At 40.4% G+C, this 288358-nt stretch overlaps 1 protein-coding gene and 1 pseudogene across 1 annotated transcript; both read right to left on the bottom strand.

The window, feature by feature from the left end:
- Positions 1–70769: 70769 nt before the first annotated feature.
- Positions 70770–73063, bottom strand: LOC105719753 (transcription factor E2-alpha-like; annotated as a pseudogene).
- A 13250-nt stretch (positions 73064–86313) lies between these two features.
- Positions 86314–273822, bottom strand: ITGA8 (integrin subunit alpha 8). The gene is given in 31 exon segments (XM_064368406.1): positions 86314–89564; positions 91597–91719; positions 103196–103297; positions 114420–114533; positions 123959–124087; positions 137033–137191; positions 140843–140948; positions 148924–149004; positions 154374–154453; positions 159711–159803; positions 166965–167112; positions 168878–168945; positions 169439–169576; positions 170833–170987; positions 171392–171447; positions 176572–176679; positions 179387–179432; positions 202748–202939; positions 204582–204787; positions 212886–212938; positions 216576–216632; positions 218784–218819; positions 218821–218828; positions 223756–223800; positions 225429–225554; positions 230359–230404; positions 231485–231546; positions 235707–235830; positions 239906–240006; positions 272817–272950; positions 273614–273822. Coding segments are annotated over 31 exon segments (3192 nt in total). The 3' UTR covers positions 86314–89477.
- Positions 273823–288358: the final 14536 nt, after the last annotated feature.

The following is a 288358-nucleotide window of genomic DNA, read 5'->3' as shown; positions in this document are numbered from 1 at the left end:
TCTGGCAAACCTTCAGTATCCTCTAAAGTTGAACATGTGCATTCCTGTGACTAGGTGACTGTGACCTGGTTTTTCCTGAATGGTTTTGGTTTATGCATACTTTCTTGAAATGCTCTTCGGTTAAGTATTTGTCCTGGACTTCTTCATTTTTAAATAACATTTTGTCATCAATGGTTGCATTAAAATAATCCAGGAAATGTTTGGTGGATTTTGATTTTATTCTTCTAACTTTTGCCATGATCTTGTGTAGTAGTATGGAATACACGTGCAGTTTACATAGAGTTGGTACTTAATACAATGTTTTCTCTTAAAGGCAATCAGAGATAACAAGCTTTTCTTTCCCTAGCTCTCTACTGATATCATATAACTAAGATTTCTCTCTGAAATGAATAGCATGAAGCATGCTCACTGACAAAAAAAAAATTCTAGCGGCACATAAGGGTAGGATAATAATAATGGAGGGTTTCTTCCTCCAGTCTTGAATTATACTGAAAAAGAAGTTCTTGAAATGCTGTCCCTGCTGGCCATTTGATATAACAACAGCCAACTGTGACATAGCCCTTACGCATTAGCCTGCAAGAAGCTGGAAGTCATTAAACTGCCCATTGGGATAGACAGCAGGCAAGTTGAGAAACTAGAGGTTAGATGTACTTGAAATATGAGCAGAAAGTGGAGGCTGAGCCATCCTGTTAAAGAATAAATGAATAGTAGAAATGATTTTGCTATGGTGACTTTGTTATGTGTTATACAGTGTAAATCTACAACTGTTCATTTATTTATAGCATTATTTGGTAATGCTTTTTTATTTCACAATAAATTCTCTTGGGTGCAATAAGGTCAAATGAGTGGAAATGCATATTTAATAAAAAATTAAGTACTACATTTCAGTTTCTGAAGGAAGTCAATGATGAATGTATTACAGTGGGTCCTGAAATAAGGTCATTCTGTTCAACATCCTTGTAACACTGATGAGGAAAAAAATGGACTCCCAGCTGGGGCTATTGTCGGTGTAGAGTTTGCATGTTATCCCCATGTTTGTGTGGGTTTTCTCTAGATACTCTGATTTCCTCCCACATCCCAAAGATGTGCACATTGGGTTCGTTGGTTTGTCTATACAGTCCCAATCTGAGTGAGTGTGGGTATGTGTTTGAGTGTGGCCTGAGATAGAATGCCATCTTGTCCAGCAATAGTTCCCACCTTGCATCCTGAGCTGCTGGGATAAGCTCCTACCACCTGTGACCCTAACCTGGAATACTTGAGTAAATAATTATCCTGCTTGCTTTTATTAATCTGTCTTAAATGTATGTATAGGTCACATTTATTTCAATGTTTAATATTAGTATGTTGGGGTCTTTATTTAGAAGTTTGGTGATAATTTTTGTTTGTTTGCTCATTTTTGAGATGGAGTCTCGCTCTGTCTCCCAGGCTGGAGCGCAGTGGTGCAATCTTGGCTCACTGCAACCTCCGCCTCCTGAGTTCAAGTAATTCTCCTGCCTCAGCCTCTCAAAGAGCTGGGATTACAGGCACGCGCCACCAGGCCCATCTAATTTTTTTGTATTTTTAGTAGAGATGGGGTTTCACCATATTGGCCAGGCTGGTCTCAAACTCCTGACCTTGTGGTCTGCCTGCCTTGGCCTCCCAAAGTGCTGGGATTACAGGTGTGAGCCACTGTGCCTGGCCACTTTTTTTTTTTTTGAGACAGTCTTGTGATGATGTTTTGTAACCAGAAATATGCCATAGGAACTTAATTTTTGTTCATTTCAATTAGCCTATGGTCAAACCAGTTTCATTCTATGTCGTTTTGCTTAAAGTTGCTGTGTCCAAGAACTTATTGATGATGTTAAGTGAGAATTTACTGTATTTTCACAAAACATTTGTTGACTTCAACTATCCATCCTGGGGCATCACTGATCACACAACAAGCTGAAGAAACAAATGGTCTGAAGAACTATTCTACATATTCATATACTGAAGTGGTAGCTATCTTAGGACGCAAGAAGTCACAAAGGGGAGTTTACATGGTACTCATGAAGCATGACTTTGCACGAAGATCAAATGACCATTGCAGATTAGTTCCACTCCTTTTGCCCTGGCTGGAGTGCAGTGGCACTGTCATGGCTCACTGCAGCCTCAACCTCCCCAATCTTCTTGGGCTCAGGTGATCCTCCCATCTCAGCCTCCCTCGTAGCTGGGACTACAGGCATGTGCCACCATACCTGACTAATTAGAGACAGGGTCTCACTGTGTTGTCCAGACTGGTCTCAAAATCCTGGTCTCAAGTGATCAGCCCACTTTAGCCTCCCGAAACGCTTAGATTACAGGCATGAGCCACCATGCCTGGCTTTTACTCATTTTTAAATTTCAAATATTCTTGTGCAAACACAAAAAGGGAAGTGATAGCTATCAGTGAGATAGCTTCATTAGCAGAACAGAAACTTTGCAAACAGTTAAATAATGTTTTATAGCAATGTCATCAATATCTCAGAGAATGATTTTATTAACGGCTAAATTTTATCTCTAATTCACAGAATCAAAGTAAAGGTTTTTTTTTTTTTTTGAGACGGAGTTTCGCTCTTGTTACCCAGGCTGGAGTGCAATGGCGCGATCTCGGCTCACTGCAACCTCTGCCTCCTGAGTTCAAGCAATTCTCCTGCCTCAGCCTCCTGAGTAGCTGGGATTACAGGCGTGCCCCACCATGCCCAGCTAATTTTTGCATTTTTAGTAGAGACGGGGTTTCACCATGTTGACCAGGATGGTCTCAATCTCTTGACCTCGTGATCCACCCACCTCGGCCTCCCAAAGTGCTGGGATTATAGGCGTGAGCCACCGCGCCCGGCGAAAACAATATTCTTATTAAGAAGCCTGTAAGGTAAACATGTAGCTGGAATTGTTTGTAGCACACACATGATTTGTTAATGTGTCAAAAATATGCTATTCTATTGTGCATAAAAGGAAACCATTAAGAGAGTGAAAAGACAACCAACAGAATGGGAGAAAATATTTGTAAGTCATACATCTGATAAAGGATTAATATCCAGAATATAAATAACTCCTACAACTCAAGAACGTCACCAAAATAACCAAATTCAACGTATTTTTGAATTGGGTTATTTTGTTGTTGTTGTTCTTGAGTTGTAGGAGTTACTGGACTTGGACGGGCATTTCTTCAAAGAAGACATCCACATGACCATTAAACACATGAAACATCAGTAGTTATCAGGGAAATGTAAGTAACAGTCACAACGAGGTGCCATTTACCACTCATTAGTATGGCTATTATTTTTTAAACGGAAAAGAGTAAGTGTTGACAAGGATGTGGAGAGATTGAAATTCTCGTATACTGCTGGTGGGACTGTAAAATGGTGCAGCCACTGTGAAAACCAGTATGTGGATTCGTCAAAAAGTTAAACAAATAATTACCCTATGATCCAGCTATTCTACTTCTAGGTATATACGCCCAAAAATTGAAAGCAGGAACTTAAACAAATACTTGTATATAAATGTACATAGTTGCATATTTACAGATGCCAAAACATGGAAACCATACAATGTCCATCGACAGATGAATTGATAAACACAATGTGGTCTCTCCATATGATGAAATATTATTGTGTTCAAAAGGGATGAAACTCAGATACATACTACAACATGGATGAGTCTTGAAAACATTATGTTAAGTGAAAACGCCAGATATAAAAAAAACCAAATCTTCTTTGACCACGTTTATGAAGTATCTACAACAGGCAAATTTATGACAAATAGAATAGAGGTTACCAGGCACTGGTTGGAGGGGGAAATAGAGAGTCAGTGTTTAATGTGTACAGAATTTCTGTTAGGGAGGGTGACAAGTTCTGGAAGTAGATAGTGGTGATGGTGAATACCACCATGAATGTACTTAACCCCATTGAATTGGTATGGTTAAAATGGTAAATTTTTTGCATATATATTTTACAACAATAAAGAAGTGCTTTTCTACCAATCTATATGGAAGATAAACTTGTCAAAATTTTATAGACATACACATGATCTTTCTCTATTTGCTGTCAATTATGTTCAAGTTTTAGAAATGTTTGTGCATTTGAATAATTACATTGTTGATAAACCTAACTGTCCTGCAATACTATTAAATATTTTGGAAGAGAATCACTGAATTTTTTTGACTTCTGTTCAGAAGCTGTTGGGAATCTTAATGGAAAGATTCAAAAATTGATCACCAAAACCTTTTAAAAGCATAGCAAATTGCGATTATTGAAAATCAGACTCATTGCTCATTCCTGTAGCCCCAGCTACTTGGAAGGCTGAAGTGGGATGATGGCTTGAGACCAGGAGTTTGAGTCCAGCCTGGGCACCATAGAGAACCTGCTATTACAAAACAAAAAAAAATCAAGCTTATACCTGGAAAGGCACTGAAATTCATTCCCATAAAAGCAGTGGGAGGGAGGAGAATTGAACAAATTCAACGATGAGAACGCAAATGTTGAATAAGATTTAATTTTGAAATTCTAAAATATTATTTTGGACATAATGACTGATGAAATTTTTAATTTTAATTGGATATGTTTATATTCTATATCAGAAATAAATGGAATTGGCCAGGCATGGTGGCTTATGCCTGTAATCCCAGCACTGTGGGAGGCCAAGGTGGGTGGATCGCTTGAGTCAGGGAGTTTGAGATCAGCCTGAGCAATGTGGTAAAACCCCATTTCTACTAAATATACAAAGATTAGTCAGGCGTGGTGGCACATGCCTGTGGTTCCAACTACTCAGGAGGCTGACTGAAGTGGGAAGATCCCTTGAGCCTGGGAGGTGGGGGTTGCAGTAAGCTGAGATCATGACTGCAAACTCCAGCCTGGGTGACAGAGTAAGACTCTGTCAAAAAAAAAAAAAAGAGAGAGAGAAAGAAAGAAAGAAAGAAAAAGAAAGAAAGAAAGAAAGAAATGGAATTGAGAGAAGGCCTAAAATTTTGCTGCAAATATATGTGGCAAAATAATCAAAAGAATTATAAATAGAGACAACTTATTTTCTAAATTTTGCTTATAAAAGTATTTATTGAGGAAAAGTATTCTGATAGAGACAAAAGACTGAATCTGTGGGAAATACTGGGCATAAATATTAGTACATTTCAATATGACAGACTAAAATTGAGATTACCCATCATTTCATAGACTTTGTTCTGAGTTTACAAGGTACTGCAGCACCCACAGAGAGAGCATTTTCTGAATTAAAAATACATTCTATGGAAAAGAGTCAGTTGAAGGTGTCAACAACCAAATTAGTAAGCGTAAGATGCAACTTTGATAAAATTTTGCTAGCAATTTTACAAAAAATATTAATAAGACCATATTAATATATATATATTCTTCAGAAAAAAATACTAGATTTGGCTAAAACTAATTTATATATGTGAATGTGTATTAAGAAGAGTCGCAGAGGCTGCAGAGCTGAGATCAGGCCACTGCACTCCAGCCTGGGCAGCAGAGAGAGACTCTGTCTCAAAACAAACAAACAAAACAACAACACCACGCTGGGCACGGTGGCTCACGCCTATAATCCCAGCACGTTGGGAGGCTGAGGCAGGTGGATCACAAGGTCAGGAGTTTGAGACCGGCCTGATCAACATGGAGAAACCCCGTCTCTACCAAAAATATAGAATTAGCCAGCCGTGGTGGTGCGTGCCAGTAATCCCAGCTACTTGGGAGGCTGAGGCAGGAGAATCGCTTGAACCCAGGAGGCAGATGTTGCAATTAGCCGAAATTGTGCCATTGCACTCCAGCCTGGCAACAGAGCGAGAAAAAGTCATTGGTTTTTTTTTTCTTTAAATCAGATTTTCAATATAAATAGTTTTTTAAATTTTGCTTTAATCTACACGTATTTAGGCTCTTTCAGTACTCTAAAAGGAATTTTAAGTTTGAAAACCAATTTTGAATCAACATCTTTATATAGGTCTACCAGTGTATTAAATCAATATGATGGTCAAAAAATAAATATTAATTACTTTATAAATCACCCTTTACTTTCAAGAGTGTCTCATTTTGGTTGACTTAAATATATACTCACTTTATCCATGACCCAGCAATTCTATTTCCATGACCCAGCAATTCCATTTTAGCTGGGTATAGGCCCAGATAAAATGACCACAAGCAAGCAACAGAAGACGCGCCTAAGAATGTTTATAGCAGGTTATTTCTAATAACTCTAAACTGGAAACAAGCAAATAATCATCAAAAGAGACGATGGGTGAGGAGATTATGGTCTTACCTGTGGCTGCACATCAGAATCAGCTGGCAGGCTTTCAGACAGCATTTCCAAGTCTTCCTCCCTCAGCCTTGGAGACACACTGCTAACTCCCTCCTTCGGAAGTTACCAGAACCCTGGAGCCCGCGCCTCCCCCTCCTCAGTATCCTCTTCATCAAGACCGCGCGGAGTAGAGCCACACACAGATTCGCCCTGTAAAGCCGAGAGATCACATCATTTCTGCAATATCTCTTCTCTTCGCTGGTCCTTTTCGGATCCTGCTACTGGCGCATGAGACACACCTGCCAGGCCAGATTCCACCTCAGCTCCTTGAGGGCGGGGACTAAGCTTGTATCATTCTGAGGTCCTTATTCATTAGGAAGGATTAGGGCAGACTTGCAAGGAAGAACTTAAATTTTCCTCAAATGAGTGTAATAAATTCTCTTCGCAACTTTGAATCCGGCTGGCTCCTTCCCTCCCAGATATTACTAACAACATCAGCAGCACCGTGTCCTTTAGCACCCTCCTGGAACAGAGAGGGAGGGTATTTCCAGTTCCTGTTTAGGCCCAGCAAGGGAGGGGCTGCTGGGAGTTTTTGTTTGTTTAAACAAACTACTAAACTTTTGCCAATTGCTACACTACTATAATTTTACACACAGAAAGACACTTTTAAAATATCCTTGGTCCTTCAACACAGACAGAACTTAAGACACCTTAAGAAGGTCTGGTGCTGCTCTCCCAGTCTTCATTTACCAAGGAAAATTTTTGTTTATGTAATTCGAAAACATCATAGTGATGACTAGGCTGGTGCAAAAGTGATTGCGGTTTTTGTCATTATTTTAATGGCAAAAACCGCAATCACTTCTGCACCAACCATATGTTTTCCACAGATATTTGGAAAAAATAACGTTTGGAACTGCAAAGTGATTTGCCGTTTCAGTACCTACTCCACTGTTAACCTGAGCACTTGCAAGGGTATTCTGGAGCCAATCAGTGCCATCGTCGGTGACGCCATGAGGAAATGGACACCTGTGGGAGTAGTGACGCCATGCTGAAATTGACAATGGTTAGCATATTCACACCACAGAAACAGGCAAATGCTACAAACTCGGTTCCCGCCTCCCGAAAGCGCTTGCTAAGCATCTGCACCATTTTGAAGTAAAAATATTTTGAGAGTGCCTCTGTGAGTATAAATAGTGTGGCAGTTTGTAAAAGTTTGTATTAGTTAAAAACCTCTTATGAATTGAAATACAGCTTACACATTATTGCTATGTTACACGTTCCACTTTAATATTTTAATTAGTGTTAAGGAATAAAATAAATACATTAATTATAAAAGTTCTTCTGAGGCTTATATTGTGCTTATATTTTATACTTACTTCAGCCTACTTTTCCCAGACTAGGACATTTCCAAGTTTCTGTGTAGAATTAGTTAAGGTTCAGTAGATGGCGCTGCTACACTGTGTTTTTAGTAATTTCAGCCTTCAATGCTTTCTGGGATACTAATGGGAAACTTTTTAACAGATACAGAACAGGAGTGGGGAAGGAAAGCCAGTCTCTTAAGTAGTTCTAGGCTGGTTACAACTAGAACTCTAAGTCTCATTTTTTCTAAACTCTAACATTCTGCACCTGGAGTATAGAGATATATTGTGAAAGTATCTGTGGATGGGCATTTACCTTTGATATCTGTCATCTGAGCATCTGAAGGTGCTCTGCCAATACATTCTCTCCAGGTCTTGTAATTTAGATGAGTAGATGAACCCTCCCACAAATCCTCCACTGCTCTTTTTACACACGAAGTAATAAAACCCAGAGAGGTCCTGTTATCTGCAAATTAAATTTTTACACCTGGAAAGCCGCCTTTCGATGAACAACAATAATTGATGTTATAAGAAAGATAAACTCTTTTTGATGAGTGAGCATGTGTCAAGCTGACTGGCTGCTGTCTCTTTCTTCCTATTCCTTGGCCCATCACTGAAGCTGGCTGGTAGTTGTCATCTTGTTCATTTTTTTCCTCTTATTTTGTTTTGTTATGAAATATTTCAGAAATACAAAATAGGGTAAAAAAACCATAAATATATATGCAGTTACCATGGAAAGAAAAAATGTCACATCTGTTGTAACACCCCGTGGATTCATTTCACATGCATTTCACAGTCCTTCCTCCCTAGTAGAGTTTACTTTTTTTCCATTTCTGTTTTTGTTATCTATCATACTTAATTTGTCTTTTCTGCAACTTACTTTTCTTCATTCAACATTATGTTTTGGGAAATTATCCATGTTAATTCTTATTTTATTCATGTTTATATTTGCACAGTATTCCACTGAGTGGGTGTTTCATACTTCATTTAAGACGTTCTTTCATTGATACATATTTATATTGCATCCAATTTCCATTATTACATACAACATTGTATATGTAAGATATTCCTGTAATCCTATATATTACATATACTCTTGTTTATGTAAGATATTCCTGTAAACCTATATGTTTTATGTACCTTAAATATTTCACAATAACAAAAATAATATATACAATTCTTGCAGAAAGTTCATCTTCACATTGCCTTATTAAATGTAATTTGTGTTATTTTTGGTGGTAGTGTTGTTTTTTGTTTGTTTTTGAGACAGGGTCTCCCTCTGTCACTCAGGCTAAAGTGCAGTCATGCAATGTCAGCTTACTGCAACCTCCGCCTCCTGGGTTCAAGCGATTCTCCTACCTCAGCCTCCTGAGTAGCTGGGATTACAGGCACGTGCCACTATAGCCCACAGTCTGGTGAATTTTTGCATTTTTAGTAGAGACGGGGTTTCACCATATTGGTCAGGCTGGTTTCAAACTCCCTACCTCAGGTGATGCACCCACCTCGGCCTCCCAAAGTGCTGGGATTACAGGCGTGAGCTACTGCACCTAGCCTGTAGCTTGTGTTACTTCTTATAGGAGTCAATGATTTCAAAATATTAGAAGGCAATAGGCTGGAAGCTCAAAAAGCCACTTTGAGGGTAATTCAGCATCTTAGAGCTTCAGTCTTTTAAAACCCTAGAAGTGGAGGCCGGGCGTGGTGTCTCACGTCTGTAATCCCAGCATTTTGGAGGTCCAGGCCAGTAGATCACTTGAGGTCAGGAGTTTGAGACCAGCCTGGCCTACATGGTAAAACCCCATCTCTACTAAAAACATAAAAATTAGCCAGGTGTGGTGGTGCACACCTGTAATCCCAGCTACTTGAGAGACTGAAGCAGGAGAATTGCTTTAACTCAGGAGGTGGAGGTTGCAATAAGTCAAGATCACACCACTGCACTCCAGTCCGGGTGAGACAGAGTGAGACTCTGTCTCAATCAATCAATCAATCAATCAATAAAACCTAGAAGTGAAATGGTAGCATTACATATTCATATATTCTACTTCAAAATGCCGACTAGCTCTTCAAAGTAGTGGCAAAAATCTCTACTCCTACTTGTGTTTGAGAGCTCCAGATGCTCATCAATCATCCTCCCCAGACCCCTGCTTTTAAACTGTTTTTTGTTTTTGTTTTTGTTTTTGTTTGTTTTTGAGATGGAGTCTGGCTCTGTTACCAGGCTGGAGTGCAGTGGTGTGATCTCGGCTCACTGCAACCTCCACCTCCTTGCTTCAAGTGATCCTCCTGCCTCAGCCTCCTGAGTAGCTGGGATTACAGGCACATGCCACCCCGCCTGGCTAATTTTTGTATGTTTAGTGGAGATGGGGTTTTGCCATTTTGGCCAGGCTGGTCTCCATCTCTTGACCTTGTGATCTGCCTGCCTCAGCCTCCCAAAGTGCTGAGATTACAGGCGTGAGCCACCACGCCTGGCCCTTAAACTTTTTTATATTGAAAATTTTGAATATATACAAAAATAGAGAGATTAATGAACTTTTAGGGTCCTGTCATTTGATTTGAACAGTTATTAATTCACAGCCAGTCTTGAATCATATATACCCATCACACTCCTGCAGGTTATTTGAAGCAAATCTCATCATTCCAGGATAATACTCTGAAAGATAAGGACTCTTTATTTTTATTTTTTGAGACAGGGTCTCACTGTCACCCAGGCTGCCATGCAGTGGTGTGATCATGTCTCACTGTAACCTCAACCTCCCAGGCTCAAGTGATCTTCTCACTTCAGCTTCCTGAGTAGTTGGGGCTATAAGCACATGTCTCCGTGCCCCACTAATTTTTTAACTTTTTGTAAAGATAGGGTCTCACTATGTTGCCCAGGTTGGTCTGAAACTCCTGCACTCAAATGATCCTTCCTCCTCAGCCTCCCAAAAGTGGTATGATTACAGTCATGAGCTATTGCACCACACCAGGACTCTATTTTAAACGTAACCAAAACACCATGATTACACTTAATCATCAATCTTCCTTTGTTGAAATAAAATAACCAGCCATGGTTCAGATTTCACAATTGTCTCAACATTTTTATGGTTGGCTTGAGTCACATCCAAAATAAGATCCATAAATCACAATTGTTAATATGTTTCTTCAATATATTTTAAGTGGTGGGTTCCCTCCCCATCTCACTTTTTTCCATTGGTATTCATTTATTGAAAAAAGAAAACAGGATTGTTTGTTCTATAGAGCGGAGGTCCCAAACCTCAGGCCAGAGACTGGTACTGGTCCGGGGCCTGTTAGGGATTGAGCTGGCACAGCAGGCAGTGAGTAGCGGGCAAGTGAAGCTTCATCTGTATTTATAGCCACTCCCCATTGCTCACATTACAACCCAAGCTCTGTCACCTGTCAGATCAGTGTGGCATTAGATTCTCATAGAATTGGGAACCCTATTGTGAACTGTGCATGTGATGGATCTAGGTTGCCTGTTCCTTATGAAAATCTAATGCCTGATGATCTGCTGGTGTTTCCCATCACCCCAAAATGGGACCATCTAGTTGCAGGAAAACAAGCTCAGTGCTCCCATTGATTCTACATTATGGTGGGTTATATAATTATTTCAGGATCACCTGAGGTCAGGAGTTCAAGACCAGCCTGGCCAACACGGTGAAATGCTGTCTCTACTAAAAATACAAAAATTAGCTGTGCATGGTGGCACGTGCCTGTAATCCCAGCTACTTGGGAGGCTGAGGCAGGAGAATCACTTGAACCCTGGAGGTGGAGGTTGCAGTGAGCCAAGATCACGCCACTGCACTCCAGCCTGGGTGACAGAGCAAGAATCTATCTTAAAACAACAACAAAAATTATTTTATTATACATTACAGTGTAATAATAATAGAAATAAAGTGCATGATAAATGTAATGCACTTGAATCATCCCAAAACCATTCCCCCCAGCCACCACCCATACCACCCACTGGTCTGTGGAAAAATTGTCTTCCATGAAACTGGTCCCTGGTGCCAAAAAGGTTGGGGACTGCTGCTACAGAGTGTCTCACAGCATGAATCTCAGTGAGTACATGGTGTGTAACATGTGCCTCGCTCTCTCTGTGTTCTGAAAACTAGTGTCAGATTTTGTTCAGATTTGTGTTCAATGTTTTTTGATCCCATAGTTTGCAAAGTGCTCTCTTACTTCCTTTCAGAAAGTCCTTCCTGGCAAGGAATTAGGATTCCCTGCAGGGACAAAAATCATGTTTCAAATGATGAGAGGCAACATCCTCAGTTATACATATACATGTTTTATGTGATTTTTCACTTCTTTCTTTTCCTGTGTTTGATGACCATCTTGGGGAGTAGGGGGAGTTGTCAGGTTGAAACATTTACTGCATCAAAACAATAATTTCGAAGCCAAAGCCAACTCCCCTTGTGCTCTGGATCCTGCTCCTTTTCCAATGGTAATCTAATTTTACTTTTGATTCCATCCAGTACATTCATGATTGGAGTCCAGGAAACTGAAAAATTATCTTGTATTGTTTGCTTTAATTAATAAAAAATAAACCAGACATCCTTCCAAGTTTCCAGGCTGTGTGGCTGGGTTAGGAGAAGGCAGAATAAATCAGTGAAAGTTAATTGCTCCAAAAAATAAAGCCCAAACCCAGGATGAAGTGCTATAGTATTTTCTCACTCCATTCCTGGTTAAAATTCAGTCTCAGGGAACAATTTGTTACCAAGAAAAATTGACATCTTTAATATTGTTGAAGTTTCATTTATGTCATTTTTTCTTTAAAATGTATCTGTCTCCTTTTCTTCTTTACGTTTCTCCCTTAAATTTTGGATTGAGAATTGACAATTGATTTCAGAAATGGAAGAAGCATAAAGGAGAAAAGGGAGCCTTCTGGTTTAATTTGATATAAAGTTCATAGAGCTGGAATGAAACTGTACTTTTCATGCTTGGCTTAGGCATCTAAGAGATTTTAAATGATCACTCAAATATAAATAGAATAGGGGGAAATCTCTCTATTCTTTTTTAAGCCTTGGATTGGTTTCTGGGGAAAATTAACACACATAGACTACAGACTCCCTTTACAAAGCTGGGCATTTTCACACATGCAAATAGAGTTTTGCGGAATGGTAAGCATTATTTGAGTGGTTGCTTGGTATAGTTTTTAAAAATAATCATTTTCTTTCCTTTTTCTTTTTTTTGTAGAGATGGAGTCTCGCTCTGTCACCCAGGCTGCAGTGGTGTGGTCTTGGCTCACTGCAACCTCCACCTCCCAGGTTCAAGCAATTCTCCTGCCTCAGTGTCCCTAGTAGCTGGGACTACAGGCGCCCACCACCACGCCTGGCTAATTTGTTTTGTATTTTAGTAGAGACGGGGTTTCAACATGTTGCCCAGGCTGGTCTTGAACTCCTGAGCTCAGCCAATCAGCCTGCCTTGGCCTCCCAAAGTGCTAGGATTACAGGTGTGAGCCACCACGCCCAGCTTAAAATAATCATCTTCAATTATCTTTATTTATCTATTTTATTTTTTAGAGACAGGGCCTTTCTCTGTCTCCCAGGCCAGAGTGTAGTGGTGCAATCATAGTTCACGGCAGACTCCAACTCCTGGGCTCAAGTGATCCTTCTGCCTCAGCCTCCCTAGTAGCTGGGACTACAGACACACACCATGCTGGGCTCTTCTTGTTTAAATTCAGTTCAGTGAAATATCTTTATAAAACAGAATCTAAATATTTAATAGTAAATAATGGGATAACATTGATTAAAATTGTTTTTAACTTCGAGACCAATAAGTGTATACACAAACCTATAAAGAAAGTATTTTGCAGGATGGATGGCGATATTAACTTCTTTGTGACTCAATGTTGAGCTTTCCAAAATTATGTTAGCTAAATGATTGAGGAGTTTCATTGGTAGAAATTATGAAAACATCCTTGAATACAGAGAGTTAGCTAGCAGGCAAGCAATCTATATTTCACACAACTGAAAGATGTGAGGAGATAAGGAGTAAAGGCTGTGGTGTTTATGACCACTGATCAGCACACAGACTTCAGATATGAGAATGTGTTAAAACAATTGTTCCCCTAACTTTTTCAATTACATAGTTTACTACTGACGTTACAGTGGAATCACCTTTTAGAATGGCAGTGAGCAACTTAAACTTACAATACTATTGATAATTCTTCAGTTTTGCGGGTCAGCCACCAGAGGGCGATATTTTTCTCTCTTTTTCTTTCTTCCCCTCCCTCCCCTACTCTTTCTCTCCTATTCTCTTCTTTTTCTCTCCATTTCCCTCCCTACCTCCCTCTCTCTCTTTCTTTCTCTCTCTCCATTTCCCTGCCTTCCTCCCTCTCTCTCTGCCTCTCTCTTCTTTCTCTCCCTCTCTCCATTGCCCTTTCTCCCTCTCTCTCTTTCCCCCTTTTCTCTTTCTTTCCCTCTCTCCCCCTTTTCTCTTTCTTTCCCTCTCTCCCCCATCCCTCTCTCCCCATCCTTCTCTCTCTCCTTCATCCTTCTCTTTCTCTCTCCCTACTCTCTCTCTCATACACACACACACACACACACACACACACACGCACAGATTGCATACTTCATGGAGATAACTTATCCCGTAGGAGGACCGACCTAGTTCTGCCTGTTGTCAGCACCCCGCTTCACTTTCTAGCTCCATGTGCTCCAGGCTGTCCTCAGAGCAACCTCTCTGGTCTTCTGGATTCTCATCTCCCAAGGTGCTGCCAGGAGATATATTTTGACCACTTATCTTTCCTATTTAAGATCCTTCAAGGACAGAGTCTCTCTGGGATTCAGGGACATTTGGACATGTCTCTGTCTCAGCCACTTATCCCATGGAACTGTCACGATTGAGTTATGTGCCCATCTTCCACACTGGCGTAGGAACTCCTCTAGGATAGAGAGCTGGCAGCAAACACTGTTTTGGGGGGCCTCACCTCTTAGCACGATGCCGGACACAGCACGCTGTGGACTGAGTAACCACTCATAGTTGAGGAACTCTATGTATCGACCCTGTTGCATTTTGTCAAATACATATGCATTGACTCACCCTCTCTGCCAGGCGTCTGATTCACACAAAATGAGGCTAAGGAGGGGCCTGAATCCCTGCATCAACTGGGTCTCCCCTTGTTATATCCACTTAAAGAGGGCTCAAGGGTTAATCATTGCTTTAAACATACATTTATAGACTTTAAAAATTAGGCCAAATGCGGTGGCTCACACCTGTGATGTCAGCACTTTTGGTGGCCAAGATGGGAGGATCACTTGACACCAGGAGTTTGAGACCAGCCTGAGCAAAATAGTGAGACCTCGTCTCTACTAAAAACTTAAAAATTAGCTGAACATGGTGGTACATACCTGTAGTGCCAGCTACTCAGGAGGCTGACACCAGAGGATCACTTGAGGCAGGAGATCGAGGCTGCAGTGAGCTATGATCATGCCACTGCACCCCAGCCTGGGCAGCAGAGCAAGACCTTGCCTTAAAAAAAAAAAAAAAAAAAGAGGGCCAGGCACGGTGGCTCACGCCTGTAATCCCAGCACTTTGGGAGGCCGAGGCCGGCAAATCAGAAGGTCAAGAGATCAAGACCATCCCGGCCAACATGGTGAAACACCATCTCTACTAAAAATACAAAAATTAGCTGGGTGTGGTGGTACGTGCCTGTAGTCCCAGGTACTCGGGAGGCTGAGGCAGGAGAATCACTTGAACCCAGGAGGCTCAGGTTGCAGCGATCTGAGATCGCACCACTGAACTACAGTCTGATGACAGAGTGAGACTCTGTTTCAAAATAAAAATTAAATAATAAAATATAAAAATAAAAATGGACCGTCTTAGCAGGGATTAGTTGACAGCTGAGAGCAGGAAGGAGATCTGGGCTAGAGACTGAGAAGGTTGGGGTGTACCTGGGAGAGGCTGGGGTTGGGGGCAGGGGGACAAAGTATCCCAAAAGGAAGTTTCCAGTGAAATCTTTAACGCTCACCACCAAAGCAGTGCTGGACTTGGTTTCACCAATAGCAGCCTTTCCTTGACCATTTGACACGTGCTCTGTTTTGCTAACTCTTAAACATGAAAATTAAAATATATGATTTGATTTTAAAAGGCATAGTTCTTTTTTACCTGGCAACACACACACATGGTAAACTGAAGTCCAAACAATACAAAGGGCATAGAATAAAAGTTGTTTTAAAAATGGCAAGCAAGTCTGGGCGCAGTGGCTCATGCCTGTAATCCCAGCACTTTGTAAGGCCAAGGCAGGTGAATCACCTGAGGTCGGGAGTTCAAGATCAGTCTGGCCAACATGGCGAAACCTTTTCTCTACTAAAAATACAAAAATTATCTGGGCTTTGTGGCACACGCCTGAATGCCCAGCTACTTGGGAAGCTGAGGTGGGAGGATCACTTGAACCCGGGAGGCGGAGGTTGCAGTGAGCTGAGATCGCACTACTGCGTTCCATCCTGGACAACAGAGTTAAGACTCTCTCAAATTTTAAAAAAGGGCTGGGGGGCAAGCAAAATATCGCTTGCTTTAATTTGTCTATTTCATCTTGCTTAGTTTTTCTTTTTCTTTTTTTTTTTTGGAGACGGAGTTTCGCTCTTGTTACCCAGGCTGGAGTGCAATGGCACGATCTCGGCTCACCGCAACCTCTGCCTCCTGGGTTCAGGCAATTCTCCTGCCTCAGCCTCCTGAGTAGCTGGGATTACAGGCACGCGCCACCATGCCCAGCTAATTTTTTTGCATTTTTAGTAGAGACGGGGTTTCACCATATTGACCGGGATGGTCTCTATCTCTTGACCTCGTGATCCACCTGCCTTGGCCTCCCAAAGTGCTGGGATTACAGGCGTGAGCCACCGCGCCCAGCAGTTTTTCTTTTTCTTCATTTTAAATGCCTCCCCAAAGCTTGAAACAATTTTATTTTCAAAAACATTGTTCTACAACCATAAGAGTTTCTAAGACATTACTGATGAGCGTTTTAAAGATGTCACATCTTAAATGTGGATATGTAGTCATTTGTATCTCCTTCTCAAGTCTGGGTAAACAAAGCTCATCAGAGCACTTACCAAAAGCAGTGGAGAGCAGCTGGTATAGGGTGTGGGTCAGAAATTAGTGTGCCAGGTAAATCAGATGTCTACCATTTGCACCAATTGCTGCAAACTCAGAGATAGATAGAAACCCTCAGAATGGCTGATCCAAGCTTGCAATCTTTTCCTTTTCACATCTTGCTGGCAAGTGTTATTCAAGGTGAAAACGATCTGGGAGAGAACAAAAATGATTATTCTGTTTTGTCTAGATGTGGAAACTCTGCCCTAGACTCCTTTGAGTTTAGAAGAAAAGGTGAGAGTTATTGCTAGATCTAAATAAGTCACAGTTGGGAAAGAGCTCAAGACAAAAAAAAATCTTCATGGCATGTTGATATTTCAAAGATGTCATATGAGGAGACTTTTATATTTTGGATTTGAATGAGTACAGTCACTTCATATTTACTCCATTTTTAGGCTATAAATTCTTAAAGGGTGTTGACAATTTAAACATTTCTTAATGTGGTCTCAATTGCATTATTTAAAAAGCTCTTGAAATGGAAAAAAGGGTTCAGACTGGAGACACGCCGAAGACCTAGAGAAAAATCCAGTGTTCAAAGACGTGTGATGAAATGAATGGGAAGGATATATTAGGAGACAAAAACCAAAGAACCCGATGTAGAGGAGGATTTTTATGGCCATCTGAATCTCCAACAGCATGTCAATGTGAACAGTTATGGTCCAAGATGGAAGTGTTTAGTACGCTGCTCAGTAAACATTGTTGGTGATGAAAAGTTTATTACAGAGAAAAGGGGAATTTTCTGAATGAAGAAAACAAAAATTGTGGGGCAACATGTCCAAATATCTTAAAAGGCTGCAGAAAATGTTTTGAAATATAGATATAGAGTAAAATGCTTTCTCTGAGTATACAATAAGAATTTGGAGTGATGACCTTCGCAAATAATTTAATTAACTTTTGCCTAAAACATTCCAAGGAAAAGTAACAATTTATAGCAATTAAAATGTATTTACATAAACTGTTCAGCGATCCACATCAACCTGGTAAAGACATATGTTATTAATAATTATTCAGACGTGGGCTGAGGTGGGAGGAGCACTTAAGCCTAGGAGTTTAAGACCTGCCTGGGCAATGCAGAGACCCCTGATTCTACAACATAAAAATAATAAAGTTATCTGGGCATGGTGGTGCCCACTTGTAGTTCTAGTTACTCTGGAGGCTGAGGCAGGAGAATCACCTGAGTCCAGGAGTTTGAGGCTGCAGTTAGCTATGATTCTGACTGCGCTGAAGCCTGGGTGACAGAGGAAGACCCTGTCTCTAAAATAATAATAGCAATTATTATTATCCAGACTTGGTACTGAATATTTACCATGTTTTCTGAATGCTCACATGTTGAGTATTCTTGAAGACTTCAGCTGGGCACGATGGCTCACACCTGTAATCCTAGCACTTTGGGAGGCCACAGCAGGAGGATCACTTGAAGCCAGGAGTTTGAGACCACCCTGGGCAACACAGCAAGACCCCCATCTCTACAAGGGAAATTTAAAAATTCATCAGGTATGGTGGTGTGCACCTGCAGTCCCAGATACTCAGGAGGCTAAGGCAGGAGGATCACTTGGGGCCAGAAATTTGAGATCAACCTGAGCAAAATAACAAGAACTGATCTCTATGAAAGAATTTTAAAAATTAGTCAGGCATGGCGGTGTGTGCCTGTCAGCTAAGCAGGAGGCTGAGATGGGAGGATCGCTTGAACTCAGGAGTCTGGGAGTGCAGTGAGCTATGATTGCACCACTGTACTCCAGCCTAGGTGACACACCAAGAACCTGTCTCAAAAAATCAAAAAACAAAAACAAAGAAGAAGAAGCCTCTTAAAGTTGGTTTATTCCATTGGTGTTCTTTTTTTCTAGGGAGCATCCCTTTTGTTCCAATATTTACATGAGGATGATGCCTTGCTGCTTTTCCATTTTAAGTGAGCAAAATTTGTGGTAGGGGAGTCCAGAATGAGAAAAACAATGACAATCTGAAAAGGAGACCTCCCTTATTTTAGAACTTTGCCCTGGATTTCCTTTTATGGCCAAAGTCCAGCTGGCCAACCTCTCTTTCCCTGCACTGCCTTCTGTGACTTTGTTTGGGATGAAGGATCAGAGGAGACAGTTGGCAGAGAGCTGACTTTGAGGCCAGCAGCAGGGCAGGGTGGAGAGAGAGCTCCCCTTCCCTTCACCACGGGAAATGCAGGCAAATCCCACACTGGTTTGTTTTCATTCTCACTGATGGCAGAAGAATTCCTATCCCTTGGGGTTTGCACTCATTTTTGTGTGCTCTCCAAATCTCCCCACTTATCTTTAGAGACTTCCAACAACCCTCTGGACAGAACTCCAAAGGAAAGAGTTCATGGACCCACGTTGTGCTGGGGAATGACGCAGTTCACTTTTTCACAGGAGGGAAATCTGGGAAGTGTTTAGTCAGTTTCACGGTGACAGGCAGGATATCAGCAGGAACCAGGTCATGACAGAATCCACACCCTGCTCTCCTCCCGTACACAGTAAGAAGCAAGTCTCAGCCAACCAGTGTAGACTCAGAAACAGAGGGTGAGGAAGAACTCCAAGCACTGTTTTCTTTCTTTTTTTGCACGATTGAGCTTATAGAAGTGGGGTAGGAGAAGAAAGAGAGAGAGAAAAAAAGAAGTGAGAAGGAAGAGCATCTAAGCTTCCAGGGCTTAAGTAGTCCTGGCGGAGGTGAGGTTGCTAGGTAATCAACAACACTTTCACTCACTCTTCAATTCTTTGAATTAGTTAATTGAAAAAATATTTCTTGAATCGCCTCTTATTGCCAATGTTCTAGGAGCTAGGCTTACAGCAGCGAAAGGTCAATGCCCTGGTATCATGGAAGTTCGGTTATATTATATAGAATTCTGTCATATCCTGGGAAGGAAGACAAACAATATCCAAGTAAACAGATAGTCCATGCAATTTTAATCAGTGGAGAGTGTGTGAAGAAAAGCCAGGCAGGCTCACGGAATAAGTAGTTTGTTTGCATGTGAATTTCAGACAAGCAGTCAGGGAAGGCTTCTAGGAAGAGGTGATTTTTGAACAGAAGATCTGGAATGAGGTGGGGAACAAGTTTTGTGAACAATTTATCAGTGCAGCTGAGGAGTGCTCTCCTCTTCCTTAGCAGGTTGCACTTGTGTGCAGTTTCTCCTAGTGGGGAACATAGCCTCACTTCTCGAATCATAGAGAGACCAGCGAGTTAAAGAGAGGCATCTTCTACCGCAGCGGAGTGGGGTGACCAATATCAGAGCTGTGGCCGGACTGGGAAGGTTGGCCCTGAGATGCAGTGATGCAGGGTTGGGGGAGTGGCATAGCCTCTGATTGTCACAGGGCTGCCACCTAGGATACAGGCTTGGCTGGGGAGGGAAGGGGTGTAGTTGGCTCTGGAAGTGCAGTTTGGACCCCAGAATGGCTACTTATCACCTTGGTGCCCTGGGCATATTATTTAACCACTCTGGGTATTAATTTCTTTGGAGAGTGGAGTTTATAAAGGTCCCTCTGCCACAGGGTCGTTGGATTAACTGAGCTGCTACACATGTACGTCCTCAGGAGACTGCCTGGCATAGAAGCAATTCTACATAAGCGCTGGTGGTTATTAACACATGCCACACTGCAGGGACCCTGAGCTCTTCCCACTCTCCCATACCTCTACATCTACTCCTCAAAATGCTGATTATTCTTCTTATAATAGAGCCATTCTTCTCCTCTCTGGAAGCCACTTCTTCAGGGCCTCCACAGGCTCCTGCGCAAAGGGCCGTGGCTTTGAACCTAAACACATAGGACCATGACTTTCGCCTCCTGGACCATACCATACCCTAAGGGCAGATCCTGCCGGTGCCTCCTGGCAGCCTTTCTGACTCTTGCCATGACTTCTTTTCTAGAGCTGGAGGCAATTTCTGGCCTCTTTCTACTTGGCGCTAAGGCTAAAACATTCAGATTTAAATTTCCTTGGGGAATCCAGCAACATTAAAAACCTGTGCCTTTAAATCCTTACGTGGAGAACTGTAGTCAAGAGCACGTAGAAAAATGCAAAAGAAATGAAGACACTGCTTGATCTGTGGGATAAGACCTAGCGTTTGATAGAAATAAGACCAAGTGTTTAAAAGATCAGGAGGGTGACTGTGGTTTACGATAATCTATTTTATATTTTTAAATAGCTGTAAGAGAATAATTCAAATGTTATAACTTAAGGGAAAGATATTTAAGGTGATGGATATGCCAATGATACCTACTTGATCTCTAAAAATTATATGAATGAGGCAGGGTGTGGTGGCTTATGCCTGTAATCCCAGCATTTTGGGAGGCCGAGGTAGGTGGATCATGAGCTTGAAAGATCGAGACCATCCTGGCCAACATGGTGAAACCTCGTCTCTACTAAAATACAAAAATTAGCTGGACGTGGTGGTGCGTGCCTGTAGTCCCAGCTACTCAGGAGGCTGAGGCAGGAGAATCACTTGAACCCAGGAGGTAGAGGCAGGCAGAGGCTGCAGTGAGCGGAGATCGAGCCACTGCACGCCAGCCTGGTGACAGAACGAGACTGTCTCAAAAAAAAAAAATTATATGAATGAATTAAATGATTACATGTACCCCCAAATATGTACATCTATTATGTCTAAATAAAAAATAAACATTTCAAAATCAGAAATAAAAACAAAAGAAATGGAGAACATAGCAATTGTTCGGAACGCCAATCTGGTCATGACGATTCTCTGCGTAAGGCATTTTACTATCGCAAGTGGCCCATTGTCCACTGGATCAAGTCTAAACTCTGGCTTGAGTCCAGGTACAGTGGCTGCTGCCTGTAATCCCAGCACTTTGGGAGGCTGAGGTGGGAGGATCACTTGAGCCCGGAAGTTCAAGACCAGCCTAGGCAACATAGTGAAACTGTGGCTCTACAAAAAATACAAACATTAGCCAGGTATAGTGGTGCATGACTGTAGTCCCAGCTACTCAGGAGGTGGCGTGGGAGATGACTTGATCCAGGGAAGTGAAGGCTGCAGTGAGCCGTGATCATGCCACTGCACTCCAGCCTGGGTGACAGAGAAAGTTCTTGTCTCAAAAACAAAACGAAATTAAGCAAAACTCTGGCTTGAGAACTTTCCTGCTCTGCCTCTACTTACTCTTCTAGCGTCATGACTCCACACTGTTTGCTTATCTGGGAATCCCAGCTTTACTGAACTTCTTTCAGTTTCTGCAGTCAGCCACGCTTTTTATGGCCTCTGGCTTTGCTGCGTGCTGCTTCTCCTGCCTGGCGCTTTGCCCTCTGTCTCTAGCCCCTGCAGTCCTTTACTTGATCCACTCTGACTGATCCTCCAGTCCTCGGCTGAGTCACTCCCTCTGCAGGGAGGCCTCTTGGGTTCTCCTCTGAGGTGTGGCCTTAGCATCCGTCGCCTTCTCCACTGGAGAGGGCATGGCCGTGTTCCTCATGGAGGCCTGACCACCTTATTACAAGTGTCCCTCCTTGTTCCACCCTCAGAGGCAACCAGAGTAGCAACCAATTAGTTTATTTGTTAGTATTTATTTTTTTGAGACAGAATCTCTCTGTCGCCTCAGCTAGAGTACAGTGAGGCGATTTCACCTCAGTTCACTGCAACCTCCATCTTCCAGGTTCAAGCAATTTTCCTGCCTCAGCCTCCCAAGTAGCTGGGTTTACGGGCACCTGCCACTATGCCCCGTTAATTTGTGTATTTTTAGTAGAGACGGCATTCACCATGTTGGCCAGGCTGGTCTTGAACTCCTGACCTCAGGCGATCTGCCTACCTCGGCCTCCCAAAGTGCTGGGATTACAGGTGTAAGCCACCGCGCCCGGCCAAGTGCAGGTATCTTTTTGATATATTGATTTATTTTCTTTTGGGTAGATACCCAGTAGTGGGATTGCTGGATCGAAGGCTAGTTCTATTTTTAGTTATTTGAGAAATTGTCACACTCTTTTCCATAGAAGTTGTACTAATTTTCATTCCCACCAACAGTGTATCGGCATTCCCTTTTTTCTGCAGCTCAACGAATTTATTGACTGAAGGCATGTTTTTACTTTCTAGGAGTTTAGAATCTATTTTATGAAAGAGCTGAAAATGACATAGAACAAATAGAATTGTAAAGCAGGCAGCTCAGTGAGTTCCTCCAGGGAGTGAATTTCTGTAAACATCATGCCAAAATTTAGCTAGAGCCTGGGAGACAGGGCAGAGAGTGTTGTGAGATGAGAAGTAAGCAGGGGTCCAATTATGAGGCCTTGGTGAGCAACTTGAAAGAGTTTGATGTCATTGGAGGACAATGAGAAGACAAGGAAGAGCTGTCAGCAAGGGAAATTGACCATTCTTAAAACTAACCACGACTAAACAATTACACACACCCCCATCTGTACATTCCAACACTAATTAGCCTTTTTCTCACCAGGTATTGGAAAGCCTCAAGGTTTTCAGACTCATTTGGATTTGTCACAGCCCAGCTCTGCCCTTTATCCACTGGGTTGACCTCATGCAAGTTAGTTAGGATCTACAAACATCAATATCCTAGTATGACTAACAGGAAGAGCAACAGAACCAACTTTATAGGATTTGTGAGATTTAAAAGAGATAAGTACAGTACTTAGCATGTGACTGAAACAGAATATAAAGGTAAATGATAATGGCAGCAGTCAGTAATAGTACTATTATAGCAGCAGCAGCAGCAGTAATATTAGTAATAAAAATGGTAATACAGATACTCTTTTAACATAATAGCATGTAGGAACTTCCCCCAGGACTGCTACTCTGGAAGTGTGTATTTGCACATACCAAGTCCTGAGGGCAGACTGCTGGGAAATCTCCTCTCCCTGCTTCCTCCTTCACTGGCTTGGGAATACTGACAGCTGTTTAGCAGGAGATCATAGAGCTAAAGGACCCACGTGAAGAAGTAGGATCTGGAGTGAGAAGGAAAGGGGAGGGTCAGAAGAGCCTGGAAGTCTAGGGAGAAAGAGGCTTTTCTTCCTGCATTTAGTGGTTAGCCATGTTTGCTCCCAGCATAGCTGGCATGCAGACACCCATGTTAGCATGCAAGATTTCACATGTACACACACACACACACACACACACACACACACTCACACACCCCTGAAAAGATCTGGGGGAGAGACTTTTACGACAGAGTCCAAAAGCTATTCCTAGATATCCCTCCTCCCCATGTGGACCATGTAATAAATTAAAATGCACTTTAAATGTAAGCTAGAGGACCAAATTTCACGCATTTTCCTGTGCACTATTTGAGGGTGTGCATTTGGGCTCATACAACACTGTTCCCCTGTCTCCAGCACTGCAGGGAGGTAGTGTCAGGCATGTTGTTATTACTGCCACTGTTCTTGATTCCATGTGGATGCAGGAAGGACCCTCTACTGAAGTGACTAGAGTGCTGGATCTCCTTGGGGGATCAAAGTGGACACACCAGGTGTGAATAATGGAGGTCAACTTGAGGTCAATCCTCCCTGGAAATGTGTTTCTACATTTGAAACCCACCTTATGTAAAGAACTATGAGAAAAGGCAGCCATTCTTGGACTCTAGGCTGCACACTCTCAAGGCTCTGTAACCTGTTAGCCTCTCCCCATCTTTACACATAACCCCAACAAAGCCATTAGACTCTTCCTTACCTCCGCTAGTTAGCTATGAATCTTTTTTTCTTAAGAGATTGGCACAGAGAAAGATTATTGGAACCATTTTAGTTTCTTCCCCCTTAGGAAGAAAAGCTCAATGTGCTTTCGTCTTATGGCCCATTTCAGTGCGACATCACTGTGGATATTTCTGGCTTGACACCATTCAGAATCTGTAGCAAAGGTGGAGTCACTTCCAGGCACGAGAGTAGCAACTGGCTCTGTGCTCTGCTTGCAGAAACAACTCTCCTTTCTCTACAAATTCAGCGCCAGTGATTTCTAAGCTCTGGAGATGAACTGTGCATGGCATGGTAAATTAAATGAGAAACAGGGTGTGCCATAGCCATAACATGCATTAAAGCAAAATGGGTAAAGAGGATAGGAGGCCTTGCACGAGAACTTTTCTGGGGCACCTCAGGCTTCAATATGATTTGGGGACACGGGTGTCAAAGTTTTAAAAGATAAAAAGGTTTTAACATAAAATGAAATCAGAATATATATATATATTTAGAATGAGTGCTAAATTCCGTGAGTTCTTTTCCTTTTATCCAAATTGATTTAATTTTCAATTTTGATTTCAAAGGCTGCAGTGTTTGCATGTTTGGGTGATGTCGTGATGAATACACTTTTACTGAGAACCCTGCAATTGCTGTGCCAAATGAAGAGGAGCTGCAGAGGACTGTCCCAGGCAAGGCCGACTTGCCTGTAAGAGCTTTTGGGAAATGTTTGGTACTTCAAAGACAGAGGAAATTAAGCTCTGGTTAAAGTACTTGCAGAGAGAGCATCTAAAAGTACAGGGGCAACCTAGAGATGCAGCAGTCAGACTATTCTAGAATAAGAGATGACATCTGGTTTACTGCCTACTTAGTAAACTATGGGATGCACACAAACAGTGATGAGGCCAGGCACGGTGGCTCACGCCTTTAATCCCAGCACTTTGGGAGGCTGAGGCGGTGAATCACTTGAGGCCAGGAGTTCGAGACCAGCCTGGCTAACATGGTGAAACCTCATCTCTACTAAAAATACAACGACAACAACAACAACAATTATCTGGGTGTGGTGGTATGTAGCTGTACATGGGTTGCTGAGGCAAGATAATTGCTTGGATCTGGGAGTTGGAGGTTGCAGTGAGCTAAGATTATGACACTGCACTCCTGCCTGGGCAACAAAGCAAGATTCTGTCTCAGAAAAAAAAAAAAAAAAAACAACCATTCCTGATACTTTTCTTATTTATTTATTTTGAGACAAGATCTTACTCTGCCACCCAAGCTGGAGTGCAGTGGCATGATCTTAGCTCACTGCAACCTCAAACTCCTGGGCTCAAGCAATCTTTCTGCCTCAGCTTCCTTGAGTAGCTGGGACCACAGGTATGCATCACCATGCCTGATTAATTTTTCTCTTGGTACCCAATGGGTAAAGGCATGACCTTATCTTGCCCTCATTGTCTTTTCTGCAAGCTAGAGTGCAGACAAGATGGGGCAGCCAACTGAAACCAGGGGATAGAAGCTGTGTTTTGAGGCTGGCAGAACACCAGAAAGAAAAATCGGGATTCTTGATGATTGTACAGTCTCCATTCCAGCCCTGGATTGGCTTCCTGGATTTTGATGTGAGCAAGAAATAACCTTGTAGCTTTGCAAAGTCACAGTGCATTTGGATCTCTCACAGTCAACCGCCAAACCATGGATGGAAACTGTGGCTATTCCTTTTGCTCAAGAGAGGACAGTGGCCTGTCTTGCTTTTCTTTTGCAACACATATCACAGACTGTCCAACCTGAGGGACTATTCAGTTGGAAAAGCAATTAATTTAAAAACCAATTGATTTGGTTGTACCAATTTTAAACAAAAATGGTAGATTTTGGTGTTTTGCTACTTTGGTGTAATTAGATTTCTGTATTCTTACTATTGGTAGGCAGTTGCCAATAGTAAGAGATGTTTGTATTCTTCTGTGATGAATTAATGGCCCTGTGGATTCATCTTTGGAGGTTGACAAGTCCATGTTCCAAACTAGACTGACTGCTGGGTTTAATGAACACCACAAAACAAAATGTATCATTAGCAAAAACAAGCTGTGGTGTGCTGGCAACTACTTTAGTTTGTTGAAAGGGAATTTCTAGGAGGAAAAGGTAGAGTTTTAAGCCAGACTTAGAAAATCACTTTTCAATTTTCTTAAATTTTGATTTTCTAACCCAGCTTACTATAGTATAGGCAAGGAAGAAAAATAATCATCTATCTGAAAGATGTTCCACTCAGAGTTTCAGCTTTATGTGAACGTTAGACAAATAACTAAGATTCTCTGAATGTTTATGTGCCCAGAGTGATGCTAGTGAAGTGGCGTCATTGTCTGGGGTAAATACCTAGGGTTTGTCCTCTCGAGCCTGGGCAAGATGGCAAAACCCAATCTTTACCAAAAAAATACAAAATTTAGTCGGGTATGGTGGTGTGTGCCTGTAGTCCCAGCTTCTTGGGAGACTGAGGCAGAAGAATCACCCTGGTCCAGGAGTTGAAGGCTGCAGTGAGCTGTGATTGTGATTGTGCTGCTACACTCCAGCCTGGGCAATGGAGCAAGACCCTGTCTCAAAAAAAAAAAAAAAAAAAAAGAAGCAAAGAAATGTTCTTTATGGATCAAATGCTGTATTGGCCCTTTGAAGGAAACTTTTCTGGCAAAATATCATTTAGAAACAAGACTAGTGAATAAAGTCAGAGTACAGGCTAGAGAATTCTATCTGATTGTTTAAATGAAACCTAGATGTAAAGTAATGAGACTCATTTTCTTCTTAGGTTGTGAGTGGCTCTGAGGATACAGTTCTAGAAAACTTTAAGCATGAGAGTAATATTGAAGTAATTGTAGTTTTCTGATAACAACTTTAAAGGAATATTGGGATAAATGGACCTTTGGGATGCTTATCTTAAAGAAGTAACAAAACACAGAAAACGAGTTCATAGACAGTGTAATTGTAGAAACTGACTCCTTCCTTTCTGGATAAAAGTCTTCCATTAACCAAATTGCTTATCTATTTGCATCTCAATTGGTCCCTAAATAGCCAGAGGAATTCCTTCTCCTCTTTCTCTACTTCTCTATTTTAGACTTTAAAAACTTCAGCATTTTTGACTTTGTGGCTCCTAAAGAGTTACTGGTCTTCCTGTTTAATTCTCTGGTGTTCTGGGAAATACGTGAGATTTAAAATTTAGTGATAAAGAGACATGACAGGCATCAGAAGAGGTGTCACACTCCGTTTCCAAAGGGCAGAGTACGAGACATGCTATCCTCATTCCAAGTGTGGGACAATTGGTGCTGCACCCATTTTGACATCTAAGACCAACAGAAGGACAGCCGAAGAGAATGGTGCCTGATAAGAGTGCAGTTCTCTGCCTGCAGCCATCTGCAAGCTGGAGTCTGTTGATAAGCACCCCATAAATTGTAACATGAACAACCCATCCTCCAGTTTTAGAGGGAAGTCAGCTTACACCAATTGCACAGATAACAGGTTTTCAAGAAGGAGAGAAATGGTTATGAACACACTCCCTTCTTTCTTCCTGAGCTCCCTGCTGTGCAGGGTGAAGTGGCAAAAACAATGACAAATCATCTCGAGTTTCTGCAAATCACTCTCCCTAAGAGCTAAAATCAATGGTGCAAACCCTTCCAAGCTACATAGTAGTGTCATGTTTAGACCATTCATCACTGTCCCTTACACTGGAGGAGTTTCTTGTGGATGGTGTTACTTCCTGAGCCAGCCTTTTCACTGTCAGCAAGATTTATGCCTTATTATTCTCTTGGCTAAAAGATTCCTCAAATTTCCTAAGGTCTTTCTCTTCCAACAGGATGAGTAGGAAGAGGACAACTCCCATTCAGAGCCGTGCGTTATTTTTTTCTTTGAATTGTGAGTGATCTATGCTCTTCCTCCTCTTCAGTTGTCACCATAATTGATGGGCTTCTAGATATATTGGTTCAATGAAGACTTTATCAGCATGACACCAACTGGGGCATTTGGTTTAGTTCTTGAAAAATGTAGTTAATTCAGTGCGAGAAAACATTGATTCAACTGCTGATTGACTGAATAGAATTTGTCAGAGTAGCCCCTGAACCATGAGCACATACCCAAGGAACATGCTACTACAGTATTACGGAAAGAAAATCTGGAAAGTTTTCAAAATCTCTCCTTAACTGGGTGCCTTCCTCCCACATGCCCCCGTGGCATAGCAATTCTAGTCTTATTTCTGCCAAGTCAAATGTGCCTGTAACTATCCACTATTTTTTGTGAACCAGCTTTTAGACTAAGTTAATATGAGATCTGAGAGCTTAGTACTAGCAACCCCTTTTAATGAATGCCTAGTCAACCATGTTCTTTGGGCCTTATATCATAGACTATTCAACCTGAGGAACCATTAGGTTGGAAGAGTAATTGATTTAAAAACCAACACAAATGCTATAGCAGACGCTGTAGGTGGCCTATTATCATTTTCCTAGCCTCCTTTACAAACAGAACCCCAAGATGTTGAGGCATATGGTTGCGATGTGCTTCATGGATCTTCCACTATGCCAGGAGTGAGTGCTGACATGACAATTCCACATCCTTTCTTACCCGAGGTTGAGGTATGGGCTTGGTGCATAACTGTAGTCAATGAGACATGAGAGGGAATCTGCTGGGAACATTTTGAGAATATCTTTCTGCCCTAAAAAAAATGGATGCAAAAGCCACCTGGGCAACATGGCAAGACCCCATCTCTACAAAAAAAATTTAAAAGTTGGCCGAGTGTGGTGATGCAAATCTGTGGTTCCAGCTACTGGGGAGGCTGAGGTGGGAAGATCACTTGAGCCCAGGAGATGGAGGCTGCAGGGATCTATGATCCCTGCACACAAGCCTGGGCAACACAGCAGGACTCTGTCTCTAAAATAAACAAACAAAATTGATACAGAAGGAACAATGATCCTTTTCTGCTTCTGGACAAGTCTGTGTGTTTGGAAGCTGCCATAGCCTTTTTGCCACCATTGGTGCAGAAAGAATGGGGCTGGGCAGTTCCAGCAAGCTGAGGACAACAGAGGAGAAAGTGAAAAGAAACTTCTACCTTTGAAGGGATCACTGAAGTGCTGAATTATGCTGGAACCACCTTGCCTTTGGATTTTTTATTGTAAATGATAACTAGCCTCTTATTGTTTAATGTGCCTTTAGTTGAGCTTTCCGCAACTTGCAGCTAAAAAGCATTCTAACAGATACAAGAACTAAAGCAGCGTAGTGTTACGAACAGAATCATGAAGTCATGTGTGGTGAAACCTTGAGCAACCCAGTCTTCTCAGCTCTACTGTGATTGGAAGCCCCATCAAAGAAAAAAAATAATTAAGTTCTGGATTAAATATCAGAAATCAGGGGAAAGACTCTCTAATTCACAAGGAAATCAAATCTAAAACTTAATGTGAGGACAAAAATCATATTGATGCTCACTATCAAGATTGAAATAAAGAACATACATTATGCTAAGTAAAGGAGGCCAGACGTAGAAGGTCACATACATGTAATTGCCATCACAAATGATGATACAATCTGGTTTGGCCATTGCATACATTGGTTCAGTTTGGAAAGGTGGGACAACTCGAAGCAGGGAGGTTTCCAGGTCACAAGTAGATTCAAAGATTTTGTGACTGGCAATTGGTTGTAAGAGTTAAGTTATTATCTGAAGACCTGGAATCAATAGAAAGGAGTGTGTGAGTTAAATAAGAGGTTGTGGAGACCAAGGTTCTTATGCAGATGAAACTTCCAGGGAGTAGACTTCAGAGAGATTAGACGGTAAAGCTGCCAGACTCTTAGTTAAATCTCTCCTGGATCAGGAGAAAGACCTGAAAAGGGAAGGGGATTCTCTATAGAATGTAGATTTTCCTCACAAGAGATAGCTTTGTAGGACCATTTCAAAATATGTCAAAGACATATATTTTGGGGGAAAATACTTTGATTTATTTCAGGACCTACTGCCATCTGTTATGTGATGCTATACTAGAGTCAGGTTGGCATTTGGTATCTTATGGCTACCAAGACTCTGTTTCATTAAGTCTCAAGATCTCTCTTTTAATGTTGGCATTGGTCAGGTGTGCCTGAATTTCCAAAGGGAGGAGGGCATAATGAGACATGTCTCACCCACATCCCATCATGGCTTGAACTAGTTTTTCAGGTTTACTTTAGAAACCCCTTGGCTGAGAGGAGGGTCCATTCAGTTGGGTGAGGTGTGGGGGGCTTGAAATTTTATTTTTTCTTTACATTTTCTTTTGCTGTTTTGGAGACAGTTTCACTCTTGTCGCTCAGGCTGGAGTACAGTGGCGCAATCTTGGCTCACTGCAACCTCCGCCTCCCGGGTTCAAGTGATTCTTCTGCCTCAGCCTCCTGAGTAGCTGGGATTACAGACGGTTGCCACCACACCCAGCTAATTTTGTTTTTAAATTTTTTTTTATTTTTAGTAGAGACAGGGGTTTTCACTATGTTGGCCAGGCTGGTCTTGAACTCCTGAACTTGTGATCCGCCTACCTCAGCCTCCCAAAGTGCTGGGATTACAGGCCACTGAGCCCAGCCCCTACATTTCCCTATCTTCATATATGTATGGTACCTGATTTTAACAATAGCTCTCTGAGAGGGTGTGTGTTGTGACTTTCTAAATGTGGATCAGCATTGAATAAATATGGATCATCATTGTTGAAATTTTTTTTGTGTGTACTGATTCAGTCTTCCAGTCTTCTCTGTGTGTGTGTGTGTGTGTGTTAAACTGAAGAACATAAAATGTTGTGCCTTAGATATGGGGCAGAGGAAACTATTCTGATGCAAATTTACCTGCAATGGGGTTGGCCTGTCAGCTCATAAAATTAAGGTCCTGTGATTTAGAAGAGACCTTGGGGTAAGATGTTTTATGGAGTCGTAGAACTGCTGTAGATCAACAAACACAAGACTGGGAATCTCAGTGGCGTTGGGAAAGATTATTTTGGAATGACTTTATTTCTTCTTATTTTGGGACAGAGGTGTGATGAGGGGATTCTCTGTGATTGAATTTCTGAATTTGTGTTTACCCAAAGGGAAGAGAGAAATCTCTGAGCTGGAGATTCACACCCAGTGTTTAGTCATTTTCCAGCAGGCATTTAGATTCTGGTCACAAATCTCCAAAGAAAATGGTCTCCTTCCCTCAGCCTCATTTACTCAGACCATTAAGAGGTGGGAAGCATCCCTCAATTTTCTCTGCCCCCCTTCTCTTGAATTACTTGGTCTGGCAGAGCGAGAGAGTACAGCTGACAATCTGTGTTTTCTCTTGTGTGGGAGCAGTCTCCCTTTGATCGCAACCCTTGACTTGATGGCAGCCGGCCACATCCCAGAAAGAAGAAACAGGATAGAGTTAGGGCAGGTCATATTTATTTTAGAGGAAACAAAAAGTGTAGGGAGAACCTTCAGCAGATGAACACATATGTCATGGGGCAGAACGGGCAGAAGCCTGGAAAATGTAAGACAGAAAGAAAGACAGGATTGAAAGACTCCATCATCCCAAAGTGTCACTGTTCATAAGGACCAGAAACACCACCAGGACAGTGCACAGGCTTTTGTGAGATTTTGTGACGGCCAGGGGAAGGGTGGCTAGAAATTAAAGGATTCACTTTCCTCACGGGCACAGTTTCCCTGTCCTGAATTCTGTGCGTGTGATGATAAATGGATTCTTGTTTAATTTCTTGCAATGCCAACACCAACACACACAGTGCATTAGGGAAATACTGTAGATAGGCTTTCTGCCAAACAGCTGCCTCTTGTCTTGTTTTGAAAGCATAAACTTATGTAAATCAACAGGAAATCCCTCTGCCCAACTCCTAGAGTGAGGAGTAGCCCTGTAACCTCCTTTCCATGAGGCGGAACTGAAGTCATTGCATATGCGCTGAAGGACCCTGCCGTGGGCCCTCAAGGAGCCATCTGTTCGTTGGAGGATGGGATGGCCTTTGCTCTGGGAGACACAGATGGGTGAGTATTTGGCTTTTAGACCAGGTCAGGTCACTAAGCTTGTTTTCTCTGTGATTGTAATCAAATAACACATGCCCGACTCTGGTTAAAAAACTTATCTTTTTTTGAGATGCAGTCTTGCTCTGTCTCCAGGCTGGAGTGCAGTGGCGTGATCTCAGCTCACTGCAACTTCCGTCTGCCAAGTTCAAGTGATTCTCCTGCCTCAACCTCCAGAGTAGCTGGGACTATAGGTGTGTGCCAAAACGCCCAGCTAATTTTTGTATTTTTAGTAGAGACGGTGTTTCACCATGTTGGCCAGGATGGTCTCGATCTCTTCACCTCGTGATCTGCCTGCCTCAGTCTCCCAAAGTGCTGGGATTACAGCTGTGAGCCGCCATGCCCAGCCGGGTTAAAGAAATTTTTATTTGGAAGATATTTGCTGTCATGGGAGGATGCTGTGTAGGCTGCATGCGTCTCATTGCTTACCTCCGATTTAGAATTTAGAGATCCTTCAGAAATTTTTGATTTGGTTGGATGTTCCATTTTTTGTGTGTCTGGACAGGTTGACTTGCTGTGAATATAGTGAAATAATTTTCCTCCCAATGGCTTTTTTTTTTTTTGAGATAGGGTTTTGCTATATTACCTAGGCTGGTCTTGAACTTCTGGCCTCAAGTGATCCTCCTTCCTCGGCCTTCCAAGTAGCTGAGATTATAGGTGTGAGCCATTATGCCCACCTTGGTTCTCTGTCTGAATGACAAAAATGTGAATTGCTGAACCTAGAGTAAACTGGGCTAGAGGAATTAAAAGGACCCCTAACAAATAATTCCTATAAGTAAAATTCCTTCAAGAGATTCTGGAGGACTATTGATGAATTCTATCATTTTTTTTTTTTTTTAAAGATGGGGTTTCACCATGTTGGTCAGGCTGGTCTTGAACTCCCGACCTCAGGTGATCCGCCCGCCTTGGCCTCCAAAGTGCTTGGATTACAGGCGTGAGCCACCACATTTTGTTAAGTATTGAAAAAATATGTCCTATTATCGTCACCCTTCTAACATTGCCTTTTCGAGTAACAGACATATAGAAACATTTCTACATCAGTACATTTGAGTTTAATGAATGAGTAACATTTGGGTGAAGTGTTTTGTTTAGGTGTTCTTCCTTCTCGCTCCTTGGTAGTATAAACCAAAAATAAAATCCTAAGCCCCCCATCTGACTGAATAGACCCCTTCTCTCAGCCAAGGGGATTCTACAGAAAATACTCCATTACTATCATTTCCTTAATCAAACAATAGTTATGGAGATCCAATGTCTTTTCCGTGATTTTATTATTTTTTTCCCTAAAAGTCACTTGACATCACCTTTGAACTTGAAATTCTTAAGAGACATTCACTGAAGTCATATGAATTCATTGTCCTTGTTCTGAAAAATATATTTTTTGAAATTAGGTTTAAGCAATAATTCATTGATGTCTGAAGTTCACACAAAATGGCCTGGCCCAAATCCTGACATCCAGATTGCCTCCTGGTTAAGGGAAAACCTCTACCAGGGCTCCAAGATCTTGTTTAAGCTATTTGCAGGAAGGGCCCTGTCTAATACCCAGATCATCATAGGAGCTCAAGGAATGTGAATGGCATGACTGAATAGCTTGTTTGGCTTATAGAAGTCGAGGGCATCTTCTGCCCTTGAGGAAAGAAAAAGAGGTAGAAATGAACAGAGAATCAAAGAGAGAAAGAAAACATAGAAAGGAGAAACTAAACAGAAAGAAGTTGTAGTGGCTATTAAATATGTCTACAAATTCTTTAACACTCCTACTTTGCGTGGTGGGGGGTGTCTATGTCCCCTTCCCTTGAATCCAGGCAGATTCTGTGACTTGCTTGTAATTAATAGAATGCAGTGGAGGTGGCACTTTTAAATTCTGAGATTCATAAGAGGAAGTGCAGCCTTCACCTTGACTACTGGGACATTTGCTTTTGGAGCTCTGCCATGGAGAAAATGTGACCACCCAGAGGCAGCCATGCTGTGAGGAAGCCCAAATTACTAGGGGAGGCCTTGGCCATTGGTCCAATCAACATCCCTAGCTGAGGATCAATGGACCACCAGCTTCAACCCCCTTGGGGTGACTGAAGACAGACACCCCACTTGATTCCAGGCTCTAGCTGTCTAGTCGTCCCCAGTGCTTGAGTCTTCACAGTTGAGGCCACAGGCATCTTGGAACAGAAACTAGCCACTGTGCCCTTTTTGAATTCCTGATTCCTAGAATTTATGAGCATAATAAAATGGTGGTTTTGCTCCACTAGGTTTCTGAGTGGTTTGTTACACAACAATAAATAGAAAGGAAACAAAGAAATGGATTGGGTCTGGAGAGAATTTGGAAAATCTTCCAGAGTATATTTCTCTCTGAACTTATTATGCAGTAAGCTGTCAAGAAAAACAAAAATAGTGAAAGAAATTTAGGATATAGAAGAATGAACAGTGCTTGATTATGTTTCTAACCACCTCAATCATCTTTTTTTTTCATTTGAAATGATGTGAAATGTATCTCTTATTTAGTAAATCTATTATTCATAATAATAACAAATAAAACAATTTTTCCAGGCTAATTGTTTTATTCTTGGTTAATATAAGAAAAGGAGATATCAGAGGTTATTATGTAAATACTAAAAGAGGGTGTTATAGGAGCACAGAAGGCCTAATGGAAAAAAATAAAAAAGGGTGCTATTTGGGATGACAAAAATATTTAGTAATATCTTCTAAATTTTCTGAGTGGAAAAAGAAAATTAAGACCTTAAAATTCTGCTCCTTACTTTTATACATATCTTTTATTGAGTACCCACTATATGCCAGGTTTTCTGCCAGGTGTGGAGGCTACAAAGATGAATGGGATATGACCTCTGTCAATTATAGCAGGCATTGGCACTGTAGTTAGCATTCCCTTTAAAAAATATCTGCTCTTTTTACTCTATAACTCAGATCAAATCTATAACTCATCCTTTTTAGAAATAATAAACAAAAGCATTGACTTTCACCTGTCCCAGCCCAAGCATATCTGAGTCCATCAGGTAATCTGGGTAGAACATAAGGGCCTGTGAGCCTTCTTTCAAAGTTCTAGGAAGAATTGCAAATCATGTTTTTTGAGTAACTGGACTGAATGTTTGCATTTCTCCTTCAACCAAATTCAGATGCTGAAATCCTAACTGCCAATGTGAGGCTATTTGGAGGTGGAAGCTTTCGGAGGTAATTAGTTTAGTTGAGGTTGTAAGGGTAGGGCTCCCATGATGGGATTAGTGCCTTATTATAAGAGGAATGGACACAAGGAGCTTGCACTCTCTGCTACGTGAGAATACAGTGAGAAGGTGGCTGTCTGTAAGCCAGGAAGAGAGCCCTCCCCAGAAGCTGGCCATGCCAGCACCCTGGTCTGTATATGTAAGGTCTGTAAGAACGTGATCAGTGCTCTTCTCCTATTTCCATCCCAGGAAGAGTCAGATAGAGTGCCTGGCACCCAAAAGGTTCTCAAGAATGATTTCTTAAATGAAATTCTTTCTGCTATTTTTATACTTTATTAAAATAACAATATTCTTGGAGAGCCTTTCTTCCTTTCTATATTCTTTCCTTTTTCTTATTTAATGAAATATTTTATTTTTACAAATAATTTAAATTTAACATTAAATCTATTATTTATAGATGTAAAACATGCACATTTGTTTGAAAGCTGGAATAGTGTTAAAAGACTTACAACAAAACAGTGGGCTGGTGATCCCACCTCTATTTTTCCCTCCCTATACCGCTTCACAGAAACAATCACTTTCAACTTTTGAGTGCTTTCCTGTGGTTTCCGATAAGAGGTGCTATTCGACTTCAGTCTCTTTTGATATTGCCTTATGTATATAATCCTAAAGTACTATAACCCTAAGCAATGACTTATAAGATAATTTTATATTTGATACTAAAAGCAGACCAACTGAAAGATGTAGAAAAGTAAAAACAAACAGTAATTCTATTAACTAGCAATAATTTTGTCTACATATAATGATGTGTTTCCTTCTCTTTAAACAAAATTCATATTACATATACTTTGATATATACACAATTTGAGATATGTACAATTTGAATCATGTCATTAAAATTTTTTTTCCAGAACTTTTTTTTGGTGATCATATATTTCCTTAATTTAAGTCATAAACTCAACGTTGAGGATTTTTAGATTGTTTCCAGATTTTCCTGGTCCTAAAAATGCAATCATAAATATCACCATCATTATATATAAGCCTTTCCTCAGTCTGATCTTTTCCCTGAGATGAGCTAGAGTCCTAGAAAGGAAGACTCAAGGGGATGTCACTGTGCCCTGTTCTGGTCCAAGCACGGTATGCAACAGATTCTTACTTGGTATTTCTAGATTGCTTTCCAGTGAATTTACGCCAAATTACAACAAAGGAAATGGTGTGAATGCTTGGCTCCTCAAGAGAATGATGGCATTGAGGTATATGTTTGGGAGTAGTCATCATTCTCAAATATCCTGAGACTGTAGCCACAGAGCTTCATATCAACCACAGGGTAAGATTGGAGAAGTGGATTATTAAAGGAATGACTTATGAGTTGTCAAAAGGAAAGTCGTGCTCACCAGCATCTGTTCCCTAAGAACAACTTGGTCATACTAACTTCTTTTGGTAGCAGGGTTTGTAGGGAATGATATAGTGTTTCTGGATTTCAACAAGGGAAAACTCATGGGCAAAATGGAGGAAAATAGTGAAATACAACCCTAATAAGAAGGAGGTAATTTTTACACTCTAGAACTTAACTTGAGAAGTCATATGGAAATCTATTTTAGCTTAACATTAAGACTCTTTGTGCAAGGCCAGGCACGGTGGCTCATGCCTGTAATCCCAGCACTTTGGGAGGCCTAGGTGGGCAGAACATCTGAGGTCAGGAGTTCGAGACCAGCCTGGTCAACATGATGAAACCCAATCTCTACTCAAAAATACAAAAACTAGTCAGACATGGTGGCGGGTATCTGTAATCCCAGCTACTCGGGAGGCTGAGGCAGGAGAATCTCTTGAACCTGGGAGGCAAATGTTGCAGTGAGCCAAGACTGCACCACTGCACTGCAGCCCTGGTGACAGAGTGAGACTCTGTCTCAAAAACAACAACAACAAACAAGACCCTTCATGTAGAAGCAACGGCTCCCAGGGGGAAAAAAACTGCCTCTGTCCCTGGAGATAATTAAATGCAGGTTGACTAATACTCGTTCAGGGAGTCCTAGAGGGGATGTGAGTACTAGATACATGTTAGAATCCAATGACTTTTGAAGGTTTTTTTTTTGGAATTCTTAGGATCTGTGACTTTTTTTTCTTTTGAGATGGAATCTCACTTTGTTACTCAGGCTGGCTTCACTGCAGCCTCAAATTCCTGGGCTCAAGCAATTCTCCTGCCTCAGCCTCCTGAGCAGCTGAGACTACAGATGCACATCACCACGCCTGGATAATTTTTAAATTGTTTTGTAGAGACGGGGTCTTGCTATATTGCTCAGGCTGGTCTTGAAACTCCTGGCCTCAAGTGATCCTCCTGCCTTGGCCTCCCAAGGTGCTGGGATTATAGGAATGAGCCACTGCACCCGGCCAGGATCTGTGATTTTCACTACAGCCAGAGGCCTGGTTGGACGAGATATGTCCCCAGTTATCAGATATAGCTTGTGCTACATAACTAAACCATGTTCTCATGGACACGTCACCATGGGTATTAAAAAAGAGTGCCAGTGGATAAGGGCAAAGTCATCTCACTGTCTCAAATCACAGGAACAGTCTAAAGAAACAGTAAAGAAACAGATGTCCTACTCATAGGGACTCAACATCTCATCACACTAAGTCTTGGACAGCTTGGGTGTAGTTAAAAGTCATTTTCCTGGGTGGGTCACCAGGCTGGTAAGCAGGGGGAATACAGCACAGTCCAAGAAGGCTATAATGTCACCCTAACATCACAGACCAGTCAAGGTGATCTTAACCTGAAGGCAGAAAGATGCACTCCAGAGGTTGTGTCAGGTTCCTGTCTATCTCGTAATTCTAAGACACAGTAACTCAGTGACCCAGAAAAAACAAGGATTTCCCCTGAAACCAGGACTCTGAGCCAAAGCTGACCACCCACTGTCATCAACTCCCTTGAGAAGAGAAGCAACGTTCTCTGTCTCCCAACCCTACAAGCAGCAGCCCTGGCCTCTTGGCCTCAGAGCTTCTGCGTGTGCCCTCCGAATGCTTGGGGAGGAAACAGTTGGCCTGAACTTTGGATGTGGCTAATAGCATTCTCATGACTTTCTCGCTCGAGGCCTGCCCCATCACCCGTACTGATTAGGGCTGGAAGTTCGGAGTCTGGATGGCTGGCTTCCTGCAGACAGGACTGAGAGGCTGAGCCACAGCCAGCAATTCATGGAGGTCACCAGGTCATTGTTCTCTTCTGTTTTCCTGTCCCCTGAAGCAGCATTTTGAGTAAACAGCTCTTTCCTCTCACAAAGAAGACATGAAAAATACTTCTGGGGTTCAGCTCGCTGCTTTCCTGGTCTGGTTTCCTATGCTCTGTTCATACATTCTCTCTGATTTCTGTCCTTTTGGGGTGTATCATCATGACAAATAGGAATAGAACAAATAGGCCACAACATTAATACTATTCCATTTCAGGAATGGTCTAACTTACAGGAATCTTTTGTGTTTGGAAAGATACTGTGTTTTCTTAAAGGTATTTTCCTTGCAGTAATCAAGATTTCAAAAAATTCCGCAAAGAAATATTTCCATTCTTGGTCATGCTTGAGATCATGCATCATTTAGAATTGGATGAACATAATTAAAACAAGCAGGAGATTCAAATACATGCAGGAATATCAAGACTTCTGAATGCCAGTGCAGGAATAGAAAGTTGGCGTCTCTCATCAGCAATGCCTCTGTTCTGTTTTCCCAGCTTTATGGACTCCATCAATGGCTACACACGTCTGCACAACCAACAGGCCAGTGTACACTACTCAAATATGCAACTGCTAACTATACACAGATCCCCAGATTTTTGATGATGATGATTTCTTTAGGACAAACAAACATAAAATGCTTGGAGGAAAAAAAATGTTCTTAGAATGTAAATAACATTTTGCATACCAGTCTGGTTGCTGCAATGATTAAAACTCATTCTGTTTTCTTGTTTATTCCAAGTTCATTGCTTAGAAACCACTGAACCTGGAGATGCAGAATAAGTTATCCACTCTTTTAGCCTTCTCTTTGGGAGTCATTTATGTGATTCTTTTCTTTTTTTTTTACTTAATGTGTGTTTCCAGAGGTGGAAAAATTTGGTATTGTTTATCCTCTGCCTCCTAGTTCATTGATCTGAACTCAATGGCAATGATTTCGTTATTTTGAGCTTAAATTCCTGGGCAACGTGGCTTCATCCAAGCTATTATTATTTCCTGCCCAAATGTGTAAGTGTTTTTATAACAGTTCACCAGTATATAAGTTGTTTTTCTCTTGATATTTCTAAGACTCTTTGTTTTTGTCTTTCAACAGTTTGACTATGATAGGCATACATATGGATGTGTTTGTATTTATGCTACTTGAATTTGTTAAGCTTTTTGGATGTAGACTAATGTTTTTCATCAAATTTATGAACCTGGTGGCCATCAGTTCTTCAAATATTTTTTCCTGCCTCCTGCCCCACTTATTTTCTCTCTTTTTTCTTCTTGGACTCCCAATAAACGTATGCTGATACTTAATATTGTCACCCAAGTCTCTGGGCCTCTGAATATATATATTTTTTCAATCTCATTTCTCTCTGTTCTTCAAATGGAATAATTTCTATTATTCTATTTGCAAGTTTATTGAGTCTTCTGACATTTCAAATATTCTGCTGAAGCCCTCTATTAAATTTTCATTTCAGTTATACTTTTCAACTTCACAATTTCCATTTGGTCCTGTCTTATAATTACTTAAATCTCTTCATTGAGATTTCTTGTGACCTGAGTCATTGTCATCATACTTCCCTTTAATTTTTTTAAACATGATTTTCTTTAGTTCTTTAAGTATACTTATGACAGCTACTTCGAAATCTTTCCCTGCTAACTCCAGCATCTTGGGGTGCTCAGAGACGGTTTCTCTTGACAGCCTTTTTTTCCTGAGTATAAGCTATGTATTTTTGTTTCTTTGCAAGTCTCATAGAAATTTTGACTTTTCTTCTTTCTGAGGGTTTGTGGCAGTGGTGATGTTGCTGCTTTTTCTTTAGTATCTTGTCTTGAAGGAATTTGTAAATTCTGTCCCCCTAGCATTGTGCAGACACTGACGTTTTTCTTGCTTTTATTTCTAAGTCTGGTTTTGAAGAGTTGCTCCTTGCTTGGCACACCTTATGATCCAGCTGAAGATTCACCAATGATTGTGCGCCAACACCTCAAGGCTATAAGAAGCAAATTCAGGCCAGGCACAGTGGCTGATGCCTATGGTCCCAGCACTTTGGGAGACCGAGGCTGGAGGATCACTTGAGGTCAGGAGCTCAAGACTAGCCTGGCCAACATGGTGAAACCCTGTCTCCACAAAAATACAAAGATTAGCAGGATGTGGTGGTGCACACCTGTAATCCAAGCTACTCAGAAGCCTGAGGCAGGAGAATAATTTGAACCTGGGAGTCAGAGGTTGCAGTGAGCTGAGATTGTGCAACTGCACTCCAGCCTGAGCGACAAAGAGAAACTCTGTCTCAAAAATAAATAAATAAATAAAAATAAAAAAGCAAATACAAACTTGAGACTACGCTTACATCTGCCTGGGCTTTTATGCCTGCATACTCTTTTATGTCTCCTCTGGGAATGTGCACAGGATCTGTTCATTGGCTAGAGATGTGTGGATGGCTTGGGTTCTGGTCTCTGCTGTACATTCAAATGACTTCTCGTCAACTTGGGATATATGGAATGCTTGCCAAGTCTCCTAGGGCTGTGTTATCTCTTGAAAATCCCTGTTAAATCCCCAAGTAATCTGCCTACCTGTTGTTGTTCCTAAGCCAGACATCAACCTTAGGCTACTGGAGTCACTGGCTCTTCCTTTCACTTGTCAATGTGAACAAAGTCCCGTTAACCGGCGATGCTTCAGGTCAAGAAAATTCACTCTGAAGGCAACTGCAAAGCTGCTGGTTTCCACAGCATCTGAAGAGTTTGGGGCGGGGAGAGATGGGAGCAGCCCTGGCCAAGAACGCCACTGTTCTTTTCCAAAAGTTAGTAGTATTCACAATAAATGCTTTACAATGTGCTGCATGCCTTTGATTAAGTTTCAGAATGCAGGGGTTGGTGGTTTTTGCCTGTTTTGTTCAGTTTTATAGTTGCTTTTGAGGTGAAGGATTTGTTAACCAGTCACTCTGTCATGCTGGAAGTCAGACGCCTCTCTCTGGCTTCACGTTTACCACTTTCCCCTCATTCACTGTGCTCTGGCTCCACTGACCTTCTTCTATATGTTGAACACACTAAGTCAATTTCTCCTGCATGTCTTTGTGATGGTTAATTTCATGTGTCAACTTTTCTGAGCAAAGAGCTGCCCAGAGTGCTTGTAAAACATGATTTTTAGATGTGTCTGTAAGAGTGTTTCCAGGAAAGATTAGCATTTGTATCTGTAGACAGAGTAAAGAAGATCCCCTCTCACTAATGTGGCAGAGGTGGGGGGCTGGGGAGATCATCTGATTGGTTGAGGGCCCCAAATAGAACAAAAAAGTAGAGAAAGGACACATTTTGCCTCTCTTAAGTTGGGCCACCCGTCTTCTCCTGCCCTTGGATACCAATCCTGAACCTTCAGATTCTGGGGCTTAGACCAGCACCCTGCCTCCCTACTTCTCCCCAGTTCTTAGGCCTTTGACCTCAGACTAAGAGTTATATCATGGACTCCTCTGGTTTTCAGACCTTTAGGCTTGGACTGAACTATGTAACTGGCATTCCTGGTTCTCCAGTTTTCAGGTGACATATTGTGAGATTTGGTCTTCATAACCTCACGAACCAATTCCCATAATAAATCTCTCTGTCTGTCCTGTTTTGTTTTTTTTTTCCCTCTGGAGAAACCCGAGTAATACAAGTTTTACTTTCTAAGTTTCTGGGAATGTTTTCACCATATCTTACTTGATTATTTCTTTCTCTTTCTGATTATTCAGATTTCTGTTCAAATGTCACTTTCTCAGAAAGGCCTTCCTTAACCATCTTCTTTAAAATAGACTTTTACTCTCTCTTCACCTCTTGGCTGGGTGTGGTGGCTCATACCTGTAATTCCAGCACTTTGAGAGGCCAAGGCGGATTGCTTGAGCCCAGGAGTTCGAGACGAGCCTGGGCAGCATGGCAAAACCCCATCTCTACAAAAAATACAAAAAATCAGCTGGGCATGAAGGCACACATCTGTAGTCTCAGCCGCTTAAGAAGCTGAAGAGGGAGGATAACCTGAGCCCAAGAGTAGAGGCTGCAGTGAACCATGATTGTGCCACTGCATTCCAGCCTGGGTGACAGAGTGAGACCCTATCTCAAAAAAAAAAAAAAAAAATCTCTTCTTAGGTCTCTCTGTCTATCTTGTTGGTTTTTTTTCCTCTGGAGAAACCCGAGTAATACAACTTTAATATTCTAAGTTTCTGGGAATGTTCTTTCACCATATCTTACTTATTTCTTTCTCTTTCTCATTATTCAGATTTCCATTCAAATGTCACCTTCTCAGGCCTCCCTTAATCATCATCTTTAAAATAGCCTTTTGCTCTCTCTTCAGATCCATCGCTTTATCTTGCTTTGTTTTCCTCATAAGAAGCATCAATACTATGTTATTAATTATTTTATAGTTATCTTTTCTCTCAAGCTTCAAAAACTAGGAATTTTGTCATTTACAGCTGTATCTCCAGCACTCAGAGCAATTCCCAGCATGTAGTACATCTCAACGAGCATTTGTTGAAAGAGTGAGTTGAGAATGAAGTTGAACTTTGTCCTCTACGTATGAGCCTCTTCTCATTTTTTCCTGCCTCCTCCCACTCTTCTCCTATGTAGAGGATAAAGTTCTATGCATGCCTGAAAGTCATTTTTCTTTTTCTTGTTCTGAAAATGTTTGCTTACATCCAGTTTTAAAATTGGAGCACTTTCAGAACACCGCAAATGTCTTCATAGACAATGAGAGTTTTTTCTCAAGTATAAGGCAAGTGTGGCTGCACCAAGGAACAGAAAACTTGTGCTCCATTGATTGATAGTAAGATGCAGGAGACCATTCACTTGAGCATCCTTAGGTGTGATGTTGTTTGCAAAAGTGGCAGGAAACCTACCTAGAGCTTACTGTTCTGTTTCTTCTCATTTTCCTTCCCCATCCCCAACTCTGGCATATAAACAAATCCACATTTCACTAATCTAGGCTGCAATGGAGGTTTGCTCTAAAGACAGATAAAATGACGTGGACACACTAATAGAAATATTTATAGAACAATTAGAGAGACAAAAGAGAAACTGAAAGAGCAATTAAGAGGAAGGGCACAGTTAAGAGGAAGGGCACTTGGATGATGGTTAAGATTCTTTGCACAGGGTAGGAACTTACCTGTTTTCTGAATGGGGAAGGCAAGGTCAGAATAGGAGGATGCAGGGAAAGGTGCTTTTATGACAATAGGCAGAAAATTATATGGCGGCTGGATTAGTCCGTTTTCACACTGCTGTACAGAAATACCCGGGACTTGGTAATTTACAAAGGAAAGAGATTTAACTGACTCACGGTTCTACATGGCTGGGGGGCCGTGGGAAACTTGCAATCATGGCAGAAGGCAAAGGGGAAGCAAGCACCTTCTTCACAGTGTGGCAGGAGAGAGAAGAATGAAGGAGGAACTTCCAAACACTTAGGAAATCATCAGATATCCTGAGAACTCACTCACTATCAGGAGAATAGCATGGAGGGAAAACTCTCCCATGATCTAATCACTTCCCTCCCTTAACAAGTAGGGATTACAGGTCCCTCTACACAAGGAGATTACAATTCAAGATGAGATTTGGGTGGGGATACACAGCCAAACCGTATCAGTGGCCCACTGACGGGGTCCTGATGTGTTTTTCTTGGTGGAAGAAGGTTAGGAGGAAGACAGATGTTTCCAAGAAAGTCGAGCCTGGTGTGAATTCTGGAGGATTGACTGGGGTTAGCTGGGTTTGGTGGGGAGCCAGAGGTAGGATATTCCAAGTAGAATGAGTAGGCAGCAAACAGCAAGGAAGAAACAATCCCCTAAGTAATTGCTTTTCAACACTGGCTTTCAGAATTACGTTTGTTTAGTTCAGTCTGATCTGTGTCTTAGCTCTAAGCACACAGCTGCTGAACATGAGAGGTTCATGTTAAGCATATTCGTTAGCTGAACATGCTAAACTTAGCCAGCCTAAGTTTAAAAAGGGGTCACATTCTGAAAGGTCAATTCACAGAGATATTTGAATGATGCTTGCATTGACATTTTATTATGAAATCTGTATTACACACATATTCACGGAGATGATTTCTCTACCATTTCCTATAGGAAGGACATACACAGTGTTTTCGGTTTATTTTGTTTGCCCCAGTGAATTGTTATACGTTTTGTCTATTCATTTAGATGAGATTTTACTGAGGCAGTTGACCATTAAAATAAGTAATAAAAATAGGGAAGTATGTCCAGAGTAGTCTGGTGAGCTTTGATTAAAAGAGAAATTAAGCTGGGGGCAGTAGTGCATACCTGAAGTCCAGGCTACTCTGGAGGTTGAGGTGGGAGGATTGCTTGAGGCCAGGAGTTCAAGGCTGCAGTGAGCTGTAATTATGCCACTGCACTCCAGCAGTCTGGGCGACAGAGCAAGACTCTGTCTCCTAAAAATAAATAAATAAATAAATAAATAAATAATAATAATAATAATAATAATAATACATGAGAAATGCTATTCCAAGAGACCCCTGAGTCATTGCAAAACCATCTTGGCCTCAAGCGAGGGTTGAGCATTAGGGAAGTTCAGCACTGTTGCCTTCCAGTAATGGCATCTTCTCTGTCTCTATTCGTCATCCAACTGCAGTTAAAATAACATCTATTGCTTTCTGCTTAATGTCCTAGAACAGATAATCAGGAAACTATTAAAGCAGAGAAAATGGTAATTTAAAAATCAGTGCGACGTCCTAACCAGTCTTCCCCCTACTTGCTGTAATTGGTTAAAGGCAGAGGAGATACCATATTAAGCTGCCTTATGCCTCATGAAGGGTGCAATTGGAAGCATGAGCTAGAGAGTTAAAGTCTGAAAAAGGTCTTGTCTAAAGAGCCTTAGGAGTGGTACAGACAGGGACTACTGGGGAGAGCCTGCTACTGGAAATCCAGGAACCTGTGACTCCAGTGAATTTCCATGTGGAGCTGGATTGGGGAACAGTGGAAATAGGCTGGTATCAGCCATTTTTCTTCCCTGTGCAATCCTCCCTTCCCTTCCCTTCTCCCTTCCCTTTTTTCTTCCCTTTTCCCTTCCCTTCCCTTGCCTTCTCCTTTCGGCAGGAAGGAACCCTGAGCACTCATTTGTTTCACTGCTTTCTCTTTAGGAACCAATGACATTGCTGACAGGGAGACCTCAGGATGGGAGCTGCCTGGCTTCAGCCTTGTCTAATAAGCCCCATTTCACCTAATTTCATCTTCTTTTCAATACATGGTCTTCACATTTAACCCATAGTGTTTTCTTCTATGGAAAACAGACGGCAGTCTTAAGACCATGTATCCAGACATTGCTTTTTGAGTTGCCAGCATACAGATTCTTCCTTCCATCCACCTCCTACTAAGAGTCTTTTGGGAAAATGAATTGCACATGGCATCTGCTCAGATGGCCCCACCAGCTCCTGGTGGCAGGCAGACCTCTGGGAGATTTGGGTTAGACATGACTCACCATGTCCTATGGACTGCGCCTTTGAAAGGGCTCTCTCATTTTTTCTTTGGAATGTTTCTCTTCTCTTTCCCTCTCTCTGTTGCCATAACCACCCCTTTTTCATCTCGACTCTCATTATCTGTGCCTGGATTTCAAGACTAATCTGATCAGCTAGCTGGCCTGACTCCCTGCTTAGAAACGTGAGGTGGCTTCTTATTTTCTCATCATTTCTTCTTGCCCAGATTTCATGTCCTTCCTTGTCTGACCTATACTACCCCTCCAAGAATTTTAGTACCAGTATACTTCATCAGAGACCCTCTGCTCTGACTGGACCGATGGTCTCACTCACCCCGGGTCCTTTCCCTCAAAGCCTTACTTGCTGTCTTATTTTATCTTGGGGGTGGGACGTCCTTTTCCTTCCCTTCTGCCTAGTCAGTCACAGCTTCCTCAGCCTTTGAGACCCCATCTTCCAGGAGGCCTCTGTGGATATCCCTGCTTCCATTCACCTGTAGATTTCTCTGGGGCTTTGTGACGATACCAGCAACTTCATGCAGTTTTGCATTGACTTCTATTGCTCTCTATGTGTTTCTGGAGCTTGGTTTTTTAATTTTAAAATGTTATTATTGATGATTCTAGTATGCACTTAGTCGGTGTGTTAAAAGTGTCCCCGATGGTCCTGGGCCCATAATAATTCCCAATAAATGCTCGCTACTTGATTAAGTCTGCACTTTTTAGCCCTAAGGAAGACAGTAGTCAGTTGCACAAATATATCACTTCTTTCCTTCTTCATGGTTATGGTAAGATACTTTTAACATCTATAGGGGATTGTGTGTTTTGGATGATAGGGGCAGGATAAAGTGGCTTGAACTATTCATTGGGAAATTGTTTTGTAAGATACAATCACTCTTGTGAGAGTTCTTTCATTTCCTCTAAATACCACTGAGATGTCCCCCTCCCCTTCTCTCTTGCCCACTGACTGCTAATACCTCTTAGGTGAGAATTTCCACCTAAGTATGGTGCTGCGTTCATTCCATTCTTCCCTGTGGTTATTTCAGTCAAAACATGTACATTGAGTTTAAAAATAATCCATGTCATTATGCACGGATTCAAGTACTCCATGTCGATTCACAAACACCACAAACACTGAAACATAACAATAGTATTTGGGTTTCATGGGGTTATCATCCCACAGGTCAGTGAAGGTTTTTGTCCCAGTGCCTGTTTTACTAAACAAAGCCCAGATCTATATTGTTCTCAGGTCACTGGAATTTAGTTTTTCTGTTCTATTGAATTGGAGGTGAAAATTAATTGACTTGTAGGGAGTAGGAAAATCACATTTTGTTAAGAGGAACAGTTTCATGAATCCTCCCTAAATCACATTTTGTTAGGAGAAATAGTTCATGAATCCCCAAGAATTCACAATCTTTGATTTCTCTATTTTACAGCAAGAATTCGCGCATGAATTTCCTAGGTTTTTTGACTCTGTTCTAGTCTTGCTCATGCTTTTGGAGGTCTGTGTTTTGTGTTAGTTTCAATCAGATGTAGAACTTTTGCTGTGTTAAAACATCACACCTCTAATTCCATTTTGTTTCTCTCTGGGTTTTCTTTACATTTTGTTTCCTTTCTTTGCTCTTCATCTGCCAGGTTATTAACAAAGATGCCTCTAATGGTCACCTCAAAATGGTCTTTCTCAAATGGTCTCTAATAGTCTTTGTCAAAAGAGTTTACTGTTAATTAATCACCAGCCAAATTTCTCAAGAAAACTACATAATGTATTTTCTCACTCATTTTATCTTCAGTTAAAAATTTTAAAACAGATTAAACTATTGAGACAATAATTTCATACTAATTTCATACTATTGGACTATTGGATCTCATTGTACTGTCCAGGTTAAAGAAATTATCTTAAAATTGCTTTTAGTTCACCTGCAAAACAACAAACCATTTCTGAAAGATTTTCTGGAGATGTAAATAAATGAGATAAATGGATTTGAGAGGTTACCTTTTGGGGAAACTATCCATCATATAGAATATGTGATACATCTCAAATCCTCAAAGTTGGTTAGGAGCATCTTGTTTCTCCTTCACCATTTCTTTGTAAAATTCAGAAAATTTCATAGTCCCAAAAGCATTGTTCTGTTTCATTCTCTTCTTCTTTCTTTTTTTCTTTTTTTTGGAGTTGGAGTCTTGCTCTGTTGCCCATGCTGGATTGCAGTGGTGCGATCTCAGCTCACTGCAGTCTTTACCTACTGGGTTCAAGTGATTTTCCTGCCTCAGCCTCCTGAGCAGCTGGGATTACAGATGCCTGCCACTATGCCTGGCTAATTTTTATTTATTTTAATTGATTAATTAACTTGTTTTTTTTTTTGAGATGGAGTCTCACTCTGTTGCCCAGGCTGGAGTACAGTGGCTTGATCTCAGCTCACTGCAACCTCCGCCTCCTAGGTTCAAGCAAATCTCCTGCCTCAGCCTCCCGAGTAGCTGGAACTACAGGGGTAGGCCATCACACCCAGCTAATATTTGTATTTTTCGTAGAGACTGGGATTCACCATGTTGGCCAGGATGGTCTCAATCTCTTGACCTCATGATCTGCCTGCCTTGGCCTCCCAAAGTGCTGGAATTACAGGCATGAGCCACTGCACCTGGCCTAATTTTCGTATTTTTAATAGAGATGGGATTTCACCATGTTGGCCAGGCTGGTCTCAAAAATTCTGACCTCAAGTGATCTGCGTGCCTCAGTCTCCCAAAGTGTGTCTCATTCTCTTTTTAATCACTAACTCTAGAATTCCCCCTTCCCCAACAACCACCACTTGATTTCTTCCATTTCAGAGGATTTGTAATAGAGTTTAGATTTAGAAAGAATACTTTTGGAAGGAAGAAATTGCCCCCATCTCAATGGGGATAGAATCCCTTACTTCTTAGTGAGCCTGAATTACCAAATCTTGCCTGAATGGCATGTGGGGAATGTGGATATTAGCAGGAGATTTAGGTTTCGAAGTGGGAGTTCCTCTGTTGCACAGTGGCCTCCCCTCAGTAGGGTGGGGAGAAGGAGAGTGTGTATTATTGAAGCATTCACGGGTGACTGGATAAACTGCATGGAGTTCAGCAGGCTAAAGAGATAAACTCCTTCATTCCACATGCAGACATCCCGCTGCCGCCTAAAATCAATAGCCTTGTGTTTTTAGGCATCTCTGTCCAAGACTGTGTTTTGGTGGTATGGTTGTTTATTTTGGAGATGTAACAATAAATAACTGCAGAGAGGATATGAGACAAGGCCTTCTTGGGAAAGGCTACAGATTCTTTGGGGACATAAAGCCTCATGCATGTGGCCTCTGATAAGGGGAAATCACTATATGATAATATTTGCTTTTTCTACATTCCCTAAGGACAATAAAACAGAAACAGGAACAAGCAGTAGAAAAAAAAATCTGTTTGTTTGCCTAGTCAAGCCTTCTATTTTAGTAATTTTGCTTAAACAAGGGAATTAGGACACTCGATCCTGAGTTGAGTCAGTGCCCTGAGATGCACCAGTCAGATCCGCTGAACACCCAGGAGTTAGATGGCTATATCCGGTGGGGTGAGACCCACTCTCGCACCACAACTGCACCAGCTCTTTAAGGGACTTGGCAGGACCATCCTGCATTGATTAGGTCTCTGGCCCATTTCATCTGCCACCATCTGAGAATGCCTGGTATAGAGTTTGGAGACAGGTCTGCAGCTGTGAAGAAGAGGAAGGAAAAGTGAAAGTCTGAATACCTCCCTCTCACAATGGCATGTGCTTGTTTGCCCACAAGCAGGGGGCTTTATCGTCCCTAATCTCTTTGAGCATTGCTCTGTACGGGTTTTGGCCCATGCACAACCACCACCACAAGAATCCACAAGCCAGAGCCAAATCTTACATCACCAGGAAGATGAATCATTCCCCATGCAAGACCTGCAGCCGCAGAGTCTATTGCTCAGGGGAGAGAAAGGCATGCTGACTGCATCCTAGGGGGTGGCCCTCCCCAGGACCCGTACCCCTTACCTAGAAGAGGAAATGTCTCCCAAGGAGTCCCTGAATTACTCAGAGCTCATCAAAGAAAGGACTCTACTTCCCTGGAGAGTTGTTTATTTTTCTTCCTCATTACAATGCATAACAATATCTTTTCTGAAATGTTGATTCGGAGATTCTGAACTTATTATTTGTGAGGCTGCTTTCATTGTAGCTTGCAAAAGAGTTAGATTCTAAACAGCCCAGCAGGAAGCACCTTGGAGTCTAATATCCTTAACAAGGAATGGGTAGTGCCGGAGAGTCAGGGAACAGTTACATTACTGACATTTTCAAAGGAATTATTAAGGTGGACAAAGATGGACAAATAACCATGAAATCCTCGAGCCACTGCATTAAAAATAGAGAGCTTTAATGAGAAGCGGTCCCCTACTCATCCAAAAGAGCAGAGGTGGGGGGAGTCACACTGGAATTAATTATACTTTAAATCTCAGAGGAAGATTCCTCTCATGTTGTAGTTGACAGAAATGAAGAATGAACTTTATTATCTGATCAGAGGTGGAGTCAGAAGTTGCTGAGGCGATACATATGGCTGGTGGAGATGAAGAAAAAAGGGCAAATTTAACATCAGCCAGGAAAGGCTTATTTTCATTTATTTATTTGGTTTCAAAGCAACTGAATCCTCCCCAGTGTGGACTGCAATTGACATTTGTTTTACAAAGAAAGAAAACAACAAGAAAGAAAGTACAAAGCAGGTATCCAGGTCCCCTGAGGAGCTGTGACCCCCAGGACTCACCCTCACAATCTTTCTAAGCGAAGGTATACTTTTTGGGGCCACTGACATGCTGGGCTAGTCTGGGTCCTCTGGGAAATAGACGCCAGGATGAGGTCAGTGTGGGTACGGGGGGCACCTTTGTAAGAGAAAATAGAGCGGGAGCCATGAGACCGCTGGTGAATACCACCCAGAGTGAAGGAGGCCGAGAAGGAAGAAGGTTGGGTTCAAATATCCAAGAATGCTGTGCAGTTCAAGGAAAGTTCCATAAGGCCACTGGGGAAGTCTTCAGTCAAAGTCAGGTCCCACATGTCAGAGAAGTGTCAAGTTTCCCAGGGGTGCTCCACTGCGCTCAGCCATTGACTGGGTTCTGCTCGTGAGAAGGGTGACCTTGATGTAGATGCAACTGTGGATTTCAGGATGTGCTGCTGACCCCCTTGGTCAATTATACTTCCTGTAGCTGGAGGTTTGCAAGATGCATTCTCATGGTCACTGCAGTTCTTCCATGGAGCATTCTTTTTTTTTTTTTTTTTTTGAGACGGAGTTTCGCTCTTGTTACCCAGGCTGGAGTGCAATGGCGCGATCTCGGCTCACTGCAACCTCCACCTCCTGGGTTCAGGCAATTCTCCTGCCTCAGCCTCCTGAGTAGCTGGGATTACAGGCACGTACCACCATGCCATGGAGCATTCTTAATAGCAGGATTATCCCCCGTGCAATTGTAAGCAAACTTGAAGATCATTGTTCCAACTGTCTCATTGTGTAAATAAAAAGACTCGGGTAGATGATTTCCAGGACTGGGAGACCCTGAAATGGGGAAACTAATTTTTTCTAAACCTGGATGTTTCTAAAAACATCTAAAAACATCAATCTAAAAACACTGGAATCAGACAGATTTGTGTGAACCTCAGCTTGGTCCTTGTACAGTGGTCCTTGGATGACAGTGAATCAGTTCTTCAATCTCTGTGAGCTTCAGTTTAATTACTTATCCTAGGAATATCCCCCCAAATAAAGGAAATCAGTATTCCAAAAACATCCAGGTTTTTAGAACTCCAGAACTACTCCTTCCACTGAGCTAACTATACTAACAAAGTTGTGTGCTAGGTCACAATTTTTTTAAAAAAATAAGGATTATATTTCTGATGATAAAAATGTATACATTCTAGAAAATTTGGAAAATAAACAGAAGTAACAAGAAGGGGAAAATATTTTTCAGAACATGTCCAGCCGACCCCTCAAGTTCCTAACTATTTGGTGTGTTTTTTTTTATAGTTTTTTTCCCTATGCCTTTTTTACACATCAAAGTTTATACTACATGAAACTTGAATCCTGATTTTTTTCACATGCCATCATGACCTCAACGTTTCATATATTGTAAACATTTCAGAAACTTAATATGGATAACTGTACAACTTATTCATCTTTTGATTTGGTCACTGTGAAATATCTGGGCAAACAAAGGAAAATTTAGGGACATTTAAATTGAGTATAATCTTGTAAGGAAAAGCTTCTCAAACTTACTGCCTCAACCTGGGATATTTATCAGGTGGACAAAATTTGTAACAACACTTCTAGTTTATATTTTGGAACATCCTTCCTCTAACTTTTAAAGAAAAATATTCAGATTGGCCTTTTAAAATTTATAGTACTTTTTGACAGGACATTATTTCTCAATTGTTTCAATATACCTGATTTCTGTATACTTGTTTGTGTTTAGAGTTTTTGTTTTGTTAGCTCTTCGGAACTTGAAACCGGTTTGCAGTTTTCAGACTAATTGACTTAATGAAAAAGAATTCTTTCAGGCAAGACTTTCTTAGTAACTCTGAATTTCAGGAAATGAAGGATGTAATAAAAGTGGTTAAAAGCATGAGCTTTGGAATCAGACAGATTTGAGTGTGGACCTCAGCTTGGTCCTTGTACAGTGGTCCTTGGATGACATCGGATCAGTTCTTCAATCTCTGTGAGCTTCAGTTTAATTACCTATCCTAGGAATATCCCCCAAAGAAAGGAAGTCAGTATACAAAAGAGATATCTGCACTCCTATGCTTATTACAGCACTGTTCACAATAGCCAAGATCTGGAAGCAACCTGTGTTCATCAACACATGAATGGATAAAGAAAATATGGTACATATACACAAGGGAGTACTATTCAGTCATAAAAAAGAATGAACTCCTGTCATTTGCAATGACATGGATGGAACTGGAGGTCATTATATTAAGTGAAGTAAACCAGGCACAGAAAGACAAACTTCACATGTTCTCACGTATTTGTGAGAGCTAAGAATTAAAACAAAATTTTTTGAAATTTTCATTCTCATTTTAATTTTAATTTTATTCCCTTTTCATAGGAAATAGACCATAAATCTCATTTGACTTTTGAAAAGATCAAAAGGATAGAATACAAAAAAAGTACTTCACACAGATGTGGTATTCAGTTGAGTACCAAATAAAATGACCATTATTATTGTCTCAAGTTTTAGTCTGTAAATGTCTTGTTTATTATATATTTTTTAGTCTGTTTTAACCTGAATGATGTATCTTGTTCATATAGTAAACCCAGACATTTCCTTGCTTTGTCAATGACAGTGACAAAGTCCTTTTGTTAACACCTATCTCTATTTGATGTCCCCATTATCAATCAATCAGATGTGGGTTATTACTGCAAATATACAACTTTTAGAGGAAAGTACTAAGTATTCAGTTTATGCCTTATTTATGCTTGAGCTATTAATTGTGATTAGTGTCTAATCACACTTGTTCTGAAGAGTTGAATCCTAAGCTCCTAGCACAGGTAACGGAAGAAAGTCTGGTTTAACCTAACTCAAGGCCCTAATCCACAGCTTTCTGACACATACAGGGATCCCATATGTTCCCCATATTCTGGTGACAGAGTGAGCTGTCCTGTCCCTTGGTGTCCTGTCCCACCAAGCTGTCCTAGCTTGGTGTCAGCTTGGCTCTGGCTACAGACGTAAGCTGGCTGTGGCCTATGCTCCCCTGTAGTCAGGTCGAAGTCCAGTTGCTTGAGTACCTGTAGTGACTGTGAGTGAGGCATTTTGTCCCAGGATTTTCCATGTTGCACGAGGCTGCTGCAGTAGCAAAAGCTCTGTTTTGAGGGTCCTTCTCTCCACTTGGTTAGCTAGACTGTGTCTTGTCATGATATTTAAAAAAATCTCATGAAGATATGAGAATACCTTTGAGTTGCAAAGAGTATAAAGAACAATTTAGTTTTATTTAAAAATCTTAGATTACAACCTTACCCCACTAAAAACTCAATAGACAGGCCAGTTACGGTGGCTTACGCCTATAATTCCAGCACTTTGGGAGGCCGAGGCAGGTAGATCATCTGAGGTCATGAGTTCAAGACCAGCCTGGCCAACATGGTGAAACCCCATCTCTACAAAAAAAAAAAAAAAAAGAAAAAGTAGCTAGGCATGGTGGTGGGCACCTGTAATCCCAGCTACTCGGGAGGCTGAGGCAGGAGAATTGCTTGACCCCAGGAGGCAGAGATTGCAGTGAGCTGAGACCGCACCATTGAACTCCAACCTGGGCAACAAGAGTGAAACTGTCTCAAAAAAAGAAAAAGAAAACCCTCAATAGACAATGCTTCTTCATCTTTTGGTACTGAATATTGCAGTAGCATTGAACACTACTGTGTTTTTTATACCATTGTTGAGAAATATTATTCTTGCTTGGGTGCTTAAAGAATTGTTAAAAAGTCCTATGAGCTAGAGATTTTAATAATTTCTTCCTATTCCCTAATGCTTCATAGAGAATTGCTTTATCCTTAGCCCTATGGGACAGCTCTAATTACTGTATGACCCTGCTCTTTTGGACACAGATAATGGGCCATGGATGGATAACTGACCAGAGCTGGACCATTAATAATCTTATCCAGAAATCTGTAACTGGGGAATTAGACTGAGTTTGCTGTAGGAAGTTGAATTCAGAGATAGTGTAGACTCAAGTGCTGACGTTTTCTTTGGGGGCAGCCATTGTCAACCATGTAAAAATAAGTAAATAAGCAGAGAAGCCAGTTTGTAGAGAAAGTTGAATGAAGCAGTCATAGAGTGAGAGCAAGAGGTAGCTGTGTGTTTGTGTGTGTGTGTGTGTGTGTGTGTGTGTGTGAGAGAGAGAGAGAGAGAGAGAGAGAGAGAGAGAGAGAGAGAGAATACCCATTGGAGACATTGCCAGAGAACACATCGCAGGGTACAGTATCTTGAGAGTAGAGAATTTTTTTCTTTGTAACTTCCCCGCTTTACTGGTTCCAGCAACTCTAGCCAGTCAAGTGCCTGGTCCCATCTGTGCATGTCTAGGGGAGAGCAGATCCACTGCTTCCTCTTGGATGAACTGATGGCCATGGGCCTCAGTGGCACTCAGTGCAGGGATTTAGAGAGATAGGAAGGCAAGTTGGCCACCCTTCCCCTGATGAGAGACCCTTAGCCTTGCTTTGGCATGAAATAGCCTTTGGAGCTATCTCAGAAGAAGGAGAAGCTGGGGTCTGGAATTTGAGTAAAAATGCCTTAGAGGCCAGGAGGGCTGAGTTAGAGGCAAGCCTGGGGTGGTTGGGAAAGCAATGGAAAGTGAGAATCTCCTGTACCTTTCAGATACTGTATTTTTCTAAATCCAGTGCCCTGCTTTACTCTTTCTTAAAGACCATGTAACAGTGAGAGATGATAGGGGATTTGGGGAACTTTGATGCTGAGGCAGGACAGTCAGGGGCTCCTACTGGCAGATTACGAGTAGAGTGTAAAAGAGAACGAGGTTGGACCCAATCAAGCAATTGAGAGTCTGGGCTCTCAGTAACACCTCCCAGTCCATTCACACTCTTCACATCTAGAGAATGTTATTTGTTATAACCTGAGTCAAAAGGTTGAGAAAGGATGAGACCCAGTGTAACAAAAGGCAAGGAATCATTCCCTTCATGCCACAGCTGATCACTGGACACAGAGGCACAGTTTCCTTGTTCCCCTCACTGTTTCCTGGAATGAATTAATAAAATGGCACCATGGGCGGTGGCTCTCCTCATCCTAGCCAGGGGCAAGAGCTCAGCTGGAGTCTAACTGAGCCTGGGGAACGTCGGGTATAGGATTTTGGCCATTGTTGGTAGATATTTCACCTTTACAGAAAGATGCCATAGTCTCTCTATAGAGTGTTTGGATCTTTGCACATAGAATTTTTTTTTTTTTTTTAAAGGAGATAGTGGGCCTTGGAGAATGTTTCAAATTTCTGCAAAGCACTAAAAGCATTGATGGGAGCTGTCTGCATAATGATCAGTTGTTTAAAAATTATGTCACAGATCATGAGCAATTCCAAAGTCTCAATAATTATTAACTGTGTATCCCAAATAGCTGGCTTATTTCTAACTGTGAGAAGACTGAAAAGCCATTCAGTGTCTTGGGAAATTGAGTTAGAGTTAAAAATTAAGCTTGCTGTTGAGGAACAGAGAAGTTGCCTAAGTCATTCAGCAACAATGGAAATTACATCTCTAAATTGTATATGCTATTGAGAATACTACTTTGTCTTAAGTGCCAATAAGGCTAACAGCCCAAGTGACACGTGAACTATTTAAATTATCTACACATAGCTTCAGTTTCTTGTCAAGCCACAGACACTTTACAAAGTGGCTCTGTTTTCGTAAGCGGGAATAACGTCAATGAATTAGTGTGGAAGTTACAGCAATTCCAATGGTGTTGATTTGTTTCCCGTGCCAAACAGTAGGATCAAATAGCTTTTGCCTATATGGTTTTCATTATTTAAGGCTAAAATTAGAATAAAGTCACTTCTGAAACGAAAGATTAGATTTGACAAAACCAAAGTATTCTTAGCTACTGAAATTATCATCTTTACCCCTTTGATCTCTTTGACTTGTAAAGTGTGAAAGGTCAAGGTAGCTAAAGGCAAATTAAAAGTGTTTGGTACAAAATGTGAGAAGACGTTATAAGATATTGTATTGCCTCAGTTGTGCATGTTCACTCAGCTAAAAAATTTGTTGTGCACCTATTATGTGCCAGGCATTTAAGACATGTGCTCATTACTGTATAGGGGTACAATGGGGAAACAAATCCAAGGTTCTTCCTTCCTGAAACTGACATGTAATAATACTAACAAAAAACTCATGTAATATGAAATTTTACCATGGCCAATGTGGCTTGGTAGTTGACAGCCCTGGGTGGTAAATTAAGAAACTAGACTTTAAACCAATAGCATGCCATCCAAAGAGCTATGTGTTCTCAGGAAAGTACCTGATAGTTTCCATTCTACTGCTCTAAATCTTCTAAAGGGCAGGGCTAGCATCTGACTTGCCGAGGTCCCCTAAATTGCCTAACAGATTCCTCTGTCTGATAGATGTGCAATAAATGTTTGGTGAATGAACAGACCTCACATTCTCTGACATTTCTATCATTCTATTCATTCTCCATGGCAGATTGCTTTTGCCATGGAGAGTCAAGCTCTCTATCTCTGACATGCCAGGTTTTAGATTAATCCCTTAGAAAAGGAATGCAGGAGAGATGTCCTTCCTTCCTTGCTCTACACACATATGAAAAAAGCCATTCACTCTTTGAACTGGTATTTCCCTATCTCATCTATTTGGGCCACAGTGCTTCTAACCAGGATGAATTTCACTGGTCATCCAGTAACTCTTCTTATCCGTTTACTGACTAGGGTCATCCAGCAGCCATCTGCTTGATGCTCTTAATTCCAGTATGCAGGTTACCTCCCTGCAAATGTCCCTGTAAACAATGACTAAGTCAACTTTAAAATCCTGTATTACAAGTAAACAGAAGACTTCTTCAAGAATGTCTTTTTCAAGACTTTTTCAAGAAGGGGAGAATAAAAGCAATGGCAAAAGCCGCAATTACCTTTGCACCAACCTAAATTCTGCACTTTATACTTACCTAAATACTAACCTAGATATTTATCTAAATACAACTATACTTACCCTAATACTATAGTAATACTTACTATACTTTTACCTAAACACATTCTGCAATTACTTTACTTTGAATCTTCATAGGCTCTGCGTGTGCAAAAGTATTGCTCAATTACTTTTGCATGAACCTAAATACATGCGGAACCAATGAAGATTCTGATTCCTTGGTAGCTGTTTGTCTTTCATTCTGACTCCTCCTCTCCTGGCTCTGCTGACCCTACAACCTGGGACCAGGTCTGTCTTGCATGTCACTTGTCCAAGGACAAGTCTACTTGCTGAACAAATGAATCAATGCCGCCAGGCTCAGTCTTTTTCTTTTCTATTTCATTTTTTTACATTTCTGTGTGTCTCTCTCAGTTAACAACCAGTTTATTAGTCTTAACTATCATGTTTGTAATCATCACTATGTTACATTTTGGTATAATTTCAGTGCTGGCATCTATATCTAAATCTAAAACTAAGTGGAACTAAAGTCTCTACCCAAACAAGGCAAATATATTGCAGCTATCATCTAAATAAATCATTGACAGATGCTTTTGAAACAAATGGTGAGACTTGGATATGGAGGAGTAGCTATCCATAGAGACTTGGATATAGAGTAGCTATCAGAAAATTATCAATAATCTTCTTAGTAGTAATATTGTGATTATGTAGAAGAATGTCTTTACTTTAAGGAGATGGATAATTATAATATTTACAAGTCTTTCAAGTGACTTGCAATACCTGTTTATTGTCTATCTACCACTTATCTAGATAAAACAAATACAGTCGGCACAGTGGCTCACGCCTATAATCCCAGCACTTTGGGAGGCTGAGGCAAGCATATTGCTTGAGTCCAGGAGTTCGAGACCAGCTTGGGCAACATGGCAAAACCCTGTCTCTACAAAAACTACAAAACTTAGCCAGGCATGGGGCATGCACCTGTAGTCCCAACTACCTGGGGAGGCTGAGATAGGAATATCACTAAAGTCCAGGAGATCAAGTTTGCAGAGTGAGTTTCTATCTCAAAAAAACAAAACAAAACAAAACACTCCAATGTGGTGGAGTGTTAAAAATCGTGATTCTTGATGATGGATCTATGTGTAATTTTCATTCTCTTCTTCTATATGCTTGAGACTCTCCATAAAAGCATTTTAAAAAGTGATATAGCAGATGTTTCTGATCTTGGGGACAAGTATGAACTGATCTTGTTCAGGGTCGCCTCCCACCAGAATCACATTTGAACCATGAGTGTTGGAGAATAATCTTTCCTTCAAGAAAAAAGTCTCCCATCTTCCCTGGCAGCCTATTCTGTATTTTCATCATTTTTGCAGTCAAGAAGTTCTTTCTTCTGCCTATTTCAAATGGTAATGGAATCCGTTTGGCTCTCAGCTATTTTTGTATCTTCTGATTTCATAACTTGAAGGTTTGGAGAATGTGTTAGATTTTGACTTTTCTTCAGAATTCATGTTCCCATGGGCATTCTGGATTTGTTGGTAGGAGAGATTTCCCTCCAGTGTGGTCTGATATTTCTTTGGAAATTCTGCAGGGAAACAGCACACTGGACTCTGATGCTGAGTCACACAGCCACATGGCTGTCCCTCAACTTCGTTCATTCCCTCCTCTGTGTGTCCTGTCTAAAAGAGCATCCCATTACTCTCTCTCTGTTTCCTTGATTTATTTTATTTTTTTGAGACGCAGTCTCACTCTGTCGCCCAGGCGGGAGTGCAGTGGCGTGATCTTGGCTCACTGCAACCTCCGCCTCCCAGGTTCAAGCGATTTTTCTGCCTCAGCCTTCTGAGTAGCTGGAAGTACAGGTGCATGCCACCACGCCTGGCTAATTTTTGTATTTTTAGTAGAGATGGGGTTTCACCATATTGACCAGGTTGGTCTCGAACTGCTGACCTTGTGATCCGCCGGCCTCGGCCTCCCAAAGTGTTGGGATTATAGTCATGAGCCACTGCGCCTAGCCTTATTATTATTTTTTTAATTAGCATTGATTGCTGCCTTATGCTACACATTAGTTTTTCTTTCTTTTTTTTTTTTTTATGAGACAGAGTCTTGCTCTGTCACCCAGGCTGGAGTGCAGTGGCGTGATCTTGGCTCACTGCAAACTCCACCTCCTGGGCTCAAGTTATTCTCCTGCCTCAGCCTCCCAAGTAGCTGAGACCACAGGCATGTACCACCATGCCGGGCTAATTTTTGTATTTTTAGTAGCCAGGGAATTTCACCATCATGGTCAGGCTGGTGTCGAACTCCTGAACTCAAGTGATCCACCTGCCTCAGCCTCCCAAAGTGCTGGGATTACAGGTGTGAACCACCGCGCCGAACCACACATTTCTTATTTACTTATTGTCTGCCTGTTCCACTAGCATGTACACTGTGAGGGTGTGGCCTTGGTCTGTGTCAATTTGGACTTCAATTTGGACTCAGTGGTTCGAGTTTGTAGGGTGTTTCTTTTTTGGCTTTTATGTCTTCCTGGGATGCTTATCCTTCATTAAGGATATTTCCTGCTAGTCAGTTTCATTCTAAAGGAGCCACCATTATAAGAGACACTTCATTAGGAGTTCCATGCTTAGGGGCATCCAGGCAAAAACCAAGAGGTCATTCTCCAATTGTATTTAATTTCTAGGATCTCCTAGAAACAGAATAGCTTTAGCTAAGTGCCCCCAAATACTTTCCTCAAGTGAAATTTGATTGTATTCTACTAATATGAACAAAACATGCTTTCCTCCACATAGAGAACTGGGTTACTGAACTGAGTGCCAGAGAATAGGAACAGAACAATTTAGGTATTATTATTAGCAATGTGCTATCTTTGTGAAAAACCATAGTTTCCAAATGACATAAGTGATCTCATCTTTCTTGGAATTATTCTGCAGTGGCCAGTTTGGTGTTTAAGGGACCTAGGGAAAATTGAGAAATGTGTCCTTCCAGAGGTGTATTTGTTGTTCAAGACTTTGTGTGCACATGCCCTGTGGTAAAGATACGTTCTGGTCTGGAAATGCATGTGTGTGCATATGTATACACATGCACACATACCACATACAAAAACACATACATACACACACACACAGAGGCACCAACTAAATACATGAGCTTGCACACTGGAATCCAGGCTGAAAAAAGCTTCTCCATCCTGGATGTGCTCAGATGGCTGGGGGACTGGGGATCTGGTATATTTTCAAGGTTCTGTTTTGGTGTCAGATTGAGTGGCGATAGAGCAGCCATTAATTTAGCAGAGCATCTGGGATCTTTAAAGCCAGGAAGAGCTATACAATTTATCAATCTTAATTTGCTCGCAGTGTCATTAGACAGAGATCTCTGGGAAACTCTGACAGGCCCCAGATGTTCTCCATTCGGCTGATATCACACACACCAGCAAAGGCTGCCGTGCCCCCACCCCCAGCTTCCTCAGTCTCCCTTAAGCCTCATCCCTTGCACTTGGGCTTTCTGTGCTAGTGCCTGGACAGTATTTAGTAGCAGAAATGCCCTCACTCAGTTAGAACTCACTGGGCCACCCTCCTTGTAACAGGACACTATCCTGTTGGAAGCCACTGGCACTGAGGGCCAGGGTGAAACTTTCAATCAAGAAAACATTTGTGTTCTTAATTAGAGAAATGAGAAGAAATGAGGCAACCCACCCAGAAATGCTCTCCTGGGTCAGCCATATCTGAGGACCCATGGAAGAGCTATTATTGTCACTTCATTATTTTAAGTTCCTTGAAGGTAGGACTTGAATATAAGATGTAATTTATCTTCCTACAGTTTCTCCTATTATGGCATATATGCCAATTTTCAATTAATGTACATGGCCGAACTGGATCACTGGGCTCTCACTAACTTATCCATTTTCATACATTCTCCTTGAAAAGGAGGGTCTTAGTTCTGCAGGGTGAAAAATAAACAAACACATTCCTCTCTTCTTTAGGTTGTTTGTTTTCAACTACGTGTACCATCCCGGGCGAACAGGAGATAAGACAGACAGCATTTTTGGCTCCACAAACTTTAAGGTCTGGTGGTTGAGACAGAGAAATAAACAGCTGCTATACACAGAGTGATAAAATTAGAGGATTGGGGAGGAAGAAGTCCTGGGTTTTCTGAAAGAGGATAACTGATTTTTAAATTCTAGTTTAGGGGTTGGGAGGAGGAAGCCACATTTATTCTGATTCTTGAAGCATGAGAAATGAGCCAGGTAAAGATGAGGGGTGACTCTTGGCACAAAGTTTACAGAAAAGTTGAGCATGGCATTTCGTTGTTGTTGCAGTTGTTTTGATGCCAGGGGGAGAAGGAGTGATTTCCCTTCATTTTCCTAGTAGTGACCCTAGGCATGGAAAGAGGTAGTGACACTTCTGCTACACGTAGGCATCAGCTTCTTGGCATATGCACTGTTCCTTTGAACTAAGTCATTCTATTTCAGAAGGCTTCAGTATAAATGGAAATGCTTCCAGAGAGAGGTAATATAAATTACCCATTAGCAATTTCAAATGACTTAAATTATTTCTTGATGTTTTCTAGTCACTTTTCTGGGCTCTGATGAAATGAGCAATGTGGCTATTGATTTTAGTTATTTCTTTATTTTGAGACAGAGTGTTACTTTTGTTGCCCAGGCTGGAGTGTAGTGGTGTGATCTTGGCTCATCACAACCTCCAACTCCCAGGTAAGTACAGTAGCAAGTGATTCTCCTGCCTCAGCCTCCCAAGTAGCTGGGATTACAGGCACTTGCCACCACACCCGGCTAATTTTTGTAATTTTAGTAGAGACAGAGTTTCACCAAGCTTGCTGGGCTGGTCATAAACTCCAGACCTCCGGTGATCCTCCCTCCTTGGCATCCCAAAGTGCTAGGATTACAGGGATAAGCCCCCATGCCCAGCCATGAATTTTGTAAGGAAGAAGTGAAGTTCAGAAGAAGGAAGGAAAAACAGAGACGGTAAGGTATTGAGTTTCCCCAGTTGGGTTTCAGGAACTCTATTTCAACCTGGTGTTATTAGGTCTGACATTTGCTCCTCTCAAAAGGTCCCATGCTAAAATAAGTTGGGAAAACACATGTTTAAAGGAAGTGAAGGTTTATTTATAGTAGGCATTTTTGGAGCTTTCATTATGCCAAAATGCAACATGACTCTTCAAGAGATGTTATAACATTAAACATCTTCTAAATGTGTTTGACCTCAGAATCTCTCTTTTTTTGGAAAGGAATTAGCATTTCAGGCAACACATGTTGAGTGATTCTGGTCTGGTCTATGGAGTAGTTGAGAGGATGGACAACTCCTGGAAGGGCCTACTGTGTCATTGCAATGGCCAAAGCACTACATGGTGGAGGGTGTTGGGCTGACTCATTTGTACCCAAGATCAGACTGATTTCTTGCATGAATATATGTTTGTGCCTTTCGATAACCTAGTGTGGATTTAAGAATATGTTAGTTCTCTAAACAATCCTCCCCCAATTTATTTATTTTTTGTGATTTATTATTATTTCGAGATTGAAAATTTTCCATTATGCGCCCGAAAATGAGCTAGATCCCCAGAGTGTCTGAGCTCTCATGCAATAGCTTTCCAGGCAAATGTGCAAACTCCTTCTGTAAAAGTACCAGGCAATCCATCTTGTCCACTTGACCTCGTTTATCTTGCTTCATTTATCAGTTCATCTTGGAAACACACTTTCACCAAGCTGACCATGACTATTTATATACACTTGGAAGACATTCCACTGGAAATTACTCTCAAACTGCTCTGTTCAGTATAGCAGGGAAGTGGTAATAGGACCCTACTGTTTCATCACTATGTTTTCCTTAAGATAGTTTCCCGTGGTGTTATCAGCTGGTTAAAGATTAAGAAAATCTCCTGCAGGCCATTTCCAAATTTCCTTCCAACTCTTTTGGTTTCTTCCAGAGCAAGAAAAATTTATAAAAGATGAGAAGGCAAAAATCTAAGAGAGGAAAGAGGGAGAGAGCTATTTGTTTTCTTTATTTCAACTGTTTAGATGTCTACTATGCACAGGAGACTGTTGGGCACTGCAAAAAGTGGAAAGGGATATGATGTAGCCGTGTAGTCCTTGCTATTAGGAGGTTGACAAGAGAGGAAAACAAGATAGCTGCATAATTGATTAACTATCAGGCAGCTAAAGGCAAATACGAGATAACATCAAAATGCCAGAGGGAGAATTTTCTGTAAAGACTTCATGAGAGGCTGGGCATGGTGGCTCATGCCTGTAATCCCAACACTTTGGGAGGCTGAGACAAGTGGATCACCTGAAGTCAGGAGTTTGAGACCAGCCTGGGCAACATGGTGAAACCCCATCTCTGCTAAAAATACAAATATTAGCTGGACGTGGTGGCACATGCCTGTAATCCCAAAGCTACTCAGGAGGCTGAGGCAGGAGAATCACTTGAACCTGGGAGGCGGAGGTTGCACTGATCCAACATTGAGCCACTGCACCCCAACCTGGGCAGTGAGACTCCACCAGAGTCCCTGGGTCTAGTGCTGGCTCAGACTTCTGGGAATGCCAGAAGTCCGTACTGTTCTGTAGCAGGGAAGGTTCTAGGGATTAGGTATGTCCTTTCTGAGGATTGATTGCCATGCCTTGCCAAGGGCAAGAATAGTGGTGAGAGAGGGCCAGAGAAAGTGTGGCGGGCTTTTGGCCTCTGTTTCATTCTGATTTATACACAATACCAGTCCACTTCCTATAAAAGGAAAATTTCTACATTCAAAAAATTATATACCTATATTGTTCAATTGCTCTTAAAATAAGAATGTGAGAAATGACTGACTGCAAATGTGAATGCAGGTGACTAGGACACGGCGTGAAATGTTCATTTTCAGAAGGAATGAGGCATTGTTGGTGCATACCATGAAATCCTTTTAATATTTTTAGGGCCAGGAGAAAAGGGACTTTACCCTGGTACCTGGCATGGGTCTCGTTTCTACCCTTTCTTAAAGAGAGTGCACTTGAGTTCACCATGCTTTCATTCATATGTTTGTGTGCTTCCAGCCACTGAAACTGTCTAGCTATTTTAACTCAATCCAGTCCCCCAAAATACCACTCGCCAGAAACAGATCAGGAAAAACAAGAAGAAGCAAGGTTTAGATTAAGCCTGTGAGGAGGGGGAAATGGTTACACAGGTCAAATTCCAATGAGGCAAGATTTGGGCAAAATCTACTACGGTCTGCATTTTCCTACTGATCGATTTCTTGAAGTAGGTTTTCTCTTTAGGGTGCAACCATCTTGCGTTATTGTGCATTTCTGTGGTGACCAGATTTAACCTATAAATAGAACTTGCATGACTTTATTCTTCTGGGAATTAGGAGCAAATCGGCCCTAAACTCAGCTTTCATAGGTGACTTCTCAAATTATGGTCAATGTACAGTTTTTCCTTCCTTTGTTGGGAAACAACACATTTTTGCACGGTGGTGTCATCAAAAACTTTGCAATACAGGGAATTTCCCTAAACTCCTGTGATTGTGTTTAAGGATGTCTTCAGGCAGCTGATTTCTGTCCTGAGTTTGCAAAATGAAACCCAGATTTCTTTCTGGAGGTGTAAACAGAATTACTCCTATGGAGAAGCAAGGCCAGGGCATGTAAAAATGAGTACTTCATTAGTTTTCAATTGTGTTTTATGATTTTATGTGTCTGCATTCTTGAATACAAGTGGTCCCCAGGAAAGTAAAAATATGAATCTTTCAGTTTAACTTCTAATATGGAAAAATACCTTGTTTGACCATGAATAGTTAAAAAAAAAACAAATTAGTCTGGCCGGGTGTGGTTCCTCATGCCTGTAATCTCGGCACTTTGGGAGGCTAAGGCAGGAGGATCATGAGATCAAGAGATGGAGACTTTCCTGAGACTTTCCTGGCTAACATGGTGAAACCCCGTCTGTACTAAAAATACAAAAATTAGCTGGGTGTGGTGGCACGTGCCTGTAGTCCCAGCTACTCGGGAGGCTGAGGCAGAAGAATGGCTTGAATCTGGGAGGTGGAGGTTTCAGTAAGCTGAGATCGTGCCACTGCACTCCAGCCTAGCAACAGAGTGAGACTTGGTAAAAAAAAAAAAAAAAAAATCAGTCTTCCCAAATCAAAATGAGATTGAGTGTACAATGAACACATCAATGTGCATCTGACATTTATTCGTTTGCTTTGCTTTATTTTTTTTTGACTGGCAGCTTGTCTTATGACAAATCCCAGGAGGCTACAAAACCCCCTTAGTGGTGAACACAAGACATTTATTGAGTGACTAGACAGGCTGAGACACAGTGATGGGCACTAGTGACACAGAGTGACACTTGGACACTTTTCTGGTGACAATTGGCAAACAAAAAGTCCTTATCCCAAAGGCTGACAACTGGGTAGATGGTGAAATAAACACAGAACGAGTGTGCGTGATACTAGGAGAAAAAACAGGGAGCCAAGTAACCCAGATGAGAAGCAGAGCCAGAGGGTCACAGAGCCTTTCAGGAGGTCAGGATGTCTGAACTGATTCTGGACAGAAAAGTAGAAGTAGGTCAAATAAAGAAGGGGGATTAGAATGGTGTTCCAGGCAGGGAACAGCATTGGCAAAGTCACAGGAGCAAGAGAAGTAATCCAGTGTGGGAAATAGCCAGTTGCTTGTAGGCAGGAGGAATGTGGGAGGAAAATGGGCAAGGCTAGTGTTGTGAAGAATCGCCTATGCCCCATCCTGAGGGCGACGCATGGCCGCTGAGAAGCAGACAGAGGGGTCAGGGTGAGGGGCGGGTGCATGATCAGATTTGGACTTTGGAGTCATTCTTTTGGCAAAAGGATGGAAATGGATTGCAGGTGGTGCCAGCGATGAGCAAGTCGTTGTAGTAAAGAATGTGAAAAATACAGCAGGTCTGGGCTAGACCAGTGATGAGGGGGATGAGCGAGATGTTCTGATTGAACAGATACTTTGGGAGGTTGGTCTTGAACTCCTGACCTCAGGTGATCCACCCGCCTTGACCTCCGAAAGTGCTGGGATTACAGGCGTGAGCCGCCACCACTCCTGGCCTATGCATACATATAATAGCAATCATGTTGTGCATATTCACAACTGCATTTGTATGCATTTTTTTTTTTTAAACGTGTGTTTCAGAGATCTTTCCATGTTGTTAGTTATAAACCATGGCAGCCACAGCTAACATTTATTGAACACTTTGTATGTTTAGGGCACTGTTCTGAGATTTTATTTAATTCTCACAACAAAGTGGGTGTTGTTAATTCTGCCTTTCAGATGACACTGAGGCACGGAGAGGTCAGAGGTGCTAGTCACACAGATAGTAAGTGGTATAGTTGGGATTTGAGACCTGCCAGTCCGACTTCAGTGTCTGTGAGCTCAAGAGTCTGTCAGTACCATGTGATACTGCCTCTCAGGCTTCTCAACTATTGTAGAGTGTTTATACTGAATCCAAGACTCTTGAAGAACTTTAAGCTCCTTTTTGGTTATATATTTAGAATTTAATTGGGCATTGCAAGCTCAAATGCACTAAGAGGCTAGGCAGGCATTGTAAATAAAAATAATTAGAAACAATGGGACCCATGAGAAAATGGAGATTGTGTGCCCCAGTAGAGGCTTCCAAATTTGAAATCGTGATAAATACCATGGTCAAACAAAACACATGTCTCAAGGCTGTATTGAGCAAGTGAAGCTGTGGGTGTGTGGGTGTGGAACCTTTGCTAAGTAATCCCCTCTTTAAAAACTGTACTATGTTTTAAAAAACTATCAATAGTAATTGACTTTAGGTGGTTCCGAAATCTTATTATTACAAGTAAGATGACCGGGATATCTTGGTACATATATGCACATATTTCTGTAGATTAGATACCAGGCAATGGACTCTGCTGAGTCACCAGCTAATAGATATTTAACGTTTTATTATCTACTACCACATAAGCTCTACCAATTTGTATTCCAAATCACAGTCTATGAGACTGCCTATTTCTTTGCCAATACATGGTAACATTCTTTTAGTTTTTGCTAATCTTTTAATGGTTAAAAAAAAAAAAGACGTCTCATTAAAATAATTTTCATGGTCTTAATTACTAGTGAGGTTTTGTATGCTGGTCATTTAAATTTTCTCTTCTGTGAATTGCCCACTAAGAATCTTTGCTGAGTTTTATATTGGGTGCTTTGCTTTTTTCTTACTAATTTTGGGATTTCTTTATATATTGTGGATATAAATTCATGGTCTCTTTCAGGTAACATTAAAAAAAATGAGAGGAGGCCAGGAGCAGTGGCTCACGCCTGTAATCCCAGCACTTTGGATCACTTGAGGTCAGGAGTTTGAGACCAGGCTGGCCAACATGTTGAAACCCTGTCTCTACTAAAAATATAAAAATTAGCTGGGTGTGGTGGCTCGTGCCTATAATACCTGCTACTTGGGAGGCTAAATCAGGAGGATGGCTTGAACTCGGGAGGCGGAGGTTGCAGTGAGCTGAGATTGTGCCACTGCACTTTAGCCTGGGCAACAGAGTGGAACTCCATCCCTCTTGCTCCCCACTATGAAAAAAATGAGAGGTGGCCTCAAGTGTGGGTTATGAGCACAGTCCATGAAGCGAAGGTGTCTGGATTCTAATCTTGGCTGTGCCTCTTACTAGCTGTGTGATCTTGGCTGAGTGACTCAACCTCTCCGTATCTGAGTTTCCTGACCTGAAAAGTGGGAAGGATAATAATGGTGCCTACTTCACACTGTTCTAGTAGTAAATGAATAAGGACATATTAGGTTGGCATCTGGCACATAATTAGCAGCATTTGAAGCAGTTATTACTGTATTATTGTTACTTTTTGCAAATATCTTCCTATCTGCTGTTTGTTTTCAACTTTGTGCTGCCTTTAGTATTAAGCAAGTTTAACTTTATGTATAGACAGGGTCTGTCTCTGTTGCCCAGGCTAGAGTACAGTGGCATGTTCATAGCTCACTGCAGCTTCCAACTTCTGGACTCAAGTGATCCTCCTACCTCAGCCTTCTGAGCTAGGATAACAGGTATGCACCACTATATCAGGCTAATTTTAATTTTTTTTTTGGTAAAGATGAGTTCTTGTTATGTTGCCCAGGCTGATTTTGAACTCCCAGCCACAAACAACCATCCCACCTCAGCCTCCTAAAGTACTTGGATTACAGGCCTGACACACTGCTCCTGGCTGGAAGGTTGAAATTTTCAAACAGTAAAATCCATCAGTCTTTCTCTTCAAAGTTTCCAAATGTCATGTCTTTTCCAAAGGAGGTCTTCTCTATTTTAAGGTTATTTGTGAACAAATTCTGTTTATTTTACTACCTATGTTGCATTTCCCTGCTGTTTAATCCATTTGGAAATCATTCTCCTGTGTAGTGTGGAATAGAACTCTACCCACTCCATGAAGGAGGCATCTAATGTACAGTGCCTACCTGGTTCTCCTGGCTGGTTCTCCTCCAGAATGTTGCCATATCAGGGGCTTGGCTTGGTCTCTGTTGGCTGATGGGTACTCCGCAGTGGTGGTAGCCTGGCCCGTCTTGAGGAGGGAAAGTCAATATTGTTAAGCTGGTGAATGGCTTCCACCCTACACCTTGTCAACCACTGCACATACTCTGTTCTGTGCCCCAGGGAGCTGACTACATTAGCCTGTGTTGGCCTCTGTCATCTGCTTGAGTCTGGCCTATGACAGATAATTGGTGGGAGATCAGAAGACAGAATGAAAGAGAGGTCAGAGTGTTGATTCCACTTGCTCTTTCCCTGACTGGCCACAGATCTGTCCTCTGTAAATAATCCTACTTTTAGCATGCTTCAGTCCAATCTTTTGAATGTTCTCTGAGTGTCCTGCAGAGACTTTGATTCATAGAGCAATAGGAATGCAATGAATGAAAATGTGAAACAACAAAGTTTTAGATGGAAGGAAAGCAGACAAGGCTGACACATACAATAGAATTTGATAGCAATTCAGCCAAAAATCTGTGAATGATAAGGAAATATACTGAATGAAATCTTGAGTTGATGACCACTCTAATTTTTTTGCCCATTTGGGGGGAAAGTTAATTATTTTAGCGATTGCTAGTTGCTTCGGTACTATGGAGTGTTTAGCTGAGATTTAAAGTTTGCTGTCATGTGTTATAGCACAACATGATCTCCCAGGATGAATATTTATGTTATTTCTGTTGGGGGAGTAGGAAAGAATCCTGGAGAAGGAGGGAGTGGATGGTGCTACTGTCAACACATAATTAAACAAATTTTTTCAAGGTCCTGTGTTTCAGGGACCTTGATTCCAGTGCGATAACAAGGATAAAATGTGGCTTGAGCTACAGAAGCTTTGGAAGAATTTTTAGTGACTGTATACAAAACCATTTGACCCGGGTCCTACGACTTGCCCCATGCTTTAAACTCCTTTAAAAGCAGCCTTGTAAGAGCTGCGTGAAGGATGGCTGTATTTTTACCTACCTCCTATAAATCAGGACACCGTGCTGTAGACCTGGTCAAGACAAAACAGTAGAAAGGTTGAATTAGCAACTCAGTACACCTTCTGTAATGGTATATTAATTACAGATGGATAATAGTTACAGAGTGGAAATCCATCCTACACAATTGTGATTATCTCCTTATTTCTGATTTAACTGACTTATAGAAACTGCCCATTTCTTCCTCTAATTTGTTTTGGGCAGTTTGGTACTTCCTACTGATTCAACTACCAAGAAGTTAGCAGGAAGTAATTAAAATGTAAATACTGGCTGGGTGAGGTGGTTCACGCCTGTACTACCAGCACTTTAGAAGACCGAGGCGGGCGGATCACAAGGTCAGTAGATCGAGACCATCCTGGCCAACATGGTGAAACCTGTCTCTACTAAAAATACAAAAATTAGCTGGGTGTGTTGGTGGCACATGCCTGTAATCCCAGCTACTTGGGAGGCTGAGGCAGGAAAATCGCTTGAACAGTTGCTCTGTTCTGAGGAACGTGGGATGGGGGAGGTGGTGTTGTTTAGGGATTTATGTGTAGAGTGGTGAGCCACCTGATTTTGTGTCATGGAAATGTGTTCCTGCTGGACTCGAGGCAGAAGATCCATTTCCCATCCATCATGTCTCTGCGAAGGCTGTCTCCTTTAGTGTCCTGGTCACCTACAGGGAATGTACACGGAGTTCAGTTAGAAGAACAGAGAGCAATAGAATTTTCAAGACACAGCTAATATTTTTCAAGCCAATTAGGTGAAAAATAAAGCCTCCATAGAAATAAATAATAATGAAGTATTTAAATACTACTTATTGATTAGCTTATTCATGGTCTTTTCATCCACAAACTTTGTGAGAGAAGGGAACATCTTCTTTACTAGTCTATATTTGGTGCCTAAGCAGTGCTTGGCATATGGTAGTTACTCAATGGCTATTTATTAAATGAATAAGTGAACGAATTCAAGAGCAAGGAATTAGCACAAAGGACTCTGAAAAATGCAGGCATCCCTAGCACACAGTGTAGGGTTAATTAGATTACCCTGAGATTACACAAGGTAATTAATTCAATTTGTACCTTGTGGTAGGCAAAATAATGACCTCTCGAAGAGTCTTTTCTTTTTTTTAATACCTAATGTTCATTTTCCTTAAAAAAAATTACACGTAGGCACATTTGCTGGTGGCTTTTGAAGAGTAAGCCAGGTTTCCACAGCATCTCCCTCGAGTGATATGTTTTGATTTCTCCACATTTCATAGTTAAGGCATTTTTTTTTTCTTTTCTGACAAAGTGTATGTTTTGTTGCTTGCGTTCAGGTTTTGTTTACTGAAAAAAAAAAAAAAAAAAATGCTGCTGTCAGCCCAGGCAACAGGGCCAAGATGCAGTTTTAGGATCCATGGGGCAGGTTACAGGGTGGCTGAGATTCGGGGGCAGGGGGAATGAGACCAGTAAGGGGTGAGCCCAGGTTCCCAGGGAGCTCCAGGTCCCAACATTACCTTCATCACCCCCATCACTCCGAGCCTCCTCAGGTCCGCGTTGGCTCCATGCTGACAACAGGTGTGTGAGGTGTGGATGTGGATGAAGCCCGGGGCCTTGAGTGGCTGCTCTGGGCCCAGCGCACCGGGCTGAAGGCGGGTGGCTTGTCCCACAGAGACGTGCCTTTCACATGCGCCCGGTGGGGTTTTGTGAGGGTGGGCAGCGGAAAGCACCATCTGGGGGTCTCTGACCACGGCCGACACCTTTTCCTCTTCTGGCCGTTTCAAACACGCTGCTTTGGGGCACCTGCTGCTCCAGCCCCAGGATGACCTGAACGGCCTGCTGCATGATGAGCAGCTTGGTCTGTGCCGTGTCTGACCTGAGGTGCATCTGGCACATGCGCGCCAGTTCCCAGAAGGCCTCATTAATATTGCGCATGCGCACCCGCTCCCGCGCGTTACTGGCCTTGCGCCTCTTCCGGTCCCTCAGGTGTTTCTCCTCACAGCACCTCCTCAGTACTGCTGGTCCGGGCCCAGGGGGCCTTCAGCTCCTTCTTCTCGTCCGAGTGGTCAGCCGTGGGCGTGTTCTCCTCGTCCTCCTTCTCCTCCCGATTGACTTCGCCGGTGGCTGTCGCGGCACCTGCTCACCCTAGCCCACTGTAAGAGTCGGGAGGCGGGAGAGGTCGGGGAGGGCGCCTGGCTGGCTGGGGAGGGCCGCGTCGTTGTGTATGAGGCTGGTGCTGCCCGCAAAGCTGTCCTCTAGGTTTCCGCCTCCGACCAGACATGCTGCCCGCCCAGCTGCATGGGGTCAGTGAAGCCCGAGGCCAGCGCTCCATGGCTGGGCAGCGGCGTATGCACGCTGCCCGCTGTGCCCATGGCGTGGCTGTGGAGCACGTGGATGGCCTCGTCCAGGTGGTCCTGTCTTACTCTGCAGGTCATGGAGAGCCCCGTCGTAGCTGGGCGATGAGGCACTGGGGGTTCCTGCTTGGGGCCACTGCGACGTCCCTGCCAGGCCCAGTGGGGAGCCCACGGGGGTGGAGGGACTGGATGAGAGGTTACTGCTTGAGTGATCTGGGGACTAGATCGAGGCCAGTACCTTCCCGAGGGCGTCCCCAGAGCTGCCGGCTGCGGTCCCTCAGAGCCCAGGAGGTTGTCGGCTCCATTTTCAGGCGGCGTGTGGCTGGAGACGCCACCATACGCAGCTTCGGGGGCCGAGGAGAAGGTGGATGCAGCCAGGAGCCCGCCGGGAGTCTCTGCTCCCTGCAGCTGGTAGCCCATGCGCTCGTGCTGGTGCAGGCCACCAAACGTGCTGCTGCCTCCGCCACTGGCCACAGGGCCGCTCCGTGGCAAGAGGAGCGGGGGGATGAGCCCCTGCCCTGCTTGGGCCCGAAGCCCACCTGGCCCAGGGGAATTAAGAGCTCGGCTAAGGGGTGCAGGCTGCCATCTGCCATTTCAAGGGAGAATTAAAATTTCAGATGAAACTAAGGTTGCTAATTAGCTAATCTTACATTAAGGAGTTTATCCTGGATTTTCCTGATAAGCCCAGTGTAATCATAAAAGTCCTTTAAATTAACCAAGGGAGGCAGAAGAGGAGGTCAGAGTCAGAGAGAGATTTGAAGGTTTGCTGGCTTTGAAAATGAAGGAAGAAGCTACAAGCTAAGGAATCCAGGCAGCCTCTGGATGGTGGAAAGGCAAGGAAACATCTCTCCTGTGAAGCTTCCAGAAGGAACACAGTTCTGTGAACACCTTGACTGTAACCCAGTGAGACCCATTGCAGACTTCTGACCTGTGGAGCTGGGAGATAATAAATCTGTGTTGTCTTAAGTCACGACCTTTGTGGTGATTTGTTACACCAGTAGTAGTAATCCTCTTATGTAGTAGATATTTGTTAATTTTCACCTGTCTCCTGTGAACAGTGCCCTCATTCTTCTTTGGGGAACTCCCTATCTCAACCCTCCAGGAACTTTGTGTAAAGTCAGTTGCCTCCTTCATATTGGTTGTGAGCATGTGATTCAGACCTGGCACTTGGGAATGTTGTGTTTGCCTGGTCAAAGTTATTAGCTAAGGGATGGTCACATCTGAGTCCTTTAAAGCAACAGTGTTTTTCTCTGGGATCTTGGGTAGCAAGGTTTGTAGGCTTGAACTCTGGAGATGTGGGGAGTCATCCCACCACCATGGAGATCCAAAAACTGAATGTGATGTGGAGGAGCCTCAGAGCCAAGAGAGGGCGACTGGGTCTTCAGACCAAGCCACTCTTGAATTTTTGTATTACATGAGCCAATAAGTTCCTATTTCTGCATAAGCCGGTTAACTTTTGCTTTTCCAATTCTATTATCAAGTTTTAGTGAGGAGACGTAGGAAAGTGATAGAAATAACTCTATGTCTTTTATAGTTCACATTTACAAATGTGTGTGTGATATAGTTTGGATATTTACCCCATCCAAATCTCGTGTCGAATTATAATCCCTGATGTTGGAGGTTGCAATGAGCCGAGATTGTGCCACTGAACTCCAGCCTGGGCGACAGAGGGAGAGTCTGTCTCAAAAAAAAAAAAAAAAAAAAAAAAGACTGTATCAGAAAGATAGTACCCTCTTATGGAAGTATGCTGTAACACATTGTAATTCTGTCTTTGAATGTTCCACATTATAATCATGCTTAGCATAATGAAACTTCATCATTTGAAAACATTAGCTATGAAAAGTTTTAAGTATTACCAGGAGGTTATTTTTAAAGTTCAAAATTTTTTTTAATGATTTGTCTTCACTAAATAATTTCACTTGATTTTCTCAATATTTAACTAATCTATTTCTTTAAAACTCACCAACTTGCATTCTGACACATCAGTAGCTTTATTAGTTGAGGCTTTTCTTATTGCTGAGTTATTCAGCATCAAAGAGTAACATTTTCTCTCTGATGGTGTGGGAGCATCTTGTAGGAGGCTTCGTTCTAGGTTTAAGGCTGTCGTTTCTTTACAGAGGCCAAACTCACCAATTCAAGTACCCAGCATGGCCAGGTGGGTAACTAGTGAAGTGGGTTGAATGGGGACTGTGGTTGGTCAGAAAGCCCACACCTCTGTAGGTCTCCTGCCACTCAGAACCATTGCTTGTTCTTGCAGAATGTAGACTCCATTGCTGATCTTTTAGATTTTCAGCAGAGGCCAGAAATCTGGGTATGTATGTACAGCTCTAAAGCTTTACCTATAGGATGCAAATTAAAATTAAAAAAAAAAAACTACATAGGTGAAATAAATCCTAAACAAACAAAAAAGCCCGCTCATGGGTTTCACTGTGGCCCCAGGCCACCAGTTTTTCCCTCCAGAATACACTGACTCATCCGTGCATCCACAGATGTTATGAGTCTCACTTTGATCGTTTGTCTAATTCTGTTTATTGCACTCTGGCTTCATTTTCAGGTATGTTGGGACATTATTAATCCTGACATAGTATAAGTACAGATGCAATGAATGTTGAGAACATTAGGGAGGAAAGGCATACATTTATGATGGAAGAACATTCGAGAGAAAAAAAAACTGCAAGAAAATGGTGAGAAAAGAACCGAGTTGTGCATATGTACTAGATGAATCATTAGGGAGCTGGCATGATTCTGAAGGAGAAAGAGAATGCTACAACGTGTGGAAAGTTCATGCCCATGCAGTCTACAAAATTAGCAAGAAAAGAAGAAAAGTGATTGAGATAATTAAAACCAAAGTATCCTTGACTATAAGATTTAGTCTAAAAAGTAGACGCCTAGTAACCTAACATTAAATCGGAAGCCTAGCAATTTGTTGAAGAACTTAAAAATTATGAATACCTTGAAAGTCCTGCTGATATAATTTTTATGGCAACCCATGGTTATGTCCATTGGATCAAGGTCTATTTGGGGATGAGGTAGTGAAATTATGAATATTGGAGCTATTAAGAAGTTTTCTGTGACCTTTGTGGATGTCACCAATGAAAATTTATTTGCCTCAGCAGATTTTCAATACCGATGAAGCTATTTTTAAATTGTGGTAAAAAATATATAACATAACATTTGCCATTTTAATCATGTTTAACTATACAGTTCAAGGACATTAAGTACACCTGCATTGCTATGCAACCATCATCGCCATCCATCTCCAGAAATTTTTCATCATCCTCAATTGAAACTCTGCACTTAATAAACATTACCTTCCTATTCTCCCTCTCCCAGATCCTGGTAACTACAATTTCTTTTTCTGTTTCTATGAATTTGACTAGGTATTTCATGTAAGTGGAATCATTCACTATTTGACTTATTGAAGATGTTTGTGGCAGGGCACGGTAGCTCATGCCTGAAATCCCAGTACTTTGGGAGACCGAGATGGATAGATCACTTCAGGTCAGGAGTTCGAGACCAGCCTGGCCAACATGGTGAAACCCCATCTCTACTAAAAAATGTAAAAATTATCCAGGTGTGGTGGTGGATGCCTGTAGTCCCAGCTACTCAGGAGGCTAAGACGGGAGGATCGCTTAAGCCTGGGAGGCAGAGGTTGCAGTGAGCAGAGATCTCGCCACTGCACTTCAGCCTGAGCAACAGAGTAAGACTCTGTTTCAAAAAAAACTAGAAGATGTTCTTTTTTACAAAAAGATTTATTCACTTAACAGATAATTGTTGAATTCCCTAGTATGTGCAAAACACTGATTTACTTGCTGAGGAAACAGTGGTGAAAACAATAGGCATGGTCCTTGCTGTTGGGGTGTGAGTTGAAATAAACATAAAGTGAATAAGATAATTTCATAGTATACTTTGAATATGTAAAATCTATAATGCTAGTTGGGCACAGTGGCTCACACCTATAATCCGAGCACTTTGCAAGGCCTAGGCGGGTGGATGGCCTGAGGTCAGGAGTTCGATACCAGCCTGGCCAATGTAGTGAAATCCATCTCTACTAAAAACATAAAAATTGGCTAGGTGTGGTGGCAGCTACCTGTAGTCCCAGCTACTCAGAAACATTGGCGATAGAGCTGAGGCAGGAGAATCACTTGAACCTGGGAGGTGGAGGTTGCAGTGAGCTGAGATCGTGCCATTGCACTCCAGCCTGAACAACAGAGTCAGACTGTCTACAAAAAAAAAAAACAAAAACAAAACAAAAAACTTGAAATGCCTATTAGGTGTCCAAGTGCAGATGTTGAGGAGACAGTGGGGTGACAGATGCACCTGCCAGGACATGACTGCAGATACATAATTGGAGTCATTGTCATCCATGGACCTGTGGAGGTAATCCAGAAAGAGTGTAAACATATTCAATGAGAGAGCATAGGATAAAGCATGACAGATCCTCACATTTGGAAACTGACCAGTGGAGAAGGAGAGACTCAGGCAGAACAGCAAGCAAAAGGTGAATGCACTGATGTAAAAGCCAAGAGATGAGAATATTTCCAGAAGGGCCGAATGGCTGGGTGAGCTGAATCCTGTGTGGAACTGGGGAAGAGGAACAAGAGATAGCCATTGGCTTCTTGGAGTCTAACTTAATACCTTTGGAAACTTTTTTCATTATTATTTTTTTTTTTTTTAATAGAGATGGGGTCTTGCTATGTTGCCTACACTGGTCTTGACTCATGGGGTCAAGTCATTCTCCCATCTCAGCCTCCCAAAGTGCTGGGATTACAGGTGATTCTAACATTTCTAAATAAAGGACTGTCTCTAAACAGTTATCTCTGGTCAAGCCTAAGAAGAGTTTAAAACATTTTAGCAATTTTTTTTTTTCCTCTGTGGCGACTTGGGGCAGTGATTTGCACAGTAGGTCATGTTTTAGCATGGACAAATACTATTTTATACTCTGATGGGAATTTAATACTGTTTAATACTCTGATGATTTGATGTGCCAGATTATTATTTTTTCATTAATGGTATAGGTAGACAGATAAGAGAAAGGATGAGAAGTTCTTAGATGATTTTAATAAAGGCACAGAGGCTGGGGGATGATAGTCCCTGGCCACACTCAAGGTTATTAGTTACCGTCTCTCTGTGACATCAACCTGGATTATCAGAGCAGACATCACAGGGAAATGATATATAAAGACTTATGTTTTCAAACCATTTAAAAGAGATTGTCCACAAAATCTCATCAAAAGCTCTGTTTGTGCCCAGTAACTAACTGCTGTACAAGATTTAGGGTTTCCCTAAGACCTCCCAATTTTAGTTAACAGGATCTTCCTGGTCAATAAATTTAGGCCAAAAAGTGGTTTAACAGCCTAAATAAACTGTTGAATTTCCTCTCTGAACACACACTGTTTTCCTTCCGTCTTAATAAAACCCACAACCATTAGAAAACACGCCCACATCCAAGCTAAAGCAAAATGGTCACACGAGGGAAGTCGCCACATGACATCCTCTGAGCTGCTTTTGCAGCCACACAACTTAACTCTCTCCAGATGTAACTCCTCATTCCTCCGACCTCCTCATAATTTTTGCCTTGAGTGAAACTACTAAAGGAGAATTTTTTTTTTCTTACGTGAACTCAAAAGTAGGAGACACTGAATTGCAACTTCAGTGATAAGTGCTTGATAGAATGGGCTTTATCTCCTAACCCTGGGATGTACATATAAGAGTAATGGTATTATGAGGAAAAAATGCTAATACAGATGGGTCAAAAAGACTAGATTTTAAAAATCATGGTAACTCATGTATGTCTACGGGCTGGCAGGGGATCAGCTAATCTATATTGGACTTGGGAGGAGGTGGCCCTGCTCATTGTACCTCTAACTTTTATTCTCCTCTTAGGAAAAGCAGCATAGCCCTGGCATGTCCTTTTCATGGTGACAGTAGAGGTAAAGAAGACCAGGCTTCATCTTGCACATGCTTTTTCCAATATATTTGCTTTCCATTTGCTAATATCCCACTGGCCAGAGCATGCCAGGTGGCTGAACTCAGAAGCAAGGGTCAGGGAAAACTAGCTGGCCTTTTGATGGGAGGAACAGCAAAGCCATGTGGCCAAGGGCTTAGATATAGGGGAGAATGAAGGATTGGGTCTGGTAATACAACCTATCATTTAGGGGCATATCCAGTTCCCCCAAATGAGATCACTGAAAGGCACTGCAACACAGGAGGAAAAAAAGTTATAACCTTCATGCTACATATTCCTTCCCCATTGTCCATGGGATGAAGCTCTTTGCAGGGATTTCTCTTCTTCATGGCTCCCCTGTCCTTGACTTGTCACTGTATAAACCTGCCCTTTTCCAGTCTCATGCTGTAAATCTCACCTGCATTGAGGGAAACTCCCTTCCCTCTCACTAGACCTCTCCATAGGGTCCGTTCCTCTCCGAAGCACTACATTTCCCCACACCTGAGCATCTAAGCTGGTAGAATGTTCCTTAGGATGCTTGATGGTAGGATTTGACTTTCTATGTGAATCCCTTTGAGGTTTTTCCATGAGCATGCATCACAGACTTTCTTCTTTCTCCACATACATATTATTTCTTTCTCTCTTACACACACACACACCCACACACCCACACTCACACCACCTTCACACGTATTCCCCTAAAGTCCTAAGGATAAGTATTAATTCTTGAAGACAGTTTGGTCTTCATAAAGAGACAGAATAATATTTTCTGTATTTCCCTCTCACTCTGTCCAACCATAATGAAATGCTGTCAGTCCCTAGATGGCTTCACATCCCACATCAGGCAAAGCCACACCATCACTTTTCTTTCTTTGGAAAGTTTTCAAGCCAGAAAGGATGATTATTTTCTCCCCCTCTCAATCCCCCTCTCCATTTATCACATAAATTCAGGTTTATGTGATATTGAAATGCTATACATATCTTTTTAATGAAGATTCTGTGTGTAGAAATAGAAGAATGAATTTCTCCTAACTCTCCTTTATAAAACTTTCAGATCTCGTGAGACTTACTCGCTATCACGAGAATAACAGGGGTAAGACCTGCCTCCCACCAGGTCCCTCCCATAACACGTGGGACTTATGGGAGCTACAATTCAAGATCAGATTTGGGTGGGAACACAGCCAAACCATATCATCATATACCAAAATTTTTAGGTGTCAAAGAAAGCTGAGAATGTTTAATCATGTACATGAATCTAAATAGAATTCTGAAAGTAGAAGAGGACAAAATGTCTGTGGTTCTCATTCCCAACTCTTTGTAAAATAAAGGAAGGATTCAGCTTTGTACTTCTGTATCTAGGAGCCCTTTGCAGATCTTAGCTCTTTTTATTCTTTGATTCTAAGAGAATTTAAAAGGGACCATTGAGGTCATGGCAAACCATTTCAACCTCATTATTTTAAATGGTTCCTCCTCTGCTTTCAGCATAAATCCAGTAGGAATTCTCCATATTTGTTACTAATGGCAAGTTATAGGATCCTGGTCTCTGGAATTAGGCAGACCTAGATTTGAATGTCAGTTCTGCCATTTGCTATGGGGCAAACCAGCAGAGTAAACCATGTACTCTGTCTAGCCTGTGATTTAGCAGCAAAACAGGGATCAATTCCATATTGGCAAAAATTCTTTCCTTGGCCAAACTTTTGTCAGGCTCTTCTGAGCTCTCTCCTTGACCAGAGCCAAACCTGGGCTTTCATCTTTGTCCTTGTAGTGTCCTGTTTTAGCAAGAATCCTAAGTCCATTTGGAAAGAACTCCCAGCCTTCACATCTGACCAAATTCCTCCTCTATGCCTCAGCTGATATCTGATTACCTTAGTCTGCCTCAGCCTTAGCCAGAATTGCCCGACCTCTGATGTTTCCTCTTTGTGATTTTCCATCCACCAACCCCCACCCTCCACCCTGCTCCTTGCCTATAATCCCCACTTTTTCTTGCTGTATTCAAAGTTGAGCCCAATATTTTTCCCTACTGCAAAACCCCATTGCCGTGGCTCCTATACTCATGCTGATGGTCCTGAGTAAAGTCTGCCTTACCATCTTAATAAGTGTCAGAATAAATTTTTCTTGGACAGTATCTGTCTCATATGGTTGTGTTGAGGATTAAATGGAAAAGGCACATAAATTACTTAGTGGAGGTCTTCATACAGAGTGGATGCCTAATGCATTTTCATTCTTATTGCTGTTAATATTGTTTTTATGATTCCATCCTCAACTCCTTCCTACTTTACTTCGTCTTTCTCAGAATAGTCTGTTAGGGACTTGGGGGTCAGTGTTTCCCTCAGACAGTCTCCTCTCCAGTTTAATCAACCCCAGGTGACTCAGCTATTCCCTGCGTGGTGTGGTTGAGGCATCTCCTATTTTTGTTGTTTTTCTCTCAATGATGAAATGCAGCCAATATCACTGATGCGTGGGGCTCCTGGGCCCAGAGAGACTACTTAACCTGAGTGTGGGGTGAGAGGCCACTGGCCAAAGGAATATGTTTAGTACCCTCCACCTGGACCTGGAGCCACTCTACATATAAATCAATGGAAATTCCCCAATAAATACTTGGAAAGAAGGTGGTGGGAAGAGCAGATAGGTAGGGTGGAAGCAAGAGAAAAGGCTAGCTTAGGGGACCTGCAGGCCAATTGTGATGTCCGCAGGTGATGTCTGTGGGCAGGTACAGTTCATTCCGAACTGTGGCACCAAGGGCCCTACCTACTTATGTTTGGTAAATTCACTTCTACCACAAGTGTGTGGCCCAGTGCCACATATGATATGTGCCCAGAGAATGTTCATTATCTTTATTTTCTTCATGCTGTCACCCACTGTAGCAACTGTTTTTCTCAGCTCTGGATCACTGTAGATGTAAATGCTGTCTTCTCTGTGTTAATAGTGGACTGGGGACGAAGCCCTGCAGCCCCAGTACAGGAGCCTCCCCCCTGCTTCCCACTAACTCAGCAGTCAGCACCCTTTGGGTTCTAACCAGTGAGGAATCTACTCATTTATATCATAAAACTCAGATTTATGCCTATTGCCCATGAGAATAAAATTATTATTTCAAGGGACAAGAAAAGTAGAGAAAGAGAATATGGCTGCTAGTGTAAGAAATTGCAAAGCCAGGCCAAAATGAGTAAATTATATGAAAAGTGCAATTGTCTTCATCATGTAGTATGTGCATAGAGGCAGTAAGTGAAGGGAAAACATAAATATGTATAAATCTATTATGCACTCTGTAATACAAGCATATTACCTGGGTGAGTAGAAATCAAAAGACTGATAGAAAGATATCCTCTTTAAAATCTTCAGCCTATCCTTAATTCACATGCTTAGAATTTATTATTATTATTATTAGAAACAGGGTGTAGCTCGATTTCCCAGACTGGAGTGCAGTGGTGCAATCATAGCTCACTGCAGCCTCAAACTCCTGGGCTCAGGTGATCCTCCCGGCTCAGCCTCCTAAAGCTCTGGGATTATAGGCGGGAGTCACCGTGTGCAGCCTAGAACAGACACTTTTGAAGGGGGATGTTATGAGTTGAGTTGTGTCTCCTCCAAAAGATATGTTGAAGTCCTACCTTCTGGTATCCCAGAATGGGACCTCATTTGGAAAAGGGGGTCTTTATAGAAGTAATCAAGTTGAAATGAGAAAATTTAGAGCTGACCATAATTTAATATGATTTATATGTCCTTATAAAATGAGAAAACATGGACCCAGGTCTACACGGAGGGAAGGTGATGTGAGGACACGTGGGAATACCATGTGATGAGGGAGTATCCATGTGCTGCATTTACAAGCCAAGGAACACGGGAGACTCCCAGAAGCTGGGAGAGAGGCCTAGAAACAGGTGCTTCCCTAGTGCCTTCAGAGAGAACACAGCTCTCCCAACACCTTGATTTTGGACTTCTGGTATCCAGAACTGTGAGACAATAAATTTCTCTTGTTTCAAGCCATCCAGTTTGTGGAACTTGTAGCTCTAGAAAACTAATACAGAAGAAAACTATGGAGTTTTAAAAAATTAAAAGTCCTTATAGAAATAAAAATTGTAGTTACACATGTACCTTACAATCAATGAAGTGAATGAAAGTGGAAGTACAAAACATTAAATCCAGGAAAGTCCACTGTTACTTCTTAAAAATCAATCCAACCTAAAGGTTAACAGGACAATTTGCTAATGACTTAGTTGTTTCTACAACACAATGCACAATCAAAATAAGCCACAGCACAGAGAGATGAGGAACGATTTCTACTGTTACATCATGGCACCAAAAGAAGTTAAATCCTGTTGGGCACAGTGGCTCATGCCTGTAATCCCATCACTTTGGGAGGCTGAGGTGGGTGGATCACTCAAGGTCAGGAGTTCAAGACCAGCCTGGCCAACATGGCGAAACCTCGTCTCTCATAGGATACAAAAATTAGCCAGGTTTGATTGTGGGTGCCTGTAATCCCAGCCACTAAGGGGGCTGAGGCAGGAGAATCATTTGAACGAGGGAGGCGGCAGTTGCAGTGAGCCAAGATCACGTGGACCACTGCACTCCAGCCTGGGCAACAGAGAAAGACTCCATCTCAAAACAAAAAAGAAAAAATTAAATCCCAGACTTTTTATTGTCAGGAGGCCCTGGTATCAGGCTACATTTCTATATAGATTTTGGCCAATAATCACAAATAATGAAAAACTTGCTCATAAACAATCCCAAAGGCAGATGGTATTTGTGGAGTTGGGAGGGCGTAAAACAGCAAGCAGAGTTATACCTAACACACACTGGCCATCCTGAATATGCCATTGACTTATGCATCACTGGGGGAATTATCATTTTACTTGGCTCCCAAAATGAGCCTAAAGTTTCAATGCTTTAAACTTCTCATGCTAAAGAAATCAACATTTTAATGTAATCAGAATTCTAGAGGAGAAAATCTGCTATATTTGGGAAAAGAAGATTAGACCCTAGGGAGCTACTGTCTTAGCATTCATGGACATCAACCAAAAGTTTTCGTGTTCTAGATCTTCCTTTGGGCACCAGAATGAATGTTATTTTCTCTACTGGTAACCTGTGAGGATGGTGCAACATTTTCAGAGGAAATGTGCAATCCACAAGAGAATTCTACCTTGTTAGAATTCTGCAAGGAGTGATCCTTATCTCATTTCGCCCAGTCTAGCCACCCAAATCTCAACTCAACATTTAGGAAGTATTGCCACAGTTAAACTTCTATATATAAAATGATGGGAAGTGGCAAAGAGATCAATAGAATTCATTGAGAAGACTGAGCTCCCACCTCTGTCCAGCTACAGAGCATTTGACTACTATGAAAGACCTCACAGGAGTTCCCGTTGTTCTTTACGATGAATATGTGCAGGCTTTAACCAGTGGGACTGGCCAAGATGGCGCCTTCTTGTATATGTCTCATGCAAGTCTTGCCCCACACAGGCTACTTTATACTGGTTGAGTGCTTTGTCCTTCAGCATCAGGCCAGGCGTCGTGGCTCATGTCTGTAATCCCAGCACTTTGGGAGGCCAAGGCGGGTGGATCACTTGAGGCCAGGAGTTTGAGAGCATCCTGGCCAACATGGTGAAATCTTATCTCTGCTAAAAGTACAAAAAATTAGCTGGGCGTGGTGGCATGTGCCTGGAGTCCCAGCTACTCTGGAGGCTGAGACAAGAGAATCACTTAAACCTGGGAGGCAGAGGTTGCAGTGAGCCGAGAGTGGAGTGATTGTAGCTCACTGCAGCCTTAAACTCCTGGGCTCAAGCAATCCTTCTACCTGAGCCTCCTGAGTAGCTGGGACTACAGATATGCACCACCACACTTGGCTAATTTTTAATGTTTTTGTTTTGTTTTGTTTTGTTTTGTTTTTCTGGTAGAGTTAGGGTCTCATAGTTTTGCCCAGGCTCATGGCCTCAAGCAATCCTCTCATGGCCTCAAGCAATCCAAACTCATGACCTCAAGCAATCATCTCTCCTCAGTCTCCCAAAGTGTTGGGATTACAGGTGTGAGTCACTGTGCCTGGCCAGGTGTGAGTTTTGAAGTTTGAGTGGTATATAATACAAAGTGAAGAATTCATCTTACTGTTTGCTGTGGGCTACAGGGAAAGCACTCAGATAAGTTGTTCTCATTGGGACTCATGAATGCCAGAGAAGTGGCAAGTATTTAAATATCTTATGAGTTATGAGCAATAAATTCATTTCTATTGAGTGGCTGATAGATATTAGAACTCAAAATTAAATGTGTACATTAAATTTGCTAAATTCTAATAAGATATATATTAACATAATGGAACATTTGAAAACAATTACCAAGCTATTTAAACGATGCTGACAGAATTAGGAAGGAAATGGTACATTTAGGTTAATGCAAATTAACTCAGTCCTTTTAAGAACAACATGTTATTGAGAGCTACAAAACTCTTCATATACTTTGACCAATCTCATTCTTGAGAAATTCATTCATTGAAATAAAAAAGAAACCCTAAGTATGTAAATATGAAAGTATTCAATTTAGTGCTCCTCTCTCCTCTTCCTCCCTCCTCTTCCTCTTCTTCCTGTTCCTCCTCTCTTCCTCCTCCATCTTCCCCCTTCCTCCTCCTTCTCCTCTTCCCTCCTCTTCCTCTTCTTGTTCCTCCTCTCCTTCTTCTTCTTCCCCCTTCCTCCTCCTTCTCCTCCTCCCTCCTTTCTCTTCTTCTTGTTCCTCTTCTCCTCCTCCTTCTTCTTACCCTCTTCCTCCTCCTTCTCCTCTTCCCCCTCCTCCTCTCCCTCCTCTTTCTCCTCTCCCTCCTCTTCCTCGTTCTTCTCTTCCTCCTTCTCCTCCCCCCACTGTCACCCAAGCTGGGGTACAGTGTGGCTCACTGCAACCTCAACCTCCTGGTTTCAAGCTATCTTCCCACCTCAGCCTCTCGAGTAGCTGGGAATACAGACATGCACCACCATGCCTTACTAATGTTTTGTATTTTTTTTTTGTAGAGATGGAATTTTGCCATGTTGCCCAGGCTGGTCTCAAACTCCTGGGCTCAAGTGATCTGCCTGCCTTGGCCTCCCAAAGCACAGGGATTAAGGCCTGAGCCACTGTGCTGGACTTTTAATGCTGTTCTTAATATAAGAAGCTGTGAATAGCTATTCCCATTAAGAGGGGGATGATTAAATGAACCATAGTTCACTAACTGAATAGAACATTAACTATTATAATCCCGTGGTACGAGCATTGTAACTAGGAGGATGTACGCATATTTCTTTGTGGCCGGTGCTTAGTAATGAAAGGGAATGATAAAAGCACATGTTCACCATGATTATGACTATGTGTGTAGGTATATTCATGCATTCATTCCAGCAATTGTTTTGATCACTGACAGGTGTTGGTGCCAGGTATAGGAAACATACTGAGGAAGCAATATGGTTTCTGCTCTCACTGAGGGTCAGTCAGCCGGAAGGTGGCCATGGGAACAAATGGAAAAGTACAGAAATTCACAAAACACTATTGGAGGACAGTTAGGCAAAGATGACAGGAAGGCTTTGTAAAGGACCCAAGATATATCTACAGTGGAGAAATCACTTGTATAAGGGTGGAGTTACTAGAAGGTTCTTAAAAATTATTAATGTCTTTATTGAGCTATAATTCTCATATCTTAAACGTGCTCATTTAAAATATACACTTTAATAATGTTTACTATACTCATGGAGTTTAATACAACCATCACTGAAATCTAAGTAGAACATTTTCATCTGCCCAAGGAGCACTGCATTTTTGCTCTATTAAATTTCTCCCAGTGTTAAATGTTTTTCCAATAAGGAACTAAGGTGTAGAGACAGAAACCTCTGATGTCTGGCCACGACAGGGAAGCTTCTGTCGCATGTGAAATAAACCGTAAGTATGCCATCATGTCTTTCATTTTTAGTTTTATTAGTGACAAGGTAAATAGGTACATGAAAATCTTCACAGATATCTACACACGTATTTAAATAAAACAAGAGTTGAGTTCTAAGAATGGAGTTTCAGTGGTGACTAGTACATGTTATTTTTTAATTTACTGTATAAAAATCTCCCAAGTTTATAAAACTTAATTTGCCCCTATTCTTGTGTTTTAAAACCCAGCTGCAAGAATTCAAAAAGGGAATTATTTGAAAAGAAATACAGATAGACCTTAAGAGGAGCACAGCATTTTATGAATTATGAAAGCAATCAGCAATGCTCTAACTAGAAGCAGATACACTCAGTGCGTTGTCAGTGTCTTCTCTGGGCAGAACTGATTGCTGCAAGGTTCAGCTGACCTCAGTTTCCTTCCTTCCTCCATTTGCTTCCATATTCTTTTTTTTTTTTTCCTTTGAGGCAGAGTCTTGCTCTGTTGCCTAGGCTGGAGTGCAATAATGCGATCTCAGCTCACTGCAACCTCTGCCTCCCAGGTTCAAGTGATTCTCCCTGCCTCAGCCTCCGGAGTACCTAGGATTACAGGTGCCCACCACCATACCTGGCTAATTTTGTATTTAGAAGAGATGGGGTTTCACCATGTTGGCCAGGCAGGTCTCAAACTCCTGACCTCAGGTGACCCACTCACCTTGGCCTCCCAAAGTGCTGGGATTACAGGCGTGAGCCACTGTGCCCGGCCTTTGCTTCCATATTCTAAGGGGCAGAGGGCCACTGTGTGCATGTGCATGTGAGTCATGACCCTCTGCAATTCCTATAGGCAGCAGTGCCTATGGGCAGGTGGAAGGTGCCTGTCCCTCCAAGAAGGGACCATCTTGGCTGAGACTCTGGGATGGTGCAGTTCCCTTGGAGCCCTCATACCTTGCTTCGTTCTGGGTCTCAGTCTTCTTCCTGCTGTCTCTAGTTCCTTCCAGAAGAGGCATAAACTATCTCAACAGGACTCTGTTTATGTAGCCCTAAGAATTCTCATTTCCTTCACAAATATTGGCTTAAAGACAAGGGGTGCATTTTTTTCAGGGACCTTTTTAGAACCTCAAATCCGAGGAGCTAATCACTATTGGTCCCAGATGAGCCAGGATTACCAGAGTTAGGGCATTACCTGGGGGCAGAGAGAGCTGTCTGGCATTACTCACATCATATCCTATAGAAAGCCATCTATTTGTAACACCGGCTCTACCTGGAGGACTAACACCAAAGACCCCCAGAGGCTGCTGTGGACCCCTTAAATTCTTTGAGGCAAGTTCAGTGCTCATCCATAGCCGCACAAACCAGCTTTGAGCTCCTGACAGACCCAAAGCTGCTACCAGGACAGTATTCAATTCACAGGCAGGAAGAGCGTGAACTGCAACAGTGCGCTGCTCCATGTGCCTTTGATTCCTCCTCAATGAAGTTCCGCAGCTGTGGCCAAATGGCTCTGCTCCAGGTTACGGCATGACATAAAATTTAATGTCTGTGAGCTTGGCTCATCCTTCAAATAAAGCGTGATTGTTGAAATCGGGACACAAATTTTTCCAACAGCTTTGTAAACTAAAGGATTTGGGTCAGCTTGTTCTATCATACTTAACATTTAGGAAATTAATTTTAAAAAATAACTAACACCAGTGTAAACATGCTTCAGATACATAGGTCTATAAAATATTGCACATAAAAATTCGTTCAGTATTTCTTCATAGCAATTTCTCATTACAAAAAGGATACAAAATTGTGCAGACTATAAATTTGGCTGGTCAGTTTTACATAAAAAATGATATTACACAATTATGAATTATTTACAAGAGTTTTAAACATAAAGAATTTGTGATGGTTAAATTCAAGATGATGGGAAAATAGCTTAAATAAAAGATTATTCTCCAAAGTTATGTACTATAAAGATTAGCAGTAAAAATAAGTAATAAAGTTGGAATAAGCAATTTTAAATAAAATCTTTAGGAATCATTTTTCCCAGTTTGGCTCATACCTGTATAATTTTATATTTTTGTCTAAGTTATGTTCAACATGCTTTCTCTGTGTATACAAGTACAAGGCATAGCAGGAAAAATAGGTATTTAATTCCCAAACTAAATATCTATAAGAAGTGTTGCTTCTTATAGATATTAAAAATAAGGTTTACCCATATTGTTAAATTGCTTTTTAATTAATGAACTCTAGACATTTTACCATTTGTTACTTTTAAACACTCCAAAGGGTAGAGAGTACCTTGAAATTCATGTATTAACTAAGTTAATGGAAAGATATACAAGGAAATATAAATGAACATCTTGCAAAGCTAAATTAAGCAGATGTGAGTCCCTGGATAATGTGAGTGAATGGAGTTTCAGACTGAAGGCAGCAAGGTATTAAATAGAACTGATTCCTAATGTCAATCTTCCTTTCCTTAGCACTGCCTAAATTCTGAAGAAGCTCTGCTAAATGAGTTATCTGCACACAGTGGTTCTTAGGAGGAAACTCAGTGAGTGATTTTGAAAACCAGCTAACCAAATCTTAATTTCCAAATCCTCTAGATGACCAGATTCTCAACCTAGAGACATGGAAAATAAATAAATAAACTGTAACTCTCACTCACAAGATTATTTTTGTCGTTTCAAAAGTACTTTCACAGTACCAACAACATATTGCTTGTCTCCCTGAGCCATAATGTCATTAGAAATGTTTCTTTTCCATAGGGAGGTGTCAAATGTTCCATTGGATACAGTAGTGTTGGACGGTTTGGTCTTGGTTCTAAGTTCTATAGTAATTCAGTCATTTCACCTTAGTTCACCTTCTAAATTCTATAGTGATTCAGACATTTCATCTCTGCAACTTAAGTTGGATTGATCTGGACTGCAACTTACGTGCCCATACCCATTTCAAAGTGTCTGCCAAATACAGAACAATTAAAGCAAAAGAAATCTTCCACAATTGCTGATGGCTTCTCCAGTGTCGGTGATTCCTTTTCCAACAGGCTCATGGGGCACCCATGATAATTTCTCCAAAGTGTGGTGTAGTTGAGGTGATGTTTTCAGGGTCCCCTCCATTTCCTAGGTCACTGTCAGGTACAGGAAAGCCTTGACTTTTAACCCTCATGTTCTTTCTTTTTCTTTGAACAGTACCAGTGTTTGAGATCTTTGGTCTTTTTTTCCTTGTCATGCCTCAGAGGTCTTGTCATTTGTCAGCTGTTCCCTGTCGGTCATGTCCTCCTGTGGAGGTCTGGCTCTGTCAAAGAATCCACACTACAAAGAGAAAGATGGGCTATAAAAATCAAGTCATTCTGGGAACCTGTCAATCCCCTCATTCAATGAATTTTCAATTCATGTATGTATGTATGAAACAGAGTCTTGCTCTCTATCCCCCAGAGTGGAGTGCAGTGGTACAATCTCAGCTCACTGCAGCCCCCACCTCCTGGGTTCAAGTGATTCTCCTGCCTCAGACTCCAAAGTAGCTGGGATTACAAGCATGTGCCACCATACCTAGCTACTTTTTGTATTTTTAGGAGAGACAGGGTTTTGCCATGTTGGCCAGGCTGGTGTCAAATTCCTGACCTCAAGTGATTCACCCACCTTGGCTTCCCAAAGTGCTGGGATTATAGGCGTGAGCCACTGCACCTAGCCCTTTATATATTTTCGAAGGAGCCTGGAGCTCTGCATGTATAATCAGCCCATTTCTCCCAATTAGGAGGTGACAGCACTTTGTTACTTGTAGAGAGGAATTTATTGCACAGGGCAAGGTGAGCAGGAGGGCAGAGCACTCACGACCTTTCTTCCGCCCTGTAGTGGGAGTAGCAGATGTCCCTCTTTCATACAAACCATTTATGGACCTTGGATATTTTCCTGAAATCACAGCAATATGTCCCAAGGATTTCCCGCATGCTTAGTGGAGCAGAAGCACTAACTGTTGACCAGCAAAGCAAGATTGTATAAAGTATACTGCCGGCTGCTTTGGGGTGGATTATAGGAAGAAGTGAAGAGATGGCTGCATATCCCTTGGTGCTTGGTGGAACATAGAGCATATATAAAGGGAGTCTATTTGCCATTTACTTCAATGCCATAACCAGGTAGGCACAGAATCTTAGTGACTTTCCAAAGATTAGTCAGCAACTCAGGAAGGGGTGACTCTAGAATTTTCCTCCTCTTCAGTGTCAAATTAGTACTTTGCCAGTTAAATTATATCTTTTCCTAGAAACCTGGAACCTCAGTTCTTACTTATGTTTCTCATGTTGGAAATCAATTAACTGGGTTTGGCTTATAGACATTGAATCATCTGTCTTTCCCAGAGCTACTGGAATATTCTGTCAATTGGCACACATAACTGTGTCTTATATTCACTAGAAATACAGTTACTATGAGTGACAGAACAATATAAAAGTCCTCAGAGGTATGCCTTAGACCACATGAGTATAGGATGGCACAAACGACTGATAATGATCAGAAACACTATTCCTTAACTCAAAGCCAAGGTTTTCTTAGTTTATAAGTCTATTAGTCATGCTGCATATTGTTTCCAAATAAAAATGCACTACGATTTTAGGGAACACACTATAGTTATCAAAGATGTGATGGGGTTACTCTTATAGTCATGTAACTGGGATATAATTTCCATTTTGGAATGGAAGGCTCTGTGAAACTTGGCAATTGTTTAGGTTGGTGGGCCAGAAATTAATTCCTCTTGTGGACTTTTAGAATAAACCTCAGTAAAACACATCAAAGACTAACTCAGGCTTCCCAGTGGAGACAAACTAATTGGCAAGATTAAAAACCAACTCCAAGCATTCTATAACATGCATGATCTATTTGGCCTCATTAATAGTTGAAATGAAAAATCAGAATTGACCTATATTAATTACATCTGTAGAGTGCTTATAAAAAAATCTCAAAGGATTGATGATAGGGCCATGTCAATAAAAAGCTTATGATCTTGGTTAATTAAACAAGAAAAAGAAGTCTTCATTAGAATATTATCACTCGAAGCATATTGGAAAGAAGATCACAGGTCTTAGTTAATATAGCCTAACTCTCTCTATATTTATTTACAAGAAATCTCAAGATGAAAGCAACATTAGGCATACCCAGTCATCTTAAATGTCAGCTACACAAATATTAAGTATGCCAAAGCAAACAAGACATGATTTTTCCTTTATAGCCTTCAGACTGTTCAAAATTTCCAAAAATGCCTCCACAATTGTCTTTTAAAGTCCCTAACCATATCCCTCTAAATTCCCTCAATAGCCCCTCTAGTTTAAAAGGAAAATAAAGTAAATCCACTTACCTTCCATAAAGCTAAGGTTAAAATGGCCAGAACCAATAATCCAAGAAGTATTGCTAGTATTATTACCCATAATGGGATTGAGAAGGAAACATTCGGAGTTGCCCAAATAACTGATGTCTTAATCTGAAATGGAAAGCAAAGCAAATGAGCTCTAATGGAGACACTGTGTGGTAAAATAAAATGGTAACTACCAATACAATATTGGAAGTTGATCTGAAAGATCCATATGACAATTGAAATCATCTAGGGGAGATCTGAGAGGTAGCACTTGAACATGAACTCTTAAAAGCTAGCATGTTCCAAGATCTGCCTAGTCCTGTGAAAGTCTAATTAGAGATACTTCGTGGGTGAGTGACTTCTAGCCACGGAAACCCTAGAATGAAACTGATTGGGTCAGGAATCAACAAGGTGGAAAGCAATGGCCTTAACTTGCACCAGACATTTTAATGGGAACAATGGCCAAAAGAGACAATAGAAAACGGAATGAGTCTGTCTACCATGTTTCTCCTTAGAACTTAGCTAGCCTCACTGAGAAAGGTAAGCTCGTGAACAACCATGAATCCTTGGATGTGCAAGAAAGGTAGAAATCATCTCATCTAACCCCTTCATTTTACAGATGAGAAAATTAACTCCCAGAGGGGCTAAGTAATTCATTCACACAATGAATTAGTGTCAATACTAGGTCTCTTTATCCCTAGATTCTGTGCTCTGTCAATGAAGAATATCACAAAGCACGAGGCTAGGCATCTTGTATTTTATGGAAGTAACTGCAGTGTGCAAAGCAAATGTTTAATTGTCCTGATGTGTTGGAGATGACTTTAATCCTAAATCCAAAGATCAGGCCAGCGTGGTGGCTTATTCCTGTAATCCTAGCACTTTGGGAGACAAAGGCAGGAGGATTGCTTGAGCTCAGGAGGTCAAGACCAGCCTTGGCAACATGGCGAAACTCCATCTCTGTTAAAAATACAAAAAATTAGCTGGGCATGGTCACACACACCTGTAATCCCAGGTACTCAGGAGTCTGAGGCACAAGAATTGTTTGAACCTGGGAGGCGGAGGTTGTAGTGAGCCAAGATCATGCCACTGCACTCCAGCTTGGGAGGCAGAGGTTCCAGTGAGCTGAGATCGTGCCACTGCACTCCAGCCTACACAACAGAGTGAGACTCTTTCTCCCCCAACCAAAACAAACAAACAAAAACAAAGATCAGAGGGGGCTGGAGCCCATTTCATCCCCCACTATTGTAAGGGACCTTAGAGGAAAATGAGACCTTCCTAACCTGGTTCCATGCTCAGTGTCTATGAACCACTCCCTCTGTGCGCAGAAGCACTTCTATTGCTCCTATGTTGGAGGCCTGTGCCTCCAGAGCCCAGACAGCAAAAAGGTGCAGATGCCCAAAGAGAGACCCAGCCATGCTGCTAAAACCCTTTTGTCAAAGAAAAGAGCAATAAATTACTCTTAGATGCAGACGTTAGTACACTAAGGTAGGCATATCTGTTTTTAGCAGAGTGGCAAGCATTGCCTCCACTCAGTCTAAGGGCTCCTAGTTTTAAATGTGTTGGTTGAAAAGATCATGATTTCAATCCTGAAACACACTCAAGAACTCCAGGACACATTCTATATCCACCCATCTGGAGAGGCTGAGACTAATGACTAAGGTTGGCGGCTCAGAGATTTTCTCTGGCAGAAAATGTATGGGTGTTTTCACAGCCTGAACCCTGGCACTGAGCCCTAACCATGTTCACTTTGTTGCTTCTGTCTTCTTTTGTGTATGTGTTTGTTTGTTTGAGATGGAGTGTCATTCTGCTGCCTAGGCTGGAGTGCAATGGCGCGATCTCGGCTCACTTCAACTTCCACCTCCCAGGTTCAAGCGATTCTCGTGCCTCAGCCTCCCCAGTAGCTGGGATTATAGGCATATGCCACCATACCCAGCTAATTATTATTATTTTTTTTGTATTTTTAGTAGAGATGGGGCATCATCATTCTGGCCAGGCTAGTGTAGAACTCCTGACCTCAATTGATCCTTCCTCCTCAGCCTCCCAAAGTGCTGGGATTACAGGTGTGAGCCACTGCAACCAGCCGCTTCTGTTGTCTTAACTAGAGTTGAGCATCCTGATGGTGCTCTTCTTAGCTTGTCTTGGTTTTTATTGCTCCTTTCTTCTTGATCTGTGGCCCCCATGCAGCAGACACTGATGACTCAATTCACTTGATTCTTCAGCCTGAAATGTTATTTATATCTACACTAATAAAGGAATCGACAGAGGAGTGAGACAGGGAGGGAGTCATTCCACCTTGACAGGAATGTGCCAGGGATGTTAGATGTTTTTCATGAGAAAAAGGCTGGCTTCAACCTACTCATTACATTCTCTTTCTTTGCCTGTTAACTTTCTTTGCTAGCATTATCCTTATTTCATCTGACACATCAGTGTGAAGTATGACAGTCCATCACTACCGTGACATTACATACATCCTGCTAGCCACTGTTTAAGGATGAGACACGTAGTTCATATGTTGAAGAAATCTATTTCAAGGACCTGCCATGGTTTCAATGGCTGCCAAGATGCTATAGCCTAAGTAATTTATTCTGAAATAATCTAAGTAATGTATTCTGAAATGATCTAATATTACACATCCTCATTCATACATGGGAGCTAAAAAAAGTGAATCTCAAGTAGGTAGACAGTAGAATGATGGTTACCAAAAGCTGGGAAAGGGTGGGGAGGGCTTCATAAAGACAGAGGTTGGCTGATAAACGTTAAGTTAGGTAGAAGGGATAAGTTATAATGTTCAATAGCACAGTAGGGTGATTCTAATTAACAATAATTTATTGTCTATTTCAAAATACCTAGAAGAGATTTGAAATGTTCCCAACACAAAGAAACAATAAATGTTTGAGACAATAGCTATCCTAAATTCCCTGATTTGATCACTACATTATGTGCATGCATTTCAAAATATCATGTGTACTCCACAAATATGTACAATTATGTATCAGTTGAAAATAATTCTTTGCATGTATACAGCTATGTGAGCAAATCAAGAACTAGATTATTTCTCTTTGTGTATCCTTCCTTAGTTAATTATATCTGATGACATGTATGAAGTCACTACTGAATCCTAACATTTTACCGTACTCAGAGAATGGGCATGAAGTGATACTTCAAGATGAGCATAACATTCCTGGAAGCAGACTCACACAGTTTTGATAATGAGAATTTCAGAATTTTGGAAATGAAAGGGCAGTAGTGGTCATCTACTCACAGGCCAATTACAGTGACTCAGGAGAGAGAAATCTGGAGCCATGGAAAATTCTGAGGTTTCATGTAAATGTTACTTCCTCATAAGCCCAAGTCCACTGAGAACACGATATAGTTTTAGTCCTTATTTTGAGCATATGTTAGAGCTCACCAAAATTTTCTAATAGGTAATTCAGGGTGATACAGGTGATGAATCTTTCCTCTCCTGGTTTACCTAATTAATATCTCAAGGCCGGGAGCAGTGGGTCATGCCTATAATCCCAGCACTTTGGGAGGCCAAGGTGGGTGATCACCTGAGGTCAGGAGTTTGAGACCAGGCTGGCCAACATGGTGAAACCCTGTCTCTACTAAAAACAAAAATTAGCTGGGCCTGGTGGCAGGTGCCTGTAGTCCCAGGTACTTGGGAGGCTCAGGCAGGAGAATCGTTTGAACCCGGGAGGCAGAGGTTGCAGAGATCGTGCAACTTCATTCCAGCCTGGGCAACAGAGCCAGGCTGCATCTCAAAAAAAAAAAAAAAAATTAATTTCTTAAGTTGCTGCCTACTATTTTGTGTTGAAAATAGAAAAGAGTTTAAGTTTTTTAAGTTAGAGAAAACACAAAACATGCTAAAGGAGTTGAAATAGCTGCTATAGGTTCTTTAATTGTTAGTTTAATAAAAAGAAATGGGATGGGCTGTGTGGATGCCCACTGAATACTTTGCTCGGTGACTTTGCCACTTGGTTATTGCAGGTTTTGATGTACCATCTATAAAACTGGCCTATCCATAGAAATAAGCAGAGAAGGTCACTTACAAAGAGCTAATAAAAACATTTGAAGGTTTTTTTTTTTTTGGTAGCAGTGATGAAAAAGTAAAATGAAAATGTGAATTTGATGAAGATATGCTTCTTAGGGTTTAATTTGATGAAGATATGCTTCTTAGGGTTTTTTGAAGCAGAGGAAAACTTTATAGGGATAGTTACAGAACCTACTGGCTTTGTGTTTATATTTGCTTCCAAAGAGCCTGACAGCAGGGTCTTTAAAAGGTCTGTGGGGAGATGCTTCCCATGCAGTGATCACAAATTAGAAAATTATCTTTCAGTTCCCAAATTCTGAAATTCTCATCATCAAAACTGTTGCCAGTCTGCTTCCAGTAACATTAAGTTTGTTTAAAAAAAATACCACTTCAGGCCAGGTGCAGTGGCTTGTGCCTGTAATCCTAGTACTTTGGGAGGCTGAGATGGGTGGATCACTCGAGATCAGGAGTTCGAGACCAGCCTGGCCAACATGATAAAACCCCGTCTCTACTAAAAAATACAAAAAAAAAAAAAAATTAGCCAGGTGCGGTGATGGTGGTGCACACCTGTAGTCCCAGCTACTCAGGAGGCTGAGGCAGGAGAATCACCTGAACCCGGGAGGCAGAGGTTTAAGTGAGCCAAGGTTGCACCACTGAACTCCGGTCTGGGTGACAGAGCAAGACTGTGCTTCAAACAAACAACCACTTCATACCCTTTCTCTGATGTTAGAATTATGCATGTCATATACAGTTAAGATGTATGCATGTCATATACATTTCCTACAGGTCATCATTAGAGAGAATTCATTCATGCAATTTGTTAGAGGGAAGGAGTACACAGAGTCTTAAAAGAAGGCAACCTCTGAGTGACTCTCCTGCCATGCCTGCTTTCTGGTTTCCTCTTTCCTGGTCCTTTTACCTGTAGGATGTCCATGTTGTACTAAGGCTGCCCAATCTTTTCAATCTAAAATGAGTGCAGCTGCAGAGACCTTCCTTCACCCTTGGTGTTTTCCTAAACTTATCTAGGCTTTTGCAGAATAGTCCAGAAGTCACTACAGTAAAAACAGTGGAAATACAAAAAACCAACACAGCAACCCAGAGCATTTCTTCTGGCATCCAGTGCAGAGGAGATATTTGACTCGTAATGGAAAGCGTTAGACAAGGAGCCAAAGGTAATATTCAAATAATTGAAGAATTTCTTTCTGCTGCACTGTAATGATTCAGTGTTCAGTTCTATTTTGCTGAATCAGGCAATCTTGTGCTTGCCTTTGAACACAACATCATTAGAAGTCATGTATATATCTCGGAAAGAAAGGTCCTTCTGGGAATAGCATGATGGGGAGTCATGTGACATTCATGTCGCTAAATCAGTAAATGGCAATGGGGCATCCATGTGCAGGTAGAAACCAGTAAAGCAAAGCTTTTCATTAAATTCCATGCTCCGTATAGATAAACTAGAGATTTGACTGCACAGGCAAGCTTAAGAGAAGAGTACTTAACTGATCACCTTTACAGGACCAAAGTTACTTTAAGTATGTACTAATGCTGTGGGATTGCAGGCTAGTTTTGGGGAAAGCTCGGCAAGAAAGAAAATGTTGACAAATACCAATACTTTGTTATTTCTAATATCTATATTTGTTTTATAGCTCATTTTCACAAGCCTACAGAAAGCTTAGATTGAATTATCCATTGGATAATAAGTAATGAGGAAAAATAAGTCCCAAACGTTAGAGTTTCTCATGACAAAACACTGACATATACTAAGAATCTTTCATTCATTTCAAATAATATTTATTTATTTTTAGAGACAGGGTCTCACTCTGTTGCCTAAACTAGAGTGCAGTAGCATGATCTAGCTCACTGCAACTTCTGGGCTCAAGCAATCCTCCTGCCTCAGCCTCTTGAGTAGCTGGGACTGCAGGAATTCATCACCACACCTGGCTTATTTCAAATAATATTTATTAAACACTCTATGTTCTCTGAAGCTCTGTAGGTATTATCAGTTCAAACCCATAACCTTGCCTTTGATCAGCACTGCCCAATAGAAATAAAAAGCAAGCCACAAGCATAATATAAAATTTTCTAATAGTCGGCCAGGCGCAGTGGCTCACACCTGTAATCCTAGCACTTTGGGAGGCCGAGGCGGGTGGATCATAAGGTCAAGAGATCAAGACCATCTTAGCCAACACGGTGAAACCCCGTCTCTACTAAAAATACAAAAATTAGCTGGGCATTGTGGCACGTGCCTCTAGTCCTGGCTACTCGGGAGGCTAAGGCAGGAGAATCACTTGAACCCAGGAGCAGAGGTTGCAGTGAGCTGAGATCGCACCACTGCTCTCCAGCCTGAATGACAAGAGCAAAACTCCATCTCAAACAAAAAAAACAAAAACAAAGGATTGAAAAGAAGCTGGGGATGTTAATTTTAATAACATATTTTATTTTCTCTAATGCTAAATATCAACTATTATTTATTAATGATAAAACTATTATTCTTTCAACATGTAATTGATATAATTTACATTCTTTTTTTACTAAGCCTCCAAAATCCAATGTGCATTTCACACTTGCAGCACATAACAATTGTTAAATTGTTAATGGTTAAAGTGAAATGTAGTCCTATGAAAACAATACAACTGTGTTTAATGGAAAAAAATATTGTCTACTGCTTCAGTTTTTAAATTTACATTGAAATGTGTGAAAATGAAATAAAATCACAAGTTCTTCAGTTCCACTAGCCACATTCCAGGTACTCAATATTGACCTGTGCCTAGTAGCTACCATATTGGACTGCATAGTTCTAGAACATTCTGTATAATTTCACGCAATGGTGCGATTGCCTGAATTACCCAAGTCTTTCATTATAAGATTATTTTACCAAGAAGGTGGACTAAGGGCAGAAGATGAAATGTATTTAGGACTAAAGGTTTACTTTCAGCATGGGGGCTTGTGATATAATATTTCAATTGCTTTAGGAAAGAAGTTTTCGTTATTTAACACCCACTTATGAGTGAGAACATGCGGTGTTTGGTTTTCTGTTCTTGTGTCAGTTTGCTGAGAACAATGAGAACACATGGACACAGGAAGGGGAACATCACACACTGGGACCTGTTGCGGGGTGGGGGACTAGGGGAGGGATAGCAGGGGGTAAGGGGATAGGGGAGGGATAGCATCAGGAGAAATACCTAATGTAGGTAACGGGGTAATGGATGCCAAACCACCATGGCATGTGTATACAAACTTGCACATTCTGCACATGTATCCCATAACTTAAACTATAATAATAAAAAAAAAGAAGTTTCATGTTGAGTAACTGGAGTACTTAAATTTAGAGAGAACAATCTTGTGCCAAGTAGTCAATAAACTATTTTAATACATTTTTATTTATCAAGAACTTCTAGCTATTTTAAAAATAGCTTTAAGTAAGTTTAACAAGTCACTTTATTGTAATCATCTGTAATTTTAGAAAGTAGTATTCATAAATTGTAAGTGGTTTAGATTTTCTTAAAATGATTCTAAGTAGGGAACATTTAATCTTACCTTCATCATGTCGTAAATCTTGTTTTTTTTTATTGTGGCGGAAGGACCATAAATAAACCTTTAATATGCCTACATTTTATTGTCGACATTTATGATATGTTTTTGTATATTTTGACAAAAAATACCAAGGTAGAAGGAGAAAAGCTCCCTTGTATTTGCAATGGTAATTAATGTTGACGTCTGTATTTATGTATCACAAAATCTTGTGTAAACATACTTCAGTGGGGTCAGAAGAATGTTTTAAATAAACGTACCAAGACGCCCTACCTACAGTGCCATTTAGAACAAAATAATAACATGAAGTGGACTAGCTGAGCCCACATTTTGACAACATTTAAATAGCTTCCCTATGAGACAAGCAGTTCCCATCATAAATTTCAACTCCAAATAATTGTTTAAGAATTCCATATTAAGCTGAAGTTTTGCTAACAATTCTGAACACCAAATGGGTTCACAGTTTACATAGGAATTTTTAAATAAGGATTTTCAAGAAATAGTTTGTAATAACCACCTTTGGGATTATACTAGACAATCCCACTCTCTGCTAGATGTAAATGATAGAACTGGGTATTAGTTGGATGATATGCAAAGGCCAAAGTTCCTTGGTGAGCCAAAAAAGTGTTCAAATAATTGAATTTTAATGTCTTCTGTTTCACTGTAATGATTCAGTGTTCAAGCATATTTCTTTGAATCAGGCAATCTTGCCTTTTGCACATGATGAGCTGCACATGACGAGCATCACATGACATGGGGAATTTTATTTGTTATAAACACAGATACTATGCAAGTAGCAAATGGGAACTGTGATTTTATTCCATAGGTAAAACTAATATAGGCCTCAAGAGATGGCTGAATTATGACTGTGCTGAAAAGGAAGCATAAACAAACTAATCATCACACAAAAGTGTCTAGGAAAACAAGCAAATAGTAGTTACTCTCATTACAGAAGAAGGAACAAAGAATGACTTTCCTCAGTGGCAGATTAGAGCTCTCATGCTTCTCAAACTACCAATTCCAATGGATTCCACCACCTTAAAGCAATTCCCTTTTTGCTGGGCTTTTTTTTTTTTTTTTTTTTTTTTTTCTTCTGAGACAGGGTCTTGCTCTGTTGCCCAGGTTAGAGTACAGTGGCACGATCTCAGCTCACTGCAACCTCCGCTTCTGAGGCTCAAGCGATCCCCACTGCCTCAACCACCCAAGTAGGTGGGACTACTGGCATGCATCACCATGCCCTGCTAATTTTGTGTGTGTATTTTGTAGAGACAGGGTCTCACTATGTTGCCTAGGCTAATCTCAAATTCCTAAGCTCAGGCAATCCACCTGCCTTGGCCTCCCAAAGTGCTGGGATTACAGGTGTGAGGCACCCTCTTGGCCCTGTTGGGCTCCATTGGAGAGAAGAATGACAAGGCTTTTGAGAAGAGCTCACTATAAAAGAATGTCTGCCAGCTCCACTCAGAGTTCTTCTCTCACATCAAGCAAGCCACAGTAAGGCAGAGTTTTCCTGTGTGCTGCATCACTAACTTTGCACTGGCAAGGTCTCCTCCAGTTAGTCAGATATTGGAAGACTTGAAAGTGCTTCCATTCCTGAATCTTTTTCCAATAACCTTTACATAAATGATGTGGTAAATCACCTACATCAGATAAAAAGTCTTTTTTTTAAAAAAAAAAAAATTCAATAACAGGGGTGCCAGGGATGCAGAAAGCATGTATCAGATTATTTTGTGGATCTTTTGAGATGAGTTGAGAACAGCAGGCTGTCACCTGTGGCCAGCACAGAAAGATGCAATCCTATTGATGGAATCAACTGTAACATGTGTTTCTGTTAGGGAACACGTGCTTGGGAAAAACAAAAGGACCTAGATTTATTTCCCTTAGTGCTATAAGCCTTTGAACATTTTTGGATGAAACTTCTATATTAAAATTCCAAAGCCTCTGTTTTCTAGTTTGAACATAAATCCAAAATACAGAAGACATCGCTGGAAAGAAAGAGAGGTGGTCTAAATGAAGAAAGATGGGGCGGTGCTTGCTTTAAATACCACCAAAGTTTACTGAAATATTTTTACTGTGCACATCTATCTTTCTTGCTTTTTTTTGAAGAGATGAGGTCTCACTTTGTCGCCCACGTTGATAGCGGGTGCGATCATAGCTCACTGTAACCTTGAACTCCTGGGCTCAAGCGATCCTCCCACCACTGTGCAAATCTTTTTCTTTTTGAGATGGAGTTTCCTTCTGTCACCAGGCTGCAGTGCAGTGACACCATCTTGGCTCACTGCAACCTCTGCCTCCTGGGTTTAAGTGATTCTCCTGCCTCAGCCTCCTGAGTAGCTGGGACTACATGCATGCACCACCACACCCTGCTAATTTTTGAATTTTTAGTAGAGATGGGGGTTCACTATGTTGGCCAGGATGGTCTCTATCTCTTCACCTCGTGATCCACTCGCATCCGCCTCCCAAAATGCTGGGATTACAGACATGAGCCAACATGCCTGGCCTGTGCAAATCTTAATTGCCATTTTCAATTTGGACTTACTAGACTTAGACAGAGAAGGGGAGACATTTTGAGAGGTTACTCTCACTTATTGAGATTTGAGACTAACTTGTTCCAGGTATAATGCTAGAGCTTTACACATATAATCTTATTGATCTTGTTAACAATTTCATAAGGTGGATGTGGTTGACAGTCTCAGGGAGATAAAGTGACTTCCCAAAGGTTTCCTAATTAGAGCAAGGCAGAGCCAGGATCAAGCCCAGGTGACTCTATCTTGAAATCTTTGGATTTTCCTCTAAGCCACCTGCCTGTTCTAGACGTTCTCAACCCTGGCTCCGCTGCAGAATTGTCCCTCATAAGACTTTTAAAGCAGTGTCAGGGTCCCACCTCCGACCTTCTCAATATTTGGGGTGAGGTCTTAGCATGGATATATTTTTTAAGTTGCATGAATGATGATTCTGCTGCATACTCAGGGTTGAGAATCACAAATCAAGTGGTTAATTTAAATCACTGAAAGTAGCCTAGGCTAGAAAGATTGAATGTTAAAATTAAGTTTATGCTCTAGGCTAGAAAGAGATGACAATAGCATCAACTTACATACCATCCAAAGCAGTGCTTCTCAAACTTCACCATGCCTAGGAATGCCCTGATGATTTTGATAAATTGCAGACTCTGACTCAGTGAGTGTGGAGAGGTCTGTTTCTGTATTTCTAATAACCTCCCAGGTGATGCTGATGCTGTTCATCTGCAATCACATTTTGAGTAACAAGGTTTAGGGGACCAAGAGTTCAAGCTGTGGATGGGAAATATCCACTGACTACCAAGGGATGAAGGTGGAAATCCTAATATTGTTTTTTGGAGCACTGTGTTTTTCACAAGTCTCCCACCACCTTCACAAATAACTGAAAAGGCAGAGTTTTGGTGACATCCCTGCTGGTCTCGTCATCCATTCCTTCATCCCCTTTGGATGGCCTTGCTGGGTTGCAGAGGATGATCAGAGTTGTTCTGTGATAGATATTTGGGTGTCAGTAATGTTTAGTAGTTTCAATTTTTAAAAAAGATGTTTCATTCAACTGAAGCTCAGAGTAGACTTTTTTATTCTCCTCTAGGTCAAAATTAAGGTTCTTTGCATAGCAAGAAAAAATGACTGTCCAAAGCCATGCTGCTGTTCCATGGCCTACTCCCCATAAGAGAGAATTTCTTCCCTTCTTACTCTACTCACCGTGCTGTGTTTAAAATGAAATAATCAGTACAATTTCATTGTAAGGATAACTGCTATCTGAATTTCTCTGAACAAAATGTCTTAATTTAAAAATGGTATTAGTCCTGCCCTGTAATTTTTTGGGGTAGACATTTATATTGAAAGTTCAAAAACCAGATCAAAAGGCACTAGGAAATTTCCAGACTAATGTAAGAAATTAGTGAGCTGAAGAGGAAAACTTTTCTCAAGTCAATGTAAACATGAAAGCCTAGCACAAGCTGGACAGTGATTAAAACAATGATTTCAATTCAATTGTTTGTACCTATATATATTTAAAGATACTCACTGCCATGCTTCCTTCTGGGAGTTTTGCTGGCCGATCTTTATAAGGCATCTTCTTAACTTCAAAGAACACCAGGGATGCAAGAGCATAGGGATCATTTTTTCTCTGAAAGTAAAAGTATTTATTTTAATAAATTTCATATAAAGTTTTTAAAAGTTATACTGGCAGCCACCCAATTATTTTTGGTGTTTTGCATTTCAAGCCAAGATTTCCTCCTTCCTTATTTTCTCTGTTTTTTTTCCTCCCATCCAGGCATTCATCCATCCACCTGCACATCCATCCAAGCATGCATGCATCCATCCATCCATGCATCCATCCATCCAAGCATCCATCAGTCCATCCAAGCATCCATCCATCCATCCCACATCTATCCATCCATCCATCTATCCATCCATCCAGGCATTCATCCATCTGTCCATCCATCCATCCATCCATCCATCCATCCATCCATGTATCCATCCAATCATCCATCCACCCATCCATCCATCCATTTACCTCCTTCCTATTTCTAAGGAGAATTTGTCTCATTAATTAAAGACTGTGCATAATAAGGTTAAAATAAAAAACAGAAAATCAAAGTCCTAAAAAGGAGTAAGCAAAGAATTAATATAGTTATTGCTAGTGAAGGACAAAGGAGAGACATGATGGGTTACCAAATTCTTATCAGATAGAGGGAAATATTTTAGGAGAGAAACTGGCAGTAAGTTATAAAGAAATGTATTGGCTGAGCATGGTGGCTCATACCTGTAATCCTAGCACTTTGAGAGGCTGAGACAGGCAGATCACCTAAGGTCAGGAGTTCGAGACCAGCCTGGCCAACATGATGAAACCCCATCTCTACTAAAAATATAAGAAAAAAATTAGCTGGGTGTGGTGGCAGGTGCCTGTAATCCCAGCTACTCAGGAGGCTTAGGCAGGAGAATGGCTTGAACTCGAGAGGCACTGGTTGCAGTGAGCTGCCACTGCACTCCAACCTGGGCAACAGGAATGAAGCTCCGTCTCAAAAAAAAAAGTATTACATTTCACAATTTACACAAGACCCACAACAGGGTTTCTTGGGCCTCATGAGTCCAGTCCAATCGTTGGACTGTAATAATTTTGTTTAAATATTTTTTTACAAAGTTTTTTTCCCCTGTGGTGGATTTTTTTTCCTCCATTATTTAAACCCTTTTCCCTCTACATGGTAAGGGCAGGACATAGTCTGTAACTTTTATATACTTAAACTTACTATATCTTTGGATGTTTCTTTCTTTGTACTCCTACCCTCTGGAATAAATAACCCTACTCATTTGGGAAAATTCTTTTTTGGATGTGATTCTAATGTGTGCTTCTCTCTTGGCATTTCTATTTTAACTAAAAGTTGGATTTTTGTTTGTTTGAGGAGTGTTTTTATAAAATTCAGGCATTTTTGCTCATAAAATCTTGTGTATACCTAGTGCTTTCCATCTAATTTCCTTGCCATCCTGACTGATAGAAACAAGAGAAATTCTAGTAATTATATCTTGTGTGTAAGGATGTAATTATATTCTCAAATGCATTTCCATGCTCCCAAACCTCCAATGAAGTTTTCTTTAATCTCCAAGTTCAATAGAGAATTGATAGAAAATATTACTGTTCTTGAAGTCATGTCTTTGATAAGCAAATAGTTTGAAAACCCCATCTCTGCATGAAAAGCTTTCTAGATGGAATGCTTTGTTCTTACAGATTCTCCATTTATAAATAGGAAAGTTTCTTACACATCATAGATGGCATTTGAACTCTAGGATGTAGAATGTGGATTAACATGTTTCTCTAAGGGAATTTTCTTTCATTTCCTTCCTTTGCCCTTCCTCTGTTGCCAAGGCTGGAGTGCAGTGGTGTGGTCTTGGCTCACTGCAACCCCCACCTGCTGGGTTCAGGTGATTCTCCTGCCTTAGCCTCCCAAGTAGCTGGGACTACAGGCTCACGCCACCACACCAGCTAATTTTTGTATTTTTTAAGTAGAGTCAGGGTATCACCATGTTGGCCAGGCTGGTCTTGAATTCCTGACCTCAAGTGATCCTCCTGCCTCAGCCTCCCAAAGTGCTGGCATTACAGGCATGCGTCACCATGCCCAGCCTCATCACCAATCTCAACTGTCATTTCTGGTGGTTCACAAACCATCTGCTTTGCTGAACTTCAGACGTACCTGAGAGCAGTCTCAGAGACTGATTCAGTAAGTCTGAGATGAGACTGTATCTGATATATTTTTTGGAAGGTTCACATTGTTGTTTAATTTTTAATTTTTCTCTATTACTTTTCTCCCCAACTAGATGATACAAAAATGGAATGCATATTCCATGGAATATAATGTCTATATCTTCTACAGACTCTAGAACAATGTGCACAGGAGAGCTTAATCAATATGGATGTCTGACCACATGAATGAAGGGTGAATACACACATCTAATGCTTTGGTCGTTTGACGACCCTCCGGCTCCATTTGTTGCCAAATATGAAAGATCTTTCTATTATTGAATTGGACACTCTTTCTCCCTTTAACTAAAGAGTTCAGGAAGTTGTAAAGGGTGGTAGTAACATAAAATGAGGGCTACAGTCCATATGAAAGGGATATTGACATGCTCTCACCTCTGCAATTTAATTCAGACATGTGCACAGATGTAGCCTGGGGCACTAGCAAATCATGAGGTAGGCAAACAGCCTGTAACATCACCTCTCCTGGATCAATCTGCTCTTTGTTTTAAATGTATTCTCCCATGGCAAGGTTTCTTCCACCCTTTTTGGAAGGAAAAAAAAAGTGCATCTTCTTCACTTTTAAAGAATGCTCTGGAGCTCCAAGGAATGGAGAGTGTAGTTTATTAGACTGATCAGCAGAGTCAGCATCAAAGATACCCAAGTCCTGCATTGCAGGTCAGAGGTATGGCACAGGTGAGTATTTAATAACTCTTGAAAAGCAATTATGGGCAGAGTTGTAATAGTGATTCCACATCCAAAGTTAAATGCTTCCAGTTGTGCTCTTTATATAACAATGATATTATTCTTATGTTCAAAATAATCTCCTCTCCCATACAGCAATCTACTCATGTAATAGCGATCACTGCCATATTGTAGGCAATTTAGAATTGAAACATCAGCTGGGGTTAATATCCCTTGGCAATATTGTGGACCTTTGTCTTGCCCCAGCTAGCTATTAATCCCCAGAAAATGCCTAGCTCCTCTGTCATTACTGCATCATTTAAACCGTGGTTTGTAGCTCACTGGCTGTCTCTATGATGCATTTTTGCACTGGCTTATTTCACTTAACATAGCAGCCTCCGGTTCAATCCATGTTCTCTCCTCAGTTTGGAAGCCTTCTCATCTCAACCTGGAGGGTTTCAGTTTGAGAGAAGAAAATGAGATGCTCGCCTCTGCCTAAAATGCAAGAAGTCTTTGCTACTCACTAAATCAGAACAGCTTGTGGCTTGAGGGAGGATGAGGTACAAGGATTTGGGAGAAAAGCCAAATGTTATCACAAACATGAGCCCAAGCTCCTCACAGAAGATTCTTCTGTTGAATGGGCTGGCTGGCCACAAATGTCAGCATAAGTGCATTCCTGGCTGCACCTGTGCTTTTGAGCTATGGGACCAGCAGGACTTCTTTTCTGGTTGCAACCCTGATGACTAACACAAGACCTAGTACAGACAGGATGAAGGGAAGAAACTGGCTGAAGGCAGTCAATAGCTACTAAAGCAATCCCTAGCTGCCCTCATTGCTCATCAGCATAAGACACTCCTGCCAGCACCATGACAGTTTACAAATGCCATGGCAACAACCCAGAAGTTACTACCCCTTTCCATGGCAACAACCTGGAAGTTACCGCCCCTTTCCTAGAAAGTTCTGAATAACTTGCCCTTCAGTTTGCACTCACCCACCTCTTAAGTTGCATATAATTGAACATGGGTATAAGTGGATATAAATAGAGTTGCCAAGAGTCCACCAAGTCCAGCTCTGGGTGTGCTGCCTAGGAGTTAGCCCGCTCCTCGTGGAGCAGGTCCAGTTCAATAAAACTTTGTTGTTTAAGATTCTGACTTTCCTTACCTCCTCTCTTAAAGTAAGAATGAAGCCCCTTTTGCCCCATAGCAGTGTCATCTTTCATCTGAAAAGGCAATATAAAGTTGCTTAAATTCTTTTCTGAACGAAGCCAAGAATGCTTACGGGCTAAGCCCCAATTTTGGGGTTCACCTGCCCTGCATTACTTTTGCATCTCAAACCAAGCCATCAAGGTGGCATTTCCAGAGACCCCAGAGAAAGGCATCAAAAAGCGCTTTTGGTTCCTTTTGTTCAAAGGTATCACAAGTTTTTACATTTCCAGAATATCAGCTGCTTCTTGGGTCACTCGCCTTAGGCCATGAGGGATAATTTGTTGTGATCTCATTTGTTAGTTTGACTGCTTTCATTCTAAATCTACAAGGACTTGTAGACAGCCAAGACTAGCATTTGGCCTGAGATTTTTCATTCATTAAAACATCATGAGTAGTATCCTGTGTCGGGTGATACAAGGGCAGGGAAGAAGATTCAAAGACAAGAAAACATTCCTCCTGCACTTGAGGAGCTTACCCTCTGGTGTCAGCTACAGATATATTTTTGGGAAGATTCTTCCACTTCCCTTCCCAAAACAACTTCTTAACACAACCTCACAAGTTTTTTTTTTTCATTGCATATGGCAGAATTTCAATATTTTATTCACTCAGCAGATCTGAACCCAAAAGTTTACTTGTATGGTTCATGCTTATATCTAAGTTTTGAAGTAAAGCCAGTACATTCTGCCCCTTGGTCTACATATCACATCATTTTGCTGCCTTTGCTCCCTACTCAGGAGAGCAAGCAGGAGGCTGCTGTGTTTATTCAAACCTGAAACCTCGCACTTAAGGAAAAGTAGATTCCTGATAGAGGTTTTGCCTTTTGAGGTGGCCAATGACACTGTTATGGGGGAAAGGGGGCCTAACTCTTACTTTACGCGACGGGTTATAAGGAGAGTCACAAAGCTAATATTAAACACAATCCAGATCTACATTCGTAGATATAATAATTGATTGTATGATCGAATCCTGCAATGTTGAATGGAAATATACTTTCCTAACATTCTAAAACAGTACTGCCCCATAGAACTTTCTTCAATAAGAGAAATGCTCTTAATCGTCAAGGACCAGTGCAGTAGCCACAAGCTATGACTCTCAAATACTTAGGATGTGATTAGTGAGACTGGGGAAATGAATTTTAAATTTTAGTCAAATTGAAATACTTTAAATAGCCATATGTGACTGTTACTACTCTATTGGACAGTATAATTCAAGAATCAAAAGATGTTTTCTTTTGGATTCAGAAATAGCATGCTATACTATTTAAATATCTTGAAAAAGTGTAATACATGGTATTTAAAACCTTTATATAGTAGTTATAGTATAGTCATCCATAATATAGGAGTTAATAGTTTAGCCATCTGTAGTACAGTGATCGTAATATAAAGTCTACGGAGGCTGCTATAGTAATCTTTAGTTCAGCAGTCTAGCTTAGTAACATATATAAGGTAAAAGCTCAACATTCTCCCTCTTACTATCTATGTGACTTGGGAAGCCCACATAATCTCTGTTTCAGTTTGCTTATCTGTGAAATGCAACTGACAATAATAATACATGTCCCATGGGATTGCTTTAAGAGTTAAATGAGTCATTCATATACAAGCATGTAACATGGTGCCTAGCTACACGGAAAGCACTCAGTAGTAACCTATTTGCAGACAAACGGGCCTCTTTGGAAAGACTGGCAGGCTATTCCTGAAGCATAAAGAGCCATTTAGATGTAGTCTGTTCTCAGTCAACCAAAGCATCAACACAATACAAAAGTAGACGGCAGACAGAGTTCTTGCTGGCTTACGCCAAATAGAATAAACACCATAAATTACTTGTGAGCTACCCATAGAATCAGTGAATTTTGAGGCATAGAAGGAGCCTTTAGTCCAATCTCTTCATTTCACAAATGAGGAACTTGAGCCCCATGAAAGTTAAGTGCCTGAACACAACCAGGCAGGAATGGAACTGAGCCCCTGCATCCTGACCTGACCTGCTACCAAAGGGAGAGAAAACAGACTCTGTCTAGTTTCAATTATGGTCATTGCTCCTAGAACTGGAATTTAATGTATGTCTGTAGTTTCTTGCACATCACTTTGCTAACAGGCAGTTTTCACATTCATGAAATTCAAAAACATGCTCACCCCTGTGTTTACACATACACTTTTGCCAATATTTACCAAAACTCCAAGAGCATCTGTACTCTTCTGGTTCAGAATTTTGCCCAATTAGTGATAATGTCTGAGAGTAGATGGAAAATGTGTGTAGTAAACAGAGTCATAACAAAAACAACTGAAATCCTAATTCATCACTTCCCTCTCATACTAGTAAGGTTGGTGAAGTATTTTAAGGAGCAAATTTACTAGACTAAAGAAATTTTTGCAATACTGTGGCAAAACAGAGGCAGGCTTTGCTAGTGGGGATGGAGGATTATTGATTGTAAGGGGTTGAATAATGTCTTCCCCAAATTCATGTCTACTTAGAATCTCATTATATGACCTTGTTTGGGGTAATAGTCTTTGCAGATTTAATTAAGGTAAGGTTTGAGATGAGATTGTACTGGGATTAGCATAGGCTCTAAATCCAGTGAGAGTGTCCTTATAAAAAATAGAAGACACAGGGACACAGAGACTCAGAGGAGAAGGTGATGGGAGATGGAAGGAAAGTAGAGTGATAGTCTACAAGCCACTGAATGAGCAGGATTACTGGCAACCACCAGAAGCTAGGAGGGGCCAGGCCTGGTGATTCATGTCCATAAGCCCATTGCTTCGGGAGGCCAAGGCAAGAAGATTGCTTGAGGCCAGGAGTTTGAGATCAGCCTAGGCAATAGAGCAAGATATCGTCTCTACAGAAATAATTAAAAACTGAGCCTGGCATGGTGGCAGTCACCGACAGTCTCAACTACTCAGGAGGCTGAGGTGGGAGGGTTGCTTGAGCCCAGGAGTTCAAGGCTGCAGTGAGCTATGATTGCACCACTTCATTCCAGCTTGAATGACACAGTGAGACCCTGTCTCTACCAAAAAAAAGAAGAAAAAGAAAAAAAAACAAAGAACAAAAAAACCCCACAAAAACCAAAAAAACTTGGAGGGAGGCATGGGATAGTTCATTCCTCAAAGCCTTCAGAAGGAACCAACCCTGCCGACACATTGGTTTCAGATTTCTGGTTATGGACTTTGAGAGTGTACATTTCTGTTGTGTTAAGCCACTTAGTTTGTGGTCCTTTGTTGCATCAGCCCTAAGAAACTAATCTATTGATCACAATAATATAAGTTACTTCCAGCTTTCATCTGACTAGAGAAAAACAGGATTTATGGTTTATGCTTTCAGACAAATTTCACCTAAAAGTAGGAAATTCAACAGTTGGCTAATGATCAGTGGTAGCAACTCTCCAAGATGGCCACCAGGGATTCTTCCCTTCTGGTATTCACACCCTTGTGTGGGTGCCTCTCCTACTGAATGAATATGGCTGATATGTGCAAATGATAGGACACTGTAGAAATGACAGAAAGTGGCTTTCAAGGCTAGGCCATGAAAGATATAAGAGCTTTGCTGTCTCCTGGCTCACTTGCCTGGGGGAAGCTAGTCACCATGTTAGGAGATTGCTCAAGCACCACCGTGGAGGGGGCCACATGGTAAGGCCTGCTGTGCATGTCTCTGAGCCATGTTGTGAACAGAGCCTCCAGCCCCACTCAAGCCTTCAGATGACTGCAGCCCCAACTGACATCTCAGCTGTAACCTCAGGAGAGACACTGAACCAGAATCACTCAGCTAAACCATAGCCAGATACCACACTCAGGGAGACAGGATGAATGTCTATTGTTTTAAGCTGCTAGGTTTTGGGGAAATTTGTTATGCAGCAATAGATAACTAAAACACTGTTCAGAACAGACCTCTTGGTTTCCTCTCCCGAAACAGTGTTCCCCAAGTCTTCCTCACCATTTGGCTTAGGCAAAAAACCTTGGAGTCAGTCTTGATTCCTCTCTTTATCCATTTTCTCACAATAAATTCAACAAGTATAGCAAGGTATGAGTCCAGATTGATTTTTTTCTCCAAAATCAATCCAGACTCATACCTTGCTATACTTGCTTCACTGTTTGGCTCTAGATTAACTCAACACCATTTCCCTCTGGACTACTGCAGTAGCTTTCAAACCCAGTGTTTCCAATATTGCCCTTTCAAAGCTGTTTTATTAGATGCTGAGTAAACATATATCATTTATAGCATATGATGATAGAGAAAGAAGCCAAGTTGAATATGCCTACCCTTGACTTTAATGAAACATTACAAGTACCTTTGAAACATTCTCTTTGTTTCTTGCTAAATGTCTTCTACTCTAAGAGGCTACTTACTACTCTCTTGAATTTTGTGCTTTCATTTCCTTGTTTTCCTTTAAAGTTCTACCAACCTACTGCTTAGGTTGCCTTTATTTTTTTTTTTTTGAGCTTTGTATAAATGGAATCATAATTGACTTGACTTTAAAACTCAATATTATGTTCCTGAGATTCATCCATGCCAATGTGTCTAATTCATTCCCTTTTATTACTGTGTAGTATTGCTTTGTTAGAGTATGTATTAATTTATTTAATCCTATACTCTTAAAAACATAATTGTCACATCACTTCTTAGATTAATTTTGTGGTGGTCCATTGCACTTAGACTAAAATCCAGGCTCCTGTCTATGGCATGTAATTCCTGTAATGTCTATCTCATCTGTGGTAATACAGACATGCTGGTCTCCATTTATTATTTGAACAGGTCTAAAGTGTGCTAGCCTCAGGGCCTTGACACTGCTGGTTGTTTTCTGTTTGGAGCTCTGCCTGCAGGTCTTCCTGTCTCGGGTCTCAGTTCCATAGCACCTCCTCATAGGGCTCTCCTCTGCCCATCCTACCTGCAGAAGCAGCCCTGCTCTCTACTCTTTATCCCACTATCCTGATCTCACCACCCCATTCTACTCCTACTCCCTTCCTGGCATGGATGCATTGGTTTACCTGCTCAGTTTCTGACACCCTCCCCTGAGATAACAGCTCTGTGAAGGCAGGTGCTTTGTCTATTTTGTTCACAGCTATTTCTCCTATAACTAGACCCTGAAGCAGTCCTTGGCACACAGTAGGTCCTCCCTACATATTTGTTGAGTGAGTGAATATATAATGGTTTGATTTTAAAAAGAGTCAAATAAATTGGGCACTGTGCCTCTCCTTACATCAGCGGTTCAAAATGGGATGATGTTGTCCCCCAAGGACATTGGTAATATCTGGAGACAATTTTGGTTGTCACACCTAGGGTAAGGGTTCTGCTGATACCTACTAGATAACCCGAGGCCAGGGATGCTGCTAAATATCTTGTAATGCCCAGGGTGGCTCCCAACAACACAGCATGATCTGGTCCAAAATGTTAATAGTGTAGAGATTGAGAAACTCTGCCTTAGGAGAAAAGTAAGAAAAGAAGGAAGGGAAGAAAGAAGGAAGGAAGGAAGAGGAAGGAGAGAAAAAGAGAGAAAGAAAGAAAAGAAAGAGAAAGAAATAAAAAAGAAAAGAAATAAAAAAATAAAACATAAAAGAGAAAGGAAAGAGGAAGGAAGGAAGGGAAGAAAGGGAGGAAAGGGAAGGGAGGGGAGATGGCTTCACAATGACCTTTTAAAAAAAAACTTTAATTTTCCTTATGTTTATTTTAAAAACAAAAACAAGATTGATGAGACTTTAGAAGCATATTAAATCATAGAAAACATAAAAATCTAGAGATTAAAATTCTATATTTATAACTAGACTCAAAGCGAGTTGACCCTTTGATTTTTTAAGACACAATAAACCAAATGAGTTTGTTTAGTAGTTAAAATGTGAGCAAGAATGTGCAGATGTGGTAAGAGTTAATTTAGGATTTAAAAAAAAGATCTTCCCCAAACAATAAGGTTGTAACACAGTAGAATCATTAAAAAAAAACAGTGCTTTCCAAAAGGAAACTCTCATTTTCCTAGCATAAAATAAATTTTAAACTTTTAAAATGCACACAGTTGGCCAGGTGCAGTGGCTTACCCCTGTAATCCCAGTACTTTGGGAGGCCAAGGCAGGTGGATCACCTGAAGTCAAGAGTTTGAGACCAGCCTGGCCAATACGGCGAAACCCCATCTCTACTAAAAATACAAAAAATAGCCAGGCATGGTGGTGCATGCCTGTAGTCTCAGCTACTTGGGAGGCTGAGGTAGCAGAATTGCTTGAACCTGGGAGGAGGGAGTTGCAAAGAGCCAAGATTGCACCATTGCACTCCAGCCTGGGTGACAGAGCACACAATCAATGGAATGATCCCTGGCTGTTGTGGGATGCAGAGCTGATAACATGAGTGGTGCGTAATCTGTAAATCATAGCACATACCTGGAGCTTGGCTAAGCTTGGAGCCCATGCTTCAGGATGACCTGACAAGAGGAACTTTCTAGAACAATCTCCCTTTGCCCTTCTAAATTGATTTCTATTTTAACTTCTCTGGACATGTATGTCTTGAATTATGTTCTCAGACTCACCATGCTGCCACTGACTAATAGTTACTGTGCCCAACACTAGCTATATAACAGTGCACTAACTCAGGATATTTAAACTGTCTTCACCCGCTGGGAAAAAGGACCAGTTCATCTTGCTCAACTCCTCCACATAAATTTTCTTTAAAATATTTTTTTAAATGAAAACTTTTACATTAAAAAAAATAAAAAAGTTTTAAGTTTAAAATTCAAGTTTTAAGAAAATGGAAACATTTTAAAATAAAAAATTAAATAAAAATTATTTTTTAATTAAAAATCTTTTTTTTTTTTTGAGGCAACATCTCAGTTTGTCACCCAGGCTGGAGTGCAGTGGCATGATCTTGGCTCACTGCAACCTCTGTCTCCTAGGTTCAAGGGATTCTTGTGCCTCAGCCTCCCAAGTAGCTGGGACCACTGGTGTTCACCACTATGACTGGCTAATTTTTGTATTTTTAGTAGAGATGGGTTTTCATCATGTTGGCCAGGCTGGTCTCTAACTCCTGGCCTCAAGTTATCCACCTGCCTCAGACTCCCAAAGTGTTAAATTAGAAATCTTTATGAGAAGACTTCCCACTGAGCTTTTTGTGAAGCAGTTCCTAGTGAGCAGTGTGTATGTGCTTCTGTGGGTGTTTCTTACCTGGAGGAACGTGTGAGCCCATAATCGTGACCTGACTTTCAGGACTGCACTTTCTCCTCCCTCGAGTCGTCCTACTGCACAGGAGATTTGTAAACACTCGATATTTGTACAGTTCTGCAAACAACAGCAGTGGGATCACATCAGAGTCTTTAAATCATGATAGAGACTGAATACTGAAGTTAGCTTATTTATATTCTATTTCCTTATAATAAATTATTAATTTAAATAAAAAACAAATGCAACAATCAAGAAACCAAGAAAACACAGTTTAGTGGCAAGGACGTATCAACTTTAGTGGTAATATAGAGATAAAATGGAACACAAAATACAACATACAAAATACAATAAAATTTAAGCTCTTTTCTAATGACTTTAAAACAATCTTTCTGCAGCAGCGACTGAATTGTTCTGTTTCATTTCCTCAGAACCAGGGAAGACACTGCTCACAGATATTCACAATACCTGATGCTGGGTTCCGCAAGTCTGATGCAGAAGAAGGCCCCTGAGCCCTTATTATCTCAAAGACCTACAGTTACTGACCCATTGACATACATTTGTTCCATAATGTTCTTCTGTCTAAATTATTTCCTGGTTATAAAGAAGGGTTTTCTGCAGCTTTCATTAGGCTTTTTTTTTTTTTTTTTTTGAGACAGAGTTTTGCTCTTGTCACCCAGGCTGGAATGCAATGGTGCAATCTCAGCTCACTGCAACCTCTGCCCCCTAGGTTTAAGCGATTCTCTTGCCTCAGTCTCCCAAGTAGCTGAGATTACAGACACCCACCACCATGCCCGGCTAATTTTTTGTATTTTTAGTAGAGACGGGGTTTCACCATGTTGGCCAGGCTGGTTTTGAACTCCAGACCTCAGGTGATCCACCTGCTTCAGCCTCCCAAAGTGCTGCGATTACAGGCATGAGCCACTGTGCCTAGCCTCATTAGGCTGTTTTTTAAACCAGTTTCTAGAATTGCCTAGCATATGATGACGAACCTTTAACATTAGAAATGCATGTTCCTGGAAAGGATTCATTATAATGACATTCTATCTATCAAATCAGATTTTCTTTTCTTTTTTTTTTTTCTTTAAGACAGAGTTTTGCTCTTGTTACTCAGGCTGGAGTGCAATGGTGTGATCTGGGCTCACTGCAACCTCTGCCTCCCAGGTTCAAGTAATTCTCCTGCTTTAGCCTCCTGAGTAGCTGGGATTATAGGCACCCGCCATCATGCCCGGCTAATTTTTGTATTTTTAGTAGAGACAGGGTTTCCCCATGTTGGGCAGGCTGGTCTCGAACTCCTGACCTCAGGTGATCCACCTGGCTAGGCCTTCTAAATTGTTGGGAATACAGGTATGAGCCACCATGCTTGGCCTCAGATCAGATTTTCTAATCAGATTCCAGCATGGAAATAAATGAACACATCATAATCATAATTTTCTGTGTGCCATGCACAGAATGATACTTCTCTAATTGTACTCCCTCATGGATTTAATTTTATCTTGTGGCCCATGCTTATTCATTTTTCATATCTTAAGCATTCAACATTGGCCTATTAGTGCTCAATAAAAATCAACGTATTGGATATTATGTGAAGTAGTTGACTGAGACATTTCATTTTAATGAAATGGATATAACACAGAATAATCCAAGGAACATATTACCATAAGAACCTTTTTCAAGATCGTTAGAATTCTCTACAAAGGGTTTAATAATATATTATCTGATAAATTGCTGTAAGGTTCAATTCCTACAGAATATTTCCAAAGGCAGGTGAATGGGCTGTCCTTGGGCTACTAGAGTTGGGTGCTGAGGTGCTGATATGGTTTGGCTGTGTCCCCACCCAAATCTCATCTTGAATTGTAGCTCCCATAACTCCTACGTGTTGTGGGAAGGACCCAGTGGGAGATGATTGAATCATGGGGGCGGTTTCCCACATACTGTTTTCATGGTAATGAATAAGTCTCATGAAATCTGATTGTTTTATAAGGAGTTTCCTCTTTCTAATGGCTCTCATTCTCTGCTTGACTGCCACCATGTAAGACATGTCTTCTGCCTTCTACCATGATAGTGAGGCCTTTCCAGCCATATGGAACTATGAGTCCATTAAACCTCTTTTTCTTTATAAATAACCCAGTCTCGGGTATGTCTTTATCAGCAGCATAAAAATGGACTAATATAGGTGCCCACAGCAGGAAATGGAATTCTCAAAACTCTGTGGTTTGTGGTCCTTTCAAGGACTCTCATGTTGACCTGTGCTCCATGGCTGACATGCGGCTTACCGCTAATCCCTCCCTTAGAGGCAAGAGGGGCATCAAGGTCGGGAGTTGCAGACTCCCTGCAGATGGGAATCCCAGTTAGCCAACTCTGTTGGAGGGTTCTGGAGAAGACGATTCTTGGAATGAGCCATGAAGAGTATGAATGGGAGGTCACCTAGCAGAATGGGAGGTCTGGCCCATGGTTCTGTTGTACAAGACCAGGGAATGCTCAAGAAAGGGAAGGGCAGGGTCTATGAGGGTGAGATGGACAGATGGAAATAAGATAGCAATGAGAGAAAGTCTACATGAAGAGTCTTCCTATGCATGCTAAGGAGTTTAGATTTTATTCAGAAAGCGCTGGGGAGCCTGTGATGTTTTCAAATCCAGGGGTGTTGATCAGGTTTGTATTTTAGAGGGATGGGTAATATGACAGGAAAGAGGAGAGGGAAGAGTAGGTGGCAAAGGGTGACAGGGGCCCATTACAAGAGCCCCTGGTGAGTGATGCTGAAACCTGAATGGAGGCAGTGGAATTGAGAGAGGAAGATAAAATTTGAAGAAGTTTAGAAAACAGAATAGAGACATGATGACTACACAGAGGTTGCATAGAGAGTGCTCTTTTGAGAACAGTGGGATGGATGGGTGCTGGCAATACTAAGACTGGGGATTCTAGAGAGGAGATACATTTGGGGAGTCATGGGGACAAGGGTTTTGGGCAAGTGAGGACTGGGGTGGCTCTTAGACATCCAGATCATGCCTTTAAGGCTTGAATGCAGTAAGGGAGGGCTGAGATGACAGGAGGCACCGAGGAAGGACTGGAAATATGGTCAAGCAAAAAATTAAATGGATAGGAGAGAAGGGGAGGGGACTGGGATGGAATCCTGAGGCACAGGAGCATTGAAAGGACAGGCAGAGAGCAATCTTAGAAGAGAATTTCTAAGAAAGGGCTATCCAAATGGCAGAAAGAGAACCAGGAGGGGATGTTTTTGGGGGGGTTCAAGAGATGTGAGAGTTTTACGAAGTGGCCAATAGTATCAAATGCTGAAGAGGCGTTAAGAAAGGCAAGGTGGCTAGAAGCTGGGCAATGAAAGGGAAGACAGGAAAGTTTGGAGAGGAGGAGTTGGAGGTGATAGCTACAGAAATAGCAGGGGCCCAGGGCGAGAAAGGGGAGGGTATTCTTAGGCAGAGGAGAAATTATTTTTCAATGTTGTAGATACAAATTTTTCCTATGCAAATTGGAAATTATGATCCCAACACAGGATGTTGGCATTTTGCACCTTCAAATTCCTCATCAGAAACGTGATTCAGTAAGTTGTTTTTAACTAAACAAAAACTGTAGGAGGGCTTATTTCACTTTTGATTTTAGAATAAACTTAGCATAATCACTTTCTATCCAGAGTTGTTTTGACTCCAGGACATGGGGAGGCATAGGATTTGCAATTTTTGAACAAATAAGAGAGTAATATATGTGTTAACAAAACCAGATATGGATATCAAGAACTGCCTTAGCCTTCATCTGAGAGTTTCTTTTTTTTTTAATGATCATTTAACATTTTATTCAAACACCAGAAACCACAAAGCACAAATTAGTCACTTTAAAAAGTTAAAACTCTCTACATGGATAAAAACAAGAAAAATCAAAACACAAATGACTAGCAGTATGTAATACTTTTCACATAGTGTCTGTTTTTGTGTTAGAATATTGATCTTTTCCTGATATTCTTTTTTTGAAACATGAGTCTTGCTCTGTCTCAAGCTGGGGTGTAGTGGGATAATCAGAGCTCACTGTAACCTCAAAGTCCTAAGTTCAAGTCATCCTCATGCCTTGACCTCCCAAAGTGTTGAGATTATAGCTGTGAGCCACTGTGCCTGGCCTCTGATAAACTTTTAAGAAGCTACTTATTAATTAGTAAGATTAGCCCTTTGTTTATGATCTGAGAGTAAGTTCTACGATATTCAGAAGTTTAAAATTATCTTACATCAACACTATTTAAAGAGAAACAATAGAAGGGAAAAATAGACCCTGTAACACAAACATATACAATTTTCAAAAAATATATAGTTATTGATCTCTACTGTCTCAGTGTACTCATGAGGCATACCCTGAAGTGGAAGTTAAAAAACATACTCGAACTTTGATTTTTCAAATGATTAGTTCTGCATAGGTTTGGACATTGGTTTTTCAGAGGGCTTCTCTCATTAGTACTGCATAATAGAATTCTATAGATGTCTTTATTTTTTTTTTTATTATACTTTAAGTTCTGGGATACATGTGCAGAATGTGCAGGTTTGTTACAAAGGTATACATGTGCCATGGTGGTTTGCTGCACCCATCAACCCGTCATCTACATTAGGTATTTCTCCTCATGCTATCCCTCCCCTAACCCTACATCCCCCGACAGGCCCTGGGTGTGTGATGTTCCCCTCCCTGTGTCCATGTGTTCTCACTGTTCAACTCCCACTTATGAGTAAGAACATATAGTGATTGGTTTTCTGTTCCTGTGTTAGTTTGCTGTTGAATGTCCTTTTCTGTTCTGTTGTTCACCAGGGAAGCTTTAAAAAATTATAATGTACAGAGCTTTATTAACTTATCCTAAAAGGAATAGTATATGGATTCCCTACTGTTGTTATGTTTTTTAAACATTACAGTGTCATAAAAATTTACTTGAGGCCAGGTGTTGTGGCTCATCCCAGCACTTTGGGAGGCCAAGGCGAGAGGTTGACTTGAGGTCAGGAATTTAAGACTAGCCTGGCAAATGTGGTGAAACCCCATCTCTACAAAAACCACAAAAATTAGCCGGGTGTGGTTGTGGGCACCTGTAGTCCCAACTACTCAAGAGACTGAGGTGGGAGAATCACTTGAATCCAGGAGGTGGAGGTTGCAGTAAGCTGAGATCATGCCACTGCACTCTAGCCTGGGCGACAGAGTGAGACTCTATCTCAAGAAAAAAAAATTATTTAAATCACAATCTTCCAATTGCCATAGTTTTTTGTCATGTAACTTCAGGTACTTCTGTCATAACAAATGCTTCATTTGACTTAAGTTTAACTGATTATTTAAGTTAGATTTGTTTATTTTTCTGTCAATTTCCATAGTTCAAACATTTTCTACTATCAAGATGAAATACATGAATGCCAAAGAATGTTTAAGACACACCTTTTAAAACCTATTCTAACCATTTTAAAGTAAGGTGTACAGTTCAGTGGCATTAAGGACATTCACAATGTTGTATGTACCACTGTCGCCTCCATTCAACTCCAAAGCTATTTCATTATCCCAAACTGAAACTCCTGAAAACTTTTGCATCAATGAGACACAGAACTAGGATTTGTTTACATCACTTTCATCCTAATATCCTCTTTGAGGGCTCTTTATTATGGCTTAAAAAAGTTATCCAGCCAGGCATGGTGGCTCATGCATTTGATCTCAGCGCTTTGGGAGGCTGAGGCAGGTGGATCGTCTGAGGTCAGGAGTTCGAGACCAGCCTGGCCAACATGGTGAAACCCTGTCTCTACTAAAAATACAAAAAAATTAGCCAGATGTGGTGGCACATGCCTGTAATCCAAGCTACTCAGGAGGCTGAGGCAGGAGAATCACTTGAACGTGGGAGGCGGAGGTTGCAGTGAGCTGAGATCGTGCCATTGTACTCCAACCTGGGCAACAAAAGTGAAACTCTGTCTCAAAAAAAAAAAAAAAAAGCCGTCCATGTGATGGGTAACACATATTTGGGATTTTCAGGAGTATGATTAATTTAATATGGTGTTATCCTACTTTACTGGACTGAAATAAATGATTGTCAGAGATTTAAAATACTCTGCTATGCTTCTATTTTTAAAAAATAGTTATTTCAAGGTAAATACAGGAGTGCAGGAATGGAAAGGAAGTTGATTTAGGACTTGTCCAGCTTCCCCCTTGCCACCCATTGTCTTCCTTAAAACTCATGAACCTTCTCTGTATCATCTGATAACTCTGACCAGCATCCCCTAATGAATTGCTTTGAGCTCAGATCTGAAGGAGAGGCAGAGCCTGTGGGGTGGAGGGGTTGTTCTTCTGGGTCCCTGTACCCTAAGTCTATGGATTACAAAAAACAATGAACTACTCTTTTGGGCTAGTGCCCCTCTGGCATGAAGCCATGGTCTCATGGGTGCCTCTGGGCTGCCCAGATCCACCCCTTGCATCATCCTTCCTGAGTCTTGCCTCCTGTATTGGAAACTCTGCATCCTCCCTTCCCATTATGTGTGCACTTACACACTTGCACACATACACACACACACACATCCCACAGATGCCACTAAGTTGGCTGAGAGAGTAGAAGACTATCCTTAGTGCATTTTCTGCTTTAGTTGAAGGGATAACTGATTGTTAACATTCACTCTCACTGTCATTACATTTTATCTTTTGCAAATCCTTTCTTAAACTAATTTTTCAGTTACGTAAATCAAGCATATGAGTTTCAGTTCTACAAGTGAGAATATCAGGGATTCAATTTCTCTAGCACTGATTTCCTTTCTTCAGTGATAGCTACCTTGAACTATTTCAGTTTCATAACTGGATGGAGCAGTTCTAGTCCCCAAAGCAGACTTGAACATTGTCATAAAAAATGGCTGCTTTTAATTATTTATTATGTCATAAGTAAATAAATAAAATGACATAAATAAATAAATGCAGCCATTTTATTTGGAATTCAGCAGCTCGGGTGGCTAATGAATTTGGTCACTACCATTATCTTTTAAACAGTTTGCAGTATATCATTTGCTTATAATTGGATTTGGGATTGAGAGCGTTTAGGTTAAGAACAGGTAGGTAGAAGGGCTCACCATGGAGCATTTTAGAAGGTGACTCCAGAAGCTATTAGTAGTGCCTGTGATGAGTTCATTCACTGTGTCATTCACGTTTGCTCAACAGATGAGCTGGTACTGTGTTACATGTTGAGAAAACAATGAGAAAACAAAACATACTGCCTACCCTAATGGGCTGTCAGTACTGTGGACAGGTAGGGAAGGAGGATGCTCCCTTGGGCCAGTTCACTGTGGCACCTGGACAAGTCTAGGAGCTATTCCAAGTTTCGGGGATGAATCCAGTCTAGAGAGGATCAGCAGCACAGGTAGATTAGGTGTCAAATGGCCTTCAACCCAGCGAGGACAGTGACTGCTGCCCCTACAGAAAGAACTCTAGCTCTTCTTCCAGTTCTGCCTCCACCTCCCTGTTCTTATTTCTCATTTGCCCTGAGGCCTTCTGCCAAGGGTCTTTCTCTCCCTTTCTCTCTCTTTTTTTTTTTTGAGACTGAGTCTCACTCTGTTCCCTAGGCTGGAGTGCAGTGGCACCATCTCAGCTCACTGCAACCTCCACCTCCCAGGTTCAAGTGATTCTCCTGCCTCAGTCTCCCGAGTGGCTGGGATTACAGACACCTGCCACCATGCCTGGCTAATTTTTTTTGTATTTTTAGTAGAGACCGGGTTTCACTATGTTGGCCAGGCTAGTCTTGAACTCCTGACCTCAGGTGATCTGCCCACCTCAGCCTCCCAAAGGGCTGGTATTCTACACTGAGCCACTGTGCCCAGCCGGGTCTCTCTCTTTGGCTTGTCTCTTTGGATGGATAATCCTAGACTTGTCACTGTGGCCTTTGATTCAGTGTCACCACAAATCACTGCATCTTGGACTCAGCTTCTGAACTGCAGCTTTGGGGCAGGAAGTACCTGCTTGGTCTGTGCCCCCCATACCAGACCCAGTGTTCCCAGCCTGTCCCTGCCCCAAGCACGGAATGTTTGCTTTCTTGCTTTATCTTTATTTTATATATCTATTTTAATTTTTATGGTTACATAGTAGTTGCATATATTTATAAGATACATGAGATATTTTGACATAGGCACACAATGTGTAATAATCACATCAGGGTAAATGGGGTACCATCACCTGAAGCATTTCTTGCTTTGTATTACAAATGTTCCAATTATGCTCTTTTAGTTATTTTTAAATGTACAATAAATTGTTGACTATGGCCATTCTGGTTGTGCTATCAAACAATAGATCTTATTCATTCTATTTAACTCTATCTTGTACCTGTTCATCATCCCCACTAACCTTGTTTGCTTGCTTTTGAGAGGGGTATTAGCTTTTGAGGTGATCTCTGATTACTTCTACACAGCTGGAAATGTGCATGTAGCTTCCTACTTTTTACGGAGATGGTCTATAGGACACAGATGAATCCCTGACATTCACGTTGAACCCTTGCTACATAGTCAGGGAAGAAGATGGCTATTCACATGAAAGCATAAAGCACTGGAAGCTGCTGAAATAGGATGAATGGGAGAACAAAATCAAAAAAGCTGACCCTGGCTGGGCGTGGTGGCTCATGCCTATAATCCCAGCACTTTGGGAAGCCAAGATGGGCAGATCACTTGAGGTCAGGAGTTCGAGATCAGCCTGGCCAACATAGTGAAACCTTGTCTCTACAAAAATACAAAAATTAGCTGAGCATGGTGGCATGTGCCTGTAGTCCCAGCTACTTGGGAGACTGAGGTAGGAGAATTACTTGAACCCAGGAGGTGGAGGTTGCAGTGAGCTGAAATTGCACCACTCCACTCTAGCCTGAGTGACAGAGCAAAACTCCTGTCTCAAAAAAAAAAAGTGCTGACTCATGAATACTGAAGATTTGCTAAGGACTTACTAAGCTCAGGCTTGAGCTGCCACAGACCCCAATGCTAAGACTCAGCAAGGGTTTTGGCCCAGGAAACCTGAACACAGCATGTCTTTTTAAAAAGTAGAGGCTACTATGTTGCTATGTTGCCCAGACTGGTCTCAAACTCTTGGCCTCAAGGGATCCTCCCATCTCAGCCTCCCAAAGTGCTGGGATTATAGGTGTGAGCCACCAAACCCAGGCTGAACACACCATTCTTGCCTCTTCCAGATAAGCAGAGGACTCAGATTCCGGGACAGGTGCAAAACCCCAAGGGCCCATGCTCACTTCAAACTACCGCAGCCCCACATCTATGCATGGACTAACAACTGAAACTGTATGTTCCTGAAACGGACTGAAGGTTAGAGTTGATGTTTCCACCATCATTCTCCAAGGTGGCCCCCACGGCAGCTTTAGAAAAGTGAAAAGGTTATATTGCAAGTGCTCCTTAATTCTTACAGAAAAGTTGCTTTTCATTCTCACGATATATACTGCCAAAAAACATTAGGAATATCTGAGTGAGACTAAGAACGATCCTTGAAGTTAAAACCATCTGTATTTGGGAGTTCTGTCCAATCCACTCATTTCCCTCAGTTCTATGCACACTGGGATAACTCACCAGTATTTTTGCAGGGCTTTGTCTGTGGAATTCAACCACAGGCACATCCCTCCTCCTGACAAGATGAGGAATGGTAGAATTTCGCAAAAAGGCGCTGAGCTCAGGGGTGTCCTCTGGGGAGGCAGCAGGCTGCAAAAACAAAGTGGGAGATACCATGTACAAATGCATGCACAGTTGCTACATTTTCATTAGCCTTGAACTCTAGGCAATTTTTTTTTCTCAATGGAATATATTCACATGAGAATCCAGACATGTTGTGATTACCAGCGGTGTGTTTGACAGTGACATGACCTGCACGCACAAGGAACAAGCTTTTCCACTCTCCAATGACAAGAATTCATGAAGCATGGGGAATGCATTCCCAGGAAGTTTATCTTGCAAGGAGAAGATTTTAAGCAGAAGTCATTTCCCCATAAGGATAGAAAACATGCAGGTGACGTTTCAGACATGAGGCATTCTTCTCTCATTGTATAGTGGGGCCAGTTAAACTGAGGAACATTCTGTATGGGGAGATGAATCCTGAGGTGATAGAAACGTGAGGTGCCAACCTCATTTGGGGAAACAGCCTGATGTGGTCAAGGACCCAACATCCACATGGCTGAACTCCACGTTCCTGTGTTCCTTTAGGAGAAAACTCTGCCCTGATGAAAATGACTTTTCCAAAGCATGCTACATGCTCACTGTGCTGCAATGGAGTCTGTTTTCAGCCCCGAGTTTGTTTTGTAAATGTTCTAGAACTTACTATTTTATCTCAGGTTCCATGCTGGGTCCATCTGCTGGCTGGATAAATATTTTGAGAATTCCAATAAATCACGCAGAATATCCCATTAACATTCTTTATTTTAGACCCACTGAATACAGAGACCTAATTTTCTGCTCCCTACTCCCACCCTTGGGAATTTGAGAATTATGACTTCTTTTACACAGTTTCTCTTTGTAGTCACAGGAGCAATTAACAATATGCTCATCTCTATGGAATGAAGAAAGAAATTTCTACATTGCAGATGTAGGCTGAATCACAAAAGATGAAATGAAAGTGCTCAGTTATGTCATGAAACCTGGAAAAAACTACCAGACAAACAGAAGGATGGAGTCCAGACTCCCTAGTGTGGCTTGCACAGGCCCTCACATGCTGGCCTTGGCTGCTTTCTCCAACCTCTTCTATCACCAAGAGCCCTAGGTCCTGAGCTCCAGCATGCACAACTGCTCTCCAGTCCGGATGGCCCCAGGCACACTCACTGAGCCTCTGTTTGATGTTCTGTGCGCTTGGTCTGTGTCCATCTGTGCCTATCCAGCTGTACCTCAATTGCCTGGTAGCTGATCTGCACTGCCCAATGAGAAAATGCAAAACCCAAAGCACAGAGTCACTTAGAGCCTCCCAGGAAACAGAGACAAAGATGATCTGGAGAGGAAAGCTAAGGCAGGGAAATCAGATGTAGGAGGTAATTCAGGAAAGTGTGGCTTTTACAGAAGCCCGAGGAAAAGAAAGTTGCAAAAATAAGAGAGCGACAAAGAATGCCAAATCCTGCAGAGGAGTAAAGAAGGGCAAAGACCTTTATGCACTAACTTGGAAATTGTGTCATGTCCTTTGCAGGGACATGGATGGAGCTGGAAACCATTATCCTCAGCAAACTAACACCAGGAACGGAAAACCAAACACTGCATGTTCTCACTTGTAAGTGGGAGTTGAACAATGAGAACACATGGACACAGGGAGAGGAACATCACACACTGGGGCCTGTTGGGGTTGGGGGGCATGGGGGCTAGGGGAGAGAGAACATCAGGAAAAATAGCTAGTGTATGTTGGGCTTAATACCTAGGTGATAGGTTGACAGGTACAGCAAACCACCATGGCACATGTTTACCTATGTAATAAACATGCACATCCTTCACATGTGCCCTGGAACTTAAATTATATTAAAAAAGAAATTATGGGCCAGGCTTATGCCTATAATCCCACCATTTTGGGAGGCCGAATCAGGAGGATCTTGGCTTGAGGCCAGGTGTTTGATATCAGATTGGGCAACACAGTAAGACCTCATTGCTAATGAAGAAAAGAAAAATTAGCCAATGTGGTGGTACAAGCCTGTAGTCCCAGATACTTGGGAGGCTGAGGCAGGAAGATCATCTAAGCCCAGGAGTTCAAGGCTGCAGCAAGCTATGATCGCGCATAGTGAGCTATGATCGCACCACTGCATTCTCAGCCTGAGCAACAGAGTGAGACCCTGCTTCTAAAAAAATTAAAAAAAGAACAAAATTACAGATATCCTTTTATGAGGAGAGATTGGTGGAGGTAGAAATTCAAATGCAGTAGCTCAAGAGTAAATGTATTTTAACAAATGGATAATATTGAAAAAGGTATGAAATTAAATCCTTCTGTTGTTCTTATATTAAATTCCCTATGGCTCAGAGACAAGATGAGTCTTGTCCCCCAAATAAGGCATGAAAACAAAATATTGATGTTTGTAGCAACACTATTTATAATAGAGAAGAAAAATAGTAATAGTAGCCTAACACTTTGCAGGCATACATAGGTTACTGATTAAATAAGTTATGGTATATTTATACAAAAACTACTGGACAGGTTTTAAAAATGATGACATTTAAAAATGAAGCTCCATTGGAATTTAGAAAGATACAAGATATTAGTAAGGGGAAAAGACAGGTTTACAATAGCATATGTAATAAGATTATATTTTAATAAAAATGGATATATATGACACTGCATATCTCTAAATAGAAAAAATCTGGAAGGGCAGTCCTCAAAGTGTAAGGGTGGTGGAGATCTGATGACATTAAGGAAATTTTGTTTATTTCTATTTAGGTATGATAATAATGTTATAGATTTTTAAAGGGTCTCCTTATTTATTTATTTTTTATATCTATAGACAGTGTCTCACTCTGTTGCTCAGGCTGGAACACAGTGGGTACAATCGTAGCTCATTTCAGCACAGTGGTCCTCCTGCTTTAGCTAGGGCTACAGGCACATCCCCCCACCTGGTGAATTTTATTTCTGTAAAGACAGAGTCTTGCTCTGTTGCCAAGGCTGGTCCTGAACTACTGGACTCAAGTGACCCTCCTCCCTCAGCCTCCCAAAACATTGAGATTACAGGTGTGAGCCACTGTGCCTGGCCACGTCTCCTTATTCATTGGCAATATATGTAATCATAAAATGTTTATGGATGAAGTGGAAAAATAACTTAATGTGTAAATAAACGGAAAAATAACAGTAAACAGGTGGTAACACCATTAGATATTTAAAATGCTCTTCTTTATGTTTTTACATATTGCCTTATATATTCTTACGATGAGCATTTAGCATTTTTAACATTAAAATTATGAACAATGTACAAAAATGTAAAATTGTAAAAAAAAAAGTGAGAAACGAAGAAGTAAGGATAGCAAGTACAGCTTGAGTATAAATGGAAAGGGAAAGAGGACCATTCTTGGAAGAGAATACAGAGTCAAGTTACTGCACTCACTGTTTGTTTTGAAGATGGGAGAAATTTAACAAAGTTCACAGAACCCAAGGAATGCCCACGGAGAGAAAAGGCTGAGGATACGGGAAATGGGAATACTTGATGTAGTAAAGTTATATCATGGAGCTGGAGGAATAAGCCTCCTTCCTCTGGAAGTGTTAGAAAGAAATTGAGGATGGGAGAGAGATGATTAGGAGATGCGTGTGTGGGGTAGGGGGTGTATTAGTCCATTCTTACACCGCTATTAAAGAACTGCCCGAGACTGGATAATTTATAAAGGAAAGAGGTTTAATTGACTTACGGTGCTGCCTGGCTGGGGAGGCTTCAGGAAACCCACAATCATTGCAGAAGGTGAAGGGTGAAGGGGAAGCAAGGCACCTTCTTCACAAGGTGGCAAGAGGGAGAATGAACACAGGAGGAATGACCAAACAGGTATAAAAACATCAGATCTCGTGAGAACTCACTCACTATAACGAGAACCTGCCAGAGGAAACCGCCCTCATGATCCAATTACCTCCACCTGGTCTCTCCCTTGACACATGGGGATTATTGGGATTGTAATTAAAGATGAGATTTGGGTGGGGGCACAAAGCCTAATCCTATCAGGTGGGGAGGAGCTTGGGATGGGGAAATGATCATTTGAAGATTCTCTTGTTTTAAGACCACCTCCTAATAGTAATGATAGAGCTATTGCGTAGGAAGGACAGAGTGGTGAAGCTTTAGATAAGGCAATGAGGAAGATGAGGAAGAGCGATCATCACAACGGCAGATGCTCCTGCGACCCTGGCTGCTCTGTGAGCATGCGCGGACATCAGTCTTTCATGGCGCAGTCAGGCTATAGGGTAGAGAAGCCAGGCTGTGGAACTGTGCATGACTGAGATTTTTCAGGTCAGGGACTTGGAAGGATACTAGAAACAGGGGGTTATGGGGGCTTATAAAGGCGTGTTTCAAGTAACTCATCATGGAGTCCAGGCTTGATAGGGAAAGAAGGTATGACCAGAGGAGGTCCTGAGAGTGGGATGGGGCAACTGAATCAGAGAAAACATCTATGCCAGGGAAAAAAAAGTTTCTTGAAGAGAACAATTGAGACCATTATAAAAAGAGGAGATTGAATTGGAGGAGAAAGGAAAGTTGAGCTGAATGTCTTGGAGGCAGAGTAGTTTGAAGTGTTGTTGAAGACCAGTGGCTGAAACCCTGGGAGATGGAGTGCATGAACCGGAGGGGAGGCCTTGGATAGGCCAGCCCTGTAGGCGCTGGGACATCTCAGGGCCATGGCAGGGCCTGGCACAATGAGGAGGAGGAGAAGCCCCACAGTTGATCAAGGATGCTGTTATGTTTCGGATATTTGTCCTCCCAAATATCATGCAGTAGGCAGTAATAATAGTGGTAAAACAATAGCCCAAAGGGCCAGGTGTGGTGGCTCACACCTGTAATCCCAGCACTTTGGGAGGTCAAGGTGGGCAGATCACTTGAGGGCAGGAGTTTGAGACCAGCCTGGCCAACATGGCAAACCCCATCTCTACCAAAAATAAAAAAATTAGCTGGCCTGGTGGTGGTGCACACCTGTAATCCCAGCTACTCAGGATGCTGAGGCAGGAGAGTTGCTTGAACCTGGGAGGCAGAGGCTGCCATGAGCCAAGATAGCGCCATTGCACTCTAGCAGCCTGGGTCACCAAGTGAGACTGTCTCCAAAAAAACGAAAAATCAAAACAAAACAATACCCTGAAGAAAACTCTTTAACTTCCTGTGTTTTCATCAGATGTATCTTGTGTACAAATAAAGAACATGACCTATTGAGGTAAATCGTCGTTCACAAACATTTATAAGTGGTCTCTCAATAAAGCACAGGGCTTACTTTGAGCTAGAGAATGAGAGCGTCACATGGCAGGGGTTGACAGAATACATCTCTTTCTTTTGTGACCCTGTTTTACAAATAGAGGAATGGCACTCTTAAACACCATAGTCAAAAGGTCTCCAAATAGCTTGCAAACCCGCTTTCTGAAATGGCATTCCAGAAATTATTTTATGAAAAACAAAACAAAAAGCAAGGAAGAAGTTATCCAAGAAATGTAAACAACAGTTAAAGCCCATTTTCTCCATGAACATTTGGAGTCTCTTTCACAATTGACCATGAACCCACAGGCCATGGCTTCCCAATGAGGGTGGAGGAGGCTGGCTTTTAGCACCCATGATAGGCAGATGGTTTCCAGGACAATTTGTGAAGTGCTAGGAGAAGCTGGTAACCACGAAAAATGTCTTCTGCAGAACAAATGAAAAGGACTTCTTTCTGCAATAAGGAAATAACTGTTGGTAAACATGTTTCTTTCCACAACTGCTACTCAGAATTTGGCTCCAACAGGAATTTCTGATTTTCATAATTCTTTAACCAACTCTTCACTGTGGCATAGATTTAAATTTATGGATTAAAGGGATACTACGCAGCCAAAATGTGCAATACAGTTGGAAGTGCAGCCTTTGAAGAAAGGGGTTGGGTGAAATTAGATTAACGGCCCTGTGAAGCTAAACAAAAGCAATGAACATTATCTTTTTCTTGTTGGTAATTTTTTTTTGGATTTCAGATATTCCTAGCACGCAAGAACCAACAGACAACTCTCATGTACTTTGCCTATAATTATACCTACGTGGCGACAAGGCCGGGGGGTCAGTCCACCATGTAATTTTCTTTAAGACATGAATGTTGAGGATTTGTAGGGAAAGAAAAACCCCACTTTTTAAAAATCTCCTGAAAAGTTCATGCAAAGCATAAATAAAAGAATCAACTCACTATATATGCAAACCTGAAGACCATCTCAAAGAGAAGATAAAAATCTCAGAATGTATAATTCTGTCTTTGGTGGTCAAGAAATGGATCTTTAAGCACCCTATTTTGTTTTTTTTTAATCTGGTATCTGCTATGTAGCTATTCAGGCACTTTTAAGGGTAAAAGGCGAATACAATTCCTCTATCAGAGGTAGCATTCCCATAAGAAAGAGAAAGTATACCTAGGACAGACTGGCCAGGTCCTGGGGCAAGCTATAGATGTCACTAGCTCATCACAATTGGAAAGGAAGTAAATTAAAATTGGCTACTGTTCTCCTGATCAGACCTTCTGAAATAATAAACAGCTAAGTTTATTTTTTTCCTGCTGGGAGGAGAGTTTATAGAAGACAGCTGAGCATTAAAGCAGCAAGTAACAACGTCAAATAATGCTTTAGCTAGGACGTAAGTTACAGCTCCTGAGGTCAAGACTCTCAAAATGATTCCAAAAAGAAATCAGCAGTTAATGGTAAAGATATACAAATCGTCTCCATCTTTTCATGTCTTGATTTTTTTTTTTGTCCTGAGATGGAGTCTTGCTCTGTCACTCAGGCTGGAGTGTAGTGACACAATCTTGCTGACTGCAACCTCCACCTCCTGGGTTCAAGCAGTCCTTCCTCATCCTTCCAAGTAGCTGGGATTACAGGTGCCCACCACCATGCCCAGCTAATTTTTGTATTTTTAGTAGACATAGCATTTTGCCATGGTTGCCAGGCTGGTCTTGAACTCCTGACATCAAGTGATTCTCCTGCCTTGGCCTCCTAAAGTGCTGGGATTACAGGCATGAGCTACTGGCCATATGTTTTGATTTTTAAGGGTGTGTATGTGTGTGTATGAGAGAGAGAGAGAGAGAGAGAGAGAGAGAGACAGAACCAAGAACTGTTGTGCTAGGAAGTGCCTGCATTCTGAATAAAGGAAAACCAGTAAACAAAGACAAGAAGAAAGAAAGTACACTTCAGGATAAGACACAACCATGCAAATATGCCAAACCACTGTCTGCGGACCCACTCATTCTAAAACATAACTCTAAAACTCATCCCTAATGAACGGATGGTTTCTGTGTCTCTGCTTTCCACGTTTGTACTATCTGGTTGTAATTTGGACTTCCCATGGGACTGGTCTGGTTCAGGAGACATTCTCGGCAGCAGCCTCCAGATTTCCATGGCACTCACAGCCGTTTTTACAAACAGCATTGGCTTTCTCTCATGTTAAGCTCTTTGTCTATGGACTCTTTTAGGCCACTTTTATCTCAGGATTGTTTTCTTGAACTTGGGCCCAAAATGGTGTTCCATGGTCTTAACACAACTGATATGTGGGCATCTTATTGGTCTTCCTCTCCTAGGTACAGTCTGACATCTAAGCCTGTTTCTGCTGCATCTCACACTTGGCTATTTATTACAAAATCTTGCCAACTAAAGAAAAATGCTAGGCCAGGCATGGTGGCTCACACCTGTAATCCCAGTACTTTGTGAGGTTGAAGTGGATGGATCGCCTGAGCTCAGCAGTTCGAGACCAGCCTGGGCAACATGGTGAAACCCTATCTCTACAAAAAAAAAAAAAGATACAAAAATTAGTGAGGCAAGGTGGTACAAGTCTGTAGTCCCAGCTACTTGGGAGACTAAAGAAGTGGGAGGATCGCTTGAGCCTGGGAGGCAGAGGTTGCAGCGGGCAGAGATTGCACCACTGCACTCCAGCCCATGCAACAAAGCCAGACCCTGTCAAAAAAAAAAAAAAAAAAAAAAAAAGGCTAGGTGCAGTGGCTCACGCCTGTAATCCCAGCCTCTGGGAGACTGAGGAGGGTAAATTACCTGAGGTCAAGAGTTTGAGACCAGCCTGGCCAACATGGTGAAACCCTGTCTGTACTAAAAATACAAAAACCAGCTGGGTGTGGATGGTGGGCACCTGTAGTCCCAGCTACTCAGGAGGCTGAGGCAGGAGAATCATTTGAACCCAGAAGGCAGAGATTGCAATGAGCTGAGATCCCGCCACTGCACTCCAGACTGAATGACAGAGTAAGACTCCATCAGAAAAACAAAGAGAGAGAGAGAGAAAGAAAGAAGAAAGAAGAAAGAAAGAAAAGAAAGAAAGAAGAAAGAAAGAAAAGAAAGAAGAAAGAAAGATCCGCTACTCATGGAACTTTTGGCTCTTCAATAGGTTTTACTTTTTCAACCTCATCTAAAGATCACAGTCTGCATGCAGGACTCTCCAAACCCTAGGATAAAGCCCACCAAAATAAGAAAATGGATAGTATGAAATGATTACTGTACTGCCTTTAGATTAGTTGACAAATACTTTACTCAACTCCAAAATTTTATTCCAAGAAGGATCTGGAAAATATTAGCCCTCATGGATTGCTTTGGATGCTGCAGACAGCTGAATGTTTCAAAATGTTGTAGATGGTACGATGTGAATTAGGTGCCATGTTAAAATCCTCTACCTCTGACCTAGACCATGAAGCCTGGAGGGAGACCCTCCCTGGACATCTGCTTATGCCCCTAAGTTTACAGAAAACACAGCTGAACCTGATGAAGCAGAAACTATCACGGGAAAAACAGAAACTCAAAGGAAGAAACATTTTCATTGGGAGGCAAAAGAGAAAGCGGGAAAAGATGTCCCCAAGGCACTTCCATACCCCTATGCTGACCTCAGTTGGGCTTTGGGGCCAACTCACAGGGGAAAGAAACATCGGTTGTGCGGCTCACCCAGCCTTTTCTGATCCACTCCAGCCCCCCACCCCTTTGCCTAACACTGATTCCACCTTCCCTCACACCCTGAGGTTTGAAAATTTTGACAAACCAAGCTGAGTGAATCCCATGAACCCTGATACAAAAAAGTATACAAGAGGCAGGATGTCATGCTGTCGCCCAAGCTGGAGCACCGTAGTGTGATCACAGCTCACCGCAGCCTCCAACTTCTGGGCTCAAGTAATTCTCCTTTCTTAGCCTCCTGAGCAGCTAGGACTCCAGGGACTACAGGCATGTGTCATCATGCCTGGCTAATTTGTTTTTATTTTTTGCAGAAATGGGGTCTTGCTATGTTGTCCAGGCTGCTCTCAAACTCTTGGCCTCAAGTGATCCCTCCACCTCGACCTACCAAAGAGTTGGGATTACAGGCATGAGCTATGCACCTGGTCCAAGACAAATATTCAAAATAAGAACTCACTGACTTCTAGAAGCATCCATGTGTGGTTGCCACTGCCCCACCCCAATTTAGTTGCTAAAGCTCTGTGTTTGGGCAACAAGTGAGGTGGTTGTGGGTGAGAACTTTTCACCAGTGTTTTCTAAAGCAGTCACAGGTTACAGGATGATCCCAGCAGTAGCTTTCACAAGTAGTCAATGTCTCCTCCCAAAACTTTGGGGACATCAGGGTAACTTGCTGGGATAACCAAACTGTAACCAGTTTCTACTGTGAAAAAAACCCTCAACCTTTTTGGGTTTTATCAGATGCTGAGACTTATGTGAGAAGATTTTCAGGGTTTTGTTGTATTTGGAGTGCATATCCAAGTTACAAACTGGTTGTATTTCAGAAGGTTTTAGGCTACATGTTTGGCACTCAGAATGCATTTCTCTTTAGAAATGATGTTCTAAATGGTGCTTCAGTTCTCAAGCCAATCCACAAAAACCCAACTTAATCCTCAATAGGGCTTTGATGCCATAAAAGTACGTATTTGTAAGAAAAATAACAATGTCCAGGACCGCTGCCATATGAGTAACTTAAAAAATAGAAAAAAAATCCATTTGTTAAGTACATTGTATTCAGCACTGATATTTAGGTGGAAATAAGTTTAATTGAGGGAAATGAAGTATGTGGGAACTTGTCAGGATTCTCAGGGTGTATTTGGGAAGTTCTGAAGGCTTTAGAGTAAGTGGCAGTGGTTCCTCGGAGTGGGTGACCTTGAAAATGCTTCTTAGGAAGTCTGGATTATTTTTCACAAGTTTCCTTAGAGATCTGTGAGGGGTTAGGAAGAGGTAATGAAGAAGAGAGCGTCTTTCCAGTGGGATGCGGGCAACATGAGAACACATAAGGAAGGAGGACGTTGACTACAAAGTGGATCTGAACACCACGAAAGGGATTTTGCTGAAAGGAAATCAATGGAATGATTGAAGAGGAAAACATAGGAAGAAAGCGGCAAGTCCCTCAGCTTAGAAAGCTGGAGTGAGAGCTCCCCTCTGACAGGTCCATGGTGGCCTGGGACATTTTGGAGGCTAGTCCAGTGGAGACTGGAGCATCCTCAGAAAGGGGGAAGGACTTGTAGATATGAACTGCTCATAGATGCAGCTGTTTTCTGAGATATTTACTACCTATATCACTTGTATAAAGAAATGATAGAACCAAATAATCAGGAATTGAACCTTAGTTCACTTCTCCAGTAAGTAAGATTGGATACTGAAATTGAATTCTTGCCTTTACAAATGTTATTTCTGCCTCCTCCCTGTTTCTTTTCATAAGCTCATCCTCTCTCTGCTTCCTACTAAAAATAAAACTATACAATTTTTTTAAAAAGAGATGCAGTCTTGCTATGTTGCTCAAGCTGACCTCAAACTCTTGGCCTTAAGTGATCCTCCCACCTCGGTCTTCTGAGTAGCTACAGACACACATCACTGTGCCTGGCTATGGCACAGTTTTGTTTTTTTAAGAGCAATTCATTTTAATGCTAATTTGAATCTAAAATTGTGGTTAAAATAAAAAATTTCTCAGATCTATTATGTTGAAGACAACAACAGGTAAGAGATTGTTTTTCACTAAAGACCAAGTCATATTTAAGACCAAGAAAAGATTATCTTTGCATTCTCTAGGAAAAATTAAATTGCCAAGTAAGTTAGTAACAACTTCACCAAAAATTATTTATTGTTGTAAGAGGAGAATAATTTTCAAGTACTCTCAATTTGTTGCAGCCACTAATATATAAACTCTCTTGATTATCTGTTTTTTAAATGTCTATTAATAAAAGCTCTTTTAGACTCTCTGGAGCATTTATGAAGTATAGGTGAAAGTACTTTGAGAAACTGACAGTAATAACATTTCAACTTCTCTATAAATTTAGAATTTCAAGAATTCACACATTGCTATGATTAGTTATTTAAGGGAGATATTACTTCATATTGTATTTAAATCTTATATTTAATTTCCACAGATTGAAAGTTTTAGGAAAATGAATATAATTGAATTGCATTTTAAAAATTATTAGCCTCAGACAGAATTTTACTTCAAGTCTATACATTAAAGAATAAGTGGAGAGCAGGGAACACCAGGTGCTTAGTATATACTATTGCTCAGTTTTCAAGAATCTGTCAGCGTCTAAGACAAGTCATCTATTAGTACTATCCCAGTCACTGTATGCCCCAAAGAAACAAATAACTCACAACCAACATGGTGTATATTAAACAAGTTACATAATATATACAAACATATATAAATAGTGTCAGATATAAACTAAACATCACACTCAAAAAGAGTTAGAAGTTTCTGCAGAATCACGTGCTCAAAGAATCTATGACTACAAGTACATGTTAAATGCAGTGCAGAATATGTAAAAGTTTTAATTATTTAAATGTTATACATATGCATTTGCAGATGTTGTTTTATAATAAGCTACTGTCCTTAAAGAATGTAAAATCATCTCAATGAAGAGCAAAGAGGAAATGAGAAAAAAAAATCCAGGAAGGAAGTATTTTAAAGTCTCATGTAATACAAGTGGCCTTATTTATTATTTCCACATAAAGAAGGAGGCTGTTGACCTATAAGTCATTTACTAATGAACCCCCGTTTAGTCTTCCCTTTGAATAGAAGGCATGTTGGGTTGAAAAAGAATGGCTTTCATAATGAGCAATGACCCAGTGCCGCTGGCTGAGGTAGGGGCAGACCTGCTGTGTCCTGGCTGGTGGCATTGGTGTTCCGTGAAGCCTGCACTGCACCATTTCTAACAGAGACACTGTGTCCTCGTAGCTACTAGGAGAATGTTCGTTCTTACATGAAGTTCTCTCCTGAGGACAACGTCTGACTACAAGATGTTTTTGTCTTCTGTTTTTCTTTATACAAATGTGGCATTTTCAAGGGCTTATGCTAATTCATATCTTTCTTTCCCAGAAAGACATTAGAGCCAAATTTGGATTTTAATCTGGATGGGATCAGATGAAATTCAGGCCCCACAGACTGGCATCATGTACAGGAGGTGGGAGCTTGTAGAGAGGCAGAATCTCAGGTCCAACCCCAGACCCTGCATTTTAACAGCCAGGTGATTCTGATGCAGTTTGAAAAGCACTGCTCTGGGCTTTAAGCTTCAATTAAAGAATAGGGTCCAGAACATTCCATTCTGGAAGTTCTCATGGCCCTTGGCAAATTATCACAGTTCACCACTCGCTATGAGCTGCAGCTGGAAGAGCCTCTTTTGGCAAAGATCCTTATGAAATTTGGCAAGAGACCAAAAATACTTTAAAAATAGCATTTTATACTAATTCTCCCAGACTTGACATGTCTATTTATGCTTTTGGCTTGGGTGTGCTGCTAATGGAGCCAAAAATAAAAGGTGCCTATTAAAATGGGTGAAATAAATAACAATTCCCAATGAGCAATAAAACTAAAATAAATTTAAGTTGTTTTAGGAGTGATATTTTAAATTAGGCTTGATGTTTTAACTATAAAACAAAAAGGTCTGATCAATGATCATTGAAGCAACTTAAAATGATTTCACTCTTCTCTTCTAAACAAGTCCAGTTTGTATTTTTTCCATGTTATAAAAATAAAATCAACAAAGCCACTGATTGGACCAGACTCCTACCTTTAGATCCTGTGGATTGATATCAGGATTAGTTTGACACTGCAGAGGTCCCAGAGTTTGAATATGGAAAATATAAAGAAGAAATTCATCCCGGGCAGAGAAAGGCCAGCCCACTTCCAGAATGGTGTCACTGATTGTACTTGGTCCAATATTGTGCAGCTGTAAACAAGTGGCATGTTATATAATGACACAACAGAAGGCAGAGAGATGAAATCAAACTCCATACCCTCTACACCCATTTTAAAAAGCATATATTGTTGGTTTTAAGTCATCCGGACTATGAATGTGGAAAATAAGAAAATTCAGTCTATATGGCAAGAAACACTCTGAAAACATCATGAGCTGGTGTTTAGAGAAAACTCTTCAATCCATGAAGCTCTAAGAATGGATTTCCTCAGTGAAGACCATACTAACCTTGTCTGATAATTGTGATGCTGGCTTTAAATTTATGTTAATTTAATCACACAATTAGAAATTTTAATTTTGATTATATGCCTCAAAACATAATGACTCCTTCTTTACGTTGAAATCTGCCTCTGCTTTCTTGACTACTGTCAATTGCAACCATATGTGATGCACTCTCTTTCACCCTCTAGAAGAATGTCCATCCATCAAGCGCCAAGGCAGGCCCATGATCACCACAGTTCATTCCAAGTGTGCGTTTCAAAGCTGAGCTCCTTCTGTTTCCATCAGCAAAACTCAAGGCAAGAAAGGCCACATCTCATAAAGAGATGAACATTTTTTAACATATGAATCCTTTTTTAACGTATGTACTTGGAGGACACAAAAGTGTTTGCCCAAAACATTAAGTGCATTTACATTTATTATGGTTTTTAAAAATTTACTTTAAAGACAGAAGGGATCTTCTGTCTTTTTCTTTTTTCTCACAGTTCTGAAAATTACAGTGATCTATAAAATAATGGATAATTGCTTTTGCTTACTAGATGGCCTGTTTAATTTACCTTATCAAAGAAGCATGGCTACTGTTGATATAGTATATTTTGATGATTGCTTTTAGCATTACCAGTAATTACCCTAAACTTTTATAGTCCATTTATGCTAAGATTTGAGGCAGGACTGCCCTGAAAATGATTGAGTCTGAATATATTTTCAAACTTTAAAGTTTCACCATTCTTGAGCAGAAACCAGCACACACAGCTTTATTAAATTATTTGACAACTTCTTTTTTTATTTTTTTCCAGTGAGATTCTTAATTAGAGTGGCTTTGGAGACTGTGTTATCCTTTTGCTATCAAAAGAGCTTAAGACAAAGTTTTGATCCAGCTTTGGACAAGGCTCCTGAATCAGAGCCTCAGATTGGGCAGATGACAGAAGTTTTCATGCTGATGCTGCCCAGGAATTGAGGCATCTTCCCCACGTTTGTAAACAGTTCATCAGTTTTGAAAAGGCTTTATTATTAATCTTAAGGGATGTTATTCATGTGCCTTGTAACCTGCGATGAAAGTCATAGGCAGAATTACTAGATTAGAGGCATGAGTTACATAGGGAAGGAACAGAAGGCATGAATCGAGAAGGAACCTCAAACAGAACGCCTTGGAACAGGGTTTTACCAAAATTCCATGCCTGGTCCCCTGAAAATGAATAGAGAAATAACTACTCTTGACTTTATTTAAAAAACAAAACAAAACAAAACAAAAAAAGCAGAGCAAATCAAAACAAAAACCTGAACAACTACTAAACTAACCCATTGCTATATGTTGGTTTCTTTTTTAGAAAAGTATTTATTTATTTATTAATTTATTTTATTTTATTTTTTTGAGACGGAGTTTCGCTCTTGATACCCAGGCTGGAGTGCAATGGCGCGATCTTGGCTCACCGCAACCTCCGCCTCCTGGGTTCAGGCAATTCTCCTGCCTCAGCCTCCTGAGTAGCTGGGATTACAGGCACGCGCCACCGTGCCCAGCTAATTTTTTTTTTGTATTAGTAGAGACGGGGTTTCACCATGTTGACCAGGATGGTCTCGATCTCTTGACCTCGTGATCCACCCGCCTCGGCCTCCCAAAGTGCTGGGATTACAGGCTTGAGCCACCGCGCCCGGCCCCTATTTTTATTTCTTTATTTAATATTTTTGAGATTGGGCCTTGTTATGTTGGCCAGGCTGGTCTTGAACTTTTGGCCTCAAGTACTTCTCCTGCTTCAGACTCCCAAAGTGCAGGGATTACAGGCTTGAGCCACTGTGCCCAGCCATATACGTTGGTTTCTAAGTGAAAAAAATTTAAATGTTTCAGGTGATGGGTCAACAGACCTTCTCCCTGTTTACAACATAATACCTCAAATGGGAAAAGAACATCAGCTCCTTTTTATGCATCATTGGTTCACTTCTGAAAAATATTTTACTAATCAACAAACTATTTAAAATCTCAGTATAAGATATTCATTTCCAATTTGGGTTCTTTGGATGAAAAGTAAAATTATTTTTATCTATCTACCATCTACCCATCTCATATATTATATGTGCCTTTATTATTATTTTTAAGCACAATAGTGAATAGTTCATAACGTTTTCTGACTGGTACCTTCTAGTTGGTGACCTGCAGTTTAAAAGATGGGTGGGTTGGCCGGGTGCGGTGGCTCATGCCTATAATTCTAGCACTTGGGAGGCCGAGGCAGGCAGATCATCAGATCAGGGATTCGAGACCAGCCTGACCAACATGGTGAAACCCCATCTCTACTAAAAATTCAAAAATTAGCTAGGCATGGTGGCGTGTGCCTGTAGTCCCAGCTATTCAGGAGGCTGAGGCTGGAGAATCACTTGAACCTGGGAGGCAGAGGTTGCAGTGAGCCAAAGTCTTGCCACTGCTCTCCAGCCTGGGTGACAGAGTGAAACTCTGTCTAAAAAAAAAAAAAAAAAAAAAAAAAAAGATGGGTGGGTTTTAAGAATATCTCAAAATGTAGAAAAAATGAAATAATTTAGGAAGCTAGCCATTTTTATGTCTAGGTTGTCCAAATATTAAAAAGGTAATAATTCAAAATGACAACAACAACAACAGTAATAAGATAAAGTGCTTTCAGCCTGTAATGGCTCTCATGCTAAGGAACAAGTGATTATATCCAGGATTACTCAACAGAACACCCATCACACCCCACTGCAGTGTGATAGCATAACAGCAAGAACCTACGCAGTATATACAGCTCAGAACTTGGGCTGATGGCTTTAAGAATGCTATCTACTGCAGTCCTAGCACTGTGAGGGGCTCAGGTGGATGGATCGCTTGAGCTCAGGAGTTTGAGACTAGCCTGGGCAACATGGCGAAACCCCGTCTCTAGAAAAAAATATAAAAATTAGCCAGGTGTGGTGGTGTGCACCTGTGGTCCCAGCTACTCAGGAAGCTGAGATGGGAGAATCGCTTGAGCCCAGAAGGTCAAGGCTGCAGTGAGCTGCGATTGCGCCACTGCACTCCAGCCTAGGAGACACAGTGAGACCCTGTCTCAACAACAAAAAGGCGGGTGGGGGGGCTGGGCGTGGTGGCTCATGTCTGTAATCCCAGCACTTTGAGAAGCCAAGATGGGCAGATCACCTGCGGTCGGGAGTTCAAGACCAGCCTGACCAACATGGAGAAATCCTGTCTCTACTAAAAATACAAAATTCGCTGGGTGTGGTGGTGCATGCCTATAATCCCAGCTACTTGGGAGGCTGAGGCAGGAGAATCACTTGAATTTGGGAGGTAGAGGTTTAGATGAGTGAAACTCCATCTAAAATAATAATAAATAATAATAATGCTAATAGAATTTGTTTGCACAGAGCTTAAGAATAAACCTCTAACACAACTTTAACACAGACAATAGCTACCTCATAAATATGTTCCACCAATGGTCCAACCTCCTCCTCTTTGCGGGGTTCTTCTTCTGGTTCCCAGTTGTGAATGGGCAGAACAATCTGCGGAGGGTGTGACACTCTGAAACATGAAATGCCCTGTTAATTGTTGGCAGTGGCCCAGGTAATGAATCGTTCACTAGTGGACAATACACTAACAGCAGCAGAAAAAAGTGGCTTTCAATTTATTCGAGTAGATATTGCCTACAGGGAAAAATGTTGAAAGTAAGGTCCAGCAGAATGATGACAGCAATAGTGAAGGATCTGAAACTGCTACTGCAGGCTCTCCAACCCAGAGGGCGACTATTTCACAGCATCTCATCTTGTGGGCCCTAAAGAAGAGTGGAGAGTGTTCCTGAGTTCAGATGAATAACCAAAACTATACATATACAAATATGTACATCCATCTGTTTTGCTTGTGAGAAGGGGTGTGTGTGCGTGTGTGTGTGTGTATGGGTATTTAACCCCTACTTTCAGCCAAATCAAGAAATGAGACTCTTGGCTGGGTAATCCCAGCACTTCGGGAGGCTGAGGCGGGCAGATCACTAGGTCAGGAGTTTGAGACCAGCCTGGCCATCATGGTGAAACCCCATCTCTACTAGTAATACAAAAATAGCTGGGCATGGTGGTGCCCACCTGTAATCTCAGCTACTTGGGAGCCTGAGGCAGCAGAATCATTTGAATCTGGGAGGCAGAGGTTGCAGTGAGCCAAGATTGTGCCATTGCACTACAGTCTGGGAGACAGGGCGAGACTCTATCTCAAAAAAAAAAAAAAAAAAGTAAAGAGAAGACGACTCTTTTTTTTGCAGATAAAAAAAAATCTAGGATGCTGTGTGTTGTGTTAAATGTCCGGTTATGAAGCAATACTGTTTCTGGTTGAAGATATCAGAGTAGAAAAACGGCCATTCAACATTCCTCCTTCCTATATTTCTTTGGCTTCCCGGGAAAGCCAGGCTCAGAGCCAGAACAAAATAAAGTGTGATTGAGTTATGGAGTGGTCTTCCAGATATCTCAAGTGTGAGAGAGAGACAGAGAGTTAAATGGTGTAATCATGAAAGTAGGATATTAACTCGACATAGGATTATTTTTTCCCGCAACTTACACCTAGAAAATGAGCATTGGATAAGTGACATACAATACATGGCATTATTCCTATAAAAAGCCGATTACAAACCAAATTGTTATTTTTATAAAATCTTATGATTTTATACTCCTCAAAACAAACCAATGTTTTCTAGCAGTTTTTAGGTAAAAGGTAGCTTTAAAAGAATTCCTAGACTTTTGACTAAGAGTAACCTCAGCTGAAAACATCTCTTTTGGCAATCAGATGTCATAGTGCCCCTTTAAAGGTATCTAATAATTAACATGGCCTCTGGCAACTTCAAATGTTAGCAAAATTTATTGGGTTATATTCTGACCCTAGGGCAAGCAATTTAATTTCTGTGTATCTCTCTTTCTTCATCTGGAAAATTATAAACTCTTTGGTTTGTATACCACAAATGATTGGAAAACATCTCAAATGCTTTTTGGTCAAAGTTAATTTGGCTGCATTGTTTTCTAGGAATGAGCACATTTTAAAAACAGATAACCCACAGAAATGTTGCTAAACTGCATACCTCTTCATATATATCCTTACTGTGCAACTGTTAAATAAGTACAGGGCATGACTTTGCTGGGCTGATACCACAAGCATTTCTACCTTTATACTGATTTCTCATTATGCTGTGCTTCATTTTCTGTCTTGGTTTGATTAAATCATGACAGACTGCTTTCATCAGAGAGAAGCCCAGAGAGCCTGGATTTCCATTCCTGTCTTGACAATCTCACCACCCAAAGCTCTACTTTGCTCTCAGCTTGGAGCAACAAAGAGTTGAGTTCATGTTCAGTTCAATATCTGTTATCCATTGTAAGGTTCTAGGGAAACTTTATATAATTATTTATTTATTTTTGAGACAGAGTCTTGCTCTGTCTCCAGGCTGGAGTGCAGTGGCGAGATCTCAGCTCACTGCAACCGCCGCCTCCCAGGTTCAAGTGATTCTCCTGCCTCAGTCTCCTGAGTAGCTGGGACTACAGGTGCGCATCACCACACCCACTAATTTTTGTATTTTTAGTAGAGACGAGATTTCACCATGTGTGCCAGGATGGTCTTAATCTCTTGACCTTGTGATTAAGGTCCTGCCTCAGCCTCCCAAAGTGCTGGAATTACAGGCATGAGCCACGACTCCTGGCTGAAACTTTTATTTGTGTATATATATATATATTTGCACAGAGCACAATACAGCACATAAGCTGAACACATTTTCTCTGAAAATTTTTGTTTTTATGGTCATCATTGCATAGGACTGGCCATAAATTCCCTAGGGTCATAGAATCATATGTATTTAGACCTTGACCAGTACTATGGAGTTGACATGGTCAAACCTCATTTTATACACGAAAAGAAGACCGTTGTACAGAGAAGTAGAGGGTTAGTTGCAGGTGAGATTTAGAAGTCAGATTTCCTAAGTACCACCTACTCTACTTCTAATATAAAATGCACCATGGGGGAATCCTAAGCCACAGTGATATTTAGTGAATATAACTTAATGAAGAAAAATATAATCTATTAAAACATCATGTCAAAATCATTTAAAAAGCATGACTCACAATTTACCCACTAAAGACTACTTCAATCCAGGGAAACCACAGCAAAGAATGATTTTATAAAGAGCTCAACTAAATCAGTGAAACAATGTTCATGGTTTTCAAAGTGAATTTTTTAGAAAGAAGGAAGAAATCAAGCAAGGAATACAGAATATATTGAACTACTTTGCCTAGGATGAACAGCCAGTGTGGTAATCTTACGATCCTCACTGCATAGCCCTCCATCCTAAGAAGGAAGATAGAAGGTTATCCCATTGAGACCCCTGGATAAGAAGAAGACTGGGGAACTATTAATGGTAACAACAAACATGAGAAGTGAATTTTGGGAGAAGCAAGGAATTAGTTTTTTTTTTTTTTTTTTAATTAAACCTTATTTTAAGGTAATTGTAGATTCATATGTAGTTGTAAGAAATAATATGAAGAGATTCCATGTACCATTTAGCAGTTCACCCAATGGTAACAGCTTGCAAAACCAAAATGTGATGTTGTATATAATATCACAACCAAAATATTGACATTGACATAGTCAAGAAAACTTCTTTTATCATGAAGATCCCCTTTTATAGGAACATCCAATTCCCTCTGTCCCTATCTCCTCCATATCTCTTGGCAACCACTAATCTGTTCCTCATTTATATAATTCTGTCATTTCAAGAATGTTATATAACTGGAATCACACAGGATGCAATCTTTTGGGACTGGCTTTTTTGACTCTGCATAGGTCTCTGAAGGTCCATCTGTCTGTCAATTGTTCATTACTGTTTATTGTTGAGTGATATTCTATCGGATGGATGTATCACAATCTGTTTAACTGCCAACCCATCAAAGGACATTTCGGCTCTTTGCAGTTTTTGGCCACTATTAACAAAGCTGCTATAGATATTTATGTATGGATTCTTGCATGAACCTAAGTTTTCATTTCTCTAAAATAAAGGAATTAGGTTTTCAGTAATTTGAAGTTTATACACAATCAGGAAATTCAAATCTGAGGATTTAGTAGTATGTTGTGAATACTATTTCAAATCCTTGTTTTCAAACCCTATCATTCCCAAACCGCAAAGACTGCCATGTATTGTATGGAACAGTATTGACTCTATCTGCTGCGGAACGTCTCCTAAGCAGACCTTGGCTGTTCATGTTTATGGTCTCTCTTAGTACATACCTATTCAATCCTGATGATTTTACAAAATCTGCAATCTTATTACTCTTCATAAGCTCAGTATATGTGGTGCTGTCTCTTATAGCCAAGTTTACTTCTTATAAACATGTGCTAAACTGATGCTCTGTACCACAAAATGCATGCAAATCTGCTTAAAGATGATGTTGTCTAGCTTTGAAAGAAATGGAACAATTATCAGTATTTTTTCCCACTCAAATAAATAAATCCATTTTGTTTATTTTTTAATTATAAAAAACCAGTAGATAAAAACTGCTTAAAATAATGCATGATGAATTACATCAGAAAAAACACCATCGACCGAAAAAAAGAAAAAAAAGAAAAAAAAATTTCCAGGAGACTCAACATGGAAGATTTTCAACACAGTAGCTGTTTGTTCTTTGAAGTACTAAACATTGAAACTAATGTTTTGCTGCATATTTGCAGGAAAGAGTTTTACTATGTAAATGGCTAAAAAGAATTTTAACACGGTCTTAGAGAATAAACTGTGGTCAATTGTTGGACATTGATCTAGCTATTAAAGTAACTACATTCATATGAGAAACTCAATTTTAATAATCTGTTTTGATTATTGGCAAAAGTGAATAGAAATTTTCTTTTTTAACTGTAAGTAATGACAGTAATATTCAAAATATTAATCTCATAAAATGGATATTGAGAATAAAGACAGTTATATTCAGCTATTAGCTGTCTTGGATTTAGTTACGGCTTAACAAATAGAAACATTTCCCAATCTTAAATTTATTTTGGAATTAAGAAACAGTTTCAACTTATTTTTGGCTAGAAAAAATAAGATACACTAAGCTTAAAGAAGGAGACAAAAGTTAATATACATTAACTGTAAAGTTTGAAAAGATATAAAAATAAGATAGTAAAAAATAATGTTTGTGTTTTTTTCCTCTGATTTTTAAAAATAGCATTTTTCTCATCGAGAGAGATATGAGAATGAAATTCGAAGTCAACAAAAATAAAACATCTAGATTAGCTCCAAACATCTGTAAATCAAACAAGTCACTTCTCATGAATCAACTCATGACTAAGGAAGAAATCACAAAGAAAACTAGAAAATGTTTTCAGCTGAGTTATAATGAAAACCCAACATATCAACATTTTGGTATGCTGCTAAATTTCTAGCACTAAATGCTTATATACAAAAAAACTCTCCAATCAATCATACAATTCTGCATAGAGGAACTAGAAATAGGAGAGAAAATCCAATCCAAAGAAGGCACAAGAAAGGATAACAAGAAAAGTGGAAACCAATAAAATAAAAAAAATTTAAAGAAAACAAAGAAAAAATTTTAATAAAAATAAACAAATTTTTTGGAAAGATCACTAATGTCCAGACAGACTGATCAGAAAACATTAAAAAAAGAAGGGACAAAAGGAGAAGATATAAACTACCAATGTGAAGAATGATGGAGAAGGCATCACTAGAAATCCTACAGCTATTAAAAGGACAATCAGAAAACATTATGAGCAACTTTATGCCAATACATGCAACAATTTAGATGAAACAGATAAATTCCTTTAATAAGAAACTACCAAAACCCATTCAAATAGAAATAGATATTACAAATAGCCTTACATCTAAGGATGAAATTGAATTATTAAAAACCATCCTACCAAAAAATCCCCCCAAAATCGTCTAGACTCAGAAGGCTTCATTGAATTTTAGAAAATATTTAAGGAATAAACAATACCAATTCTACACAAATTATTCCAGATAATAAAGCAGATGAAGGAATACTTTCAAGTCATCTTACGGAGCTAGCATTCGCCTGATACCTAAACCAGAAAAAGATACCGCAAGAAAAGAAAACTACAGATCAGTACTTCTAGCAAATATAGATGTAAAAGTCACTAACAAAATTTTAGCCAGTTGAATCCAAGAATATCTAAAAAGGATAATTATCAGGACTAAATGTGATTCTTCTCCAGAATGCAAGTTTGATTTAAAATTAAAAAACAAAAATTAATCAGTTCACCACTTTAATGGATAAAAAAGGAAAACAATTTAACCATCTGCATATATGCAGAAAAACCATTTGAAAAAAACTTAAACATACATTCATGTTAAAAATTCTCAAGAAGGCCGGGCGCGGTGGCTCACGCCTGTAATCCCAGCACTTTGGGAGGCCGAGGCGGGTGGATCACGAGGTCAAGAGATCGAGACCATCCTGGTCAACATGGTGAAACCCCGTCTCTACTAAAAATACAAAAAAATTAGCTGGGCATGGTGGTGTGTGCCTGTAATCCCAGCTACTCAGGAGGCTGAGGCAGGAGAATTGCCTGAACCCAGGAGGCAGAGGTTGCGGTGAGCCGAGATCGCGACATTGCACTCCAGCCTGGGTAACAAGAGCGAAACTCCGTCTCAAAAAAAAAAAAAATTCTCAAGAAAAGTAGAAATAAGAGGGAACATCCTCAACTTGATAAATGGTGTCTACAAAAATCCCTCAAGTTGTCATCAAAGTTAATAGTAAAAGGCTAAATGGTTGTTCAAGACCAGCTTGTCCAACATGGTGAAACTCTGTCTCTACTAAAAATACAAAAATTAGCTGAGCGTGGTGGCGCATGCCTGTAATCCCAGCTACTCAGGAGGCTGAGGTACAAGAATCACTTGAACCTAGGAGGTAGAGGTTGCAGTATGCCAAGATCGTGCCACTGAATTCCAGCCTGGGTGACAGAGTGAGACCCAGTCTCAAAATAAAATAAGTTATAGTATAGTTTTACAATGTAACACTCAGGCAATTGACATGAATGAATTACAGGTATATGCACCAAAATGAATCTCAAAAACATTGGTTTGAATGGAAAAAAAATCAGAAATATACATAAAGTATGATTTTATGTAGATAAGGTTCAAAATACTATCTCCCAGGCAGGATAACATGATCATTTCTGAGCATGAGCTCTGGTGACAGTTGCCTGTATACATTCTGGCATTTTCTAGTTTAATCTTCAGCTCCTTGTGCTTCAGTTCCCTTATCTGTACAAGGAGGACAATAGTTCATTTTAAGATGTGTCAACCCGGGGTAGCACCCAGAAAGGAACAGTAAATGTTAGACATTGCTATTATTCTCTAAGCCTCTAGGGGGCGCCCCAGCGGCACCAGGACAGCAGGGCAGGCCCCACGGCGACACTGGCTCTGCCTGCAGAAATCCCAGCTGTCATCACAGAAGCTTGTAAACCACCGTGGAAAAGGAAGGGAACCAGGATTCTGGAACCCCAGTGACAATTTGGTCCAAAATACCAGTTGACATTTTTAGCCAAGTCCATGATTGTTCTGAAAAACCAGAATCATAAGAAAAAAATCAATGAAGTCCAACTTCAAGCAAGATAAGAACTACACACAAGCCATTTCTGATTTCTTTTTCCCCAAGGCATGGATTTTGCAGCTGGTAGTCATTTCCTTGACCCTTTTCCCCCTGTCTCTCAATTGATTGTTTATTGGCACCTTCCTCAAAGAATAGGACCAAAGGAAAAAGATATAAAATAGAGATTCAATCGACCCTTGCATCTGAGAGTTATTCATTTATTAAACTCCAGATGTGGCGTGGTAGGGCTAAAATGTCATCATGCTAAAATAATTATTGGAGAATTGAGGGTTTTTTTTCAGGTAATCACATGGTGGTCTATTTTATCTGGCTTCTTATCAACTGATTTTTATAGTTTGATTACTGAACTGTCAATTTGGGGAATAAAGTGATTTTTTTTTTTTTTTTTTTGAGATGTAGTTTCACTCTTGTCATCCAGGCTGGAGTGCAATGGCATGATCTTGGCTCACTGTAACCTCTGCCACCTGGGTTCAAGTGATTCTCCTGCCTCAGCCTCCCGAGTAGCTGGGATTACAGGTGCCTGCCACCATGCCCAGCTAAGTTTTGTATTTTAGTAGACACGGGGTTTCACCATGTTGTCCAGGCTGGTCTTGAACTCCTGACCCTCAGGTGATCCGCCTGCCTTGGCTTCCCAAATTGCTGGGATTACAGGCATGAGCCACTGCACCTGGCATAAAGTGATTTCTTATTTTGATATTTTTGGAGTTATTATTTAAGGTTTACTCTACTTTCCAATGGAAGGCTAATAATGATCAGTAGAAAAGAGTGAAAATTAACATCCAAAATGAACTGTGATCTCTAATACATTGGGAAAATTCCACATTGTTTTCACTAGCATTTTATCTTAACCCTACATACAGAAGGCTATTATACTATTAAATGTGTTGCTTACTACTTACCCTCTTATTTCCACCTGTGCCACAGCAGTGATGTTGATTTGCAGGCTCACAGAATTGCTGTCTGGATTGTCCTTGTTGGAACTAAAACACAGGGAAATGTGATTTAAATATATTTGCTCAGATGTATTATTACAATATATGGTCATAAAAAACATTCTGTATATCACAGGAGCAACACACATCACTAACCTGATCATTGAGAAAAGAAGTGTATTCATTCTCCAAAATCATAACCATTTGTATAGAGAAACACTAAGATCTTTTATGATAACAGTAATGTGACACCTTTCTCTGGAAACACAATAGCTATCTAGAGAAACTAACACTTTTTTAAATGAATGAACTAAAAAGGCACTGAACTGAGTTCACTTTTGCAGCTTCTACTTTGGAGAAATTCCTCACATCTCTGTGCATATCATGTTCATTGCCCATCAAATAGGAAGCGACAGCTTAGCCAACTCCTGATTTTCCTTGCTAATAAAGAGGAGAACTGGCATGAATAACGCAGAGAAACACATAATCAAAACAGCATTGGTGTTTGGCTCTGGGATGCATCATACCATACATTGGCTTGGCAGCAATTTCATCTTCCTTATGGTTTATATCTTAAGTTAGTATTAAAATAAGCGTACATTCACTGCATACTCACCAGCCGACTAGGACAAGGAGTTGGAGGGTATTTTAAAAGACTGGTTTAAATAACACACTTTTCATTATCGACAGTACCCTGAACATATAAATAGACCCAAAGAAGTTGGACAGTTCATAAACAGCCAATTAGGAGATGATGTGGATATTTACAAAATGTATCAAGAATCTCTAGAAAGTATGTGTTTAACAATACTTCTTTGAACAGTGGCAAAATTATTTTTTGTTTGCTGGGCTTTTTTTTCCAGCAAATATAATTAGATATGAAACAACTTTTAAAGATGCATTTGTTTCAAAATGCATGTGCTGTAAGGAAAATAAAACATACTTCACAAAGAGGCTCAACCAGTAACTGAGTTTTAGACGCAGCTTCCATCTGCATTTTATAGTCCTATTATGCTTTCATTGAAGTCACTAAAAACTTGGCAAACTGAGACACGGCCACATCACCACTAACAGGTCATGTTTATATTCAGGTGTCATTAGGAAGAGAAGGCCTCCTCTTTTTTCATGATCAAATCTCACCCAGATTCGATGGGCAAGCTCTAGCACCAGGAGGATGGTAATGGGGTAGGTTCTGACCAGCTTTTGAAGCTTTCCAAATGCGAGAGCTGGAAAGGATATGATAAAACTGCTTGCAAAGCAGGAGGAGGCAGAATTGTTCCCATGATGCTTTTGAAAAGTCCTGGCCGATTGTATATACTGATAAGACAACTTAAACTGCAACCGCACATAAAAGATATAAACAGGCAAATGTCAGGCTCATTTCCTGGAATGGAGCATCACCACTAAGCCTGTGACTGAGCTGAAGGGACCTGTTCACCAGAGGCTGAACGCCAGTTTCCAGACCATTTTATTAAGATCACATCTGGGGAGGATCAGTCAACTAAAAGACATGTGTGTGTATGTGTTTTTAAGGCAGTATTCGGAATTCCAACCACTAAGAAGTAATTCAGTAATTGTATTTGTTGTTGACTTTATGGTTCCAAATACATTATGAGTAACTCTTTAGTTTGGAAATTTAAATATAGTTGTGCCACAGATGAACCGGACTTCTCTGTATTTCCACTTCACTACTTTGCAGCCATGGAAATTACGGTTATGAAAAAGCAAAGTTTCATTTAAGGTACTGCATAATTCTATTGTATTTTGTTCCCAAGTGGTTTAAATAACATACTTTTCACTACCCACAATACCCTGACTATGTAAATAGACATTGAACATTGAAAGCATCCTTGAACACAAGTCTAACATGAGGCTTTTCGAGGCTGTTTTGAAACGCAACAAGAACAACAGCTGATGCTGAATCCAGACCTTCTGGTCGGCTAATCATCTTCTGTCACACAGACTTGCCGTGACACTTGCTACTGCCTAGCAGTGGTGTCAGCAAAATCTTACCATTTCCCATGGTAAGATGGGAAATAGGCTTGATAAATAACTTAGATGCTACCTTGACCTCTTTCCTGAAAGGAAAGCTCCCTCACTAATACGACTGCTACATCCAAACAAGCCATCCATCACTGCCAGGGAAGCTGAACTATTTAAACTGTTGGTGCTGGTTCTATACAAGAAATGATTAATTTCCTCTTTACAACTGCACCCTATGTTACGTACTATGGATAGACATGTTTTTCACTTTATTACTGCGCGGCTATGTTCTTTTTTACTATCTCTTATTTCCTATTTTCTAACATTCCCTCTATGCCTTCTGTGGTCTTCGGAATGTCAGCAAAGATAACACAGTGTTCGTCTCACCATTACTAAGGAAGCAACTCTGAGGATGGTCACAAAGACCTATTTGTATGTGGCAATTGCAATCTGAGACACATACACAAGGAGGAAAATGTTTACGTCGTGTAGAACGAGGGCATGGAGAGAACGCTTAAGGCAAATATTTGCTAACAGGAAATATTTTAAGTCTATTAACATATAAAGCCCATTTCTTTTTTGACTTCTATTTGTGAAAAAGGGATTCATTAAATGCAGGTCATGGCAGTCAATATATGGTTTGTAAGAGTTTAGACTTTGGAACATTTGGTTTAATTTATTTTTGGTTTAAACATATTTAAACCAAATGCAAAACCATCCATCTACATCCTTATTTTCAGCTTTGGAGTCAGGCAGCAAAGCATGCAGGTAAACACTCACCCCTCTCAAATACCCTAATATTCGAGTACTTACAGTGTTTTGACAGTTTTTACAGTGTACACTGTAAAACTCAAATACTAATATTCTTTTTTTTTTTTTTAGATAGCGTCTTGCTCTATCACCCCAGGCTGGGGTACAGGGCATAATCTCAGCTCACTGCAACCTCTGCCTCCTGGGTTCAAGCGATTCCCCTGCCTCAGCCTCCGGAGTAGCTAGGACTTCAGGTGCGTGTCACCACAAAATGCTGGGATTACAGGCATGAGCCACCGCGCCTGGCCTCAAACAAACACTGTGTTCTTGTTTTTATATCTACAATGTATGTTTTGGGAATTTAATGGTGTTATGTATATTCCAGTTCTTTCTGCATTTCTGCATTTTTATATTTTTCAGAGTAATGTTAAAATAGCCACAAGTAGAAATGGAACGTAATCATTCATGACCCATTGTTTTACATGAAGGAGAAGGTTAAAAAAGTGGCTATTACTATTTTACAGCAAATTCAGCACTTCATTACCAAATTCATTATTTAGGGAAGGCATCTAGAACACCGCCTAGTGTTTTGGGTTTTTTTTTTTTTGTTTGTTTGTTTGTTTGTTTTTTTGGAGACAGAGTCTCACTCTGTTGCCCTGGCTGGAGTGCAATGGCGCTATCTTGGTTCACTGCTACCTCAGCCTCCTGGGTTCAAGCGATTCTCCTGCCTCAGCCTCCAGAGTAGCTGGGATTACAGGCGCCCGCCACAACACCCGACTAATTTTTTGTATTTTTAATAGAGACAGGGTTTCACCTTGTTAGCCAGGCTGGTCTAGAACTCCTGACCTCAGGCAATCTGCCTACCTCGGCCTCTCAAACTGCTGGGATTTCTTTTGCTTCTTAAATGAACTGCATCCATTCTCTTTTGTAACTTCAACCAAGAGTGAGGAAGAAATATCAATGAATTTGCTTTGTACCTTTGTACCAGACTACCTTTCTATATAAAGGTTGTGTATTTTATGAGAGTTGTCTTTTCCCAGGTGACACAAACTTCATGTCACTGGAGGATCAGTGGCACAGACAATGATAGAGAGGAATAGAAACTTCAGGTTACTATCTGGAGGGATGGTGGTTCTTTGCCATGATATGGTTTTTTGTCTTTGTTTTTAAGATACTTAGAAATATCAACAAAAGATTTCCAAAATAAAAATATTTAGGACTACCTAAACCTTCAATATATTTTTATAGATAGAAAGAAATGATTTAATATGCTTTTGGTAAAATGAAGGAATATTACAGAAGAATTCTCTCCATCTGTCTCCCATCACTAAACTGTATCCAAATTTAAAAAGCCTAAAATTCAGCAGAAAATGTTTAAGTTAAATTCAAGAAAGACTTCATTAAGCTCAGAAATGAACACCTAAGATAAGCTAAGAAAACCTTTCTCCCTAGAAATCTATCACAAAGTTTGCCTGGGAGAGTGATTTGTGACACAGATTGCAGATTTTTTTAATCTGCTACATTTTTACAGAGTTTATATATTTTTTTAAAAAATCCTAAACCTTTTATTGAAATATCTATTAAAAGGTAACCCATTGCACAGTCATTATTCTAAAAGTTATCACACTCTAATGATACTTCTTGCAAGATATTAAAATAAAATTAGAGATTAACCATCTTGCACACTAGTATTTGAGACCCAAATTGTGGATATGGACTTCATAGACATTTTAATACTTAGAGCAAGGGTTCACCATGCCAGGCAAGGTATAAATAAATACAGAAGGCCCACATATCCCGTTTACATCTGTGTTTTCAAACTTTTTAAACTGGAGACCACAAAAAATACATACATCTCACTGGACGTCTTACTATACATATTTATACTTACATGTATAGTATAAATATAAAATATTTATAACATTTCATGAATATGTATTATATTGTATGTCACTTTCCATTCAATTTCCTTTTAATATTGGTCTAGAGACATTAAACTGATTCCATTACCCAGCTAATGGGTTGAAGTCCACAGCTGGGAAGACTTTCTGCGGGTCTTCCTGTTCATGAAATATTATTTTCAGCCACGAAGGAGCAAACAGAATAGGTGGTAAGAGGGTAAAATTACAGATGAATTCTAGAACAGCGTCAGCCTTAGAAAAGAGAGGCAGCTACCTATGTGGCTCGGCTTATCATTGCTAGAGAAGGGTTTGCCCTCAAAATAGAGTATCTCACCTGCATCCTGCCACAGTGCTCACAGGTAAGCCATCAAAGATTCATTTAGTCTTGAAAGCTGAAGAGACTTCAGCATTGCAAATGTGAAATCTAAGCTTTTTTGCACAGATTTTGTTCTCAGGGACTAGGTGACATCCAGCTGAGAGCACAGGAGTTAGGGTGGGGGAGGGTATGTGCTCTGGAATGAGGAAAAGCAGGAGTAAAGCAGGTGGGCGGGTGCCCAGGACAAAATTTCGCTATCTCATAACTTCAATCTCTTTTTCAAAACCCCTAAAATGTTGAAATAACAGAAACAATGGAGAAAAGCAAAGAAGAAATGAGCTATGAAAGTCTGGGTGCTAATTTCAGAAGAGCTTTTAAGGCAAATGACCCTGACAAGTGGCATCATTTCACTTTGGATCTCTTTTCTGTTGAGTGCTGTCAATAACGTAGGCATGTAAAGGTCTAACCTTCTGATTTGGAGATCGAAGTTAATGCTCATGTTTGTTTTCTCAAGACGTGGAACTGCAAATCGGAGGCCCAGAGAGTACTAAAAAATAAAATAAAATCATACAATACACAAAGTTATTACATGAGAGTAGCTTGTACACAACATAAAAATATTTAGTAAGTCATTCTGCAAAACGCCACCCTGGATCCCCGTAACTCTCCTTTGTTCTGCTTCTACCCCAGGCGGCTGAGAGCTGAGAGAAGTCGTGCAAAGAACTGCAGGGCCCAGAAGATTCAGGTCACGGTACAGGTTGGTTCTCTCTCCGTTTAGTCCTGTACTGCCTTTTCTCCTGCCACCTTTTTGTGTGTTAAATTGAAAACAATCCAAAGCTATGAGAAGAAACTGATTGACTGATTGATTGATTGATGAGACAGGGTCTCACTCTGTCACCCAGGCTGGAGTGCAGTAATGTGAGCATGGCTCACTGCAGCCTCAACTTCCCAGGCTCAAGTGATCCTCCTTCCTTAGCCTCCCAAGTAGCTGGGACCAGAGATGCACACCACCACACCTGGTTAACTTTTTTGTTATTTGTAGAGACAGAGTCTAGTCTGCTCTTGAACCCCTGGTTACATGCAATTCTCCTGCCTTGGCCTCCCAAAGTGCTGAGATTACGAGCGTGAACCACCACATTTGGCCAGAAATTGACTTAGAAAACTATGATGCTTCTATTTGATGGACATTTATATAGTCATTGAAATTATAGCTGTGAAGTCAATGCAACAATGTGGAAAATGCTTCTAATGTAGTAACAATCAACAATGAATGAGGGCTACAATGTTTATGTGCAATGCATCTCAGCTATGGGTTTAAAAGTCTACAAATTGAAAAATTCATCTACAGTACAGGAGTGCAGAGGTACTATAGGAAAATGTTTCAGAATAATATGTTCTAGTTGAGGTTACAGTTATATGGATTATTTTCTCCTTTTTTATTTTTATAAATTTTTAAAATTGTTTTTATCATTTTTATAACCTGGAAATAGATAAAAACATTGGGAAAATAAATCTAGTGATGATATAAATAAGGAAGTTAAATTAATAGTTAACACATCTGTAATATTATGTTACTTTCTTTTCCAAGCACTGTACTATGCCTTACACACATGATCTCACGTAGTCCCCAAAAAGCACTCTGAGTTAGGGGCTGTTATTGATGACATTATACAATTGAGCAGCAACCTGAGGATTAGAGAGATGAAGTACCTTGCTCCAGGTGGAGTGCAAATAAACCACAGAGCTAGAATTGAAATCCCTGCAAGCCGACTTTCAAATCTGTTATCACAGCCACTACAGTAGCAGAATCAAACCACTAACAAAACCTCATATTCATATGAATCAGTAACAATATGAACTAATAATCAATCGCCTCTTTTGTCATAAATCAGCAGCAGCAGTTCACCAGCCCTTAATGAATATGCTTCGAGCCATGTACTGTCCTGGCAGCTTTACATTTGTCCTATCATTCATTGCTCCAAACAGTCCTACAGGTAGGTGTTTTCCCATTTCAATGTAACTTGCTCAAAGTATCATAGCTGATAAAAGGTATAGCTGGTACTTAAACTCAGATATGTCTTAATTATAAGCCATTATGCAAGGATAATTTTTTTTTTTGAAACAGAGTCTTGCTCTGTCCCCCAGACTGGAGTGCAGTGGCCCTATCTCAGCTCACTGCAACCTCCGCCTCCCAGGTTCAAGCAATTCTCCTGCCTCAGCCTCTTGAGTAGCTGGAATTATAGGAATGCGCCACCACTCCCAGCTAATTTTTGTATTTTTAGTAGAAATGGGGTTTCCCCATGTTGATCAGGCTGGTCTCCTACTCCTGACAGCCTTGGCCTCCCAAAGTGCTGGGATTACAGGCGCGAGCCACGGTGTCTGGCTGGATGAAATGTTTAATGATTTCAAAGGAGCAATTTTCTATCAGGTGTCTGCACATGCTCTTCTCTTTTCTTTAGAAGTCTTTTGGCTTTTTCTTGCCTTTTCTACTTGAAGAACCTCTAACTCATGCCTCAAAGCTCAGGACAGGATACATCTCCTGCAATACATCCTGTAATTCTATGGGCTGGGTCAGGCAGAATTGTTCTCATTTGTATTCTCTCTCTGTTTTTTACCACTCTTCCACCACTCAACTTATGACACTGCTAATTTTGAGTTTCTCATTGAATGAAGATGGTATGTTTTTATCTTTATATTGCTACTCTAACTTGGAACCTGGCATATAGAAGCAGTGCAATAAAAATTGCCAAAAGAATGATGAGAGTGGCCAGGCACGGTGGCTCACGCCTGTAATCTCAGCACTTTGGGAGGCTGAGGCGGGTAGATCACAAGGTCAGGAGATCGAGACCATCCTGGCCAACATGGTGAAACCCCATCTCTACTAAAACTACAAAAAATTAGCTGGATGTGGCGGCGCATTCCTGTAATCCCAGCTACTTGGGAGGCCGAGGCAGGAGAATCTCTGGAACCTGGGAGACAGAGGTTGCAGTGAACCAAGATCACACCACTGCACTCCAGCCTGGCGACAGAGTTAGATGAGGGTGTGTTCTTGTTTGCTCATTTCCAGTGATAGAAATCTTACCATATTGCAATAGAGGCGACCTAATGTTGGTTTTCCTTATAGAACAATCAGCATGGGATGATGAAGACCCAGTGAAGGTGTGACAATTTCATACTGGTAAGAGGCGCATATGTCCTTAACTAGTACCAAACACCAGATCTCATGGCATTGATTTTAAAGTGCTTTCATTGACCCCACCATTTTTTTAAAAAAATCTTCCCATGAGAACATTTGCAACCTGTTATAAATCTTATTGGCATATAAACATCTTATATTACTATAGCTACTCTATGAAAATGACTTTACTATTTAAAAATCAGAAGCAAAGCTTCTGAAGACTACTTTGAATATTTTGTTAAGTTAAAATACAAAATCACTTGAAAATGATTTTTAAAAGATATTAGATAGAAGTAAACATTCCTAGCAATTTATGATGCTTTTAAAACCTTTAGCACTGCTTTTACATTTGGAATTTTACCACAACCCACTGAGAGTATTCTTTTTAAAGTACAAAATGAAGAAAACAAATCAAAGTGTTTTATAACAAAACAGAATGCAATAAAATTTGATGTGTTTAAGGGCATTAAAGAATGAGATAAGAAAGCTATTAGGTTTCTTCTACTATGGCCCTCAGAGATAAATGAATATAAACAATTTACTTCCCTGACTTCTAAGGATTATTTGCTGGTAAAATGAATTGGCATCCTTTCACATAAACACATTTGTGGTTAAGACCACACTGGGATTTTCCCTCCATTTTTAAGGATACTGGTGGCCAGTTTTGTTCCAAGATTACCCTTAGATGGCCTCTGGTCTAGATGTAACACTTCTAATATTGAAAAAGGAATGAGTGACCAGTCACCTACAGATGCTAACACTATTCTACCACATCCATTCAGTTCTCTTTTGCCTTAGGTAACTCTCTTCATATTAAATTAGGTGGTTGGATTTTTCTCAAAAACTAGCAAAACGATTCATTAGCTTCTAGATAAAAGGACTATTATAGTGAAAAATGTTCTAATATCTCAGAGTAGACATCCCATGCTCTTTTTCATGGCTTCATTTTAAAGTCTCATCTGTTATTCATTAGTTTTTATCCAAGGACTTTTCACCATGTTGCAGACCAGTTAGAACATAGGCTTTGAGGTAAGGCTCGGTTTGAATCTTCATTCTAACCTTTACCCTCTGCGAGGCTTTGCCCAATTCATTTGACTTCTCTGAGCTTCAGTTTTCTCATCCATAATATAAAGAAAATACTTGACACATAGGCTCGTTTTGAAAATTCAGTAAAATAACATAAAAAAGCTCCCCTCTTCCCAGTGATGAATTTATAACCGAGAGGACAATCAATCCATGGTAACCAACAAAAAAATCTGTTATAGGAATGTACTTGTCATTTAAATACTTATTTTTGCCCCAAGAAGTAAGTTTACTATAGTTTCAGCACATTTTTGAATACCCAAGATCAATGCAACATTAGAGCATAAAAGAGCAAAAATATCATTCTAGCACAATAGTCTAACTTGAGAAAAGTTTCAAATGCTCAAGTAAATGTGTGAAACATCAGGCTAAAAGGTTTATTAATTGAAAGACTTATCAGCATCTTTAAAATGCAAATACATACCTGAATCTCCCAAGGAAGAACATGACATTCAACAGTGACCATATAACTCCCTTTTAAAGGCTGCTCTCAAGGGACTAGCACTCTTTGGAATACACTTTGGGAGGTTGTTTTAATACAAACCTATATAATTACGATTTTCCGTGAAGTTTCTTTGAAACAGGCTATTTCATTGGTAATAATAAACATATAATTTTGAATAGAAGAATATGTATATTCAATTTATGTTGTTAGTACTTTCAGAGTTCAGAAATTTTTTTCTGATTTTAGTTCATAAAATAATTGCTACTGTAATATCATCTATTACAAGTTACCATGCATAAACTTAACTGTAATTGGATAAAATTAATTTATTGTCTGAAAGTAATCCTGAATGAAAAGTTCCTAAACCTGGAAACAAACAGGAGAAATACAAGAAAAAGAAGGAGGAGGATGGGAGGAGGAGGAGGAGGAGGAAGAGGAGGAGGAGGGGAGGGGGAGGAGGAGGAGGAGGGGAGGAGGAGGAGAAGCACAAAGAACTATTTTTTCTCATGCACGTTGGAGATTATTATTAATCTTTATTTTTTTCCCCTTGCTATAAAACTACATTTTTCTTTATTATTCTTCAAGTAAAATAATGGAGAATATAGACTTGGTGAAGCTGATTAAAAAACTGGATTATGACAGTATTTTAATTTCAAAATACTGTGAATGATATTCATACAGGAGGTATATTTGAAATGAAAGTTAATTTAATTGCCATTGCTAAAATCTTTGTTTTAATTTGGTTATTTTTAAAGTCTTTTATTTACATTGTATTTCTTTTTGAGTTCAAAGAAAAATATTTAAAGAAAATATCTGTGGTGAAAACAAAGTCTGCTTAGATTTGTTGCAACTAAAAGACACCCAAGAGTAAAGTCTAAAGAGAAAGCATAGAAGAGCATGCATCTTTCTGTGCTTAGCCTGAGATGATTCACTCTGTGTAGGTTATAATGTGAAATCCCACGACTCTGGCAATTTCCTGCCTAATTTGTTGTTGCTACTAGATGCTGAGTTGCTGAGTGGTAACTGGAGAGCTTTCCATTTGTTCCCTGTAAAATCTAGTTAGAAGGAAATCAGTCCATATTTCTGGTTTTCTCTTACATTTGTTCCAGACACCATAGGGTTCCCAAGGTCACACACCACCATCCTGGTTACATTTTCCATCTTGTACTCACAGCTCAGTGGTCGAAATCCCTACAGTGGGAAAGAACAGGGGGTTTAGGGGGCAGAATAAATGACATCCTGACACAAAAGCCATGCTTGGGGTCTGGGAGCTCCCCTGCATCTCAAACACTCATGAGGGTGACGGTGCACAAAAAGTGATTGATGACCCCTAACTCAAAAGAGAAAGTGGAGAGAGAAAAGTAAAAGTTAAATTTTAGAAGGAAATGCATTGGGTGGGTAAGCATATTTATTGTGTTTCATTAAGGAAGACAATGCATAATACAGTATTTATATAAATAGTTTAGACATTAGCTTCACTAGTGTTAATGTGAAACTCAGGGCATGAAAATCACAAATTACTAAACACGAGTAAGTAAACTGATTCTTATGTAAGCCTTGCAAAAACAAAATGGCCATAATATGTATAGATTATTGTAAGATTCAATGATCATTTGCCAGAGAATTGCCCGGAACACAATTTCTGTACACCATGGTCCCTTTTTGAGATCATGCAATGGACTTTGTTCAGTCCTTCAATATTTCAGATGTAAAGAGAACACTTCTATGTTTAGCTGTACTTCCTATTTCCTTTCCTCCCCCTATATCCTATTCCAAGTAGAATTCATATGAACTGAAATTCGAAGATGTTCTTGGAGCTATACACTGGAGAAATTCTCAAGGTTGAGCAGATGAGAGAGGAAATACAGGTTTGTTTTGGAACTGTCGCCTTTGGTTCCCAGCTCCTCTTTATTTCCTCATGCTATTCCCAGCTGCTGAGAAACCCAACCCTGACTCTCTACCCTATTCTCTTTCCATACCTCAAACCCCATGGTACCATTCTGCATTTGGCCATAGCTACTTATGCTTTTCCAATATTTCACTCTAACTTGTTATGTGCCACCGATATATTACCCGTCACCCTTGTTCCCAAAGATAAGCTTGCAATATGCGGGCTTTCATAAAGGAGCAAATTTTGGGGGAATTTCTGTCCCTGTGATAGGTTCGGAAGAGGGTTCCCAATATAATGACCATTTATCCATCTGTTAGCTCTATTGAAATTTTATTTTTTGGCCCTTTTTTGTTATCTATTGAAATTTTAAATAAGAAAGTAATGTAAAGTTTCAGAAATGATCCTCCATTCCCTTCTATTCATTAAGAAAAGCCAAAAGCCAAAACCCAAGCAAAAAACACCAAACATTTCCCCAGACATCTAGCTAAAGCATTCTGTAGGTAAATCACACACTTTGAGAATATAACCTTCAAGAAGGCAGAGGTTTTTGAGTCTGTTCTAGTCCCAATGCCTAGAGCAGTCTTGGATACAAAGTAATTGATGGTTCAGGAACAACAGAGTGTAGACAGCTGACACTTTCTCCTAAAAGAAAAGGCTACAATGAAAGAGACAAGTATGCAACTAAGTCTAAAATCCTGCTCCTAGAATCACCCAGACAGACAGACACATGGAAAGACCTGTCCTAATTACTGAGAAAGGAATGGATCACTGATATTTGGAGGCACAATTTAATACATTCTCTCTCCAAATATCCTGAATGACAGTTACTTATATTGAATGAGCTAAGAAACATCTTTTCAAAAAGGTGGTAATAGTCTTTCTTCTCAAAGATAGGTTCTTAAGGATCCATAACAAACCCCTAATTATACAGAGATGCTTTGTGTTGGGATTATTAACTCAATCATGAAAACAGAAAAAAAAACAGAAAAAGCTTCCATAAGTGGTCATATGTGCCTTGAATGTAATTCAAGAATTTAGTTTCTATAGTAAATACATATTTTAAAATCTCACCTAAAGGTTAAAAGTTACATATACATTCTTCTCCTTAGCTTTCTGGAAATAGTTCGTTGACATCAATCAAAGAGCTTTTTCTCCCTTTCACATCCCCTCCACCCTTTTTCTTTTTTTAAAGCATTATTTCCTCTCTTAATAAGAGGAACAATGACTGTTTTTCTGGACATTTCTAGGTTATTTTCCTCTGCAATTCCAGGGACATTCTTGTTCTAAACCATTTATAGCTCTTAGAGTGGTCTTCATTCACTGAAAATATTAACTGTACCCACTATTTACCAGCCCTGACAAATGAGACGCCTTGTCTTCACTTAATTCTTAATTATTTTAACAACTGTAACAAGTAATTCTAAGCAATTGTAAAGCTTAGAATTGCTTTACACAATTGCAGTGGAGTTGAGTAAATTTTGTGATAGGATAAATAAATAGTGACAAAGGAGGACCTGCACATAGATCCAAGCAATCAGAGAAGGCATCCTCAAGGAAGTGGCATCTAAGCTGATGGGGACGGTGCATATCAGTGGTTAAGAACAGGGAGGGGCCCAGCTGGCCATGGTAGCTCACGTCTGTAATCCCAGCACTTTGAGAGGCTGAGGCAGGCAGATCACCTGAGGTCAGGAGTTTGAGACCAGCCTGGCCAACATGGTGAAACCTTGTCTCTACTAAACATACAAAAATTACCTGGGTGTTGTGGCAGGCACCTGTAGCCCCAGCTACTAGGGAGGCTAAGGCAGGAGAACTGCTTGAACCCAGGAGACAGAGGTTGTAGTGACCCGAGATCTTGCCACTGCACTCCAGCCTGGGCGACAGAGTGAGATACCATCTCAAACAAAACAAAACAAAATCAGGGAGGCTGGGCATGGTGGCTCATGCCTGTTATCTCAGCACTTTGGGAGGTCAAGGTGGGCAGATCTTGAGGTCAGGAGCTCGAGACCAGCCTGGCCAACATGGTGAAACCCCATCTCTACTAAAAAAACAAAAATTAGCCAGGCATGCTGGTGAGCACTTGTAATCCCAGATACTCGGGAGGCTAAGGCAGGAGTATTCCTTGAATTCAGGAGGCAGAGGTTGCAGTGACCTGAGATTGCACCACTGTACTCCAGCCTGAGTGACAGTGACACACTGTCTCAAAAACAAAAACAAAAACAAACCCAAAACCCAAAACCCAGACCTAACGGTTGATGCTTGAACTTGCTTCTGCTACATAATAACCTTGGGCATGTTACTTAATTTATTCTTATCTATAAAACAGGGATAATGAGAGCAGCTTCTCTATAACACTGTTATAAGAACTAAAATACATTCAAGAACTCAGAGGATTACCCAGCTCATAGCAGTTGTTCAATAAATGTTATCCACCTCAATTATTATTCTCCATTCCTCAGTTTTCATTAAGTCTCAATTATTATTTGAAGGATTAGCAGAAAGAAATGAAAAGAAGTAAGACAGATAAAGAGGATGAGGGAGTAGAGTTAGTTTGTTAGGAAGAGAAACGGCTGGAACAAGCTCTCTGTGTCATACAGGAATAGAAAAGGAATTCAGGCCTCCTGGAAGCATGAGCATTTAGCGGTGGGGCTGAAGAGGTGAGCAGAGGTGATATGATCAAGTGCCTCACGGGTCATCTGAAGGATTTAGATCTTATCCTCAAAGCAATGGGGAGCTAGCGAGGCTTTGAAGAGTGTCAGGCTCAGATTTGCAATTTAGAAAGATGATGGATTTTTTTCTAGGTTAGGGGTAGGGAGTTGGCAAGATGAACTAGGAAGACTGCTGCAATAATCTGGGCAATGAAGGTGGTGATGGTGGCTGTTGGATGGTCTCAGTCCACAGTCTCTCTAGTTCATATCCTTCTCTCCATCCAACTGCTACTGTCACCACCCTCATCCAGGCTGGCGTCATTTTAGATGTTAGAAACCAGGGGATGCTGGCGTCATTTTTGTACATAGAAAATAAAAGATAAGCCGGATGTGGTGGCTCATGCCTGATATCCCAGAACTTTGGGAGGCCGAGGCGGACATATTACCAGGTGCAGATTTCAATACACGCCTGGCCAACATGGTGAAACCCCATCTCTACTAAAAATACTAAAATTAGCCAGGTGTGGTGGTGGGTACCTATAATACCAGCTATTTGGGAGGCTGAGGCAGGAGAATCACTTGAACCCAGGAGGAGGAGGTTGTAGTGAGCCATGATCATGCCGCTGCATCCAGCCTAGGCAACAGAGTGAGACTCTATCTCAAAAAAAAAAAAAAAAAGAAAAAAGAAAATGAAAGGGAAGAGGGGTGTGAGCGGGAAGGGCAAAAGTCTAGATGCAGACATGCGGAAGGACAGGCAGCTGTGAGAGATTGAAGAAGAGATGAGAACAGGTTCCTAGAATCACCAAATTCACAGAGACAGAAAGTAGAATGGTGCTTACCAGGGCCTGGGGAGAGGGAGCAATAGGGGAATTATTTTTAAGGGTTGGAGAGGTTGAGCTGGGATGACGAAAAAGGTCTGGAGATGGGCAGTGATGATAGTTGCACAACCATGTAAATATAATGTCACTGAACTGTACACTTCAAAATGGCTAAAATGATCAATTATATCTTAACATGTATCTTACTACAATCATGATGATGATCATGATAATAAATATAAAACACATACACCTTTTTCATGGAAAAATTAAGGAGCAAGGTCACCAAAAGCAAATACAAAGTCTGGCTCATCTAAGATTTCTAGAGCAAGAGATGATAAGCATTTACATTTTCTAAAAAGATGCATGTTTTCAACAAAAGAAGAGCCAAACTTACAATCAGATAATGCCTAAAATTTTTCCCCTTGAGGAAAAAATGGTTAAAAAATCTTGAACTGAGTTGAAATCAAAAGGTACACAAACCTTAAACTGTTTCAAAACAAGGAAGAAACGAGAATGTGGCTTAGTCATGCAAAATTTAAAGACTGAGCGAAGTCTCTGTCCAGAGGAAATTGATGGAGAAAAAAGTAGTGAAGGGATCATTTGAGATTACAGATAATGTCCTTTGTAATGTTTACAGCCAAAGATAGGATCATAAGTGCTCTCTCTCCCGTGTTTTCTATGTAACAAAGTCAACAGTAAACTGGATGTTTTGCTAAAAGAACATTTTTAGAATAGGCGCTTTGTTTAGCGAAGTCAGGGGTGGAGTGGCAAGAAAGGAATTGAAATAAAAATATGAGTGGAGCCCTGGAATATTACCAACAAAACATACTTGAACTTCATGCTTGTGTTTGTTTATGCACTACCTGCATGTAAGTATTTATAGGTGACATTTTTCTTTCTGATTTTGCTTGTAGAGATTTTATTCTAAAATATCTTCAAATCAAAATGGTTATTAAACACCATCTTTATAAGTTGTGTGTATAAGTTCTCCATTTATTCTTATTTACTTTTATCTTAAAGTGACTTTAATAGATAAATGAAGAGGATTTTTAAAAATCACATAATTGGCCAGGCAACGTTGGCTCATGCTTATAATATCAGCACTTTGGGAGGCCAAGGTGGGTGGATCACTTGAGCCTGGCCACATGTTAAAGACCAACCTAGGCCACATGGCAGAACTCCCTCTCTACAGAAAATACAAAAATTAGCCAGGCGTGGTGGTATGCACACCTGTAGTCCTAGCTACTTGGGAGGCTGAGCTGAGGGGATTGCTTGAGCCCAGGAATCGGAAGTCGTAGTAAGCTATGATCATTCTGCTCTACTTCATCCTGGGCAACAGAGCAAGACCCTGTCTCAAAAGAAAAAAAAAAAAAGTTAATTCAAGAAAGAAGAAAATGAGATGATTATAAACCAGTCACTGGAGAAATTATGCTTTATATTGATTTTCATGTTTGAAATAACAGGGAAGTGAAAGCTGACTGGAGAGCTGTGAACACTCTTGAAAAGAAAAGGAATAATTTTTCCTCTCTATCTAACCTCACTGCTGACATGGAAGACTTAAGATGAATTTAGGACTATTTTTAAAAAATGACTTTTTAAAGCTATGACTGACATACACAAAACAGCAGTACACATTTAATGTATACCATGTGATGACTTTGGATTTTTTTTTCCTACAAATTTCTTCAACAGAAACCCATAAGGATTTTAAACGACTGTCAAAGATGCTCCATCATTACCCATTTTTAATTTTTTTTGGTTTTTTACTAAGAAGACCATTCAACTAAAACAAAAAAACATGAGACTAGAAGTATGAATAGAGAATTTTATATTCAGTACGTTTTTAAATGCTGTTAAAATACCAACATCACAACAACAGTTTGTTAACACCTCTTTAGAAGAATTACTTTTCATTACATTATTCAATCATTAAGACGGTCAAGGTCCTCAGTGGGTGTGGTATTTGGAAAGTAGTACACATTTAGTACATTTTAGCTAAATGAAGAAAGTTATCGGCAAGTATTTAAGGAACACCTATGCTACACCTCATCCTATGAAGGAACCGTGACACTTGGGCTTCACCCTTAATTGTGAGTTTGTGTGTTTCCAACACTGAGGGACTTTCTCTGTTATTCTGCAATGTATTTGTAATGGTTTTCTAGATCAAGTGATTAAGGACGCTGCAGAACAGGAGGATACTTTGAATGGGAAGATTCACGTTCTGATGAGGAAGGGGAAGACTGTAAAGAACACTGGTGAAGTTCAAACAAATAGTGGCATTGAGGAATGACAAATGAGGAAGACCAGGCTATTCCTGGTTGTCTTTCTGGCAAGGTGGACCAAGCAGAAAGGAAAAGGACCTTGTTTTCCTTCCAGGGCCTGTCCAGACTGTTATCAATACTTAGCAGAGATTGGTTGGACCTTCTTCCCTAACCAATAATGAAAACCAGGCTTCCTGACATGCGCTTGAAACTGAAAGGAATTCAACACAAAGGTAGAAAACCCAGCGAAGACAGGGAGTTAGCTTGGGAGGTTAGCTTATGGATCACATTGGTAAGCTTCTTCGTTCAGCCAGTCTAGTTCTCTTTTTTGCTTTAGCTCTCAGTCTTTGGCCAATTTATCTTTGCACTGTGGCAAAGAAAGATATTAATACTGTGTAATTCAAGTCTCAAGTCACCTTTCACTTCCCTCCAGTCAGCTTTGACTTCCCTGTTATTTCTAACATGAAAATGAATATAAACCCTAATTTCTCCAGTAACTGGTTTATAATCATCCAATTTTCTTCTTTCTTGAATAACACAGTATTAATATCTTTCTTTGTGTATTCCTCGCCCCCCATTTCATGGCTCATTGTCATTATGATTTAACAAAAGAAGGTATCATTTTGCTGCCTTTTACTAAGGAAGAAACTCTCAGCTAAGTTGGCCCTTCTTAAGATTTACTTGACTTCAAAAATATACTTAGCTCTTGACTTCAAATAATTTGCAGGCATTACCTTGTTGTTGCGTTCAATCCCAACATAATCTGCCTCTTCTGGTATCATTACAAAGAGCTCAGCTTCATAGGCTCCTTCCCCTTCATTTCTTGCATTTATTATGAGCATCAGGTGATTTTCATCTCCAATGATTACCTGATGCTTATCTCTAAAAATGACGTTTAAAAAGAAGTATTAGGTACTCTACTTCTTGGCTTCGTGAATATTTTATTTAAGGATTCATTGAAGAGCAAAAGAAAAATAGCAAATGCAAAATAAAGAAGACAGACCATCATGAAGAGATGGTAGGAAGAGGCAAGAGAATCATCTCTGGGTAAAAAGGGTAGGAAAACATGCAGTAGTATGTGGGTAAATGTTTAACAACCAGTTCTTTAAAAAAAAAAGTATTGATTTATAGCATTTTCAGATTCCGTGGTGTAAATCCATGCACTGTGGTCAACTTCAAGCTACCCACATATTTAATAATCTACCAACAAAATTCCTGCAAATTTAACATTTCACTTACAACCCAGAATGAAGCAGCTTCGGCATGTTACTGAAAACATACATTAGTAAGAAAACGGGCAATGGAATAAAAGGAAGAGAGATGGTTTGCAAAGTAAGAAGGAGAGATTAACACAAAGGAAATACTGAGAGGGAAGAAGTAGGCAGATACAATAAGATCTTAAATCACCAGTAGAGGATTTCAAGGTATTTTTAAGAAATGTAGTTCACTTAGAACTACAAATCAAACCAGTATTTGGAAATGCCTATTCCACTTTTTCTTTTCTTTTCTTTTTTTTTTTTTTTAAAGCACAGAGAGACAAAGGAGAAGGAGAGAGAAACAGCTAACTCTCACACTGAGTGAGAGAAAGAAAAGCCGCTCTCACACTGAGTGAGAAGGGTTCCCAGAGGGGGAAAACCAGAGAAGGAAAGCTCCTCTCACACTGAGTGAGAGAATCCAGAAAGATGGAATCCAGGAGAGGAAAGCAGCTTCCACACTGAGTGGAAGGGATTAGAGAGAGAGAGAGAGAAACAGGAGAAGAAGAGAGAAACCTTCCATGAGAGAGTATGTGGAAGCAGGACCCCAGAGGGGAAATCCAGGAGAGGAAAAAGAGCTCCCACTATGTGGGAGAGGATTCCAGAGAGCTAGAAATCCCCTATTCCACTTTTTAACCTTACTCAAAGTGATTGCATTTGAAGTTGATAAATTATGAAATTTGGAGGAGAAGCCTATGAGAATTTACCAAGTAGATTCCAAACACTGGCAGTGAGATAGTTCCTGGGAGGGAAAGGAACACAAACCTGTTTATTGACCACAGGATGCTTTACATCCGAGTCTATGTCTTCCCATAACAGAATGCAGTGCAATTTCCAGTGCTGGAATGGGGGTGTCCATTCCTGGCAACTGTGCGGCCCTTTGATTCTTACTTGATTTTGTGACACCTTCTGCTTTACTCCAGAGAGTGCTATTTAAGTTTGTTTTTTCAGTAAGTTATAATTAATTTTGTTTTGACAGTTTTAAGAATGCCTTTGAGTCATGGGGTGCTGAAAAAAAGTGTGGTTAAGGTGTAGATGGAAGCTGCCTGTCGGAATCCTTTGTCTACTTGACTGAGGCAAGTAAATATAACCCAAGCCACCCCATCAACTTTTGTCGAGTTTACTTTCAACAAAAACATGTTTTTTTTTTTTGTTTTTTTTGCTTCTGATGAAAGATGAAATGGCCCAGGAAAATCTTAAGGTGTGTCATTTGACACCCATGACAAATAATTGACCCAATCCACAAGCTAACCCAAAGTGTAGCCAAGCTGAAGAATTTCACGCAGCATATTTTTTGGTAGTCGTTGGAAGTGTAGACTTTCTGCAGAGAACCTTTAAGTTACTACTTGTAATTCCATTAGATAGAATGCACATGCTTAGTTATGTAAACTTACGGTCTAGCTGACAGCTTCAAGTCAGGAACACACAGATTGTCTTCTCCACAGTCCACCAGAATGTGAGCCTGTGTTGTAGAAACACGCATCAGGAACAATCTAGGAAAACCTGAGTCACATCTTTTTTCTTGAAAATTCTGAATGCTGCCACAAATGGAACCAGAGCTTTCCTCTCACTGTGCATGACTCTACCCAAGCCAATGCCCTACATTTCACTGTGACCTCCCAATATAGGCTACTTTACATGATAGCCCCATTCCAATGCACTCTGAAATATCTGCAAAGAATGCAACTCTGGCAATGTCATGAGGATTACAGGCTGTATTGCTTCCATTATAGCCACATTTTGAACAAATTAAATCTTGGTTGCACAAGAGGAAAGGCTTCCGAAAAACACAATCGTGCAGTGTTTCAGGAAACATGGTAGGAAAACTCCCAAATATTCCATGTCTGCATCCAGAAATAAAAAGGAAAGGAGCTGGCTTTAGTCTTAAAGCCCTAAGAACAACACCCCAGAGAGCCTGCTTGAGCAAATGCCATCAAAGACGGCCAAGGGCTTACCTGTTCACTAACAACGTTTTCTCTGTAGTAGTTCAGTATTGGTTTCACTTCCAGGCCTTCTTTAAAGGTGGATTCATCCAAACTGTAATTCAAACTAATGTTGATTGGAGATAATTTATCTCGGAATTCAGTTTCATCCTAGGAAAAATAATCACAAACTCAACAGAGGCTCCATGAAATAGCTGCAAGATGTCAGTCTGCAAAAATCAGGCAACACTGGAATTTACTCAATGAAAGTGAATGATGAAACAATTATGTTTGCAGCAGGCTTAGATGCAGGCTGATTTATGTGGCATATAGTAGTCAGCATACTCAATATATGTGCAGTGATGAAATCATTTAGAGCTGTGGCTTCATTGAAATATGCTTCTGGAGCCAAACTTTGGGTTCTCCAGACCTTCAACAGCTCATGCAGAATTGGTCAAACTGCAAAGTAAAAGATTACACTCATATACCATAAATGTCACAAAAACCATCATGAATTTGGATTTTTGTTTCCATGAGGTTGCTAGGATTTGTGAGTTCTCTGGGGCTCAGAAGAAGAAAACATCTTGATTCTCTTCCTGTCACCATCTTTTAAAACTCTTGCTTGAATGAATTTCAGAACGCCTTCAGGACATTTGAAGTTCTCTTGGAAAAAGAAACAGAACTCCTATAGCGGGGAGGGGTAAGCGCCAAACAGCAAGCACTAAACACACAGTGGATGTGTCACCCTTCAATTGTATGCCAATCAAGGGTCATATATCCAACTTTTCATTCTTGAGTGTGATTGTGAACCTATGATCTTCCCTAGGGCGGCACTTGCTAAGTAAGTCCCCTAATGGAAAAGAGAAATTGAGACAGTTATCACAACCTCGCAACTGCCAAAGTGAAGATAGGTAATTGTGTCATAAACATTTTTACTTTTTAAATTTTGGTAGGTTTTGAAGTCACTGTAAAAATACATTACTTTAAAGAAGGTAAATTATAAATTACTTCTAATAAAAGCTTTGAATGCCTAAATGTTTTCCTGAGTTGGCTCTGAAATGTGCATTGATAAAATCTAACAAGACATACTCACATAGGAGAAAAATTCACATAAATTGTGTTCCACTTTTATGTTTTTTGGGGAGGAGGTGGGTAGAAATGAAAACCATGTGAGTTTAGAAGGCTATTATAAAGATTTTGTTCAAAATGAAAAAGAAGCCTTAGAAATTAACAGCAACACATCATTAGGTTAGTTGAAGTCAGGGTCAAGAAGAGCTTATTTGACCTTAAAATAAAGTTTCCTGCTTTGAAAATGAAAACAGACGGATGGGGGTCTATGCAGACAAATATGATGGTTAAATGGAGAAGAATGGTTGGAATTTGGATATGAAGGTGAGAGGCCAGAGGAGTCTTTCTGGAATACTTACTCGAAGGTAAATGATGAAATCCTGGCACTGGTGAGATTTCTGCTGTTTTATCACAAGAGGGAAGACTCGATGAGCCTGATGGTTATCAAGGAAGAGTGTCCGTTTAATGGCCCCTTTCTGTTTCAGGGAATCTAATTGCATCTCTGCCATCAAGACTAAAGGACAGAAATAAAGTAGAGAAGAAGTATTCAGTGAACACGGTGCTCTATCAGAGAGATGAATTTCCATTTCAAGTTGCTTATTCAGGAAACATTTATTTTTCATAGTTGACATCAAGCATGATAAATGAGCTGGAAAAATTTTATAGTATACTCTCCAAGCTAAAAATGTTTTATAATGGTTTTATAAAAGTTGTTATTTTCCCTATAATTATATGTTCTTATAAATAATAGTATTACCAAGTATTGAAGTAATATTTTTGTAGAAGGTTCCATATATGCAACAGAAACCCTTGGTATTCATCAAGGTGTCTTTCATTTTATATGGTCTGTGCAGAGAAAATTTTACTGTTCAACTTTCTGAGTAGAATATAAGAATGTAAAAATGAAAACATGCTTACCTATTGTGTTCGAAATGCTCTGGCCTCTGACAGATGCACATACTCTCAAAGAAAAGCTATAGAAAATAATAGTAATTTTTTGGTTAATAAAGTTTGAATTTAAGGTAGAAGTCTTCCTTTATCTCATCCTAGATAATGAATATAATTTTCTCTATGTATTTCTAATTATACACACACACACATATACACACCCCTTCTACCCCCCCACACACACCCCTTCTACCCCCCTACACACCCCTTCTACCACACACACACACACAAACACACACACACACACGCCTTCTGCCAAATGGTCTCAACATTAATACAGTTAAGACAAGTGACATTATTATTACATGGAAGGTAATACTGGAAAATAGTGCATGATATTAACTGATTTACTCAATTGCTTAATTAATCAATTAGTTGTTGCTTTTATTCAATAAATACATGCAAGTATCTTCCGTGTACCAGGGAGGGAAAAATTAGGCAGCACGACAAGAGGATAGCTAGAAGTAAAATCTGGAGGTGAGTAAGAAGCTGGACCCACTTGAGGAAACTAAAGAAATTCAGTGTGGTTGGGGCACTGAGCAAGATGGCAAAGTTGTAGGAGGGGAGGCTGGCTTGGTGGATCAGTAAGGAACCGGGCTTTGAAAGTCATGCTAAAAAATGCAGATTTAATCCTCAGAAGCATGGAGCACCATGGTATGCTTAACTGAAAACACCCACTCTGCGTGGAAGGAGATGACATTTGGCAGAACCTTGCTAGAGTTGGGGTAAGACTGGAGGTAGAGACGAGAAGAGGGAAGGGAGAAAGAACAAGGAAGCTTAGTGTGGCTTTCTCAAGCTATGTAGGCACAATACAGGCATAAAGACAATAATGAGAGGGCAGATGTCCATGTGAGACACTTTGGAGTTGTGCCTTCCCTATCAATGTCTGCACTGGCTTATAGGATGACCACACTTGGCTTTGGTCTGTGGCCACAGATGGAACGAGAGATGGCTGACTCCCTGGCTGCCTTTGTTGAATGAATGTGCTCACCTCTCCCTGAAAAATTCCAAGCCCTAACAGCCATCACTAGAGATGGGGCCCTTTCACATCTCTAGGAAAGTGAAAATATAAGAAAATACTTAAGTATGATTTAATGACAACCATAAACTTTTTACCAGTAAAACACTATAGTATGATTTGAATATTTCTACAGAATTTAAAGGGAGTAAATAATCCCCAATCATACTTGAATTATGTGTCAGCTTCCTGTGTCAAATGTAATGAAAAAGTGTCACATCTGGGATTCATCTATCTACCGTGACCTCAGTCAATGTCTCCCCTCAGGGTAAATAATTTGCCACATACCATTAAGCCAAAAGTTTCCTGAAATGTCTATGCTATTACAAGTGTTTATTCCACTTCCCCAGAGAAATCACAGATTCCAATCCACTTCTGCTTCAATAAGAATTATTCAAGAAAGATGAATAGTTAATCACATCTTTCAATTCTGTAGTAAGTCTGGCTTTCAAAATTAGCATTTTCTGTGTCCAAGTTTTTGGAAGTATTTGAACAAGTATGTTCAAATTGGTCAATGATCTTTTTTCTATTCATCATTAACTGTGTGGACAAAGGTCATTAGCTTTTATAAAATAAATTCCTATTTGTAATGAAATCAACATATATACAATAAAATCATTTTGGATACAGTATTTTTAATACAAACAATTCAAAAGCAATACAAAATTTTTAATAAAGGAATAAAGTTCTAAGAATGAACGTTTTTTCCTTATGTATATGGTTGATAAATGATGTTATCAGCTAAAAGGTTACTATTGATTTATGTATTACATGTCAGTATAAATCTCTGTTTCTTAGTTCTCCCTTTTCAGTTAATGTTATCTGAATATCATTAACAACTGGATGACTTTAACTTTTTTATGCTAGTTTAGTATCACTGTTACGATTTACTGAATTATCAATAACAGCACTGCAACCTAAACCTGCCAGTTCATATATTACTTTAGTGGAAACGTATCTGTCAAGTCATAATTTTTCAAGCACTCTCTCCTGATCTATAAAGAAAATTTCAAGACTATAGTAGTGGGTTGATGTATTCACTCTGAATTTAGAAAAACATATATACTATATTGCACATAAACACACATACATGGGTGTGTATAGACCCATGTATGTGTATATGGTCATATAGACCATAGAATTAGGGTAACTTGCAGGTCTATAGCTAATTATAAAGTATACTTGGGTCTTTAGGGAAAGCCATAAACTTTTATTAAATTAGAATTAAAATTTCAAACTAGAAATATTAGTCATTTTCAGTATGGCCCATTAGTCTAAACAGACTGATTGGAACAAAAAACTCATGAAATCAACACAGGTCCCTTATTACATAAATTCTAAATGAAACTGTCTGTGGACAGTGCTTTTGATATGGCCAGAAGGTGGGGTGATAGACTACATGATCCTCTGAGGCTAGTCCCAACCCAACATGGTTGGAATGATTCTGCGATGTGACTGCTCATAGCTGTCTGTGATGAAGGGAAAATGAGATAAATGTGAAACATAATTTGAAAGTAAAAAGAAATTTATTTTACGTTCTCATCAGTTTTCAATCTGATTTTGGTGATAGCAAACAGCAGGTTTCACATAGTCACTCAAATCTGACACTTTTTTAAAATCAGGTTTGACAGGTGGGTAGTTACTGACTTTTACATTTCTAAAATTAAGCTTTCCACTAAACAGATTTTCTTTTTATAATTGGTTAGTCACCAATTATATTAATATTTATTGAGCTGGCTTTTTTTTTCTTTTACTTACTTACAAATGCCAATAAAGATAGATACTTTCTAAAAGTACACAGCTGTTTGAAAGACACAGAAATCCACATCGATAGAAGTGAAGAACTATTTGCCAAGTAGAGTTTATGTGATAGTTTTCAGGTGTATGATATAAGGTAATATCAAATACAGACACAAATAACAGCAGAGAAAATAAACAGAGACTTTTCAATCATTTTGGAAAAACTAAGTATATTCCTAAAATAAAGAAAAAAGAAAATCAAAGAAACACATTCTAGATGAACCAGCTGTTAACTTACTGTCTTCTGAGATTCTGAGGCACCATTCACAAATTTTGCATGTGAAAATAAGACCTCTTCCAGAAAAATGTATGCAATAGAAACAAATATAATTGTAAAGGGATATACATTTGTCCACATAACAAATTGGACTTTATCTTAATAATATGACTAAATGCAGTAAGAAAATGGCTCATGAAAAGAAAAACATTGTCTTGTTAAACAGTGATATTCTTTCCATATAACCAAAAAGAACTCTTAATCTGTTAAAAACAAACAAAAAAAAACCACTTCAATCTTATAAAAATATCCATGAAACTAAAAACCCTTAGAAACAGTTGTCTAGCTCAAAACAACAACATTCTATATCAGAGTGTACCACATGTGCTTAAAGGAATTCAGCCTAGAAGTTCATTCAGTTATGGAGGTGTGAACATGGGTCCATTTGGGGGAAATACTGAAGTTTTAATACTCATGAACAAGTAGCAACTCTCACAGTTCATTGACTGCTCACTTAATCACGCAAGAGTAAGGAGAGATGCTGCCATTCTCACATACTTTTCAGATCAGGTTTTCATTATACTATTTTATGGTTTTAAACCACTTTAAAATGTGCCCAGGGCAATTTCCAACTCTTTTCAAAAGCAGTTAAAGAAGAGGACACGCTCAGCCACACTCCCCAGCAGCCAGCAATAGGATGTTTTTCAAAGAATTCTTCAGGGTCCTCTATGTCCCCACCCTCCACCCTCAAAAGCTATCACTCCAGTATGAACTCCTGTCAAAAGGCCATCAACAACATGTTAAAATTGACTGGAAATAACTTCTCTGGGTCAAGACTGGTTAGTTCTGCAATTCTGACATTCTCAGAAACCAAAAATACTGTCTGAGTTAGACCATATCTCCTGAAAAATAAGGGCAAAACATTAAACACCCCAAGTGTTTGTTGATCTTTCAGAGGATATATACCCTGATGGTATTAACCAACACAGTTACTTCTAACCCTTGAGGACCTACGTACTGGGAAACAAAGTGGTATCTTCTTGAGCCTTGTTACAGTCGAGTTCCATCTTGTATTTCCTCCAGATGGCTAACAAAATTCAGAAGGAACACTTTCAGAAGCTATATCAGCCAGTTTCTGAAAGTCCAGGCAAAGCCTCATCATCAAGGCAAAAGGAATAATTCAATCCCTATTCTTAATGACAGACACAAAAATACAGTTTATGGCACAAAAATCTTTACTTTTAGAATGTGTTCCTTCTGTCTAGTTGTATATGCTAAGTTACAAAACTGGCATCTGTTGTCAGCACAGAAAACCTAGTAAATTAACCCAGTAAATTGATGAGTCAGGGGACATTGGCTGGGCACGGTGGCTCATGCCTGCAATCCCAGCACTTTGGGAGGCTGAGACAGGTGGATCACCTGAGGTCAGGAGCTTGAGACCAACCTAACATACTGAAACCCTGTCTCTACTAAAAATACAAAAATTAGCCAGGCATGGTGGTGGGTGCCTGTAATCCCAGCTACTTAGGAGGCTGAGACATGAAAATTGCTTGAACCTGGGAGATGGAGGTTGCAGTGAGCCAAGATTATGCCACTGCTCTCCAGCCTGGGTGACAAAGTGAGACTCCATCTCAAAAAAAAAAAAAAAGAAAGAAAGGATATTATATGTGCCTGAAAAGCAGTTTAGCAGTATCTATAAGCATATGCCAAAATGTAAGAGTCTAGATATTTTGCTATATTTTTACCTTGGCTAGTGTTTATTTTAGTATACCAAGAATCTAAAAGTGATCGCCAAGATCTGTTTCACTGGGAATTTCTCCAAATTTTTTATGCCTCTCATATTACCTAGAGACTGTAGATTAGAGAAGTAGCCTTTGAATGATAAGCCAATAGCCAAAGAACAGCACCATATCATAGGTTCTCTTGAAAGACTAATTCCTTGCCACTCAAACTTGGGCCACAGAACAGTAGCATCAGCATCTCTTGAAGCTTTCTTCTAGAAATGCAAAATCTAGGCATCACCCCAGACTTACTGAATCCAAACCTGTATTTTTCACAAGACACCCATGTGATGTGAATTCACATTGGAGTTTGAGAAGCCCTGGACTAACTCACCAGGCTGTGGAGGTCATAGAGTCTGGAATCTGGCAAGTTTTATTTTCAAGATTGATAATCACTGGGTTCAGCAGAAGCTGGGCATCTACAGTCACAACCGGTCTTGCTCTGCAGGGAGAAAATGCAGGGTTTGTTTGAATAAGCCACATAGGTGACAGGCAGGAAGATGCCCACTTCATGCAGACTGAACTCCACAGTAGACAGAATACTTTCAGAGGCCATTGCCAACATTCCCAGCATTTGTGCCAAGAATTTTGCTCACTGCATGAACAGGTAGGCACCACACTCAGCTAATTACCTCAAAACACATCTGGAAGTACACAAACACAAAGAGTGCTGTAAGTCTGTCAAGCAAAGTTGCATACACAAACCTAATTTCTTTACGAAGTGGGCCTCCAGTATTATGGCAATATTGCTGTGAAATAATTGCTCTGCCATCTGCTAGCGTTATCTATATCCGTATCTGATGAAATACATCACCTTACAGCCATTTGTGTCCGTGAACACTTGAAGTTTGCAAATTTTGTTGCATCATTGATGATTTTTAAATTTCCATTGATAGTTTTCAAGTTGAGCTTTGCAAATTTAGCTAAACACATGAAGGTGGGTTTTCAGAATAATTCTGTACATCAGTCAGAGATGTGGTTCTCAATCCTGCCTGCACAATATAATCACCCAGAGAGCTTTAAAACAAATTCTATGCCCAGGCCCTGCCACACCAACTGATCCAGAACCTATGGGGTAAGGACCAGACACTGAAATTTTAAACTCTCCAGGTGATTCTAATATGTAGCCAAATTTGAGGACAGAGACTGATAGGGTGTAAGTAAACTTAATTTCAGCCAACCAGATGATGATAACAAAACAAAAAAGTATGAATAAATCATGGGGGAAGGGAATGGAGCAGATTTTATGGCATGGTTCCAAGATATGACAGTTGGAAGCGAACGTCCCCAAATGACAGAGAGAAATGATGCCATGTTGGATAAGTTTTCCCCCTATAAGAGGAAGTTTCCCCCCATAAGATGCCTGCTGCTTCTTGGGGCAGAATGGGTTTACAGTACTGCCTTAAGCAATAAGCAGTGCACCTGCTGGGATTTCTCCTAAGTTCCTTCAGTATTTTGTTACATAATTTTGCTTTCAGTACTGTGTTAGTTCCACTCCTTGGAAAAACAGATGATAAAACAGAACTAGATATGCAAAAGATGTATTGGGGTCAAACATCTATGAGGAAAAGCGGGGAGAGAATGGAGGGGGCTGGGAGTTCCGATCCCAGGATCAAGGGAAGGACAGAGGACTGGAGAAGAAAGTTCTGGCCTGAGCAATGGAGAGTGCTTGAGCTAAATTTGCCCGTGAGAGGAGTTCCATGTCTTGCAAAAGCAGGCCTGTATTTGTGTTCTTGTTCCTGCTAATTGGCTGGGAGCAGCTCATGGAAAACACAGCCTTGGCATGAAAACTCATGGAAAACACGGCCTTGACGGATTGGAAGCACAGCAGTTGAGCTCCGTGTCCATTCTGCTCCAGCAGCTCTCAGTGGTGCACTCCATGGCCACTGCAAACCCAAGCCCCATGCTTCAGACACCTTGAGGGTTTCAACTGATTCTCTAGAACCTTAAGTGGGACATGGTTGGTACAAATCAACCCTCTTTGAGTTTGTTTTGGAAGTATTGAAGAAGAATACCTTACCTATTTGAGGAAACCTAAACTTTGAACCTCTTTGGGAGCTGACTAGGTTAACACTATACGCCTAGTACACCCAGGTATGCCCTCGGCCTTTTGTCTTGATATCCTGACCTAGTGTCTTGAATTCTCATAAAATGTTTCTTTTTTCCTTGAGATGTAGTCTCGCTCTGTTGCCCAAGCTGGAACGCAGTGGCACAATCTCTGCTCACTACAACCTCCACCTCCCAGGTTCAAGTGATTCTCATGCCTCAGCCTCTTGAGTAGTTGGGATTACAGGCATGCGCCACTATGCCTGGCTACTTTTCGTATTTTTAGTAGAGATGGGGTTTTGCTGTGTTGGTCAGGCTGGTCTCAAACTCCAGACCTCAAGTGATCCGCCTGCCTCAGCCTCCCGAAGTGCTGGGATGACAGGCATGAGGCACTGTGTCCTGCCATAAAACATTTTTTTTTTTTAAAAGCAGCTGAAGTTGAGCAACACCCCTCTCCCAGTTACTATTCTGTGTATGCCATATGCATATTCTCATTGAATCCTTTGAACAGAGGTAACCTTATAAATATGGTTATCCTTCATTTACAGATCAGAAATCTGAAACTCTGAAAGTGATAAGAACTTGCCCAAGATTACCAATCAGTGAGTGTATGGAATGTCCAGGCTTGGAATCCATGGCTGTTGTATTTGAATTGTTTTCAATACTTGTCTTTGGAGGCTACCTACTCCTGGAATGTTCTATTCCTTAATAAGTGTCCAGTTTGATTACAGAAGCCAGGATAAATAGTAACATTCTTCTACCCTGCACCCTTTATTTACAAGTGAACATTTCAATGCATTTCCAAAGCAAAGATAATAAATCAAATACAGTAACATCTAAAAAGTGGGTTGTTTTATAAGACCTGCTTCATTTCATATCTTATTTAACAATATGTTCATGAAATCTGGAAGTTTGGTCATGCAATATGAGAGTAAAAATGCAAAGGAAAGAAAGAGTGAGAGCAAAAAATACCTGTAGACTTTAAAAAGAGCATCTAAATATTCACCAGAATAAATTGCTGAAACGTGCTCTTTAAGGCAAAACTAACAAGAAACTATATTTGAAACAATGAGAAAAACATTTGAATACTACCAACCACGTACCTGTAAACAGCGACTTTTCCTGTTCCAAATGCACCCACAATCAAATCTTAAAAAGACAAAAACACAAAACACAAGCATGAATCATATAGAAACAGTTTACTAAGTTCATAATCATAAGTAGCACACAGAAGACCCCTACATGCTGACTGTATGAGAGTCATAAAATTAGAAGAGAAAATCACACCTTTCTCAAGGCATTTTGGAAAGGATGTTGGAGTTTCACTATAACCAACTTGATAAAACAGCAATCAGTAGATCTCAAACCTTTCTGTGCTTAGGAAGGCCAATTTCCTTTTTCTTTTTTCTTTTTTTTTGAGATGGAGTCTTGCTCTGTCACCCAGGCTGGAGTGCAGTGGCGTGATCTCAGCTCACTGCAACCTCCGCCTCCTGGGTTCAAGCGATTCTCCTGCCTCAGCCTCCTGAGTAGCTGGGATTACAGGTGCTTGCCACTGCGCCTGGCTAATTTTTTGTATTTTTGGTAGAGATGGGGTTTCACCATGTTAGCCAGGATTGTCTCGATCTGCTGACCTAGTGATCCACCCAGTTCGGCCTCCTAAAGTGCTGGGATTACAGGAGTGAGCCACCGCATCTGGCCACGAAGGCCAATTTCTAGAAACTCATCATCCCATCACTTTCCTGTCCTCCAAGTTCAAGGCACATACCCCCAGGGAAGGAAAGGGGAAAAGTCACATGCTTAGTGTCTGCTAGATACCAGGTTCATCACACATTTTTCATGTTATCTCTCTCACCAGCAAATACCCTATGAGGAAGGATTATTCACCCAGAAGTGCGACATTCTGATCGTCATTTTGACACAACCATTTGCTCTTTACAATTAGTATGGGTGATGAGTATACTTTGGCAAAGCAATCAGTAGTATATAAAATAACTAAAATATTATAATAACCTTAAATAACAACAGCAATATTAACAAAAGCACAGGGAACAACACTCTATGCCAGGTGTCATTTTAAAGGATTTCCTTTAATTAATTTTTAACAAGAAGGTAGGAGGTCTTTATTATTAGCACAATTTTGCAAATGAGTCAGTTGAGACTTAAGAAGCCTAAACTATGTATTTCCTAACATTCACACAGGTAGGTAAGTGATGGAACTGAGTGATTGCAGTTGAGCAGTCCTGGACTAGGTAAGAGGGAATGCTCACAATTATTTCAGTGATTGGCTAACATAGAGGTCAAACTATCGACTAATCTCATTTACAATGGCTGTCCCTGATAGTAGCAATCAAACACAATAAAACATGACAATGGCTAAATCTGCAGAGCAAAATTTAGATGCAAGAAAACTGGACCTCTATGGAGAAAACCTAAGTGTCCATCAACAGTGGATTGGATAAAGAACATGTCATACATAAACACCATGGAATATTATGTAGCCATAAAAATGAATGAAATCACATCCTTTGGAGCAGCGTGGATGGAACTAGATGCCATCATCCTAAGTGAACTCAGAAACAGAAAATCAAATAGTGGATGTTCTCACTTATAAGTGGGAGCTAAAACAATGAGTACACAGAGACATAAAGATGGTGATGATAGCCACTGGGGACTCCAAAAGGGTGGAAGCAGGGAGGGTGATAAAGGTTGAAGAATTACCCACTGAGTCCAGTGTTCAATGTGTGAGTGATTAGTACACTATAAACCTAAACCCCTTTATGCAATATACCCATGTAACAAACATGCACATGTACCCACTGAATCTAAAATAAATTTAAAAAGAGAAAAAGAAATCTGGACTTGGTAGAAACAAAGGCCACAGAAGAAGACTTACAACTGTTGAAACTATAATTGGTTAATTCTAGCAGAATAGGAATGAAAATAGAAAAACAAAAAACGAACGTAGAGGAAGGTCCTATTTGGCCACTGCATATGGAAAACGAATTCAGGAATTAAATTGGTGTAATGGAATTTGCACAGAAAAATGATTTATAGCCGTATTCCCTTGGCGCTCACCTTTTGCATACATGATGCTGTGTGTCAACTTGACTGGATTGAAGAATGCAAAGTATTGTTCATTGGTGTGTCTGTGAGGGTGTTGCCAAAGGAGTTTAACATTTGAGTCAGTGGACGGGGAAAGGCAGACCCACCCTTAATCTGGTGGGCACCATTTAATCAGCTGCCAGCGCAGCCAGAATAAAAGCAGGCAGAGGAACGAGGAACAACTAGCCTGGTTCAGTCTTCTGGCCTCCATCTTTCTCCCATGCTGGATGCTTCCTGCCTTCAAACACTGAACTCCAAGTTCTTCAGCTTTGGGACTCGGACTGGCTTCCTTGCTTCTCAGCTTGCAGATGGCCTATTGTGGGACCTCACCTTGTGATTGTGTGAGTCAATCAATACTCATTAATAAACTCACCTTTATATATACATCTATCTTATTAATTCTGTCCCTCTAGAGAACCCTGACTAACAGACCATGCCTGTGAACAGAGACGGACTGTGACGATTCTTCCCTTGAGGGCTTAGTGTCTCTGGGAATGGCCTTTAGTCAGTTACAGTCAGGAATTAGAAAGTAAGTGGCCCAGCTTCCTTATCAGTCAAGTGGGATAACTGAGGTCTGTTCTCCGATTCTTTGCTTTCCCAGCAAGATGGGGCCCTGATTGCCCATAGTGACAACTAGCTTGATGATCATCTTTACTGCATTCTTCTTTTCCATGTCTCTCTTTTCTACTCTTATCAGTATTTCTCGGAATTACTTAAATATACTGCTTGTTAGGCCGGGTGCGGTGGTGCACACCTGTAATCCCAGCACTTGGGGAGGCCGAGGCAGGCAGATCACAAAGTCAAGAGATCGAGACCATCCTGGCCAACATGGTGAAACACCATCTCTACTAAACATACAAAAATTAATTGGGTTTGGCGATGTGCGCCTGTAGTCCCAGCTCCTCCGGAGGCTGAGCCAAGAGAATCACTTGAACCTGGGAGGTGGAGGTTGCAATCAGCCAAGATCATGCGACTGCACTCCAGCCTAGGCAACAGTCGAGACTCCATCTCAAAGAAACAAAAAACAAAACCAAAAAAACACTGCTTATTTTCTCATCTTTGTCTTAATGCCTGCTCTGGGACAACCCAATCTTAGACACAACAATACTTGTTAAAATTTTTGTTTAAATAAAAGATCTGAAAGTTCTCCAGGTCAAAACCACTGTCAGATGTCTTCTGTTTTATGGATACAGAATCAGATTCAGTTGTTAGACTTGGAATGACTCCAAAGCTTCGTATTTAAAAAGCTGTGCATGCTGATGTTCAAATAAGTTAAACAGAAAACATTTAAAGAGCTCCATATTTGTGAAATTAAAGAACACATCAAGCAAAGGTCTACACCTTGGCCACCTGTGGATCGTGGAATAAAACATTCTTTTGTAAGGGTTTAAAGCTCCAAAGCCAGATGCCAAAGCTTCTAAGTTTACCAATGTTTAAAGTTATAGTGATAAATTATATCAGACTTTCAACTTGTTAACTATTTTCACAAGTATTCTTTCTGTTGCATTTGTCTCTTCTAGCAGATCAGTGCATTTTTTTTTTTTTTTTTTTTTTTTTTTTTGCTATCTCAGAGAAAAAAAGAGCTACTGATTGGAAGAAACATGAGCTCTGTTCTTCCTGCGTGATTACAAACTCCAATATTTAGACAAGTGTAACACAGGTGGCCCTGGCCTGAATCCCTATCTGTTGACATGACACCAGATAGGAGAGCTTCCTTAGGAAAACTGATTCATGAGGAGTTATGTGCTTTGTTCTTGACTACAAATAAGGTGAAATATTTACATGATAAGATTAGACATTTTATACATAACAGGCAAATGTTAAGGATTGATTCTCTGGAAATGCTAAAGAAAATAAGACTGTAAGCCCTTCCAGGGCAGGAATCTTTACATTTGCACATCCCCAAATCTTCATGGAATATACGGGTTGAAATAAATGAAGAAAGAAATAATCTTTTCATGCACGTTACCAGGACAGTGCCAGATATAGAACAGAGACTGTATAAATGCCTGATTAAATAAGGATAAATAATAATAAGTGATAATTAACTAAAGGTAATAGAGATGAAGAAAATGAGACAATTTATTAAAAGCTACTACTCACAGATGCAGCTAAATTCTGCTGGAGTTTTGCACATATACTTGAAGGTGTTGAGATACACACACACACACACACACACACACACACACACACAGGTTCCAGGTTTAAAAAGTAATATAAAGTCTCCATCACAACTAGATTGTCGTTATAGGTGAGAATTTGAGAGACACCCTCCCAATGGTAGTGAGACATGGGCTTTTCCCATAGGAACTTTAATTCCTGTGCCTTAGAATGGGAATTTATCCTACTCTGGAAAAATAAAATAACTGGCAACACAGGCCACAATTTTCTTCATGAGAATGTGGTCATAGTTATTCAGAGGCCAAGAAACAGTTATCTACCACAAAAGTATGTTTGCCTTTAGAGACACTACCTTGGGATTATGCCTGCTAGAAAGAGCCCGAAGTACTTATGCTCGGGATCTTAAAATCATCAGATCTCTCCAGGGGAGGAGAATTGATTTGCTGGTTTGTGTTTTGAATGAATTTCTCTTTTCAAAATATGTGGTTGGTTTTGGAAAGCACTATGCTGCTTCCATCTAGACACACATACATATGCAAGTTTGTATATACAGTGTATCTGTTATATATGTGTTCAATTTACACACAGAGATATTCATATTTATGTTGGAGTGTGTATATTTATGTGTGTGTGAAATAATATTTAAATAACACTCAAAAATAATACTTAAAATATTGCATAATTCTGTGCTTAGGAATTTAAATGATAATCTGGAGACAAAGTAATTTTGGTGTGGATATTTGGATTTTTGACACTTGGAGCATTTTCTTCTCCCTTATCTTGAGATAACAGGTCTGATATCATTATCTATGTTTACTTCCTTTCTATAAATGCCTCAAGGGCAAATTCTGAAAACAAATAAAAAACTTTGCCTTTCTCTATACATAGACACTTAAGCTGGCTTTTTTTTCCTGGAGGAAATAACTGTCAACTAAAATTGGTTCTTTCCTTTCAATCAAAAAATGTTCCCGAAGTGCTGGAGGCCTTTGCTCTTGCCTCACATTGCCTGAGAAACATAGTTCGTTTTATTTTTGGGTTTTGATGAAACAACTGAGTACTTTTAAGGAAACAAAAAGGGGATATTAGCATGAATGTAGGATCGTTGGCAAGAAAAAAAAGCTCTAAAAATGCGAGGTCATAGGAGATGCATTACACCTATGTTTCGTATTTTATTTCTTGCAAATTGTTATTTTTAAATGAGGAAGAAGAGCCAAACCTTTAAAGTGGTGCTTGGTTTGCAGAGTCTGGTTTCACTAATTTGGGAAGGAAATCTTTGTGTTGGAAGAAGTTCTGTTTGAAAACATCAGCTTTGTTTTGAGTGTGGATCTGAGGTTTGGATTAGGTGGGCAGGAAACAGTGAGGGGAGGGAGAGTGGAACCCTCCTAGGGAAGGGTCGGGCCAAAGGGGAAGACGAAGAAGAGCTGACAGTGTCAGATTATAGAATTAGCCAGGCATGGTGGTACACGACCTAGAGTCCCAGCTACTGAGAGGCTGAAGTAGGAGGTGTGCCTGAGCGCAGGAGTTTGAGAATGCAGTGAGCTATCATGGCGCCACTGTACTCCAGCCTGCGCAACACAGTGAGACCCCATTAAAAAACCAACAGCTGAGCACAGTGGCTCACACCTATAATCCCAGCATATTAGGAGGCTGAGGCAGGCAGATCACCTGAGATCAGGAGTTCAAGACCAGCCTGGTCAACATGGTGAAACCCCATCTCTACTAAAAATACAGAGGTTAGCCGAGCGGGGTGGTGCATGCCTGTAATCCCAGCTACTTGGGAGGCTGAGGCAGGAGAATCACTTGAACCTGGGAGGTGGAGGTTGCAGTGAGCCGAGATCCCACCACTACACCCCATCTCAAAACAAAACAAAACATGACAAAACACAAAACAGAATCACCCAGAATAATTTCAGAGGAGAAGTCTCTGTGGCCACCCAAGTGCCTACACTTCCTAAGCTAAGTCACCTTCTTCCTGGTTCCTTCTTCTCACCTCTTGCTCTCATCTTCTTGATAGACATACTAATTTTATATCTTGCTAAAAATGCCATCAGACATCTCCTTTTTTTTTTTGGAATTAAAAAACATTTACTATTTTAGAATAATTCCAGACAATGAGAATTGCCACCAGAAATTTCCAAACAAAAGTGAAAATGGAAGTGTATATCTTACAGTTGTATGAAAAGATTATGAGTAATCTAAAGGGAAGTCTCCTTAAAGATGACCAAAAATTTTAAAATCTAAACTACTTTTATAGCAAAACAACACATGAGCAAGGTTGAAAGACAAACAAAAGCAACAGGGCGAAATGTTTATGATGTATACACCTGATCAAATGGTAATTTTTTCAATTCTTAGAAGAATGTTTGTCACTTGGTTAAAAAATAAATAAATAAATAAATGTTAACAGTTACTATTATGCCTTATCTGTAACAAATTCATACAAATTAATAATAAAATACAACTTTCTAATAAAAAGATTACAAACAGGCAAGTCACATAAAAATAAATACCTGTGACTAATAAATATATGAAAAGCGTTCAACTTCACTAGTCATCAAAGAAATCCAAATGAAAGGAACATAGAGATGTCATTTTTTTGACCTTGAAATTGGAAAAGATGAGCACTAGGCAGTGTTGGACACAGGGCAGAGGCATGCTCTTAGGCTGTTTGTGGGAGTGGAAATTGGCACTGTTTTCATGGAAGGCAGTTTGTTGATATGTACGACTATGTGTACCTCTGATCTAGTTTCTACTTCTAGGAATTTGTCCTGAGGATATACTGGACAGTTGTGCAAACATAGATCAAACAAAAGCTAATATTTTCGATGTTTTAAATATAATTGCTCCCTTTAAGTGCTACAACAGTCCTATGAGAAAGATACTTTCATTATCCCCATCTTAGAATGAGAAAAATGAGGTACAGAGAGTCTGAATACAGTAAGTCACAAGATCAAGTTTTAAATCCAGGCAGTCTGGCTACTGAGCTCACACTGGAATTCTTTTCACCACTGCCTTCCAGGACCTGATGTTTTTTTCCCCTCTCCTTAAACCTTTAAATAAAATTAAAGATATGATAGCTCCCATCCATTTTGAAAGGCTGAGATGGGTGGATCACTTGAGATCAGGAGTTCAAGACCTGCCTAACCAACATGGCAAAACCCTATCTCTACAAAAAAATACAAAATTTAGCCTGGTGTGGTGGTGGGTGCCTATAATCCCAGCTACTCGGGAGGCTGAGGCAGGGGCATCACTTGAACCCAGGAGGCAGGGGTTGCAGTTAGCTGAGATTGCAGCACTGCATTCCAGCCTGGGTGACAGAGTTAAACTCCATGAAAAGAAAGAAAGGAAAGAAAGGAAGAAAGAAAGAGAAAGAAAGAAAAGAAAGGAAGGAAGGAAGGAAGGAGGAAAGGAAGGAAAGAGAGAGAGAAAGAGAGAGGAAGGAAGGGAGAGAAAGGAAGAGAGCAAGGAAGGAAGAAAGAAAAAGAAAGAGGGAGAGAGAAAGAGAGAGAGGAAGGAAGGAAAGGAGAGAAAGGAAGAGAGAGGAAGGAAGGAAGAAAGAAAAGAAAGAAAGAAAAGAAACATTTGACTACAGTACATTTCATCCCTTTTTAGTAAGCCGATCTAAGAGCTTTGATAAGTGCACCCAGACCCGTAACCACTTCCACAACAAGACAGAGAGCAGTTCCATCATGCCCAAATGTTGCCCATGCTGTTTTGTAGCCAAGCCTGATCTGTCTCTAGCCCCTGAACTCTACTAATCTATTTTCCAGAATGTCATATAAATGGGTCTGGCTTCTTTCACTCAGCTCGGTGCATTTGAAATTCATCCACAACATTGTGTGTACCTGGAGTTCATTTTTTTTTTATTGCTGAATTGTATTCCACTATGTGGATGGCCCGTAGTTTATTCATCCATCCCTGGCTTGGGGACTCCTGAGGTGTTTCCAGTCTTTGCAAAGTCACCATAAACATCTGTGTACAGGTGCTTGTGCATCGACAGGCCAATTTTGACTTCCTCGTTGTCTCTCTTTGAATCTCTCTAAAACTTTCAAAGGCTTCTTTGAAACAAAATATGTCAGATGGAAAATTACTGAGTGGAGGCTGATAGATTAGCAATTCTCAACTCCAGTTCACTTTGCTGCTGGCTTCTAAATGGCATTGGACAAGTTAATCTTCACTGCGGAATCTCCGGTGGTCTTTAAGAGTCTCTGGATGAGAAGGCCAAGAGCTCAGTAACATTGGCTGGAGTCTGATGACTGGATCCTGTGTCTTTGATGTATAATCGAGGATTCTGCTTTGCTTTTGGACTCAGCTTTGTTCCTGCAGATTTAGGGACTCCTTGTGGCTCCACTGAGAGACAGCCGATTTCTGGCTTTCTCCCTGGCTTCACCAGACTGGACCTCCTCCCATTCGCCTTCATAACTCAGCTCTACAGACGCCTGACTCCTGTCTTGGCAATACCACTGCCCACAGCTCACAGAATCTCCTCCAGGAACTGCCCATCACTGCCCAGGTTCCATCCTGCCAATCCTGTTCCCACAGCGCCCAAATGTTTTTAAGACGAACTAAGGCCATCAAGTATAGTTGTTTATATAAACTAACCCAAGGTTGGCTGACTTTCATGCAATGATGACATTAAGAGAACTAAGAGGATTCAAGATAATGTGTCCAATGGTGGGGTTACAGATGGCGTATACATCTGGCAATGTCCACTTCTAAGTGGGCTATGACATTGGCTTAAGTGTCTGGCATTGCAAACACAGCTTATGTCTGTGGGAATCTGGTATTCAGATAAGTCTCCTTGACATTGGCAAATGTGTTAATCTAAAAATAGACAGAGGTTGCCTGTCTGCCTTGCTTTTTTATTGCAACGTGCAAAATATTACTGAGAGGAAGGTTATGAGTTGAGGAAGAAATGTTTGAATAAAAAAAAAAAGCATGATTTTATCCCAGAAAGTAATAATCCTAACAATCTGTCTGAAATGCTTCCAAATGAACTCCGAAGAAAAACATTTATGAGTTGGAACGTGGCATTAGGTTGCAACATTCTAATTTACTGGGGGATTATTTTCCTTCAAAAAAAATCCCCACAAAAAATGAGAGCAGAATATCGAATGATGAGTCTGCCTTGTGAAAATAGTTTTCTGTATATTATTAGCATCCTGCGGCTACAAGAAAGATCCTTCCCCTTCAATTGTTTGATCCTCCACTTGTTACATTTCTTGTCACTGTATCAAAGGCATTTAACTTTATCCTTGTCATGGCCACACTGAATCACAACATGTGCGCCATCTGCGCAATTGCTAAAAGCCCTGGAGGAAGGTTTATTTCTTCAGCTAGTGTCACTTATACATAGCTGCCTCTTGGGAAGGGCTTCAGAGTCTCCAGAAGAGGCCGAGAGCTCACAAAGATGTTTCCCTGACATCCAGGCTGACAGATAAACTCCTTTTGATAAAAACCTAATAGGACTTGATGCCTTCGCTAAGTGTTGCAGGCAGAATTGTGTCACCCACAAAAAAGTCGTATGTTGAAGTCCTAACTGCCAGCACCTCAAAATGTGACTGTATTAGGAGATAGTAATACAGGAGTTAAGAAGAAATTGTTTAGGCAGATATGGGGGTAAGGAAGTCCCCAGTAAGGTTTTCCTTTTAGTGAAAAGCAGTCCCCAAATCATTTTTTTTTTCTAACAAAGAGCAGCCTATAAAATTGAGCTGCAGACATAGACAAGCAAGCTGGACGCCTGCACGGACGAATGTCGGCAGCTGTGGCAACAGGAAAAGGCTGCCTGGGACCAGGCATGTTCAACATGGCGGCTCCATCTTCCCTTCTCTTTGTCAACCAGGTATACAGTAAGGAACGGGCAACATGGCACCTGCCAGGCAAAAACTCTATTTGCATAATAAAATTAGGGTAGGGCAGCCAGTGTCCTTGCATGTTATATAAATGTCACGCCTGGTCCAACCAATCTGTGGGTCCTATGTAAATCAGACACTGCCTCCTCAGGCCTGTCTATAAAATCCAGTGCACTTCAGAGAGAGAGCTGTTCCCTCCCTCCCTCCCTTCCTTCCTTTTTTTCTTTTGAGACAGAGTCTCATTCTATTGCCCAGGTTGGAGTGCAGTGGCATGATCTCGGCTCACTGCAACCTCCGCCTCCCAGGTTCAAGTGATTCTCCTGACTCAGCGACCTGAGTAGCTGGGATTACAGGCACCCACCACCACACCCAGCTAATTTTTGTATTTTTAGTAGATATGGGGTTCACCACATTGGCCAGGCTGGTCTCGAACTCCTGACCTCGTGACCCTTCCGCCTCAGCCTCCCAAAGTACTGGGATTACAGGCGTGAGCTACAACACCTGGCCTCCTTTCTCTTTCTTTGGCCTATCAAACCTCCGCTCCTAAACTGGGTTCTTGTGTATATCTGCATCCTCAATTCCCTTGTCATGAGAAAATGAACCTCAGGTATTTACCCCAGACAGCCTTGCTGATTCAGTAGAGTCTTTAAAGAGATAATTATTTAAAATGAGGTAATCTGGGTGGGCCCTAATACAATAGAACCACTGTCCTTACAAGAAGAAGCCAGGACACAGACATATGCACGGACAAAAGTCAATGTGAAGACGTAGGGAGAAGACAGCCATCTACAAGCCAAGAGAGAGGCTTAGAGGAAACCAACCCTATGACACCTTGATCTTGGTCTTGCAGCCTACAGAACTGGGAGGAAATATATCTCTATTTGAGCCCTCCCGTCTGTGGTGACATGTGACAGCAGCAGCCTTGCCATTGACAGAGTTGCAAGGGAGGTGGGAGAGGAAGGGAAGAACATTTACACCGGTGGTTCCCTATACTGGGCGTCCTCATCTAACAAGTCTTCACTGAATCTCCATGATGAGCCAGGTCCCACCCTAACTGCCCAGTATTCAGCAGGGGCCTTTAACACAAGACACTCCCCTGCCTTCCAGCTACTTAGAGTCTATCAATCAACTCACTGAGGGGTCCGTATTAAAAACACAGGTCAAAATCCACTGAATTGAAGTCCCTGGGTGGGACCTACTTTTCCCTGGATCACTCACATTCTGATGAGAATAAGGTCATTAGATCCTTCCCTTTCACATGTTTGAGAAGAGGAAATTGTGTAAGTTTCTGCAATTGGTATGCAGCAGCCCTCAGGGACAGAAAAGAAAGGAAACAGGATGAGAGGGGCTAAGCATTCCCCAAATAAGCTTCACCTGCTTCACTATTTAGTCTGTGGTCTGGAGGGACTGCCAGCTTTCAGGCTTACGCTGGCTCTCTCGTGAACTTCTGTTAGGGTTGATAGTCTTTAGGTAACCAGCTATTAATGTCATTGTAGGAAAACATCAGTGAGGAAATCTAAAAGGATTGGCATATAGAAAGAAGAGCATCACATGAGCAATGCTTGCAAATAGGAAGGACAAAAGAGATGAAAGAGGACTTTGTTGCTGTATTAATTATTTTGAAAACCTCCCATCTGTCATCCCATAAGAGGTTTTAGACAGAGATTCCACAAGTCAACATCTGATGGCATAGGCCTGGGTCTGGGGCACAGAACCTGGACCCTCAGTCTTAGAGCTTGTTTTCATGCCTCCCACTGTCAGAGGCATTTGAACCAGAGCAACTCCATCTTGAATAGGGGCTGGGTAAAATAAGGCTGAGACCTATTGGGCTGCATTCCCAGGTTAGTAATTCTTAGTCACAGGATAGGATAGGAGATTAGCACAAGATACAGGTCACAAAGACCTTGCTGATAAAACAGGATGCAGTAAAGAAGCCGGTCAAAACCCACCAAAACCAAGATGGTGATAGATTGGACAAAGAATGTGACACATAAACACCATGGAACCTTAGCCTGGGTGACAGAGCAAGACTCCATCTAAAAAAAAAAAAAAAGAAGAAACATGAGGTCTTTTTGCAGCCATAAAAAAGGATGAGTTCATGTTTTTGCAGGGGCATGGATGAAGCTGGAAACGATCATTTTCAGCAAACTAACACAGGAACAGAAAACCAAATACTGCATGTTCTCACTCATAAGTGGGAACTGAACAATGAGAACACATGGACACAGGGAGGGGAACATCACACACCAGGGCCTGTTGGGGGTGGGAGGCTAGGGGAGGGATAGCATTAGGAGAAATACCTAATGTAGATGGCAGGGTGGTGGGCGCAGCAAACCACCATGGCACATGTATACCTATGTAACAAACCTGCACGTTCTGCACATGGATCACAGAACTTAAAGCATATTAAAAAAATAAAAAAGAAGCCATAGCCAAGTAGATTCTATGGCACAATGGATAGCCATTGGACTTCTAGGCTTAAAAAAAAAAACCATGGCTAAGTCACAATTTCTATTTATCTTTATAAGCAAGATCAAGTATAAATAATATCCTATCATGTTCACTGGGTTTCAGAAAGAAGCCAGTCTCGTTATTTGGAAGAAAGTTAGTTCAAACTTAAACCGACGAATGATGTGTGGATATAAATCTAATAGCCATATGGTTAGATTTCTTTTATCTGGTGAGGGAAATTTGCTGTATTTACTACCTATAGTGGGATATGATTTAAACCTGCTTTGGGACAGAATCTGGATTCTGAAGGATATATTATTTGTAAAGTAAGAAGGATTTATTATTTGTGAAGGATTTTATCTGAGAACCTGATTCAAGCGTGGGGAGGGAAGCCGTTCAGGTGAGCGAGGGTGTCCTGGCTTCACATTTAAGGTCACTGACACAGCTGTGTAGATAAGGTCCACTGTTTCCATAGGGCTGCCTCTTCAAAGGTGAGTCAGAAATAAGACAGATGGAGGTACTCACAGGTTTTCATAACACACTAAGCAAAATAGAAATAACTGAGATATGACAGTTCCTACATTTTCATATCTTAATCTAAAGCTGGAAAAAAGTCAGCATATTATGTTACTGGACTTGAAAATGACTAGAGCTAAACTTTATTTTGGTCTTTCATGAATGCAGCTGTGAGTACAGACGACAGTCATTCTCAGCCCGGGTCTGTGAATTTCTGAAAATAGTAATTCTCCCTCGGAAACACATACCACAAATAGGAGATTAGTGTGATTGTGAGTCACTGGGCAGAAGCAGGTACATATTTCAGTTTCATTCAGTGATACAGATAGCAATTGCAAAACTCTTATCACATCAGAGTCACTACAGCTTGAAATCACTCATGGTGAGGATATTTATACCACGGAAATCAGAAAATGCTACAAATCTGGGGATATAGCATCAGTGAAGTTTAGAGTTAAAAAGACTCTGGGAGGAGCAATTCATGCACCTTTGTCACTTCTCGAAGAGGAAGGGAAGACCCAGAGAGATGGAGTTACTAAAACCAAACATGGGAGAACTGGTTCTAGAACTCAGACCCTTTCAATTTCCATTCATTTTCATTTCTACTTGACAACATTCCTCAATTCAACTCCAAGAGCTCTTTCAGTTGAATTACTTCAATGTGATCTACACGCATATTTTTAGCCAAAAATGTAATATTCTAATTTCTAATGTGTTTATCATGAAATCACAAATATCTTACTCAATAAGAACGTCATGTTTTGCTTTTCCCACAAAACTTGAGTAGCAGTTTGAGAAGTGAAAATAAACTTTGGCTATAAGATTTGAATCTAGTTCAACTAAACTTCAAATTAACAATTTCAAGGAGCTCAAACTTTAATTAAAATGCATTATTCCCATTTGGAGAAAGCCTCCTTTCATGTGTGGGTTCTGTTACTTGTTTGGTTGTGCTACACACATACACACATTCATTAAAAAGATAATGAGTTATTTTATTTCATTGAGTGTAATTGTCTGAAATGGCTGCATGAGATAATCATATATTAGGGGCCTGGATGAGACAATGATAGTCTTGGCCTTCTGCCCATGTTTTCTTCCAGTTCTTATTGCCTGTAGAATTTCTACTCCTCAACAAAATCTGTACCTCCCCTCCTCCACCTTCCAATGCCTGGGCTTCGCGTTTACCAGATGGTGTTGTTTTACAATCACGTTTCACGGGATTAGAGTAGATCATTGGATTTCAGGATTCCAGGCTATCACAGCTGTTTCTCCTCTAAAATGCTCTCACTTAATTAATGTATGCAAGATACTCCTCTGATCAATCCTACTTTCCCAATGAACTGCAACACAGAGACCTGAACACGTCTACATTTTGAATCAGAAAGTGAATTTTGATGCTAGAAATAAAAATACTTATGACTCTATGTATTCTATGTGTGCCAGTGACATCTTTGTTGTAAAAAGCCTAAAAATGTATTGGGTGGTTAATGTTAGAAAAATTATTCTACATGTTATTTCTGCAATCAAATCTGTATATTCTATAACAAAATCCCCCCATCTGTCCATGATACCATCCTTTTCTTGGGTACACTGAATTCAACTCTGAGTCATCTTTTACACTCACCTCTTCCCGACCTCCTGCCACCTCCTCTCCCTTCCATCACTGCTAGTTGTTACAAGTTTGTCTATTTTCCATTTACACTGTTGTGTTAGTTCCTTCACTTCAATTTCCCCTGTCAACACCATACTTCAGGCTGAATTTAGATGAATTTAAATACCTTTAAATGGCTAAAGGGCAGAGAGGGAGCAGCATGTTTCCTCTCTGGTACCCAGTAAGGCACAATAGTGAAAAATGAAAGAGGCTGGCCATGGTGGCTCACACCTGGAATCCCAGCACTCTGGGAGGCCGCGGTGGGTGGATCACTTGAGATCAGGAGTTTGAGACCAGCCTGACCAACATGGTAAAATCCTGTCTCTACTAAAACTACATACATTAGCTGGGGATGGTGGTGCATGCTTGTAATCTCACTTACTTGGGAGGCTGAGGCAGGAGAATCCCTTGAACCGGGGAGGCATAGTTTGCAGTGATCCGAGATTGTGATACTGCACTCCAGCCTGGGCAATAGAGTGAGACTGTCGAAAGAAAGAGAAAGAGAGAAAGAGAAAGAAAGAAAGAGGAAGAAAAGAAATTCCTGACAGAAAGAAAGAGGAAGGAAAGAAATTTCTGATAGAAATAAATAAATAAATAAATCCCTGATACTTCATCTCCCACTTAGAAGTAGGAGGTGGAGGTGGGTGAGTGGTTAATTACATCATGGTAGAGCAGCAACATCAGGATATAGGGGAAGCATTCAGTGAAGGTCCTGCAATGAAAATTGTATGCCTGGTTCTTAACCCAGCAGCGTCTCCGTAGCTCTGTTCTTACTCTCATATTCCTATTTGTCTGGGGCAGAAGCAGCAATTGAAACGCTTTAATTGGGAACCATGGAAGTTGATAAGCTAAAGAAAAGAATATGGACTTGTGTGCCTGGCAAAAAGAATGCCTCCAGAATATAGGGTGTTGTTCAAAAGTTGATTGAAAAGCTGACATTTATTAAACTATGGTCTGCATGATCTCATTTTAACTTTAGTGTACAAATAAGCTCATTTCATCTTTATACCAGCATGCATGTGCTTATAGGAGTTTACAGAGAGGGGAACGGAAGTTCGGAGAGGTTAGGAGATTTCTCACTCTCATACAACTCAGAAGCAGTGGGATCCGATTTTAAACCAAGCCTGTCCCTCTCCAGCATCCTAGAATGCATTTTTTCAGAATCTTATGTGGCCCCACATGACTGTGAGCTGAAGTAGCTTCCATTTTCCTCATAATCAGCAAATTGATTTCCTTTCCTGTTCTGAGCCATTTGGCAGCATTCTGTAAAAATCCTCTCCCAACCTAGAAAGTGCATGCACACACAACCCAGTGAAGTAGGTATCATCAGCCCCATCATACCAGATAAGAAATAAAAGCTGAAAGTAAGTAATTGCTCAAATGTTATGCTAATCAGTGTTCAATAGAAATCTGAACTCAGGGAGTCTGATTTTCCTTCCCCTGTTCTCACAGACTCTTTCCTTCCCCTGTTCTCACAGACTCTTGGTTAACTTTTTTTAATTTTTGAGACAGAGTCTCACTCCTGTAGCCCAGGCTGGAGTGCGGTGGTGTGATTTCAGCTCCTAGGCTCAGGTGATTCTCCCACCTCAGACTCCCACGTAGCTGGGGCTGCAGGCACACTCCACCATGCCTGGCCAAGTTTTTGTATTTTTAATAGAGTAAGAGTTTCGCCACTTGCCCAGGCTGGTCTCAAACTCCTGGGCTCAAGTGATCCACCTGCCCCGGCCTCCCAAAGTGTTGGGATTACAGGTGTGAGCCACCAACCGTCCTCATCGATTAACTTTAATGTAGTTTTTAAAATTGGCTTGATGTTTTCCAGAAAAAAGTGAGGTGTCATCCAATCTTACCCTATAAACTCTCCTGCTGTGTACATACATGTGTACTACATATAAAAAATACACACACACATAGATGTGTGAATATATGTATCTGTGCATTAGAGAGATTCAGAAATAATATTCTACAATATGCACTATTTACCTTCTATGCAGTGGCTGGCATGCTTTGGACTCTTAATTATTAGTAGTAATAATTAGCATAATTGCAAAAATGTTAACAACATAACAGACTCTAAACCTGCACTTTGCTAGCATTCTTTCCTCCAAAGACAGGAAAACCAAGTAGTTTTGATTATTTATAGAATATCTGTAACGTGCAGAACAGATCGTGTGACAATGAATAAATATAAACCAAACCACCTTTTACATGTCTGTGCCTTTGGTTATTTGAGGTGCTGTGTGAATTTATCTTGAGTCAGTCTGGAAGATGAAACAGCTATAATGCACACAAAGTACACATAAAACATCACAATCAGCCCTACTCTTTCTGTCTGTGAAAGGCAGCCAGGTTGTGTTAAGAATACATAAAGTGTTCGCTGCTATCTGTGAATGGGGCAATATGTATGCCCTACCATTATTAAAGGTAGATTTCATAATAGGCTGCTCAGAAAAGGGTTTACAATAGACAGTGAAAACCAGGAGAAGCCAAGACTGTCCAAGCTTTTAGATAGAGCTGCTAAGCATTTGGGCACCTGAAATGAGAAGAAAGTGTTCATCTCAAGAATGGGAAAACCAGCCCCATCATAACCCCATCAGAAACCCTTGCGGTTGGTAAGCATGGCTTCCCATGGGTGTTCCATTCCCTAATCACGCTGAGTAGTCTGACTTATTTCCATTGAGCATTTTGAGTATTTGTCTTTGCACTTGTTTTCTCCCAAATTCTGCAGGTAACCAGGTAGATAAAGTGATAAAGTTTGGAATTTTGTTTCTGATCCACTTAGAATGGAGAATTTGAAGTTAGGCAGCTGAAAGCCTGTATGTCTGTGAGTAAATTTTAAAAGGATCCCAGGCACGGTGGTTCACGCCTGTAATCCCAGCTCCTTGGGAGGCTGAGGTGGGAGGATCATTTGAGGCCAGGAGTTTGAGACCAGCCTGGGCAACAGGCTGGGCAACTGGGTCCCTATCTCTAAAAAAAAATTAGCCAGGTGTGGTGGCAGGCTCCTGCGGTCCCAGCTACTAGAGAGGCTGAGGCGGTTGGATCCCTGGAGCCCAGGAGTTCAAGGCTGCAGTGAGCTATGATTTGTGCCACTGCACTACAGCTTCGGTGACAGCGCAAGATCCTATCTCTAAAACAAAACAAAACAAAACAAAAAGTTGCCCCTGCCCCTTCCTGAATGGGGTGTGCCCAAGCATCACCATGGCAGTAACCACACAGAGGCAATGTTAGAGAAAAGAGCTGCTGGTGGCTTTGGCAATCTGACTGCTGTAGATCTGGAAGCAGAGCTGCCAAGATTCTAGGGTGGTGTTGCTCAAAGTGGGGTGCTGGGGAAAGCACAGATCCCTCAGCCCCATCCCAGAGCCGGTCACCACAGTATCGAAGGAGTGCTGTGCATTCGGCCTTTGTTAATAGGCCTCACAGACAATGTGCATGCACGCTGAGTCTCAGACCCTGTGGTGTGAAGTCCAGAGGTGAGGGCCAAACCTTAAGTGAGGAATCTGGCCCCACCCACTCAACTTCTGCATCAGGATCCCAGTTGATAAACATGCCCAGGCGAGCTGTCTGCACACTCAGCAGGACAACACTCCTCTAGAGGACTCCTTCCCAAAGTGCTGCACACCAGAATCACCAAGGTCATTTAAACACATCACTATAGTCTGTGCTCCAGCCTGGAGAGTCTAATTTACTTGGTTTTGGTTTGGAGAGTGACCTGAGCATGTGGAGGTTTTTATTTTTATTTTTGGATGGAGTCTCACTTTGTCACCAGGCAGGAGTGCAGTGGCACAATCTCGGCTTACTGCAACCTCCGCCTCCTGGGTTCAAGCGATTCCCCTGCCTCAGCTTCCCGAGTAGCTGAGACTGTAGGCACGCGCCACCATGCCCAGCTAATTTTTGTATTTTTAGTAGAGACAGCATTTCACCATCTTGGCCAGGATTGTCTCGATTTCTTGACCTCGTGATCTGCCCGCCTCGGCCTCCCAAAGTGCTGGGATTACAGGCAAGAGCCACTGCACCTGGCCGCATTTAGAGTTTTAAAAGTTTTCCAGGTGATTTTAATGTGCAGCCAAGGTTGCGAACTCCTGTTTATAAAGGCTGATGAGATAGATTTCAGATGGAGGAAGCCAATTTGTTGAATAGATTGTGACACTCAGAAGGCACAGGAATCTGTGTTGCATCAAACCCCTATCAACGCCAGCAGAGATGGCAGAATATTCAAGAAGCTGAAAAACAGAGCCAGCAAGTGAGACACGAGGTTTCATTGAGGGCCCTGGTCCACGGGAGAGAGTCCGGAGGTAGAGGGCTGGGCAGGAGAACTGCAATCACCTGCAAAAGGCGTGCAGTTTGTAAAGCATCTTCGCTTAGTCTCCGTCTGCTGACAATCTCCACCTGGCAACCTTCAATTAATCCAAACACAAAGGGCCTCAATCCCCTCTATGGCCTGCATTCCACAGGACAGGCCCAGGTTTCAGGTGTTCCTCATAGACAAGGAATGGACTCTGGGCTGGCCACTCCCAGATTCCCTAGCTCGGGTTTCCCAACCACATTCAGGTGTGCGTGCCACCCAGAGTCATTCTTGGGGTATGCCGAGGTTATTGCTCTCAGGTGCATTTACTTCACAGCGTGAAAGGCAAAATGCTTTTGATTAGAAAAAGCAGGACCCCAGCGTGAAAGAAAATTCTTTCTAAGTTCTAAAAAGCACTGGTTTGGAAAATCACAAAACAAGTCACGGGGGCCTAGGACAGACTGTTTATCAAGTGAACTACAGGGTTTAGAAAGCATGCCACCCCCTTACCTTTAGGGGAAGGAGGACTTTTGGTACTTCCCAGACAACACAGCGTAAGACTGCAGCTCAATCAGTGGCTGGAGCAATGAGATGCCTGGGTGGAAACTGGCAACAGCTAAAGAAAATCTAGGTGGATCAGCCCGAGGGCAATCACAGAAACCTGAATACCCAACCTGGGAGCGTCTGAGTCCTAACAGTGGCTCAGAAGCATTTGCTGAGAGGGGACTGAGAGAGGCTAAAAGAGGATGAAGAGGGCCCAGGACACAGGGAACGTTTGAGCAGAGGTCACTACACAGACAATGGAACTAGCCACAGAAGCGTGAGCAAAGCCCCAGAGACCAGAAGGGACTGAACTACTCTTCAGTCTGAAGCCAACAGGAGCAGGTGATGGATGTGAGCCCGATAGCGCTTCCAATCTCTGGACAACAGGTATACCGCTTTCTACTCCATTCCTTGGGAGGGTGGCTACACAGGGTGGAAAAGAAGAGTCTTTTTTGCGGGGGGATGGAGTCTTGCTCTGTTGCCTAGGCTGAAGTGTGGTGGCATGATCTCGGCTCACTGCAACCTCCGCCTCCTGGGTTCGGGCGGTTCTCCTGCCTCAGCCTCTTGAGTGGCTGGGACTAAAGATGCGTACCACCATGCCCAGCTAAAGGGATTTGAATCTGAATAAATATTTACCTAAATAAGATTAAGTCTAAGCCTAGAAGTGATTGCAAGATCGACATTTTCTACCATGGTGGAAATGGAGGCTTTGACGGCTAAGTGGAATTCATTCCTAGAAAAATGAAAAAAGTTACATTCCTGAACTATGTCTGCAGCTTTCAATCAACTAGTTAAGAAAATCTAGTCACCTGCCTATAAGGCCGTTTCTTTGTAAGTCCCGGGATCTTGCTATCAGGTTAAAAAGGCTTCTTTGAATTGCTTTTTTTTTTTTGCTAGAGTATGAGGATCAGGGAAAAATATTATAGAATCATGAATCACAAGACATCCATATTCCTACCTTAGAGGCAGAACTGGGGCTAGAACCCAGATCTACTAACATGCATGGATGAACTCGGAAAGGCTTAAGACTCTCTTGAGGGATAAAAATTCAACCAAGCAGCACTGATGGGCCTACCTTAGTAAAGAACATTTATTTCAGAGACAGACACACTGCACTGACATCTCTGATTATTATAATTTGCATCAGACTCAGCAGATAAACTTGTTGACTAGCAAATAGCCTCAAGTGAACATTTCTGATCACTAAGGAAAAAAAGAGACATAATTAAGAGGTAATCAGCCGAGCGCGGTGGCTCACACCTGTAATCCCAGCACTTTGGGAGGCCAAGGTGGGCAGATCACAAGGTCAAGAGATTGAAATCATCCTGGCCAACATGGTGAAAGCCCGTCTCTACTAAAACTGCAAAAATTAGCTGGGTGTGGTAGCGTGTGCCTCTAGTCCCAGCTACTCGGGAGACTGAGGCAGGAGAATTGTTTGAACCTGGGAGGCGGAGGTTGCAGTGAGCCGAGATTGTGCCACTACACTCTGTCTCAAAAAATATATAAAAAGTCCAGCCCAGTGGCTCACTACTGTAATCCTAGCACTTTGGGAGGCTGAGGTGGGTGGATCACGAGGTCAGGAGTCCAAGACCAGCCTGGCCAATATGGTGAAACCCCGTCTCTACTAAAAATACAGAAATTAGCTGGCCATGGTAGCCTGTGCCTGTAGTCCCAGCTGCTTGGGAAGCTGAGGCAGAAGAATCACTTGAACTCGGGAAATGACAGAGCAAGACTCTGTCTCAAAAAAAAAAAAAAAAAGAAAGAAAAAAATAGGTAATCAATTATTAACATTGCACAGACTTCAGCTTCTTTTCCCTTTCCTGCTGCTTTTAATTTTTTATTCCTAAAGGGAACATTCCTGGGGAGAAAAATTGATTCATGCCACTCTCCTTCCTGGCTCTCGTTTGAGATATGTTTAGCCTTCAAAGGAAGTTGATGGGCTGACCATGTGATGGATACATCCTCTATTTCCTTTGCCCCATCGACGGCACAGCCTTTCTGTTAAGTTCCCTGGTACTGAGGGTAGGAAGGAAACCTATGACTACCATAATAAATAGCAAGAATTTTCTAATTGTTTACCTAAAATGCAACCCAGGAACTGAATTTCATTAATCACCCTGACATTTTGGGGTGGGAATTACATAAGGGACCTAGATTCTTCAGTTATTTTAAATTTGGATATATTATGTACACAAACCTCCCCCCAATAACAACAACTAACCACCATTGATTAGCATAATTAGCCACTTGGAGCCTGCTATGACATCTCCATTAGTGTCATGAAAGGTTTATGGCAAATTTATAATATGTTGCGGTATCCTTTTTGACTAACCCCAGGGGAGGCAAAGCCAAAGGCCTGAAATTAATGGTGTCTATTCAGGCAGTGAGCTTATTGCACTACTGCCCCAATCCAAAAAATAGCTCTACATATGGAAAATTCCCAGTTAGGGGAGGGGCTGGTGGAAAGAGACAGGGTTTTCATAAATAATTGAAGCTGTCATTTAACTATTAATGATTTCTAAGTACTTATTGAAACCATTTTAAAATAACAAAAGTGAAAATCAAACCATAAAACCAAGAAGTCTGATGTTCTCAGCTTAAAACTCTGAATAGTGAAATCATCTTTTAAGACAAATCCATGTCTTCATATAGCATGCACAAAACATAAATTATCTGTGCTTTATGGCTCTCCAGGTGCCTTCAATATGAATTAGGTAAATCAAGAACAGTTTATGGGCCAGGTGCAGTGACTCATGCCTGTAATCCTAGCACTTTGGGAGGCCGAGGCAGGTGGATCAGAAGGTTGGGAGATAGAGACCATCTTGGTCAATATGGTGAAACTCTGTCTCTACTAAAATACAAAAAACTAACCAGGCATGGTGGTACGTGCCTGTAGTCCCAGCTACTCAGGAGGCTGAGGCGGGAGAATCGCTTGAATCTGGGAGGTGGAGGTTGCAGTGAGCTGAGATCACACCACTGCATTCCACCTAGTGACAGAGTGAGACTCCGTCTCAAAAAAAAAAAAATAGTTTATGATTCCTATGGACCAGTTCTTTTTTCTCCACTTTAAAATGTATCTTTGGAAAACCACAAAATATGACTAGAAGACATGTGTATATATATTATATATTATGTATGTTATATATAAAATGTATATATTTTATATATAATACTATTTTATATAATATATATTATATAAATAAATATATAAATATGTATATTTTTTGAGACACAGTCTCACTCTGTTGCTCAGGCTCAAGTGCGGTGGTGCTGTCTCAGCTCACTGCAGCCTCCACCTCCCAGGTTCAAGAGATTCTCGTGCCTCAGCCTCCCAAGTAACTGGGACTACAGGTGCACACCACCATGCCCAGCTAATTTTTGTATTATTAGTAGAGATGGGGTTTTACCATGTTGGCCAGGCTGATCTCGAACTCCTGACTTCAAGTGATTGACCCATCTCAGCCTCCCAAATACTGAGATTACAGGCGTGAGCCACTGTGATGGGCTAAGCTGGAAGATGTTTGTGCTTTAAAAACATGAGCTTTATGACAAAAATGCTGAGGTTCATACTATAATAGGAGCTATGAGCTCAAAAGCATTAAAATAAATTGCCCATAAAGGATGAAAGCTGTCTGTGTCAGGGCAGGCCGTGGTATTGAGGAGTTTCAAATGAAAACATGGGCTGTGAAGTTGACAAGTTTTACGTACAATGCACATTTTTATGCCATTTTGCCTTTCTGTCATTTTCTCTTGACAGGAGAGGGAAGTGTGTGTTTATCTTTCTTCAAATTCTCATGAAAGTCACTCTGGACTCATACATTAAAGAAGCCTGGGCCACACTTAAGCTTCAGCCTCATCTGTAGGAGAACTGCCTTTGCATGATGCATTTTCCAGAGTGGACTCTTTTCAGGACGTAGACTCTCATGTGGGAAAAGAAAGAAGACCTTACCTGGGTAATCATTCTTGTCTATGTCTGAATCTCCTCTTAAAGTAAAGCCAAATCCGGAAGGGACAGCCTGTGAGGCCCACACTCCTTGCAGCACTTGGGAAGGCTTGGTGTTTAAGCCGCCCTTGTTCCCATTATAAATGAGCACTTTGCCTCTTTGATCCTTGCCTGCAAAGGGCACGCCGATGGCAATGTCTGAAAACAGAGACAGAAAAGCATAGTTTATGTGTGTACATATTTACTTCTTCATTTATTCATTTTAGAGGCAGGACCTCACTCTGTCACCCTAGCTGGAGTGCAGTGGTGGGATCATGGCTCACTGCAGCCCCAAACTCCTGGACTCAAGTGATCCTCCTCCCCCAACTTTCCCAGGAGCTGGGACTACTGGTGCACACCACTATGTCCGGCTACTTTTTTATTTATTCTTTTGGAGAGATGGGGCCTTGCTATGTTGGTCCAGGATGGTCTGGAATTCCCGGCCCGGAGTGGTCACCACACCTCAGCCTCCCAAAGCGTTGGGATTAAAGGCACGAGCCCCTGTGTCTGGCCATAGAGACGTTCCTTTTTTAAGTAGCCTTTTTTGAATAGCATTTAGCATATTCAAAGAGCAGTATCAAAAAGTCTAAAGGGCTTATTATGTTTTCCATGAAAATCCTTTAGTACTGCTGCAATGACAAACTATTTATTGCCTTTATCCATCCAACAAATATTTATTAAGAGCCTACTATGTGCTCAATGTAGTGGGTACAACAGCAAATTAGACACTTAAAGCTCCTGCTTTTAGAAAGCTTATATTCTAGTACAGGTAATTGACAATTTGAATGGAGAAATAATCAAGAAATTATCAAAAGCAATAAATGCTATATAGAGAATAATTTTTTTTTTTTTGAGATGGAGTCTTGCTCTGTTGCCCAGGCTGGACTACAGTAGCATGATCTCAGCTCACTGCAGACTCTGCCTCCCAGGTTCAAGCGATTCTCTTATCTCTGCTTCCCACGTAGCTGGGACTGCAGGCACATGCCACCATGCCTGGCTAATGTTTGTATTTTTAGCAGAGACAGGGTTTTACTGTGTTGGCCAGGCTGGTCTCAAACTCCTGACCTTGTGATCCACCCACCTCAGTCTCCCAAAGTGCTGGGATTCCAGGCGTAAGCCACCGTGCCCAACCCTGGAGCCATAAGCTTTTTACACGTACTTTGTTTTATGGTACTTTAAAAATGACTAACCATATGCTACTGAGAACTGTTTTATCAAAGAATGTGTAAGAGCACAGTAACATTTACCAAATATACTAATCGATACTAATCTGATGTGAATACTTCCAAGCCTACTTTGTTAGAGCAAGATCCTGTTACTTCCTTGACTTTAATCAAGAAACCCACTATACCTTGGTTGTTAACTTAAAGGTCCTGAAAATGTATGCAAAATTTTGTGTGAACTGTGTTTTTCTGAGGAGAGGGTACTTGGAAGGGTTTCATAAATTCTAACCTAAAGAACTACAAGCCTGGCCGGGCAGGCACGGTGGCTCACAGTGGTAATCCCAGCACTCTGGGAGGCCAAGGCGGGCGGATCATTTGAGGTCTATGTCACATTGTAATCTTGTGATATTTGAAATAAAAATTTTCAGAAAGGTGAAAAGGGAACTTTCCATGTAATATTTATGTTAGTTGAAACGTATAAACTTAAAGCTGCCTTGAGATTTGTGATAGTTTATTAAAAATCAGTAATAATAATAACATACCCACACACACCATATTGAATACTTTAAAACAGGCATTGTTTCCTTTATGAAATGGTGACCACACATAAATGATTCCCACGTTTTGGTTTAAATTACCATTGTATCCATCTTGGTTCAGGTCTCCTAAATGCGCCATAGCACTACCGAATCTCCCAAAAGTCTCCGTGCCAGTGAGGATCTGGGGGTCTCTGAAGAGGAGAGAGCTCACTTGCAAATACAGGTAGATTTGCCCTACTTCTCTGGGGTTACTCTCAAATTCACGTTCCATAAAGAGAGGTGCCCCAACCAGGACGTCATCCAATCTGTAAGGAACAAAGAAAGCAGTTCAGCACACTGGCAGGTAGGAGAGTCATTCTGGGTGTATTTGTAATCAACTAGACTAGTACATTTCCCTTGGTGTTTTTCCTCTTCTGAGGGTCATTTTACAATCGTTATATTTCTTTTACTGCTTTGTGTCTATGGAATAGAACGCTGTAAGAAAAGAGTTGTTAAATTTTCGCACTGAACATTTTAGTTATGTTAAAAATGTCTACTTTAAGAAAACCACAGATATTTCACCATTTTCAGCTTTTTAGTACATTTCCAGAAACTGTAGTTTTACAAAGAAAACATATCAGGAAAGAACAAAATAGCTTTTTGTAAAAATAGATTAGAGTTTGTCTACAATTAATATAACTATACATTTAAATTACTCAGTTTTTATGCAGTAATCATGTTTAAAATCAATTTTGTCCTTCTCTTTCCTTTGTTAGCTCAATTTAAATAAAACAGAGATTAGAGAGGTGTATCAAGCTGGCTAGAAAGTGGCAAACAACTTTTCAGCCCAAATAAAAATTTATATTCTTTGGATTTGTAGATTATAGCAAAAAACTAATATGTAATTTTTAAGGTTAAAAAAATTTAAGAGACGTTCAAGCAAATTATTTTGAGAGAAAGATATAACCACCTGGAGAAAAAAATAGAAGAGTGGTTACAGGTGCTTTCTTCACAGAGCCAGAGGGGCAGGAAGAGGACTAGAATGAGAACCTTCACCTTGAGCCTTCTAAGTGATTTGATTTTTTTTTTTAAAAAAATGTGTAATCTATAATTTTTATTTTAAAAATTTAAGTCACACCAACTAAAAAAAAGTATACATATATATATATATAATTTGATCTAAATTATTGGCCTCCAATAAAGTGTGTCTGCAGATAGCCTGTCTTGGCAGATGCAGTAATCTGAAGGGTGACCTGAGACAGGAATATATATTTGCATTTGACTTTTATGCCTATGTAGATTAGGTAATATGGTGAAGTTTGCCAAGCAAACTGATTAAAATATTATTAATATAATTTAGCATTATATATTGTATTATTATAATTTATATACCCATATGAAGAAAAAATATGTATAAAATTATATAACAATGTATATTAATACATTAATGTATGAAATATATAAAATTATATAAATTGAGTATATTATATAGATTAAAAACAATACTATATTAATATATATTAATATCTAAAAATTAAGCTATATCAATAACATTGATACATATATAATAAAATCAATAATATATTAATATGTATAAATAACAAATATTAATAACAGATTCCATATCAAGTGTCTCATATATGTATTTAATATAATTAATATCAAAAGGCAGGAATGAAGTGGGAACAGTTACTGAGAACTAGAAACTTTCTTTAAGATCTGAGCAGTCTACAAGACACTCCAACATCACTCTGACCTACACTATCTCCAATTTCTGGCCTTCTTTGTGGTATTTATCTAGGGTCTTCAGTCTGAATCAAAAGACATTCTGTGTACTTCTTATGTTTAAAATACTTTGATACCTATGTTTAAATAATGCAATGATGACTGTTAGGTCAACCAATTCATTCCCTAATAACTTACAAATGAGGTCAAATTACTGCCCATATTACTATAAACAAGGCAGTCTGGGAAAAATAATGTGAGACAATCAAATTAATGCTGGGTATCCTGGACCAGGGAGAGGCTGGTTGCTTGGAGGGAACTAAGGAAGGTTCCCTGGAGGAGATGGCGTTGGACCTGGGTGGGATCCTGAAGTGGGCTCTCCAGGAGGAGTTGTTGTGAGCTAAGGGAGGTGTCCCTGAGTAGAGTCAGGGTAGAGTAAGTGTGTAGACATGCTCCATGATAGGGGCATTTCAACTAATTTAATTGTAGAAGTAAAATGTACAAAGAATTCTTAAAAATCAACCAGATGAAGAAAAAATATGTAACAATAGGATATATTATTATATATATTATTACAATCGATATTATATGTATATGATATACAATAAGATGAAAAAAAGCCAATTAAAAATTGGGCAAAAGATGTGAATGGACACCTCATCAAAAAAGACAGATGGCAAAGAGGCTTATGAGAAGACACTCAATATGATATATCATTAGGAATTGCAAATTAAAACCACGATGAGATACCACTACACATCTCTTAGAGTGGCTAAAATCCAAAATGCTGATGGCACCCAACATTGACAAGCTGTTGTAGAACAACAGCTCTCATTCATTGCTAATGGGAATGCAAAATGACAGGCACTTTGGAAGACAGTCTGGCGGTTTCTTACAAAACTAAACATAGGCTTACCATGCAATCACAAAATTGCACTCCTTGGCAGTTACCCAGATGTGTTTAAAACAGAGATGCGTACAAAAATATGCACACAAATGTGCATAGAATAATTGCTCAAACTTGAAAGCAACCAAGATACTCTTTAATAGGCTACTGGATAAGCAAATTGTGTTACATCATATGAGGCAATAATATTCAGCAGTGAAAAGTGAGCTATCAAGCCATAAAAAGACGTGGAGGAACCTCAAATGCACGCTGCTAAATTAGAGAAGCCAGTCTGAGAAGGCTACGTGCTGTATGATTCCAATTGTGTAACACTCTGGAAAAGACACAGCGATGAACGCAGCAAAAAAGTCATGCCTGGGTTGAAGTTTTATGCAACCTAACAGTGTGCATAAGTTGCTATGCTTTTAATGTGTCTCCCAAATTTCATGTATTGGACACTTAATCTTCAGATGCATATATTGATGGCATTTGGAGGTGAACCTTTTAGTAGGTAATGAGGATTAGATAAGGCCATCAAGGTGGAGCCCCAAGATGGGACCTATGGATTTGTAAGAAGAGGAATGGAATACAGAGCTGGAATGCTCTTGCCCTGCTTGCCATGTGATGTCTGGCACCACCTCAGACCTCTGCAGTGGGTCCCCAACAGCAAGAAGGCCCTCACCAGATGCAGCCCCTTGACCTTGGACTTCTAGCCTCCAGAAGTATCAGAAATAGATTTTTATTTCTTTATAAATCATCCAGTCTCAGGTATTCAGTTACAGCAACAGAAAACAGGCTAAGCCATATATTGCTTTAACATAGAAACTTTTCTGTTTCTTTTTTTTTTTTCCCATTAGTATACTTTGCTTGCTAATGCCCATGACTAATATTCAGAATTTAGTTATTAAAAGAATACACATTAGTGGACTATATAGTAGATATCAAATCAACCTAATTGATAGGCAAGAAATAACATCACTTCAATTACATTACAGAAATTAATTTATAACTTTTTATGGTTGAATTTTTTTTAGATTTTTCTACCTAATTCAATCATAATGATACATCCTGTATGAATGAAGATACTTGGACTAAATCTAGCATAAAAATACAGTTCCCTAAGCTGTTTACTTTGAAACATTTTTCTGTAAATTGTTCTCAAGTTAACTGCTAAGAATCTCTTTAAATTTGGCTGCTTTTGGTCCTGCAGAGGTTAGAACCAATAGTCTTATAGAAAGTATCCAATGGATTTAATTGTAATTTAGTGAATTTCTGAAGCAGTATAACTAGTATAAGGCTCAAAAGCCATAAGAAAAAAACATATGTGCTTGCTTAGGCACAAGATGAAAAATATCATCCATTTGTTATTAACAAGTTTGTCCAGAAATTCCTAACAAAGCTTATACTGACAGAGTTTGTAGTACTGGAAGTCTTAAGATACCAAAACTGAAGATAATTTCCCCAGCTTGTTTATATTTTCAACACTGTCACAGGCTTGACAGTTTTAACCATCACCCAGCATGTACACAACTGTTGAGACGAAATGTTGGCAGTCCAGTCAATCATAGTGGGAGAGTTTTCTTAACAGAAAAATAGTGGGGGAAAATTTCCACTAGTTAACTTAATTATCTCTGGCTTGGGGAAAGGAGAGTCTGGTTCAAGCCCATAAATGTGTGTGCGCAGGGGAGTCCTCACTTCCGAACCATGAGCGATGATCTAGACAAGTAATTTTTTTGAACCCAGTAAAATATCTTGTATATATCATCATTATTGTAATTTCAGACTTCACTTGAGTGGTTATCTGGCATCTTCCTTTGGCCAATCTCAATTACTTCCACAGCATACTTAAAATAGGACCTTGAATTTACATAGCATGTAAGTAACTTAAAACAGCAAATGATATACTGAGAATCTGTGGACACTTAATGAATGGCATTAGTAAGTTAATGGAAATATTCTTCAATGCAGTCTAAAGAATTCAGAAAATACTACAGAATAAAAAAAATATATGCATAGCAACTTTTAAGAACATCAAGAAAGAAGAAATTATTACTGAAAAAAAGTCTGGGCTGGGCGCAGTGGCTCATACCTGTAATCCCAGCACTTTGGGAGGCTGAGGCAGGCGGATCATGAGGTCAGGCGATCCAGACCATCCTGGCTAACACAGTGAAACCCCATCTCTACTAAAAATACAAAAAAATTAGCCGGGTGTGGTGGCCAGCACCTGTAATCCCAGCTACTCAGGAGGCTGAGGCAGGAGAATCTCTTGAACCCGGGAGGCTGAGGTTGCAGTGAGCCAAGATTGTGCCACTGCACTCCAGCCTGGGCGAGAGAACAAGACTCCAACTCAAAAAATAAAAAATAAAAAATAAAAAGTCCTGTGTTTGTTACTACCATGTTTTGATCAACAGGAAGCCAATGAGGTCCTTTTCTCACAATTTTTTTTAACATGACAAAAAAAAGTACTATAAACATTGTCACAAAACTTTGCTATAGACTACGCATGTTTCCAAGAAGAACAGGGTACCCTGCAGGGCATAAGGCGAAACTTGGGAAAAGTCCCGAGGATTCAAAACAAGAGTGGGCCGTGGAAGAGAACACACGGAGTGGATCCGTATAGCAGGGGAAAAGCCCCTGGCGCTTGTATGTGACCGTCTGCAGGGAGAAACATTGCGCATATCTGAAAGGCCGCAGTGGGGTGTTTTGTTTCCCCTGTAGCACGCGCTCAAGAAATCTGGACGGCATGCTAGGTTTGCCTTCAAGTCCTTCTTCAGCTGTTGTCTTTCCAAATGACTGAAAGGCTTTGATTACAATTCCAGTCCACCTAAGTTGGAAATCTTGAATGACAGTCCTAATGGCTACTTTATTTTTACAACTTAGATATCTGAAGATGAAGGCAATTTATTTTTAAATTAACTGCTTTCAGGATAAGATTGGGATTCAACTATAACTTCGAAATACATGTGGAGTGCAAGCTGCCATCTCCCGCCACTGCTGTTGTGTATACAGTCATTTCACTGCCCTCCAAACCGCTGTCCTGCCTCCGCTGGTGCATGGCAGGAGGCTTACAGAAGGCTCGGTGGCCATCTAGAGCTGGTAGACAGAGCACAGCTGATCACACCGAAGCCTGAGCAGGTACTGCTCACCTGGAATCCCCGTGGCTTACAGGACGTGTTAGCCTTCTTGGAAGTGGACTCGTCGTAGTCCACGGGAGAGTTGGTGCGGCGCCGCATGTGGTGGCTTGGAGTAAATGCAGTGACTTGCACACCTTCCTGATCCAGCTCCCCACGGTTCAGTCTCCACACCTCTCCACTAGTTCTTGAATATGCTTGGAGCTCCCCACTCAGGGAATATGCACCTTTCGCTCTTGCACAGGGAACACTCCTTCCTCCCCCTTCCATCACCACGGCTGGTCCTCACCTCCTTTAGGTGTTTCCTCAGCTGAAACCTTCTTTTTTTTGAGACAGAGTTTTGCTCTTGTTGCCCAGGCTGGAGTACAGTGGCATGGTGTCAGCTCACTGTACCCTCCGCCTCCCGGGTTCAAGTGATTCTCTTGCCTCAGTCTTCTAAGTAGCTGGAATTACAGGTGCCAAACATCATGCCTGGCTAATTTTGTATTTTAGTAGAGACGGGGTTTCACTATGTTGGCCAGGCTGGTCTCGAACTCCTGATCTCAGGTGATCCACCTGCCTCAGCCTCCCAAAGTGCTAGGATTACAGGCGTGAGCCACTGTGCCCAACCCTTCAGCTGGAATGTTAGACCTTCACAATCTACCCAATTGGGGATTCCATCCCTTCAGATACTCCCTATCTCTCCTCTCTATTTTAACAAGTTTATTTAATAGACTTTATGTTTTAGAGCAGTCTTAGATTATTTAGATTCAAAGCAAAATTGAGCAGAAAGTATAGAGTTCTCCCATTACCCTCTCCCCACCCTACAAACTTCCACACAATCACATCCCCACCAGAGGCGCACATTCGTTCCAATCAATGAGCCTACATTCATAGGTCGTTGTCAGCCAAAGCCATGGTTTACACTGAATTCAATCTTAGTATCAAACCTTCTATGGGTTTTAACAAATATATAATAAGAACACGTATCCACTATTACTGTATCGTACAGAGTCATTTCACTCCCCTAAAAATCCCCTGTGCTTCACCTGTTCATAACTTTCTCCATCAGAACCCCTGGGAAACATGGCCTCGTTACTATCTTTATAGTGTTGCCTCTTCCAGAATGTCATAGAACTGGAATAACATAGAATGCAGATCTTTCAGACTGGCATCTTTCACTTCGCAATATGCAGTTGGGGTGTGTGTGCGTGCGCGTGCGCGTGTGTGTGTTGAGACAGAGTCTCACTCTGTTGCCCAGGCTGGAATGCAATGATGCAATCTTGGCTCGCTGCCACCTCTGCCTCCCAGGTTCAAGTAATTATCCTGCCTCAGTTTCCCAAGTAGCTAAGACTACAGGTACCCGCCATCATGCCTGGCTAATTTTTGTATTTTTAGTAGAGACGGGGTTGGCCAGGCTGGCCTCGAACTCCTGACCTCAGGTGATCGACCTGCCTCAGCCTTCCAAAGTGCTGGGATTACAGTCATGAACCATTGCGCTCAGCCCCTCTGTGTGTTTTCATGACTTGATAGCTCATTTCTTTTTAGCACTGAATAAAATTCAATGATAAGGATGTATCAGAGTTTATGTATTCATCTACTCGGTCTCCATAATACTTATAACTATCTAACATTCTCTTTACTCAGTTAATTTTTGTAGTGCCAACCTTCCTAACTCTAGTATAACTTTCATGAAGTTATGGGTTTCTCTGCACCTAGAAGAGTGCCTGCTGGTGCATAGTAGATGCTCGAGAAGTTTATGTGCAATGAAAGAATAATAGAAAGATATTTCCCAACAGGTATGAAAAGTATGAAATTTATCTCCAATTAAATGCCATGACAAAATAAATAAGGTCAATTGATAGCTATTTGAAGGCCACAGAAAATATCTAGCAAAGGTATATCTAAAGTGCTTAACCCATTGCCTAGAACATAGTAAGGGTTCTTCGGATATTTGCTTTCTGTGAAAATGTGAGCTCCCCGAGAAACCCCATCTGTCTTATTTGCCTGTGTATTCTGGGCACCAAGAACAAAGCCTGGCACATGGTGGGTGACCCAATAATATTTTGGGTGGATAATCAATATATCTCATTCTAATGGTTTTTTATTTAATGATTCATTAATTTACCTGTCAGGTGCTTTTAGTGAATCAAAGGGGTGTTTAATCATAATTTATTTTTGAAATAATGACTTAAACACAACCAAAATTTACCGTGCTGTTTGGTCCATGTTCAACTGTAATTTTACTGCTGTAATCTGAAAAATGACATTATAATTTCATCTTTTCCATGGATGTTAGTAGTATAATACATTTTTAAAGCAATGTCAAAAAAGATCCATTTATGTGCAAACGTTTTGTGAATGTATCACATGCTGGGGAAAATTCTAAGAGTGAAGAGAGATAGATGAATGTCCTCAATGCTTATGGATTTTGAATGGCTGAAGACTTTATAAAATTAAAATGAAATATAATAGTCCTCTTCTAGAAGCAGCAGATGTGGAAAATCTCAGTAAAGACAAAATCGGATGACAGAGAATTATTTAATAGATGCATCCTCTTGTCGTGAACCAAAAAACAGTTGAGAACAAGAGAGCCTCTATCTTGTTGAGGCAGTAAGGAAGGATGTATTTTGTGAAGGGAAAATACAACATCTTTATGGATGAATATAACGTATTATATATGAGGGAGGTCTAGAAACTTACCCATCGCTGTTTACATCTGAGATGACCACGGTATATCCAAAATAAGATGCCATCTGCAAAGGAAAACCGGGAGATGACATTTTATGTCCAAAAAGTCATTTCTGTAGTCATGTTTCCATTACCCCTGAAAGATTCATCTCATTGTGGTGCATTTCTTGCTTTTAAATTCATAGACTCTTGGACATGGCCAGGGTCCTTGAGTCATTTAGTCTAACCCCTGACCCAGTGAATAATTTTCCCCATAATAACTCGGACATCTGCTTGGACATCCTCTGGGGATGTTCAACAATCAGCCCATTTAATTTGTGGACACAGCTATCAGAATGTTCACTGCTAAAATTGGCCCTTCTGCGACTTCTAGCACTTAATCCCACCAAGTTTTGCAATCTCAAATCTCACAGAAGGAATCTAATTCCACTTCCATATGATGTTGTACGAAAATATTTTCAGGCGAGGTGTGGTGGCTCATGTTGGTAATCCCAGCACTCTGGGAGGCCCAGGCAGGAGGGTCGCTTGAGTCCAGGAGTTCAAGACCAACCTGGGCAACATGGTGAGACCACATCTCTACAAAAAATAAAACACAATTAGCAGGGCGTGGTGGCACGTGTAGTCCCAGCTACTTGGGAGGCTGGGTGGGAGGACTGCCTGAGCCGAGGGAGGTCATGGCTGCAGTGATCTGAGATTACACAACTACACTGCAGCCTGGGTGACAGAGAAAGGTCCTGTCTCAAAGAAAAGAAAATATTTTCACTTGGTTCACCATCCAACTTCTCTGTCTTAGAGAGATGATGAGTGATACCAAAACACAGATGACACTTGCGAGTGTGCTGATGATAAGAGAAGAGTTAGGTAGGATTTGCATTTCCTGCTTTGGAGAAAGCATTAGAAGTTTACATGTTGGGGAAACCCATGTCTCAGTATCAATTTGTATTGTGCTCATAGTCAACAAAAGCTCCTATATCTTTTCCATGAGTGTACGTAGTGTACCACAGTCTTCTCACGTTTTATTTTTATTTTTATTTTTTTTTGAGATGGAGTTTCACTCTTGTTGCCCAGGCTGGAGTGCAGTGGTGCGATCTTGGCTCACTGCACCCTCCATCTCCTGGGCTTAGGCGATTCTCCTGCCTCAGCCTCCCAAGTAGCTGGGATTACAGGTACCCACTACCCATGCCCAGCTAATTTTTGTATTTTTAATAGAGATGGGATTTCATTTTGTTGTCCAGGCTGGTCTTGAACACCTGACCTCAGGTGATCCACCCGCTTGGCCTCCCAAAGTGCTGGGATTATAGGTGTGAGCCACTGTGCTTGGCCTCCCTGCATTTTATCTCTGAAGTTTTTTTTTTAAACCTATGTTTTGAATTTATAACCTTTTCAGGATTTATACTGTCATCAGATTTGACTCATAGTTCCAGCTTGCCAATTTTGCTTCCATAGTGGGCCTGGCAGTGTTTTAGATGACATAGCTTTCCGGCATGTCCTCATGTAATGAACATATAATCCCTTAGAAAGCATGTTCCCCAGGGTGCAGAGGCTTTGGTCTGTGTTGTTTACTGTTCTATTTGAACTTCCTGAGCGGTGTCCGGGTCAAAGTAGGTGCCAGGTGCCAAATGCTCTTTGCAGAGAAAATAAATATATGAGTGAACAAGTGGCATGGAACAAGTCAATTCTCACACCTCTTTTTCTCTGTTCCAAACATACACAGTGAAATTCTTTTTCTTGCTGTGGTGTTGTGTGGCTTTCACTCAGAGGAATTTCATCATTTATGTATTAGCTTCTGAAGTTCAGGATTACAGAACTAAGTGGTATTGAGGACAAGAAGTTGTAGAAAGGCTAAATGTAGCAATGTTTAAAAAGTTTCTAAAAATAAAAGAGTGCAATAACAGATCTGGGCAAAGGAGAAGCGTTGCTAGATTGGCATTCACTTATTAATTACCACCACTTAGAAACAGCTGTTTGAAATAGTTGTTCAATATCTATTCAATTTAAGTCTTCTCCAAATCTTCCAAAAGAATATCAGGAGATGTAAAATGCTTTGTTGAAAATTTCAGAGTGATAGACTAAAACCCCAAATTATAGCAAAAAGATGTCAAAATCGTTTTGTGTTTATTTTAAAACCTGCTGATTTCTTTTCTTTCTTTTTCTTTTCTTTTTAACAGACACAGCGTTCTCACTATGTTGCCCAGGCTGATCGTGCACTCTGGCCCTCAAGCGATCCTCCTGCCTTGGCCTTCCAAACTGCTGGGATTACAGGTGTGAGCCACATTTCTTTAAATACTGAACTGGTATTTCCATCTAAGGGAAGCCAGTTGTGAATTGATTTTGTTTCTCCAGACAATCGATTTTCTCTACTCTTCAAATTAACATGGTTAATTTTAAATTTATTACTTTCACAGTTTTGTACATAGTTTTAAATTAAGTGTGTAATTCTGTTTGTAAAGAATCACATGTAAGTTACAAATACAAGGAGTTCATTTATATTAGATTTGCCCTGAATTCAAACATGGAGACCTGAATCTCTGTATTACTGAACTAGAAATGCAATAGTACACGTATTTGCATGCGTCTCAAATTATAGAAGATTTAGTGGCACATGGGAATTTAGTGGCTTTTGTTTAATCAAAAGGAAGGAGACAGGAAATGGGGTGGAAAGGAATTAACATTTCTTGTGAAGTTGTTATATGCCAGGAAATCTTCTAAGTAATCTACAATCCTTGATTTATTTCATTCTTAAAGGGAGCCTGGAAGAGAAACATTTTATTCCTATTTTGCAAAGAGGCTCAAAGAGGTCCGGTGATTTTCCTGTGGTCTCACATGGTTCATGAGCGGTGTGATGGGAGCTGGACGTCTGATCTGTCACCTGCAGAAGTCCAGGCCCTTTTTACAGTGACCTTCTTACCATATCTTACATCAACACCTTCAGGCATTTATAGACTATTGAAAGATTAATTTAATACAAAACTACTTCCCATTGTTCTTAGAAAAAAATCCCTAGTCCCAAACACGGCCCACCTTCCCAACCAGTCTTTCCTTGAGTAGCCCCCGTCCCCCCGTCCTCAGCTCCTACGTCTCTCTTGCTCACAGAGACTATGACCTTTGCTCTGCTCTTCACACATGTCCCGCTGGTTCTTGTTTGAAAGCGTTCATATTAGCCTTCCCTTGCCTGGAGGCTCTGGATAAGATGGCATCGTTGGCTCTGTCTTGTCATGCACATCTCAGCCCCAGACACTGCCACCTCAGAGGCCTCCCTGATTGCCCCATCTAAGGGCTTTTTTGACACCTTCCTCCCAGCTTATATCACTCAGTTTTATTTTCTTTAAATCATGGTTCACAATCTGAAATTATCATGAACATTTATTTGCTTGTTAATAAACTGTCCCTTCCCCTCCCTCCCCTGCCACCTCACTGCTGCCTGAGAGCTATGTAGGATCTGCCTGATGCATGGTTGCATCCCTAGTGCCTAGGACAGTTTCCAGTACACAGTAGCTGCTCATTAAATATTTGTTGAATGGATGAATAATTGATATGAATATTATAGTCTACTAGTAACCCAGAGTGATTTTACTTATTTGGTATTAAAATGTTTCCAGATTTTTTAATGATCGCCACTCTAACTGGCGTTCATTAAAAAAATCTGGAAACATTTAGAATGCACCTAAAGTTAAATAAATAAATTTAAAAAAATGTTTCTACCTGTTCGCCAGTGAAATTCTGAATAAAGGTCATATCTGTAGAATTAATGATTGAAACCTGAAATCATAGAAATTAAACAGGTTACACCATTTGATGTAGAATTGGAGCCATTTTTAAAAATTACAACTTGAATCATTAAATTTTTTTTGTAAGGTGTGATAAGTGGTTAGCTAAATGTAAAACAAGATGGTACAGCCCACCGATGATCTTATTAAAAAAAAAGCTAAATGAACTTTCTGTTTATGGTTAAGTCTGGGATGCTTTCAGACAAAATGTATGCTTATTAATCTGAGCTGGAGAAATAATAGTTGAATTCAAGAATATTGAGGGCAATTAACTTGATAGTTGATTTAATGAGGATTTTTGACTAAATCCAATTTCTGTTCTTATGCTATTATAAATGGATAATTATGGTTCTTTGCAAGAAAAGTTAGATTTTAAAATTTTGTCATGCTATCCCACATGGCAAAAATATTCCTGTTAATTCTACTTAGCCAACCACCGATGCTTGCTAGATACTTTTGTAAATGATGAACTTTATTTCAAATATGCTTTTCTTTCATAAGATCTATTTAGTTGCTTTTCCCTAATTTCATTGTAATGGGTTTGAACGATATTGCCCCCAAAATTCATGTCTACCCAGAACATCAGAATGTGACTTTATTTGGAAATAAGGTATTTGCAGATGAAATTAGTTAAGGATCTCAAGATGAAATCATCCGGTAGGCTCTAAATTTGATGACTGATGTCATCATTTTTATAAGGACAACTGATGTCATCATTTTATAACGACAACTAATGTCCTTCTAAAAGGAGGAGAAGACACAGGGTAGACACAGAGGGCAGAAGGCCACACAGGGATGGAGGCAGAGACTGGTGGGATGTTGCCACAAGCCAAGCTATTGCGAGGGACTGTCAGAGGCTGGAAGGGGCCGTCTATGATAGAAGCCTCCTATCACAGATGCTCTGGTGAGAACATGATTCTGCCCACAACTTGATGTCAGACTTCTGAACTCCAGAACTGTGAGTGAATGAATTTATTGTGGTTTGAAGCCATCCAGTTTGTGATTCTATGTTATAGCAGTCTTAGGAAACTAACAGATATCAAATTCACAATTAATTAAATTTAAGATTAAATCAAATAATTTAATTAATTAAAATAATGGAAATAACAATTGCTTTTATTTCTACCGTCTGAGATGTATTAAGGTATTCATCATAACCATGGCATTATCCAATATTATTCTGAGATTATGCCCATAGGTAGGATGAGCTTTGTGGGTTGTGACTTGCATAGTCACACAAGGCCCTGTGCTTAGATGGGTCCCACCCTTGGTTTAATGCACTGCTATTGCTGTTCTGAAATTTTTAATAATTTTTGAACAAGGGACCTGTGTTTCATTTTGCAGTAAGTCTCATCAAATACATAGTTGGTTCTGCACATGGATCAGAACAAATCTAATCTGACTTGTTTTCCTTCCTTTTTCATAAGCAAGTAGCATGAATTGGGAGGAGGAACTCCTTAAAAAAAACTCCAGGTTTTTTTTTTAATTATATTTTAAGTTCTGGGGTACATGTGCAGATCATGCAGGTTTGTTACATAGGTATACACATGCCATGGTGGTTCTCTGCTTCCATCCCCCTGTCATCTACATTAGGTATTTCTCCTAATGCTTTCCCTCCCCAATCCCCCAACTCCCTGTTATCCCTCCCCTACCCACCTCCATCCCGACAGGCCCCAGTGTGTAAATGTTCCCTTCCCTGTGTCCATGTGTTTTAAAAGACCTAAAAGTTGCAATAAAACAAAACATTTCTTTGAGTATACAGATGGTCATTAAATTATGATGGTTCAACTGACAATGGTTCAAAACTGATGGACATTCTGTAATAATCATACTTTGAATTTTGAGTTTTGATCTTTTCCCAGACTAGCAATATGTGATATGATTACTCTTACTTGAGATATCAATACTTTGTTATACGATAGGCTTTGTGTTAGATGTTTTCATCCAACTGTGGACTAATGTAAGTGTTCTGAGCATGTCTAAGGTAGGTTAGGAAAGTTACGATGTTTGGTGGTAGGTGTATTAAATGTGTGTTTAACTTATAATATTTTCCATTTATGGTGGTTTTATCAGGATGTAGTTCCATCATGAAGCATCTGTACAAGAAAATATCCTATTCCTATAATGTATTCTCAGTACTCACATATCCAAAATTCTGTGCTCCTCTTGGAACTCCAGCAAACCAATTCTGGGGATGAAAATAGTCATTTAGAAGGGACATTACATACATGTAATCATATAATCATATAATAAATATGTAGTAAAGACAGTGCTTGTAAAATGAGTGGCTATCATATAGAGCAGGGGGTCCCCCGAGTCCCAGGCCACCAACCAGTACCAGTACCTGTCTGTGGCCTGTTAGGAGCCCGGCTGCGCACACAGTAGGAGGTGAGCCACATGCTGAGCCAGAACAAAGCTTCATCTGTATTTAACAGCCACTCCCCATCGCTCTCAATACAGCCTGAGCTCTGCCTCCTGTCAGATCAGTGGACGCATTAGATTCTCATAAGAGCTCTAACCCTGTTGTGAACTGCTCATGCAGGGATCTAGGTTGCGTGCTCCTCATGAGAATCTAATGCCTGAAGACCTGAGGTGAAACAGTTTCATCCCAAAACCATCCTTCACCCACCCGCCCCCACTGTCTGTGGAAAAAATTGTCTTCCATGAAACTGGTCCCTGGTACCAAAAAGGTTGCAGATTGCTGATGTTTGAAGTCAGGGCTTTGTATTTACTGTTCCATTAGCTTTTGTTTCTTCTCCAGATAATAGAAAACAGAAAACCAGAAGTCATACATTGTTACACTTTGAGATTTATGTCTTCATTAAGAGTCCTCTCTGCACCTCTGTCTCTAGATCCTGAGTCTGGCTTCTTGGGTCTGCAGGTGATTTATAAGTTAGACCTCTTACTCTGATTCTTCCAGCTTTTACTGTGGTGACATCTTTAGTACTAGTATAAAAATTACAGTTCTGGTTCCAGAACTTAGAGTCAAGGGAGGGAATGGGATCAGGTGCGAAGCAGAGAGGGGAGTCTTGGACAGGAATGTGTATGATTCATCTACAGCAGTAGGAGGGCTGGGGAAGCTTGCTCCTAAATCATAACACAGGGTTCAGAAAAACTAGTCATCCAGATAGACTGCCAGGAAAGTTGATGGAACTGGTAGTACCTTGTTCAGTTTTCAATCATCTTTATTGGTATAAATTAAGTTCTCTTGGCATGAAAAACAAACTACAATCAGATATAATAAGGTTGACTGATTTCAGTGTCAGGCCAGTTGGTGAAGACAGATCCCAGAGGATTGGGCCATTTGAGAACATGGCAACCACGACTTCTCCCATCCCACAAACATCAGGAATTTTGTTTTAAAATTATCAGTCATCCCACCTCTTAACTGTGGAGTCTGCAATCTCATATGACCACAACACTAAGGAGTTATCAAATGTAAATATTAATTTTTTAATAAATGATCAGGACAGCTTAATTGCTTGGGGTCTAAGGCAAGTCTGAACTGTCACTCAACTACAAAAATATTCAGTTGGAAGGAAAAATAGGAGACTTTTCCCTTTCAATAACTCAAGGTAAAATCTTCAGGAGGTTTTTTTTTTTTTTTTTTTTTTTTTTAAAACAGGGTCTCACTCTGTCACCCAGCCTGGAGTGTACTGGAGTGTAGTGGCACAATAATTATGGCTCACTGTAGCCTCAACCTCCTGGGCTGAAGCCATCCTCCTACCCCAGCTTCCTTAGTAGCTGGGACCACAGGTGCATGCCACTATGCTTGGCTAATTTTTGCATATTTTGTAGAGATTGGATTTCACTATGTTGCCCAGGCTGGTCTCAAACTCTTGGGCTCAAGTGATCCACCTGCCTCGGCCTCCCAAAGTGCTGGAATTACAGGCGTGAGCCATGGCACATAGCCAGAAGGTTTTTAATATTGAATATAATCAGGAAAATTTTAGATCCTTGACTTGAGAACACGTGATTTGAATAGCACACCGACTAGTTAGAAGCAAAAATATTTCCTCATTTGCAACTTAGAAAGGTTCTATCATGGTTGAACTCATAATTGGTGAGTAGTACAGGTCGAGTATTGACAGCAAAGTCACCATTCTTTCCAACACATCAAGTTACGTTCCTGGAATTGGTTAGGGACAGATTACTTTCTTGGGTTTTAGTTCACTACATCTCACTCTAAAGTGATAACAAAGGCTCTTAACCTTTTCTGAGTCACAAACATGTACGAAAATTGGAAGAAAGCTATGGATCCTCTTGTCAGAATCTTGCATGTAATTTTTAGGGGTTCCAATCCAGTGAAGCCCATCCAGGTACCACCCAGCAGTGTGAGGATCCATATTAAGAACCCACCATCTAGAGGACATTGAAGTGGTCACTGTTTTGTTTTGTTTTGTTTTGAATATAATTTGAATTCCCCGTTGTCTAATTAAGTAAATCGTGAACATGCACGGTCCTAGGTTCGTAGTGGTCTGGTGAGCTGATTGTGAAGTTCCTTGATAGTGCTTTTATCTGAGATATCCTCAAAACACTTAAAACCCAAATCTATTTTTCAGATATTTCTGAGATCTGATGGAAAATCACCACTGTGTTCTACCATCTTTCCCTACAGTGTACTCTCATGCATCATTATTTACTTTCGTGGGTCAAAACTGAATGCTCTCCTGGAGAGCTTTCCAACAAGACTCTGTTTTGTTTGTTTGTTTTGAGATGGGGTCTTAGTGTCTCACCCAAGGCTGGAGTGCAGTGGTGAAATCATGACTCACTTCCACCTTGACCTCCCAGGGTCAAGCGATCCTCCTGCCTCAGCCTCCTAGGGTTGGCTCCACAGTAAGTAGCTGGGACTACAGGTGCATGCCACCTTGCCCAGCTAAGTTGTGTATTTTTGAGAGGAGGTCTCACTGTGTTGCCCAGGCTGATAGAGAACTCCTGAGCTCAAGCAGTTCTCCCACCTTGGCCTCACAAAGTGCTGGGATTATAGGCGTGGTGAACCCAGTCTAACATACTCCTAATGCCACATTTAAAAAAATAATAATAATTTGGCATGTTCTACAGTTTCCTTGTCACGTTTTTAGTGATTTTAAGATTTGGCCGTTTTTCAAGGTACTAGTTACTCAGTACTATCTTTGCTGCTTCCTAATTCAGTTGTTCTTATTACAGCCAACAGCACTTTTTAGAGAGCAGGCATTGCCCTGTTTTATGGATACAGTTAAGTCATTTAATTCTCACAAGAACCCTACGAGGTAGACAGTAGTATTAGCGTCATCATCTTTATTTTAGGAATGGAAAAATTGGAGGCACTAAGATGCTAGGTAACTTGTCCAAGGTCACAGAGATAGTAAGTAGTGAAGTCAGGGTTTAAACCCAAGAGGTCTGGCTCCAGAGTCCAGGCTCTTAAGCGTAACAATAAACAAAATTCTTTTTAATACCTTGAAAAAAGCATAATGAAAGGACAAGTTCTTTATGAATTAGTTTGTACCTAAAAGAAAAAATGTTCTTTCAAAGAAAAAAACCACCCAATTATCTTCAAGCTGAACTGTAAAACTTTCTTTATGATGTTCTGCTTTGTATATCTTGTCAACGTGAAACTATGAAAAGATCTGTGATGATTCCTAGAGGTGACCATATTTCATTTACTCCTAATTATTTGTGAATGAAACCACTTGCATTAGTGAGATGCAGTCAGTGTTCATATGAAACAAGATGGAAAATGGTAAATACTCATTGACGATTGACTCATTCAATAAATATTACCAGTTAAGTAAAAGCTCCCATTTATTGCCTTGTTTCTAGGTATTTTTCATGCATTAGCTCATGCAATCTTCAGAACATTATTTTGAGTTAGTTAATATTAGTGTCATTTAAAGATAAGCAAATAAGAATCAGGGAGGTTGTCATAGCCTCAGGAATAGAAAGTCTGTACAGTCAGAACTTGAACCTATGTGGATCTTGATTCCAAAGATTCAACTTATTTCTGTCAGGCTGTTTCCCATATGAGTCTATTATGAGCAACATATGGTCTAGTCTTTGTAAGGAAGATAAATAAGAACACTACATAACAATACATAGATCTTGCCTTCAAGGAGGGGGACATGAAAAGTAATACATGTGATATCATTCTTCCTTACCCTCATCTCAACCAAATCTACATGAGGCAGCCAATGTGATTTGTTCTCTTTTTTTCTTTTAGAATATGAGCATAATAGCATCATATTTACTCCTCAGCTTAAACCTTTCATGTCTTCTCCCCTGCATGTTGAATAGATCCCAGAATCATTTCCATGACCCATAAAACCAGACATGATCTGAACCCAGACCTTTCTCGAAGCCAATCTCATTTCACTATCAAAGCCTGGCAGTCAGACTGAGGTCCTTGAACACCCCCATTTTCCACATACTTTAGAATATAGAAGTTGGCCCCTGCCCCTATGTCTGTCCACCCTTTCCCCTCATCATCCCAGGCTCCGTTCAAATGTTTTCTCAACACCAAAGCTGTCCTTACTCTATCTTTAGAACTTTATCCTAGCACTTATCATAATTTAATTAATATTCTGTGTTCATTATTTCATGTTGATCAGCCCCAGTAGAAGACAGTCACAGCAAAGTAGAGAAGATAGGGCATATGGGGTATATAGGAGATAGGGATTCATTTATTCTGTTATTTGGAGTTTGGGTATGTTCAAAGAGGAAAAGGAAATAAGGCAGGGATGTTGGATTGGAGTTGGTTGGGGAGAGTAATTTTGGACGTGTATGATATGAGAGGTACTGGAAATGAAAGTTAAAAAGGGATCTTAATTTCACAAATTTGATCTGTCACTAACAGCACAGCATTTAATTATCTGTATTTTTCATTCATAACATGGGGCTATGGCCCTAATTTTTGACTGCTTAACTAGATTTTATAAAGTTGATATTCATTCTTATGAAATCCTTTGAGACCCAAAACGCTGTACCAAAGTATTTTTTCTACAAAATATTATATACACTCTGGGATTCCGTTAATATACCTTTTGTATAGCAAACAAAATCCCACTGACAGAAAAAACTTTTTGTCATTTTACCATTTCCCCATGCTTTGTAAGTGATTTAAACTCAACAATGTCTCTCACCTTGCTGAGAATCCCCAGTAAACTCCCCAGCAGCAACTGAATATCCTGTTTTAAAGAAAAGAAACATGTCGGTGGAGTGTAAATTAGTTCATCCATTGTGGAAGACAGTGTGGCAATTCCTCAAGGATCTAGAACTAGAAATACCATTTGACCCAGCAATTCCATTACTGGGCATATACCCAAAGGATTATAAACCATTCTGTTATAAAGACACATGCACATGTGTGTTTATTGCTGCACTGTTCAAAATAGCAAAGACTTGGAACCAAACCAAATGCCCATCAATGATAGACTGGATAAAGAAAATGTGGCACACATACACCACTGGAATACTATACAGCCACAAAAAAAGGATGAGTTCATGTCCTTTGCAGGGACATGGATGAAGCTGGAAACCATCATTCTCAGCAAACTGACACAAGAACAGAAAACCAAACACTGCATGTTCTCACTCATAAGTGGGTGTTGAACAACGAGAACACATGGACACAGGGAGGGGAACATCACACACCCGGGCCTGTCAGGGGGTCAGAGGGGCTAGGGGAAGGATAGCAGGAGATGGGGGATAGGGATAGCATTAGGAAGAATACCTAATGTAGATGACGGGGTGATGGATACAGCAAACCACTCTGGTATGTGTATACCTATGTAACAAATCTGCACGTTCTGCACATGTACCCCAGAACTTAGAGTATATATATAAAAAAAGAAACACACTAATCACACTTGATGACATCACCAAATTAGTTATATCTAGAAAAAAGTGAAAGGGCTACCATGGTACTGCTTTATTTAGAAATCTCTACAAATATTATAAAATAAAAATTAAAGATTCTATGATGGAAAAAATTAATCATACCAAAATAAACACTTTTATACGAAATCTTGAATGTATAATAGATCATCTACTACTTATCTTAAGTAGGAGCATAGCAAAAAAAAAAAGAGCGCGATTCTGAGGTCAATTTTAAAAGCATGGATGCTTCATAATCCCCCTTAAGTGTAAATGATGGCTGTTGCATTTTAAGAGCTGCTGATTCAAAATAATCAGACAGAATACTCTGAAAGATTTCCTTTGGGCTCAGGTTTTGTTATTTCTGGTCACCAGCAAGACCTCCTTCCTAATACCTTTCCTGATGGTTTTCCACAATTTCATTTAGCACTAAAGTGAGGTGCTGGCTACATTGACAAAACATAGCTACATTTCTTTTTCAAATTCCTCAAGCAATCAAAAGGCCACTAGGAGACCAAAGGTGGGAAACAGTAGTGGTGAAGTGACGTTGTGTGGTTTGCACATAATACAGTTGGAGAATATTCTAGCAAATGGAGCTTCTCTTGTGCTGCTCTGTAAACTGGAGACGGTTGCTATCATGCTGTCCCTGTCACACTGGTAGCAGCCCTGCTAATACATAATGTCTACTACTGATGAAATAGTTCATGTGGAAAAGACTGCTATGGAGCCAACAAAATAGCTGCACAAATTATGTATTACACATCATGGCTGGAAAAATAGCAGTATTAGAAAGAAAAGAAAAATCAAGAGTCCACTCTAATAAGAGAACATTTGTATAAGGTGCCAAATAACACGGGATAAGTCAGGGATAAAAGTTGCAGCTACATTTACTAGGCTTGTCTTTTGAAAAACCACAAACGTCTTCAGCAAGGGGTCTTACCAAGGTAACTGTCATCATAGGAAGCTGGAGCCACTTCCGTCTGCTTTTCTCCTGCCAGTTTCCTGAGGATATCCTTGAATGAGTAATTTGCAATGATATCTGCAACACTGGCAGTGATGACTTGACCTGTGTTTAAACAAATTAATATGTTAATTCAATGAATGCAAGAGGCAGGCCCTCCCTGAGCAGACACACATTCCCTTGAAAGCTCTTGTAGAATTGCTTGCTTTTTTGATGATGAATTTTCCTGCCTGCCACTAGAACTCCAAGGCACAGTTAGTTACAACTGGGTAGAACTTTCCATTCTGACAGAAGACCAGAGATGAACTACAATATTGTGGTGGTCTTCCTGCTGCTTTCAACATACACACACTCTCTACTTCCAAATGATAAAAGTGTCTAAGAGTGGAGGCCAAATTTGCAGGCAAAATTTATGTGATGTAATTTTTATTCTGGAATATTCCAGTTGGAAGGAAGCTTTGAGATCACTTAGTCAAATATAGCTTAATCTAGGTGGAGAAACTGAGGCCCAAAGAGCTAGAGTGCTTTCTCTAAGGTCACATGGTTTTACAAGTAGGATATCAGGCATTACAACCAACGTCTCCTTTGGCTTTCTAATAAAACTTCTTGTGCTCTTGCAAATATACCTATTGTATGAAATCTAAATCACGTATTCTGTTAATAGATGATACAATGTATCAGCTAAGTTAAATGAAGGAATTACAAAATCTCTGAGCCATCTGCTTTTCTCGCTAAAATATGGAGAGAGCATAAAATTATGACAATGGGAAGCAGCTAGGTCCAATGAGATCCAAAATTCAGCAAAAGAGAAATCCATCAGCACCAACATTGATATGATATGAACTTTGGCTAATCTCTCTTAAAAGTCTCTCTCAGAAGTCTTGAAATAAGATTGCATTGGGGTAGACAAGGTATCTAAAAGACAGCCAGCAATTTCCACTGCAATTTCTATGCATTTCCAATGTTTAACACTGACATCTAAAGAAAAAGTGTGATGTCATGTTCTGTGGGAGAAAACTGAAGAAATGCTTTCAAAAGACTAACATGTAACATTAATTTGAAAGCCAAATTAGTCTTTGGGAATTCATACATAATTCCTACAGTCTTTCTGTTGGAAGTCCACAAAGAATAAAGCCATGAAACCAGATCATAAATATTTCCAGGCGATTGGAACTGAAATGACTATTCTGATACTAAGACAGTGGTATTTACACATGAGTTTCTGAACACTGTCTGTAGAATTAGCCAGATTTCTCTGGGTTGGGACTAAATACCCTCTTTCCTCCATCCCACATACACACTGCGTGTGCTGCTTCCTTTAGCTATGTCTATCAACATTATAATCTTAAACTTGAATAAAATTGTAAATCCTATGTCTCAACCATATGTTTGTATATGCCATTGCTGTGGCAAATTTTTAGCAAAAAATTTGTCTCAGACATTTTTTCAGTTTAAGGAAAAGAATGGATTATGTGAAATTAACCACGTGAATTAGAAGAAAACCTTCTATAAATATAATTTTAATTTTGTAGCCATGTGTTGTACAAAATATATAGTTTTTCAGTTTGCAAAGTAACTTTTAAATACCAAAATGTTAATTATTGATGTTTATAATTGTATATGCATGAATTGAGCTTAACATTAAGTTCATATAAAATTTCATCATAAATCGGCCAGGCACAGTGGCTCACGCCTGTAATCCCAGCACTTTGGGAGGCCAAGGTGGGCAGATCATGAGGTCAGCCTGACCAACATGGTAAAATTCCGTCTCTACTAAAAATAAAAAATTAGCCAGGCATGGCCTGTAATCCCAGCTACTCAGGAGGCTGAGGCAGGAGAATCGCTTGAACCCGGGAGGCACAGGTTTTGGTGAGCCAATATCACGTCACTATACTCCAGTCTGGGTAACAGAGCAAGACTCTGTCTCAAAAAAATCATAAATCTATCTCTCTTGGATCTTTCTCATTGGCTTATAAACATGATCAAGTTTCTTCCCTTAAAAAATTTTCCCCCTCAAGTATTAATCTCAGATTCTACTCTGTCCTGAACTTTACAGCCCAAATTACAAAATATTCTTGGTATTCTCTCTCTTGGCCTCCCATCAATACCTGTGGCCTCAGTTATAACCAGTATGCAAGTAATGAAAATTTAGATTTCACTCTAGATGTCCTCTGAGCTTAAGCCTTAAATACTTAGGTGAAACCCTTTAGGTATCTCAAATATTTTCATACTCAACAGAACAGAAACTAAACTCATCATCTTCCCTCTCCAACCCGGTCCAAACCTGGCCTCTTTCAGTGTTCTCTATCTCAGTGAGTGGCACCAGCCTACAACCATTCAGTTGCAGACTTCAGAAACATTCCCTTACCGCCTTTCTTCCCTTACCACCATATGGCCAACCCATCATTTAGGCTGCTTATTTTGCCTCCAAAATATTTCTCAAATTTCTCTTCTTTTTCAGTCTGTACCATCATCATGCTAAGAAACAGACATGTTTACCTGAAACTTACACAGCTTGTTTACCTTATAAACATAAAATTAGTTTATATCCTTGTAACAGCCTTGGAACTACTTTGCTGATATTTCACCTTGGCCAGATTTTAGTTTGTTTTCTGTAACGCAGCCAGAATGATCTTTTCAAAACATAAATTCTATTTCAGCACTCCATGCTTAAAATTATTTCATAAGTTCTCACTACACTCAGAACAAACAACACCTTCTTACTCTACCTAGAGCCATCTATCTATTTATACTCTTAAAATCCCCCAGTGGTTTCCCCTAGTTTGTAGAATAAAAGCTGCTTAACATGGTCTGCAAGCCTGCAATCTGAAACCTGAATAAAATTTTACATTTCCATGTCTCAGACAAATGCTTCTATATGCCATTGCTATGGCAAGTTTTTCAGCAAATCATTTGGAGCCGACATTTTTTCAACTTAAAGAATGGATGATGTGAAATTGACACTGTTAACATCATCTATTATGTTAATTTCACATCATCCATTCTTTTGTGAAATTATGGGGCCACTCCATACCACCCTGGCACATCTTCCCTCACTCTTAACACTGGTCACCTTTCCTCTGTTCTCACCTACACGGCCCTCCTGCCTCCCACAGAACATCTGCACAGGGTCCCTCCTCTCTTCACGTAAGTAACTCCTACGTAAGGTGCAGATCTCAGTTGAAGGTTGCTTGCTTTCCAAGTTAGTTAACCTTCGGGCTGCCGTTGGCCGATGCAGCACCTTGACAAGAATTAGAGGACCTCATTCCTTATGGGCAGATGCTGTCTGTACCTGGGTTTATGATGCTTTAAGCAGAGCACAGGTTGTATTCCAGCTCCCTGTCAGTCAATGGTCAGAGGACAAACACACCTATCCACAGTCACCCTGGAGAAGCCTCCTTCTCTTGGCCCCATCACCATATGCCTTTGCTTTGGAATGTGTCACCATTGGGGTTTCTCGAGTACTCCTGTGAGTGTTCAATTAGTGCCTGCTATCATTCTCCAGATATTAACCTCCACGACAGTAAAAACAACATCTGTTTTTACTCAATAATGTATCCCCAGCATCTAGAACAGAGCATGGCAGAGCCTCAATACATTCTTGATGGAGAAATTAATTTTTAAGTAGCAAGAGTATTTTAAAATATCATTTACATTACAGGTAACAGGCTGGGTGCGGTGGCTCAAGCCTGTAATCCCAGCACTTTGGGAGGCTGAGGCAGGTGGATCACCTGAGGTCAGGAGTTCTAGACCAGCCTGGCCAACATGGTGAAAACCCGTCTCTACTAAAAATACAAAAATTAGCTGGGCATGGTGGCAGGCACCTGTAATCCCAGATATTCAGGAGGCTGAGGCAAGAAAATTGCTTGAACCTGGGAGGTAGAGGTTGCAGTGAGCCAAGATCGCGCCATTGCACTCCAGGTTGGGTGACAAGAGCGAAACTCCATCTCAAAACAAAAACACAAACAAAAACTAAAACAACAAATAGAGAATACAAATCAAAATGATGCTTCTGCTCTCACTCATATGTGGAAGCTAAAAAAGTTGATCTCATACTTAATGGTAGTTACTGAGGCAAGGATGAATAGAGAGTCAGGGATAGCCAGAGTTTGGTCAATGGATACAAAAGTACAGCCTGGTAGGGGGAGTAAGTTCTAACATTCTATAGCACTATAAGGTGACTATAGTTAACCACAATTTATTGTATATTTTCAAATAGCTATTAGAGATTTAAAATGTTCCTGACATAAATGATCAATGTTTGAGGTGATGATTATGCTAATTACCCTGATTTGATCATTACACATTATATACATGTATGAACATATCACATGTATCCCATAAATAAGTACAAGTATTTTATCAATTAAAATAATAATAAAAGCAAAAAAGAAATGACACTTCATTTGAGAAACTATGAATGAGGACATAAAATTAAGGTAATAGAAAGTAAACATTTGGCTGGGCATGGTGGCTCACACCTGTAATTCCAGCATATTGGGAGATCGAGGCAGGTGGATCACAAGGTCAGGAGTTCAAGACCAGCCTGATCAACATGGAGAAACCTTGTCTCTACTAAAAATACAAAAATTAGCGGGGCATGGTGGCGCGGTGCCTGTAATCCCAGCTACTTGGGAGACTGAGACGGGAGAATCGCTTGAACCCAGGAGGCAGAGGTTGCAGTGAGCTGAGATTGTGCCACTGTACTCCAGCCTGGTGACAAAGTGAGACTCAATCTCAAAAAAAAAAAAAAAAAAAAAGCAAAAAAAGAAATGATGCTTCGTTTGAGAAACTGTAAATAAGGACATAAAATTAAGGTAATAGAAAACAAACATTTAACGTTACTTCTGGGTCCATTCTTCTGTTAGTAACAACAAATGTGCTTTTCTGCTCTGCCAACAGAACATACCTTGCCAGTAGAAACTCCCCGGTCCCCCTAGGATAAGGTCTCCATTCTACAAAACAGAAACAGCAACAGCAACCAGATTTGGAAAAGAAACACTGAGCATGTTTAAAGGGTGATCAATCATTGTTAATAAGCATTGCTCGAACAATTTGTTACGTATAAAAAGCAATTTTTAAAAGAGTCTTCTATCTGAAGGCTGCAGTTTGTTTCCTCTTTTGCTTTCAATTATTTAGTGTGTTATATTAAATAATTTTAATTTGACTCAATTAGGTAAGTTGAATGCTCTCCCTTGAGAGACATAAATTCTGTTTTCTGGCACTGCCTGTGTTAAGCAAAATCTCAACATGTTTAATGCTGTGCCGTTTTGCAGACATAGTCGTTTGAGCCTTGGTGATAAAAAGACAATTCTGTTCCAATTTATTTCAAGGCCATAGTAATGCCTATTTTTTCCCCATACATCCAGAATACCACCCCCTTCTCAGCAGAAAGAGCAAACACTCCGGACTAGCAAATATAAACATTTTCTCATCAATTTGCATCCTCACCTTTCATGTCTCATATCTTTAATTCTCAGTGGAAAACATCAGAACAAAACAAAAAAGCAATGATAAAAAGTATGATGAAAGACAGTCAACAGTTTATATGTTGATGAAATTTTTCTATACCATTTTCAAAACCACACAGTCTTTCCCCTCTACATTCTTACTGAACATCTCCGTTTTTAATTTTGTGAAAGGATATATGAATTTTAATATAAAATGTAACTGGTCAATTACAGTTAACAGATAAAACAATGAATTGAGTCTTGTGATCTCTTTCAGAAACATTACTGCGTTTTCAGGATTTTCATTTCAAAAATTATTGTCACAAAGTGTAAGAAGAAAGGCTGTTACTTTGTATCATGCCTATTTCTTTACTATTTAATAGGCTGCTATGTGCATAAATTACTTACATAAAAATTGAACAGAAAAATTGTTTTAGAAAGAATTTGCTTGAACGGGCTGGGTATGTTCCTCAAGATTCTTTGGTTCTTTGGTGGTGGTGGTGGTGGTTTTGGGATGTAGGAGTGAGAGGCAGAGGGGAAAAAATCAGATTAAATATTAGAAGCTGCAAGACCAAAAGAATTCACCTTGTAAAAATCCAGACTAAATCCGGCTTGGCAGTAACCCTGGCCTTCCGGATCAGCATTGCCTAGAATGATCAGAACACATAAACGTTAGGACATCATCATTCCCTAGATATTTTTTAATAACCAATTCAGGATACTATGTTATTTTCTCTAGAGCCTTCAAAATTAAAAATGATCAATATGTGTTTTATGCTTATTTTTAAAATGTATTCCAAGTAATTTATTAAACATATTTCCATCTATTTCCTTACCTCAAATAGCATTGTGATTCTCTAGTGAGATCAACAGGAATAACAGCCCTTTGGCTATTATATTTGGTTTTATGAGTCATGGTCATTTGAAGAAATAAAATCTCTATCTTTGAGTATGTTCCAAATTTCCCATGAGGCAATAACGTGTCTCTCCTTTGCCCCCTTGTGCTGAGTGAAGGGAGGTAGGTCTGTCATTCCTAACAGGTGACACCTTGAGGAATAAGGAGCAGTACAAGATGACCTTTGTGGATGCCATCTTCTGGGCCACCAGTAAGGATTTCTGTTGTTTTATGCTCTTTGATAGGAAGTTAATTTTAAATTATCCTATTATGACTGGGCGCGGTGGCTGACACCTGTAATCCCAGTACTTTGGGAGGCTGAGGTGGGTGGATTGCCTGAGCTCAGGAGTTCACGATCAGCCTGGGCAACACGGTGAAACCCTGTCTCTACTAAAATACAAAAAATTAGCCCAGCATGGTGGTGAGCGCCTGTAGTCCCAGCTATTCGAGAGGCTGAGGCACGGGAATCGCTTGAACCTGGGAGGCAGAGATTGCAGTGAACTGAGATTGCACCATTGTATTCCAGCCTGGGTGACAGAGTGAGACTCTGTCTCAATCAGTCAATCCTATTATAATAAGCTAGGTAAATCGAGAAATTGTGTTTCTGGTCACAGTCTCACCTGGACATTGCAGTGCTAGTGTTCACAAAAGAGAAAATTCTAGCAGTGGCTTACCTTGCTTTCCCTCCTGTATGGCTCACTAACTCAATGTCCCATAGTAATCTCATTGTATAGTTGTAAACTATAGGCAGGCCAACATGACGATTTCAAGGCTATTGTTATCAAAAGTCTCTAGGGCGTTAGGACCAGGAATTTACTACTTGTAACTTGTACTTTAAAAGAGTTTCTACAAATTCTCACATGCCTAAAATAGCCAAAATGTAGTGAATGTAGTAGAGGGCATGTCAGTCCTGCATAGTTAGATTTGGACATGTAAACAATGACTCCTTTCTTATCAAGGATATTCCTTAATGGAAACTGAACTAAGAGGATGGGAAAGGAAATACGCATCATCACAGGAAATAGTGATGGCTGGGCACGCGCCTGTTCAGAATCTTTTTGAAATGGAGCTGACCTTTCCAGCTTCCCTTAGAATGTCTTCTGGTGTTTTCTTTCCTTTGGTCATTATTTAGCTAATTTTAGCACTGGCATCATTAATTTTTTCCAAATGCTCCCTTTATTTTTAAAAACATTTTGTGACCTCATGCACTGTATTTTAACAAAATGTGTTCCTTACTTTACAACTATATTTCATGATTTATGGTTATGAATCCTATAAAGTTATCTAAAACTCATCTCTATAATCTGGAATGTCTGAGTACCAATTTTCCAGAAGCTCATATGCATGAATATTTATATGCATCCAGAAATATATACGAATACATGAGATATTACTCTGAACATATATGTGTTCATATACCGTTCTTATATGTATTTTTCCATGCCTAAGCCTTTAACAAGTCCCTTTTAAGTTCAACCCTGACTTTTTATTAAGATTGCAAATTATTCAAAAGGGAAGAAACATGACCAATCTTTGAAAATATTTTGCTTTAAAACAGGAGGCTGTAAAAAATTAAGAGAAAACATTTTTTTTTAATAAAATTCACTGAGAAAATAATCAGCTCCAAATGTTTAAGTGGCAATCATAATAGAGTGTGAGGTTCTTTCCATTGCAAAGTCATTTTTTTCTTGTTGAATCATAATTTATGAGAGCTGAAGGAATCTTTCTTCCTGAACTTGAGAGCATCTGTGAACTTGATAATTATGTCCTAGAGTGAACTCGGGAATCCAAGGAAGCATGTGGATCATTTGCTACTATTTGTTGACATCTTATCCAACAAATGAAAGGGTGTATGTGAACCACCCCCACCTGAATTCTGAATGACTGTAAGAACCATAGGCAGATCATTCATATGAATGAACAGGTAATGGCTAATAGATCAGCAGAGTGGGTTTGTGGTGTAAAATTAACATGAAGTGCTTCTTTGCATTCTCTTTTGAAAATAATATTGCTGATATTTCCTGTTCTGGGATATTGACCATATGCTCATGAACAAGCTGGCTTTGTGTTAATGATCTGTGAACTTATTGGCCAGGATAGGAGTCTCCTTCTTAGATGATCTGAGTAAGAAGAAGTGCCCGTAGGAATAGCAAGACCAGGAGGATGTGAAAAGTGTGGCTATACACCAGAGAGGAAAGAACTCATGGCAATTTATTGAGCTGTTCTGCAACTCAACATATGCTCCCTTTTATCTTTGTGGAGCTATTCTTTTATTTAAGAAAATAAACTAGTATCCTATTGTGTCCATGTAGCTTAAGATGCAATCGTACATTAATTTACATTTTTAGAGAATGGTTCAAACTCACTCTGAAACTTCTCCCCCAGAAGTCTATACTTCATGTGATGTATTTCAATTTGAGTCCTCACATCTCATGCAGGTAGTTGGGCAAAAAGGCAGAAGAAGGAGTGACTAGATTTATAAATGATCATCCTTGATAGCAATGGGAAGAATATCCTACATTATCAAGGCAAAAGGCATGTGAGGGATGGGCTCATCTTTTTAGTTACAGTTATTTGCTGTTTGTTAACAAGCTAGCTGATCTGTGAGCATATGGTCAATATCACAGAACAGGAACATGGGCAAATCATGGAGTATAGGATGTGGATAGGTGTAAACAAGGATGAAACAAGTTCAGTAATGAATCGCTCACTACCATTAATTTTCTAAATATACTTTGGATATCCTTTGTTACTGTTTATGAGATTTTATCTTTAGTGTAACAATACTGACCTCTTAATAAACCCAAGAGCACAGCACTTTGAATGGAACATGACAAACTATGCCTCATACTGGTTGCTGCCTGAGTCTGGGGAGTTTCTCTCCTTTCTACTCCAATAGTCATTTATCGTTTTGTCTAAAATTCTCCTCCTCCCAGCACAGGTCTCTCCCTCCTTTCTTGTCTTGCTGTATTTTCAGTAGCACTTTTCACTGCCTGACATTGTATCATAAACACATTTATTTACGTGTTTACTGTCTAGAGCCAGTTCCTTGAACAGAGGGCTTTTTTCCTCTTGTTCTTTGCTGTATTCCCTAGACACAGAAGAGTTAGTGCTCAATGTGTGCGTGTGTTTTTTTAAAGAAATCCTGCATTGAATAAATAATTGAGTCCCATGATCTACAAAGAACCCCTACTTTAAAGCTATTTAAAATAAAATCCTTGTTCCATGGACTATTGATTCAGCTGACATTTGGTGTAATGTGAAGAAGTGTCTGATTTACTTAAATATTTTTAAACAGAAAAGCAATAATCTCCTCCTTGTTAAAAATCCTTACCAAAAGCCATCAGAGTTAAAATGTTCAAGCGAGGTATGGTGGCACATGCCTGTAATCCCAGCACTCTGGGAGGCCAAGGTGGATGAATCATGTGAGCTCAGGAGTTCATGATCAGCCTGAACAACATGGCAAAAACCCCTCTCTACAAAAAATACAAAAATTAGCTAGGCATGGTGGTACATGCCTGTGGTCCCAATTACTTGGGAGGTTGAGGTGGGAGGATTTCTTGAGCCCAGGAAGTCGAGGCCACATTAAGCCATGATCACACCATTGCTTTCCACCCTGGGTGACAGAGTAAGACCCTGTCTCCAAAAAAAAAAAAAAAAAAAAAACATTTTACTCCCAGTTCTTTAGGTTTCTAAATCTCAGTGGCCTCTTTGTTAACCCTCTAATATCACTATTCTTTCTCTTCATTTATTTATGCCATTCGATCATTATCTTGCCTACATTAATCAGTGGTGTTTTGAGCTTACCTGCACTCCTGTGTCCAATAGCAAAGCGCTTGAGCTAATGCACTCCTGTGTCCAATAGCAAAGCGCTTGAGCTAATGTCAGTTTCAAGGAATAAAAGTCACTTACTGTTCCGGCAAGGGGAGAACTCGGCATAGGCGCTAAAGTTCTGAATTGCTACATAGCAGGTGCCAACCGGATCCTTTTCTGGTGTTGGTTTAAGAGTTCTCCAGTGATACAAAGGAGCACAGGCCTAGGAAACATGAAAGATGAAAAAGCACATTTTTGATGTAGGTTTCTCATACTATAGTTTTATTTGAATTATTGGTATAACAAACTGTTAAATTATTGGGTGAATTAATTGGCCTCTAGCATGCTAATGAATATGTTGGTCATCAGAGGTAATTAAACTTCCAAAGCTAATTTTTAATGTTAATATACTGTAGAATTGGTGAAAATTAAATACGTGAAAAAAAATGAGTTTTCTCTTTGATATATATATATTTTTTTGAGACAAAGTCTTGCTCTGTCACCCAGGCTGGAGGGCAGAGGCATGATCGCAGTTCACTGTAGCCACAACCTCCTGGGCTCAAGTGATCCTCTTGCCTGAGCCTCCCAAGTAGCTGGAACCACAGCTACACACTACCATGCCTGGCTAATTTTTCTTTTTTTTTTGCAGAGACAGAGTCTCACTATGTTGCTCCGACTGGCCTCAAACTTATGGGCTTAAGTGATCTCCTGTCTCCGCCTCCCAAAGTGCTGGAATTACAGGCATGAACCACAGTGGAATTTTAAATTATTATTATTTAAATTATTATTTTTTTGCTTCCCAAAGCAAGCAGAAAATAATTCCTAAAAACAAATAACTCATATTTCTTTTCTTCTTTTTTTATTGGACCTACATAAAAGCAAATGATAATGGAAACAGTGAATTAATCAGTGTGATGTCTTATGAGAACAAGTTCCTTTCTGTGTCTAATTATTGCTTTTAAAAGATGATTTTCAAATCAAAGGATGCAAACAAGCTAGTAAACCTGTTTTGGGACACCTCCTAGTTTACCGCTGAAGTTGCATCTTAGGACTTTTAAACAGAGACTTTCATTTGGACACGCTACTCCATTTTCACGGTGTTTTTGGCTTGGTTTTTCATGTCATGGTTTTTATTCATGGCAAAACTGAAAGTAAAAGCATTTTATGCCTGTTTTAGCAATTTTATCAGGGATGATCGAAAAGTCAGTAAGAGAGCATGTTAATGAGCTACAAGCATTTTCAAGGCATTAAACCCCACAGATGAAGTAATTCAAGTCTCTGGCCCTCCTTGTTATGGAGAAATTTATTGCGATAAACTCCAAAGATGTCAGACAATCTTTTTGAGAGAGGAGAGTTATCCAAATCATTCCATAAATGCCCTTTCCATTCTAAGGTGGCAAAAAACCGAAGGGTTAGAAACAAAATGTCCCATGCTTCTTTCCAGCTAACATATAGGGTGGTAAATAATGTCGCATATTGTACAAATATCTGCTCACACTTTGGAACCTGTTTTGGAATTGATTTAACTTCCTACAGCACTTACATATAAAGGTTTGCATATAAAACTTGCTTGCTAGAGGTGTAACATGTTGAATTAAATGCATGCCTATCAGAAGTTGAAACATAATTTTACAATACCAAATGATTACGCTTTTGTTGTTTTCTTTGCTGTCATGATTTATAACTTGTCGTATCAGAAACTGATTTGATGCCTCACCCATGCCTTTTCATTTTCGGAATGTTGCTTAGAGAAAATAAGACATAGTTTATGTCATTTCTATGACACCTTTTTTTGGGAATACATCATGGTGAAAAGAGAGAACTGCTTCTAAATTAGTTTGCCTAATATCAGGAATATTATTGGCAAAAATGAATTTAAACAACAGCAAGAAAAACATGAAATCATCTGGCTCCTTTTTCAGAAGTTTAGATTCTTTTTTTTTTTTAGCAGAAGTTTAGATTCTAACAAGAGCACTCTATGGACTGATAGAAAATCCTCTTCAAGTAAATGAAATCACATTTTGTTAGGAATGAGAGAGGAAATAGACATTAGCATGGTTTGAGCTTCTGTTTTGCTTGCCCGAGTCTTCCATAAATATTGTACCCCATTCTGGCGAGACAGAATCCTAGAACCCAGAGCTGCTAGCCTGCCTTCTAATTTGAGAGTATTGCACTTAATTCCAGAGAAGTGAAAAAAGATCCCAATTTGAAAGTAGTCTATGCTTCCAAATGTGTCATTGGTAATTTGGCCCAATATATAAGTACTTTTAGTAAAGGTAACTCGTAGTCAAATAAATTAAACTTCTACAACTTCAGTTGTTTGGTTTTGCCTCTCTATATATTGTAAAGTCTTGGCCAATACCTCAAAACTCTCTAACTCCTCTAGGGTCCCCAAGGTATCTGATTCATAAATCCAATGTAAGGTGCAGATGGGGAAGCACAGGGAAACCTACGTCATGAAGCATTCACTTGTGTGGCTTGATCTTATCCAACTGGCCTCACCTTCTGTTTCACCAAAAGGCATTTCATGCCGTAAAAATTCTCTCCAGTGTTTGCCTGATGTTAGCTCTAAAAAGTTACTCTTTTTCAGTCTGCTCAGGTTTACGTTGATGTGAAACATACTGATGTGATATATTTAGGCTTTGACCCAAACCTGGTATGAATACCCATGGTATCTGGGTATACAAAATGATACTTCGAGAGGCAGCATTTTGCAGTTATAAAAATTATGTCATATAGGTGATAATTTAAATGTTCATTCTGTTAAGTTTCAGCACTCAAAGAAAAAGTTAGCTTGAAATACACTCTATATTATTCTATTTCCCATCATATATTTTAGAAAATGCAGGCATGCCAAAAATTAACCATTTTTTATGAACATGGTGTATTATTTTCATTTCCATTGTTTTGAGGGGTTCTACAATTATTGAATAAATATGCAACTATTACATGTTACAGATAAAATTTCAAGACACGAAAAACTCAAAACAGCATCCAAAAGATTTTCTAAACCCCAAACAGTTATTACACAGAGTTAATTTTTCAACAATTCCCATATGTCATACTCCACCTTAAAAAGTTCTTACGAGGCCGTGGCTCATGCTTGTAATCCCAGCACTTCTGGGAGGCCAAGGCGGGCGGGTCACAAGGTCACAAGTTCAAGACCAGCCTGACCTATACGGTGAACCCCATCTCTACTAAAAATTCAAAAAGTAGCCGGGCATGGTGGTGCTCTCCTGTGGTCCCAGCTACTTGGGAGGCTGAGGCAGGAGAATGGCTTGAACCCAAGAGGTAGAGGTTGCAGTGAGCCAAGATCGTGCTACTGCACTCCAGCCTGGGCGACAGAGCAAGATTTTGTCTCAAAAAAAAAGTTCTTATGAATTCTGGAATGTGAAAAAATTATACTAATGCAAAGACAACTCTACAAAAACTATCTTGTAAATGCTGGATTTCTTAACTAGAGAGGGCTATATATACTTTATACATTACCTGTTTTATGTCAAAATCTTTTTGGGGTTAACCACAGACTAAATAAAGCAAGACATTTCCTTTAGATACTGATTCTTATTAAATCATAATTCCAGTAGCTTTCAACAAATCCTAAAAGCCAAAGTTATTGCTTTATTGTTGTAAGGAAATTAAAGCCAATCGGTTGAAAAAAATCCCCAAACTAAAAAAGACTTCCAGATTACTTCAATAGTCATTTGCTTCTCGATAACTTAGACATGTATCATGGCTCAGAACAACAAAATAATAGAATTATAATGTCATAGCACTTTGAAGCTGAAAGAATATCTATTTGGGAATGAGTGTTTTTACTTTCAAAAGTATTAACTCAGAGAATCATGCAGTTATTTAAAAATTATTATGAAAGACAGCTTTTCTTTAGTTGTAGAAAGGATCAATGAAACCACAGCAGATTAACTTTTTAAGCATCCTTATGGGAATTTCAGTCTGACTTCTCTGGTCAGACTTGCAGTAGCCCCTCAGCCAGTCTTAAGCAATACACTATTTTACTGCTTTAAGATTTAGCTTTTACTTTTGTTTCTTAGTTGTTTTGAAATATTTGAAAATAGTTAACTGCTCTTCTGGAAAACAGAGTTTATTTCCTAGAACTTTAAATACTAAAATACATTCTTTAGCTTTAAGCATTCAGTTTCTTTTAAAATGCCAACAGGCTTATCGTTGAAAGTCTAACATGTTCGTATAGGAAAGCGCTTTCTTAAACATGAGCTTGAAAACACTCCAGTGCACACCACACTCCAAAGCAGAAACATAGGCCCACGGTTCATACTCACCACCACTTTTCCTTTGTGAGCTTTCACTGTTGCTCCAAACCACTGATTCGATTTAAACTCAATAGGTTCTTTGGTTCCATTAACTCTGATCTTTCTGTTGTCTGACAAAGAAGATATGAGTAGTTAATAATTTGTGTAACATAGCAGCCAATTAAAACACATAATTTGCACATCAAAAATATTTGAACCAATACCAATCCTTCTCAAACTATTCCAAAGAAATTGGAGAATGGCTGAGTTCTTCCCAAAATGCCGGCTCACATCTGTAATGCCAGCACTTTGGGAAGCCGAGGCGGGAAGGATCACTTGAGTTCAGGAGTTCAAGACCAGCCTGGGCCACATGGTGAAACCCTGTCTTTATCAAAAAATATCAAAAAATAAAAACAAAAAATAGCTGGGCATGGTGGCTTGTGCCTGTAATCCCAACTACTCAGGAGGCTGAGATGTGAGAATCACTTGAATCCAGGAGGTGGAGGTTGCAGTGAGCTGAGATCGTGTCCCTACACTCCAGTCTGGGCAACAAAGTAAGACTCTGTCTCAAAAAAAATAGAACAAAACATTGAAGAGAAGGAAATAATTAAAGGGCCAGCATTACCCTGATACCAAAACCAGACAAGCGCATTACAAGAAAATTACAGGCTAATATCCCCAATAAACATGAATGCAAAAATCTTCAACAAAATACTAGCAACCCAAATCAACAGCACGTTAAAAGGATCATTGACTGTGTTCAAGTGAGGTTTATCCCTGGAATGCAAGGATGGATCAACATAGAAATCAATCAATGTGCTACCCTATGTTAGTAGGATATGGAATCATCTTAGATGTCTTTCAATAGATGAATAAAGAAAATGTGGTATGTATATGGTGGAACACAATTTAGTCTTAAAAATAAATCCTCATCTGGGTGTGGTGGCTCACCCCTGTAATCCCAGCACTTTGGGAGGCCGAGGTGGGCAGATCACGAAGTCAGGAGTTCGAAACCAGCCTGGCCAACATGGTGAAACCCCATCTCTACTAAAAATACAAAAATTAGCCAGGTACAGTGGTGGGCGCCTGTAATCCCAGCTACTTGGGAGGCTGAGGTAGGAGAATCATTTGAACCTGGGAGGCAGAAGTTGCAGTGAGCCAAGATCGCACTATTGCACGCCAGTCTGGCACTAAAGCGAGACTCCGTCTCAAAAAACAAAACAAAAAAAGAAATCCTCTCATTTGCCACAACATGGATGAACATGAGGATATCATGCTAAGTCACAAATAATTTTGTGCCTGAAACAAGCTTGGCACAAAACCACAAATACTGCATGAGCTCACTTATACGTGGAATCTAAAAAAGTCAAAGTCATAGAAGCAGAGAGTAGAATGCTAGTTACCAGGGGCTGGCGAGGGCAGGAAGGATTAGGGAGGTGTTTGTCAAAGGTACCAAGTTGCAGTTGGGATGAATAAATTATGGAGATTTATTGTACAGAGAGATGACCTAGAGAATAGTTTTTAAATGTTCTTAATATACACACACATATGCACAAAAGGCAACCATGCTAGGTGATGAATATGTTTATTAGCTTGATTTAATCATTTCACAATGTTTAAATAGATCAAAACATTAAACTGTAAACCATAAATAACATACAATTTTTTTGAGATAGGTCTCACTCTGTTGCCCAGGCTAGAATGCAGCGACATGATCACAGTACACTGCAGCCTCAACTTCCCTGGGTTCAAGTGACCCTCCCACCTCAGCCTCCCGAGTAGCTAGAAATGCAGGTGCCTGCCACCATGCTAGACTTTTTTTTTTTTTTTGGTAGAGATCGGGTTTTGCTATGTTGCCCAGGCTGATCTTGAACTCTTGAACTCAAGCAATCCTCCCGCCTTGGCCTCTCAAAGTGCTGGGATTACAAGTGTGAGCCATTGTGCCCAGCCTTATACAATTTTTGTCAATTTAAAAAAAAACTTGAGCATCAATTTTCATATAGAGGGGGATTTCTCTTTGATTAAGACTAACTTAGAGCATGACTCCCATTAGATAAATATAACATGAATATATGTATTCAACCATTACATTTCACAACTTAAAAGAAGCATTTTCTTAAGATTTGCATTTCAGAGGTAAATGTCTTGCAAATTTAGTGTAGACTTTGTATCCCTGAATCTACACTTCAGTTATTGGTTTCATATTGAAGACCATAGATTTATAACTGCTCTAAACATTTCCAAATCTTTCCCAATAGTAAAACACATGAGATTCTGCCCACTCTGAAGAACAGAGGCTTCTCAGCATGTGTTAGCAGGAACCAGCATGAAGGACTCCAAAGTCTTGGTTTCTAACAGAGTAACACATGTCTACACAGCCACAGTAGATAACACCCCGACACAATTTTACATATATTTTGTAGATGTCAGCATGAGGGGAGCCATCTGGGTAGAAATTCAACCCAATTATAACACACTTCAGGTCTTAATAAAAGCATGCATCTTGGCCAGGTGCAGTGGCTCATGCCTTTGGGAGACCAAGGCAGGTGGATTACTTGAGGCCAGGAGTTTGAGACCAGCCTGACCAACATAATGAAACCCTGTCTCTACTAGAAATACAAAAATTAGCTGGGCATGGTGGTGCACATCTGTAGTCTCAGCTACTCAGGAGGCTAAGACATGAGAATTGCTTGAACCTGGAAATGGAGGTTGCAGTGAGCTGAGATCATGGCACTGCACTCTAGCCTGGACAACAGAGTGAGACTCTGCCTCAAAAAAATAAAATAAAATAGAAAAATAAAGCATGCATCTTTTCTTCTGCTGTTGATTTCACGTTCAACTTATTTCCCACGTGGTTCTAATTGCATAGTTTTAACTAGAGCTTTATCAGTAATAGCTAATGAATTTCTGTAGATGTTTGTATTAGGGCATCTTATTTGTGTTTCCTGTGGTGTGCACTACTTTTTCTTCCTTGACCTTATAAAAATACATTACAAAATAAACTTTTCATTCCTATTAAATGAGGCCAAAATAAACATGTAATTAAACTTTCAATTGAGTTTTCTTATGATTACAGACTGTTTAAAGAATAAATTGTACATACTCAATCTTAACCTAAAATTTACATTTTGACATGTTAGTAGAAAATCGTGAATTTTTCTCTTAAAAATCTTATGCTTTTGATGTTTCCAGATGTTTTTAAAAAACAAGTTCTGGAAATCCTCACCCAAAGTGCACATGACTAACCAAGCATTACAGCTCTTACAGTGTATAGCTTAAACTGGAAAATATCGGCATTTCTATTTATGTCTAGGCAGCGTGGAAGATTATAGAATCTGAAGTGGAAGGTTCTTGCCATCACTGTCTAGGTGACCGTGGGCAATTCATTTCATCTTTTGCAGTTTCCGATTTCTTCCATAAAATGAGGCTGAGAATAGCTTCCCCTTTTCCTCCTGCACAGGCCGTCATAAAGTCACGAAGGTTCCATGAGATCAGTGAACATGAAAGTTCTTTGTAAATTGGGAAGTCATACAACAGAAATCTTGTAGCGATATAGCTGAAGGTACATAGATTAAAAAAAAATCTCTTAAATAGAGAGAGCTTCAGATAGTTTAAGATAATTTAAGTCTGTGTTTTGGTATCATATCTTGGTATCACCAGCTTAAGGTATCCCTCCTTAAGCTAAGATATTAATGTTGTACTACAGAAGTCTTGTAGCAATACAACTACATGAAGGTCTGCGGCTTTAAGATATATAGATATTTAAAAATCTATATATTATAGATATAAAATATAGACATCTATCTGTCTCTATATTATAGATATGAAATATATATCTATACAATATATATCTATATAATATATCTATAATGTATTATAGATTTATAATATGTAAAATATATCTATAAAATATAATATATAAAATAGATACATAATATATTATTACATATAATTACATATATTACATATACTATATTGTAATATAATTATATAATATAGTAAATATATTTATGTATATCTATTGTATACTATAAGATATATTTATATACTATAAGATATATTAATATTATATATAATTAATATATAATTATATATATTAATATGTATATAATATACATATAAGATATAATATATAATTATATAACATAAAATTATATCTATCATATATCTATTTTATACATATATATGTGTGTCTTAGGAACCTAGAAATTCAACCTAGGTCCAAGAATTCAAAAGAACCTCTAGACACACAAGTATAATATGTTGTTAGTAGTGACTTGTGGCACTCAGGAATGAAATTATGACACCTCACAACATTGTCAATGTGGCTTTGATTACACACAGGGAGAAAGTGCTAGAGTGGTCTTGAAATTACTAAACTGTGAAAAAGTCATGAAAAGAAGACCAGGGCCTCAAAAATTCACAGTTAAAGGAGATCCCAAAAGGACTTCAGAAGAGCTGGTTTCAGTGAGGAAGGAAATGAATTCCAGGGAAAAAAAAAGCCAGCTCTGAACGGGATCTTCCTTTGGTTGTTAAAATGATGTGATTCCGCCTGTGTGATTCCTGAGATATCTTTTCTGCCATTATGGGGTGAACTGTGTAATAACTGGCTTGCAAGTGTCAACTGTGCCATTTTCAGCAATATGTTTCTTCTAGACCAAGGGTACAAATGAACGGGCTTCATTAATTTCTTACCCAATCCAGGTATTATAACAGAGCAGAATTCCACTGTCCCAGGTCTCTGTGTACTGAGACGAGTTTTAAATCTCTCATTGATCTTTGCAGTCAACAAATCACCTTTCCAAAATTCTGTTTTATCTTTTCAATAAATGCTCTGACTTTGAATCTAACATTGTAATTTAATAAAATTTCAAATAAGTAAGATGTATGGGGGTTGATTGTGAAGGTAAGCTTTTCCTAATTTCTTACTTCCCTTTTCTGACCACGGCTCTTTCATGCCAAATAAGCTGACACAGTGCCCAGTACTATGTCATCCTAGTGCTCAATGAACCTTTGATGCATGGAGGATGTTTTTGATTTCATTTGATCCGACCTTTAGTGAAAACTACTTCCAAGTAATGTCCGTGAATATTCAGCACCATGTCAGCCCTTTAAGTCTTGTCTCTTTATGGCAAGTACTGAAGGTATGGAAAATACATTTCCCAGACTTTCTAATGAGCAGGATTCTGAATGAATGAGAGGCTCAGGAGAGATTTGAGAAGAGGGAAAGAAAGAGAAGCCATTATTTTCTGGTGACAGCCACAGGAAGCACAAGGGCATGAGTGGTGACAGATGTGATGTTCTTCCAGCAGCTCCAAAATATCCTCCTGACAATCACCTCTTCGGTCCTTTGGACAGTAGAGATCAAGTCCTGTGATCCCTGAACTTCCAGATTCCTTGATCTGCAGGGAGCAACTTTCCAGACTTTCACACCCTACGCTTGCCAATGTCCATGAAAGCCTCCCAGACTCTGTGTGAAATTCCTTCCTAGTTGTAATACTCAATGTGCTTTCTGTTTTCCTAACCAAACCCACTGACTGACATGGGGCAACACATTTAGGTAGGGCCACATGTCCTCTGAAGCAGAAGGAAGTCATTGGGTTACCTGGGGAGCACTGTCAACCCCACAGAACTCAGAAGGACCAGTAGTTCCAGGAGAGGATAAAGCCCATTAGTTACACAAGCAAGTCTCTCAGCATATCACAAACTATGGCGAAAGCAAAGGCAAAGGTTGGAAAAGCTTTTATAGTGACTGCATACGTCGTCAAGTTTTCTAAGTGGCAGGAGCCAATTAACAAAGCTAATAAAAACCAAAGTGAAAACTTTTCAAGAAAAGGAGCAATATATTTAATATGTAAGAGTCCCCAAATCAATGAGAAAAAGACTAAAATTCAATAGAAAACAATTTCTAAGGATCTAAACAGGCATTAAGGGTAAAAATAAATTAGCCTGAAAATTCAGGGAGACAACCTGAGCCTCAAAGCAATAAGAACTTACCACTGTCACTTACCAATCTGACCCCAAATTAATAAAATTTTTTCTACTTTGAGACAATACTTTGATGCTGAAGTTTGGAACAGCTGTTTGGCAGCATGTATCCAAATTTTAAATGTATATTTCCTTCTGATCAGAAATTCTGTTGGTATTTTGTTCAGTGGAAATAATAACACAAACAGTGGCTGACGCCTATAATCCCAGCACTTTGGGAGACCAAGGCAGGAGGATTGCTTGAGGCAGGAATTCAAGGCTGCAATGAGCTATGATAACACCACTGCACTCCAGCCTGGACAACATGGCAAAACCCCATCTCTTGCAAAAAAATGAAAACCAAAAAACCAAAAAACAATTAACCAGGTGTGGTAGCCCATGCCTGAGGTGGGAGGATCACTTGAGCCTCGGAGGTAGAGGCTGAAGTAAGCAGATTGTGCCACTGTACTCCAGTCTAAGTGACAGAGTAAGAGTACCCTGTCTCTAAAGTCTCAGAGTACGTGCTCTCTTGCCTCTAAAACACACACACACATACACACACACAGATACAGTATGAAAATATTGCTACACTGTTTGTGACACCAAAAACTGGAACAACTTAAATGTTTACAAACAAGGGACTGAAAAAGAAATGTCTGCTATCTATAAGACTAAGATTCAACTGTTAAACACATATAATAGATTTGTATGTGCTGATACAGAATAATGAGATCACACTGACACAGAATAGTGATTCACAAGCATTATGGTACCTTTTGACACCTGTCCTCCGTTCCATTCCTCGTCTCTCCTCCCCCTCCAGAGGTTGCCACCATCGTGAATTAAATGTATGTGTTTCCGGCCTTTTGAAAAATATGCCATGAATAATATAGGGCTGTAGTCTACCGTGATTTTCCTGTAAAGGACTAGATAAATGTCTTAGGCTTTGCAAACTGTAACCTTTGTCACAACTACTCAATTCTGCCCTGTAACAAAAGTAGCCGGTAGACAATATAGAAAAGAATCGGCTTGAGCTTGGCTGTGTTTCAATAGAATTTCATGTAGGTACACAGAAATTGAATCAAATTTTATATAACTTTTATATGTCATAAAATATTATTCTTAAAAAACATTTCTCCAGCCATTTAAAAATGTAAAAACTACTCTCAGTGTATAGGCTGTGCACACACCGATGGTTAGTTGTAGTTTGCCAATGACTGATAGAGTAGTCTTTGGTGCAGTCTTACAAACTAAAGAAAAACTATGATTTTTTCTTTTTTTTTTCCTCATTAAACTCTTTTTAATGGGCCTCAAAATTCTGTAACAAATTTTTGGTCACGTTGTTTCCATTAAAAAGTACTGATTTTAAAAACTAATATCTTAAAACTGCCACACACAAAAGAGAAAACCTTTTCACAACATCCACACCAACATCTTTTTTTTTTCTTCATAGCCATTCTTGGAGGAGTGAGGTAGCATCACATGGCGGCCTTGGTTTGCATTTCCCTGGTAATTAGTGATGTTGAGGATTTTTCCATATGCTTCTTGGCCATTTGTACATCTTCTTTTGAGAATTGTCTATTCATGTCCTTAACCCACTTTTTGATGGGATTGTTTTTTTCTTGCTGATTTGTTTGAATTCTTTGTCGATTCTCCATATCAGTCCTTTGTCGAATTGTGAAGAATTTATCCCGCTCTATGGGTTTTCTGTTAACTATTGTGATTATTTCTTTTGCTGTGCAGACGTTTTCCAGTTTAATTAAGTCCCAGCTATCTATCTTTGTTTTGGTTGCATTTGTTTTTGGGTTCTTTATTAAAAAGTCTTTGCCTAAGAAGAACTGGCATTTGGCTAGACACAGTGGCTCATGCCTGTTATCCCAGCATTTTGGGAGGCCAGCAGGCAGATCATCTGAGGTCAGGAGTTTGAGATCAGCCTGGTCGACATGACAAAACCCCGTCTCTGCTAAAAATACAAAAATTAGCTGGGCATGGTGGCACGTGCCTGTAGTCTCAGCTGCTCAGGAGGCTGAGGCAGGAGAATCACTTGAACCCGGGAGGCAGAGGTTGCAGTGAGCTGAGATCGTGCCACTGCACTACAGTCTGGAAGACAGAGTGAGACTGTATCTCAAAAAAAAGAAAAAGAAAAAGAAAGAAAAAAGAAAAAGAAAAAAGTGGCATTATATTTTCTGTACTTAGCAGTCTGTACTTGTGTTTTACCCTCAGTTTTATGTTTGTGAGAAATATCCGTGAATAGATAGATGGCTAGCTAGCTAGACACATAGTTATATAGAAACATAGATGAGTGATGGGTAGAAAAGTAGATGATAGATACATACATAGATCAGCCTAGCTCATTCTTTTTAACTCCTGTATAGTATTGCATCCTACTGAATAATAGTCTACATTCTATTTATCCATTCCGTTTACATATGAAAATTTATGTTTCTTTGCAGTTCTCCCACTTCTACTCTGAGCTCTGACCATTCGTCTATATCCACCTCCATGTGCCTATGTGCAAAGGTTTCCCTCTGGCACCACACTAGGAATGACATTGCTGGGTCATAGAGAATGATCATATTCATTTGATCAGACATGCCAACTCATCTCCAAAGTAGCTACAATTTTATGCCCACTAGCAGTGCAGGAGAGAGATATTCTCAACTTTTGTTATTATAGGAGGACTTGTGAATATTTTCCAGTCTAGATGACCATGGAATGGTACCTCATTTTGTTTTCATTTGCATTTTCCTGACTTTTAGTAAGGCTGGTCATCTTTTCATGTTTGCAGACCATTCACTTTTTTCTTCTGTGAAGTGCCAGTTTATATTATTGGCTCATTTTCTTGGTTAGTTATTAGTTTTATTCATTAGTAATTCAATATTTTGGCTATTGATTCTCTTTCCCATATAAATGTTGCAAGTATCATCTTCCAATTTTTTTCTATTCTTTTAACTTCATTAATTGGGATTATTGTTCATCTGGAATTCATTCTTGTTTATAAAGTGGCAGAGACACATTTCTTATTCCAATATGAAAAGCCACTTGCCCCCACAGCACTTATTGAACAATCCGTCTCTTCTCAGTGATTTGTAGTTCCACCTCTGCAACAATAAAGCCTGATTTGGTCCAGGGGGCCAACATTGTCTGGCCCCTGCTTGCTTTTCCAGTCTCAGCCCTTCCCGTCTTCCCATGCTCCTCCACCTGCAGACACACCAACTTCCTGTCCTTTGAACACATCCAGCATTTTCAGTCTTGCCATTGCATTTACTCTTCCTGGAATGCTCTTCCCACAGTGTTCTACTTGGCTGCCTTCGTCTCATTACTCAGCTTTTAGCTCCAGAACTACATCCTCAGAGACCCATTCCCTGAGCCACCGGTTCTGTCTACTCATTGTCATTCGCTCTCCCATTACCCCTTTACATTCTCTTCATAGTGCTTACCGCTGTCTGAGATTATCTTATTTATATGTTTGCTGCAATAGCATACAATACTATACAGAAGTTAAAATTCTCTGTCTCTCTCTTTCTTTCCTTCCTTCCTTCCTTCTCTCTTTCTTTCTCTCTCTCTCTGTCTCTCTCTCTCTTTCCTTCCTTCCTTCCTTCCTCTTTCTCTCTTTCTTTCTTTCCTTCCTTCCTTCTTTCTTTCGGTAGAGTCTTATTCTGTCACCCAGGCTGGAGTGCAGTGATGCTATCTCAGCTCACTGCAACTTCCGCCTCCCAGATTCAAGCAATTCTCCTGCCTCAGCCTCCTGAGTAGCTGGGACTACAGGTGTGCACCACCACACCCAGCTAACTTTTTATATTTTTAATAGAGTTGGGGTTTCACCATGTTGGCCAGGCAGGTCTCAAACTCCTGACCTTATGATTTGCCTGCTTTGGCCTCCCAAAGTGCTGGGATTACAGGCGTGAGCCACCATGCCTGGCCAAAAATCTGTTTTTATATAGGTAGTATCTACCCTTTGAGAATATACCTAGGTCCCACAGAGATGTTCTCTCATTTACCTCTGCATTTTCCAGTGCTTAAAACACAGTAGATCATCAGTGTTTGTTAAATGATAACCAAGCTCCCATCTATTCATTCAAAAGTTTGTCAAGAGTACATTGTTTAGTACGATCCTACTTTTATTTAAAAGTCAAATATTCTACACATGGGTGTGTACGTGTGATTGTGATTGGGCTTGTGTGTGTATATATTGACACTAGCCTGTGAGTGATAGTTATCTTGAAAGCAGGAAATATACAGGTGTCAGTGGGTTTTCTATTTCTGTGGAGTATATTTCCATATCGTTTGAGTTTTTACTGTGAGTATTAGTACATCTATGATCTGAAAAAGGGAAAACCTAAAGATAAACTGAAAAAATCTGTAGGTCAACCCAGGAAGTTTAGTTGAATTATAACAATACAACTGATTTGACTCATCCTCCATTTCTGGCTTTTGAAGCTGTCTCTCTAAAATTGACAGCTTTGTTCTCTGGGCAGTCTGGTTGCAAATCCCAGTGGGTGGCAAGTCTACTAGCTTTTGGTTCTTTTTTTTGTTTCATGGGAATATGCATTTCAGAGCAGGAGTGAGGGGATGTGGAATATGGTGCACACGTAAGCTATAAGCAGATTTTTCTAATCTTTTAGCCGAGTGAAATGAGAGGAATTACAAGAAGTGAAGAGAGATCACCCTGGGATAGGGAAGAGAAGAGTTGCACCTGACACAGGTGTGACCAAACATTTTGGCAGACAGGGTAATTTTGCAAACTATTTATAAAGCGTTCGACCCCATATGGAAAACAGTAGGTTTCCCTATAACCTTCAGTCATCACTTTAAGTTCGTCTCCTTGGAGATTTCCTTAAAGCTGTTGCAGGAGCTATCCAGACATTTTTAATCAGGAAAAGGGTAAAAGAAATCCTTAACCAGCTGTTTATAATCTTTATCATAGTCAAATTTATGCTGTAAAAGTTTCTAATTGGAACTCTGCGTCTGAGAACTGGGAATACTCATACGTAAAATATCCATGGCCAGAGAACTCCTTGTCTAAAACAAACAAATCCAAGAAAAGGACCTGGATTGATTTTTATGTCACAGAAAATTAAACTTCCAAATGCTTGGCTCCCAATACTCCAAAACCACTCTGAAAAACCTTTAAAGAATATCACACAAATTCACTTTTCCTTATGATGTTTGAGCGATGTGTTATTCTGATTAAATGAGTATTTTGTGATTTATATCATACATTAGTACTATATAAAAACATATGCTTGTTTACACTCACATTAAATATTTTTCTTGTCTTTATCTAATAGATCAAATATAAATATCCTGCCCTCCACACCTGATGATCTTGACCCCACAGCCTGAGCTCTGGGTATTGGGCTTCCTTTCTGTTTGGGTTAACTTTCTTTCTTTTTTTTTTTTTTTGAGATGGAGTCTTGCACTGTCACCTGGGTTGGAGTGCAATGCCGTGATCTCAGCTCACTGCAACCTCCACCTCCCAACCTCTCCTCCCTCAGCCTCCCAAGTAACTGAGGCTACAGGCACCCGCCACTATGCCCAGCTAATTATTTGTAATTTAAGTAGAGATGGGGTTTCACTATGTTGGCCAGGCTGGTCTCGAACACTTGACCTCGTGATCCACCTGCCTTGGCCTCCTTAGTTCTGGGATTACAGGCGTGAGCCACCGCACCCGGCCTGGGTTAACTTTCTTTCTGTTTCCTGTTGAATCTCATTTCAAGACCTTCTTTCAGACATTTCTTTTGTGAAATTCCTTTTTTCCTTGTCTGCTAACCTGTTCAAATCACTCCTTAAAAGCCCATTTTAAAATGTAGAGCTCAACACTCTATCTTTTCAAATTGAAATTATTTCAGATTGTTGTTTCAAAATTTTCAAATAGTACAAAGTAACAAAACTGGTATAAAGAATTGTATAAAGTAGCAAGTGAAAGGCCATTAGAATTCAATTCCCTGAACCTAGTCACTGTTCAGATTGGTAAACTCATTCAGAATTTAAGAAGCTTCTAGCCTATTTCTCCAGTTTATAGAGAAATAAACTATTCTTTCCTGAAAATCATGAAACTTCCCTTTTAAATTATTTGTTCATATCACTATTTAAATGTTCAGTTTCATATATAACCAAATACTATGATAACAAAGCTAAGTGAGTTAAATGCATGCTTTTAGAGTTTTAATCATTTTCATAAATATGGGCTTGTAATAGCAACAGTACAGATTGTATTACAATCTGCCTATTATGTAGTTTTTCTGGTCTGGATGAGAATATAAATTTTCTGCTGTAATTATTTTCATGTCTAGACTGCCTTCCTTAAGAAGAGAGATCACATTTCTAACTTCCTATCTTGAATAACCCATAGTGCCTAGCCAGTGTTCTTCAGACATTTGTTTGGTAGTAAATATAAATGGCTTTTCCACATCACATACTATCATTTGGAATGTTTTTCATATGTAAGTTGACTAAGTAGTATATATGATTTTGTCAGGAAATACCTATGGATTATACCATGCAAGTAATATTTTAGACACAATGCCAAGGAAATTGGGAGTTGAGAAATGAAAGAATTATCTCTTCTAAGGGAAATGAAAAGCTACCTGTGGCAGATCAGATTAAAAACAAAAGCAAAACTCCCAAGTATGGTGCAACAGTGTGAAACACAGAGCTGGTTATGAATTGTATCAATCGAGACAACTTTGACCTCATCTTCTGCAACTCACTTCCCTACATCCACACAGGCTGGAACACTTTTTCCTCTCATCTGTCCAACCCAGAGACAGACATGCACACATGCACACATAGGCATGCTCAGACACACACACACACACACACACACACACACACACACACACTCTTGAGCTCTGACCTTTCATGTGGTACTGTCTGAAAAGCCTCCCCTGACACACAAAAGCCCCCCATTTATTTAAGCACAGGAGTCTTTATTTTGCACATCTGAAGCCTTCTTCACTTTCTGCTGTCACAGCACTTAAGCCTGGATTAGAACTGCCAGGCACTAGTATCCCATCAAAGTTGAATATTGTGAGATCTGAGGATGTCTGTCTTGTTCATTATTTTTACCTAATACAATGGTAACCCCATTAACCAAGCCAGAACCTTGGAATGGATTCTTGCCGATCACCAATCTTGCACTCCCAAATTTCAATGAGTCCTCAATTCTTGTTGATGCTTCCTTCTAATATCTCCCAAATCCATCTACTTCTTTCCATCTAGGTCGCCATCTCTCTAGTTATGGTCATCATTTCCCTTAGCCTCCGTTGCTGTGACAGCTTCTGTCCCATCTCCCTTCCTCCAGCATTGCCACCTTCAAATCCATTTTCTATCCTGAACCCAGAGCTGTTTCTCAAATGCAAAACCAGGTTTAGAAAACCCCTCCCGTGCCAGTATCATCTTTGTCATTCTCAGCCACTGTGGTTTTCTTGCAGCTTTCTTCATACTTGAATCTTTCATACATTCTCTCACCTCTAGATTTTTTCACACTTGGAATAATGACTGAGGATCACATATCTTAGTCGTAGGTACAGCTGGGGAAATGAGAACTCTCAATATGGCTTCAATGTCAACTTCTGATATTCAGGAACACAGCATGCTTCTGTTTAGTACCCAATCGTCTATTTGCTTCAAGCAGTAATGAAAACCTCTCAGCATGGGCATCCTCAGGAAGGTGACTCACTGACATAAATTTCTTTAAGATGACCTCAAAGGAGTGCTTTCAAATACAGGATATGATTGGGTTTCAGGATGAAGGCTGTATAAACTTGCCTCCCAGTAACACTAGAAAATGTATTTACACTACCTCCTGTTACGTGGTCCTGTATTCCTAAGAATCTCCTGCCTGCTGCCAAAAGATATAGTAAAGAGTCCCAACCTTTCACCTAACAGAACGGATCATATTGTAATTTATCCTTAGGGAAGAAGATTAATCCTCGAGAGGGAATTATTCTATGGGAAATCACCTTAAATCCTACCCCAAGCAGTTAGAACCATGCTATAGGCTGCACAGAGACAAAACATTACTTACCCAACTCACTGTCTGGTAATCCTATTAATTCATGACTCAACTTATTCTGCCATTCTGTCACTACTCTTTGAATTTCCTTTTTCTCCCAATCTTCTCTTTGACCTCCTCAACCTCAGATGGTGACTTTGCTTCTTATTTCAATGAGACTATGCAAGTAACAAGAAAAGCTCATTTTCTTCCTCCTGCTATCCAATCCAGCCATCCACTCTCAGTTGTCTCCTGGCTCTGTCTGCCCTCCTGACAATGCAGATGAACTGCATTTCTGCTATTCTAAGGCCATTCCTTCCATTTGTACAAGAATCTCCCCAACTCCCCTCCACTCATAAATTTGTTCCTGAGTATGCCCTCTCTTACAGTCAGCTGAACTTGATAATTCCTATTAGACTATAATCAAGCTGTAATACCTTCTTAACTATTAAATTTCTCTGGTCTCATTTATAGCAAAACTCCTTTAAAAATGGCTACACAGGCTGGGTGCGGTGGCTCAAGCCTATAATCCCAGCACTTTGGGAGGCTGAGGTGGGTGGATCACGAGGTCAAGAGATCGAGACCATCCTGGTCAACATGGTGAAACCTCGTCTCTACTAAAAAATACAAAAATTAGCTGGGCGTGGTGGCACGCGCCTGTAGTCCCAGCTACTTGGGAGGCTGAGGCAGGAGAATTGCTTGAACCCAGGAGGCTGAAGTTGCGGCGAGCCGAGATCATGCCATTGCACTCCAGCCTGGGTAACAAGAGCGAAACTCCCTCTCAAAAAAAAAAAAAAAAAAATGGCTACACATACTTGCTGTCCCCTGTTGGTCATCTCCCGTTCTCTCTTGACACACTCCACTGCAACTGGATTTTTCAGTCATCAGGAACCTTCAGTCATCAAATCAAATGTTTCCGACTTCCATCCTCATTTCACTCCACCTGACAAGACTTCCTTTATTGGCTTCATGGCTTTCTTTGACCCAAATGGTGACTTCTTCTTCATGTTTTGTATGCTTCCTCCTCACACCCCCAGTATTTCTGTAAATGTCATGGTGCCCCAGGACTCCATCTCAACCTTCTTCTCATCTCTTTTCTGCTCTTGTCTCTTGGCCTCACTTCTCCTCTCGCCTCCTCTCTTCATCCACACTCACTCCCTAAGTCATGGCCTTCAATATTATCTTTGTATTCATACATCTTGCCTGAGCTCTGGGTTTATTTATCCAACTGCCCATTTGACATCTGCTGGGAGGTCTAATAAGCATCTCAAATTTCACATATCTGGACTCAACCCTGGGTATTTCATCCAAGACATGCTCCTTACTAAGTGCTATTCCTTCAGTTACTTAAGCCAAAATTTCCTCTTTCTTTTGCACTCCTCACATGATCCATAATGACAACCTACTAAGTGCATTTCCACATAAACCCTCAAACCAACCATTCCTCAAGTCTAACTACTACCACGCAATCCCAGTCATACTTCTCTGTTATTGGAAAAGAAAGTCTTCGATGTAGTCTCCTTGCTTGCCTCTGTTCTGCCTTGTCTATAGTCTATTCTTCAACAAAAGCTAAGCTGATCTTTTTTTTTTTTTCTCCTGTCACTCACTCTCTTAGGCTGGAGTGCAGTGACAAAATTATAGCTCACTGCATCCTCCAACTCCTGGGCTCAAGTGGTCCTCCCACATCAGCCTCGCTAGTAGCTGCACTACAGCTGCACACTACTGCACCTGCTAATTTTTTTTAACATTTTTTGTAGAGATAGGATCTTGCTACGTTGCCCAGACTGGTCTCAAAGTCTTGGTGTCAAGTGATCCTCCTGCCTTGGTCTCCCAAAGTGCTGGGATTACAGATGTGAGCCACCGTGCCTGGCCAAAACTGGTATTTTAAAAAACATAAATCAAATTATCTTACTCAAAACCCACCACTGGATGCCCACCACTCAGAATAAAATCCCAAATCCTGACTCTGGCCATGAAGGCACTATACCATCTTGCTCTCTGGCCTAATTTTCTTTTTAAAAAAATTCAATTTAAATTATTCGTAATAAAGTAATTATAATTATAAATTCATATTTAATTATAATAATTATTTAATTATTATACTTTCAGTTCTGAGATACATATGCAGAATGTGCAGATTTGTCGCCTAGGTATACCATGCCACGGTCATTTGCTGAACCCATGAACCTGTCATCAACATTAGGTATTTCTCCTCATGCTATCCCTCCCCTAACCCCCCTCCCCCTGACATGCCCCAGTGTGTGATATTCCCCTCTCTGTGTCCATGTGTTCTCACTGTTCAACTCCCACTTATGTGTGCGTGTGCCATAGCTAACCCAGGGTTAGAACCTAAGCAATGCCATCTTAAACCCTGTACCCTGCAAGCACCAAGAAAAACGGTTTTTCCAAAAATAAGTTGTAACTGCTGCCCCGTTTCCTTTGTGATAAGTGCTTGCTGCCCTGTTTTCCTTGCAATAACTGCTGACCTTGGCTTCTGTAAATAAAAACAGCCAGCTTGCTCTGCAAAATGCTGATTGAAAAGTAAGAGAAGAAAAAGTTTTCTATTGTAATGTTTGACTTGCAGCTCTCCACCAGGGACCACTTAGAATTTCCCCAAATTCCAGGAAGCTCGCTGTGTAAAGCTGCTTGCCTTTGCTCATTAGAAACTGCCAGAAATAGTTTCTGTAAAGTTGCTTGCCCTGCATCCCCTCACCCTCTTGTTCCTAAAACCAGGATGTGGCTTTTCAGCTTAAAAACCCTGCTCCCGCTGAGCTCAGGGCCATGGGTTGGAGAGACATGAGTCCTCCGTGGCCGCCGGCAATAAAGACCCTGCAATTTGGCATACTTTTGTCTTGGTGTTGACTTTCTGTGCTCGCTCCAGTACAACATGAGAACATGTGGTGTTTGGTTTTCTGTTCTTGTGTTAGTTTGCTGAGAATGACAGTTTCCAGCTTCATCCATGTCCCTACAAAGGACATGAACTCATCCTTTTTTATGGCTGCATAGTATTCCATGGTGCATATGTGCCACATTTGCTTTGTCCAGTCTATCATTGATGGACATTTGGGTTGGTTTCAAGTCTTTGCTATTGTGAACAGTGCTGCAACAAACATGTGTGCATGTGCCTTTATAGTAGAGTTATTTATAATCTTTTGGGTATATACCCAGTATTGGTACTGCTGAGTCAAATGGTATTTCTGGTTCTAGATCCTTGAGGAATCGCCACACTGTCTTCCACAATGGCTGAACTAATTTATACTCCAACCAACAGTGTAAAAGCGTTCCTATTTCTCCACATCCTCACCAGCATCTGTTGTATCCTGACTTTGTAATGATTGCCATTCTAACTGGCATGAGATGGTATCTCATTGTGGTTTTGATTTGCATTTCTCTAATGACCAGTGATGATGAGCTTTTTTTCATATGTTTGTAGGCCGCATAAATTTCTTCTTTTGAGAAGTGTCTGTTCATATCCTTCACCCACTTTTTGAGGGTAGTGGTTTGTATTTTCTTGTAAATTTGTTTATGTTCTTTGTAGATTCTGAATATTAGCCCTTTGTCAGATGGATAGATTGCAAAAATTTTCTCCCATTCTGTAGGTTGCCTGTTCACTCTGATGACAGTTTCTTTTGCTGTGCAGAAGCTCTTAAGTTTAATTAGGTCCCATTTTTCAATTTTGTCTTTTGTTGCCTTTGCTTTTGGTGTTTTAGTCATGAAGTCTTTGTCCATGCCTATATCCTGAATGGTATTGCCTAGGTTTTCTTCTCATATTTTTATGGTTTTGGGTCTTATTTTTAAGTCTTTAATCCATCTTGAGTTAATTTTTGTATAAGGTGTAAGGAAAAGGTCCAGTTTCAGTTTTCTGCATAATGCTAACCTGTTTTCCCAAAGCCATTTAGTAAGTAGGGAATCCTTTGCCCCTTGCTCATTTTTGTCAGATTTGTCAAAGATCAGGTGGTTGCAGATGTGTGGTGTTATTTCTGAGGCCTTTGTTCTGTTCCATTGGTCTATAGATCTGTTTTGGTACTATGCTGTTTTGCTTACTATAGCTTTATAGTACAGTTTGAAGTCAGGTAGCATGATGCCTCCAGCTTTATTCTTTTTGCTTAGGATTGTCTTGGCTGTACAGGCTCTTTTTTGGTTCCATATGAAATATAAAGTATTTTTTTCTAATTCTGTGAAGAAAGTCAGTGGTAGCTTGATGAGGATAGCACTGAATCCATAAATTACTTTGGGCAATATGGCCATTTTAATAATATTGATTCATCCTATCCATGAGCATGGAATGTTTTTCCATGTGTTTGTGTCCTCTCTTATTTCCTTGAGCAGTGGTTTGTAGTTCTCCTTGAAGAGGTCCTTCACATCCCTTGTAAGTTGTTTTCCTGCGTGTTTGTTTCTCTTTGTAGCATTTGTGAATGAGGGTTTACTCATGATTTGGCTCTCAATGTAAATGGGCTAAATGCCCCAATTAAAAGACACAGACTGGCAAATTGCATAAAGGGTCAAGACCCATTGGTATGGGTTATTCAGGAGACCCATCTCATGTGCAAAGACACACATAGGCTCAAAATAAAGGGTTGGAGGAATATTTAACAAGTAAATGGAAAGAAGAAAAAAAAAGCAGAGATTGCAATCCTAGTCTCTGATAAAACAGATTTTAAACCAACAAAGATCAAAAAAGATAAAGAAGGGTATTACATAATGGTAAAGGGATCAATGCAACAAGAAGAGCTAACTATCCTAAATATATATGCAACCAATACAGGAGCACCCAGATTCATAAAGCAAGTTCTTAGAGACCTACAAAGAGACTTAGACTCCCACACAATAATAGTGGGAGATTTTAACACCCTACTGTCAATAGTAGACAGATCAACAAGACAGAAAATTAGCAAGGAAAATTCAGACTTGAACTGAGCTCTGGACCAAGCTGACCTAATAGACATCTACAGAACTCTCCATCCCAAATCAACAGAATATATATTCTTCTCAGCACCACATCACACTTATTCTAAAACTGACCACATAATTAGAAGTAAAACACTCTTCAGCAAATGCAAAAGAATGGAAATCATAACAGTCTCTCAGACCACACTGTAATCAAATTAGAACTCAGGATTAAGAAACTCACTCAAAACCACACAACTACATGGAAATGGAACAATCTGCTCCTGAATGACTCCTGGGTAAATAATGAAATTAAGGCAGAAATAAGTAAGTTCTTTGAAACCATTGAGAACAAAGACTCAATGTACCAGAATCTCTGTGACACAGCCAAAGCAGTGTTTAGAGGGAAATTTATAGCACTAAATGCCCAACCAAGAAAGCAGGAAAGATCTAAAATTGACACACTAACATTGCAATTAAAAGAACTAGAGAAGCAAGAGCAAACAAATTCAAAAGCTAGCAGAAGATAAGAAATAACTAAGATCAGAGCAGAAATGAAGGAAATACAGACATGAAAAACCCTTCAAAATAATCAATGAATCCAGGAGCTGGTTTTTTGAAAAGATCAACAAAATATATAGACCACTAGGGAGAGAAGAATCAAATAGACACAATAAAAAATGATAAAGGGGATATCACCACTGATCCCACAGAAATACAAACTACCATCAGAGAATACTAGAAACACCTCTATGCAAATAAACTAGAAAATCTAGAAGAAATGGATAAATTTCTGGACACATACACCCTCCCAAGACTAAATCAGGAAGAAATCAAATCCCTGAATAGACCAGTAACAAGTTCTGAAACTGAGGCAGTAATAATAGCCTACCAACCAAAAAAAGCTCAGGACCAGATGGATTCAGAGCTGAATTCTACCAGAGATACAAAGAGGAGCTGGTACCATTCCTTCTGAAACTATACCAAACAATAGAAAAAGAAGGACTTCTCCTTCACTCATTTTATGAAGCTGGAATCATCCTGATACCAACACCTGGCAGAGACACAACAAAAAAAGAAAATTTCAGGCCAATATCCCTGATGAACATTGATGAGAAAATCCTCAATAAAATACTGCAAACTGAATCCAGCAGCACATCGAAAAGCTTATCCATCACAATCAAGTTGGCTTCATCCCTGAGATGCAAGGCTGGTTCAACATACACAAATCAATAAACATAATCCATCACATAAACAGAACCAATGACAAAACCCACATGATTATCTCAATAGATGCAGAAAAGGTCTTTGATAAAATTCAACAGCTTTCATGCTAAAAACTCTCAATAAACCAGCTATTGATGGAATGTATCCCAAAATAATAAGACATATTTATGACAAACTCACAGACAATATTATACTGAATGGGCAAAAGCTGGAAGTATTCCCTTTGAAAACCGGCACAAGACAAGGATGCCCTCTCTCACCACTCCTATTCAACACAGTATTGGAAATTCTGGCCAGGGCAATCAGACAAGAGAAAGAAATAAACGGTATTCAAATAGGAAGAGAGGAAGGCAAATTGTCTCTGTTTGCAGATGACATGGTTGTGTATTTAGAAAACCCTATCATCTCAGCCCAAAATCTCATTAAGCTGATAAGCAACTTCAGGAAAGTCTCAGGATACAAAACCAATGTGTGAAAATGACAAGCATTTCTGGCCTAATTTTCTATCACTCTCGCCCTGACTTGCTTTCCTCTAGCTCAGCGACCTTTCTCCGTTTCCCAGCACACCCGTATCTCCAGATGCCAACACCGACACTCCCACAACTTAGAACACATCTCCCTTGGATACCACCTGGCTCCTTTCCTCACTCACGTTAGGCTCTTGCTCAGATATCACCTCCTCAATGACAGTTCATGTGACCACCTGTGGTACACAAAATAATAACGCCAGAGGTGGCTACATCTGAATCTCCCCAAACTGTTGACTATATGAGGCTACATGGCAAAGGGGGACTGACATTGCAAATGGAATTAAGGTTGCTAATTAGCTGATCACCAAATAGGGAGATTATCTTGTGTCAGACAGGTGGGCCTGGTGTAATAAGGGCACTATCAGGTGGAAGAAGGGGTTAATAAAGGAGATCCAGAGATACGGCAGTGGAAGAAGACATTGCTAGTTTTGAAAATGGAAAAGAGCCCTGAGCCAAGGAATGTGGGTGACCTGTAGTAGCTGGAAAAGGCAAGGAAGTGGGTTCTCCCAGGAGCTTCCAGAAGGAATGCAGCTCTGCCAACACCTTGATGCTAGCCCAGGGAGACCCATGTTAGACTTTGGCTTCAAGAACTATAAGATAATCAAGGCTGGGCGCAGTGGCTCATGCCTGTAATTTCAGCACTTTGGGAGGCCAAGTCGGGTGGATCACCTGAGGTCAGGAGTTCGAGACCAGCCTGATCAACATGGTGAAACCCAGTCTCTACTAAAAATACAAAAAATTAGCCAGGTGTGGTAGTGGGTGCCTGTAATTTCAGCTACTTGGGAGGCTGAAGTGGGAGAATCACTTGAACCTGGGAGGCGGAGGTTACAGTGGGTCAAGATCGTGCCACTGCACTCCAGCCTGGGTGACAGAGTAAGATTCTACCTCCAAAAAAAAAAAAAGATAACCAATAATCAATTTGTGTTGTTTAAAGCCACTAAGCATGTGGTAATTTGTCATAGTAGCAATGGAAAGCAAATGGCCTGCCCAAGCAAAAACAAATATGCACGCATGCGCGCGCGCGCACACACACACACACACACACACACACACACACAATTCTCTGTCCTCTTGGTCTTCACTTATTTTTCTCCACTTGTTGCTGACTGTTACTACAAACCCCATCCAAGAGGGCAAGGCCTTAGGCTTTGTTCATGGACATACTCCCACATCGGGAACATCTGCCTGTGCAATGTTGCCGAGAGCAGTCCCTGAAACTTAATTTTACCGTTTGCTAAAGCTTTATTTTCAACTCTCTTTTGCCCCCTTAGATGACACTTTTATAAGTAAAGATGTGTTAAAATTAACCCAAGGGTGATTCCTGGGGAAAAAGATATTATGATTTAATGATATATCACCTGAGGAACTGGAGTAAAAGGAAGAAGTTCATCCAGTCTCCCAGGTAATCTTTGTGGTAAAGAATGGATAATCTATCACAGGAGTAGATAAAAGGAAAAAAATCCAGTGGAGACCAGATGGAACAGGTTGGGAACTGAGTGTTGGTATACAAGTCTCACTCCTGTCTTTGAATCTGTTGACAAAAACATCGTCTCCTTGCCATGTGTCTGTTCGTAAGTGGAGGGGTTGAGACTGCGGCCCCAAATAACTGTGTATTTGAACTATTTGAGTGTCCTAAAAACATGCCCTGCAAAATAAAAAAAGACAGTTTTAATCACATTTCCCAAAGACAATGTGTTTGAGTGCACTTCCATTCTCATGCTCTTTTAAAGATGGTAGATACAATTTTGATAGGTGCAGATTCGTGAAGTTTTCCATAGTTAAGTTGGCATGGCAAGCCTCCTAGGCATGGTTTGGCCTGCAAAACGTGTGAAATAATAGATGTCAATTCCAGGTGGAAGCTGTAACAGACAGTGTGCGACTGGGCACACCCCTTTTTCAAGTAGGGTGATCTCAGACATCCATGTCAATCAGGAATCTCCTGGGTCCCTGTGTGGTTTGAACTGGCCAAGCCTCCCTATCAAATCACACTGAACATAACAGTGTGAGCCAGAAATAAACCTTAGATGCATTGAGCCAAAGATACAGGGTTACTTGTTTCTACAACCATTTGGGTGTGCTTTGGCATCATAAATGTGAGGAGAAATAATGAATGTCAACAAATGTCCCATCCTATGAATGCAATGTGTAAATCTCATAGAAAGGGAGCAAATGCAGTCATTTGCAAACTCATTTGACATGAAAGCTTTTTTGTTCATTTTCACACAAAAGAATAATGTGCAAGAGATTTTCAGGAACGCTGCTCCAGCTTTCGTTCTGACAGTTCTCCACCCCGAAACTTCTCACTTTTCTCTGCTCAACCGAGATTGTTGGCATGTGTGTTGACATACTCTTTACTTAGTAAACAGACACACCTTCACAGAACATTTATAAACCTTACTTGAGACTGAGTAGAATGGTGTACCCCAGAAGAAATGCTCTAAATAGATTTTATAACTCATCCTTGGCACATATATAATGTTTTAAAGGGAAAAAATCTTCTTATTGTACGTAACAGAGCAAGAACTAAACACCAATATATGCTGTGATTTTTAACACTGCTTCATGAGTTTATCTGGATGTCTTGACTCTATCCAGTGCCTTCCATATTTTAAGGTGTATGGGATTATCCGGACCTATGGTCACTCTGGATTTCTTTCCAATGGGCTCTTATAACAAGTTTCGTGAACTGATTACAGTATAAATAGATTGTGAATTAACTTCTGGTAAGCTCATCTTACTCAGACGCACTAAAAAGCTGTTCTACATACAAACAGCTCTCAAAACTGCCGTGTGGGAACAAATCTATATTTCTGTTGATTTAGAGACAATCTAAAATGAAAACAGGGGAGACTCCACTCTCTTATTTTTACACATATTGTTACTGAAAATACCTTTCATCTTTAGTATTTTAGAACCTAGGTACCTTATGTAAATGAATGCATTTCTAAACCAGTCAACCATCAACTCCCAAGACAAGAGAGAGAGCAGCAAAGATTTCCATCTTCCAATTCAGAGCGTTAATTCTGATCTTTTATTGTTATTCTGTATGCACTTTAGTGAACTCAATCATTGCATTTAGAATTTTTTGCGTGTTTAATTTTTTCATTATTTTTCTTGATCATAAATAAATACTTGTTTATGGTTTTGAAAACAAGAAAAAATGCATGAGAAAAAATTGTTTTAATCACATTTCCCAAAGATAGTCTCTCATTACAGTTTCCTTCTTACACTCTTCAAGAAGGTGTAGACACAATTTCGAATTTTCTGTTTTTTATTTACCATTGAAATGAAAGCATCTTCCCATGTTAATCTTGATTCTTTGTAGACTTCATTTTTAATGGTCACATAATATTTAATTGGATGCTTTTATGCCCTCATTTGATTGACTATCCACTTACAGGTTGTTCAAAAACATATTTTTTAGTGTTGTGCCCCATTTCTTTATTTTTAAAAAAGGATTTGTAGTTACTTTAGAATTAATTCTGAAACATAGATCAGATGGGAATTGTAGGAGGAGAGAAACCAGAAGTATCAGAAAATCATTCTGGAAGATAAGATGTCCTGGGCAGCTGAGTAGAAGGCAGCAGAACACGGTGCAGGGTGTGGGGAAACACATGTGTATGCAGGAGTTGTTTGCTGCACTCTAGAGAGACAGGCCGTACTGTGCTGTGCAGCACTGTTATAAAGAGGTCAGTTGTGTAACCAGTGTGGCAAGAGGGGGCAGGCATAGGCTGGAGACATCTGGGGAAATTATAGGCGCTGACAACAGAGACCGCTGGAATAGAGCTACAAGCTGGCCACAGGAGGCTGGCTTCCACTGCTGTACCTGGGGTGAGGTGCTGTGTATAGTGTGGGCCGGGTGAGGTTCTCGAATAAACCTATTCCTGTAGCAGTGGTGTGTGCCCTTCTCTCTGGTGTCAGTATGTCCTAGAAATCGGAGCAGATCGATACAGGGTTTTTTGCAATATCATATTCAAATCTGCGTCCATATGTCAAATAGCAGAGCTGAAGAAGAAAATGGACCAAATGTTTCTAAGTAAGTGCCCTGCAGTGCCATTATACTAATTTTGATAACTACAATCATGTGTTTAAAGTGAGCTCTTTTCAGTGACTGCCAGTGAGGAAACGGTGTGCCTGGATTTCATAAGGATATAGGAATGGCACAGTACAGCTCTTCATTGCATAGATACGCAACATGTTTGCATTCACTCTCCTCTTACCAGACATATTCGGAACATGGTATCCTCTATTTAAAGAATCTTAAAGAGGTTCCTACATGATGATCTGACTAATCGTTCAGCCTTATTTAGGAGCAATGGCCTATGCTTCTCAGGGATATGTGTCTTTACACCCCCAGGTACTATTACATCAGACCGCATAGTCTAAGAGCTTACTGTCCACGGGCTCAGAGCAACAGCCACAAAACCACATTTAGTCATTGTATCACACATGTGACTCTCTTGCAATCTCCATAAAGGTTTTTTTCTCTTCATCTTTTTGTTTGCACTTGTACATATATTTACATATTATTATATTAATATAGATTATTTTGTTTACTTATTTATTTATGAAATCCACTTTTGGTGATGTACAGCAACATGGATTTTGATAAATACAGGTAGTCATGTATCCACCACCACAATCAAGATACAGAAAGTTCCATCAGCCTCCCCTCAGTGAATTCCCTTCTATTACACCTTCGGAGGCAACTCATGTCTTCCACTCCCAATGCCTGGAAATCACTTCTTAAATACTTATTTTTGTAATCTATACCTTAATTTTACCAAAAAAGAAAAAGGAAAGAGAGAAAGGGTAAAGAATCACTTTCTCCAGTGCTTATGGGTCTAGGATATTTTCTCAATTTGCAGACCTTAGGGCTGATACGCTAAACACCACAGACTTAAACTCTGGCCTTTCAGCAGGGTTGAGGTGGAGCTCCACTCCTTCCAGACCATCTAGGGATGTTCTTCGAAGAGCTGCCTACCTGAATTCTATAGCAGTGCATAGCTGGTGCATTAGATGTTTTGGTTTTAAATATAAATCACTTAGTCGCAATTAGCTTGCATATATTAAATCTCCTTATCATGTAACTTAGAATTGAAATACTTTAATCTATTTTAGGATTTCATTGTGGAGGAACACCTTGCTTTTTGCAATAAATTGTTCTTTATAAACGTGTATTAAGCTGAATTTTGAAAAATAAGTATTAAAATGCTTTAAACATGCTTGCTGATTAAAGGACAAATAAGTGTTGTTAAATAAAACTAATAGTCTTTCAACTATATTCCTCAAAAATTCATGTTCAATGGCCAGGCGTGGTGGCTCACACCTGTAATCCCAGTACTTTGGGAGGCCGAGGCCAGTGGATCACTTGATGTCAGGAGCTCAGGACCATCCTGCCAACATGGTGAAACCCCATCTCTACTAAAAATAAAAAAAATAAAAAAAAAGAAAGAAAAAAAGAAACTAGCTGGGCATGGCAGCAGACACCTGTAATCCCAGCTACTTGGGAGGCTGAGGCAGGAGAATCATTTTAACCCAGTAGGCAGAGGTTGCAGTGAGCCAAGATTGTGCCTCTGCACTCCAGCCTGGGTGACAGAACAAGACTCCATCTCAAAAATAAAGATAAAAAAAAAACCACCCCTGAGCTGAGCTTTTTTATAAGGTTGGCAACTCTCTCCACTAATGAAATTCACAGATACAGGGCTTGTTATACACTAACAGGTAAAGTTTGAATGTGCACATCTCAACTTGTCAGCCTACATGTCAAGGTGCATTTTCTCTTTCCGAATAATTTCAAGCCATTTCTCCCAGCACGCTGCAGAGGCTACATGAAATATTCTCCTGCCAAGAACCTGGAAGCCTGTTGCCTCACACAGACTTCCAGCTTCTTGAAAGAATTTTGCAGATTAAGCAACGGGCGCCTAATGCTCATACTGCTCCACTAGTCATATGGCAGATCTGTTTCCCATTTCTAGTTGGAGTTTCAAGGACTTCCTTTTTCTAATTGCTTCCTCGGTTGCTATGGGCTGTAGAGACCGCTGCCTCCTCCCTTCTCACAGCAAGGTTCAGTTGTGTTCTGTTGCAAGGAAGTATGAGCCAACTGAGAGAAATATAGGGATGACGGTTCCTTCTGTCATGCCAGCATATCCAGGCATAATAGCCATCATGAATTGCTTCTAGAATAATAAATAAGACATCCAGCTAAACCACCTTTGATGACCCAACTGGATCAGCACTTAGCAGAGAAAGATTTCTGCCAATATTGTTGGGTGTGTGTGTGTGTGTATATGCACACTACCTTTTTTCTGAGTAGCAAAACTTACTCTGATTGTTAAGTCCTAAAAAGAGGAGGTTGTCTTTGGGCTTCGCTCTTCCCCCACCTTTGTAACCTTCCAATTAAACTTATTAGAGCACAGATTTCTCCTGCCTTTGAGTCCAGTAACATGTATGTTATTTCCTCTGTCATTTACTTGGGCAGATCTAACCTAATTTTTTTTCCTCTTTGTTCCTGAACAAAAACTGATTTCTTTCTGGGGAAGCTGGAAAGGCAAGACTTATGCGGCCAATATGTTTCCCAACCCTCACATGAGAAAAAGGGCACAGCCAGCACTATCAAAAAACAACCCTCTGCCAGTCGCAGAACCAGATGCTTTAAGCTGCTTCTCATTGTGGGATCACTCGACGCAAAATAAAACAGACCCCCCAAAACAAAGGCTTCCGGTCTCCGGCAATTCCAACGAAAATCTTGTCATCAGAGCTTTGAAATATCCTAACCAAACTGTCTTCCATTTTAAGTTTTCTTTTCTTTTCTCTTCTCTTCTTTTTAACACAGAGATACTAAGTTGAGGCCAGGCAAATTCTAGTAGTCTTTCTCAGATGACATCTAAATCTCAATGGCACCTCCTACCTCTTCCTGTCTGCTTTTTATGTGGGTTCCTAATGGTGACTGATTCCCAGCTATATTGCTTCTCTGTCATTATTAGAACTATGATGATTTTCATCATTAATTAGCACACATTACCTTTCTCCTCAAGCATTTTATTTGAGCATTTAAAACAATCAAATACTTGTGTGCTATACTCTGGAACTCTGTTGCAATTTTTCCAAAGGTGAGAGTCCTTTTCATTGTCTCATTCATTCTCCACCCCGCACCCCCGGCCTTTTTTATGAGAGGGAGTCTCACTCTGTCACCCAGGCTGGAGTGCAGTGGGGCAATCTCAGCTCATTGCAACCTCTGCCTCCTGGGTTCAAGCGATTCTCCTGCCTCAGCCTCCTGAGTAGGCTGTGTGCCACCACACTTGGTTAACTTTTGTATTTTTTAGTAGAGACAGAGTTTCACCTTATTGGCCAGACTAGTCTCAAACTCCTGACCTCATGATCTGCCTGCCCTGGCCTCCCAAAGTTCTGGGATTACAGGTGTGAGCCACCGTGCCCGGCCTCATTCTCCCTTTTGCCGAAGGGTTGCAATCTAACAATCCTTAATTAACCCACACATTGGTTTGGAAAATGTAGCAAAAGAAGAAAGGGAACCTTGGAGTAGACACAGAAGTGAGAGGCAGGAATTAGGCAGATGTGATGTTTTAAAGTGTTTAAGACATGGGGCATAGTTTAAAGAGTTCCTGAGACAAAAGTGAAAGAAATCAACTTGGTGATGGGAAGAATTTTCTTCTATTGAAGTAAAGAGGGAAAGACAGAAGGGAGATGAGAGAAGTGCTCTTTTGTGGAACCGCTTGATTTTGTACAGAGCAGGAAAATGATCTACTCTCTGCACCTCCCCCACTACATATGCTGATAGTACTCATGCATTTGAAGTGCTGGGCTATTGCAAGCTTCCTCTGTTTTTGTATTTATCGTGAGAAGTGTTAAAAAATCAAGTTATGTGGTAAGATAAACATAAAGTCAACAATGATTATTTCATGAAAAAAAACAACGAAAGGCAGTTTTTAGAAAATGGCAATTGACCTTAAATAAACGAGGAACAGGATCTCAACTGGACTCTGGGACTCAATTATAGGGCTGTCTCCCTCAAAGTCTAAGCTGAGAGAATTTACTTGGTTACCAGAGCAGATCACCCAATTGTAGACACCCCAGGGACATGAACAAGTTGAAACAACTTCATTGAAAGGTGAAATTTACTTAGGATGTCTTGATTTCAGATGTCATAGCAAAAATAGGGTAAAAGACCAGGAAAGTCACTGATGTCCTGACAGATGAATATTTACAATACACATTTTCATGCCTGACACATCACACTCCTTTATGTGGATGTCAATTTGGGGCCACTACTTAAGCAGTGAAATTTTCTTCCTTTTTGGGGGAGAACCATATATTACTGGCACTGGGCAGAGAGTAACTCAGGAAGCAGCTTATCAGAGACTGTGAATGGGCATTCTGTGGCAGTTTGAGCAAACCAGGGGCATAGACGACTCACCATTCCTACCAAGACAAAGCCTGCTTCTACAGTGCTTCTACCAAAACTGGCTTTCCCTCTCAACTCTCCTCTGGAGAATCATTTAAGATGGAATTTGTAAACCACTGTTGGGGCGGGGAAACGGGGTGGGGGAAGGTCAATAGAACCTTCCAGAGCTCCTTGGCGCTTTGTTACAGTCTTCAGCTTGCAGTCTGCTAGAGTCAATCCTATCCCATCTCTGGAAGGAAAGCAGGTGAAGAAGCGGGCTTTGAACTGGGCAGACCTCTGTTCCAGTCTTGCTTCTACCGCTTACCACTGTATGGTCCTGGGTATCCCTTTGATGTCAGTTTCCTTATTTATAGAATGAGTCTTACACAGTTGTTTTGATTTGTCTTATGTAGCAGAAACAACATATGTATAGTGTCTGGTACACAGTAGCATTCTCTAAGTGGCACGCCTTTGGCAACACTGACTGCAGGACCCAGACCCAGTGATGTCTGTTTCCACCTTTCATCTTTGGTTCTAACATTCCACATTGTCCACAAAACTGATGTTCAGGTTGGAAATTGCTACAATGGCTTCTGCTGTGCCTTCTTTACTCGCAGAGCTTTGTATCAAGTGGCAGACACTGCCAGTTCCACTCTCTGAGGGTATAAGGATAAAGCAGTTGGCACAGATGAGGTATAGAGGGTGGGTACCCACTCGGTAGCAAACACCTGGGCTGTGGGGCTGTGGCTTCTTTTCCCACACCCATTTTCAGGCCATTCCCACTGGCAATCAAGGTTTCTGGGCCCACAGTACCCCCTGATGGCCAACATGGGGAATTTCCTTTTCTCAACAATTCCTTTCTCCTCTCCTAGTGGAACCCCGTCTTTCCCAGGTCACAGCCTTATTCATTCTGTCATGGATCATTCATTTCTCAAAAGCTTTGTGTAGCCTTGCTTACCTTGCTTTTCTATTTTTTTTTAAATTTCCTGTTCAATTATTTCAGGAACATCTATTTGCCTCCCTCTTTCTTTCCCTCACTTTGTTCCATTTATGAATTCTGAAATTATTGTGATTGTAGTTGAAAAGTATAATAGTAGGGGTAATGCATTCATCTATTTATCAGGTAAACTCCCATATGTTTAGAAGTAAAATAAGGCACAGTTTGGAACGAGCAGCATCAATCTCTAACGCCCTTTGAGATATCCAGATATCTTCCTAACCTACACAAAAGAGGACATTTCTCCAAGTAACACTGATCTTTTCTCAACATTATTTTTCTATTTACTTAATTGCCAAAATTGTTCTTGTTTGTCCCCTTCTGTTTTACTGCAAATATAATTCAATATTATTCAACTGTACAATAGGGTTCAGTACATTCTTGTGGGCTATTCTGGAAACCAAAGCACATCTTTTAGCATTAGTTCTCTATGGGAGAGTGAATTCACACTTCAAGCAATTGCTTTAGAATGAGCTTTGGAAAATATTATCTGTTGTAAATTTTTTTTTTTTTTTTGAAGATGGAGTCTCATTCTCTTGCCCAGACTGGAGTGCAGTGACACAATCTCGGTTTACGGCAACCTCCACCTCCTGGGTTCAAGCGATTCTCCTGCTTCAGCCTCCCAAGTAGCTGGGATTACAGGCATGCACCCCTACCCCAGGCTGATTTTGCATTTTTAGTAGAGATGGAGTTTCACCATGTTGGTCAGGCTGGTCTTGAACTCCTGATCTCAAGTGATCCACCTGCCTCTGTCTCCTGAAGTGCTGAGATTACAGGCATGAGCCACCACTCCTGGCCTACCTATTGTAATTTAATACTGAAAATTTTCAGCTAGGAGTGGTTAATGTTTTAAAATTCGTATTTGACATCTGGATTCGCTTGTTTTTCATCTGTTGGCCTATAACACCTATTGGGATGAATACTTACAAAGTAAGTCAAGTGTAACTTATCTCGGCAGACACTGATTCTTCTTTTATCAAAAGAAAAATATGCTAATCAGATCCTGATTTGATATGTATGAGACTGTACAATATTATTAAATTCTTTTCCATGACCATAGATTGCTTCTTGGTGAAAGCACATCAACTGTGTCTCAAAACATAAATGCTTCTTTTCCTTAGAGTAAATTCTAATAATGGCAACGATTCGTGACTTTATTTGGCCTGGGCTTAAAATACTTTCAAAAATACGAATGATTTGGGCATGAATTATTAAAATGGCATTAATTTCATGTTTAAATGTTTAATTCTTCTGATTTAGGAAGCTTATTCTTAAACCCAGAGGGCAGTAGCTAGAAAGCATCTGAAGTCTTGACAAAACAACTAATTAAAGGATTTCTGTCACAAATTAACATCAAAAGGTTTAATCTTCCTGGTTGCTAATACTCAAATTTAAAAGTAAAAGCTTATAAAAACTGGTATAAAATAACATATTTAATAAAATGATAAGCTATTGTGACCATAAAAGGTAGGCATGATAAAAATATAATTTTTTATGCTTTTATAAAATACTTTCCTAGGCTGGGCACAGTGGTTCATGCCTGCGATCTCAACATTTTGGGATGCCGAGAAGGGTGGATCACAAGGTCAGGAGGTTAAGACCAGCCTGGCCAACATGGTGAAACTCCATCTCTACTAAAAATACAAAAAGTAGCTGGGCATGGTGGTGCATGCCTGTAGTCCCAGCTACTTGAGAGGCTGAGACAGAATTGCTTGAACCTGGGAGGCAGAGGTTGCAGTAAGCCAAGATCACACCACTGCACTCCAGCCTGGGCAACAGAGAGACTCTGTCTCAGAAAAAAAAACAAAAAACAAAAAACAAAAAACAAAAAACACACCTTTCCTAATTAGGTCATAATTCAAGGTAATGCTTGTATAGTATGTTTTGCTTTGAAATGATTTTCATATTTATAGAACTGAAATTGTTTTTGCCTTTAACATAAAAGATAAAAATTAGATATAGTAACAGGTAAATATTACCCAGTCAATTTCATCAAAATTCTGTGAAAATATTCTGCATAAATTCTATATACACACTAATCAAACAATTAAAAAAACTCAAATCAAGTATGAAATCATAAAATAGTTGTGTGGTGCAAAAGGTATTTTAAAAGATTATCAGACTGTTATTCAAGCTGGCACATTCACATTTTTCTGGAAAGAGATATTTGCTTTCTGATAACATATACCTTTTGATTTCATAAAGTTTTGGTGGTACAAATTAAAGCATTCAGTGTTAATGTTTTTGAAAGCATTGCATTTAAATTATTTTCTCAGGCTCTAAAGAGAAAACACCAGAGGAAACATAACCAGGCTGAATTGTTTAAAATGTATTTTCCCTTTAATTAAATAAGAAACATCTGTCTAGGGATTTTGGAAATGAATGTAATCCATCCACACTCTGCCTGTACTAGCTTGCATCCAATGTCTAATATTTTGAAAGAAAATTCTTTCTTTCTGTAAAGAATTAAACAGCAACAGGGAGCGATGTCTGAGTCTGTGGCAGCTAAGTTCTGCCTCCGGAGTTTGGGCACTGGAAACGCTAAGGAGCTCTCTTTTTCTACATCTGTCCTTGAAAAGCAACCAAATTCTCTCCACAGTCAAGGTTAGAACGTAGCTTTCATATTTCTCCAAAACATCAACTCACCCTGAAAATGCTCATCCCAGAACAGCAGGGAAACAGGAGTTGCCAGGATGCGTCCAAACACTCAGGGTCAAAATAGTGTCCCTTCTCTAGGGTTCACTAAACATCTACCTCCATTTAACTCAGAGTTGAAAAAAACTGATTTTCTCTGGAGACCCACACAACCCACAACACGGACACATCCGACAGGCGAAACGAGCACCGCACCGAGACAGTGGAAATTCGCCTCTGGGGTGGCCCCTGTTCTTCCAAACCCAGGCCCACAGCTTAGAAGGACAAATCTCACTTACTGGTGGTGTCAAACGGTATCTGCCTGCACTGCGCAGACCCCTCCGCGGGCCAAGGACAGTAATAGACGGCTCCCCCTTCCACGATGTCGGGCTGGCTGGTGTTGGCTTTGGGTGCTCCCACCAAGACACTCGCTCTGCAAAAGGGTTGGAGAAAGTCACTCCTTGGGCGTCACAAAAGCGTGCGCATGCAATACAGTCTCCGCAGCCTCAAGCCCAGGGACGCTGGGGCAGGCGTGGGGGACAGGAACGTATTTATGATGAGGACCGACTGTCAATCTTGATTTCCTCTTGGAAACCTATGGGCGTCAGCAACCTGGTTTGCAAGAGTGCAAACGCTCCTACTTCTCTAGGTGGAGCTCTGTGTGTGCAGTGAGAAGAGAGAAGGGGGTGGGGTGGGAGGAAGCCAAGGACAGAGCCCAGCTGCTGGTAGCCGACAGCTCTTGCGCCCACACGCCGTCGTTCCAGGCTACGCATAAACAGACCGCGCTGTAGTCGCAGTTTTAACCGGCTTGGGTCTTCTGCGTCCCGTTCTGTCCTTTGTAGGATGCATGCGTCTTGGTGCCGGGAAAACCCAGGACTTGCGTGTTATATGCAAGTGGCATGTCTCTAGCTCAAAGTTCGCAAGGCGCATCCAGCATGGCAGGGGAGAGAAGGGGCTGGTGGCTGGAGAGGGACGGGACCCCGGGAGGGCGGCGGGACGGGGACCCCAGGCTGCGGGCACTGTGCGGCGGAGCGTCTGGGACGGGACCCGGGAACGCGTTCACCCCGCGCGCACCTCCCCGGGCCGGGCGACTTACGTGCGGGCGTCGGGTATGTAGAAGTCCACTGCGTAGCCGAAGTAGCTGCCCTCGGGGCCGCTGTACACCGTGACCTTCTCCACGTCCAGGTTGAACGCCTGCGAGGCGGGGGACCACAGCAGCATCCCCAGCGCGGCCGCAGCGTAGCAGACGGGTGCGATCGGCGGCGTCCGGCTTCCCCAGGGACCGCGGCTGGCCCCGGGCGACATCTCTCTCCGCCCCGGTGGCTGCTACCCGTGAGCACGAGCCGAGGACCCCGGTCGGGCAAGGGGCGCGGGCGGAGCCCAGCGGTCCCCAGATGTCCACCTCCCCGGTCGGTGTGCGCGGCGCACCCACGGTGACAGTGCCCAGCGTCTGCTGGCGCGCGCCCGCCCGCCCGGCCGGCTCGGGGGCTGGCCCAGGCGCTCTAGCCCTCCTTCGGCCGCGGGCGGGGACCCGCGCTCTCGCGGCGCCTCCTCGCGGCGGGTCCCCAGCCGGCGACGCCCAGGCGGCCCCTCTGGTGGCTGGCGCACGGGGTGCCTGTTCGGGCTGCCCGGATTTCTATTGCATTCCCATCTCAGGGACAATCAGTTTCGCCTCTGTCACCTCAAGCTATTTATTGCTTTAGAAGCAATGCTCCGTGGAGCAAGGGCTTGCTCCAGTTTCCCCCAAATGCGCGGCTTGGATGGAGAATGTGAAAATCAACCCCATCACCGGGAGAGGCACAGCAATTATCTCTGCATCACCTCTGCAACCTGACCTCAGCACTCCCGTGACTGAGAGTTAAAGCTGAGATGCCCCAAGCCTCTCCTCCCCGAAGTCCATCCCACCTCCCAGCAGAGCTCACTCATAAGCAAGAAAGCCTCGAGGGTTTTTTGCGTGTGTGTGTGTGTGTGTGTGTGTGTGTGTGTGTGGTTTTTTGTTATTGTTTGGTTGGTTTGCTTTGTTTTGTTTTTTTGTGTTTTTCTTTTTAGAAATAGTGTCTCTCTTTGTCACCCAGGCTGGAGTGCAATGGCGCTATCATAGCTCCCTGAAACCTCAGACTCCTGGGCTGGATTCTCCTGCCTCAGCCTCCTGTACTACAGAGGATTCATCACACCTGGTTAATTTTCTAATGTTTTTTGTTGAGACCAAGTCTCCTCATGTTGCCTAGGCTGGTCTCGAGCTCCTGGCCTCCAGCCATCGTGCCATCTTAAGTTGACTTCGAATTTCTTTCTTCCCTCCCTCCCTCTCCTCCTCCCCCTCTTCCTCCTCCTCCCCCTCCTCTTTCTTTATTTCTCTCTCTTTCCTTCCCTCCCTCCCTCCCTCCCTCCCTTCCTTCCTTCCTTCCTTCCTTGGGGATCTATCTATATTATTCAAGTTGGTCTTGAACTCCTGGACTCAAGGAATCCTCCCACCTCAGCCTCCCAAAGTGCTGAGATTTCAGGGTAAGCCATCGTGCCCACCCCTTGAGTTTTTATTTAAATCTTTTTTAAAGGCATCTTGGGCATATTAAATGGCTTAGTAATAAATCTTCATCCTGTGTAATTGTGACAAAGTTTGGCAAAGTTAAGAATGTTGGAATTTACAGTTCACTTTCTGCAGGGGTAGAAGGTGTACTTCACAGTCTACAGGAGTTCTACTGCGGTTCTGATCCGTGGGTGTTGTCAGTGTCTTCCCACGTCTCCTGTGTAGAGGGGGAATGAGCACACAGGGCGAGGACAGAGAAGAGAAAAGGAGTGTAAATGCCTTTACATAACACACGGTCGTTCGTTAACAATAAACAAAACAGTCAGCATGAACCAGAAGGGGTTGAGGTTAAATAGAAGTGAAGTTTACAGACAGAAGAGATAAGTTGTTTCTGAAGCATTGTAAGGGGATTTGGTGGGAGATGATGATTTAGGCAGGAATTTGAATAGAGGGCTTAGATTTGGGCATTGCTGAGGGAGAAGTTGAGGAAAAGTATTAATACTTAGCAAAGACAGAGATGAAATGGTTGTTCATGGGACTGGAATAAAAGGGGTGGGTTAGGGAGTGATGGAAATAGGGCTGGATGGGTCTCGGCAGGAAAAGGATCTTAATAACAGGAACATTTATTGAGGCAAAGGGAGCCAGTTCTAGAGCAGAGACAGGACATACCTGCAGGGGTTCCAAAAGTTTAGGGGTGGGGAGTGGGGGGTAGTTGTTGGAAGGAAGGGAAAGCAAAGTAGGTGTTGCCCAGATGCCGTGGGAGATGAGGATCTCAACCTGGATAACAGAAGGGAGGGGACGGCCATAAATGCTCAAGAAAAGGACAAAAGTCAGAATGTGGATGACAGGCAGAAAGAAAGAATTCAAGGGGTGTCAAGGTATTTACCTAGAAAAGAAGAATAGTGAACAGTAGTAGCGGGGCTAGGATGGCAGGTTTAGGAAGTAGAAGGTGAGTTCGATGCTGGGCTCATTGATCTGAGTTACTAGCACGGGATTAGCAATACAGATTGCAGTTTAGGGAGTGGTCTGTCTCTCCATGATTTTTTCCTTCTCCATCCAGGAGAAAACAAATCTCTGAACTTACAGAAATGCTGGACTTCTTAGGTCTCCCTTACATCAGAACCCGCTCGGTAGACTGATTTGAATGTTCTATCTTTACTTGTCTCGCCCCTGTAAAAATAATACACATAAATAAGCTATCAAAAATTTCTCTGGCAAATTCCCACATCTGGATAATTTCCTAACTGAATACTCCTTTCCCGGATAAAGGCTTCGGAGTAGATGGTAGAAGACTTGCTTCTCAGTTTCAAAGTTCATTTGTGTTGAACTCAGAGTCTGCTACTCTGATCAAGTTACCATTGTTCATAAAAGTGATGTTTCCTGCAGTAATTTTCAATGAGGAATTCACAGGTAGCATACAAATAGGAATGTTGAGAACCGTGTTGGACACTGAGGTTAGAAAAATAACCTCAACTCAATCGTTTCCTGACACCGGCTTGCCAAAATTTGGAAATCTGTCCTGTTGCAAGCTAGCCTGAGGTGGATGAGAAACATCTAAATAGGTGGAAGATGATTGCATGATCCTAGACATGCAGCTGAGCTGTGTACTGACTTGGTAGGTGGAACTAGCTGTATATTACACAATGCTTTGATTTGCATAGGGAAGCACATCACCAGGGTATCCCCTGTCATATCCATTTGCTGATTTCCCTGGCATACTTCTTAATCTTTTTAGTCTTTTTGTTCAAAAATAGAGTGGGAGGCTGTGCATGGTGGCTCATGCCTATAATCCCAGCACTTTGGGAGGCAGAAGCGGGTGGATCAACTTGAGGCCAGAAGTTCGAGACCAGTCTGGCCAACATGGTGAAACACTGTCTCTACTAAAAATACAAAAATTAGCTGGGTGTGGTGTCACATGCCTGTAATCCCAGCTACTCAGGAGGCTGAGACAGGATAATTATTTGAACCTGGAAAGTGAAGGTTGCAGTGAGTTGAGATTGCACCACTTCACTCCAGCCTGGGTGACATAGTGAGACTCTGTCTCAAAAAAAAAACACAACAACAACAACAACAACAAAAACCCAAAAAACAGAGTAGCTAAAGAAAAAATTCTGTTTACTAACACATTATTAGATATATTCTTGTTCCTGTGTTCTAAGACACACTTGCTGTTGACTTACGCAAGTCTATATTCTTAATATGGTCACTTTCTACTTTATAGATGAGGCATTAAAGTTTGGAAGGTACAATAATATGCAGTTTACAGGACAAGTAAGTGGTACTATTTTAACCCTATCAAATGCCCAACCCAGTTTCTCATGCTACTAGGTCTATAAGGAATCATGTTTTAAAGCTATGATAATACTGAGAAGCCACCTTTCTGGAGGCAGTTAGCTATTCTGGGCTGCGCTCTGGGCATGCCTGAGTAGTCCTTGAGAGATGGCATGAAGCTCCTGTGTACTTTTCCAAGAGGTCATGGAAAAAGGTTCGGTTGCACCTTGGTATTTTGGAGGGAAAGCAAACTAACTCCAAGTTCTTTGACCTCACTGGCAGGTCAAAAGCCTGGGAGAGCAGTAAACCTTCCAAGAAGCCAGGAAAAAAATACCCAACTGCGATAATTGCAGAGAAGGAATAAGTCTGAATAGGCGTCTTGTACATTTCATCATTCTGACATATGGGAACCATGCCAGTTGGTAAGATCTGGGGACTCGTCAGAGAAACACATAGACAGTGACAGATCTCATGCTGAATGAGAAGTTTGACGTTTTAAAGATCTACTAGCACTGACTGATTTGTCAGAAAAGCAAGTCTGGGAGTTGTTTATCATCCACATGAGCACGTGTGTATGCTTCATACTGGGGAAGGTATACACAGCTCTTTCCCTGAAAAGAAAAGAAAAGAACCCAAAGGTCAAAGATGGAATAGATTTGGCCCAAACTTTCTAAAAATAAACAAGTAAAGAGTACCACAGGGGAAAAAATGATGTCTGAGTTGTAGCTGTGTACAAAGTACTTAAAAATAGAAATGCCGGACCATTTAACCAGTTAGTGCATACTTTTTCTTTTTTTTGAGAGGGAGTCTTGCTCTGTCACTCAGGCTGGAGTTCAGTGGCATGATCTCGACTCACTGCAACCTTTGCCTCCCAGGTTCGAGTAATTCTCCTGCCTCAGCCTCCCAAGTAGCTGGGATTACAGGCGCCTGCCACCACGCCCAGCTAATTTTTGTATTTTTAATAGAGGCGGGGTTTCACTATGTTGGCCAGGCTAGTCTGGAACTCCTGACCTCAGGTGATCCACCCGCTTTGACCTCCCAAAGTGCTGGGATTACAGGCGTGAGCCACCACTCCCAACCGAGTGCATACTTTTTAATCAAATACATGCATAACTTAATGAACAATTATAATTTCTGATTGTCTTTCAAGCTATTTCTTTACATGATGAGATGTGATCATGCCTTAAAATCAAGAGCTAAAATCAAGAGGAATGATGCATTAATATAACCACACTTCAAATATGTTAACTAAACTATTTACAGAATAAGCCCATGTAAATGCAATGTACGCGCAGAGGCTCCATCAGCTTTAAAAATGAACGCACCAGAAATGGAAGGTAGCTTTTCAGTCTCTTGTAAAATGGATAATTGAGGTTATCTCAGTTTTTCTTTTGGCCAACTGAACTCAGCTTTCCTGCAATATTAGAAACAACTGATGAGTCAAAACTGGATGGTTAAACTTAGGAGGGAAAAGACTTTAAAATGTGTCAGATGTCTCTGCTGACATCAGCTTATGTCTGCAAACTTTCTATTCGGTCCCTGGAGGGTAAATTTCACCATAGTAAAACCATTTTTTTTCTTTTTGATAATTTAGTTTGTAATTCTCTTTTATGGTTTTCCTTCACGATTTTATTAGCCGCTTTTAACTTAAAAGTGCTGTAGCACTGGCCCCTGTTTGGCGGGAGTTCAAGCAGAGTCAACAGTTGGTTTCGCTGAAGGAAAATTCCCACTAGTCAAAACCAGATCTCTGATTTGATCTCTTTTTAGAACAAGCCTTGAAAAACAGCTCTGCTTTAAACAAAAATAAAAGTAAAAGAATTCTTCCTCCTAAGGGAAGGTAACTGTGGAAAGCTACGTTCTTCCAAAGCATTGACATATGAGGATAAATCATCCTTGGATTCACAGCCCTTGCGGGTGGGGAGGGCTGAGTTTGTAATCAGGATCTTAATTGATTTACAGGTTTCAGTTAGGGCCAGTTCATTCCAGAATACTGAAAGACCTACACACGTGTGATGGGTTGGGGATGGATCATTTAGTCACGATTGGTCAAAATGACTAAGGGAAACTTTTGAGAGCATCTAAGTCGTAAATTAGGAGTCTGGCAATCGAGAATTCCAATTCCCCAAGGGGCTCATGTCTAAGTCCAGTGCAAACCAGGGGCTGCAGGAATATTTAAGGTTTTTATTACAAAAATCTAGGTCTCCAGAAAGTGCTAGGGTTCAGAGCAGCACCAACCTTGTCCTTGAGAAAGAGGGCAAGATGGGAAATGGGGCATCCTTTCCACCCCTGAACATGCCAGGATTTGAAAGCATAGGCCTCTGTGAACACAGGGCGTCAAATACCTTCATGGGCCCCAGATAACAGCAGCAATGGATGTGGTTCCTGGACAATCAGGAACCTATAGTCTTCTAAGGCAGCCAGACACCACTTTACTCAGCTCTTGGGAAAGGCTACAGGACTCAGATGAGACACCCAAGGCCTCCTACAAATAGGTGGGGACGTCCTTCAATTGCAGGAGCAGGTGAAGGCTGGAGCATCTGATGTAGTGATAAGAGTGTGTTTAAAAGCCCAGGCTAAGTTGCTGTGCTTATTTTGCCTTTGGGAGAAACACAAGAGTGTCTAGGACTGCCCTCTAGTGTCTTCAAACCTATTCAAGTGTGTGGGATTTTCCATGAATAATAGAAGGCTTCCTTGTGAAAAATGATTTAGCCTTACAACAATGTTGATGATTCTTACAAAAGGATTTTTAAAAATATTTTTCATTCAAAAGTTTCCAAATATTCATTTGATCTCTCCCACATTTATCATGATTTTTATTTCCTTGTTACAGCTTTGCAAATCATTAGTGAAAAAGAAAACAAGAAGAAACAGAGAAAGGAAGGGAGGGAGGGAGGAAAGGAAGGAATGAAAGAAGGAAGACTGGCAGGGAGGGAGGAAGGAAGAAAAGGAAGGGACGGAGGGAAAGAAGGAAGGAAGACAGGCAAGGAGAGTGGGAGGGAGAAAGTATCCCATAAAATAAAAATAATATTTTCCCAACTAACGGCAAAGTCCAGATTAGATGTCACTGTCATCCACGCAAAGACTATGTCCTACTCAACTCACTTGTCTTCCCGATTTTGATTTACTTATTCACTGTTTTTATCCTTTTAACAAATATGGCACCAACTTTGTCTTAGGCACCATGCAAGCACTGGAGACACAGTGTTAATCTAAAAAGATGTAGTTTCTCCCTTCATGGAGCATACGATCTAGTGAGGTGCTAGGTGGTGAACAGTCAAGCAAACTGAGCAGAATGTAATTAAATGGATAAATGCCAGGACTGAACTAACAGGGTGTGGTGTGAGAGAATGATGGGGCTGGAGGTAAGATGGAGAAGCCTTTATGAGATTTTTTTTTCATCAGAGAAGACTAAAGCCATGTGATAAGCCAGAGAATAAAACAAACTGTTCATGGCATGACTTAAAAAATATATGCATGTGATTGTAACACTCCTTACCCAATCCAGGGAAACAAGGAATTTTGTCTGGGGCCACTGATTTAGAAAAGTTCAACCTTAGTAGAATTCATCTGAGAACATCAAACCAAGTTGATGTGGTTTGACTGTGTCCTCACCCAAATCTCATCTTGTAGCTCCCATAATTCCTATGTGTTGTGGGAGGGACGTGGTAGAAAATAATGAAATCATGGGGGCGTTTCCCCCGTACTGCTCTCATAATAGTGAGTAAGTCTCATGAGAGCTGATGGTTTTATAAAGGGTTTCTCCTTTCACTTGGTTCTCATTCTCTCTTGCCTGCTGCCATGTAAGACGTGGCTTTCACCTTCTGCCATGATTGTGAGGCTCCCTAGCCACGTGGAACTGTGATTCCATTAAACCTCTTTTTCTTTATAAATTACTGAGTCTTGAGTTTGTCTTTATCAGCAGCATGAAAACAGACTAATACACAAGTTAAGACATTTACTGCGCCCATAAAATGCCATATGCCACCCATGCTGTCAGCATTTTGTTGTATGTGTAACTTACATAAAAAGGCCTCTTACTTAACCATATAACAGTCTCCATGATGGCATCTACCTAAGTTATCCATGACGATGACCTTGATCATTTTAATTTTCTCCTTGTAGGAATGTCTTAGCCTGTTTTTAGAGCCAGAAGTCTTTGAACAACTTGAAAGTCGGAAGTGAATTTCTTGTCTTCTGCTGAGTTTGCCTAAAACATGACTCATTGACTTAAATTGGTCTTCCTTGTTTTTGTTGTGTTAATGTATTAAAAACTGGGTCCTTTTCCCAAAGGCCTCTGGTCCCAAGTACAAAAAAAAAAAAAAAAAGTAGAAATATGACAAGTTAAATTCAAACCAGAAGATGAAAGTTAAAATATTCACAAAAAGAAAAAAAGACGCCAAGTAGCATTACCAGAAGGAGAAAAAAATAAGTCAAATGGATTGAACTTAGCCCATTTTCAACTGATTTGTCAGGAGGACTTACTCAAAGTAGATGTTAGAGTGACTTCCTACAAAATTCCTGAAAAACTGTTTGCCACTACATATTATCACACCAAATCAGCACAACGATGGTAATCCCGGAGACAGAGGGATCTAAATTGTAATTCTTTTTATAGTAAGGTCAGGATGGTCTATCTAGCTTTTAGTCACTGTGTGATCCTACTCATCTGCATCTCACTCACGGGAGGTGACAGGTGAACTCAAAACATATGAGCTTTTCTTTCTCTCTTGAGCTCTAAATCCTGCCCAGTGTAGTCATGGTGTGATACTGTTTGGAAACCAGTGCTGTTCATCCTTGGAGAGGCAATAGAGCATGACCATTAACAGCACGGATTCTAAAGCCAGATACTTGATTTCCCGGCCTGTTTTTGCTGCCTTCCTGTAGGACCCTAGGCAAGTTACTTACCATCTCTATCCCTCAGTTTCCCCATTTGTAAAATGCAGGTACACGTTGCATTTTACAGGTACATTTCTGATCCAAAAATCCCAAATCTGAAATATTCAAAAATCCCAAACTTTTTGAGCACCCAACATGACACCCTAAGTGGAAAATTCCATACCTGATCCCATGTGATGGATCACAGTCAAAATGCAGTTTCATAACACAGCTTATTCAGCCTTCCCAAGGGAAAAATACAATCACCGTCAGGCTGTGAGTATAAGGTGTATATGAAATATAGATGCATTTCATGTTTAAACTTGGGTCTCATCCCAAAATACCTCATTATGTATATACACATATTCCAACCCTCCCCCACCAAATTCCAAAATCTGAAGCTCTTTTGCCCCCAAGCATTTTAGAGAAGCGATACTCAACCTGTGCTAACAATATATCACACGGACTCGTAAGGACTAAACAAATGAAAATATATAACTCTGTGTAAGAATCCATAGGAAAAGCAATGTGTTAGCTAGTATTGTCACATGGATTTCTAATTGGCTATGGATTGCTAATGGCATAATGTTATTGTTCGCTTTTGATTGTCTGCACTCGCCTGTCTTTCACCAGGGTCAAGTGCTTCCTGTTTGCCAGAAGGTAGCCTGGACACTGTCATACTCTTGAGTACAGTTTCCTGCCATCTTGGTCAAGCCTTCTCAGTTAATCCTCCTCTGCAGCGGTCCCCCCTTGTCTGTGACTTCATTTTATGCAGTTTCAGTTACCCACAGCCAACTGCAGTTTGAAAATACTTATATTTTGAGAGAAAGAGACAGACTACATTCGTATAACTTGTATTACAGTAGATTTTTATAATATTCCCATTGTATTATTTACTATTGTTGTTAATCTCTTACTGTGGCTAATTTTTAAATTAAACCTTACCTTAAGCATGTATGTATAAGAAAAAAAACATAGTGTATACAGGGCTCAGTACTATCCGTGGTCTCAGGCATCCACTGGGGGTCTAAAAACGTATACCCTGCAGATAAGGGTGGAATACTGTGGCAGGTTGCAGGGAGGTTACCACATTATTTTGAGTACTTTGGGGGTAAAAAATGGGTAACAAATGTTTTATAAACATTAATCTGACAGTTATGTGAATGAAGGAAATGGAAAATAGTTATTACATCCTTATATTTGTATGTGAAAAATAAAGGTTGGAATTAGGATGGTGCAATGCAATGGAGATGGGCAGACATAATGGCCATGAAGGAAGATGTAATTGAGCTCTGTGACTTGCTGGCAGGAAAGAGAGGGAAGAGCAAGCAAGAGGTGTTCTTCTTTTCATTTTAAACTTAAAAAAAAAACAGCCTGAAACACAACAAATACAAGAACATGGCACAATATAAATATAATGCATAATGGATTACCACAAAGCAAAATACCCCTGTAACTACCACCCAAATCAAGAAAGAGAATACTCCCTGCATCCCAAAAGCTCCCCTAGTACCACTTCCCATCATACTCCCTCTCTTCTCAAACTCTATTATCCTGACTTACAAAGCATAGCTCAGTTTTGTCTGTGTTGAACTTTTTATCAATGGAATCCTACAGTATGAACCTCCTTTGTTCTTGTTCTTTTATTTAATAGTTTTGAGGTTCATCCATATTATTGTTTGTATCAGTGGGTCATTATTTTATATTGATAAGTACTACTGCATTGCAGAAATGCACCATGATTTATTTATCCATTTACCTATTCATGGACATTTGGATTGTTTCCATTTGGGGGTTCCTATAAATAGTACTGCTATGGTCAGTTATGCATATGTCTCATAGTACTCATCTGCATGCATTTTGGTTGGCTATATATAATTGCTGTGTCATAAGTATTATTTGGTGCTGTTTGTGTTTAATTTTTTAATCTAGATGTAACTGTACTAAGTAAATCACAGGTAGATTCTATTGTTTTACCCTATCTGTTAGTCTTTGTCTTTTAGTTGGAACATTTGGTAAATTTACATTTAATATAGTTATTAATCAATTTTCAGTCTAAATCTACTATCTTACTATTTACTTTCAATTTGTTCTGCCCACTCTATATTCTTTTTGTTCTCTTTTCTTGCCTTATTTTAAACTGTTTTGTTATTATTTCATTTTTTCCCTCTATTAGCTTTATAATTTCACACTTTTTACTATTCTTTTAGATGCAAATTTGCTTCATATTAAATTCTACTATAAATCAATATACATTTCACTTCTTTACAGAAAATTTCAGACTTTTGAATACTTTAAGGCCATTGATTCCCTCCCAGCTTATATGCTACTGTTATATATTTTAATTCTCAAAAAATGTAACTCCATAAGACGTTACTATTACTTTATACAAACAATATTTATTTACATTTGTTGATATATTTACTCTATTTTTTGCTCTTCATTCCTTCCTGAATTTCTGAGTTTCCATTTATGGTATTTTACTCTCCGCCTGAAGAGTATCCTTTAGTCTTTGCTGGGATTTACTGGTGATGAGTTCCCTTGGTTTTGGTTTGTTGGAAAATGGCTTCATTTCACCTGCATCCTTGGAGAACAGTTTTGCTGTGTATAAAATTTGGGATTAACAATTTTTATTTATTTATTGATTTATTGATTTCACTTTGAAGTTATCATTTTATTGCCTTCTGGTTTCTATTTTGTTGTTGTTGTTGTTAAGATGTCAACTGTCAGTCTGACTGTGGCCTTGCAGGTAATTTTTTTTTAACTGCCTGCTTTTAACATTTCCCTTTGCCTTTGACTTTTAGTGATTTTAATACAATGTTCCTAGTTGTGACTTTCTTGTTATTTATTCCTCTTGAGATATAGAACTTCATCTATCTGTGGGATAATACTATATTTCATAGTTTAAAAAAAGTATCAGCTAATATAATTTGCTTCAAACAACATTTCTTCAAATACTGTTTCTGTCCCATTAGCTCTCTGATCTTTTGAGAATCCAACTGAGATATTAGACAACTTCATAGTATAGCTCATATTTTCACTTTTACATTTTTCATCTATTTAATTATATGTGTTTTTTTTCCTTCAGATTTATCTTGTAGTCTGTTTATCTTTTTAGTTATGACTAATCTGCTGCTAAATCAGTCAATCAAGTTCTAAATTTTAGTTTGTATATTTTAAACAGTAGAATTTCCACAGGTTATTTTATTTTTATGGTTTCCAATTTTCTGCCAAAATTCTAAACATTGCTTTTTATTTCACTGAACATTCTCAGAGTTATTTTAAAGATATGTCTATTACTCTGTCTATTGTGAGCACCCTGGGGTAGGGTATGTTTGTATTTTCTCTTGTTTCTCTTGAGTTTTGTTCACACTATCTTGTCTTCTTGTGTGTTTTTCACATAAGAACATTTTAAAAATTAAATGTCAGATCCCATATATGAAGAAAATGTATGAAAAATTTAAGCCTAGAATGATGAAGTTTAACATTTATTTCTGCAAGTTGCTATGAACGCTAATACTATTCAACCACTTTAGTCAGTTTTCAGGTATTGAGATGGTTTGAAAGTGGGCTTCAGTTGCTGGAAGGGCCAGTGTATTTCCTATCCATCTTTGGCCCTAGACATAGACCTTTGGGGTCTCAAACCTAAGTGTGAGGTATTTATTACTGAATCCTTACAAGACCCTGGATTACAATTTTTCTCCCTTTAGTGCCACAAGCCCTTCCCACTCCCACCTCCAAGTACTTTATTTCAGTAGGCGCATAGAGGCTTCTTACAGATAAAAATAACTCCAAATATTGGCTTCTAACTCTAAATATCCTTCTTCCTTTGGAAATTGTCCTTACAATTCTGTAGTGACTTATAAATGCTTTAGGGTCTTTAAGAACATTAAAAAATACTTTGTGAATATTTTCTACTTGTTCACAGAAAGAGTGTTAGTCTGAAATATCCAGTTTGACATTACCAGAAGCTAAAGACTTGGAGTCTGAAAAACATCAGTGAATTATTGTGCTTCCATTAAAAATGTAAAACTCTAATATGAGACTTGGTTTAGCAAAATAATTTAGCTCTAAGTGTTTTGAATTTGAAGTAACATTTATACACCCATGTGGCATTATTTCATACAGGTTAGGTATTCCTTATCTAAAATATCTTAGATTTTGGATTTTTTCAGAATTTGGAATATTTGCATTATACTTATTGATTGAGCATCCCAAATCTGAACATCTGAAATCTGAAAGGCTCCAAAATATAAGATATTTTGAGCACTAACAGAATACTTAAAAAAATTCTCATTGGAGCATTTTGGATTTCAGATTTTCAGATTTGGAATGCTCAACCTGGAGTTGGTTTGAAATACAGAACATAATCTCAATAAATAAGTCAGCTGACTCTTGCATTAGATTTTACATGTGAAGAAACATATTTACCAAAGCAATTATTTCTCTGAAAGGTCCAAAGTGAAGAAAGAATAGGTGACCCTTTTATACTAAGGGGTTGCTAATATTTATTAGTCATGAGCTTGATGTTTTATTTTATCCTTTATATACATAATATCATTTAATGTTTTAAATTATTCCATTTTTAAAAGGATAAGCCCTTGGCTTGATGGAGTTAAGTAACTTGCAGGAGGCTCCATGTCTGCTAAGTGACAACACCTAAGGGTAAATCACAGAATGTCTGTGTTTTTGATGATTCCATTTCTGTTTTGTAAGTTTGGGACAAGGTGCTACCATCAGACCTTGAAAATTCAAAATAAGAAACATTAAAACAAGGCCTACCAGCTGGGTGCAGTGGCTCATGCTTGTAATCCCAGTAATTTGGGAGGCCAAAGTGGGAGGATCACTTGAGCATGGGAGTTCAAGACCAGCCTGGGCCACATAGTGAAACCTCGTCTCTACACAAAATAAAAGGAAAACAATTTAGCCATGTACAGTGGTCCTTGGCCTCTTGTCTCAGCTACTCTGGAGGCTAAGGCAGAAGGATTTCTTGAGCCCAGGAGTCTGAGGCTACAGTGAGCCATGATCATGCCACTGCACTCCTGCCTGCATGGCAGAGTGAGACCTTGTCCTTAAAAAAAAAAAAAAAGTGCTACCACTGAGTGAGCCTAGAAGCAACAACACCCCAGTAGCAAAAAGCACACCCAGGACCCAGATCTTGGTTCCTAATACCATTCTTCAAAAACAGAATCCAGGTCGCTTGGAGAAACGGCTTATTTTTTTTTCTTTTTTTTTTTTTTGAGATGGAGTTTCGCTCTTGTTACCCAGGCTGGAGTGCAATGGAGTGATCTCGGCTCACCGCAACCTCCACTTCCTGGGTTCAGGCAATTCTCCTGCCTCAGCCTCCCAAGTAGTTGGGATTACAGGCACGCGCCACCATGCCCAGCTAATTTTTTGTATTTTTAGTAGAGACAGGGTTTCACCATGTTGACCAGGATGGTCTCGATCTCTTGACCTTGTGATCCACCCGCCTCGGCCTCCCAAAGTGCTGGGATTACAGGCGTGAGCCACCGCGCCTGGCCAGAAATGGCTTATTTTAGGGCTGGGGCAGGTAATATACAAGTTTAACTTGGTGTATCTTGTAATGCAGAAAAGTAAAGAGGGCTCTAGAAACAAACTGATAGGGTATTCCAAAGGAACACAGGCGTCAACTAAAGGAGCTCCCAGTGGCCAGAGCTGGAACAGCATGAACAACAACAACAAAATGTATAGAACTGGCTTATAACCTAACATAGAAAATAGGTATCCATAAATCCATACTGATATAAACAAGTCATTAAAAAGTAAATGAATGGGGGACAAGAGACAAATTCCTACATAGAAGAATTTGAGGAAACTTGTAGAGGTACTTCCCTCTCAAGGAGATGCAACATTAACTCCCCACTGCTTAAATGTGGGCCACACGTAGTAGAGACTGTCTTCCAAAGAGGGTGCCATGGAGAGGGGCTAAATGTGATGAATATTAACATCACCAGCGAGAAGTCATGTCGATAATGTGCCCTTAGATACCATGTGATGAGAATGGCACTTGACCTCTGCAGTGTTCCTCCCCCAAATCTACCGCCCCAGTCTAATCAAGAGAAAAACATCAGACAAACACGAATTGAGAGACACTACCAAATATCTGACCTGTATTTCTCAAAAGTACTAAGGTCATCAGAAAGAAGTGAA

The sequence above is a fragment of the Aotus nancymaae genome, unplaced genomic scaffold (genome assembly GCF_030222135.1).
Source record: "Aotus nancymaae isolate 86718 unplaced genomic scaffold, 86718_ANA_hifiasm-v0.15.2.pri h1tg000077l, whole genome shotgun sequence".
NCBI classification, from domain to species: domain Eukaryota; kingdom Metazoa; phylum Chordata; class Mammalia; order Primates; family Aotidae; genus Aotus; species Aotus nancymaae.
This window is presented reverse-complemented; position numbering and strand designations above follow the sequence as displayed.